At 33.3% G+C, this 288358-nt stretch overlaps 21 protein-coding genes, 1 long non-coding RNA gene and 4 pseudogenes across 31 annotated transcripts in view; 16 read left to right on the forward strand and 10 right to left on the reverse strand.

Annotated features, from left to right (window-relative positions):
- LOC120175896 (CBL-interacting serine/threonine-protein kinase 12-like) overlaps positions 1-586 on the forward strand; it is a 1567-nt gene extending 981 nt beyond the window's left edge. The window contains exon 1 of the mRNA XM_039182443.1: positions 1-586. This exon is cut by the window's left edge and continues 981 nt beyond it. Within this exon, the coding sequence (XP_039038374.1) occupies positions 1-518 (518 nt within the window). The 3' untranslated portion in view covers positions 519-586.
- A 28894-nt stretch (positions 587-29480) lies between these two features.
- Positions 29481-31848, forward strand: LOC120175955 (annotated as a pseudogene).
- Positions 31849-33160: 1312 nt separating this feature from the next.
- On the forward strand, positions 33161-39682 carry LOC120175882 (gluconeogenesis factor-like). Its single transcript, XM_039182431.1, has 13 exons — positions 33161-33329; positions 33427-33543; positions 34201-34333; positions 35765-35861; positions 36106-36149; positions 36644-36800; positions 37022-37090; positions 37833-37916; positions 38066-38167; positions 38468-38515; positions 38586-38711; positions 38888-38980; positions 39408-39682. Exons 1-13 carry the CDS (start codon positions 33161-33163, stop codon positions 39516-39518), a joined length of 1350 nt encoding a protein of 449 aa, XP_039038362.1. The 3' UTR covers positions 39519-39682.
- A 1956-nt stretch (positions 39683-41638) lies between these two features.
- Positions 41639-42481, reverse strand: LOC120175954 (50S ribosomal protein L34, chloroplastic-like). Its single transcript, XM_039182496.1, has 2 exons — positions 42134-42481; positions 41639-42059 (listed from the first exon to the last, which is right to left on the reverse strand). Exons 1-2 carry the CDS (start codon positions 42354-42356, stop codon positions 41806-41808), a joined length of 477 nt encoding a protein of 158 aa, XP_039038427.1. The 5' UTR covers positions 42357-42481; the 3' UTR covers positions 41639-41805.
- A 12657-nt stretch (positions 42482-55138) lies between these two features.
- LOC120175915 (protein CHUP1, chloroplastic-like) lies at positions 55139-58208 on the reverse strand. Its single transcript, XM_039182460.1, has 6 exons — positions 56908-58208; positions 56677-56808; positions 56383-56564; positions 55826-55937; positions 55507-55641; positions 55139-55408 (listed from the first exon to the last, which is right to left on the reverse strand). Exons 1-6 carry the CDS (start codon positions 58084-58086, stop codon positions 55283-55285), a joined length of 1866 nt encoding a protein of 621 aa, XP_039038391.1. The 5' UTR covers positions 58087-58208; the 3' UTR covers positions 55139-55282.
- Positions 58209-65874: 7666 nt separating this feature from the next.
- LOC120175883 lies at positions 65875-75570 on the reverse strand (annotated as a pseudogene).
- A 3659-nt stretch (positions 75571-79229) lies between these two features.
- On the reverse strand, positions 79230-81614 carry LOC120175898 (GDSL esterase/lipase At5g45910-like). The gene is made up of 5 exons (XM_039182446.1): positions 81307-81614; positions 80992-81216; positions 80761-80909; positions 80409-80682; positions 79230-79455 (listed from the first exon to the last, which is right to left on the reverse strand). The coding sequence occupies exons 1-5, from the start codon at positions 81542-81544 to the stop codon at positions 79232-79234; spliced, it is 1110 nt and encodes a 369-aa protein (XP_039038377.1). The 5' UTR covers positions 81545-81614; the 3' UTR covers positions 79230-79231.
- Positions 81615-93942: 12328 nt separating this feature from the next.
- LOC120175892 (GDSL esterase/lipase At5g45920-like) lies at positions 93943-96334 on the reverse strand. The gene is made up of 5 exons (XM_039182439.1): positions 95957-96334; positions 95614-95850; positions 94479-94546; positions 94239-94403; positions 93943-94122 (listed from the first exon to the last, which is right to left on the reverse strand). The coding sequence occupies exons 1-5, from the start codon at positions 96053-96055 to the stop codon at positions 93966-93968; spliced, it is 726 nt and encodes a 241-aa protein (XP_039038370.1). The 5' UTR covers positions 96056-96334; the 3' UTR covers positions 93943-93965.
- A 29214-nt stretch (positions 96335-125548) lies between these two features.
- Positions 125549-126244, forward strand: LOC120175943 (ethylene-responsive transcription factor ERF091-like). The gene has a single exon (XM_039182484.1). The coding sequence runs from the start codon at positions 125549-125551 to the stop codon at positions 126242-126244; it is 696 nt and encodes a 231-aa protein (XP_039038415.1).
- A 730-nt stretch (positions 126245-126974) lies between these two features.
- LOC120175945 (rac-like GTP-binding protein RAC9) lies at positions 126975-128303 on the forward strand. Its single transcript, XM_039182486.1, has 7 exons — positions 126975-127122; positions 127212-127299; positions 127361-127470; positions 127549-127612; positions 127807-127871; positions 127962-128027; positions 128120-128303. The coding sequence occupies exons 1-7, from the start codon at positions 127024-127026 to the stop codon at positions 128216-128218; spliced, it is 591 nt and encodes a 196-aa protein (XP_039038417.1). The 5' UTR covers positions 126975-127023; the 3' UTR covers positions 128219-128303.
- Positions 128304-129476: 1173 nt separating this feature from the next.
- LOC120175944 (ras-related protein RABA1f-like) lies at positions 129477-130471 on the forward strand. The gene is made up of 2 exons (XM_039182485.1): positions 129477-129850; positions 130017-130471. Exons 1-2 carry the CDS (start codon positions 129630-129632, stop codon positions 130447-130449), a joined length of 654 nt encoding a protein of 217 aa, XP_039038416.1. The 5' UTR covers positions 129477-129629; the 3' UTR covers positions 130450-130471.
- A 1245-nt stretch (positions 130472-131716) lies between these two features.
- LOC120175885 lies at positions 131717-132040 on the reverse strand. The gene has a single exon (XM_039182432.1). The coding sequence runs from the start codon at positions 132038-132040 to the stop codon at positions 131717-131719; it is 324 nt and encodes a 107-aa protein (XP_039038363.1).
- A 319-nt stretch (positions 132041-132359) lies between these two features.
- Positions 132360-136526, reverse strand: LOC120175941. Of its 2 annotated transcripts, none has more exons than XM_039182483.1 (8): positions 136087-136526; positions 135799-136002; positions 135150-135641; positions 134873-134983; positions 134118-134306; positions 133168-133395; positions 132760-132880; positions 132360-132666 (listed from the first exon to the last, which is right to left on the reverse strand). In XM_039182483.1, exons 1-8 carry the CDS (start codon positions 136489-136491, stop codon positions 132554-132556), a joined length of 1863 nt encoding a protein of 620 aa, XP_039038414.1. In that variant the 5' UTR covers positions 136492-136526; the 3' UTR covers positions 132360-132553. The 2 variants fall into 2 exon arrangements, with proteins under 2 accessions (XP_039038414.1, XP_039038413.1); XM_039182482.1 differs by having other exon boundaries at positions 132360-132669.
- A 133-nt stretch (positions 136527-136659) lies between these two features.
- LOC120175946 (transcription elongation factor 1 homolog) lies at positions 136660-138020 on the forward strand. Of its 4 annotated transcripts, XM_039182490.1 has the most exons (5): positions 136660-136744; positions 137131-137261; positions 137428-137498; positions 137624-137645; positions 137737-138020. In XM_039182490.1, the coding sequence occupies exons 2-5, from the start codon at positions 137149-137151 to the stop codon at positions 137864-137866; spliced, it is 336 nt and encodes a 111-aa protein (XP_039038421.1). In that variant the 5' UTR covers positions 136660-136744; positions 137131-137148; the 3' UTR covers positions 137867-138020. The 4 variants fall into 4 exon arrangements, with proteins under 4 accessions (XP_039038421.1, XP_039038418.1, XP_039038420.1 ...); XM_039182487.1 differs by lacking the exon at positions 137624-137645; XM_039182489.1 differs by lacking the exon at positions 137624-137645 and having other exon boundaries at positions 136672-136744; positions 137139-137261.
- A 5608-nt stretch (positions 138021-143628) lies between these two features.
- On the reverse strand, positions 143629-145279 carry LOC120175886 (glutamyl-tRNA reductase 1, chloroplastic-like). Its single transcript, XM_039182433.1, has 2 exons — positions 145273-145279; positions 143629-145115 (listed from the first exon to the last, which is right to left on the reverse strand). The coding sequence occupies exons 1-2, from the start codon at positions 145277-145279 to the stop codon at positions 143968-143970; spliced, it is 1155 nt and encodes a 384-aa protein (XP_039038364.1). The 3' UTR covers positions 143629-143967.
- A 4597-nt stretch (positions 145280-149876) lies between these two features.
- Positions 149877-150809, forward strand: LOC120175926 (annotated as a pseudogene).
- Positions 150810-170015: 19206 nt separating this feature from the next.
- LOC120175857 lies at positions 170016-174775 on the forward strand (annotated as a pseudogene).
- A 1908-nt stretch (positions 174776-176683) lies between these two features.
- On the forward strand, positions 176684-182550 carry LOC120175953 (guanylate-binding protein 3-like). The gene is made up of 14 exons (XM_039182495.1): positions 176684-177139; positions 177798-177959; positions 178052-178117; positions 178206-178349; positions 178474-178587; positions 178763-178864; positions 179008-179193; positions 179279-179368; positions 179450-179584; positions 179687-179809; positions 180132-180217; positions 180317-180929; positions 181052-181129; positions 181407-182550. Exons 1-14 carry the CDS (start codon positions 176879-176881, stop codon positions 182457-182459), a joined length of 3213 nt encoding a protein of 1070 aa, XP_039038426.1. The 5' UTR covers positions 176684-176878; the 3' UTR covers positions 182460-182550.
- Positions 182551-185843: 3293 nt separating this feature from the next.
- On the reverse strand, positions 185844-187554 carry LOC120175940 (NAC domain-containing protein 73-like). 4 transcript variants are annotated; one of them, XM_039182481.1, is made up of 4 exons: positions 187416-187554; positions 187064-187290; positions 186794-186983; positions 185844-186676 (listed from the first exon to the last, which is right to left on the reverse strand). In XM_039182481.1, exons 2-4 carry the CDS (start codon positions 187220-187222, stop codon positions 186147-186149), a joined length of 879 nt encoding a protein of 292 aa, XP_039038412.1. In that variant the 5' UTR covers positions 187223-187290; positions 187416-187554; the 3' UTR covers positions 185844-186146. The 4 variants fall into 4 exon arrangements, with proteins under 4 accessions (XP_039038412.1, XP_039038410.1, XP_039038411.1 ...); XM_039182479.1 differs by having other exon boundaries at positions 187064-187317; XM_039182480.1 differs by having other exon boundaries at positions 187064-187287; positions 187412-187554.
- A 9931-nt stretch (positions 187555-197485) lies between these two features.
- On the forward strand, positions 197486-206009 carry LOC120175916 (homeobox-DDT domain protein RLT1-like). 3 transcript variants are annotated; one of them, XM_039182461.1, is made up of 18 exons: positions 197486-197723; positions 197812-198204; positions 198414-198484; positions 198864-199148; positions 199231-199320; positions 199412-199609; positions 199729-199951; positions 200492-200592; positions 200756-200842; positions 200927-201079; positions 201155-201310; positions 201464-201682; positions 201766-202452; positions 202551-203111; positions 203216-203824; positions 203917-204021; positions 204541-204783; positions 205020-206009. In XM_039182461.1, the coding sequence occupies exons 1-18, from the start codon at positions 197582-197584 to the stop codon at positions 205725-205727; spliced, it is 5031 nt and encodes a 1676-aa protein (XP_039038392.1). In that variant the 5' UTR covers positions 197486-197581; the 3' UTR covers positions 205728-206009. The 3 variants fall into 3 exon arrangements, with proteins under 3 accessions (XP_039038392.1, XP_039038394.1, XP_039038393.1); XM_039182463.1 differs by having other exon boundaries at positions 201473-201682; XM_039182462.1 differs by lacking the exon at positions 199231-199320 and having other exon boundaries at positions 197487-197723.
- Positions 197783-226983, forward strand: LOC120175917 (protein DEHYDRATION-INDUCED 19 homolog 4-like). The gene is made up of 8 exons (XM_039182464.1): positions 197783-197807; positions 205226-205230; positions 206843-206946; positions 207061-207200; positions 208257-208334; positions 208431-208723; positions 208878-208994; positions 226945-226983. Exons 3-8 carry the CDS (start codon positions 206862-206864, stop codon positions 226946-226948), a joined length of 717 nt encoding a protein of 238 aa, XP_039038395.1. The 5' UTR covers positions 197783-197807; positions 205226-205230; positions 206843-206861; the 3' UTR covers positions 226949-226983.
- On the forward strand, positions 214460-215964 carry LOC120175918 (auxin-repressed 12.5 kDa protein-like). Its single transcript, XM_039182465.1, has 3 exons — positions 214460-214604; positions 214699-214876; positions 215877-215964. Exons 1-3 carry the CDS (start codon positions 214493-214495, stop codon positions 215914-215916), a joined length of 330 nt encoding a protein of 109 aa, XP_039038396.1. The 5' UTR covers positions 214460-214492; the 3' UTR covers positions 215917-215964.
- Positions 226984-240334: 13351 nt separating the features above from the next.
- On the reverse strand, positions 240335-242205 carry LOC120175899 (cation/calcium exchanger 1-like). The gene is given in 2 exon segments (XM_039182447.1): positions 240335-240916; positions 240919-242205. Coding segments are annotated over 2 exon segments (1764 nt in total). The 5' UTR covers positions 242129-242205; the 3' UTR covers positions 240335-240362.
- A 1364-nt stretch (positions 242206-243569) lies between these two features.
- Positions 243570-250999, forward strand: LOC120175887. Its single transcript, XM_039182435.1, has 6 exons — positions 243570-243587; positions 245382-245396; positions 249727-250043; positions 250567-250635; positions 250787-250893; positions 250981-250999. The coding sequence occupies exons 3-6, from the start codon at positions 249777-249779 to the stop codon at positions 250997-250999; spliced, it is 462 nt and encodes a 153-aa protein (XP_039038366.1). The 5' UTR covers positions 243570-243587; positions 245382-245396; positions 249727-249776.
- Positions 251000-252299: 1300 nt separating this feature from the next.
- On the forward strand, positions 252300-253405 carry LOC120175927. Its single transcript, XR_005521285.1, has 3 exons — positions 252300-252353; positions 252463-252504; positions 253280-253405. It is a non-coding gene; the product is annotated as an uncharacterized LOC120175927 (long non-coding RNA).
- A 12876-nt stretch (positions 253406-266281) lies between these two features.
- Positions 266282-267625, forward strand: LOC120175888 (stemmadenine O-acetyltransferase-like). The gene has a single exon (XM_039182436.1). The coding sequence runs from the start codon at positions 266282-266284 to the stop codon at positions 267623-267625; it is 1344 nt and encodes a 447-aa protein (XP_039038367.1).
- The last annotated feature ends 20733 nt before the right edge of the window (positions 267626-288358 follow it).

Here is a 288358-nt window from a genome sequence, read left to right on the forward strand (position 1 = left end):
TGGGATCATATTCAACGGATCATTCATCAATGTCCGAGTCAGAAACCGAAATGGAAACTCGGATGAGAATCAGTCCATTACCGAGGCCAGCTAGTTTGAATGCATTCGATCTCATTTCATTCTCCCCTGGTTTCAATTTATCTGGGTTGTTCGAGGACGGAGGTGGAGGTTCAAGGGTCGTGTCCGGTGCACCGGTTTCCAAGATTATATCCAAATTGGAAGAGATAGCGAAGGTGGTTTGTTTTACAGTAAGGAAAAAGGATTGTAGATTGAGCTTAGCTGGTTCTCGAGAAGGTGTTAAAGGGCCATTAACGATTGCAGCTGAGATATTCGAGCTAACGCCGTCGTTGGTCGTCGTCGAAATAAAGAAGGAAGGTGGCGACCGAGGCGAGTTCGAGGAGTTTTACAATAGGGAGCTAAAACCCGGGTTAGAGAATTTAATTGCTGAGGCTTCAGTATCAGCTTCCACCGCCGCCGCCGCTAGAGATGATTCACTTTTACCTCCGGATGCGCAATAGAAAGGGTAAGCTTTTCTCTTTCTTTGTATGGGGAAGGATAAATTTGATTACAAATTTGTGTTGATCTTGGCAATTTGATGTGTGGGTTGCTTGTGTATTCCAGCTTTGTTCAGAAATGAATTGATTTAATTATAAATTTGATTTCTTAGTATTTCAAAACTTGTACATTACGCATTTGTTTAGAGCGTCATCTCTGTTTTTGTGTTACACATCTCTTTATATCGAGGGATTGATCGAGAAAAGAAGAGATAATTATCTTTAAAAAATTTATATAATTTAATTATAAATTATGCGTTTAATACTTAAACTATTAATTTTGATATGTATTTTTTACTTAAGATTTTAAGTTTTTCGAAATCATACTTCAAATTTAGTTTTTTTTTTTTTTAGTACCCATTCAAAATTTAACGTTAAGTTTTGAAAAGAAAAATGGAAGTTTAGATACTTAAATGAACCAAAACTGATAGTTTAGATACTAAACACGTGAAGATTTTAATGGTGGGAATACTAAAATGAAATAAAACTAAATATTAAATATAATTTAAAAAAAACAAAAGTTAAGGTATTAAAACTTGTACATTACGTATTTGTTTAGAGCATAGATAAATTCATTTCTTTTTTGTGTGTTAGACATCTCTCTTTATATTGAGGGATCGAACGAGAAAATAAGAGATAATTATCTTTAAAAATTTTAAACTTTACATAATATAAGGATAATTGCGCATTTAATACCTAAACTATCAGTTCGGATTTATATTTTTACTTAAAGTTTCAATTTTCTCAAAACCATAATTAAAATTTAGTTTTTTTATTTTAGTACCCTGGGGGAAATTTAACGTTATGTTTTGAAAAAAAAAAGTTTAGGAACTAAAACGGATCAGAATTGATAGTTTAGATACTAAACGCGTTAAATTTTTTAACGGTTTGATATTAAAATGAAATAAAAACTAAATGTTAGGTATAATTTTGAGAAAAATTAAAAGTTTAGATACTAAAACTTGTACATTACATATTTGTTTAGAGTGTAGATAAATTCATCTCTCTTTTTTTATGTTAGGCATCTCTCTTTATATTGAGGGATCGATTAGAGAATAAGAGATAATTATCTTTAAAAATTTAAACTTTTACATAATTTAAGGGTATATTACGTGTTTAGTACCTAAACCACCAATTCTAGTATGTACTTTTACTTAAAGTTTCAATTTTTTCAAAATCATATTTAAATTTTAGTTTTTGTTTCATTTTAGTAACTCATTCAAAATTTAACGTTAAGTTTTGATTATTATTTTTTGAAAGTCTAGATACTAAAAAGGATCAAAACTAAAAGTTTAGATACTAAACGCGTGAAGTTTTTATCGGTGAGATACTAAAATAAAACAAAAAATAAATGTCAGATATATTTTGAAAATATTAAAAGTTTAGATACTAAAACTTTTACATTACATGTTTTATAGAGCGTAGATAAATTCATCTCTTTTTTGTGTTAGACATCTCTCTTTATATTGAGGGATCGATTGAGAAAATAAGAGATAAATCTTTTAAAAAAAATATTTTGCATAATATAAGGTTAAATTACGCATTTACTACCTAAAATGTTAGTTTCGGTCTATAACTTTACTTAAAGTTTCAATTTTTCAAAATCATACTTATAATTTAGTTTTTGTTTCATTTTTGTACCCCATTCAAAATATAATGTTAAATTTTGAAAAAAAATGAAAGTTTAGGTACTAAAACGGATCAAAACTGATAGTATAGATATTAAACGCATGAAATTTTTTACGGCGGGTACTAAAATGAAATAAAACCTAAACATTAGGTATGATTTTAAAAAAATAAAAAGTTTGGTATTAAAACTTGGACATTGCGTATTTGTTTAGAGCGTAGATAAATTCATCTATTTTTGTGTGTTAGAGATCTTTCTTTATATTGAGGGATCGATTAAGAAAACAAGAGTTAATTATCTCTAAAAATTTTAAACTTTTACGTAATTTAAGGGTAAATTACACGTTTAGTGTATAAACTTCAGTTCTGATCTGCATTTTTACTTATGTCGCAACTGGCCCTTAAGGGGAAAAGCCGATTGGTTACGAAGATGGGAATTTCTTTGAAAATTATTATTTATACAATTTTGAAAATGATATTCGTTTATTGTGACCAATAACATGCACCTCAAGTATTTATGTGAAAGATTAATTATCGACCCCAACAAACTAACATTGCCTCGAATATTAAGAAATCATGATATGGGGTTTTAAAAAGGATGTTGATTTACTTCGGGAATCATCAATAGTCACCCCTTAAGCATAAAACAAATGATACACTATTAATTTCTTGATAAAAGAACATTGCTTAATATTTAAAAAAACGAAATGCAATCAAACAACCATTTATGAACCTAATTATACTAGTGGATTAATTAAGGATTTCCTCTAACTTAAAGTATCAAATTATGTAATTTAAAAAACCTAGAGGACTAAACCTAAAAATGGAGACTCTAATATTTATCCTAATTCATTTTATTCAATTATTGAATTGAATAATGGAAATGGACTGTCGGGCATTTTAATGCGAGAGCCAAATCAAATTATTCCAAAAAATTAAGAGACTAAAGTTAAATTAAGCCTAAAGTGGAGACTCTAATATTAATTCTAATTTATTTTAATCAATTATTGAATCAAATGATCAAAATGAACCATCATACATTTTAATGCGAGAGCCAAATCGAATTATTCCCTAAATTAAGGGACTAAAGTGTGAGAAATCTAAATCTAAGGTTTAAATTCAAAGTCTAAACTAAAGAGAAATAAAACTAAATGATTATCCTTAAAATTTTATTTAATCAAAGAAAATATTAATCTTAAAGAAAAATATATTAAAAACAATTGAAATTATATAAATAATAAAAATAAACAAGTATGCATTTAAACACATAAATAATAAAAAATGTAAAAGCTAACCATAAATTTTAATAATAAAAAATAATTAATAATTTACAGATTACCAAGTTAATTTATTAAACTAAATTAATATGAAGGCTAATATACTTAATTTAATGAATAAATTGAAACCCACATAATAGTTCAGGGACTACATTTTAATATAATAAAACAATTCAGCATGCTGACCAAATCAACGTAAATCGAAATTAAGTATAAAAAATAAAAATTATGATAATGTCTTAAGAGAAAATAACCTCAGTGACCAAAAATGTCTTATAATATACGATTTTAACCAACTTTTTTTGGATTTGCCAAAATGACCAACTAAATCGCAATGCGATCGATAATTCGAAACGCGATCTCCGGTATCGCAAATCAGTTTCCAGATTCGCAACGCGAACTTCGACTATCGTAACACGAACTTCGACTATCGTATTGCGATAGTCCAAGTTCACATTGCGATAGTCGAAGTTCGCGTTGCGATTTTCCAAATTTAGCATCACGAACATTGTACGTCATGAACTTCTTTGTCGATTGAAGATCATATAACTCCGACAAATCCCAAACATCTTTTAATATATTCTTTCTTATCTTAAAACCCTTATTGCTTGTCACTTTGCTTTTTCAAAAATCCATTGTCAATTTTCCTTCCTTGTTGGTCATTTAGAACTCCAAACATCGTCCATCACAATTTCATCATATCACTTAATTATGAAATTACTTCAAATTAAAATGAGTAGCAAATTGATAGAATTTTAAATTATTAAGAATTGATTGAGTTATGATCAAATTGATACAATGTACAAGTTTTAAGAATTAAAATCATTATTATATTATATTGCATCACCAATTTTATTAAATCAACGGTCAAACCTAATATTAGACGATCAAAACAGGAACTAAACGTAGTAATAAATTTTGGAAAAAAAATTAATTTGGCGATCAAAGCAGAAATAGGAGAATAGGTAAGTGACCAGACATATGTAGTTTACCTAAAACACTAATTGCTCATACTAAAAAAAATTGGCGAAACTTAAATTCTCTCTTATGAGTTGCATTCTTAATAAGAAGACAGGTGTCAGACTTAATATTTGTGTTGTATGCATGAACTGCTGCTGAAAAACTAAAAATGCCTTATAATATACGATTTTAACCAATTTTTTTTGGATTTGTCAAAATGACCAACTAAATCGTAATGCGATCGATAATTCGCAACGCGATCTCCGGTATCGCAAATCAGTTTCCAGATTCGTAACGCGAACTTCGACTATCGCATTGCGATTTATATATTCGCATTGCGATAGTTCAAGTTCGCATTGCGATAGTCGAAGTTCGCGTTGCGATTTTCCAAATTCGACTATCGCAACGCGAACTTCGACTATCGCATTGCGATTTACATATTCGCATTGCGATAGTCCAAGTTCGCATTGCATTCCGATTTACATATTCGCATTGCGATAGTCCAAGTTCGCGTTGCGATTTTCCAAATTCGTTGTGATAGTCGAAGTTCGTGTTGCGATTTATTCCAAATTCGTTGCGATAGTCGAAGTTCGCGTTGCGATTTATTCCAAATTCGTTGCGATAGTTCAAAATCGCAACGACTGATGGTATTGCATTTGTTTCTTAAGAATTTTCTCTAAAAATATAGTATTCGCGCGGACGTGTCGAAGACAAGTATTACCACGACCCGACTCGACCCAACCCGAGACGAGACGAAACGGCGGCGGCGCGCGAGAGTCCCCCTTGTTCTCTATCACTCAACAAGGAAGTAGGAAAGTCAAGCCTTAAATACCATTCCCAGTAGTGTTTCCAATACTATATGGGATTGAGCATTACCAACACTTGTTTCCAATACAATGTGATTATTCAGGAAATAATTAACAATCATGCACCTTAAAACAACTGAATCAACAACCAATTGCATTAGTATTATACGATTAAATATGCCATAATTAAAAGTTAATCTACAATCAATCGCGATTATTGCAATTTTAAGCAAAACATTCAAAAATAATATCACTATTTAAGTCTCAATCCCACATAGTATTAGGAACAAGTATTGGTAATGCTCAATCCCACATAGTATTGGAAACACTATTGGGAATGGTATTTAAGGCTTGGCTTTCCCACTTCCTTATTGAGTGATAGAGAACAAAGGGAACTCTCGCGCGCCGCCGCCGCCGCCGTCCCTTCTCGTGGTCGTGGTAATACGTGTATTCGATACGTCCACGCCAATATTATCTTTTTAGAGAAAATTCTTAAGAAACAAATGCAATACCGTCGTTGCGAATTTGGAATAAATCGCAACGAACTTGGACTATCGCAACGAATTTGGAATAAATCGCAACGCGAACTTCGACTATCGCAACGAACTTGGAATAAATCGCAACGCGAACTTCGACTATCGCAATGCGAATATGTAAATCTCAATGCGATACTTGAAGTTCGCGTTGCGAATCTGGAAACTGATTTGCGATACCGGATATCGCGTTGCGAATTATCAATCGCATTACGATTTAGTTGGTCATTTTGACAAATCCAAAAAAAATTGGTTAAAATCATATATTATAAGGCATTTTTTATCACTGAGGTTATTTTATCATGTCTTAAATACAAAAACGCGCTAAAATTGAGAGTACTAAAGAATTATCACCAAACCAGCCCTTGCTCTGGCCACCGAGCCGTGATGGCTCACCACTCCGACTGGCGCTATACGCGACCAGACAAGACCGAACAGACCTCCCAAGGGTCTAAACGACTAAAACTCTCTTTCTCTCCTCTCCCCAACCTTAAAACCGAATCCATCCCACTATAAACCGAAGAGACCTAAAACTTTCCCCCTTTCTTCTCTAAATCAAAGACCTAAAACCGAAAACTAGACAAACACCCTTAAGCCCCTTAAAACCAACTTGTCGTTTCCCAGTCACCATAACTCTGACGACCAACTCGACCCTCCGACGACTTCCAGACCGTGCATGCTCAAACCAAAACCGGTTATGAAACCGACTCCGTTTCTCTTTATTTTGTTTATTTCGAATGGATGTAAAAATGTAGGTAAAAAAATGATTTGAATACCTATTGCATGGTTGTGGTTCTAAAATGGGAAAAGCTCTTTTTTGTATTCTCTTTATTGTGAATCGAATGAGGAAGCTCTATATTGATTCTCTGATTGAAAAATCGAGGAGCCAAGGCCTCCTCTTTACATTGTTGTTTGGGTTTTTATAACCACATTCTATTACACAAAAACCAAATCATCCCATTTCTATTACATAACGGAAGAATCTTTTAACAAAATATTTCATTCTCTGTCTTGCATGGTTGATCTGTTATTGATGATGCTTGGGATGATTTTGGGGCCAACTGGAGAGCTCGGTTGCTTCGGTGGAATGCTCTAGAGAGCTGATGGCCTGCTTACGTGGGGAAGGACCACCTTGGAAGCCTTCGTGGACGGTGAAGGGAGAGGAAGAGGCACAACTAGCATCTGAAAGCTCAACAGCTGACGTGGAAGGTGAAGGGACAACTGTCAACATCTTCACGGTCTAGGTTTGGTGAATAATGAGAAACCCTAAACCATTTGGACTTGTGTACACAGGCTTCATAATTGTACTTGGGCTGGTTGTCGGGAATTGCAGACTTGGGTCTGTTGGATCTTTGTAACATTTAGGCTTTCGTTTGTAAATCTATAAAAGCAAAAAAATTAATTATTAGTAATTGTTTATTGTTTAACATAACCAAAATCAATATAATTAGTAATTAGTATAATTATCATAACCGAATTTACCTAATATAATATCTAAATATGTAACTATATTTACATAATATATTATTAATAATTAATATAGTATAATGCAATTAAAACTTTGACTTGGTTATTTAATATATAATAACATTAATTAAATAAAATTGATTAACAATCAATCAAGATTAAGAAAGTTAGAACTTTGAAATTGAATAACTAAAAGTCGGACGAAAATGACTGTCTACTATTGTGCCACTTTGCCCATTCTAGTGTGTACAATGATAGGGCAAAGACGAAAAGATAACGAGTTTTCATTCAGTTTCATCTTTGTCTTTGAAATTTGATGTTGTCTCATGAGAAACTAAAAAAGATCTTTTTATCTCAAGAGGGATGCAATTTGTTTTAAGAAAAAACAATATCAAGAGAGACAAAATTTGCTTTAAGAAAAACAATTTCGAGTGATATAAAATTCGTTTTAAGAAAAACAATATCAAGTGAGATTATTTCTTGACTGAAATGATTTTGAGTTTCGATGGAAACTATCTCAAGCAAGATGATGTTGATCCAACTCCTTATGTTATGGAATCGAGCGAAATGATGATACTGATCCAATTCCTTATGCGATGGAATCGAGCAAAATTATGATACTGATCCAACTCCCTATGTGAAGGAATCGAGAAAAATGTTGATGTTGATCCAACTCCTTATGTGATGGAATCGAGCGAAAATGATGATGTTGATCCAACTCCTTATGTGATGGAATCGAGCGAAAATGAAATGTTGATACACCTTCTTCAGTTATGGTATCGAATCCACAAAAAGTTATCATATTTCAGTGAATTGTATTTGAAATTCTCGAAGGTAATGACCCAAAGATCTTGGACTCGAAGATATGATCTAATTCTTTATTGAAATATTCTTGTTTATCATGAAATTTTGAATTTAAATCTTTACCAACTTTCTGAAATCTTTTCAGACAATGTCTACTATCTGAAATCTTCTTGGTTTATTAGTTAAAATCTTTTCCCTAACTCGATTGCTCACTTAGAGTTTTTCTTAAGACCATTCTACCAATTGAAGTATGGATGATTTACTGTTCTAAGGTAAGCTCTTCTTTTCTTCATATTTTGCCCCTGTTATTTCAAGTGATGAAACTCATCTTCAATGTCTTCTTGTTCTGATTCTTGTTATCTCAACATGATCGGGTTTTTGGACATGCCCCAATTTGAATATTTCATGGCTCAATCTTACTTTAATGGAAAAAATTCGACTTCAAATGGTATCATCCTCAAGCTATTTATCAACGATCACACGCTATCAACTTGGAAAAACATGTGTTATCAAATGTCTTTCTTCCTTTTTTATGATCTAATATTTTAAGGCCTTCTCTTTATGAGGTCTCAAAACTAGATGGATACTCAAGAAGTGATCAATAATTTTGATAGAGATTCCTTGAATCTTTGCTATGAATTGAGATATTAGAAAAATATCAAAATATATCATGCCCCATCTTATTAAGCAATCGTATGCTTCTTTATCGATTATTGATGTTGATGACGTCATGAAGAAATGTGAGAAATTTATTATTAAGTCTTCTGATCTTTCAGATTTTATCGTTGGATAAACGAAGAATGTCTTCGTTTCTCATGCATCGTTTATTTTTCTTGCCTTAGGTTTTTTTTTTTGTTGTTTCACTTCTTTATTTGAGACAGAATGAGCCTCGTCAATCTTCAAAGACCTCATTCATTCTCGAGAGATTGTCTTGTTTGATTTTTTTTATTTTTTTCTATATTTATAATTCATAAGAATAAAAAATTATATAAAAAATGATGTTTTGTTACTTCAGGCACACAATTGAAGCAAATCATAAAATGTGAGTTCACTAAATATCAAAAGAATCAACTACTCTTTAAATTTTCAAAGTTATAACCATTTGAAAGGTGTTAGGATTGATGGGTTGATTTTAGGTTGGCTTCATATTTTTCTAAGGTTTCATCCATTGATTCCTCATTCTTTTCACTGTCCTTGGGAACATTGTACGTGTCCCTTTTTTCTGGCTTGGAATTTAATCGGATGCAAAAAAAATGTCGCAACTAGAATAATTAATTGCTAAAACTTTTAGAACAATTCTATTTCAGTTCTAAAATCTTCTATCTATTCAAGCTTCGTAGACTCTTTCAGTAGGGTAGTGCAACAATATCGGTCTAAAAATAAAATTTTCGAGTGCTTGTGTGAAGTAGACTATAACAAATGTTTCTCAACTCCCTTAGTCCATCTTTCGCCAAAACACTCCATAAGCCTTAGGGATTACAAACTTTATTGACTACGAACACTCATTTTGTAACATCCGCATTACCGGGGTAGTGACCAAATTGTAAAGTTTCAGAATTTGGTGACTAAAGTAGGATAATTGAATAGTTCAATGACTTCTTGGAAATATGATGAAGGTTATTCAGTAATTATTAAAGGAAATAAAGGGTAAAATGGTCATTTGATCATTTAAGAAAAAAAAGGGAATTATATACACGTGGAGAGGGAGAGAATTCTCCAGAATTCTCTTCTCCTTTCTTCTTCTTCTTCACGTGGAAGCCAAGAGCAAAGGTAAGTTTGATTTAGCTTATGATTTCTTGAAAGTTTTAAGTTGGATTTGAGTTTTTGAGGGTTATATAAGCTTAAGGAAAGCTTATATCAGCTTAAAACACCAAAGAGATAGAATTAGAAAGGAATTTCTATTAAGGGTTTATAAATGAACTTTTGTTATAGAAAGGTTTTTGAAGTTCTAAAGTTGGATTTGACTTGTCATCAGCTTAATTAAGAAGGATTAAGTGTTAGAATTGGATTTAGAACATATAGAAAATTTGGTATGATTCTTGAATCTCATAAAGAAGATAGGATTTTGAGGTTAAAGATGATTTACATGGATATAAGTTGGTTCAAGTTATAGTAGTTGAGTTTAATGTCAAAATAGGGGCTTAAAATAGAAGAATTAAGGGAAGAGTTGATGATTTACGTGCTAAAATGTCAGTTCTGGGCAATGTGCATCGATGCACATTCATTGTGCACCGATGCATCGATGATAAATATCAGAAATTGTTCAAGGTGCATCGATGCACATGCAGTGCATCGATGCATGAATTTAAATAGAAAACATCGAATATGATTTATGCATCGATGCATAAGGAGTGCATCGATGCATCCCCATTAAATACAAACATCGAATAGGATTTATGCATCGATGCATGGTGTAGTGCATCGATGCATACCTTCATTAAAAGATGAAATTGGCTTTTCTTTGAGACTAAGGAGTGATAGTTTCGAATATATCAATCAGTATACTGATAAGTATTAATGTATTATTATGTAGATATAGAATGAAAGCTTGTTCCGGAACAAACTAAGGATTAGGATTGATTCAAACAACGAGGCCCAGGTGAGTGCATATTCAATAGTATATGATGTGCGATGGGAATAAGACTTGCAATGAGTCTATTTCCTGAAGTGTTACACATGAATGCATGATTAAAGGCATGAATTGAATATGCATGTATGTATGCTTGATTATATGGATTGATCTGTTCTTTTATGTGTTAGGTGAGAAAGTATAAGTAATTACATAAGAAAGGTTATGAATTATATGAGATATAAACTATGTGATCATAGTAAAATAATTATTATTATATGATAAGTGAAATAAGCTGGATAATATTGATATATAGGATGAAGTGAGAATAGTACACTAACTAGGAGATTTGAACATAAATGATAAGATGAACATATAAGATAAGCTAGATGGGAAAGATTCATATGTTTAAATAAAACTATAACACATGGGTTGTATGATAGAAATTTATGAAGTTATATGATAAGATTATAGGAGTTATATGAAATTGAATTAAGTAAACAGATTATATATATATATATATATATAAAGAAATAATAGAAGTGAGATGTGTTTATAAGTCTGCCCTAGATGAATATGAATATGAATTATAAGAGTGCTATATGATTTATATTAGGATAAATCTTGAGAATATATATTTATATAGATGGATATGAAATGAAATGAGTTATATGAATACATAATTATGTGATGAAATGGTGGATTACCTGAACATGTGAATATATATATATATATGTCTAAGAGAAGGCATAAGATTAAGATATAAGCAATGTGACTATAAGTATATATGTGTGCTCTAAGTGATATGACTTATAGGTATTTCTATTATAATGTTATATAATATGTTATGTATGTTAAATGAATTATGTGAGGGTATAAGAAATGATATGAAATATATATGTGAAAACAAGTATATGTTATGAGATAAGACCTATGACTATAAGCTACGTGAAAGTGTTCTAGGTGTTTCGATATATTATATGAAGTATATGATCTTATGTGAACAAGATATGATAAGTATGTTTACATGAATAAAGGTGATTGGGTGAGAAATGATAGAAATTATATGAAAACATGACATATGTGACATGTGAATTATATGGAAATGATCTACGTGTAAGTGAACTATGTGACTATGTGATAATATGAAAAGAAGCTACGTGATACGTGATATGTGAAAGTGAATTACAAGTTTATGTGAATATCTGAAATGAAATAAATGATAACGCCCATGTTATGTGTCATGAGAGCTAGGGTATAGTTGGCATGCCAAGAGTCGAGGGTCTACGCGGTCCTTCGGGATATATATATATTCTGTGGAACATGTGTGAAGTCTTGAAAGACAAATACTTGATCCCTAGCATATGTATATGATTCTTAAGGAATTCTATGTGGTCCTTATGGACATCATTATATGGCACTACGGTGCAATTCTACGCGGTCCTTCGGGATATATATATATTCTGTGGAACATGTGTGAAGTCTTGAAAGACACATACTTGATCCCTAGCATATGTATATGATTCTTAAGGAATTCTATGTGGTCCTTATGGACATTATTATATGGCACTACGGTGCAATTCTACACGGTACTTCGGTGTAATTATACGAGCTGTGGTGACAGTATTAGTGCACAACCTCTATAGACTCACATATCGATAGTTCTCACATACGTACATGGGCTAATCCGGAGATATGAACAAATATAAGTTCATGGTATGATAAATGCTATAGAAATGATATGATTTTATACGATATGAAAAATGCATGGAATTGCTATAACATGATAGAACAGAACATGCATGTATCGATATATGTTTTAAAGTGCATTATAAGTTGTTATGTCTCACTAAGTCTTCGACTTAGCGTGTGATTGTTTCACACGTAGGTTTCGAGAAGAGTAAAGAGTGATGCGGAGCAAGACAGGTCAGTTTTCCTTACCAAAAGATCAGATCAGAAATATTTGACAAAGTATGTATTTGGTTATGTATAAAGTGTTGGCATGTAATAAGTCATTAAGTACAAGCAGTCTGATAAAGTCTGTATTTTGTTTTAAATAAAGTTTTAAATTTCCCGGGATTTTTCTTAAGAGTCAAGGTTTGAAAAGTCAATGTGACACTTCGGACTCGTATCCGGGTCGGATACGGGTTGGGGGTGTTACATTTAATGGTATCAGAGCTATGGTTTAGCCGATTCTCGGCATAAACCGAAGTCCAAAGTGTCATAAAAGGTGTACATGCCAACATAGATTGAAAAAAAAAAAATTCTGATCTGATAGTGTAAGGAATATGTTGTCTTGCTAATAGAATAAGAATAATTTAATACAGTAGAAATCTGATCGTGATAATTTCGAAGTAAGTGGAAGGTGATATTCCTGATTGTGATAGCTATTCACCTGCCCTGGCCAGGCAGGATGAAGAGCGGACACCTCAGGAAATGCCTAGTAAGATCAAAAGTTGATTTCAGAAAGCTGAAATCATATCTGAATAATGATAGAAAGTTTTCATCGTTTGGAATCGGAAAAACGATATAGAGTAGTTTTGTTATTATGTGGATAAGATAGAATATGGTGAACAGGTGTCACCATAAGAATGTTAAAAAGATCTAATGACGTGATGAGTACGTATAGAAGAACTCAATGATAAGTGCATCAGTGACAAGCGTATAAGATGTATAAGTCAGAGCTTATGAGTTCGAAATGAAGGGATAACATTGTGTATAAGCCAGAACATTTATATGATAAGGGTTTGCAGTTAAGACGGAAAAGTTAGCGTTGACTAACAAGAATATGCGATGGGAATGTACTGGAATTATAATATTATAAGATATTGTCAGGATATGATAACCAGATCTGCAATGGATCTGGATATAGTTGCATATTTGGATCATAGTAATGTGGTATAGTAAAGGAAAAGGAAGTAAGAATTTGTGTATTTAAGTAAAGCTGAGGATTGATAAGAAGAGTTTGAGAATGTGTATATCGATGATCAGATTATAAGACACATGAAGTCAGAATGTTGAGTTTGAGAAAAAGAAATTTCAGGATGTATGAGAATAGAGGTGAAATTGATAAGTTGAGTAAGCGAATTTTAAGATAATTTCGATTTGAAATGATGTATGTGTTTGGTTGATTAGGGTTTGTACCCTAGATTGAACATATGTTATTGACTAGCTGTCAGAGTAAAGGTGCTAGAGTTATAAGATTACAGGAAAGATAAAGTGGAATTAATTGATTAGGATGTGAATTTGAATATGGTTGTATATTCTGAGCAGATAGCTATGATGTAGAAATAGAGATAAGTATTTACATGGAACCTTCAGGAAGGAAAATACAAGTATAAGAAATGATAAAGAAACGAAAAGGATTGATTTAAAAGATCAGATACGATAAGTATGGAAGTACAGATGACAATTTTGATATAGAAATAAGACAAGTGTGCAAGGTGATGTGAAAAAGATTCTTTAAAGTGTAGGTTGAATCATATTTAAGAAGATCTAAGGTCGTATTCTTGGTTAAATGATGATGGAAAATGAATTTGATTATTATAAAGTATTTAAAGATGAATTTATGATGTTAAGTGATGAAAATTGATGTTACCGTCTATGTGATTAGTGACCTTATATGAAATTTCAGAAATAGTCAATGGAAAATGTATAAAGGAAGGAGAGAGAAACCATAAATGGATTAAAGTTACTAGTTACTGTTTATATGATAAGTGTCAATACATGAATGTATAAAGGAAAAAGGCAACTGAAGAAATAAAGGAATGAGAGATTAAGTGAAAGAGGTAGTATGAGAACATTAGAAGATATGTTCTTATTGATATGTTCAGTGAAAATTCGAGGACGAATTTTTTTAAAAAGGAGGGGAGATTTGTAACATCCGCATTACTGGGGTATTGACCAAATTGTAAAGTTTCAGAATTTGGTGACTAAAGTAGGATAATTGAATAGTTCAATGACTTCTTGGAAATATGATGAAGGTTATTCAGTAATTATTAAAGGAAATAAAGGGTAAAATGGTCATTTGATCATTTAAGAAAAAAAAGGGAATTATATACACGTGGAGAGGGAGAGAATTCTGTCCAGAATTCTCTTCTCCTTTCTTCTTCTTCTTCACGTGGAAGCCAAGAGCAAAGGTAAGTTTGATTTAGCTTATGATTTCTTGAAAGTTTTAAGTTGGATTTGAGTTGTCACCAGCTTAATTAAGAAGGATTAAGTGTTAGAATTGGATTTAGAACATATAGAAAATTTGGTATGATTCTTGAATCTCATAAAGAAGATAGGATTTTGAGGTTAAAGATGATTTACATGGATATAAGTTGGTTCAAGTTATAGTAGTTGAGTTTAATGTCAAAATAGGGCTTAAAATAGAAGAATTAAGGGAAGAGTTGATGATTTACGTGCTAAAATGTCAGTTCTGGGCAATGTGCATCGATGCACATTCATTGTGCACCGATGCATCGATGATAAATATCAGAAATTGTTCAAGGTGCATCGATGCACATGCAGTGCATCGATGCATGAATTTAAATAGAAAACATCGAATATGATTTATGCATCGATGCATAAGGAGTGCATCGATGCATCCCCATTAAATACAAACATCGAATAGGATTTATGCATCGATGCATGGTGTAGTGCATCGATGCATACCTTCATTAAAAGATGAAATTGGCTTTTCTTTGAGACTAAGGAGTGATAGTTTCGAATATATCAATCAGTATACTGATAAGTATTAATGTATTATTATGTAGATATAGAATGAAAGCTTGTTCCGGAACAAACTAAGGATTAGGATTGATTCAAACAACGAGGCCCAGGTGAGTGCATATTCAATAGTATATGATGTGCGATGGGAATAAGACTTGCGATGAGTCTATTTCCTGAAGTGTTACACATGAATGCATGATTAAAGGCATGAATTGAATATGCATGTATGTATGCTTGATTATATGGATTGATCTGTTCTTTTATGTGTTAGGTGAGAAAGTATAAGTAATTACATAAGAAAGGTTATGAATTATATGAGATATAAACTATGTGATCATAGTAAAATATAATTATTATTATATGATAAGTGAAATAAGCTGGATAATATTGATCTATAGGATGAAGTGAGAATAGTACACTAACTAGGAGATTTGAACATAAATGATAAGATGAACATATAAGATAAGCTAGATGGGAAAGATTCATATGTTTAAATAAAACTATAACACATGGGTTGTATGATAGAAATTTATGAAGTTATATGATAAGATTATAGGAGTTATATGAAATTGAATTAAGTAAACAGATTAGATTATATATATATATATAAAGAAATAATAGAAGTGAGATGTGTTTATAAGTCTGCCCTAGATGAATATGAATATGAATTATAAGAGTGCTATATGATTTATATTAGGATAAATCTTGAGAATATATTTATATAGATGGATATGAAATGAAATGAGTTATATGAATACATAATTATGTGATGAAATGGTGGATTACCTGAACATGTGAATATATATATATATGTCTAAGAGAAGGCATAAGATTAAGATATAAGCAATGTGACTATAAGTATATATGTGTGCTCTAAGTGATATGACTTATAGGTATTTCTATTATAATGTTACATAATATGTTATGTATGTTAAATGAATTATGTGAGGGTATAAGAAATGATATGAAATATATATGTGAAAACAAGTATATGTTATGAGATAAGACCTATGACTATAAGCTACGTGAAAGTGTTCTAGGTGTTTCGATATATTATATGAAGTATATGATCTTATGTGAACAAGATATGATAAGTATGTTTACATGAATAAAGGTGATTGGGTGAGAAATGATAGAAATTATATGAAAACATGACATATGTGACATGTGAATTATATGGAAATGATCTACGTGTAAGTGAACTACGTGACTATGTGATAATATGAAAAGAAGCTACGTGATACGTGATATGTGAAAGTGAATTACAAGTTTATGTGAATATCTGAAATGAAATAAATGATAACGCCCATGTTATGTGTCATGAGAGCTAGGGGTATAGTTGGCATGCCAAGAGTCGAGGGTCTACGCGGTCCTTCGGGATATATATATATTCTGTGGAACATGTCTGAAGTCTTGAAAGACACATACTTGATCCCTAGCATATGTATATGATTCTTAAGGAATTCTATGTGGTCCTTATGGACATCATTATATGGCACTACGGTGCAATTCTACGCGGTCCTTAGGGATATATATATATTCTGTGGAACATGTCTGAAGTCTTGAAAGACACATACTTGATCCCTAACATATGTATATGATTCTTAAGGAATTCTATGTGGTCCTTATGGACATTATTATATGGCACTACGGTGCAATTCTACGCGGCACTTCGGTGTAATTATACGAGCTGTGGTGACAGTATTAGTGCACAACCTCTATAGACTCACATATCGATAGTTCTCACATACGTACATGGGCTAATCCGGAGATATGAACAAATATAAGTTCATGGTATGATAAATGCTATAGAAATGATATGATTTTATACGATATGAAAAATGCATGGAATTGCTATAACATGATAGAACAGAACATACATGTATCGATATATGTTTTAAAGTGCATTATAAGTTGTTATGCCTCACTAAGTCTTCGACTTAGCGTGTGATTGTTTCACACGTAGGTTTCGAGAATAGTAAAGAGTGATGCGGAGCAAGACAGGTCAGTTTTCCTTACCAAAAGATCAGATCAGAAATATTTGACAAAGTATGTATTTGGTTATGTATAAAGTGTTGGCATGTAATAAGTCATTAAGTACGAGCACTCTGATAAAGTCTGTATTTTGTTTTAAATAAAGTTTTAAATTTCCCGGGATTTTTCTTAAGAGTCAATGTTTGAAAAGTCAATGTGACACTTCGGACTCGTATCCGGGTCGGATACGGGTTGGGGGTGTTACATTTAATGGTATCAGAGCTATGGTTTAGCCGATTCTCGGCATAAACCGAAGTCCAAAGTGTCATAAAAGGTGTACATGCCAACATAGATTGAAAAAAAAAATTCTGATCTGATAGTGTAAGGAATATGTTGTCTTGCTAATAGAATAAGAATAATTTAATACAGTAGAAATCTGATCGTGATAATTTCGAAGTAAGTGGAAGGTGATATTCCTGATTGTGATAGCTATTCACCTGCCCTGGCCAGGCAGGATGAAGAGCGGACACCTCAGGAAATGCCTAGTAAGATCAAAAGTTGATTTCAGAAAGCTGAAATCATATCTGAATAATGATAGAAAGTTTTCATCGTTTGGAATCAGAAAAACGATATAGAGTAGTTTTGCTATTATGTGGATAAGATAGAATATGGTGAACAGGTGTCACCATAAGAATGTTAAAAAGATCTAATGACGTGATGAGTACGTATAGAAGAACTCAAGGATAAGTGCATCAGTGACAAGCATATAAGATGTATAAGTCAGAGCTTATGAGTTCGAAATGAAGGGATAACATTGTGTATAAGCCAGAGCATTTATATGATAAGGGTTTGCAGTTAAGACGGAAAAGTTAGCGTTGGCTAACAAGAATATGCGATGGGAATGTACTGGAATTATAATATTATAAGATATTGTCAGGATATGATAACCAGATCTGCAATGGATCTGGATATAGTTGCATATTTGGATAATAGTAATGTGGTATAGTAAAGGAAAAGGAAGTAAGAATTTGTGTATTTAAGTAAAGCTGAGGATTGATAAGAAGAGTTTGAGAATGTGTATATCGATGATCAGATTATAAGACACATGAAGTCAGAATGTTGAGTTTGAGAAAAAGAAATTTCAGGATGTATGAGAATAGATGTGAAATTGATAAGTTGAGTAAGCAAATTTTAAGATAATTTCGATTTGAAATGATGTATGTGTTTGGTTGATTAGGGTTTGTACCCTAGATTGAACATATGTTATTGACTAGCTGTCAGAGTAAAGGTGCTAGAGTTATAAGATTAGAGGAAAGATAAAGTGGAATTAATTGATTAGGATGTGAATTTGAATATGGTTGTATATTCTGAGCAGATAGCTATGATGTAGAAATAGAGATAAGTATTTACATGGAACCTTCAGGAAGGAAAATACAAGTATAAGAAATGATAAAGAAATGAAAAGGATTGATTTAAAAGATCAGATACGATAAGTATGGAAGTACAGATGACAATTTTGATATAGAAATAAGACAAGTGTGCAAGGTGATGTGAAAAAGATTCTTTAAAGTGTAGGTTGAATCATATTTAAGAAGATCTAAGGTCGTATTCTTGGTTAAATGATGATGGAAAATGAATTTGATTATTATAAAGTATTTAAAGATGAATTTATGATGTTAAGTGATGAAAATTGATGTTACCGTCTATGTGATTAGTGACCTTATATGAAATTTCAGAAATAGTCAAAGGAAAATGTATAAAGGAAGGAGAGAGAAGCCATAAATGGATTAAAGTTACTAGTTACTGTTTATATGATAAGTGTCAATACATGAATGTATAAAGGAAAAAGGCAACTGAAGAAATAAAGGAATGAGAGATTAAGTGAAAGAGGTAGTATGAGAACATTAGAAGATATGTTCTTATTGATATGTTCAGTGAAAATTCGAGGACGAATTTTTTTAAAAAGGAGGGGAGATTTGTAACATCCGCATTACCGGGGTAGTGACCAAATTGTAAAGTTTCAGAATTTGGTGACTAAAGTAGGATAATTGAATAGTTCAATGACTTCTTGGAAATATGATGAAGGTTATTCAGTAATTATTAAAGGAAATAAAGGGTAAAATGGTCATTTGATCATTTAAGAAAAAAAAGGGAATTATATACACGTGGAGAGGGAGAGAATTCTCCAGAATTCTCTTCTCCTTTCTTCTTCTTCTTCACGTGGAAGCCAAGAGCAAAGGTAAGTTTGATTTCGCTTATGATTTCTTGAAAGTTTTAAGTTGGATTTGAGTTGTCACCAGCTTAATTAAGAAGGATTAAGTGTTAGAATTGGATTTAGAACATATAGAAAATTTGGTATGATTCTTGAATCTCATAAAGAAGATAGGATTTTGAGGTTAAAGATGATTTACATGGATATAAGTTGGTTCAAGTTATAGTAGTTGAGTTTAATGTCAAAATAGGGGCTTAAAATAGAAGAATTAAGGGAAGAGTTGATGATTTACGTGCTAAAATGTCAGTTCTGGGTAATGTGCATCGATGCACATTCATTGTGCACCGATGCATCGATGATAAATATCAGAAATTTTTCAAGGTGCATCGATGCACATGCAGTGCATCGATGCATGAATTTAAATAGAAAACATCGAATATGATTTATGCATCGATGCATAAGGAGTGCATCGATGCATCCCCATTAAATACAAACATCGAATAGGATTTATGCATCGATGCATGGTGTAGTGCATCGATGCATACCTTCATTAAAAGATGAAATTGGCTTTTCTTTGAGACTAAGGAGTGATAGTTTCGAATATATCAATCAGTATACTGATAAGTATTAATGTATTATTATGTAGATATAGAATGAAAGCTTGTTCCGGAACAAACTAAGGATTAGGATTGATTCAAACAACGAGGCCCAGGTGAGTGCATATTCAATAGTATATGATGTGCGATGGGAATAAGACTTGCGATGAGTCTATTTCCTGAAGTGTTACACATGAATGCATGATTAAAGGCATGAATTGAATATGCATGTATGTATGCTTGATTATATGGATTGATCTGTTCTTTTATGTGTTAGGTGAGAAAGTATAAGTAATTACATAAGAAAGGTTATGAATTATATGAGATATAAACTATGTGATCATAGTAAAATATAATTATTATTATATGATAAGTGAAATAAGCTGGATAATATTGATCTATAGGATGAAGTGAGAATAGTACACTAACTAGGAGATTTGAACATAAATGATAAGATGAACATATAAGATAAGCTAGATGGGAAAGATTCATATGTTTAAATAAAACTATAACACATGGGTTGTATGATAGAAATTTATGAAGTTATATGATAAGATTATAGGAGTTATATGAAATTGAATTAAGTAAACAGATTAGATTATATATATATATATATATATATATATATATATATATATATATATATATATATAAGAAATAATAGAAGTGAGATGTGTTTATAAGTCTGCCCTAGATGAATATGAATATGAATTATAAGAGTGCTATATGATTTATATTAGGATAAATCTTGAGAATATATATTTATATAGATGGATATGAAATGAAATGAGTTATATGAATACATAATTATGTGATGAAATGGTGGATTACCTGAACATGTGAATATATATATATATGTCTAAGAGAAGGCATAAGATTAAGATATAAGCAATGTGACTATAAGTATATATGTGTGCTCTAAGTGATATGACTTATAGGTATTTCTATTATAATGTTACATAATATGTTATGTATGTTAAATGAATTATGTGAGGGTATAAGAAATGATATGAAATATATATATGTGAAAACAAGTATATGTTATGAGATAAGACCTATGACTATAAGCTACGTGAAAGTGTTCTAGGTGTTTCGATATATTATATGAAGTATATGATCTTATGTGAACAAGATATGATAAGTATGTTTACATGAATAAAGGTGATTGGGTGAGAAATGATAGAAATTATATGAAAACATGACATATGTGACATGTGAATTATATGGAAATGATCTACGTGTAAGTGAACTACGTGACTATGTGATAATATGAAAAGAAGCTACGTGATACGTGATATGTGAAAGTGAATTACAAGTTTATGTGAATATCTGAAATGAAATAAATGATAACGCCCATGTTATGTGTCATGAGAGCTAGGGGTATAGTTGGCATGCCAAGAGTCGAGGGTCTATGCGGTCCTTCGGGATATATATATATTCTGTGGAACATGTGTGAAGTCTTGAAAGACACATACTTGATCCCTAGCATATGTATATGATTCTTAAGGAATTCTATGTAGTCCTTATGGACATCATTATATGGCACTACGGTGCAATTCTACGCGATCCTTCGGGATATATATATATTCTGTGGAACATGTGTGAAGTCTTGAAAGACACATACTTGATCCCTAGCATATGTATATGATTCTTAAGGAATTCTATGTGGTCCTTATGGACATTATTATATGGCACTACGGTGCAATTCTACGCGGCACTTCGGTGCAATTATACGAGCTGTGGTGACAGCATTAGTGCACAACCTCTATAGACTCACATATCGATAGTTCTCACATACGTACATGGGCTAATCCGGAGATATGAACAAATATAAGTTCGTGGTATGATAAATGCTATAGAAATGATATGATTTTATACGATATGAAAAATGCATGGAATTACTATAACATGATAGAACAGAACATGCATGTATCGATATATGTTTTAAAGTGCATTATAAGTTGTTATGCCTCACTAAGTCTTCGACTTAGCGTGTGATTGTTTCACACGCAGGTTTCGAGAAGAGTAAAGAGTGATGCGGAGCAAGATAGGTCAGTTTTCCTTACCAAAAGATCAGATCAGAAATATTTGACAAAGTATGTATTTGGTTATGCATAAAGTGTTTGCATGTAATAAGTCATTAAGTACGAGCACTCTGATAAAGTTTGTATTTTGTTTTAAATAAAGTTTTAAATTTCCCGGGATTTTTCTTAAGAGTCAAGGTTTGAAAAGTCAATGTGACACTTCGGACTCGTATCCGGGTCAGATACGGGTTGGGGGTGTTACACATTTTACCTTAATCCTGGGCATTATCGCCTTTATTAAATTCATCATCCTCATTTTAGGCATTATCACCTTTATTGAACTCGTCATCCTCACTTTTACCTCATGTCTTTCCCTCCCTTGGGGAATTCATAACATCACAATTAATGTTACGCTTTGAATATAACCACTTCATGAAGCTCAAACTTACCTCAATAGCTATTTAAATTACCTTCAATTTATCAGCTCATTGCTTTCAGCGGAGTGATCTCATTTTATTACATTCACCTATTGACGAATTTCTGAGTATTTAGCTTTAAGATTTCTTAAGCTCATTAAGAATAATTTGTTATAGTGTGGGTGTCGTTAAAGGTAAGAAAATTTCATCTTTAGAGTTCAATTCCCAATAGATTGACCTAAACTAAATTCATCTACTCCACCATTCCATTTGTGAAGATTATGCTCATCATTGATCATCCTCAATAGAAGTGCAACCTGATCAGTCTTGCAATGTCACACATAATAAATGCCCCATTACGTTTTTTTTGTAAACACATACCAATTTTTGTCTTAAAAAACGATTTTCCTTAAAATTGTTTTAAATGACGTTTTTAGGTATTCGACTTACCTAGCCCAAAGGTCGATGGCAACTCCCTTCAATTTAATATAAATTAATTCAAAATCGCCAATTTTTCAAATATAACCATAACTGTTTTTTTTTAAACTTAATAATTGTTTTTAAAAAAATGGTTATGACATAATGTACATAGTGTCCGGCAATGGAATGTAGAAGATTGAAAATAATTGGTGGAAGAGGGATTTTTTTTATTTTTTATTTTTGAAGATGTGGAAGAGGGATCTTCAATTGTTTGGTGGATCATGAGAGATTCTATGTTTTTGTTAAGGTTAAACGATTTAATTAAATCAAATCGTTAAAAATAACCACTAACGATTACAATTACTGTTATAGATTTTGACAAACAATGATTAATCGTTATTATGTTATAAATATATTTTTTAATATAAAATAGAAGTATAATGATTAGTTTTTTTGTTTGTTAAAGATTTATCTTTAAAACTTTAATAATGTATTGGACTATTACTATGTGTTGAACTTTATATTATAATTAATGATGTGCATTTTGTGTTGAACTTTAATCAATGATTAATGAGGTGCTTCTATCACTAACACATTACTAAGTAAAAGTGTTGATTATACCATATGTAGTGACACTCATATAAACCTATAACAGAATAGGATAAAATACTCAAGTAATCCTTCAACTATATATCTTATGTTTAAATCCTTTGACTATAAAAAAATATAAAATGATCACTCAAATAATAATAACAATGTAATCATTTTATTAAAAAAACGTCAAGATGATATAATAATTAATAAAATTAATATAATAACAAATTTAATACCCAATCTTTACATATTATAAATTGAATAACTAAAAAAACCTATAATCAAGAGGGGATGGCGGAAGACCCTATGAAAATAGTTGAAGTCTTAAAGATAGTATAATATCATTCATCGCAAAATGGAGACAAAACTCTTAGGTTTTTTATTAATTTAGGGTAACTCTCCGTTCATAGATAATTCTTAACCATTTGATATTTAATGTTTATATTTTTGATACTCGAATCTGGAACTTCAACGAATAATAATAGTTCTTTTACCAACGAGATCACTTGATTCGTGCAATTAATCTCTTAAGTTTAAAAATGCTGGAAATTTTTAGGTGGTTTAAAATTTAGTTTTCATAGGTAATGTTAGGATCTATTATATTATTTTTGTTTTGAAAATTTTGATATTTTCTCTACCAATTTTATTTGATAATTATAATAAAAATAAAATAAATTTTTAATCTTTTTATGTTTGTAATTTTTTTTTGTTAATTTAACTATAAATTTTTTTTGTTATAAATCTAGGGTGAATACAAGGGTAGTATCTGTTCAAGACTCTCAACCAATTGTCAATAGGTGTGAGCAAAACTCGACTTGACTCGAAAAATTGATTTTTTTAATTTTGAGTTATTTAAGTCTATTTATTCGAGTCAACTTGAATTATCAATTCAGTTTTCGAGTTTGAGTAAAGTTGAAATTTTGAAATTTCAAGTTACTCAAAAATTGACCAAGTATTTTGAAAGTTTCACAATTTAGTCCATGATTTCATTATTCCTTCAATTCCTCCTCCATTTTAAGTCTATTTTTCACCAAATTTGAACCACATGCTCCTTCATTTTTAGAATACATATGTACTTTCCATTCATCTTTTTGATAATTTTTTTCTAATTTTCAATTTAGTCTCTTAATTTTTCATAATTTCTTTTTTTTTTCAATTCATCATTTATTTTAAGTCCATTTTTTTTACCAAATTTGAACCACATACTCATATACCACAAAAGAATACCTATGTAACTTCAATTCTTACTTTTTTTACTAAAAATGTATTCTCTCTTTTTTATTTAGTCCCTTAACTTTGCATTTTACTCAATTTGGTCTTTTGACTACAATTGTTTGCAATTCTTTCTTCTCATCAATTATTTGACTCATTTATACTCTCATCCATATTTTATCCTCAAAATGTTTTCTTTAAAATATAATATTATGAATATATTTTATAATTTTAGATTGTATTTGATATATTAAATAACATTATCATGTGAATATATATATATATATATATAGTTAGAGAAAGTGAAACAATTGGAACAAATTATTGCCATAATACTATAAATAATTATAATAAAATTAGTACATAAACTCGAATAACTCGATTGAAAAATTTTCAAGTTAAATTCGAGTTGTAAAATATGACTCGTCAACTCGAATAACACAAAATATTTTGACTCGACTCGATCGAATTCTCACCCCCTAATTGTCAATGAACACTCATATCCCTATTGGTGCTCGAAGCATAGACTTTTAGAGAGAATAACAAGTCCCTTAATCACCGAAGTCGTTTGGTTTGTGCAACTCTTGGTCTTTAAAATACGAAATTACATCATTAATGAAATAATATAAATTTTCAATTATTCATGTTTACACTTTTTTAAGGGCTGCCTTAAAAATGATACATAAACTTAAAATTAAAAAAATAAAATAAAATTTAAAACACTACAAAAACCTTTAATATATATAAATGAAATTCTCCCCACATAATGAACCAATTGAACCAACATAAACTCTGCCCTAAAATCTCAACACACCATTAGTGTAAGACCTTTCTTCCACTCCTTCGATACGTATAGACAAGGTTGTAATATGTTGGTTCCTCTTCATAGCTTCACGAAAGGGCATCAGCTAATGATTGAACTTCCCCTTTCTGAATTTTATATTATAATCTAGTCCTAATAACTTAGTCAATCCACACTTTTGACTAGTTGTAGTTAACTTTTGTTCCAATAAATGTATAAGTGGTTCATGATCGATTTTAATTGTAAAATGGTGTCCTTCCAAATAGTGTCGTCATTTAGTCACAACCATCAAAATAACGAGATACCTTATCAAATCTCTCCTTCAAGTCTTGCTAAACCAAAGCAGCACTGGATGCGAAAACAATACCAACCGAAAGCTCTTTACTCACCGTATTGAGAATCCAATATAACACAAGAGCATTGCACCTCTCTCATTGTGAATGCAAGAGTTCTTCAAAAAAATTTCCTGACAATCACCAGTCACAAAACCTAACTTGTTCTTCGCAAGCAAAACACTCTTCATAGATCTGCTCCATACACCATAATTCTCGATGCCAAGAAGTTGATGCGAAACGATAAGACACCAAGTGCATCAGAAGCATGCAAAAACAAATGGTGATTGAAATCGAGCAAGGAAGTTTCCATGGCAAAAAGAGGGGGGAAAAGAGGGAAAAACCCAAAATCAATTTTGATCGAGAGAAACGAATTCACGGGAAACAGATCGAATGACTCATGATACCATGTTAAAAGGAAAATTTACAAAAAGGTACTTCATCTATTTCATTCATCTCAATATACCATGTTAAAACGATAAGACACCAAGTGCATGAGAAGCATGCAAAAACAAATGGTGATTGAAATCGAGCAAGGAAGTTTCCATGGCAAAAAGAGGGGGGAAAAGAGGGAAAAACCCAAAATCAATTTTGATCGAGAGAAACGAATTCACGGGAAACAGATAGAATGCCTCATGATACCATGTTAAAAGGAAAATTTACAAAAAAGGTACTTCGTCTATTTCATTCATCTCAATATATAGTTTACAAAGCTAAGGTATTTATAGACAATCACTAGTTGTTACTAATCTAACTAACATATTAACATATTAATAACAACTTAACTAACTAAATAACTGATAGCTAACATTATATTTGTTGAATTATTACAAATGGTCATTAAAATTATAAAACTATTACTTATGATTTTATAACAGTTTAATAAATTTAACAATCATTTTATAATTTTAAAAATTTGATTAAGATAAAATTCATTTAGACATAATTCATCTCCTCACCTCAAGACACCTACATAGCTTTCATTAATGTCCTTGTTGGTCTTCATTGGCCAAGGCAAGGTCCAATTTCTCCTGATTTCACAGTTGCTTCCTAAAGAATATTCAATTGGAGGGCAGAACAAGCAACAGTTGCTATCGACGGATTGGTTCAAGTGGTAAGTAGTTTGATATCATTTTAGTAAGGTCTCAAGTTCGAATCATTGTGTATGCAAAAAATCTCCGTTGAAAGACTTATCTATAAAAACCAAATGTCAATCTGAATTAAAGGTTAAGGGCAACCAAAAAAAAAGCAACAGTTGCTCAAACAAGACTTGAAAACATTTGAAGTCTTTGCCACCTAAAGTCTTGCAAAAAGGGTCTTTACAAGTAGTGGCTTTTGCACTTTTCGTATGCTGGTCCACCACTCAATTCCCTCGGTATTGTGGATGACATAATCATCCAACAATAACATATTTATCCTCTTTGCTAATGTTGCTGCTGTTGAATATATGAAATTTAGTGGATGGGAATAGGGTGCTTAATGCGCATCTCGTGAACCCTTCGAATTCGATTTGATCAATCTCGATTTGATTTTATTCGATTTAAGAACTTAACAAATTGTGTTGAATAAAATCCAACTCGATTTGATAAGTTTACGAGCAACTTGCTAATTTTTGTATATAACTTTTTAGTGGTTTAGTAATTGCAAGAAACAATGAATAAACGAATAGTTATTGTTTTCCTTACTTTTAGGGTTGATTATGTATAGTTGTACTTATTTTTTCAAGAATATTTTTAATAGGTTAGTTGGTTGTATTTGTGAATTGTTATTTTGGTTTTAATATGTTAGTTTAGTGCATTTGTAGTTTGTTACTTTGGAGTTTAGACTATAAAATTGATTCATATACTCTTTTATAAATTTTAGTTAAACTTATTAATTTATGTTTATATTAAGCTCGATATAATATTAGTAGATTTCAACGTATAGTTAAAAAACAAAGTAACTTTTTTTATGAGTTTAACAGACGAGTAGAGCAACAAATTTTTTTTAAAGAATACAAATTGAACAATAAATTTTTTTAACGAGCACGAGTCGAGTATTACCTAACTCACTCGATAAGCACCCTAGATGGGAATATGATGCCCATTAGTATTAGTAGTTGAATTTGCCACGTGGAAATAGACACCTGTGTGATTTGTTCAATCTTGGAGTGATTCTCATTTCCAATATAAAGATTTGCGGATAAAGTGAAGAATGATATTAATTTGGCCATACAGGAGATGGTTGGAAGGCTCCTGTTTGGCATGCGGGAAAATTCCATGTATATGGTTGAACAGATTGGGATAGGGATTTTCTTAGTGGATTCTGACATGGAACTTTGTTGGGAACCCATTAAGCCATTCCACCAATCTTTTTCGTTTTCTTCTTATTTTCCGGTAAAGCTTTGAGAGACCTAAGTAATGGATGGATCACGAAATAGAGAGGTCAAATTTGGAGATTAGCCTAATTAAGTGGTGCACTCAGACACGTTTGTGCTCTACACACTCTTCAACAAATTGTTACGTATTTTGTGCTATTATATTTGCAAAATATAGGATTAGCATGCATGAGCAATTTTTATTATTATTCTAGATAAGTATAAAATAATATTTGTTCAAAAATAATTCTCAACCATTTGATATTGAACGCTCACAACTTTAATATTATTGGTTCTAAAACTCTAAAATTTAAAGAATAACAACAATTTTTTTAACACTAAGATTACTCGATTTGTGCACAATGAACAAATTATTATTATTACAATGTAACATTAACCAAGTGCATTTGAACATTTGTTATATAATTGATTTTGGATGCAATTAAATATAATTGAACATTTATAATATATTTAAATAATTACTATAATTTATGGATCTAATTGAATTAGATTAAAATTTTCAAATTATAGTCTTGACACATAGGAGTTATTATTATTATTATTATTACATGATTATTTAAAATATATTTATAACATTTTTCAATTCTCATAATTTTATTTGTATTGGAATTTTTTTTCAAATATTTATTTAAATATTTAAATTATTTTGTTTGGTTTAAAGTTACTTTTGTTTATAATAATTAATAATACTTAAAATTTAAACTTATATAACTATATATTACAATTTATTTAATAATATATAACATGAGAAATTAAGTTGTAATTTCATTATGTTTTCCAAACAAGTAAGAGTAATTACATTTTTATACACTTACATTATGGTGTTTAAATACACCCTTAACGTTTTGATAAATATGGGGTAAATATAAAGTTATATATATTCAAAGATAACTCTTAGCTAAGGTCGTTTAATCATTAAAGTCATTTGATTCGTAGCAGATACACCCTTAATGTTAACTAAAGTATTTATTTAGTTACTAATCATATTAGTTAAGGCCAATAATTATTATATTCTTAAACATTGTAAGTCATGGGCAAATCACACCTAAATAATTAAATAAACTAAATCCTCACTATAAAAGAGACAAAAATATTCAAAAGGTATATAATTAAGGTTGTCTATTTATCTGTGAGTGCTTCCCAAGGTTAAAGGGACAAAAGTGTTTCCATGGCATGTGATATATGATTCCCATCACAGTTATTATTCTTTTTACAGGGAAGTCTCCTGTCTTGTCTCTTAGTCACCCTCATATATCCTTTTGTCTTTAAGTTTGTCAATGAACCCTTAAAAGCAGTTGATCATTTGTGATTGATTTCTCTCCCACTCAAACTCAAATTATGTCTACTTCTTCTTCATGTTCTAATTGGTTACTTTCTTACAGAAAACTCAAGTTCTTTATTAAAATCCGTAGGTATTTGCAGTCCAAAGCCGCTACAAAGCGATCACGTTCATCGTCATCATCGTCGTCTGAGAATTCAAACAAGTTAAGAACAAAGAACAACAAAGATGAAGCGGAAGATCGTCAGCTAGTTAAGGAGAAAGAAGCCGAGCTCGATGGTTCCGCGGTGTTGCAAAAATCAGTGAAGAGGCTTCACTTTGGGAGCTGGGAAGAGAAAGAGATGGCTGTTATAGTGATCGAGAAACTCGCTAGAGAGGACGATAAGGCAAGGAAGCTGATGGTAGAACTCGGAGTTATAGATATGCTTGTTTCCATGGTGGCTACTGAGGTGGTCAGCCGCCATCGGGCCGCCATCAAGGCGTTGATCGAGCTTGCTAATGGAACTTTTACGTAAGTTTTCCACTACATGCATGTATTCTTTTCCAATTCATGGCATTGATTAAACATGATCATAAATGGCTAAATGTTCATAAGTAGATTCTTCATGTTCTTGAAGATTTATGTTTAATTTTCAATCTAAAAATTGTTGCAATGAAAAAGAAAGTTGTTCATGAGTCACATGTTAATCATAATATTTCATAGGATAAACAATCTATTTGATCACCCATCTATTATTTAGTTTATGTTTTTGTCATCCAACGGTTATTTTTTTTAAATCATACATAACATTATATTTTGATTCTATTTTGCTCACTTGTCGTTAAAAGAATAATGATCAAATGCCTATTTGGTTATCCATATATTATTTAGCTTATGTTTTGGCCACCCAACTATTATTCTTTTAAAATAATACAAAATCTTACATTTTGGTCACACGCGGTTAAAAAATTAAGTGTGATGTTGATGTGATATTTTTTTAATTATTTTTTCAATCATGTCGTGGCTTTACCTTATGATGACATGTTAGTATCACCATAAATATTTTAACAGCGGGTGACTAAAACAAAACCAAAACATAATGTCTGGTATGCTTTTGAAAAAAAATAATAGTTGGATGATTTTGAAAAAAAATAATAGTTGGATGATCCAAACAGAAACTATATTAGGTGATTGATAAAATAAGTAGTTTACCCAAAATATAATGGTGATGCTAACGTGATATTTTTAAATTATTTTCAATGTTGATATGCCATTATCCTATGATGACTCATTAACATTATTGTTAATTTACGTGTAATCAAAACAGAACTAAAACGTAACATTATGTATAATTTTAAAAAATAATAGTTAAGTAACCAAAATAAAAACTACATAATAGGTGGGTGACCATATAGAAAATTATCATATTTCATAACAATATGGTAACATTTTTTTCTCTCTTGGATGAACAAACAAGGCATGATTTTGCAGAATTCTTATCATCATTATCTACTCTATCAAATACCCATGATTCTCTAACCAAGCCCGAGATCCTCCAATTTCTTATCGCCATTCTCGAGTCACCTTCTAGCTTTGAAACCATGGAGCTTTGTCTAGGTGTTATACATAACCTATCTGCAGTTTTACAAAATGCTGGAGTTTTGGTATCTAATGGAGTCGTCAACACGCTCTTGAAGCTGTCTTCATTCAAAGATCTTTCGGAGAAAGCTCTAGCGGCATTAGGTCATTTGGTGGTGACTTTAGTCGGGAAAAAGGCAATGGAAGATAGTTCAATGGTACCGGAGAACTTGATCGAGATCCTAACATGGGAAGATAAACCCAAATGCCAAGAATCATCGGCCTATATTCTGATGATTTTAGCTCACCAGAGCTCGACTCAGAGAGACAAAATGTGGAACGCCGGGATCGTTCCGGTGCTTATTGAAGTGTGCTTAGTGGGGAGCGTTTTAGCTCAGAAGAGAGCAATGAAATTGTTGCAGTGGTTTAAAGACGAAAGGCAAGCGAAAATGGGACCTCATTCTGGACCACAAACAGGGAGGGTGGCAATGGGTTCACCATTGCATCCAGAGGAGGCTTATGAAGGGAAGAAGATGATGAAGAGTTTGGTGAAGCAAAGTCTTTATAAGAATATGGAAATTATTACTCGAAGAGCCGATGGTGGTGGGGGTGTTGATTCTTCTATTCTCAAGTCATTGGTCCTCACCACAAGCTCTAAAAGCTTCACCTTCTAAAATGTTCTTTTTGGTCCTTGTAAAAATACTTTGGTGATCAATTTTGGTGTTTTTAAATTGGGATGCAATTCTTTTGCTAGTGAAATGTAATTATAACAGTTTACTAGTAAATAAATAACCTTTCTACTTGTTGAGCATCTGGGTTTTCTTTAAAATTTTCTGTTTCTGCATGATGGTTATATGTTTTCTGTTTCTCTTTTTAGATTATGAAATTCTTCTTCTTTGGCTCAAGTTTGTTTATTTTTGTGGGGTTAAATTGAGATTGGTACTTAAAACTTTTAGCAAATTCTGTCTTCATAAATTGTATAAAATTTTGATCAGTTGGGTTCTCCGGTCATCTTTAGTTCATCAAATCTTTGAATCAATCCCTCCATATTTGACTGTTGAATAAATCTTTAACTAGATGGTTCTGGTTTTCTGCCTGTTTTTGCTGAAACCATATTCCCTTTCCTGGACTTGAACTATGATCCTGAGCATTGCTGGAAATATGATGTTCCCTTCATCTGTGTCTGGGAAATAAAGTTCATACTAGTCGATGAAATGCGTCTTCTTTGTACTTGGAACTTGGAAGGAGAATTTCCCTAACATAATTCTTAAACCACCGTGTTTCGCAGTTTATGTAACTTCCTGGTGGATGGATTAAACATGGTTTTGTGTCCGAAAAGTGAACACATCCATGTTTGAGCTCAATATGGATGGCAAATCTAAAGGCATAGCTTGGGACATGGACATCCGTATCACAGATGCTTCGTTGAATCTAAAATTACAAGACATGGGGTTTTCTGAATCGGATTGGAAGATTATTAGATAAAATTAAAATGGTTTTGTGAACAGACACAAATACAAGGTTCTCAATTCACGAGACTGGAATTTCCGTGGGTACAATTGTTTGAATAATGTGTGAGGAAAAGAATTTAGTCATGTAAAGTGCAGTAAAAATTATTTTTTCAATTAAGGTATTTGTTACCGTATTTAGTGGAAGTCGTCTAAACTAAACAACAAAATTTGAAAGATGCATAGATCATCCGGCGACTTCTCAAGTTGCTCCTGCTATCGTGTATGTATGAAACTTCAAGAAAACACCCTTTAATCTATGTGATTTTCCAAAATCGATGAGTGGTTCAAACGTCTTTTATAAATATTATAGTAAACATCCTAATTAAAAAATAATTTTACATTATTAAAGCAATTTTGCCATTTCCATGGGTTGGAATTTAACAACTCGATGAATGGTCCACAAAAGCTCAAAGGATTATATAGAAAGAAAACGTTTTTATTTTTTATACACCTTTTTTGTTCACAAAAAAATAGGAAAAAGATTAAATTTTTAAAAAAAAACGTTATTTTGCAGAACACAGAACATGTTGGAAACAGCGGGGAAATGGCGGCCCCCTGTCTTTTGTTGGGACCCTCTTTCTGTAAACCCTCTCTTCCTCTTTTCCTTCCCATCCCAAAAATTCCCCTCCATTTGCCCTATAAAACCATGGCTGCCCACTGCCATTGCTCCTCTAACCCTCGACCTACGCAGCCTTCCTTGCTCGTCTTCTCAGGTACCTTTTCTCCTCGTTTTGGTTAATAAACATTTTTAATTTAATTAAAAGAAGTCATCGATGTGGAGTTTTTTTTTCTTTCATATGGTGGTTCTAGGTGGGACGGCGTTTAATGGCGTTGTGGAAGAGCTTAAGAAGTTAACAGTTCGCGTTGCTCATGTTCTTCCTGTTTCTGATGATGGAGGAAGTACTGCTGAGATTGTTCGAGTTCTCGGTATTTTTTTTACCCATTTCTAACACAACTCTTATAGCGTTAATTTAGAAATTTTCAGCATATAATTCTCAGTTGACACAGGAACCATTAGTTTTTGAAGTAGTATTGACATGAAAGAACTTTGTTTGTACTTGAATTGCTTAATAAGATGACCTCGTTTTTTTATTAGATTGTGTTTGGTTATTGTTGATGGGAACAAATTGGTTTCGTCTACCGTGAGCAGTTCAACCCTTCTGGTTTGGGCTTTGAGTTGCGGCTGTTGGCCGGTGTATGGATAAGGGGGAGAATGGATTATCATGAGGAAGAAGCAGGGTCAGCCCGTTTTTTATGGTTCATCTTCTTTTCCAGTCTTGATTGAGTTTTTTCATAGTGGTCCTTAATGCCTGTGTCAATCGTAGGATCATCATGACTATTCTTAGGCCATTAGGTTAAGTTGATCTAATGTCAAAATTTAGATTTCGTTCTGACTCATCATGTGAGTTTGTCAGAGTTCTTGTCTATGCGTTGCAGTTGGCCAAAAGCATGTGTTTGTAGGATTTAGGTTGTTTGGAAAATTTCTTTGATTTGAGATAAAAGAGTGTTGTTGAATTAATGTTACAGCTAACATATATATAATTTTTATTTGAAGTTCAGTACGTTATTCTTGATATTGAATAGGTGGTCCTGCTGTCGGAGACATTAGGTCAAGATGTTTGAGATTGGCTGATGAAAGCACTTCTGAAGCTCTGGCTGTCCGAAGATTGCTTGGTCATCGTTTGCATATTAATCCACCACAAGCCAAGTCAGAATGGTAGTGTTTCCATCATAATTTGGCTATAGTACTTTCATTTTAAAACTATTGATTAGACATTTATGTTAGGATTGATGAAGCTCAAATTGATCAACCGAATAATTTGCCAAGAGGGGGAAATTGGCTTTTTGAGTTTAGGGAGGAGTATAAAGATGAAACAATTTACACAAGGATTTATAGTGTTCGACTTCTCAACCAAGTCTACATCCACTATCTAAGCTCCTCACTTAGGATTTTCTAACAAATCCACTAATTTGTTCTCTATTTTTCCTGGACAAAGAGATAACTTTACAACTCCCTAGCTTTTCAAAGGCTAAGCTAGAACTAATCCCCTTTACAAAGATTAAAAGAAGTAAACAATAAACCTCACAAAGGAAGGTGTTTACAAAGATTAAGCTCAGAAGAAAAGCAATTAAAAGATTTGCAATGAGCTCAAACACATATGTACAAGAGTAAAGGAAAAATAAAGAGTGAAAGAGTTTTTCTCTTGATCTCTATTTCTTGGATAGGTGTTGTCCAACCTTCTTCAAGTATCCTCAACTTGTTTTTATATGTTGGATTAAGTTTGTGGTCGTTTCTAGCCGTTGATGTTTTAGAGCCTTTGAGATTAATTTTCTGCAAAATAAAACTGCCCAGATCTCATGGTATCGATACCATTGTGTAAAGTAGTATCGGTACCCCTTGAGTATCGATACCTATTTTGCATTCTGGAATTTGAGTAATTTGGAAAACAACTAGTAGTTAGAGAGTATCGATACTTCTCTTACCTTTGGTATCGGTACCACATGAACAGTATCGGTACTGTTCATGTAGTATCGATACTATAAGAACAATATCGGTACTACGTACTCAGAAAAATATTTTGTGCTCAAATTCTAGTTTAATGGATTTTGAATTATTTTTGAAAACTTTGAACAAATTCAATCAAGTCTAAAAGCATTTTACCTTAATTTGTTATATCAAAATATTATAAAACATAGTTCAACAATTTAGATTTCCCCCCTCTTGTGCAACAAGTTTTGATAATTTGATTGCTGCTTTTCTTTTTCGGTTATGCCATTTTCCATATACTCCATTTTATTGATAAATGCACTTACATAAAGTGGCACTTGCAGGCACTGATACTTAAGAGTCGGAAGAAGATTCGGATAGAAATTCTTTGTTAACTATGCCTTTTAAACTTCATTCTAAACCTAAACATGGAAACTTATTACAAATTTGAAAATTCTGTTACTATTTTTTAATCTTATTTGGATTTCTTGTTACTTATCAATATATATTTTATTATGTATTATAATAAATTTGTTGATTATCCACTTTTAACTCCTATTGCTTTGGATGTTTGTATTCTGAAATTTTTTCATTTACTTGCTCGGTGGTAAATATGGTGGTAGTATTGGGTAATAGTGTGCTGACTTGAGAATTTGACAGGTATAAAATATTGGAAGAAGAACATTCTCTATGGGAAGGTGTATCAAAACCATACAGGGAAACAATTCGAGCTTTTCTGGCTTACTTTCAGAACGAGGTTAGGTCTTATATTATTACTGTCTATACCAGATTTCATAGCATTTTATCTATTCTTCTTTTTTCATCAAACAGATGCTTTATTTTGCTGTCTTTGAGACATCTAAAGGACATCATCCGTATCAAATAATACTTAACTGTTAATCACTATTTTTCTTCTGTAATCTGCTGCATATCCAATGTTTCATCACTTGGTTGAAACGATGATTGGAATGGAGATTAATCTATGATATCCTTGAATACAGATTCTGAGAAGGCCTAATGAATCATTCTGTTTCAGTAACGGAAGGTACTTTCTTTTGTTATATTTATACCTTAACAAGGTATCCATTTCAGTTCATAGAAATTCTAATTGCTTCTAGAATTTCCATGCCTAAGTATTCATGCACTGTCAAGCATTTGGTATTATTTGGCCTGATCTTGTAACTTGTAACTGATATAGAAAGTTGTTTCAATGATTCTTGCCATTGGATTCAATTTGATTTACAATGCATTTCAGTACTACTTTTTATTTGGTTTTGTGTTTTCCTTTCGTTCCGGTATAAGCTACTCATTCTTTTTTGCTTTGCTGTTTGTTGTTTCTTCTTGGCATGGTAGTGTATATTCGTCTCAAGAGTACTAATTCTCATGAATATGTAACCAGTATTTTTCTTTGCTGTTTGTTGTTTCTTCTTGCCATGGTAGGGTAGATTCGTCTCTAGAGTATTAGTTCTCATTAATATGTAACTAGTATTTTGCAGAAATTATTACAATCTTAGTGATTTCTTCTTCTATGGATTGCAGCGTTGGGAATTTTTTCTTTGCAGGAGCACGTATATTTTTTCAGTCCTTAGATGCTGCAATTTTTTTGTTTTCACGGGTTTCTGATATTCCAGCAGAAAGTTTCATCCTCCCAGTCATTTCAACCAATGACAGGCTCACTTTAGGATGTGAATTATGGGTACATATCACATTCCTAGCAAATTATTCAATTCAAGTCTCATTGGACACATAGTTGGTAGTTCATTGATCAGATGTGATATTTTCTGATTTATTCTGGTGTTACTGCCCATTTTTGTATGTTATGGGCATGACTGGATGGCATAAGAATTCATCCTTGAAGAATTAAAACCAATACATTTTTACTTAATAATTTTCTTCTTCATAACTTGTCTTATGCAGGATGGGACAATTATACGAGGCCAGAATGAAATTTCCCATCCAACCAATGTCAAAGGACCTGTAGATAAGGTTTGCCAAGTTTAATTCATGATGAAAAGTCTATGATATAGGTGTGGACTAACTGTTGCATTCCAAATTCAACTTTCATGAATAAGATATAATAATAAGAGCGTTGATCACTGAGATGCCTTGATTCTCGCATTCTCTTTGATTTTAAATCTCAAAGATGCAAGAGTTATAGTGGTTGAAAAGTGAAAACCTCTTGACCTAGAGCCAAAACATGTTATCACTGTATTTGCTTTGGACTTTATGTAATGGTGTGGGGAGGGAGGAATATGAGAAATCTGGAGTTTTTAGTGTTGTTCTGCATCTGGCATTTGAAATGAAACCTGAAATGTTGTCTTTTCTGAATTTATAATTACATTGTTCAGGTTTACTCTTTTTTTTTTGTTCTAGTGAATCTAGTCTGATTTTGTACTGGAGTTGCACCCCCTTATTTCCTATCATTTGGTGTTCCTGAAAATATATTAATGTGGAAGTTGAAATCGAGATGTCACACTAAAGAATAGACTTTGATTTTGGAGTTTTAAAATCCAATCCATGTCACCAATATTCCTTGAAATGACCATTAGTTGGTTTCTGAATGTGGAAAGTTTCTACTAATGATGTTCAATTTTTACACTTGTTCATGTTTGAATGCATCACGTTTAAACTGAAACCAATGTTCCATTAATAAAAAGTTAATGCATAAGTTTTCTATTGAGCTTCTGATTAGTTTCAGATTTATCAAGTGCTACATTCTTACATATAGGGAAGATCATCAGTTCCAGCTCTTCCATCACGAATAAAAAGGGTATTCTACATGTCAAGCGAGGGTACGAATTCACTACATGAGGTATGTGATAGATCCTTTAGTTTTTCATTGATGCCTTTCTTATGTCTCTACTATAATTTTTCCTACTTTTAAATTGCATGGATTGTAATATCCACTGTTAATTTTGCAAATTTGTGTTCTTAAAATGACTGCAAATTCTACTTGACCAGGTCTTTCCAACTGTAAACCCAACTGTTCTGGACCAGTTGTCCAATGTGGACTGTATAGTTTATGCTATGGGATCTCTCTTCACTTCCCTTTGCCCATCATTGGTAACACTCTTCAATCTTATAATATCTAACAAAGACATCCACATACCGTTTTAATGTGCATTACACTTTTATATATGGTAAGACATACACATAACCTGTAACTTACATAAGTTCTCGAATGTGCAAACACAAAATATGTGATTCAAAGTTGCCACACGATGGTAGTTCAGCTGCCACTGATACTGGCAAACATTCAGAATTCTTTTATTTCTTGAGAAATTTCTTATCTAGTTCAAGATATTTCCATCTGTTTTTGAACTGTTAATATATCGTTTGTCATTCTGTTTAACTTATCTTTAGGTCTTACTCGGCATTGGGGAGATAATTTCTTCTAGGAGCTGTCCTAAGGTATCAACCTATTGAGCCATCAAATATATTATTTGATATATAAAACTGATTTGGCTCCTTCCACTGTTAGGTACTTCTGTTGAATGGTTCTCATGATAGAGAGACAAGTGGCTTCTCCGCATCTTCTTTTGTTACAGCTATTACAGATGCTCTGAATCGTACATATGGAGGTTCTCATAATTGTTTAAGAAACCTTGTGAGTGAATAAATTTAGTTACAGTTGATAACTATATTGAAAACATTTTCCTTAATTAATGAACGAAGTACAGCATGGAGAAGACTCGAGTACGAGTACTCCCATCAGCCAATAATATAAGGAAAACAGAAAGAAGATATGGTCATTTTATTTACTGCAGTTCATTCTTTGTGCAGCCAAGTCAGTACATCAATACAGTTTTGGTGCCCAAAGATGGTGAAATCCCCATAGACATCCAAAGCTTGTCTTCCCACGGAATCTTTGACGTGGTATGTTTGCCTACAACAATAATCCTATTCTTATCAAACCAATTTCTTACCATTGCTAATGGTAACTGACTCGTATGGTCACTCACCGAGTTCTATTAAGTCAGTTTATTAGAACCAGTCCTAGAACTAGAAAACCCCCTGCTATTTCCTTGCAGGGAATCTCTTTCCTTTCCGATCTCAAGCATGCGATCTTGATAAGTTCTACAGTCCATATACTCGAGTGATTCTTTTTAAAGACGAAAAACTAGTCTACCAATGTGGTGGTCTCATTTCGTATGTATTTATATTCGAAACTTTAGTACGTAATGACTAAGGTCCTCCACAACCTAAACACTTAAACAGTTCTGACTTCTGTCTTGGCATTTATTTTTATTCACTAATTCTGTATGATATGATAACAAGCTGCATGAAATATGGTTCTCTGCAGGTGGTGGTTAACTCCATACATGACCCAAAAGTGGGCACAATTTTTGATCCAAAGTCATTGATAAATGCTCTTGGCAATGTGGTGAGCAGATACATGAGGACAAAAAATTAATTATGGATATGGAAGGAGCATGACGTGTCTATATACACGTGGACACACCACATCAGCCATTAATTTGCTGCACATGGGCGGACCAATTCTTGATGATGCTATAGCAACTTTAAATTGTTGAAAGGGATAGCATGTATGTACATATTTAAACTATTAACAAGGTATCCAGTTTAAGAAGTGAATATTATACACATATATTTATATGCATCAAAATGAATCATTTAAATTGCTGTTTTTTTTTATTATTATTACTTTTTGATGTCTGATAATCACAAGTCTCAATTAAATTTAGAAACGAATCAAGTCAAATCTAATTTCTAGAGTCAAATTCTATCTATAGCTCACATAAGCCGCACAAGGCGAACCAGGCGACATGGGAAGCCATGAAGCGACTCGAGAGTTTAGGGTTTTTGGCTCCTTCGTAGGCTGGGAAGTAGTGACATAGGGAATGTTTATGTGTATCTTGTTTTACACCATTAGAGGTCGTGCTCGTAGGAACTAAGTGTTGCGAAATACGACCGTCGAATAGAGTAAAATCGTAACTAATAATTTGATAAAATAACAAGATCTGTTCTTTGATGCTGGTAATCCTTTTCAGGTTGTGTGCTATTCCGATGCTAACTGGGTAGCATCAGATGAAGATAGCAGGTCAACCACATGTTGCATTTACCTAGGTGGTAATCCCATTGCCTGGAACTCAAAGAAGCAAAGTGTGGCTTCAAGGTCCACCTGTGAAGCTGAATACATGAGTCTAGCAAATGATGTTTCTGAGGATAGAATAATTGTTGAAAAAGATTGGTGTCTTTATTATTGGTAAACCAGTTGTTTGGTGTGACAATATTTCTACGGTTTCTCTAGCAGCAAATCCCACACATCATACTCGTATGAAACATGTGGAGATCATGTATTTTGTTCGCGAATGTGTGCCAACTAAACAACTGGTGGTTAATTTTGTTCCTAGTAGTGAGCATGCAGCTGACATTTTGACTAAACCTGTGCTAAGGGCTTCTTTTCCTCATCTTCGGTTTCAGTTTGGTGTAAAGCCTTATGAAGAAGTTCAAACAAGTTTTAGCAAGGAAAAACCAGGAGAATATTAGAGTATTCTAATAGAAAAACCTAGAGAGTGTTAGATAAGGGGAAGTCTCACGTGCGGCAGCCTAATATACGGTTAAGGAAAAAAGCTAACGAAAATGTTATTATTTTTTAACATTTCCGGTAAAAAAATTACCGGAAACATTATTATTTCTATCGGAAATGTTATTATTGGGCGCTTTACCGGATTTATTAACATATCCGATAAAATGCTACCTAAAACATTATTTTTTCTGCCGGAAATATTGATATTGGACACTTTACCGGAAATGATAAAAAACATTAATATTTTAGGTAAAAAAAATAATGTTTTAGATAATTTTTTACAGAAAATATTAAAATAATAATAACATTTCTAATAACATATTTCCTTAGCCGTATATTAAAGCTTCTGCACAGTAAAACTTACCGTTAAATAATGTACTGTTATAAGTAACCCTTGAGTTAGTTATGAGTTAGTTGGGTTGTTAGACCCTTTGTGGGATATATAAACAAGCCTATTGTACTCGGCTTTCTTAGACTTGTTTTGTATTGTTTCTCAGTATTACTCATTTTCTTTCCATCTCCCTTAAGTGTTCTTATCCATTTACATCAAGCTTCTTTTTCAATCTCTAATGATTACACAGATTACTTCTTACACTCGTCTGACAAGCACACTTATTTTTGGGATACTATTATACTAATATTTGAATGCAGGCAGATGAAACATAGCTTTTTTTTTATCCCACTTTCATTGCATAAGCATAAAGTAAAAGGCACCCCTAGCATTTCAATTACCAACATGATACAAAGAAGACTCGAGCGTCTTCTTCCATTCTTCATTTCGAAAACAAAAACTAAGGCTAGTTCGAATATGGAACTGCCAGATGACTGAAGAATAATGCTTAGCAGTATCATAGCTGACAAACACAAACATGAACCAAGCTATGAACATATATGTAACTAAAACATCCCAAAGCAAAGCACATACATTTTGCAAGTAAAATGTTGGAACAAATCAGATATCCATAAATGCTCGGCAAGTGATCGAATAAGACTAAGAAAATGTGGGTTTCAACCAATGAATATTGCACAAACTGAACCAACAAAACATGCATATTGACTTATGTTCTCGCCTAAAGTATGCTCTGAACATCATGAAAGACATCAAATTCATGGAACAATACTGCCAACCAAAACACAAATGAGAGGAAACTTAGCGTTTCCCACTGTTTGGATTTGATTTGGTGCAAAGAATCTTCCGGCCCTTAGCACGTCTGCGTTTGAGAATAGCTCTCCCGCTGGTGGTTCTCATTCTTCGACGAAATCCATGAGTTCGAGCCAAAGATTTGCGAGACCTGTTCCGTTTGGTTTGACAAAGAGCAGCCTTTCCGGCCCTAACCACCAAGCCTCGTCTTTTCTCATTCTTCACCCCATTGCTTGAACCAAAATCAGTCCCCAAAGATAACCCTACCAACAAAATTCGAAATTAATAACCCATCCAAAGAAATCATTAAAGAAACAGAATGGGAAGTTTGTTTTACCTGAAAAGGAAGAAGGGAAAGAGAGGGATGAGGAGGAAGAAGCGAGAAAGGAGCAGTGAAGAAGGGAAGAGCGAGCTTTGGGGTTGATTGCTGCTGCATTGGGAGAGATGGAGATTGTTCTTCTTGAGCATGTTGAGAGAGATAGAGAAGCCGAGGGGAGTTGAGTTCTTATGGAATTAGTAGTGAGACAGTGAGGCGATGTTATTAGAGACATTGAAGCCATTGTTCTCTCTGGTTTTCAACTTCCTTTTCTAATCCGGATATCGTTTAGAGCTACACTGTCTCTGCTTCAAATGGCTTCGGATAGATATGAAACGTGATGGGTCGGGTAGAGAGATTGAATTCAACTTGTTGCTCAACCCAATCTGAGAATGAACCAAACTTGTTGCTCAGCCCTATACATTGTACTAAGTTTGATACTGCCAGCTGTGGGTGGCTAACAACTTGATCGTTATAGGAATATTCTCCATGTCACTCTCCAGATTTGGGCTTCTTCAGGTAAGGTGTTGACCCATTCTTCGTAGCATATTTTAATCCATATTCTATCTTCATAACGATTTCGTTTACGTTATTCCTTTCAACGTCATCGTTTCTTGTAATAACATCCGTATCCTATTTGACTTGGGCTTCCCATTTCTTCCCAGAATTCCTAATTCTTTCAGCCTCAAATCCCTTACTCCACTTGACGAACCCTAATCATGCACCATTTTCCCCAATTTTCCATCTAGCATCATAACACAAAGTGTTAGAATTTTTTTAGGGAGTAGTTGTATTGTTAATTGGTTATTAGTTTGTTAATCACAATTGAAATAATTTTGAGTATAAGAATCTACTAATATAAGGGGACAATTGATCAAGTACTTTACATTATATTTCAATAGAAATTTCACATTTATTCTCACTTCTTTTATTCATTTAACTAGATCATATATCTAAATAATATCTATTGCTACTACGCAACCACATATTCTCTTTTGTTATTCACATTCAACTTTCGTCCGACAATCGTGTAGTCTTTTTCGATATCATTTACCAACGATCTTAAAGTTATTTTTCTTCTTTTTCATTCTTTATTTAACTAACACTTTTTGTACTCTTTTTCACTCTTATTATAATGATAAAACTCACTCCTATTTATAGATTTTAATGACTATTAGATTGTTGACATATGTCAAACACCTTAACCATTTAACATTACAAATATCTAGATTCTTTTAATAGATAATTTTATATATAATATTAAATATTATAAATATCTAAATTATTTTATAAATATTTTTAAACATTTGTTATTTCTGTTGAAAACATTTTGATATTTCGATATAACAAATTAAGTTAAATGTATTTTAAGATTTTCCAAAAAGATTTTCTATGTATATTCAATATAATTATTCGAATATCAAAATATTACTCAAAATCTTTCAAATGTCATTTTTAATCCTTACTCAAGTGTAAAATTAAGTTTTAATCTTAAAATAATTTCAAAACGATTTCATAAAATATTTCGAACCATTTCAAAGCCAAAAAATCCAGATTGCTCAGAGGGAACCGATTCCCCCCAAGGGGGTACCGATTCCCCCCTGAATGGTTTGGCTCCGAGAATTCCAGTATGCTCGGAGGGAACCGATTCCCCCCAGGGGTACCGATTCCCCCACTGTTCAATGGTCGAAATATTTGAATTTTATACCTAGGGAACCGATTCCCCATTAGGGGTAGCGATTCCCCCCACGCTCCAAGCAGAAACATTAATTGTTTTCACACTTAAACGGCTCTAAAAACTTCATTAATGATCCCCAACGTTCAGAAGTGATTCAAGGTATATTTAAGCAAGCTTAGAAGCCATTGATCAAGAACAAGAAACAACAAGCAACTAGAATCAAGAGAGAATCAAAGAGAAAACATCAAACCTCAAGTTTGAGCATTTCAAGCCTATTTTTCATTCATTATTCATTTTGCTTTCAAGAACACTTATTGTGCTCAATTGTATTCATTCTTGAGTGTTCTTTTCTTTGTTCTAGAATTGTGTAAACAATCTACCTTGTGAGGATTTCCTTGTAAGTTTGCAAATTTGTATTGTTCTCTTTGGGAGAGAGTGTTCTCAAGAATTTGGGGTATAATTCTTGAGGGTTTGTAAGGTTACTCTTTGTCCTCAAAAGAAAGACAAATTAGTGAATTTGTGGAAAATCCTTAGTGTGGATAGCTAAGGTAGTGGACGTAGACTTTGGTTGAGAAAGTCGAACCACTCTAAATCGCTGTGCAATTACTTTTAATTTTCTGCAAAAGCTTCCACCAAATTTTTAATTGCCAATTCAACCCCTCTTGGCCGATTCCGTCAATCGATTAACTCAACAATTGGCATCAGAGCCTAACTCATTTGAAGGTTTAATCGCCTCTTGAGTCGATTCGGGAAGAGTTACATCGATAATCAAAGTCATTAATGGCCTCTGCTTCAAACTTCGACTCCGGTCTCGATTCGATACCCGTCAACAAGCCTCATTTCTTCAATGGGGCTAACTATGCTTATTGGAAAAATAGGATGATGTACTTCCTTCAAGCAAGTGACATGGGAGCATGGAATGTCGTAGTAGAAGGATACATCAAGCCTCTCACTCATCCAAGATTATGGAGTGAAGAAGAGACAAAAATGTTCTAGCTCAACTCCAAAGCTATCCATATCATATTTTGTGCTCTTGGACCAGATGAATACGGAAGAGTTTTATCTTGTAAAACCGCCAAAGAAATATGGGACAAACTTCAAGTCATTCATGAGGGTACCGATGAGGTAAATAAATCTAAAATTAGTATTCTAACGCATAGCTATGAAAATTTCAGGATGAAACTAAATGAAGATATCAAAGCTATGACGGATAGATTCTCAACGATTTTCAATGGTCTCAAATCATATGGAGAGATCATTTCAAATGAAAAGCTTGTGAGGAAGTTAGTCTAGTCCCTCCCAAAATCGTGGCAATTAAAGAAGACGACAATCATCGAGTCTAAGGATCTAACGTCCTTAACTCTTGAAGAGCTAATCGGTTCACTCCTCACTCATGAAATAATGCTTGAAGATAAGATTGAAGAGACACCAAAGGAGAATGAGAAGAAGAAAAACATTGGAGTTGCTCTCAAATCCACAAAAGATGAGAGTAATTCGGATGAAGATGATGATAACGAGGAAATGGCATTGTTTGCCAAACGGTTCAGAAAAATGATGAGACCTTACTGAGGAAGAAAATTCAAACGAAATGAAGGCCTAAAAAATGAACCAAAAGAGAAGGACCCGATCATTTGCTATGAATGCAAAAAGCCAGGGCATGTCAAATATGATTGCCCACAATTGAAGAGAAATGGTCAATCAAAGAATAAGCACAAGGCTCATGTGGCTACATGGAGCGATGAAGAAGGTTCCGATGAAGAGGAACAAGAAGTAGCAAACTTGTGCTTGATGGCATTCGGGGAAGATTCTAAGGTAACCTCTAACTCATCTGATTTTGATGATTTATCCTATGATGAGTTATTAGAGGAATATAATGGGTTGACTTCGGATTATGAGAAATTGTTTTTAAAATATAAAAATGATGTTTCAAAATTGAAAAATGAAAATAAACTCATGTCCAAAACCAACAACGATCTTGAAAGTAAAGTCAAAGATTTATAAATCAAACTAGAAGAGTTTGAAAAGAAAATTTTGGATTTGCAAAATTTACTTTCAAAGGTCAATGATGATCATCAAAAGAAAATTGATGATCTTAAAGCCTCTTTTGATAAAGTTGGAACAAAACGTTTTGAAAAATGGAGAAAATTCAAAATCCAACTTTGTTAGAAAAAGTTTTAAAAACTACAATCATAGAGGTCCCCAAATAACCTCTAATGGAAAAATCGTTAGAAGTATATGGGTTCCTAAAGAGCTCATTACTACTAAAGATAAGGATATCCTACACAAATGGATACCTAAGGGGACTAGGATTTTGGAAACTAATGAATATGGACCCAAAAGAATTTGGGTACCAAAAATTAGAAATTAATCTATGTTTCTAGGAAAATGAGCATTGCTACAAGGCACAGGAAACAAATCCAAATTCATGGTACCTTGATAGTGGATGCTCAAGACACATGACAGGAGACAAAAACCGGTTCATTGAGCTTAACGCCAAAAATGGAGGAGAAGTGACTTTTGGTGATGATTCAAAAGGTCACATTGAAGGTATTGGTACTATTGGTAATACCTCTTCCATACAAATTAAGAATGTTTTATATGTGAAAGGATTAAAGCATAATTTATTGAGTATTAGTCAATTTTATGATAAGGGATTCAATGTCATGTTTGATATTAATGGTTGTAAAGTCATTGACATTGCATCTAATCAGATTATGCTTGTTGGTCATAGAATAGGAAACATATACATGGTGCATTTAGATTCTATTGATATGACTAATTTGTGGTTAGTTGCTAAGGATGAACATGATAGTTGGTTATGGCATAGGAGACTAGGACATGCTAGTATGAGTGTTTTGCAACGGCTAATTCAAGGTGATTTAGTTCGAGGGTTGCCTAAGCTTAAATTTGATAATGATAAAATCTGTGATGCTTGTGCTAAAGGAAAACAAAAGCAAGTTTCTTTTAAATCCATTAATGACGTATCAACTAGTAGAGTATTACAATTGATCCATATAGATCTTTTTGGGCCAACTAGGACTACTAGCTTGGATGGAAAACAATATGCATTTGTCTTGGTAGATGACTATTCTAGATATACTTGGGTTCTATTCTTAAGTACTAAAGATGAAGCATTAGAAAAATTCATCAAGTTTTCAAAAGTAATCCAAAACGATAAAGGTTACTCTATAACTAGTGTTAGGAGTGATCATGGCACTGAATTTAAAAATCTTGGATTTACTGAGTTTTGTAATTCTAATGGTATTAGTCACAATTTTTCAGCACTTAGAACCCCTCAACAAAATGGAGTTGTTGAGAGGAAAAATCGAACTTTAGAAGAAATGGCTAGAACCATGCTTTGTGAAAATAATTTGCCAAAATATTTTTGGACGGAAGCCACAAATACCGCTTGTTATGTTGTAAATCGAGTAATGATTAGGCCTATTTTTAAAGAAAACTCCATATGAAATTTTCAAAAATAAAAAGCCTAACATTAGCTATTTTCATCCTTTTAGATGTAAATGTTTTGTTTTAAACAACGGTAAAGAAAACCTTGGCAAATTTGATGCTAAAAGTGATGAAAGAATTTTTCTGGGTTATTCCTTAAATTCTAAAGCTTATCGAGTATTTAATAAAAGAACTTTAGTTGTAAAAGAGTCTATACATGTTGTTTTCGATGATAATCCCCTTCCGAGGAAGGATTCTTGTGTGAATGATGATGTAGGTGTTATAAATACAAATGACGTTAGAAATGACGTTGGAGAACATCATCAAAGGAAAAAAACGAAAAATGAGGAAACTCATGATCCTCTTGAAAATCCAACCATTGAAGAAAGGGAAGTATCTTATCCAAGAGAGTACAACAATGTCAAGGATGGTGATATTATAGGTGATCCATCCAAAGGGGTAACAACTCGATCTTCTCTTAGAAATATTTGTAATTATGTTGCATTTATTTCATGCATAGAGCCTAAGAATATTAAAGAAGCATTAAATGATGAACATTGGATTATGGCTATGCAAGAAGAATTAAATCAATTTGAGAGAAGTAAAGTATGGACATTAGTTGAAAGGCCTAGTAATAAATCTACTGTAGGTACTAGATGGGTATTTAGGAATAAGCTTGATGAGAGTGATAATATAGTGAGAAACAATGCTAGACTTGTTGCTCAAGGGTATACTCAAGAAGAGGGCATAGACTATGATGAAACATACGCTCCCGTGGCTAGGATGGAAGCAATTAGAATGTTATTAGCATTTGCATGTTTTCATGAATTTAAATTATATCAAATGGATGTTAAAAGTGCATTTTTAAATGGTTTTATAAAGGAAGAAGTGTATGTGGAACAACCTTCAGGTTTTGAAGATTCAAAATTTCTGGATCATGTTCTTAAATTGACAAAAGTGCTTTATGGTTTAAAACAAGCTCCTAGAGTTTGGTATGAAAGATTATCAAACTTTTTAATTGAAAAGGGTTTTTCAAAAGGGAAGGTTGACACTACATTGTTTTTAAAGCATAAAGGTAAAGATTTATTAGTAGTTCAAATTTATATTGATGATATAATAATTTGGTTCTACTAATGATGTTCTTTGCCAAGAATTTTCTAAGCTAATGCAAAGTGAGTTTGAGATGAGCATGATGGGGGAGCTCTCATTTTTCTTGGGACTCCAAATCAAGCAAAGAAAAGATGGCATCTTTATCAATCAAGCTAAGTACGTCAAAGATATGCTCAAGAAGTTTGGACTAGAAAATGGCAAACCTCATGACACTCCAATGAGCTCTTCAACAAAGCTTGACTTATATGAAGGAGGTAAATGTGTAGATGTTAAATTATATAGGTCAATGATTGGCTCTTTGCTTTATCTAACTGCAAGTAGACCAGACATTATGTTTAGTGTTTGCTTATGTGCTAGATTTCAATCATGTCCTAAGGAATCGCATTTACTAGCTGTTAAGAGAATCTTTAGATACCTTAAGGACACTCCTAGTTTAGGACTTTGGTATCCTAGAGACTCTAGCTTTAGCTTGCATGCCTTTTCTGATGCGGATTATGGAGGATGCAAATTAGATAGGAAAAGCACCTCCGGTACTTGCCAATTCCTTAGAAATATGTTGATTTCTTGGTTTTCAAAGAAACAAAATTGTGTTGCATTATCTACCACTGAAGTCGAATACATTTCAGCTGGTAGTTGTTGTGCACAAGTTTTATGGATGAAACAACAACTTTTTGATTATAAAATTGAAGTAGGTACCATTCCTATCAAGTGTGACAATACCAGTGCTATTTGTCTCACTAAAAATCCCATCCAACACTCTAGAACTAAGCACATTGAAATAAGACATCACTTCATTAGAGACCATGTCACTAAGGAAGATGTAGTTCTAGAATTTGTTGATACTTTTCACCAATTAGCGGATATATTTACAAAACCTTAGACAATGAAAGATTTTGGACACTTAGGAGAGAATTAGGTTTGACCAACCTATCTTCACTTAGTGTTTAAAATAATTTTAGCACTTTTAAGACTAAATGAAAAATGCTTAGAATAGTAATTTTTATTGTATTCATTGCTATTAGTTAGGGGGAGTTTATAATTCTTGATGAAAATTAAATTATGTTCAAATATAGTTTAAAGATTAATTTCATTGTTTGAACGTGATTGATTTTCAATATATAAGTTGCCAATACCACTAGAGAAAATTAATTTAGCATTTTGTGTGTTTAAAATCGGATTTTAGCATTTTGGTGCAGAGGGAATCGATACCCCTATGAGGGAACCGATTCCCCCTTTGAAGGGGAACCGATTCCCCCCACAGGGTAATCGATACCCCCTGGGGTTCTGGTTTTATCGGGCAGAACCTCATATTTTGCTCAAACCCTCTTATCTCATTACCACCGTTTCTCCTCTCTACTCTCTCCATATCTCCACTTTGCCTCAAAACAACGTTTTTAATCGGAATTCTCTTCAAACATCATCTTCTAAACCTGCTAGCATCATTAAAAACGTGCAAACAACATCAAAATCCACTCAATCTCATCTTTCAAGGTAAATTTTTCTAAACTCTTTATTTTTCATTGATTTTGAACATATGACTAGTTTTAATTAATTTCTAGATAGAAATAGTGATCGGGCATTGATTGTTTAGTGATTAGAAACTATATATTACAACTAATTTCATCAAAAACACAAGAGTTTTTCCAAAAATTTTGAAATTTTCGAAATAAAAAAATTTGTTTTTTCAAATTATTGTGTTTTAATTGAATTATGTTGTTGTTATGAAAACTATACATATATTGTTTTTCAAAATCTTATTTTTCAATAGTTTTCAAAAACTTCTCCCATTAGGATTGGTTTAGAGAACCTTGAAATATTGAGTACTCAATTGAGTTTTGGGATTGATTGAATTGCATACATTTGTTTTCTAAATTGCAGGTTATCCATTCTATTCCGACTTCCTAAACCATGTCCAATCCTAAACGTGCTAGGTCATCATCTAGTCACTCACACCTTCAACCAAATCCACCTCCAAATCCTCCCCCTATTCCTGAAATTCCAATTCCTAATCCTAATCCTATTGATCCTAATATGACTATCCAAAACTCGTGCTTCAATCATCCTGGCCCTAGAAATCATCATTTTTGGTATTATCATTATTTTGACTCTTACAAAATTAGAGAATAACGTATCCCTTCTCGTCAAGCTATGTTAGATATTGATTTTAGATATCTTCATCTTTTACAAGAGTGGAAATTTGATAAACTTTGTGACCTTGAACCTATAGTTTACCATCAACTTGTTCGCATCTTTTACTCTAATGCCGTTTGTGTCAAAAATCGAGCTCAAACTGAAACCATAGAAGTTCGTTCCTACCTCCTAGGACAATTCTTACATATTGACTCGGCTTACATAGCCAAAGCATTAGGATTAGATAATGATGGTATATCAAATGAAAAATAGGTTTTAGGTTCTCGTTATAAAGGAAGGGATAGTGCGAGTGTCTTAGACCTTCATGATCGTTTTCTTCATCTAATAATTTCTTGGTGGTTTCGACCATCCGGAGGTCGTTACTCTACTCTTCGTGCTTTAGATCTTTGGTGGTTACATTGTTTCCAAAACAGTATTAAAATAAACCTACCTCAGATTATTTTTGCTGAAATCATTGAAACCGTAAATCTTGTTCCTAACTAGAAACTATGTTCATCTCTAGTTTACGGTTGCATTCTGAGTAATCTTTTTTCTAAAGCCGGGCTTAGAGTAGGTCTAGATGTCGTCTTTCCTCTAAAGAAACAAATTAATCTTCTTTCCTTAACGAGAACGGGATGGATAAAGGATAAGGAAACAGGTGAATGGGTTCGATCTTCTGAAAATACTCCGGGAGCTAGTTCTTCACGAGCTCCACCAGAAGCTGACGACGATCCCGAGCTTGAACAATTAATGTGAGACATCGATGAAGCCGAAGATGAGCCTGAGCAGCCCGAGGAGCAAGCACAACAAACGAATCAAATGCCTCCATATTTTCAATCTTTTATGGAGACATTTGATTTCCGATATTCTACCATAGATTCACGCTTTACTTCTATAGAGTCTCATTTATCCACAATGGGAGCTCAACAATTGGAAATTCTCCGGGAGATGCGTGCAAACAATGAAGCAACCAACGATCGTATTAATGAACTCACTCATGAGATGGCCGCTATGCGAGCTCGTTTTTCTCCTCCCGATCCTCCTACGGATGCTTGATTCTTTGTTTTGCTTTAGTACTTTGAACTTAAAGCTTATTGTTTCAACATTTTGAATATTTTGGAATGTTTGATTTTTGTGGATTGTTAAACTTTGGATTTGTTTGGATGTTTGAATATTTGGTTTAGTTAAATTTATTGCATCATTTACATCATTTTAGTAATATGACCAATTTTGCCATGTCACATTGTTTATGAATATTGATTATGAAACTAATGGCTAACGTTTCTCTTGATTGTAATCTTAGCAGCTTAAACTATATATATAATCAATTGGCTAAATGATTTCAAAACCTTGTTTAAAATCTTTTACGGGTCTTTTTGATTTAACAAAAAGGGGGAGAAATGTTATTAAAAGCTTTTTGAAGAGTTTTTGAAGAGGAGAAGTGTTAGAATAAGGGGGAGTAATTCAAAACTTGATTTCAAAATCTTAAAATTACTAAAATGTTTTGTTATATGAAAAAGGGGGAGATTGTTGAAAACATTTTGATATTTCGATATAACAAATTAAGTTAAATGTATTTTAAGATTTTCCAAAAAGATTTTTTAAGTATATTCGATATAATTATTCGAATATCAAAATATTACTCCAAATCTTTCAAATGTCATTTTTAATCCTTACTCAAGTGTAAAATTAAGTTTTAATCTTAAAATAATTTCAAAACGATTTTACAAAATATTTCGAACCATTTCAAAGCCAAAAATTCCAGATTGCTCAGAGGGAACCGATTTCCCCCCAATGGGGTACCGATTCCCCCTGAATGGTTTGGCTCCGAGAATTTCAGTATGCTCGGAGGGAACCGATTACCCCCAGGGGGTACCGATTCCCCCAACTGTTCAACGATCGAAATATTTGAATTTTACACCTAAGGAACTGATTTCCCATTAGGGGTACCGATTCCCCCCACACTCAAAGCAGAAATATTAATTGTTTTCACACTTAAACGGATCCAAAAACTTCATTAATGATCCCCAACGTTCAGAAGTGATTCAAGGTGTATTTAAGCAAGCTTAGAAGCCATTGATCAAGAACAAGTAACAACAAGCAACTAGAATCAATAGAGAATCAAAGAAAAAGCATCAAACCTCAAGTTTGAGCATTTCAAGCCTATTTTTCCATTCATTATTCATTTTTCTTTCAAGAACACTTATTGTGCTTAATTGTATTCATTCTTGAGTGTTCTTTTCTTTGTTCTAGAATTGTGCAAACAATCTACCTTGTGAGGATTTCCTTGTAAGTTTGCAAATTTGTATTGTTCTCTTTGGGAGAGAGTGTTCTCAAGAATTTGGGGTATAATTCTTGAGGGTTTGTAAGGTTACTCTTAGTCCTCAAAAGAAAGACAAATTAGTGAATTTGTGGAAAATCCTTAGTGTGGATAACTAAGGTAGTGGACGTAGACTTTGGTTGAGAAAGTCGAACAACTCTAAATCGATGTGCAATTACTTTCAATTTTCTGCAAAAGCTTCTACCAAATTTTTAATTACCAATTCACCCCCCTCTTGGCCGATTCCGTCAATCGATTAACTCAACAATTTCTATATCATCTAAAATCTTTCCAAGATATGTCTCATAAATGATAATTATATATTTATGTATAAGTTGCATTAAATTTCAACTACTTTGGAAGATCCTAACATGGAGCTTACTAAAGTGACATTAGATTCCTCAAAATATTTTGTTGTCACTTCTTTCACATCAACATTAAAGTTCATTAATTTCACCGTCGTCAATTGTCCTGTCTTATGCCTAAAAGTTACCATTGTTATTAATGAATGGTTTTTTCAATTGACCAATATGATATAACTCTCTTACATGTTTTGCATGTCTCTCAATTTGTTCTCACTCCCTTTGATCAATCTCTTCTAGATTTTTAGTTTCATGCCTTTGTTTCCATGTTGACATTGTTCTAGTCTTCACCTATGTTCCACTAATATGTATATTGGATATGACATGGTTGATTATTATTATTTTCTATTTTGATTGTTGAGTGTTACATTGTTCATATCAACATGTAGTTAATTATTAAATATAGGGTCGGTTTGTTTCACGTAAAACGTTTTTCCGAAAATATTTTCCTCGTTTTCCAGTGTTTGGTTGGAGAAAAACTGATTGGTCAACGTAAAACATTTTCATAGTCAACAGAATTTCCTTTGTGTTTTTTGGAAAATGACTCGTTATGATTTTCCGTAAGTCATTTTCTGAACTTTTTACTTCAAAGAATAAATACTCAAAATAATTTTATTTTATGAATTTAATAATAATAAAATATTTTAATATCATTTCAATCAAAATATTAATTATTAAATTATTTAAAATATATTTATTAATATTTCTAATAATATAATATTATAATAAAATAATCAATTATATTATTATAATAATATAATATATTATATATTTTTTTTAATAATATATAATAAATTATTAATAAAATTTATATTATTTATTAATTTCATAGAAATAATATTATTAAATTATTAATAATGAATAATATTATTTATATATTAAATATTAATATAATAATCTAATAATATTTTAATAAAGATATTTAAAATATACCAATATTAATATTTTTATTAATAAAATTTTGAAAATAATATTTTAATAATAAATAAATTATTTTAATATTTAAAAATAATAAGATTAAGTTTTATGATAAATAATATTATTTATTGTATTTAATATTCGTAATAAATAATTTTTAAAAAATTCATCAACTAGTGGGAAAAGGGTTTAAAAAACATATTTCAAACATCATAAAATGTTTTCCAGAAAATGTTTTTCAAAAAATATAATTCATTTTACGGAAAATATTTTCTAGAAAACGTTTTCAGTGAAACAAACGGAATCCTACTTTGTAGCAGAATTTTATTGCGAAAATGTCTACAATTTGTGTTGGTTGGATTGTCGATTCTTTCATTAGACTACGCGTACGTGTTGACTGCAATGTGTTAATGGGATTATGTATCGAATGTTGAGTTTCGTTAAAGTTTATAGTTTAATAAAAATTGCTTGTAATCCTTAAACAAAACTCTGCAATTATGGATGGATAAGGGGTGATTGGCTGCAGGTGGAACTGCACCTTTTAAAGAAGAAGCATCGTGCATTAATATTATCTACAACTAACTCAAAAAACAATGGCCCCATTAAACATTCACCCCCCAGTAACCAGAAGAATTTTTGTTTAGATTGATTTTTAAGTTTCAATTATAGCTTTAGGATCCCCCACCCACATTATTATAATCTGCTAAGAACACAAAGTTAAAGAATCTGCACCAAATCTTTCTAAGTTTCCTTGAAAAAGCCAAGTTGTTGACAACACTTATCACCAAAGGTCCCCCCCAACCCCTCTGCGTTATCATCGGCAAATAAGTTTTGATCATAAATTCAAATTTCATATTTTGCCTATGTGATATATATGCCCTTGACACTAGGTAATAGGATGACTGATGTCGGTCATAAGGTTGATGACTATTGGTAGATTAGTGAATGAGTAGATTTGATGTCAGATATTAGATTTAACTGATGATGAGATCGACAATAATCATATTAAGAGATTGTAATATGTCAGAGGGCATAAAACTCGTGAAGTTTCGAAAACCTCCTGAATAAATCGAATTTGTTGATAAATGTAGCAGCTGGCATTGTATTCACAAACATGGATGTTATCATTTTTTTTCTCTTTACAACGAAAACTGGGATTGGGGTTTCGGGATTCTGAAGCTGAGACTGCTATCAGAGATCAAATTTTAGCAAGATGTAGAGCTGCAGATATATTTCTGCTGCTGGTTTTGGCATTGAACATGGCACGATCTGGCCGTGTCTCTCAGCTCCTGGAAAGCCTTCATCGTTTCGACATCGAATCCTCCGGCGAACTGCCACAGATAAACGGATTCGTAAGCCAAAAACAAGAAATGAGGAACCCCCTTTTGTTTCAAAGTTGTAGAAATGAATGAGAATTATGATTAACCACCTGATGTACACGGAATGCAAATCTAACACCTTGAACAATCAGCTCCTTTTCCTCGGGTCCACCCTCAACAGCTTCCAGCTCTGCAGACACTCGTCTCATGTACTTCATCGCTAGTTTCACCGACGCTAGCTTGATCTGCAACAATTTGTTGGCATATTAATGAATTCCCAATACTAAGTACACTCGAATTCGAGTAACATAAAGATTAAGAATTCAGTTTTATTCTTTTTCCCATGAATTCCACGTAGAAGAAAACAAGGAAATGTGTTTTGATTCACGTGTAGGCATGCACGCTTCCGTGTTGAACATATTAAATTACCTGACACACAATTCCAGTTTCACGCATCCAATCCATAGGGATATGGAATCCTTTGAATCTGTTTGCAGCGGATTCTCTCACTCGGGAGAGGTTGTAAACCCCATGCTCTAGCCTGCACCCATTAGCAGCCGAATGAGAACAAATTGCTAAAAATTTAAAAGGGTAAAATACATTTCAGGTCACTTGGTAATTTTTAGTTCAGTTATATGAGTCACATTTTTAAGGAGTTACAACTTCGTTACTCATTAAAATATAATTACAAAGTGATCTTTTTGTTGTTAAAATTATAACAAACGTCTAATGTAGCTTAATAAAACAATAGTTTAGTCCCAAAATTTATACATTCTATCACTTTAGTCCTAACTCAATATATTTAATCATTCGTATTAAAAAATCCATAGTTTTAATCTTTTCTTGCGATATTGTCAAACCAAACGAGTGTGTCAAATCAAAGCATTAATTCAATATTTACATTCTACCATAAGACAACAAGTTATTGTTAAACTACTATTATATCAAAAAGTAATAGAAAATACTACACCATTTCTAGTACATACTTTTCGAGTAGAGCCTGCATTTTCTTGAGAGCCGGAGCGCAAGGTTGGCGGGGACTATCACGAAACGATGAGGCCTCGGATTCTAGCTTCTTCAGATCACGATACCCAAACGCAGCCTCCCGCAACGCATCGGCCTTCTGCTCCGGCCAATCAAAATGTTTTAACACCGCCCTTTCATCCACCTAATAATTATTAATTCAAGTGTTTGGTATCCGACAATATTAATAGTAATTTCGATTGATATATAATTTATTAAATAATCGAAAAGGTGTGGATAATGTGGCATAAATGTACCAAGTAGGAGAGCTCATCGTCCAGCCATTGAACAAAAGGAACAACATCCTCGATATCTGTAAATGCAGCATTCTCAACTTCTTTGATCAGAAACCTTATGAATTCTCCTTGTGTTTCCACATCTGACTTTATCTGTTACAACAAAATTGTAATTATTACTAATAAGAAAGTAAGCAGTTAAAAGAACAACACTGTCTGTGGCATTATCGTAGATAGATAGAACTCACTCACCGCCAGCAAGTAAGCAGACCGGTTCTCGATCTCACCGATCATGTCTCTTGAATTGGCGGTTGCCGGTAAAGCCTCCTGCACGCAACAACCACCGCCCTCTTTTTTTGAGTCCCTACGCATAAGCGAGTGATAGAACTCCACAACCTCCGGAACTCTCCTCACTTTTGTCGCTGTTGTTTTCATCCCCTTCGCGGGCGGCGGTGGAGGTGGCGGCGCCATTGCCTTTATAGGCGGAAGCGGCGGGGGAGGAGGTGCAACTTGCTTGACTGCTGCCACCTGTGCCGGATGAGGCGGTGGAGAAGCTTGCTTCTCTGGGGAATCAGAGCTACAGGGTGACATGGATGATGTTGAAGATGACGAAGCCGAAGGTCTTGGAGGTGGTTTTGGAACTCTAGGAACACGAGATCTGATGTTAACACTAGTCGACTCAACGAGTTCGTCCGAGTTACTGGGTCTCTCTGTTTCGAGTTCATTTCTTTTGAACTCCAAGCTCTCAGCTTTCTCATTATTCAAAAGACTAAAAACAATGGAGTTGGCACATTTATTGTGATTACTAGTTCTTTTCAAATTCTTAATCAGATTCGACTTGGCACTAACTTCCACTAACCCTTGAAACTGCTCGCTCTCCGCCGTAATCTCCGCCTTACAATTACGATCAGAGCAAGACGCCACCGTTTTCTTCAACTCCGCTATCTGTTCCTCCATTTCCCTCACTGTCTTCTCCCTCTCCACCCTTTCTTCTTCAACCTCTCCCTTCATCAGCTCCACCTCTGTTTTCAACAACTCATTTCTGTTCCTCAGCCTCTCCACCTCTTCCAAAGCTCGTTCCAGCTCTGCGTTTTTGACGACGATCTCGTTCTCCAGCACGGGAACAATGGCCACCGATTCTTTCAGAAGCTCGTGCTCCAGAAGCTCTGTTTTGAGCCTGGACTCTCGTTCCCTTAACTCTTCGACCAACCGGAGAAGCTCGGTGATATCAGGTGGACGAGGCTGGACTTGGGCTGAGGATCGAGGGAAGTAAACGCCGAAAGAACGTGAGAAACCTGTCTTCTGGCAAGTGTTGGTTTTGTTGTTAGCTGAGCTTGAAGATGACAATGGGGGTTTTGATGGAGTTTCATGCTTTTGTGTTGCAGATGATTTTTGCAAACCCATTGCTAATCTGACCTTACCAGCCACCATTGATGGAGTTTTTCTTGCACTTTCTCTATGATTTTGGGTTGGATAAGAAGAAAGGGAAGGATGCCAGACAAACGTCCTTGTCTGGTTAGCTTTTCAGAAAGTGAAGCGTTAAACTTGGGAATTTGTGAAGTTTTCGAGCAATTGAAAACAGGGGATTAAAAAGAAAAAAGGAACGTTGGGATAATAAGAGGGGAACCAACTCTACATTAAAGGAGAAAGGTACAAATATGGAAGAACGGTCTTCTTTTGCTGGATCTAAAAGGAAAGAAAGTAAATTCATTTTTTAAAATGATTATTCAGACATCATTTTGTAAGAATCTCTTGTACAAGGTACAATTCATTTATTATTTAAAAATCATATATTGTTCATGTCTATATATTTAATACTTACCAATACGATCGTTTAACTTGTTTGTAAACACTTAGTAAACATGATCAAAAATATATTCCTAAAGATATAACTGCATATATTCACAAATAATTAAATATTTATTCTTTAGTAATTAAAACACCGCAAATGGATATAATTATAATTTTAAATAATAAAATATAATTATTCATAAATATAATATTATAAAACGATCAAGTAAATATAAATATTTTTTAAATTTCTTTTATGGATAAATGTCAAATTTAAATAAATAAGCTCGTTCTTGAATATAAATTTGTACATAGTAGGGATGAACATGGGTCGAGTCGGGTTTTCAATCAACATGATCCAGTCCGAAAATATATAAACTCCACCCGAAACTCAACCTTACATGAGTTTTAGGGTGACTTCACCTAACTTGAATCCGATCCGAAATAAATATATTTATAAAAAATTACTCTTTTTATTCAATAAAAATAGGGATCTAATTGAAAAAATATAGAGAGAGAGATGGTTATTATTACAATTATCCCTAAATATATAAGATAAATTTACATTATTTTTTGAATCAGGTTAGGTCTTTTTCAGCCTAAACCTGAACCCAAACCGAACATATTTTCTAAAATATTTTACCCAACCTGACCCAAATCCATTTTTTTAAAACTCGTCTCAATCGGGTCAGGTCAAGTCCCATGCCCATCCCTTTTATTAACGAACAATAAACAAATGATTTACAATCGACAATAATAGATCTAGAAATTCCAAATGGAGGTTCAAAATTTTAATATACTTTTCTAAAAAAAGTTGGGCATGCAAATTTTCTTTATTTTTTTCTCCTCCCCTTAACACATTAAACTATTGTTTTTATAGATTTTCTAAAATAATGGGGATGCACTTGTATCCCTATAAGACTTTGTACTTTTGTCCCTGTTTACGAGTAATTCGTCTAACACTTTATTAATTTTCAATAGTAAAATAACTTTTTTTCTTATTTTATTTTAAAAAGTTTTAAAATATATATAATTTTAATTTTATTTTCTCTAACTTTAAATTTAGTCATACATTTATTCAATCATGCTTGATTTATTTTTTTAAAAATTAAATTAAGATAATAAGATAGGAGTCATCAGCTCAACCAACTAGAATATTAAGGGGATATTTGGTAAACAACTTTATGAAGAGATTTTAACTTATTTCATCATAAATAGATGATTGATAGTCAAACCTTCTATTTTTAGTGTTTGGTAAACACATTTTAGAAAGAGTTAATTGTGCAAAATAAGCTGAAAATGAAAACGCTGGAAAATCCAGCTGTTTGAGAGAGTTAATTGTAAAATAAGATGTTAAATGACATATTTGACCTTATTATTTCCATAATTACATGCAATAAAACCTAATCTAATGAAATAGCCTCCATTATAATCCACTTGATTCTCTCATCAGAGTCTTCTCCATCGTCAAACTACAACATCAAATAACCAAACCATGGAGATTCTTTTGCAATATAATTTCACCCATTAAGGTTTGTTCTTTTTTTCTATGCTTTTAATGAGATTTACTTGTTTTTCTTTTGTAGAATTTCACCTGAAAAAATCAATTTACTGAAGTGATTTACACAAAAAAATCTCTTTGCTGAAAACAAATGTGAATCGTTTCTTTTTCCTTCATTTCTTTATGGGTATTTCATCAAATATTTCCATGTAATTTTAACTTTTGGTCTCTATAAATGTAACTTTGTCTTTGTAGTTCATTTTTTTTCCTCTAGTTAAATAATTTCCCCCCTTTAGTTAACTTTTTTTTGGTTAAATTCAACTTTTGGTTATTTCCTCTATAAATGATCCTATTATTTATGATTATTTGGCATCTATATCTGCCTCCTATCATTAATCAAATTTTTTATTTGGTGATATGATTTTGTATAGGAAGTGAATTGTCTGTCCAGCTCAGTTGGTAGAGCACAAGGCTCTTAACCTTGAGGTCGTGGGATCGATTCTCACGGTGGGCAATTCATAATTGTTGGAGGTCTTCCACGGAAGTTGCTCTCAACCTAGCGTTGGGAGCAGCCTACTACCCTACCTCCCCCTTACCTCATTACATATAGGAATAGGGTCAACTAATTTATTTTGTATAGGAAAATATTTGCATGATAAAATAAGAGAAGCGCTCCTAGTTAAGATTATAGATTAAGATTTGAGGTTAGTTTTCAATCTCTATAGTATTTGTTACCTACTTGTTCAAATGCTTGTTTAGATGCTATTTGTATCAAATCATTGTATTGTCACTTGTCTCTAATATGTACATCAAATTACATCTTCTTGTCTCATGTAGAACTAACGACATTGCATTATGTGTTTTTATATGTATTATTATAAGTAATAATAGATTGGAATGTTATCTGAGCACAATGATTATTGGAATTAAAAGGTATATAAGTAAAATAAGTGAATTTAATTATGTTATATACTACTTAGATGGCACTGAGGAAGAAAAAGAACAATGAAGAAAGTGAACATGGGGAGATAGATGTAAGACGGCTAGTTAGTCGAAAGAAAATGTACACATATTTTGTGATTTGTGTATTCAATATGCTGAAAGAAGTAATGGAAAAAGTGGTTTTACAATCTCACAAAGAGTGCCATGGAAGATGATAGAATTGTAATTAAAAAAAAAAAAAAAGCTTAGCATATGAGAAGACTAAGCTTAAGAACAAGTGAGATTGGATAAAGAATAGATGGAGCCTTGAAAGGAAAGGAAACGGGATTAAGTTGAGATCATGAAAAGGGAACAATAAGCGCTAGTGAGGAGTGGTGGACGAAGAAAATTGAGGTTAGCATATTCATCTACACTTGTTTAAATTCTTATAATTTTATTTTATTTATTTTGCTTTATAGGAAAACACACATTTTAAAGCATTTCAAAATGAAGGGATTAAATCCGAATTGGAACATAAGATGGAATAAATGTTTGGGGTTTCAATTGCACAAGGGATTCTTAAGTTTACTCCTGCCGAGCAAGAAAAGGAAACAATATATGCCCCCTCTCCCCTAAATTATAACATTGGTAGTGTTGTTTCAGATTATGATGATGTACAGAGTGAGAGTAATATAGTAAATCATACTCAAGCTAATATGGAATGATAAGAAACCATGCATGAATTATTTTCAAACAGGAGAAAAATGGATGCAAGAATTATTGAATGGTCATGAAAAGCGATGTTTTAACATGTTTAGAATGACACAATGCACGTTTCGCTAACTATGCATTGATTTAGAATGCAAGTATAGGTTGCTTCTTTCAGATAGAATATCTACTTTGAAGAAAGTGGGTTTATTTGTATTTACTCTAAGTAAAGGAGCCTCGAATCGGGATGTCTAAGAGCGATTTAAACATTATGGTGAAACCGTAAGTAGAAACTTTAAAGAGGTTTTAGATGCCATGGATGGCTTGTCAATGGACATCACAAAATCAAGAGATCCTGAATTCAAGGAAATTCCTTCATAAATTGCTAATAACACTAAATATATGCCACATTTTGAGGTAATTTTTAATGGATGTTATTTCATATATGTTATTCTATAGTAATAATTTACATCTTATCATTATGCATATCATAATAAATTCTTTTATTTTAGGATTACGTTGGAGTAACTAATGGTACTCATATAAATGTTATTCTTCGTGAGGATGATCAATTACGTTATAGAGGAAGGACATGGACACCCACCATTAATGTATCAGCGGCATGCGATTTCGATTTGCTTTTCACATATGTGCTAAACGGTTGGGAAGGATCAACTCATGATTCTCGTATTTTCTTAGATACAATTGGGAACCCAAATCTAAATTTTCAAAAACCTCCTCCAAGTAAATGTCTTCATTTTAGTTAATTGTCGATTATTATTATTTGAGTACATTCATTTTTTTTAAATAAATGTTTTTTAATTTTATGACTTTTTTTTTATCATGTTTAGGAAAATATTACTTGGCAGATTTCCTGAAAGACAAGGTATCACCAATCAGAGTTTTGTGGTGCAAATCCAAGAGGGCCACGAGAAATTTTTAATCGAGCTCATTCTTCCTTATGAAGTTGTATTGAAAGGTCATTTGACATTCTAAAGGCACGTTGGAAGATTTTAGCAAAAATGTCCATATATTCGTCTCGAGATCAAAATAGGATAATTTGTGCTGCATTTGCTTTACATAACTTCATCATATTAAGTAAAGTTCTTGACCTAGCTTTTGGATCATATATTCAAATCCGAATTTTATTCCTCCATAAGCATTTTCGAATATCGAACCCATTCAAGAATTTGAGCGTATGAGTACTAAAGAAATGAAAAAAGTAGGTGATGACATCACTACCGGTTTAATGGCAGCTAGACGATCACACCATGTTTCTTAAATATTCCTATTTGTTTGTATTTGTTTTGATATGTATCTCTTTCTTGAATATTTATGAAATTTAAATTTATTTTCAATGAACTTGTGTAAAATGAATTTTATGTAACGTCTAATGATGAATTAGTGAAAGTTTATTTTATTATTAAAATTTTTAGCTGTAGATTCTCAAATATATTTTAGTTAAGAAAATATAACAAAACATGAAATAAAAAAATGTAGTGTTGATATTTTATACAAGGTTAATAGTATGTATCAATCTCACAAGGTTAATATTTGTAAATATTAAATTTTAAAAATATATTTAAAATTTTCAAAAATTCACTAATTTTCTTAAAGAATTTTTAATTCATTGTCAAAATCATTTTATCCGAATACCCCAATAAAAACTAAAGTATTATAAAATATATGTATTTGACAAATAAATTTATCATACCCTTATTTGTCATTTTATCTATATCAGTTATCACCTAAATTTTACCAAACACTTCTATATAAATAATTAATCAAATCAATTAATCAAATCAATTGGTCAAACCAACTACTGAAATCAACTACCAGCTATCAATTGTTTGTCAAACACCCACTAAATCTAAACATGAAGTAACATCTATTATTTTATCTTGGTATCTACTAGTACTAGATGAGATCACCTAGGTATATCTTAGCTAGCATAGATGCATATATTCACTCCCTCTCCATGCAAGGAATTCTTTTGTAGTCACGCTCTAGGGCTAAAAACACCACGTAAAATGAACAACAATCATAATTACACATTCATGGTTCATTATTCTTGTGAACAGGAGGTGGTGAATGTAAAAAAAAAACAACAACAACAAAAACAAAAACGAAGGAATTCAATTAGTACGTGAGGAGCGATGTACGTATTTAGGAAAGCAACATAGCATGTCGAAATGAATAAGTGTGGTCCATGGAGGGCTTGGTCTTGGTACCCCAAAGCTCTGTGCACATTTCACATGGAGAGGCCAACGAAGCATGAGTTATTGCAGATCCCAGCAATGGCTATGGATCCACCTGTTTTAACATTGACATTTGTACTTTAATAATGGATTAGGGTTTTGGGTCTTTCTTCTCTTTTCTTGTTGTTAGCTAGTAGTGGACCAACTTGTCACATGTTTATGAATCTATGACTGTGACACCCAGTTTTCCCTTGAGAATATATGTCTATATACATTATCAAATTCATTACTAGTTTCCCCTCATCACTTTAACAAGTGTAATTAGTTTTTTCACAAATGCAAAGATTCTTGTTCAGATTATAGTAAATCTGCTTTATTACTCTTTCTTAATACAATTACTGTTCAACTGCTTCTATGATAGAACCCTTAATTATGAGGGGCATTGTCCCTGAAATACATAATAATGGAGTGCAACGAAGACAGTTTTATGAGAAGGAACAGTGCACTCCACATATGAAGACATATGGTACCGGAGATATTACATATATAAGGCTAAGTTACTTTTCATGGGAATCTTAGAAGCTTGTCCCGAGTGTTGGACATATGGTATTTTGCATAGGTCCAAACCATTCGCCTCTTAGCAACCTATAAGATGTGAGATTTGTTGTATTTATCATGGGTGTTCAAAAATATCCGATTCGGTTGATTCTGCTCATTGATCCGTCGACTCGAATCTAAAATAATCGGATATTACTTTGATTGGGACGGATATTTGACCCATGATTTTTTCGGATAATTGGGCCGAGTTTGGACTGAAAATTTTTTATAATCGGATGTATGTGTATGTATATATATATATAACTTTAAATTATATTTTTATTTTAGGTTTTTTAATATTACCTTGAAATTAAATATAAATCCCTAAATTCTTTATAGATTTTTATTTTGTACTTTTAAGTTTTAAATTTTTCAAAAAAGCTTTTATTAATTTCTCAATATAAAATTTGAAGGAAAAATCATGATTGATATTAATATTTTTAATGTTTTATTTTGGAAATAAACTTTAATATATATATATATATATATATATATATATATATATCACTACAACAAAATAGGTTTTTATTGGCTTTTTCAGTCATATAGTGGTGTTTTAAAGTACAGCTAAAAACCTTTATGGCACAAAAATAAACGCCGCAAAAAATACCGCTAAAACAAACGTTGCAAAAGGTAGCGGCGGTTGTCGTTCACAAACGTCGCTAAAGGTTATGTTTTTTAGCGGCATTTTTTACAAAGTGGTATTTTATCTACAAAAATACCGTTAAATGGTCTGATATATAGTGACATTTGTTCCCAAAAACGCCGCTAAATATTGTCATATAGTGACGTTTGAGAATGTAAAACGCCACTATTGACTACGTATATATTGGAGTTTTCTGTATAAACACTGCAAAATAATTTTTTGATTATTGACCTCCTTATTGACTACGTATATAATTTACTTAAAATGGTAATATCGTAGAAATCCTTATTAACCTCCTATTTGCTTATTGAACGCTTAATTGTAGATATAATTGTAGGTAAAATACTCACGATATAAGCCACGTTGTAAGAAAATAGCTTCTAAATAATTTAATTTACAAAATACGAATTCAAATATCTAATTAAATTGTTTATTACCTTTCAAAAAAATAAAAAAATTGTTTACTTTCTAAAGAATAACTTAAAAAGAAAAGGTTATGTCATACAAGAGGAAACTGTGTTTTAACAACTTTTTAACTAACAACAATATTAGACACATTTGGTAATCTGTTACAATCTAAATGAACTAATTCAATTAAATCTCACAAAAATTATAAAAATCAGGAAAACTAATAAAAATGTATATTACCAATGAAGAAGATTAAATGAAACTTTTCTCTTCCGATTATTCCCCACCAAAATCTGATCTACAATATGAATGTGCAATGGTTCTTCGTTCTGCATATCTATCGACAGTGTATTCGATTAGGAAATGTCGATGCTTAAGAACCCAAAGTCATGGAAATTTCTAGCGAGTAATTTAAAAGCTTATGATGCTGACCTAAAATTTTTACTTCATTATGATACAACTTCAATGGCACTACCTAGGGGCCAAGAAGCTTCAACGAAGGAATTAGGGTATTTCATTTTCTTCACCAATGTAATATATTGGTAGGGATCAAGTCCTGTCCAAGAAAAAAAAAAGATAGGATAGGTTAATGAGAATCCTAAGATACCTAAGAAGTACGAAGTTCATAACTTGAATTCGTTGCCAAAATTATAAGCTTACCAAATCCATCAACAAGGTAAGGTGTACTCGTACACCAGATCCATGCATATATATGGCAGGTTATTCTCACCCAAATCTTTATATGTTGTTTTAGCATCTGCATATTTGGTTTGACAAGCACGTTTAGCATCGTCTGCAAATGAATGAGGCTGAACTTTTGCAACAGGATCACTCGCTTTAATAAAACTGGCCTGTATTCATAAACAAATTAGTTAGAATGGCTAATCAGTTTGTTTCAAGCAATACAATTCTCAATCATGCAAATACCTCAGCAGCTCTATCAAAGAAAAATGAAGCAACAAGCAGATTCTTCTGTCCATCTCCACCTCCGCCTTTCCAAATGCCACCAAATGTGCACTTCATATGAGTGCACGAATCATTTACTTTAAGGGCCTTGAGAGTCACCCTCCTGCATTCTTCCATACTTGAACCAGATGACAGTGTCGATGCTTTATATTCTTCTCCTCCATATTGATAAGTACCTTAGAAAGATGAAATGCCCAATATGTTATGTACTGAAATGGAAAATATTATGCCCAAGGAAAGAAGGATGTTATAACTCCTTGGACTATTCCATAATTCAGAGCATTCAAAGTGTTTTGAAATAGAGAGATGAACTACAATTTTGAGTAGAGTTCATTGTCTGGTTAATTGCCGAAGATTACATTTTCACTTATCAAAGCAGTAAGCTTTGTAGAGTTCATTGAATCTGTATAACATGTTCGCCATATGCAGCCCAAATAATTAAAAGAATGCTCTTTGTAGAGTTATAGCTGTGACCAAACAAATTCAAATATACCATCAAAACCCTCCAATACAAGGGTTCCCAGACTCTTCAGATACCTTTAAAATTTCTGCTCGAGCTGCCAATAAGCCATAGTACAAATAGCTGCTCACGAAAAAGCCATAAGTATGCAAGTAAAACATATCTCAATATAAATATGTTCTCATGGCTCATGAGACTACATAATTATATGAATAAATGGAGACACGAATAATAAAATTGATCACTAGAGGAAACACAATCCATTATTTCAAATCACTAATGGAATCCTAATTTGTCAAAATAAGGGCACATGTGAACATAAAGGTGATACTTTGATCCCTTCAGATACATTTCATTTACATAACTGACTTGGCCAGCTGGTAAACTTGGAGTCCTTGAAGCATCATTCTCAGAGATGGCATATGCCATTTGAACAGATCCACTACCAAGATCAACTATGCCAAAAGTGTCCCGATATGTCAATTTATCAGGATGGAGCACAAAAGGAAAATTAGAATGTCCAACTTGTAATATGGAGACATAATCTCATAGGCTTCGACATGGGTGTAAAACATGTTATTTAGCTCATCGATGTTTCTTGCCACTTAATCATTTGTGGAGAAACAATGGTAAATCCTTTGATGGTACAAAAGAAAGACGATGTGCACCTAAACAATTGTCTGGAGATGATGTGATTGAACAACATAAACAGTTCTCATAGGTTAGTCTTTATTTATTTGTTTTCATTCTAATTTATTTTTATTCAAATACAATTATTTTTTATATTTCTAATGCATTACTGGTAATTTTATATGCAAGTGACTTTTGGTAAAAATTAAAAAAAAAGGGGAGAAATTCTACTACTTGGTAACAAGAAGAAAAAAGTATATTTTTTGAATTACCTTACTGGAGAACGCTAAAGTTAAGACACAATTTAGATGTTATGCACATTGAAAAAAATGTTTGTGGCAATTTGCTTGGGACATTGTTAAACATTAAGGGCAAAACAAAAGATAACATCAATGCTCGTTTCGATTTGGAGTGCATGGGTATAAGACCTGAGCTTCATGCTACTACAACCGATGCTGGTAGGTATGTATTTTCTCATGCTACTACAAAAGATGAAAAACGACTTTTTTGTCAATTTTTGAAACATCTTAAAGTTCCAGATGATTATTCTTCTAACATCTCTTTTTGTTTAAATTTAAACGAGTACAAGATTTCAATAATAAAATGTCATGATTGCCATCTATTTTTACATAGATATCTCCCTTTAGCTCTATGTAGCTTATTGTTTAAAGAGGTATTTGAAGTATTGATTGAGTTAAGTGCTTAACTAAGAGAGTTGTGTGATAAGACATTACATGTCGAAGATTTGAAGAGGCTTGAAAAATCAATTCCTTTAACTCTGTGCAAGATAGAGAAGATATTTCCTCCTTCATTTTTTGATATAATGGTACATCTAATAGTTCATTTAGCCACCGAGGCAAAAGTTGCAGGACCAATACAATTTTGATGGATGTATCCTATTGAACGATTCCTACGTAAGTTGAAGTCTTATGTAAGAAACAAGGCTCGTCCAGAAGGTTTACTTGTTAAAGCATACATCATGCAAGAATTCATATATTTTTGTTCTAGGTATTTATGTGAAACAGAAACTAGCTTGAATCGCGTTAGAAGAAATTTTGAAGGAAATAATAGTGATTCACATCAAGGCTACATGTCTTCTCTCAAGTTGGTAGAATATGTATATTAAATATATATATATATATATATATTATTTTTTATTACCTTTGATTTCTTATAAATTTTGAAGCAAGCACAAATAAAAGATCAAGAGGGAAGACACCAGAAATATAGAGAAAAGGCACGTCAAAGAATTTCATCAATGGTTTAAGAAATATGTAATCATTACATAAATTGTCTAATTATTTTTTAATATTTACTTGTTATTATATTTAATAATTATTACTTAAAATAGGTCTATCAATTGCATGATGAAGGAAGTGAATTGGTCAATAATCAACTACTTAATTTAGCTTGTGGACCTGATAAACGAGTTTTTCGATATACAAGACTTACGATTAAAATCACAAAAGTATGGAATTCTTGTCAAATGGGATGAGAATACATTCAACTTAGATTATTTTGATCACAATTAAATATAATTAGTGACGAATTATTTGTGATATAATCTTAAATTGTTATACTTATTACTAAAATAGTGATCAAGCTAAGAATAGTGACAAAATGGATTCGTCACAATTTGAAATAATAACAGTGACTACTTACTGTGTTGTCAGTATTGTATCTTTTTTCCACACAAAACAAATTAGCGCCAATTTGAGCATTTCAATAGTAAAAAATTGATATTAACAACTTATTTTGGTCATAATAAAACATAATTAGTGACGATTTACTTACGATGAACTTTAAAATTATCACAATTAATATCTAAAAAGTGACTAAATAGAAATTAGTCACAATTACTCATTTCACAAGTGTCAAAAGAAATTCGTCACAAATACCATACTTTATGTGACAAAATTCTTTAACGTCACAATTAAATGGTCACTAAAACTCCTATTTCTTGTAGTGGACAATGATGTTATGAGAGAAGCCTTAGTGGGAATACCTGAGTACAATGATAACAACTTTGTGATTTTATTCAAGTATGTTGTAAATTATTTATGTATAATTTTTAGTATTCAAATAAAGGAGCTCTGCTTTTTATAAATTGATATATTTTCAAATGTCGAGTAAATAATTTAAAAAAGTAATGAATTATTTTGATAATTCCTTGCGACGCTCGAATCTTTAAGATTAGAGTACATGCTCGAAGATGTTAAATTCTAGTAGTGATTTGCTCATTCGTATTTGAGAATGCACAATTTTGAAAAATGATTACACTTCTTCGTACCCGAAGATGATATACTCCTTTTCACTCGTGGATGTCAGATTTTGCTAATGATATACTCCTTTGTATGCCAAAATATCAAATTGTAGAAACAATTCCACTCCTTTGTACTCGTGGATGTTGGATAAAGTAAGATGAAGGTAATCGAAAAAATCAAAACACGAAGGTAATCGAATATCTTTAATAATATTTTGAGTTTTTATCTTTTTTTTCAGATTTTTTATTACTTTTTTTTATTTTAGTGTTTTTTTTTATTTTTTATTTTAATTACTTATGAACTTGTAATGTTATTCGCTGATTGTTTAGCAATTTTAAAATATTACCTAGAAGATTATAATAAACATTTAAAAGGTAATCTTTATATCGTCTTTTATTCAATTAAAATTATTCAATATTCTTTGTCTCGATCATAGATGAGTTTGGCTCTATGAAAATGAGAGTTCATCTTAATTGATGAAAATATAATATTTTCGACTATGTATTTTTGAGTTATACTCCTATTAGATTATTCTTTATTATATTTATATTGGCCAGTCAATAATATTTTGTTAGATTCGTCACTGCTTGAACGTGGACATATTATCTTTCCTTTGTGTAGACACTCATTTTTTTAAAAGATAGAACTAGCAAGAGTTTATCTCTTAGGAGGACTCTTCCACCACCATATCTTTTAAAGCAACAACCACACCAATAAACGTGCAATAATCGAGCAAGGAGTCTAGTTGCATTAGGATTATATTGTTAATAGGATTCTAAAAACAGTTAGTTTTTTCACTATAAATACATGTAATCCTCCCCATTTGTAAGACACAATTTACATACAAAATACAGAGGAAAGCACGGAAAATACAAAGGCAAAACTATTGTAAACGATTCGAAAAGGAAATAAAAGGTAACATCTTTTTTACTTTTGATTCGGTTGCTTACATTTACGTTTTAATTATTATTATCTTATTTATTTAACTTTATTTATACACACATTTCCCTTGTTACTCATTTTATTTAATTGTTTTGTTATTTTTCTTTTCTTTTTTTTATGTAATATTTTTTTACATTTTATGCATTTTCTTTTTTACTTTAGTATATATTTTTATTTTTTTAGATTATATATATATATATATATATATTATTATTTTTATTATCAGTTTTATTAATTTATATATATATATATATACTATTTTTTATTTTTTTTATTTTTTTATATATATAATTTTTTACTTTTTTATTATTATTTTATTTATTTGTTTTATTTATATATATTTTTTTATTTTTTTATATTTATTTTACTTACTATTTTATCTTTGCTTTCTTTATCTTATCTTTTATTTAATTTGTTTTTTCTTCATTTTAATTTAATTAATTTATTTATTTCTTACCTTTTTATCTAACATGTTTTTTTGACATTCTTAAGGCCACACCTTTAAAACTATCTAAGGTAAGTAATTGTGATCATATTTTTACCTTTTAATTTTAAATTACAATTTTCTTAATTTAAGACAACCGGTAAATTAATTGGTACCGAAAGGGCGATTCAAGGGTGCTAATCCTTCCTTGACCGTAACCGACTCCTGAACCCGACACATTTCTGGTAAAAATGCAGATCAAGTAAGATGGTGTACGACCCACCTAAATTCGTTTTAAAGTGGTCGGTGGCGACTCCCAACCCAATTATTTCAAGTTGAAGCCCAATTCGGGGCCCAACTGAAAGACGGTTACGACAGCTTGACGACTCCGCTGGAGACAGGTAAGTGAGTCAGGCTAAGGTAATTTCCAGTTGTCTTTTTAACGAAAAGGGTAAGTTTAAATTATAAGGTATCATTTCGATCCTTATTGCTTACTTTTGATTATATTTTCGAGTAAATAGTTGTACTAACCGTTTTCTAATGATTTCAGCCCTTCAAAGCTTGTTTTTCACTTAAGGCTCTAAACCCGAGCTCTGAACCCTGTTTAAATGGGGTTGAAAGTGACGCCTTCGTGTGAATTTATTCACCGTATGGGCCTAGCAAGTAACCTTCGGGATTCATACACCTTATGTCTTCGTGTGAATTTATTCTCTGTATGGGCATAAGGGAATATTTCCTCTCGAGTTTAACTTAGTTCACATAAGCTTGTAATGATCTTAGGACTAAGGGTCTGGTAAGCCCAAGGGGGCACCGACAAGGAGAACTCATGTACCGTTTTTTAGAACCTAAACCGGGAAGCTATGGAGAGTTAGAGCCCACACCAAAACCTCATTCCAAACCCTAGGCCATCTTGAGTTATTTCCTACTTTACTTTTTGTTCCAAGCATGTGAACTAGACAAATATGCGGTTAGGATTTGTGTGGAATTAACATGTGGGATAGAGATCATGTCCGGGTAGGAATTAAAGCATGTGGGGTAAATATCATGGGGGTAGGATTTTTCGTTTTAATTATTGTTTTGATTTACCTCACTAACTCTATTTTACTTTTGTTCTCTTTTATTTTGTTTTCATCATTTGTATCATTTAAAAGAAGTGTTGATCCACCAAAAACGTGTTTGTTAAAACATGAATAATCCGCATTAATGGACAGAGGGGTTGTAATACAAGAGGTGAAAAACGTAGGGGTCTGGCTATGGTAAAAAAACTCATAAAGAAAATGAGGATAATCTGCAAGACAACTATGTGTCACATTCGATCAAGAAAACATGGTGCCCACAATCAAATAGATCAAAAGTCAACTTTTCAAAAATGAGTTACTGACCTCAAGAGTCCCTTCAAAGACAACAAGAACAAGATGACAAAACGATAGCTGAATTGGAAACCATTGTCGATAAATTCAATGAACTTCTGATAATCCCTTTGATGAAGGATTTCAATGACGTTTCCGTTATAAAACAGGTTCAGCAAAGGATGAAAGCCAGAGATGCAGTCGTTCGATACTTCTGGGAACAAGTACAAAAAACAGCTCGTCACTTGCATGATTTAGCCAGAGAAGCCGGGGCTGTTCGACAGGGTACTCGACCGGTGACAGATGAAAGTAGAAGATTAGTCAACTTGTTTCAGGGTCTAGAGGATTTAGTCCGGATGTACCTTTAATATGTTTACTGTCTCTTAAAAGATAAAACAATTTGGTCTCAATAAAGATTATTTATAATAACAGACATGTTTTTGGATCAATGCCTCGAACATTTCATGCATTTTTGCATTTTGCATCTACATTTCATTTTTAAGCATTTTCATAAACATGAAATTTCTTCATGGAGAATTCGATGAAGTGATTGTAACCATATGACACCACATGTAAGCAAGATTTTAACAATTAAAGAAAAAAACTGAAATCACAACGAATGAGCCCGATCAGCTGGTTGTACGACTAAGCCTGCCAGAATGATATGAGAAAAGAGTCCACATATCCTAAGGGCTACGATGTTAAAGCTGTTTGCAGTTGCCACATAGGATGCTCCAAACATTCCTTTGAGAACTATAAGGCGCTGAAGCGCAAGATCTAAAACCTGATGGATTCAGAGGCACGGACAGCCGAAAAAGGGGGCATTGCATATATCATTTGCACTTAGAGGATTGTTTTGTTTGAACACATCTTTGATCTTTCATGTTCGCTTAATCTTTTAAACGATTGAATTTATGCTACTTTCTAAGGTGGAGCAATTGAACAAATTTTAATCTTTAGTTCTTCGAATATTAAATGAATTAAGGATTCTTTTAATTCTTCAAGAATTATGGATTTTTGACATATGGCAAGATTAGACCTTTCTTATCATGTCTTAAACCCCAAAATAAAATACCTTGTTTCTCTACCCAACATAACTCATGGTCATTACCAAAGAGACCAAATTTTGACATTACCTCCATTTGAAATTTTTTTTTAACAATGCCTTTATCTTTTTGATACACCCGTACCTTTCTTTGAGTTAATAAAGTCACACCATTGTCTTTTTAGACTCAAAATTGACATTTTTATACCATTAAAACCCAAGGCATTGAGTTGTTCATTTGAACATGAGTATTCTTCTAAGACACAACTTGGGGCATCTCGCAAGGAGCCTGAACATTGAGACATGTTGGGGGCAAGAAGCAGAAAGAAGAATTCACTCGAAATAATTCTACCATGTATTAATTACACTGTTTTCATGTGAATAAAAATAATCCTGAAAATCTACCCCCTGAGGATACCTCTTCTGTGAGGACTTCCATGTATGAAATGATGAACGGCTTTCTTTCTTCATCCCTTCACAACAAGAGAAAATATATATCCCTTGTGTCCCCTTTTGAGCCTATAGTATTTTTTTCTTCTGATTCAACCCTAACCAAAGATCACCCTCCACACTGGGGGGGGGGGAAGGTGGAGAAAATCTGCTCGCATGAGTGAAGATATTAATTCAGATGAGATACTGAAAAGTGAACCAAATGCCAAGTGCAAAGATTTAATCAAAGAAAAAAGAGAAAAAAGCAAAGAGAACAAAAAAAGAAAAAAAACAAAGGAAAATTGAAGAAAAAAGAAGATAAGATGCATATGCAAAGATTATCTCGATTCAAATGACGCGTCGAGATTCAAACTATGAAATTGAACAAGCACAATCATTTCCGAATCACTGAACCACTTCACTCGAAGATCATAGAGTATCAAATGAGATTGATCAAGCACAATCATTTCTGAATTACTGAATCACTCCACTCAAAGATCATGCACCATCAAGAGAAAGACACATACGAGCAGATTCAAATTGAGCAAAATATGATCGAAGACATCAGAATGAATTGATCCTTGGTTCAATCACCCTTAAACACTTGTTTGGGCCTTTTATCCCTTTCTTTCATAACCATGAACCATGACCTACGTTACATGCCTTAAAAGTCTCTTCTAATCATACATGGATTTCTAAACATAAGAGACTATCTTCAGATTTCATCCCGCCCATCAGGATTAATCTTGATTTGCAAAAAATACTGTAATTAATGTATGATAGAGAAAAATAGCAAAAGGGGGTTCAAGACATAAATTACGAATAACGTCTTGAAACCAAAGGAGGATTCTAGTTGAAAACCTGAAAAGGCGGCTCAAATACAAAAATTAGACAGCTGAGGCGATCGCACGAATTCCTTGATAAGGCATCGCACAATCCGAGCTTGACCATGAAAGCTGGGAATCAGAGAACACTTCCAATATAGGAGCATGCAAGATACCCCATCAAACCTTTGAGCATCAAATAAACAAAAATGCCAAACCTTTGACCAAACACAATAACCTGAGACATTTTTATCCTTTCCTTACTTAACCATTTCCCAAAAATAGATTTGATCTTGGCACGTGTCAAACGACTATAATTTATTGAAGGATTAACAATGTAATTAATTCTTTGATATCCAATGAACTCTAGTTTTATGATTTGTCTCAATTGTAAAACCGTGTAAGGGGCAATATTTTCAAAACTTTTGGTTAAACATTTTTCAAAACTCTTTTTTGATATTTTCAGAACTTTGAAAATAAAAAATAAAGAAAAACATTTTTTTTCAAAATAAGACAATCTCTCTAGAGTGGATCTTGGTAAATGACATGTGGCTCTTAAACACAAAACTCATGCTTAGAATCAATGCTGAAGTAAGAAATCAGGAACAATGAGGGCATCTTTGAAGATTCAACATCAAATGTTGGGGCATTTTTTTAGATTTAACATCAAATGTTGGGGCATTTTTTGAGATTCAACATCGAATATTGGGGCATCTTTGGGAATTAAACATCCTGATGCAAATTATCAGACCTTTTGAAGGCATTTCCTCCATATGCAAGAACAAGCACACAAAGCACGAGACTCCATCCATGGGATAAAACAGAACTAATTCATGTTACATGCATTTTAGACATACTTAAGAGCATCACATTTATCATTTTTTGTATACCTAAGTTTTTGCAACTTTTAGAGTCAAGTTTCAACTTTAAGATGAAGGATGCTCGATTCAAAAGAACATGGTGGTTGCTCTACCTCACAGCGAAGGGGCGACTGTCTGACAACAAAACAACATTCCAGTTTCAGTCAGAGTCAATTTCAACTTCACGGCGAAGGATATTGAACTCAACGACACAATTCGCTCGAGAGTAGATTTCAACTTCACGACGAAAGATATCTAGCTCGAAGCTAAACTTCACAATAAAGGGGTCATCCACGGTTTCGACTTCACGGCGAAGGGAATCATGTCCACCCACAACATACAATACTTGGATTTCAACTTCACAATGAATAATATCCAAGTCAAGGCTCAACTTCACGACGAAAGGGCCACCTGCGATTTCAACTCCACGACAGAGGATATCGTGCCACTCGAGACAACACAAGTTCAACTCCACAACGAAGGGACGGCTGGTTGTCAACAAAAAAATTCCCAATTTCAGAGCCAATTTCAACTTCACAGCGAAGGATATTGGACTCGAGACAACACAAGTTCAACTTCACAACGAAGGGATGGCTGGTTGTCAACAAATAATTTCCTAGTTCCAGAGCCAATTTTAACTTCACGGCGGATGATATTGGACTTGGAACAATACAACTTACTTGGATTTTAACTTCACGACAAAGGATATCTAATTCCAAGGCTCAACTTCACAACGAATGGGTCATCCACAGTTTCAACTTCACGACGAATGGAATCGTGCTCACCATTGTCTCTCTTGAGACAGTTTCCAAGTTTCCCTTGAAACAAAATATTTGAATATGTTTTCATTGAAACTAATTTCGTCTCCCTTGAGACATTTTCTTATGGAACTAAATTTTGTCTCCCTTGAGACAGTTTCTCTTGAAACATAAACATTGAAAACATTTCCCTTGAAATGAATTTTATATCGATCGAGATAGTTTCCCTTGAAACGAAATTTTGTCTCCCTTGAGACAGTTTCTCTTAAACATAAACATTGAAAACATTTCCCTTGAAATAAATTTTATCTCGCTTGGGGTAGTTTCCCTTGAAACAAAATTTTGTCTCCCTTGAGACAGTTTCTCTTGAAACATAAACATTGAAAACATTTTCTTTGAAATGAATTTTGTCTCTCTTGAGATAGTTTCCCTTGAAACAAAATTGTCTCCCTTGAGATAGTTTCTCTTGAAACATAAACCTTGAAAATGTTTCCCTTGAAACACAAAATATTTAAATCAGTTCCCCTTAAAATGAGTTTTGAGACAGTTTCCCTTGAAACAAAATCTTGTCTTTCTTGAGACAGTTTCCCTTGAAACAAATTTTGTCTCTCTTGAGAAAGTTTCCCTTGAAACAAAATCTTTGAATATCTTTTCCTTGAAACAAATTTCATCTCCCTTGAGACAGTTTCTTTTAGAACTAAGTTTTACCTCTCTTGAGACAGTTTCTTTTGAAACAAATTTTGTCCCTCTTGAGATAGTTTCTCTTGAAACGCAAAAAAAACTCGAAATTGTTTCTCTTGAAACACACACACAAAAAACCTTTAAAAATGTTTCTCTTGAAACACCAAACCCTCGAGTTCGATTACACTCAGCTTCGAGGGCACATCATTTACAACATAACTCAAGGCTAGAAGGGTTATCTGTCACCAAAAGACCTTCGAGTTTGACTATGCTCATCTCTAAGGCACATCATTTACAGCATAACTCAAGGCAAGAAGGGCTATCTGTCAATAAAATTGTCAAGTTCGATTTTATTCAGCTCGATGACACCTCAATCACACTATTTTCTGGCTGTAATCGAGGTTTTTCAAGCCGAGAAGAAGGTCTATGTTAGTCGTGCCTTAATAGCAAGAAGCCTTTTTTTTGTCAGCATAGCTTATGTCGAGAAAAGTTATATGTCAGTGAAGACTTTTCAAGTTCGGTTTCATTCAGCTCGAGGGCATATCAACCACATTGTGGAGTCAAGAGATTACTTTCCAATCGAATTTTTAGCCAAGGTATTTAAACCGAGAAGAAGACCAAAGTGGACTACAACGAGAAGCCACATTCTGATTCAAATCATTTCAAGATGGACTCGACTTCGCGACGGAGGAGCCATCCGCAATTCAATTCGACAATGAGTTATTCTTCAACTCCACTGAACGAAAATTTGTGTCTTTTTATCTTTGTCCCATTTTTCGTTCTATGAAAAAGGACAAAGAGGGGCAGCTGTAGACACCCATTTTCTTAAAAGATAGAACTAGCAAGAGTTTCTCTCCTAGGAGAACTCTTCATCCACCATATCTTTTAAAGCAACAACCACACCAACAAACGTGCAACAACCGAGCAAGAAGTCTAGTTGCATTAAAATTTTATTGTTAATAGGATTCTAAAAATAGTTAGTTTTTTTCACAATAAATACATGTAATCATCCCCATTTGTAAGACACGATTTACATACAAAATACAGAGGAAAGCACGGAAAATGCAAAGGCAAAACTATTGTAAACGATTCGAAAAGGAAATAAAAGGTAGCATCTTTTTTACTTTTGATTCGGTCGCTTACATTTACGTTTTAATTATTATTATTTTATTTATTTAACTTTATTTATACGCACAATTCACTTGTTACTCATTTTATTTAATTGTTTTGTTTTTTTTCTTTTCTTTTTTTATGTAATATTTTTTTTACATTTTATGCATTTTCTTTTTTACTTAGTATATATTTTTATTTTTTTTAGATTATATATATATATATATATATATTATTTTATTATCAATTTTATTAATTTATATATATATATATATTTACTATTTTTTATTTTTTATTTATATATATATATATTATTTTTACTTTTTTATTATTATTTTATTTGTTTGTTTTATTTATATATTTTTTTTCTTTTTCTTTATTTCGTTATTTTTTTATATTTATTTTACTTACTATTTTATCTTTGTTTTCTTTATCTTATCTTTTATTTAATTTGTTTTTTCTTCATTTTAATTTTATTTATTTATTTATTTATTTATTTATTTCTTATATTTTTATCTAACATGGTTTTTTGACCTTCTTAAGGTCACACCTTTAAAACTATTTAAGGTAAGTAATTGTGATCGTATTTTTACCTTTTAATTTTAAATTACAATTTTCTTAATTTAAGACAACCCCAAATTAATTTGTACCGAAAGGGCGATTCAAAGGTGCTAATCCTTCCTTGACCGTAACCGACTCCCGAACCCGACACATTTCTGGTAAAAACGCAGATCAAGTAAGATGGTGTCCGACCCACCTAAATTCGTTTTAAAGTGGTCGGTGGCGACTCCCAACCCAATTATTTCAAGTCGAAGCCCAATTCGGGGCCCAACCAAAAGGCGGTTATGACACTTTGCCTCGGAGTTTCACTCATAATATTCCCATTGATTGTCTTGAACAAATTAAATTTCAAATTATAGTGAATCCATCTCAATTAATAGATCAATTCTCATTATTTTCAAAATTATGAGGCAAGACTTATAAAGCAAATCAAATCAGGTACAAATGGTCCTTCCAGTCTAATGAACATCAAAATGAGTCGTGGAAATTGATTTGATTGAACCTCAAAGGGGATGGGAAATGAGGGGTGGTTGAGAAGAGGAGCCGTTGATCAATGCCAAGGCTATATAGCGATAGGCCGCCTCGGTCAGATGAATGCCATCCCAATTTGAATAAATGGAAGGATCTTGACATGTTTTAGATCCGGCGTGACCGCACCTTGCCGAGTTATTGAAATTATATGGACCACCCCCTCCACAGCACGCCGTTAGAGTCCCACCATAGAACCCTGTTCATTTAAATACACCCATCTCAGATCAATACATTTAAATCATCTATCATAATACTATCATTTTAGGTATAGTTTACTTTTTGCATAATTTTAAAATTGCATAATACAAAAAAATAGCTCACAATTTTTATTAATATGATCATTTTGGTCCATATTATTTTTTTTTGGAGTATTTTGGCCCCTAACGTTTCATTTTAGAGCAAAAAAGTCCCTCCATAGATGGAATCTGTTAGTGAACACACAGTTAACGGTCCAAAATAGAATATTTTATCCTAAAATAAAACATTGGGTTGGCTAAAATGCTCTCAAGTCAATATAGTGATCAAAATGACAATTCTAATAAATATTAGGGTTATTTTTAACATTATGCCTATTAAAATTTATCCAGGCAAAAGAAGTATTTTAGTCTAAATTTCTTTAAACATTTTAATCTACCGTTGCATTTTAGGATAAAATAATTTTCAATTAGATGAAATTGTTAATTATTTAAAAGTCAATGTTTGTTACTAATATGATAGTTTTTATATATCTAAAGTATTTATATGGCATTGTCACATGTACATAAGTGATGATGTGATATGTGTAATAACATCACTTTAAATATGTCATGTAATCACTTACATATATGTAGTAATTTCTCGTTAGTATTCTGAATATATAAAATTTATCATGCCATCCTCAACCGTTGATTATTAATCAACTAATAATTTTTCATCAAATTATAGATCATTTTACTTTAAAAAATAAAAAGACTATATATTTAAAAAAATAAAAGTTAAAATAACTATTATATCGGACATTATAAAACTTTTTGACCTTCTACCATTACTTTTTATCAAATTTAAATTAATAAAAAAAAAATCAGATTCGAATCAAAATCCACGTTATTACACAACCTAATCCTTAACGAAGTGATTGAAATGAACGTGAATATATAAGAAGAAACTAACCGTGATGTAGTGGGGCATGAACAAAACGCATGGCAGCACCGTAGTAATCAGCGTACATAATCCTGGCATGTGGATACTTTTGTCTCAACATATCCAGTGCCTGTTTAATCTTAGAATTATGGTACTTTGAGAAAGCATTAAATGCCTTCAGGCAACCGTGGCGGTCATAATCTCCCTTGTTAGGGCTTTCAAACAAGGTCAAGTAAACAGCTGAGCAACCGATCGGAAGATTTCCTGGCACCATCAACTCCACCGCACCTTCCTCTATCAACGCCTGCAAAATCCCCACAAAAACCAAACTTTAATGGCTTAAGCTTCACAATTCATATTTCGGTTAAAACTCTAAACTTACAGCGGTCGCATCAGTAATTGCTCCAACGACCAAAGGGACCATGGATCGAAGCTGTTTAATGCCTCCACCAAGAAAGAAGGCGTAGTTATAATCGTTCCCACCGATCTCTCCGACCATGAAAAGTGATTTCTTGAAGAAATCATCACAAGCTACGCAGGAAAAAAAGGAAAGAAAGTTAGTCTTAGAGAGAAATGCATGCTTTTATACTTGTAAAGATGAACTTATGCTCACACTCTTTATCGGAGCAAAGGTCGGGCTTGAGGTTTCTGAACCAATTAAGCTGAACATTCAAGGAATCATTTGTCCATAAAATCAAGATGTTTCGTTTGAAGAAAAACTCAGCATCAAGTGCAGTAGCTCCGGAGACTGCAAAGTTCACTCCGTGTCGAGGACTTTGGCCTTGGCCTTGCTTTACTGCTAGGTACGGTGGCACATACGGCAAATTAAATGCCTCGGCTGGTTTATAAAAACAAAGAAGAAAACAACACAGTTAGGAGAATGAAACCTTGGTTTTCAAGCTGTTTTTTATAGTATGAAGAGCATCACCGATGAAATCGATTATAAGACGACCATCGGAGCACCGGCCGGTTGCGCGTTGAAAGAAGGTTTCGCCGTAAGGTAGCTGTCCGATGACCGGAAATGCAAGGGCACCGGAGAGAAGGAAATTGCCTGTGTCGCTTAGGGAGTCGCCGAAGTTGAAAATTGACTCGTAATTTTGGGGGATTGATAAAACTAAGCCTGAAGTTTGAAACAAGATTACGAGGATAAAAAATTTGCAGTTCATGGTAAAAGAGTAGACAAAGACCAAGTGGCGACTACCGAATGTCAACTATGATGTACTTCAATTATAATGTAAGAAAAACCATTCGCCATTAATGAGAAAATTTGTTAAAGAAAAAGAACTAAAACGTTTGATTTAAATTACCGAAAACGTCTGCATTATAGTATTACAGTGTTGTGTTATTTTTTAGGTAAACTACATCGTTCATCACCCAATCTTTTCACACCTATTTTGATAATTGAATTTTAAAATTTTTTATTTAATAATTAAACTTTTAAATTATTTATGTTTTGTTGATTTTAACTTATTTTATTAATATTTTGTAATAATATGGTATATTTTATTATTAATTTTCCACATAAGATTAAAATTAAAAACAAAATTAAAATTCCCAAATATACCTCTAGACCCAAAATCCAAATTCTAAATCACAATCCTTAAACGTAGAATCCAAACTCTAAATCCTAAATATCAAATCACAATCCTTAAATTATAACTTCTACTCTAAGTAACATCATAGAAACCTTAAACTATAACCTCTAAACTCCAAACCACAACACCAAAATCCTTGGATCATAACACCAAACCCCCAGATTATAACCCAACCCCCAGATTGTAACCCTTAAATTTAAAATCACATAAATCTTTGAGATTGTTTCGCTTGAAACAAAGTTTCATCTCGCTTGAGACAGTTTCTCTTGAAACATAAACTTTTGAGATTGTTTCTCTCGAAACAAAGTTTCGTCTCGCTTGAGACAGTTTCCATTAAAGCCCAAATTTCGAAGTTGTCTCACTTGAAACAAAACAATCTCAAAGGTTTATGTTTCAAGAGAAACAATACTTAAACCCTAGGTTACATCACTAAAATACTAAATTATAACCCGTCGACAAAATCACAGCACTTAAACTCCAAATCATAATACTTAAACCCTAAATTATGACACACAAATCACAACCCCCACCCACCTACCTTCGGAGCTTCGAGATGAATTAGGAATTTGAAATTATTATACTTTTTTTTTATTTTAAAACACATTTATCATTAAATATTAATAAAATATGTAATATCATAATAAGAATAACACTATAAGAACAACTCATATCATTAAGGAGCGACCAAAATAGAAGTAACTTAAAAGTTTAGTTATTAAATTAAAAAGATTAGATTTTAATGACTAAAATAAGAGCGAAGAAATGGCGAGTGATGAAAGATGTAGTTTACCCTAGTTATTATATTATATTCAGTTTTTTATATATTATATTGTGTGGCGGTTTATGTGGTATTTCTTATGCCTCGGTATCTGGTATAGTCAAATTTGTATTTTTAAAAAATGACAGATATTTTGGGCAGTTGAGGACTTAAATGCCAAAAAATTAAGTTTCATAACCCAATAGCAATAAATTGGTTTGGTAAGAAAACGAACGTAACGCGTGAGTCTATTACTACTAGCCAATGTGGCCCAACGAAATGAATTGTGCACCGCAAAATGCGTTTTTTATTTTGTTTCTTTTAAATGATAAAAGCAAACATTTATCACTCCATAAAAGACAACCTCAAGGCTCCATAAATTCATACATATAGCAACAAGCTCTTTTTTTGGCATTTAATTCAATTAATATCATTCTTAACAACAGTCCTTAAATCATTGAATGTGTGAACTCATTTGGATTGTCATCAGAGACGAAAACAAGATTCTATGTTAGTTGACGAACTTAAACTTTTAAAATTTTAGGAGGAAAAACTTGAATTTCAGAGATGAAAATAAAATTTCAATAGAAAATATATAAAACAATATATAAAATATCTAGTAATTTTAAAACTTCAGGGGGACGATTGCCCCTACCCACCCCACTCGGTCCATCCTTGCTCGTCACCTGAGTAAACAACATTAATTTACTGAACCAACCAAGTGAGTTGATCTAGGTGATAGTTGTATTTTTAAAATTTAAAAGTTTTCATATAACTTTTATTGATAATATATTTTTATTCTCTTAAATATTTTAGTTTTACTCTCTTAAAATATTATAACTTCGCTCCTCTAACATACAAATTTACGTCTGTTTTTATTTCCATGTATCCACAAAAAATGGAGATGTAATTTGTAGGGAGTATTTCATCTATGCTAATGTAAAATTGAGTGAACTTACGCATCTTTATAAACTTTTTATGATTGATGTTTTGACAATTCAATCATTGAATTGTAGTGTCCGTTTGATTTTAAAAAATATAGCTTATTTTCTGTAAGCATCATTTTTTACTTGGGGAAATAAAAATTAGTTTCACACTTCAAGAAATGTTAAAGGAGTCTTTGAAAATATTTATGAAATGTCTCGCCACCAATCAATTTAATATGTGATTGGAACACAAAAAATTGAGTAATTTTAATAAAATATTTTATTTTATCAAAAATACTAAATTTGGGTCTGCGAAATCTAGAAATCTGGTCTGGGGGACATGGTAAAACTCGGAACTTACAACTCTTTAAAATACCTCAAAATTTTATAACGACTAAGAAACTTTAAAAATATTCATCAAAATCCGAAAATTCTTATGATATTGTTTTTATGAAAAAATCAAAGATACGTTCTTTCATTAAATGACTTCGAAATCCTCCGACGTCTAGAAAGATATCGAATGCCCAATTAATTTGAGAACATACCTCGTTTAAAATAATGTGATGAGAGTATACAAAATGTATGACATGTTTCTTTAATATATATGTAACAAAATAACTATGCACAACACACAAATGGTTCTGGTCCTAACATTGAGTGCTAAATTCTTTAACTAAGTGTCTAAACCTTAAATAAATAGGAAGATATGAACTAAAAATAAACTTAAGGTTCTAACTCATTCAACGTCTAGAACAAGAAAAACTCCCTTTTTATATTTAAATTTTGTTTAAGTAAGATACTTATAATAAAACGATTTCTTTTAGTGAGTGTGAAATAAATTCAAAATTTTCGGTTTGTCTAACATCTAAGACAAATCGAACTCTCTTCAAATGCTCTTTTTATAGAAAATAATAATTAGCATTTGATGTGAAACAAAAATGTAGCCGAAAGAACTTGATTTGTCTAACGTTTAAGCCAAAAGAAATTCTCCTCATGTAAAATAAAATAAAATAAATTAAATATTTTTGTTGGAACGGTCCTTAAGTTTTTGGGGCTATTTCTGGGACCGATCCAACTTAATCTTGAAAAATGTTGGGTTTTAAAATATATGCATCAATAAACAAATTTGTAGTTGCCATCGACCTTTGGGTTAGGTTGGTCGAATACCTAAAAATATCATTTAAAATATTTTAAGAAAAATAATTTTAAAAGATAAAAAATAGTCCGCGTTTAACCAGAAATTTGTTTTGTAAAAGGGTTCGGGAGTCAATTACGTGTGGGGAAGAATTAGCACCCCCAACGCCCAAAATCGGTACCTAAGCGATTATACGCCATCTAAATATTAAAATTTTCAAATTTGAATATACATTTAAATTATGATTCTTTTTTAGAAAAAAAAAAATATAAGGGGTATTATTTTGCACGAACAATTCATGGAAACAAACTCCTTGTCAGTTAAGGCGTGTTTCTATAAATTCCTCATGCAAAAGAAAATTTAAAAATATTACAACTAGAAGGAAATTAACAAGTATGTAAATGATGGATCAAAATAATAAATATGGTGACTTTAGGGATTAAACTATAAAACCAACAAGAGATCAAGGCAACCATTGCAAATATTTTACAAACTAGGCATTGCAATCATAAATAAACCAACTTCAATCATTCAGGACCAAAATGGAAATTATTAAAGTAAGGCACTCAAATTAAAATAATCATAAAAATAAGATAACAAGCATAAAGGGACTAAAACATAAACAATCAAACCATCATGTCAAAATTAAAATAAACTAAGGTAAAAGTGACTAAAATGAGCATGTTTAATATTTTGTGCTAAAATTACAAATAATAAAAATATAAATAAAACATGGGGACTAAATAAAATAAACTAAAATTGCATGGCCAAATTAAAATAAATTAAAAGACAGATTTTAGTTCGAAATATAAACATGCAGAAATTACATGAGCTATTTCCTAAATATTCTTTTTTCCTAGCCTAAAATATACATTCGAATAAAAAAGGAAAAATCACTAAATCAGTCCATGAGTATTTAAAAAATTAAACAGTTACTACACATTACCAAAACGCAAAACACGCATACATATAGAGGGACTAAACAACAAACAACCCTAAAATATATAACATGCATAAAAGTGGGTAAATTACAAAAATAATCCTTACATGTGACTAACATGCAAAAACACGCATAACTTAGGGGGACCTAAGTGCAATTTCCTCTAAAGTTTTCTATAAATACAAACTTTTATTTAATTTTCTTCATATTTTTTAGTTTTTAGAGAGAGAATCTCTCACTTCTCTCTAGAAAGTCGGCCCTTCACCGGCCGTTTGGCTGTCGTCGATCGTTGTGTTGTCGGCCACCATCGTCGGTGGTCGTTTACCACCAAATTTTACCTGGAGATCCGCCTCGACCTCCTCGTCTCGGATCTGGGATTGATTTTACGAAAAACAACCCCCAATGGCATGAAATAGAGTCGATACTCTTCGACTTTCCCAGGTTCTGATCGTCGCTGTCCGTCTTTGGATCGGGCTGGTTTTCAAGTATGTTGTTCCCCTCGTCGGTGCACTTTTCCTCATTGTTCGGATTCTTCGATGGTGGCTCCAAACACTGGATAGTCTTTGGCAGAGAGGTAAATTTCATTCCTTATTCTTCTTCTTTTTTTTTAGTTTGTAAGATAAAAAAACAAAATATATGTATAAAATGTTCTTTTTTATTTCCTTTCAAATGGAGGGAGAGTTGTCCCTTTTACATTCTCTATGGGGGTTTTATAACGCGGTTTACATATGTAAAAATAAATGGAAAAAGTTTATTGTTATGGTTGTTGGATGTGCAGAGAGCTGGTGAGTTGGTGGCACAGTGACCGGCGTAGAGCAGGGGAGAGGTTATTAAGAAGTTGTTTGGGATGAGTTGGGATAGGGTGTTGATGGAAGGGCATGGTGTTGACAGCTGTAGTGGGTGGCCAACCGGGGTGAAGAAACCTAACCATGTCTCAGGCTCATCAACAGGCTTCATTCTTGGGCTTCAGGTCAGCTGGTTGTAATCGGGTCTGGGTCTGTTTTAGCCTTGTATAATTGGCCTGCAACAAAAATATAATAATAATAATAATGGTATGGGCAAAAATGGGTGTCGATAGATGCCCTCTTTGCCCATTCTTGTGTTAATAAGGATAGGGAAAAGACGAAGTGATAATGAGTTTTCATTCGACCGAATCTGTGCTTTGAAATCTGATAAAGGATCTGCTCCACTGTTTCTTCAAGGTAAATCAGATCGAGAAACGTTGATTCATTCTACGCTTCTTTTTTAGGGAAAATCAGATATGGGGACGTTGATTCATTCCATTGTTACTCAGGGAATATTGAATCGAAGTAGACTTGTTCCACTGTTACTCAGGGAATATCAAATCTTGAAAGAGAGGGATCTGTTTAGCTTATTCTTGATAGAAAATCAGTGTCGATGATGGCCTGCATTCAAATATAGCTGACTGGCGTGGGGATTTTGGCTCATTGTGCCTCTAGAAAATTTACGTGATGCTGCTCTAGTGGAAGTTCAGGCTCTTACTTTTGGACTTGGTCTTGCTTCGCAACTGCCATGTCGAATAGCGATTGTCGAGAGTGATGCTTCCAATGTCGTTGCTTTCTCCAACCGGCAATCTACCAATTCTTCACTTCCATCTTACTGAAGCTAAGCATCTTTTCAATTCTTATCCCCACATTGTGGCCCGCTCGATTCAGCGCTCCGCTAACAAGGCCTCTCATGAACTTGCGTCTTTTGCTCTCTCTTTCTCCACCTTTATATTTTTAGTCTGATTTCCCTGTTTGTTTAGCAACAATTGTGCCTGATGATGCAACTTATGGCTAATAAAACTTATCTCCTTTCTTTGAATAAAAAAACATTAATACATACTATTTGATGATGATGCAACTATGCTATATCACTTTTCACTAAATATAATGAATTTAAATTACAAGTTTCTAACTCAACAACAACGGCCTATTAACTCAATTGGTTAGAGCGTTGTGCTAATAACACGAAGATTACAGGTTTGAAACTTGTATGTGCCATTTTATCCAAATATTTGCCCAAATGGTATCGTCTACTTTCGTTTTTATATAATTTTGATTTCTATACTATATCGTTTGGTTGTTTTAAGCTCACAAGGCCAGTATGTTATAGTTTCACTGAGATACTCAACAGAGGCAAGAAGGAATAACAAAACAGGAAACAAGATTACTGAATTCACTTCATTATGTGATGTTTCTTCTCAATCACAAAGAGCTATACTTATACAATTGATAGATGTAGTTCTAGAAACTCTAGTGGAAGCTTTAGCAGTCTCAACTGTTAACCAACTGCCTTAACTAATTCTAACAAACTAACAGTGAGATGCCAACTAATCAACCGACTCATTTTAGAACAATGCACACTAACATTTCCCCTGCTGCAATCACCTCTTTGTTTAAGAAAACAACTCCACGAGACCAAGATAATGCACACTAGCATTCCCCCTGCCTCAACCACCTCCTTGTTCAAGAAACCATCTCTACGCGAGACCGAGGTATACACAACATCACACATCATTACTCCCTGTACTGCAGACTCTACTTGTCTACTCTTCAACCCTTGAGACGTGAGACTTCCTTGGAACTTGAGACACAAGCAGTCGCTGTCGATGTTTGAGAAACATAGGAGCAGATAGTGGCTTAGTTAGAATATCAGCTACTTGTTCAAAGGCAAGAACCTCTTGAATAGAGAGTTTTCCAACAGCCACCATCTCTCTAACAAAAAACAGATCAAGCTCAACATGTTTGAATTTGGAATGAAGAATTGGATTCGCACACACTGCAACAGCACTAGAATTATCACACCACAAAACATGTTTACCATGTACAGTCACACGAAGTTCACTCAAGAGAGACTCAAGCCATGCCATCTCAGCAGCAGCACACGCCACACTGCGATACTCAGCTTCTGCAGTGGAGCGAGCTACCACCTGCTGTTTATGAGAGCCCCAGAAGACTAAATTCTCGGCAAAGTAGATGCAGTAACCGGAGGTCGAACGTCTGTCATCTGCATCTGTTCCCCAATTTGCATCTGTAAATCCTGTCAAATACAAGCGAGGTGATGCTGAAAACCGAAGACCAAAGTCGACAGTGGCCTGTAAGTATCTTAGTATGTGCTTTACCGCCTGAAGATGAACATCACGCGGAGATTGCATGAATTGGCATACTCTATTTACTGCAAAAGCAACATCGGGATGAGTGATAACAACGTACTACAGCGCACCGACTATACTCTGATACTATGTAGCATTCTCAATCGGTGACCCGATATCAGCAGTCAATTTGTAACCAGTAGCCATAGGTGTAGGGAGTCCTTTAGCATCTTCGAGGCCACTCTTGCACAGGAGATCACGTATATACTTCTGCTGGCTTAGAACGATTTCACCACCTGTTCGACATACCTCGATTCCCAGAAACAAATTCAAACCCCCCATATCTTTTAAAATAAATTGACCATTAAGTTTATTAATCACATCCTGTACTTCTTGTTCACAACTTCCAGTTATAATAATATCATTGACATATACTAACATATACATAATGTTGCCAGCAGTTTCCCTGACAAAAAACGAGGCATCCGACCTTGACAAGACAAACCTTTGATCCTGCAAATACTGCTTGAGCTTATCGAACCACGCTCAAAGAGACTGGTTCAATCCATAGATGGCTTTGTTGAGTTTACAGACCACGTTACCATCACATTGCTCATAGCCTGGGGGTTACACCATATACACATCCTTAACTAAGTCTCCGTTTAGAAAGGCATTATTGACATCAACTTGCCTTAACGACCACCCTTTTGATAATGCAAGTGACAAAATAACCCGTACAGTTGTTGGTTTAACCACGGGACTGAAAACTTCATAGTAATCAACTCCTGGCTGTTGTAGAAAACCCTTGGCCATAAGTCGAGCTTTGTGCCTTGCTATAAAACCGTCAGCATTCCTCTTGATTTTAAAAATCCATTTACAGCTTACTGGTTTCCTACCACTTGGGAGAGAAACAAGTGTCCAAGTGTTATTTTTTACTAGAGCATCGTATTCGGCTTGAGCTGCAGCTTTCCATTACATACTGTTCATAGCTTCTCGAATCGTCCTTGGCTCTTTATCAGAGCAGGCCACTTGAAAAACTTTAGGTTTCTGAATTCCACTCTTACTTCAGGTTATCATAGGATAAACGTTATATTGCTCTACACCAAACTGTTCTCCATCAGATTGTGACCCTTCACAGAGTCCTAGCTCATTTCCAACAGCATTACTACTTGACGCAGAAAAATTAAGTTGTCCTGGATCAACTTCCTGAGTAGATGTTATTAATACATCACATGTATGTACATTGTCCTCTACAGTAGCAACAGTCGGTGATGATGTAGGATGCTGTTCATAGTCACGAGCTAAATTTGATGTTACGTTGACAGTCTGATCTGAACCTTCAGTTGATTGTATTATAGGTAAAACAGTGACCGAGGGACTCGTGTTACCACGACGTTGAACAACTGACTTTTCTTCAGAATAAGGGAACACTTCTTCATCGAACACAACATGGCGTGACATTAAAATTCTCCCATTCTCATCTAAATATTTGTACCCTTTGTATGACGAGCTATAACCAAGAAATACACATCGTTTTGACCTGAAATCAAGTTTGTGTTGATTAAACGGCCTCAAAAGAGGAAAACAAGCATACCCAAAGACTTTAATCATTGAATAATCAGGAACTTGCTGATAAAGAACCTCAAAGGGTGATTTTCCATTCAATACTTCAGTTGGCAGCCGATTTATCAAGTGTACTGCTGACACAAAAGAATGACTCCAGAACTTCAAAGGTAGTGCTGCCCCAGCTAGCAAAGCTAAACCCATCTCGACAACGTGTCTGTGCTTTCTTTCTGCTTTGCCATTCTGTTCAGAGGTACTCGGACACGAGATCCTCTACTGAACACCATTTGCAAGAAACCAGCTTTTAAGGGCTTGATATTCTCCACCTCCATCAGTCTGTAGGACCTTAATTTTAGAGTCAAATTGAACTTCAATCATCTTGAAAAAACTAAGAAAGCATTGCATAACTTCAAATTTCCTTTTAAGCAGATAAATCCAAGTGTGCCGACTGTAAACATCAATGAAAGAGGCATAGTAAGCAAACTCATCAGCAGAAATAGTTGGAGCTGGACCCCATACATTTGAGACAACCAACTGAAATGGTTTATTATACTCAGTTAAAGACGTACAAAACGGAAGTTTATGAGCTTTGCTTTGTAAGCAAGCTGTACAAACACGAGACAGTTTATTTTCACTAGGGACAATTTTACACGCCTTCATTACAGCTCGAACAATAGCTATCGAGGAGTGACCCAGGCGCTTATGCCACAACTCTAGTGAGTTGGACGCTTTCGAGATGTGGTTCAACTGCCAGCTTTTATCCCTCGTAGTGTGTGGCAGTAGTTGATATAGTCCATCAGGCGTGAACCTCCCTTTCAACAGAACCTCCTGAGTCTTCATGTCCTTCACAAAGCATTCAAACGGGTGAAATTCGATAAAAACCTTATTGTCATGCGTGAACTGTGACACAGACAATAAGTTGTTCTTTATACTCGGCACATGCAGCATATTTTGTAATAGCAAGGGCTTCTAATTGCTTAGTAAACATGATTGTCCTATATGAGATATCTTAACACCCTCTCCATTTCCCATGAGCAATGTATCTTTACCTGTGTAAGTAGTTCCAGAGTTAAACACAGATAGATCATTGGTGACGTGGTGTGTTGCTCTTGTATCCGGATACCAGATCGTGTTAGCCGTGTTGGTGGAAACATTACCAGAGGGTATTGTGGAGACAAAGGTCGTTGGTGAGAAGGACATTGAAGAACTGAAAGGGTTCTTTTCAGTACTGGGGCTAGAGAAAAAATCACCATAAACTGTAATCATAGGAGCCATTGACACCGGATGCGGGACTTGAGAAGAGAACATGTGACCACCTTGATAATAGGGCACTGATCCAAACGGCTGTACACTGGGAAAAACCGAGTTAGCAACAGGATGGTAAAAAACACAGGAGATTGAGGGAACACATGACTCATCGAGTGCCCATATGCGTGAATGCTAGCAGTAGTCTGTTGTTTGTCATCCGAGACACTACGAGACTGTTTCGACCCATTATTAACTGACACAGAGGATTCAGCCACCCCAGTATACTCACGATCAAACATGTGTAGCACTTCTGAACCACATGACCAAATTTTCCACACAGTTGACACTGAAGTCGGTTAGAATTATTAAAACGACCACGGCCTCTACCACGGAAGCTATCACTTTGTTGACTCCTTACTGGATTAGATTGAGACTGGATATTACCAGCCATGAAACTCGATTCTTGAGAGTCCTTATCATCAGAGCGAGTTGCCATATTAACAGATGCACTCTCACATAGAAAAATTTTCTGTCGAGCTTCACAGTCAAGAAGCATTTCGGTTAAAACATCTAACGACAACGAATCACGCGAAGCTATAGCAATGACAGACTCAAATTCCATGGATAATCCAGCTAAGAGAACACTGACGTGTTCTTGTTCAATTACTAAACTCTCTGAAGCATTGAGCATGTCGCAAATGGATTTTACCTTGGCTAGATATTCGCTAACTGTCGAGCCAGCCTTCCTTGGTGAATGAAGACTATGTCGAAGAGCAGTCACCTTCGCACTAGACCTTGCACCAAACAGTCTTGTGATGGCACTCCAAATGGTGAGTGTGGATGTCAAACCAGTGAGATGAGGAAGGATTTCCGTACTTACTGTGGTTAGGAGCCAAGAGGCTAACAATTTATCTTGCTGCCTATAAACCACAAAAGCGGGATTTTCTTCTTCCTATCCTGACTCGTTCACAACAGTCTCACTCGGAGTATAAGCATCATTAGACACATATTTCAACAATCCATATCCATCAATAATCAACATTACTTGATGTTTCCACAAGAGATATGTACTTTCAGACAATTTCACAATATCATGCTTAGGAATATGTTGAACTGTTAAACTAGCCGAAGAGGAGGCCATAGGAAGGTAACTAGCAAGAAATCAACAAGAAGTTGAGTAGAAAACACCTTACCACCTACTCACAATGTTCCAAGAGTTGCAACTACCAAGAAGAACCAAGCTTCCACGCATCACGCAAAGTAAAAGGAAAGAAATACCGAGCAACTGATAGCACAATACTCCAGATCGTGGCGAATGATACCATGTTATAGTTTCACTGAGATACTCAACAGAGGCAAGAACGAATAACAAAATAGGAAACAAGATTACTGAATTCACTTCATTATGTGATGTTTCTTCTCAATCACAAATAGCTATACTTATACAATTGATAGAAGTAGTTCTAGAAACTCTAGTGGAAGCTTTAGCAGTCTCAACTGTTAACCAACTGCCTTAGCTAATTCTAACAAACTAATAGTGAGATGCCAACTAATCAACCGACTCATTCTAGAACAATGCACACTAACACAGTAGGCCGTGTTAACTATTTTTTTGCTTATCTTTTAGGTTTAGGGTTTTGATAAAAAATTTAAAATAATTTTTTGAATTATCTAATCACACCCTAAATAAATATTGGTGATCATTTCTCTAATTATATTTTCTTTTAAAAAACCCTAAATTCTCAAAGCTTTAAAAAGAAAATATTTTAATATTTGTTATCAAGGCTTTAATACTAATTAAAATCATTATGGAATATTGAGATACATTGAAAAATTTCAGTATTGAATAAAAAATAAAAAATAGAGAAAACAATCTAAATTTACAAAAATTCAATAAATTTACGAGATTCAATGAATTATTGTTTATTTCTTAGATAACACCGTAATCACTATCATCAAAATATTACAAACAAATAAAATTCTCAAAATATTACAAACAAATAAAATTCTCAAATGTTACAAACGGAAGAAGAGAAAATCGAATGGGAGAGATGGCTAAGGATGATTTTAAATGAAAAGGTTGGGTTTATTTATTGTTGAGTTCTAGTGACCAACATGTAAAAAGCTAAAAGATTTCAGGATAAAAATGTGATTATCTCATGAGAAATTAATTTTCTCTATTGTAAGTGAACATTTATTTTCAAATTAAAAATTCAAGCCATCTTTAACAAGGTTCTTTCAATAAATAAATAAAAACAATTACATTCAAATGCCTTTATTGATTACAAACCATATCAGAATAAAATTTGATTTATTAAAACTTCTTCTAGTGGAAAGCCTTAAGTGGATCACATTGGTCGATATCATTTATAAGTGGGAGATCAACTGTCAGCTTTCCCAGGCTTATGCCCCCTTCACCCAGCTTCTTCACTACCTCCTCGAACACAACCTTGTTGCCTTCCCGTGTGAGGTGCAAACCATCGCTGCATTTCCACCAACATCATATTCAATATCGTATAAGCTTTAAGTTCGAGCAGTTGTGTCTACGTGGTATATGCGTGTTGTGGGTGATTAAAAAAGCATACTAAAAAAATATTACCTAAGAAAAGCTTTGCGCCAGTCAGGATACTGCTGCATCCTGGTCCAGAGATCGACCACTGGTATCCCATATTCTGCAACAGCTTCCACGCATGCCTTGGCGAAAGCACCGGCGGCTTCGTTGGTCCTCTCGGGCAAACCCGATGGATTCTCGACATAAGGATGTCTGCATCAAGTATAGAAGTATTGAACATATGGTAAGATGTGAAATGCACAGTGGATAGAAAATGTTGAACAATACCTAAGGCGTTCATCTTCATCAATCGGAGGAGGGGTAATCAGTAGAATGAGAGCCTTTGGCCATCGCTTCTGAGAACACAAAAAGTGAGAGGAAATGCTATGAGCAGGAGAAGTTGATGTAAAGAGTAACATAACCTTGTCGTGTCTTCCTCAATTGAAGAAGTTGAACTGCTAAATAATACCAGGAAGACTCCTGCCTACACTAAAATAATCCAAGTACCTTCGGAACTCTACGTCTTAGTCAGTTTTATTTAACCTATCAACCTACAGATAACTCTATCACTCTAAGCCTGGCACCAACACTGATGATCAACATTTAAATAACCATGCGAGACTGATAATCGAACTCTTTTCTTTTCTTTCCTTGATCTCAATCTTTCTATTGTTTATCATTTTTTTCAACTTGCATGCTCCACCTAAATAAAAGAAAGATGAACCTTAAAAAAACAACCTAACTAAAACTTTTTCTCTCAGTAGAAAACAAATTATAATATTGAGCTTTTGATGGCAACGCAATACCAAATAAACTCCGAGATTAGTGTCCCAGCTTTAGTTCTCTAGAGGCACATAAAGATTATAGAAAAATGAGCATAGAAGGGGCTTCCCATCCAACCAAAAGAAAGCAACAAATAGCATGATAGCCTGTGATATGGGGCGCCAACCCAATGTGTAGTTCGGCCTGAAGAAGACTAGTAGGTAGCTAGCTATCATCCTATAGGTAGAAGATTAAAAGAAAGGGATATATTGATATTAGGGTTAGTCAAGTGGGGAACAATAACAGCGACAACTGGGCCTTAGCCACCCAGACTTCATCTCTAGCTAAATACAGGGTTGAATAAATACATAAATAATTCAACTGTGGAATTTTATGTTATATTCATATATATTATACAAGCTAAGTTTTAAATAAAATAAAAATGTCTAACTATCCATTTTATGTAAAAACATTTCAGCTGTGAAGAAAGAAAATATTTTGAATCATTAAATTTTATATGTATAATAAGTATGGTAGTGCTACCAAATTCAACGATTAATATATCCGAATGAAACTGCTGAGATTTTATTGATTTAGTGTTGCCAAATTTGTTGCAAGCATTGTAGACTATAACGCAAAGAGAAAGATTAGGTGAAGGAACCTTGAAAGAGGAGACGATAGAGTGGAGATTCTGCTTGTACTCATCAACCGGCACGTGTTGGAAAGCAGCGTATCCATCGGGAAGGCAAGCATCATTAGCTCCAAAGAACACGGTCACCGCTAGCGGCGGATCTGCACCCTCAGAACCACCGCTTTCCGCCGCAGGAAAAGCCCTATCAAACACCTTAAATGCCCACCTTGTGTTGTACCCACTGTACCCTCTCAGCACCACATCAACCTGCAAATATTAAACCACAAAATCTCTTCAATATCACAGAGGAAGAAAAGAACCAATACATACACCGCCATCAAAACAAAAACCATATATATATATACACATGTACCGTGCGAGAGAAATGATTTGCAAGAGCAGCACCCCAACCGCCATCAACGAAGGAAGCCTCCGTGATGGAGTCTCCAAAAAGATAGATCTTTGGCCTCATGTTTAGAGCAAAAACCAAAGGGCTGAGGACCTTGAACGGGTATATTATTAAATGCTCACCAACTTATTTGCGTATGCAGACAAGAAGTCAAGATTAAAGAAAGGTTTTCGGTTTTGGAAAGGGCAATATTAAAACCGAAAACTAAAGGCGTTGGAACAACTTGTTCTGCAATGACCAAAGCAGCATCTTTAGTTGGAACCGACAACAAGATTCGCCCTGGTTTTGTCTTAAATACTGATCAAGTTTCAAAGCAAGTGTTTTGAGTTGGAATTGACATGAAGAAGTGGCTGTTAGACTCTACATTAAACTCTCTGGGCATTGATCCTTTTACCTTGAAGAGCTTTAATGGCGAATTGGGGCATTCATAATTATGGTGGGCCAATCATGCCTCACCATGGTCATGTAATATCGTGAAGAAATTTCGTCAATGAAGAAAGTTGTGAAAATGACAAGCACTCCAAGTTTGTGTAAGGTTCTTTGGCATGATAATTGTTCTTGTTTTTATATCAGAAATTGACATTGATTATAAAATGTCATTTTAACAATTGATGAATTCACTTTTTGTGTTAATTAAAAGATATAGAGAAGAAAAAAAGCAAGTTTGATCTCTTCAACTAGAATTTTTTAAATAGTAAATTATAAATTTAATTATTAAATTTTTTTAACTATTTTTTTAAATATTAAAGTTTAAATATATTTAATTTAATCACTAAAACTTTGAATTATTAATGTTTTAGTCATTCCGTCGTTAAATAATTAACGACGTTGTAACATGGAAGATAATACAAAAAGGGCATCCTTTAAGATAAATATGAATTACACTAAAAATGTGTCGTTTTGGATCCATGTAAAACCTAATTATTAAATAATCATAGATAAGTGGAAAACTACCAGTCTCATTAACATGTGCATCTGAGTTGTTGAAGATTGAAGAGCAAATGCATTAACAATAAATAGTCCAAAACACAAGTTATATCTAATGTTGAAGCTTCTTCTTCTTCTTCTTCTTTCCTTGGGTACATCATCTAATGTTGAAGATTGAGCATACTATTTTATAGCTTATTTAATTATTTTTTATTGAATATAAAACAGATAGGTGATGTCACCTCGCAAAATCTCCAAATGGACCGTCCTACTTTTACTTTTTAAATTACAAAATGGATTGAATGTGACTGCATGGAAATAGATCCATATACTTTTTGGCATTATAACTTTTACTTTTCTTTATTGAATCATTGAACTCTGCAGTGATAAGAATATGTAGTCTGATACATTTGCATTTAGAAATAAAAATGTTGAGTTTGTGAATTTTTTCAGTTTCAAACTGTAGAGAGAAGAGTGAACGGAATCGGATAATTTATTCCACTTCTTTTGGTGTCGGTTTTGGCTGGAGAAGGGGATCGGAGAAACGATAGCACAGAATCAATAATGACGGCTATGGTTCCTACATAACTATAGTTAAAATATTAAAAACAATACTCAATTGACATAATATCTAATTTTCAAGGTTCAAATTAGAAAATAACCCTTTTTAATATTTATTAACGTTCCATGTCATCAATATAAAATGAGTTAACGTAATAGTGATCAATTTGTGCTTAACCGATAACTCAAGTGATTAAAATAAAACAAGTGAAATTTAAGTGGCCAAACTCAGACGAAAATGAAACAAAAGAGACTAACTCTATCATTTATCCTTACGTTGTCCGATTGTTTGGTGGTCCCTCTTGTCATTGAGGTTGCTTGCAAAATCAAAGCTTAAAGGAGCTAATGTCGTGATTCATAGAGGAGCATAACATATGTTTATTTGCGCACGCCAACAAAGCTACTTTAATGCTCATCACCAACTTTTTTTTATATTAACCGCCAAACCAAATTTGCATAATTTTATATATTTTAAAAAAATGTAATCAATTATTAATTAGTTTTAGGATTCAAAGGTATCGATAGTTAAAGAGAATGTTGTTCTTCCAAAGGGTCCTAGGTTCGTGTAATTATTGTATATTGTCAATGTTCGAAGTTTAAATGTTGATATTGTGAATGAAATAAATTAGATTAGAATATTAAATTTATGATAAATCTTTACAATGTTTGATTTTTATTAGTCCGATCAATAAATCAAATACTAATTAAAATATTAATGTGAGAATTAGCATGATATTGACACTCAATTCTTTAAATTCTCATGATGAATGTTAAGCATGCTTGTTTGCAATCAATGTTCCACTCGAAAGCTCGCTACTTAAAATAGGAAACTCACTTTAGTTATAAAAAGCTTGCTAATTAGGGTATGGAGTCGCAAAATAGTAACTATTTTGGACAAGAAATCATAATTCTCCTCGCTCGTCCCAAAACTGTTGAACATTGAAATGGGCATGTCGAGGTCAATTTTGACATTGCGAGCCTAGTGAGAATTTAGGGATGACAAACGGGCGGGTCGGGTGCGGATACCCCCTCTCCTATCCCCATACCCACCTAATATTTTTAAATCCGCCATCCTCCCACTACCCATGATGGGTAAACTATTTCAAATCCACATCCGCCCACGCGAGTACATTCTTAAATACATCCCCACGCCGACTACCCAACTGAAGACGTACTCGGCTAGACATGTCTGACAACAAACTTAAGTTATACATAAGCAACAAACATAAAATAAACACGTCCATTAAGAAACATAATATTAGTCTCTAAAATTATGCCTAATATTTGGTTAAATTATAAGTTATATCTTATACAATATTAAGATTTATAAATTAGTCTCTAAAATTATACCTAAATTCATAATGGTCCAAAATTTAATGTGTATTTAGTGGGCGGGTGGATGTGGGGCGGGTGGATGTGAGGCGGGCGGATGCGGGGCGGGTAAGGTCTCAAACCCACTACCCGCAACGGGTACCACTTTCTAAATCTACATCTGCCCACTACCCACTAAAGTTATATCCATCCCCACCCCAATTGGAGTGGGTACGGTGTGAAATCCATGAAATTGTACCCGTTTGCCATCTCTAAGTGAGATAATATGTTGTCGTAAATATGGTACTTAGACTTTGTTCTTGAAGGAATCATTAGAGTCTTAGTTCCCGTATCAATTCGACCTAGATGAATTTCGATGATGAAATTCTTTTTAAGGGAGGAGAGTTGTCACACCCTAAATTTTTTTTGGGTTAAATATTAATAATTTTAATTAATGTATTCGGGGGACTAAACTATTACGGTAAGGAAATTTTGAGTTCATTTCGTAAGCTTCGAGCTAATTCAGGGACTTGGATCAGGATTTTTCCATCAATCTATAACTTTGGGGAAAAAATAAATAAAATCTCATGGTTCAAAGGATTTGAACAAGGGCTATCTTGAGTCATCACCTAACCCTTAGTTGTTTAGGCTAGTTCAACGTTGATGATAAGAATAATTAATATTGTATCATAAACCGACTAAAGTTAGATTCAAAATTCCACTATTTTCCTTTTTCACTTAGATCAATCATTTTTTCTGTAAAAATCTAAGTTTCTAGAGGACTCTTTCCAAGTCATCGTCTCACCACCGTTGAACCCCTGCTTCGGCCAGTCGTGGCATGCATTGTCGCCTCCAACAGCTCCATCGGCATCCTGTGATCAAACCCCGACCCTTAAAGCACCCAAATCGACCAATGTTTGTCATGAAATCGTGAGAAAATTTGTTCGAGTTTCTTCCCTGTCAACCGCGACCATCAACCTTTGGTGTTCATCACTGTCTGCACCATTGGAGTCAAATTTAAAATTATTTTTATGTTTTACCTTGCACTTATTGGAACGTTCTGAGCTCTCTAGCTCATTCCCCCAACTTTCTCTTTTCATATATTTTTTGTTAAGCACCCTTGGCTTGATATTTGGATGATCGACACATTCAACATCGTGCTTTGTTGTAATGTTTCTATCTTCCAAATTATCTTATTATGGATAGCATGTGTTTATATATTGAGATACTTATTTTATGACTTATTTTATTTGGTTACCGATATTATATTATTTTGATATTGGGTATTTGGTATTTGGTGTTTTATATGTACACATGATATTTTATGTTTTTAATATTATTTGAACATATCACAATTTTAAATATCAACGAACATTTTGGGAAATTTAATGTAATTCGCTAGATCTAATTGTAATGCTTATGTTGTGTTTAGGTGATTACATTTACTTTGAATTTGAGGAGATTAAAAAGCTTTTCAATGAGTTTAAACCCAAAGAATAAATAGAAGAATAAATAGAATAGGTCGATGTCTTTTCAACTAGAGAAAATCATTAAGAAAAAATAGAAGAAGAAATAGAATAGGTCGGTGTCTTTTCAACTACAGAAAATCATTAAACAATGACAGAAACGATGGTGAAAGGAAATGATGATCTAAAATATCTAAAATCTAAAACTTTTTAACCATAATTATTAACTATCATATCAATTTGAAATTAAACTATGTTAATTTTTTAACCGAATAAAATCTTGTATTGTTAGGATTAACCGACAATCCCTCCATTTATACAAAAATCAACTTTTACAATGACTTTCAGTTTGGAAAATTAGGGTTTGGGGAAAGAAGACTCCATATCAACATAAAGATAGTGACTGTAGTGAAAATAAATTAAATTTTTAATGACTTTAATGTAATTTTTATAAATTCCATGACTAAAATAAAAGTTTCTTAAAATTTTCATAACTTCGAATGTAGTTTACCCAATTTTAATATCTAATGTTAATTCAACCAATGACTCTGGACTTTTGGTATAAATCCATAATTTTTTATCCTTTAAAATATTTTAACTATAAAACAAGGTTTAATACAAAAATAAGTTATCAAATTATGACTAGAAAAATGTTTTAATATTTAAAGATTTTTTCGGTAAAAATAGGTGGTTAATTTTTTCAACGTTATATTTTTCGATGTATGAATGTTTGTGCTGTTAAAAATCATCGTTAAGTGACACATGTCACGTTCTTATAATTTTGATAATTTATTTAAAAAATTTATTAAAAACCCCAAAAACCTAAATAGCACAGCAACACACCCTCTCCCCCTTCCCCCTTTTCATAGTCGTCGACCAGTTAGGCGTGACCGTCATTGCCACCAATGTTGACCCCCGATCAAATCCTCGTTGGCCATCATCATCACCGACAGTGGTTTATAGGCGTCAGAATCGGTCGGAATCAATGAAGAACGACGACGATGGCTTAAAATCCGACAAACCTTTGAACGCTCCTCCAACACCGTAATCTGTCACCGTTTGTCATGGAGGAGCGTTCAAATGTTCGTTGAGTTTTAAGCCACTGTCGTTGTTCTTCGTCAATTTCGACACCCATTAGCCACACCGTCGCCGCCATTCGAACCACCGTGCAATTATGATTAAAACCCAACCGTTCGGGAGGTCCAATTTATATGTGTTAACTTAATTTATATTACTATATTTTATAGATATAGTTGTTTGAATCTAAAACTTTTAGAAAAAAATAATATTTCTTTTAATTTTTGAAGTCGCTTGATGAGGTTGAGGCATGATATTTTTTAAATGCTTAAATTTATATTTTTAAAATAAATAATTGATTGATCATGGCTTGATGTGGTTTAACAACGATATCCTAAAAGAGAAAATAACTTCAGTGACCGAAAATGCCTTATAATATACGATTTTAACCAACTTTTTTGGATTTGCGAAAATGACTAACAAATTCGCAACGCGAACTCCAATTTCGCAACGCAATTTCCAAATTCGCAACACTGAATTTCAAATTCGCAACTCGATTTCTGAATTCGCAACGCGAATTTTGTTTTCGCAACTCGATTTTCGAATTCGGAACATGAATTTTAATTTCGCACCAGGTTTTATTTTCGTAATACAAATGTTTTGGGTATATAACTACGCAGCAGCAGCAACTCATAACCTAAATCCCTAAATCGCAACTCATTCCATCTCCATCTATCACTCTCTCCGACGACATCCGTTCCTATATCCATCGATATCCTTCCTCATCTCTAATTTTTTTTACATAATTTTATTTCTATATAATTTTTCAATGATTTCTCTCCCAAATTATCAACTATCAACTTAATAAATGTATGTTTTTCTCTAAGTTAGTGATATGATATGTAGTTTATAGCTCGTTTGTTTAGTAAATTAATTTACAATTTGTAGAATGAAATCATCTAATATTGATCATGTTTGGATAGATTTTTGTTTTGGAGGGTCATGGTAGAATGTTCATGGTGTTTTACAATATGCCTTTACCCATGAATCATCAACTAAAACTGTCATTAAAAAAGTTAACTTATGAAACTCTAATGTTACGTGTTGCAAAAGAATTGAATTTAGAGCCTCTAAGTGGATTTAGGTTATCTTATCAAAGAAAATATAAAGTTTATTTGTTAACCGACAATGAAAATGTTGAACGATTCATTGCTTACATTAGTGTTTCACAAGAAGATGATGTTACATTGTATGTTGTTGAACCTAGAAGTAGTGAAGTTGGGTCAGTAGCGGGTAGCAATCAACTAAGTTCTTCAACCCCAGTTTATGGTGCTCACAATGTACAACGTTGTTATGAACCTCAAAATTTAATGGTTCCACCACAATTTCATCACCAAGAAAATTTTGTTTCACCACATTTCCAATACCAAACACAATATCAAACACAATCTCAAAACCCACAACCTTTTCCTAATCCAAATCCCAATCAACTTTCAGCACTAAATTCTAGTTTTCGTATTGACCAGTTAGACGATTATGAGCCAACAGAAAAAAATTGTGAGTACTAGTCAGTATTCGAAATTTGATCTTGGTCAATACCCGGACTTTGATCTTGGTCAATACTCGGATTTTGATGATGTTTCAGAAGAAGAAACAGACCCTGCATGTAATGATTTTGATATTGGTCAATACCCGAATTTTGATGATGAAACAGCCGCTGCCGAGGAAGATGTTGATAATAATGAGGAGGAAGTTACGACTGTGAATGAACATGTTGAACATCCATTCTGTAATTCATATAACCCTAAAGAAGAAGAAGAAGAAGAAGAAGTCCCCAAAGAAAAGAAAAAGAAGAAAATGCCACGGGAGTATAACTGGAATATGCTAGAATTACTTCAGATACCGAAAGAAGAGTTGGTAAAGATAGCAGTTGATTGTTACAGAAAAATTATTCGTATCAAGAAAGATGATTATTTTGATACAAAGGAAGACTTGAAGATAGCTTTGTATACGAAATGTGTGGAAGATGACTATCAACTAAAAGTTAACAAATCAAGCAAAGATCGTTTCAAAACAAAGTGTATGATTGATAAAAACTGTACGTGGCGTATGATTGCAAAGAGGATAAAAGATTGCGAAATATTTCAAGTTAGGACTTTTATTGATAAGCATACATGTTCAAGAACCCAAGTTTTTCCTCACCATAGACAGACAAACAAAAAGGTGTTGGGTGGTTTTCTGGCTGAGTTAATGTTTTTGAATGACAGAGTATATCGGGGACATGAAATTATGACTGACATGAATGCTCGGTTCAAGATTAGTATCTCATATTCTCAAGCTTGGAGAGCCAAATGTTATTCCTTGGAATTGTTGAGGGAGTCCCCAGAAGCATCGTTTGCCCAACTGCTGGCTTATTGTCACAATTTAAAGCTGAAAAATCCTGGGTCAGTAACTCATATCAAAACAGATAAAGTTTGACGCTTTGAGTTGTTGTTTATCGCCATTGGTGTTGCGGTTAGTAAATCAATATAATTTTGTTGACTCATTTTTGTTAGTTACATGCATTTCACATCTAAATGATTATATTTCTTATATATATTATTTTATAGATTCGTTCGTTTATTACTTGCATGCGCCCAATTATTATAGTTGACGAAGCACATTTGAAAGGTCTATACCTTGGAGTAAACTTATTAGCAGTAGCCATGGATACTAACAATGAGATACTGCCAATAGCTTACGGGGTTGGCAAATCTGAAACCTCTTATTCATGGACATGGTTTATGGGGCATCTTAAGGATTGCATAGGTCCTATTAGCAATCTGACAATCATATCCGATAGGGCAAACTCAATTGACAACGTTGTTAGAAGGTGTTTCCTAGATGCTCTTCATGAACTTTGTGGTGTTCATTTGTATAGAAATCTAAAATCAAGGTCTGCTGGTATAAAAAATCACAAATGGATATACTGGAAGGCTCTAAAAGCTTATCGGGAAGTGGATTTTAATAAGCATATAAGTTTTTTAAGACGTGTGTTGCCTCAATGTGCTCAAACACTAGAAGATGTCGGGTTTGAAAGATGGTCAAGAGTACATCAACTTGGAGCAAGATATGGTTTCATGACGTCTAATAGTGCAGAATCAATCAACGTTCTAAGTCGTCATTCCCGAAAATTACCCATTACTATGTTAATGGAGTTTTTCGAGCCTCTATTCAACAGTGGTACTACAAGAAAAGAAACCATACAAGTATTATTTATTTAAATTCGTAACTTATCATATTTATATATTTTACTAAGTATTATTTATTTAAATTTACAAGAACATTGGAACGTCGTGTTACACCATGGACTGAAAAAAAGATAACGAAACGTCTTGTGAAGTCAACGTCATGGAGAGTTTAACCATGTTCTAACACTTTGTTTGAAGTATTGGATAATAACTTAAATGGGCTTGTCGATCTAAATGCAAAGACGTGTAGTTGTATAAAATGGCAAACATCTGGTTATCCGTGTGGCCATGTTATAAAAGTTGCTCTTCATATAAACCAAGATGATTCAAGCGCATACGCTATGGATTGCTACACTACAGAAGTATATTGACAGACTTATGCCGAGATTGTCTACCCTATTCCACATCCTTCTGAGTGGGACATACCAGATGACCTACAAATAGTTTTGCCACTAGTCATGGACAGCAGGTTACTTGGCCAACCAAAAAATCATGATCGTATACCATCTAAGGGTAAAAAGAAGAGGATATCGACATGTAGTCGGTGCAAGGAAAGTGGTCATACAAGGTTGACCTGTGGATCAGCAGTGCCATCACAATCATCTTTTCCTCTACCAAAATATGGATCCTCATCAAAATCCAAAGCTCATATGGTGCCAAGCAAAAGGAAATCAAAATCGCAATCAAAAAAATCTCAATCACAACCTGCTTCACTTTTTGGGACTTATTAACTTAGGTGATTTTTAAATACAAACTTTGTATTATGTGTATTTTATGTGTGAATGCATACATTTTCAGTTTGACATGCATTAGTAAATTGAGTTTGAATATTGTTATGATCTGTTCAGTTGTTATCACTTATCAGATTGTTGGTTATTATCTTTTTTAAGGTGGTTTCCTTGAATTCGCAATGCGAAAGTCAAATTCACGTTGCGATTTTTTGTTGCGATTGTTGCGAAAGTCAAATTCGCGTTGCGATTGTTACGAAAGTCAAATTCGAAACGCAAAAGTAAAATTCGCAACGCAAAAATCGCAACGCGAATTTGACTTTCGCGTTGCGAAAGTATACCTTCAACAGGTCTTTTTTTCCTTCAACATAATGCAAATAGAGATGGACTTAAACAACAAATCAAATTTTACAAATCAATTAAACAAGAAAAAAAAATTCTTATTTACACATCTAAAAAAACAAATCAACAGCACATTGATACAATTATCCCCATACAGTACATCCAAATGCTCCTAACAATAAGGAGCTTACATCCAAATACATTCACACAACTCACTTCAGGATTAACCTGCAAAAACCAAACATTTGCTCAAACAACACTTTCTACATATATAAAACCAACAAACATCAAATTATTGAATTTTAGGTACTTAAACCAAACATTTTCAAACCAACAAAGAGTATATATGTTAACAACACTTGCTCAAACTTACCAATAACAAATGGTTGTTTATGCACACTTTCAGCACGCGGATGCAGGTAGGCAACGCCTGTAATATATCGTTCTAGCCATAAAATGACGAAACCATAACCCTACTGCACCTCTATCTCTATCTGTGGGAGGTAGAAACTGTTTACCTCCTGTCTTCAAACGTTCCAAGAACATGCAGACAAGAGGACCACAATCTCATCTGGCTCCAGCCATTTGTTGTGGCGTTGTCTCATCTCTCATCATTGTAACTTTGAACTTTTTTGGCTTATTGTTTCCAGAATTAGTCCAATAATCAATCGCATCCAAGTATTTAGCCAAATGATCGCTCCATCCCTTAAAAATAATATCTATTAAATCAGACAATGGTATGTAATTCAACATGTTGTCATATACTATCGTCTTCAGGGATGGGAGCTGAAGCTCGACGAGAAACCAATGATGACATTCCATAACAGGGATAAACACCTGCAATCATAAATAATAATTCAATTGCGCACATTAAATAAAATTTATGAACACCTTTAAATATGCACATCAAATACTAACCTTATCGACCTCCCACCACGCAGGATAAAAGTGGGCTTTTCCATTACCCAACACATATGAAGAGTCTCTCTGATCCTTCAAGTGAGCTGCGTGAAAAGATGAAGGCATAATAGTTCATCACGTTTTTTTTATTTTCTTCAATTTCCTTATAATCAGAAGACGTGACACTCGTGCATCAATATGTTGTTTTATAAAAAAAATGCATATATTAGTGAATTTACTAAATTTAAAAAAAAATCAAAATCAATATAAGAAGAATATAAGACTTACCCCCCATTCGAAATAGTCATTCTCTTCAACCCCTAATAAAACACCCCACCAAGACCGCTCAAGAAATAAATACCTATCGTCAATTAGCCATATGTCAGCATAGCACCCCTGACTACGCTCATGTAGATAAAAATCAACTGCGGTCTTAGCCCAAAGGGTATTATCCATAATAGTGTTCGGTAGTGTTCTCATCTCCTGCTGAGGAATGGTACTGGCCGGTAACTCATACGAAAGCCAACTCTTATCCATCATGTCGGGCACGTGAGAGGTTTATCAATATGTCGACATAGTATGCCATGTGAATCGGGCTCTTGAACGGTGGGAGGGACCTCTTGAACGATGACATGGGCCTCTTGAACAGTGGGAGGGGCCTCTTGAACGATGAGAGGGGCCTCTTGAACGATAGGAGGGGCCTCTTGAACAATGAAAGTTGAATCGAGCTTCTTCTTACGGAGTCTTGGCACTATTGGGTGAAAGGAGACGTAATAACACATGTACGACGTCTGATGCGTGAACCCCGTCGTACAAGAAAAACCCGATATAAAACATCTACCTTATCAGGCCACTAAAAATAAATTAATACATAAATCAGTAAATAAATAAATAAATAATGCCGAAAAAAGGTTATTTGCATTTTTAGTATAGTATTAAACAAACTTACCTCATTCGTAGAGTATGAACCTCATTCTGCAACCATAAAACAATGTCACGTAGAGTGGCTACCTCATCACGTAAAGTAGATACCTCACCACATAAAGCACCATTGTCATCGCGTAAAACATCTACCTCACCACGTAAAGATCGTACCTCATCACGCCATGCACCATTGTCGTTATGTAAAGTACCGAACTCATCACGCAAAGCACTGACCTCATCACGTAACTCCCCTAACTCATCCCGTAGAGGTGGAGAACATGGAGATTAATGTCGTGGCATCTTTTTCGGTCACCTATCATGAGGTGATGGTGGAGAAGAGGCTCGATGATGTGATGGAATAGGTGATGGCTCTCGTTGTGGAGGTGTATAATCGGCTCGATCAGGTGATGGCTCTGGGTGTCGAGCTATAGAATCGGCTCGATCAGGTGATGGCTCTCGAAGTGAGGGGTGCTCATCATCTGTCCCATCAAAAAAACGCTTACTAGCTTACCACCAATCAATGGCAAGCTCAGCCTCTGTAGGTGTCAGCCTCTGTAATGGATAGTTGGTCTCCTAACAATATAAAAGCTCAAACAAAGTTAAACGTCTACTAGTAATAACTTGTTTATATATGGTAGTATTTGTGTTAACTTACATCATTCATCGTCGTAGATGGTAGTAAATCTTCCCAATCCAACAGCCGGATCCTCCTCTAGGTAATAGCCCTAGGAATATCATTTGAATTTTTCTTGCATATGTCTGCATACTGGGAAAAACCTCAAATATCCAAATCTACAAACAATATAATACACAAACATTAGTAATTGTTAAATAATTAATTATAATTTTGGAAACATTATATAGAAATTCTTACCTTAAAGGCCCAAATAAAGCCTACCAAAGTGTATTTGGAACCATCGCCACGTAAACTACGACGGTCCTCAAAGGCAGAAGACAACTTTTTCCAGGTAGTTTTCCATAGATATGAACCCCACGGAAATACGTTCCATGTATTTAGGTCCTCTACCAATAATATTAGGTCCTCAGAAATAGGTTGTTTGGCCTCTTTGCCTAAAAAACTGGCATTCAAAAGTAATAAAAGGCATACTCGGACAACATCAAGGTCATCCATCCGAGTAAAACCATCTTTAAGAAGTAATCTTTTCAAGTCGTCGACGTGTAAACTGGGCTTCTCCTTTGCCAGCTCAGGAAAAACCCGAGATAACCATGATGGGCGGGCGATATGACTAGTGTACCGACCTACTTCATCGTGTCCGAAACGTAGACCAGTGATTAAGTAAAACTCCTCCCGCCCAAAACAAGTATACGCTGTTGGAAAATGAAACCATATCTCTTCATCACCATGTTGTATCCTATCGGGTAGATCGCTAGTCATGGTCTGAAGAAACAAATGGGTCAACATAGCATCTCCACCTGGATGTTGTACTTTCAGCCATGGCTCGAAGCAAGTATCCTCAAACAATTTTCTTTGTATAGGTGTAAGTGTCGACGCTATTGTAGTGGCTAGGCTTAATTTATTCCTTAGAGTCAATGAAGCTGAAAAAAAATTCTAACAAAAACAATAAACATAACAAGTTAGATATATCAAAAACTACAAATTATACACTATTATTAGACATGATATTAAACAGTGAAAACAAAGCCAAATATGTTTCAAACTAGCACGATATTCACCCAAGTCATTATTCTATCATAGTTTTTTGGTTGAAGTAATGCAAATCATTCAAGTTTCAATTTGCAGAAGAAGAGTATTTTTTGAAACTTAAATTCGTAACGCGAAAATGAAAATTGCGAATTTAAGTTTCAAAAAATATTCTTCTGCAAATTGAAACTTGAATGAATTGCATTACTTCAACCAAAAGACAAAACAAAGACAAATACTAACTTCACAGGGTTAAAGACCAAACAGTTTAGCAGTATTGGCAGCAACCGAATGAATTTACTAAGCAATCTAAGTGAAATGGTTAATCTATATATTGAAATTACCAGTAAATTTATCATCAATTTAAATATGAAAAATCTAATAATAATACAAAAATTTCAAAATAAAAATAATTAAAAAAAACTAACCCTCGGTGGTTGATTTTCCATTTGTGACCGTGAATGGTTGTGAGGGTGGCTCTGAGAGATGGAGATAGAAGGATTTCGTCGGAGATGGGGATGGATTTCGTCGGAGATGGGGACGGATTTCGCCGAAGATGGGGACGGATGTCGCCGTAGAGAGTGAGAGATGGAGATGGGACTGAGTTGTGATTTTGGGTTTTAGGTTATGAGTTGCGATTATACTGTTTACATTTGTGTTGTGAAATTAATATTGTGTTTCAAATTCGAAAATAAAATTCGCGTTGCGAAAATAAACGCGCTTTGCGAATTTGACTTCTGTGTTGCGAATTACAAATTCGATTTGTGATTTACATATTCGCGTTGTGAATTTGGAAACTGTGTTGCGAAATTGGAGTTCGCGTTGTGAATTTGTTGGTCATTTTCGCAAATCCAAAAAAAATTTGGTTAAAATCGTATATTATAAGGTATTTTCGGTCACTGAAGTTATTTTCTCATCCTAAAATTCCATACGTGTAAAATCAATTTTATATGATAGGAATAACAACACATAACGTCCAAGAATCGATTTGTTATAAAAACGATAATGTAACTAATTGTTTCGTTAATTTTAAAATTTCAATATTATAAGAAAAACTTATTCATGCTTCAATGACATTTATACAATTTACCATACCTAAATTATCTATAAGAGTATAACACTCAAATCTTAAATTAAATAAATCAAAGAGAAACACACAGAATGGGTAACCTTTAATTATTCATTATTTTCTTCATTTTAAAAATGTTGAAGCTTGAGGCCTTATAATATATATGTATATTGCAATAAGTTTAATATTATTCTTTAATCAAGATGATATGTCAATGCTTGGATACCAAGAAATTTGGATTTTTGTATAGGCATCCACTCAATACAGATTGATTAATTTGAAACATCGGTACACTAAAGAAATAGCTAACATATATCGATATATGTATATGTATAGGAATCAATGTAAGATTTTATTTTAAGTTGTACATTTTTAAGAAATTATATTAATATTTTAAGTGCGTAGAAATTGAATAATTAGATCATCATTATAAAATATAAAAAGAATAAATTATATGAAAATTTAAATTTTTTTTAAAGAAGAGGCTACCCTCTTCAGCAGCTTTCCATCCATCCTTATATATGCTTAAATTAAGGCTTCAAATTATTAGAGCAGCCACATAAGTCAACATTAAAGCCTTTAAAATACACAAATCCACTTCATTCTTTATTGTTTGGATTCCAATCCCTGTCCATGAATTTAGCAGGTCGGTTGATTCAACGACAAGTTTCTAGCTGGAACTTGACATAGATGATGGGATTGGGATAAAGATCCAAACCACGCGTATTCAAAGTGTAAACATCAATTTTTTCATTTTAAATTTAAATTTATTATAATTATTATTATTATTATTATTATTATTATTATTATTTATTATATATTATTTATTAAATATTACAAAGCCCAATTACAAGAACTCAGGCCTAGTTTGCAAGCCTAAACAATGTGGCCCAGATACAGAAGCCCAACATAAACCCTAAAACCCAACTAGGGTTTCTCATCTCATGCCCCAGCCGCCTCAGCTTGCTACCGTTGGATCTGGCAAGATCCAACGGTCCAGAGATACCCAACAAGGAAACCCTAGGGTATCATAACCCTAGGGACACGTCCCAGCTGCCAGTGCCACACCACGACGCCGCCGCCTCGCTGAAGAATCCAGAAGCTTTGCTGTTTCAACACCCGCCGCCCACGTCGCAAGCTCTAGGGGTGAGTCACCACATAGCTCGGTGACTCACAGAACTCCACCCTTAGGACCGGTCCGAGACAAGCGCCGGTGATGGCTATAAAGCCATCACCCAACCTGCAAAGAAGGGGAAGGACAACCAGCAAAAACAGAGAAGAAAAAAAAGAAGAAAGGAAGAGCGGAGAACAAAAACCCCACAACACAGCAAGGAAAGGAAGGAGAGAGACTTACCGTGGAAGCCACCGCCTTGATCGGAGTCACCACCAACCTCTAGACGTCACCAAAAACCTTCGAAAACCGAAGGTATATTCTTAGATTTGCTCCGATCGGGAGCTATTTAAAAGAAAAGACCATCGAAACCGTCATTAGGACGGTCCGATCTACGTTTTAGTGTAAAAAAAAATTATTCCGGCCACCAAAGGTAGTGGCCGGCAGCGGGGTCAACGCCGGTGAACGGCTGCCGGCCGGAGAGCTTCTCTCTGTTTTAGAGAGAAGCGAGAGAATTTGCATTCTCTCAGAGAAGAGAGAGAGAAGAAAAAAAGAATAAATGAGAGTTGGCCCTTCGGGCCAGCCGGTTTCGGGCTTAAATAGCCCTTCCCGAACGACGTCGTTTCGGGGAGGGCTATTTGTGTAATTTTTAATTATTAAATCCCGTCCGCAACCATCCTAACTTGTAATCTTTACATTTTAGTCACTAAATCAATTTATAATCCTTTTAATTCGGTTCTTTAATTTTAATTTTATTTATTTTAGTCCTTTCTATTAAATAATATATTTAGGATAAATACGTATTTAGTCCTTTAGTTTTAATAAATAATGTTTTAATCCCGAGTATATATTTTTAATTTATTTTTATCTGATATTCAAATTTTTTATAATTTTATTTTAGTCACCAAATTAATAAATAAGGAAAATAGCATGTTTAATCCCTATAATTTTAAATAATTAATTATGAATTAGGTATTTAATTTTATTAGATTATAATTTAGTCCCTAAGTTTAATATTTTCATTTACAAGATTTATTTTTTTTATTTTTTCATACCATGTTTTAATTGTATTTTAAACATTATTACTTTTATATATTTATGTTCATATATATTTAATTATCATTACTATTACTATTATTCTTTATTAATTATGTCAATATATATAGTCTTATAAATATATATAATATTCATTTATTTATTCTATTTTCCTATTTATAAATTTAATTTTATAAATTACTTTTAAGAAAAATAATCATATTTTGATATTTATTTATTTTTAATATAAAAGAAAAGAGATGTCTTAAGGTACCTAGAAGCTCTTTTCTGATATTTTTGAATAAATAAATATCTTACTATATTAAAATAAAATGTTTTTGATATTTATTTTTAAATATCAAAGAAAAGAGTTGTCTTAAAGCACCTAGAAGCCCTTTTCTAATATTTCTAAATAAGTAAATATCTTATTTATGTATATTAATATATTTTCTTAAAATTATTTGAAATAGTAGAATTATGAATTAAATATATCTTTGAATTTTTAAATTTCCAATAATAGAGACAACTTATAATTAAAAAGTACCAATTTTGGGCGTTGTAGGGGTGCTAATCATTCCCTAAACGTAACCGACCACGAATCCTTTTTTATTATTAAAAAGAACGAATTTTTGGTTATAAACGCATATCAGTTCATCTTTTAACTGATGTTTTCTTAAAACTCTTTTAAAAGATAATTTTTAGGTATTCGACTTACCTAACCCAAAAGGCCGATGGCGACTCCCAAATTATTTTAAAAACCACTTATTCACATCACTTTTCCCGCCAAGTTAAAAATTTCGTGCCCGGACAAAAACCGGTTACGACAGCTTGACGACTCCGCTGGGGACCGTTAAACTTTAAAATTAATTATAAATTGTCTCTATTAATTAAAAATTAAAAATTCATTTATTTAATTTTTAATTCTTTTCTTTTAAATTTTTATTACTTATGATTTTCATTATATTTTTTATATTTTTTATTTTTACTTTATTTTCAGATATTAAATTTTTCATTTAATTATTTGTCAATGGTTTGAATATTTCTCCTCACACACAACACTTGCATTGCATAACATAAGCTTTCTAATCAAGCTTGTCCCTTTTTAGTGGGAGTGAAAGCGACGTCTTCGTGAGAATTTATTCTCCGTGTCAGACCTAGCAAGTAGCTTTCGGGGTTCATATGCTCTATGTCTTCGTGAGAATTTATTCTCCGTGTCAGGCATAAAGAAATGTGTCCCCTCGAATTGAACTCGATCCGCTTAAGTCTGTGATTGACTAGGATTGAGGGTTTGACAGCCCAAGGGGGCATCAACAAGGACAATTCGAGTACCTTTACTCCTAGAACTAAAACCCTGTATATAATAAACCTTAGAACTTTTCCTGATCTAAGAGAGTACTGAACCTCTGTCCTTAGGTGTACACAAAGGAGAAATAAGCTTTAGCTTTTAATTTTTTAAATTTACTTTTTCCTGAATAAATGCATGCGAACTAGTAATCATGCGATTAGGTTAATTTTTCCAAACAAAGCATGGAACTAGAAAGCATGAGGTTAGGATTTATACCTTGATAGATAGATTTTTTTCATTAGTTGGTACTAACTATTCTATTTTTTTTCTTATTTTTTCATGCATGTTACATTGCTCTAATTTGTTTATATTGATTTCTTTTGTTTGCATTGCATGATCATGGCATAACCAAAAGGTGTTGACTTGAAAGACTGTTCATCATATTGGAAAGAAATCGTAAATGGACAAAAAGTTTTATGATCAAACAAAATATGACGCGGCCAAAGAAAGACATCCCGAGGGAACTCCAAGGATAGAAATGAGCAATGCACGCAGAGATCCTGTTATATTAATACCAAAAGTACTCCACAAAGATTCTGCTAGATTGATACCAAAAGCAGTCTATGGTAAGAGTATCAGTCAGGGCATTCAGAGTAGTGGAGGATTTTATGAAGCTCAAGCATGTTATTTGAAGGACTTGAACGACCAAAATAAGAAATTGAGCACAGAAATGAAAACCATGCATGAAGATTTTCAGAAGATCAGTCAAACCTTTCAAAATGCTGGCCTAGGAAGTACCCCAGAAGAGTGGATAACAGGGGTCACCAAGCTGAAAAAGAGCTGCAACATATATGAGGATCTTGTTCAAGAACTTCTTGGACAGAAAGTTTCTCTTACAAGGGAAAATGAGCAACTCCGAGAAATGACACAGAGGATGAAAGAGAATGTCATGGAAGAAGTTGCAGTCCAGACAAGCAATATGGTTCTTAAATGATAGATTTAGCTGACTTCACAAGGAGATGAAGCAGACTGAAGATTCAACTTTTGAGCATGAATGGAAACTAACTGGACTTTGGAGAAGTTAGAAGTGAAAGATATCCCTATATGTAAAGTTTTGTTTGATAAACCGAAACTTTTGTGTTCAATGAAATTTGTTCTAAGATGATCACTATTGAGTAACACCTTTTCATACATACATTTGCATTTTGTATCCTTGCATTTTTTTCATTTTTCATTTATACTTTTATGTTTGCTTTTGTATTGCACAATTTACATTTTTATGGTTACATTCACATTTTTTTTTTTTGCATTTTTTCATATTTGCATTTTTTACGTTCGTATTCATATTTTCATTTTTTTTGCATTTGCATCTTTATATAATTGCATTTTGTTTCAAGTTATTTTACATGCATTTAATCATGAAAACCTGGGAATAATTCATGGAGGATTCCATGACAGAACTTTTGAAATCAAAGTGGATCTAACTTGGTCTTCCTAAAGAGAGAAAGAACCATGAATGAGATTTTAGCAAGGGTTGGTAGAATTGAGAAACTGCAAGAGCAACTTATCAATACTCAACAAGAGATGACTAATCATGCAAAAAAGTTTCAGAATGATTCAAAGGGACAACTGACCAAATTGATGGACCTGATGAATATTGTAATCCATGGAGAGAAACCCTTAGAGGATCCTGTTGTGAAAGATTTGAATGGGATTATGAATGATGTAATGGAAACAAATGACCAAGACTTTGTCAGGGAATGTGGAAATTCGATAAATCTCCAAAAATCGGGTATGACCCCAGATAATGCGACAAAGATCAAGTTGAAGAGAAGCATGGAAGAAATTTCAGTACCATTAAAGAAAGCTAAACCAAGCAAACAGTCACAAGGTCTTCAAGAAAGCAGAGTAAACAATTGTAATTTGACAGTGATGCCAGGGGAAATTCTACCCAAGTTTCCTTCAGTTTCATGCAACAAGTTATATCTTGAGTTATTCAAAGCCCAGATTATTACTCTATGTCGAGCTAAGCCTTTGTTGCTTCCATACCCGAGTTGGTATAATGAGAAACTCTCTTGTGATTATCATGTTGGAGCCCGAGGACACTCCATTGAGAATTGTGGTCGCTTCAAACGACGAGTTCAAGACCTTTTGGTTCGGGGAATCATAGAAGTGGATGATCAGTCTGTTCTGATCAAACAATTGGGAATCAAGCCCCAAAATGGAGTTTGTAGTATCAAAACCAGTGAAGTACATGCTGCAGGGGAAGAAGAAAACGAAGTATTTGTGCCAAAGATGAAACGTTCAATTTTCAATACCTCTCTGATTATAAATGATAAAGAAGTAAAAGGAGAGGTAATTCGAGACTGGCCCATAGGTTTAAGAATGAATGAGAAAGATGCAACTCTGAAGAAACCTCAAACACGTGTATCAGATTTTCTGAAGATAAGTGAGGCAGTATGCAATACAAAGAATCTGATGAATACAACTCCAATTACAGCCGCAATATGTATTCAGAATCAGGACAAAGCTGTCATCCTTAATAAAAGTTGTTCTGGATCCAAAAATAAGCTCAATTACCAGCCAGAGAGAAAAAAAATGATGATGGAAACTACTCAGAATAAAGTAAAGAGTTATGTATCTGAAGGCTTACCTAAAGAAGTTGACACAAAAGATAATCAAGAAATGGGGAGCAAATGAGGAAAATCTTAGGCCAATTACACACCCAACATTATTGGAATGATGGGGTAGGCTAAATAAACAAGTGGAAGTTGTTATCTACCACTATAGTACTTTTCTATTTTCAGCATCCTGTTTAAACTTGTTTTTTTGTTCCCTTTCTCCGCCTTTTGTGCAATAAATAAATTTGTGTTGCTTATTAAGGCTATGAGCATTCAGTCAATTTTGCAATCTTGCGGTTCTTTGAATATCAACTGGATTAAAAGCTCTTCATGATTAGAGTTATAATCTTTGACAGAATATCAGGATTGAAAACCAGAAAAACAAGGACCATTGACCTTACCTCAGAAGAAATACACCCAAACACTATCCTATTACAAATATGAGATAGCCTACTCCTATTAAAAGGAATTACAAAAAGGCTTGGTATTTATATATAGGAGCGTACAACATGGGGCATCATTGGTATATTATATTACAAAACTTACTAGAGTATTTTTCTATTAATGACATTCGATGATGAACATAACTTTTACAAATAGGTAAATCTAGTTTAAGTCAGTTGCTTGAGAATTGAACTCTAACAAAGAGATTTTCTGAATTCCACCAAAACACTTAGACTATAACAGGTTCTTCTTAACAAGCTTAAGAAATTGGATTTAGATACGCTTGTGATACAATAAAGCTTGAGTTATCCCCCTAAAGCAATTGGTTAATAGCCCTAGCTTTATGGATAATATTCAATTAGTCTGTTATGCTTGAGTTATCCCCCTAAAGCAATTGGTTAATAGCCCCAGCTTTATGGATAATATTCAGCTAACCTATTTTATTATTATATGCAATAAAGTTGTCCCTCTAGAGCAATTGGTTGATAGCCCTGGCTTTATGGATAAGTTTCAATTAACCTGATAAAGGTGATTATATTATTATATACAATAAAGCTGAATTCAGTGAGCCAAAGTGGCAAATGTGTTAACAAATGGACTAAGGGAGTTACGAAACACCTGTTATAGTCGACTTCACACAAGCACTCAGAAATTTCATTTTTAGACCGATATTTTTGCACTATTTTGATTAGATGAGTCTAAATGAAAGATTCCAGAGAATTGAAATGGAAGGATTCTAGAAGGTCTAGTGATTGATAATCCTAGTTGCGTCATTTTGTACGCATCCGGTTAAAATACCAAGTCCTCAAAGTGAGACATTTGACAAAGTTCACAAAGAGCGAGAGATGAGTGACATCTTAAATAGATGTAACCATAGAAAATAGGAAGGCCATCCTGAAACCAAATCAAATCTTGATACTTGTCAAAAAATTATAATTCTCAAACATTACAGAGTTGTTGATTCTTTTGATATTCTTTGAATTCATGCTTATGATTTGATTTTATTGTGAACCTGAGAAAGACATTACTTTTCAAAATTCTTTCATTCTTCAATAAAGAAAGGAGAAAAAACATTTTTAAACAGGACAGTCTCAAATGAGGAAGGTCCTTGAAACAACTGTTGCTTATTCTACCTCTGTTGTAGAAAAAGAATGAATGAGGCCAGAATAATGAAGCACTTCACATTTTTAAAGGCAAGTGTTCCAAGAAGCCAGAAAGTCTGGAGAATTGAACTTGTGACACTCTCCTATGACATTATTAGTAGTTCATCAAGAAAGATTATCGTTTATCCCATGCTGAGGACGATAAGCATCACCAGACAAATTATTTTCCCCAGCCATCAATTCATGTTCTCTAGAAGATTACATCATAGAACCATGAACAAGTCACTACCTGCACTCTGGTTATACCGTGATGTTGGCTCAAGTCTTGATACATCATTGCTACTTCTTCTATGATGATCACTTTCTTTGTCAAGATGATATCATTATGTCCTTCAGAAGATTATTGAATTTGAATTTGAGGACTTATGGCACAGAATAAGACATTGGAACAGAATCTACCCTTATAGGCCTTTTATATAGGGTAACATTGGTTACAGGATTCCAAAAGTTGAAGATGACCAGTTTTACTGTCATTAAACCTTTCCATGATTCGAAAAGAGTGGGATATATTCGAGCAGCAGAAGAGACAGTTGTCGTAGCAATCATTACAAGAAAATGCACCAACAAAAATCTTCAAGCCCATCACAATGATGTTTATTTCTTCCAGTAAGGTTATTACACTGGATGCTATCGGCAACAAGGTCGAATTCGACAAATCTACTCATCAATTGCTCTAACCGATCATCATTCAGTTCTTGCTCATCTGTTTTCAAAAGTAAGTCAAGACAGTAGAAGGCGAACTTCTGCATCATTGATCCCAGAGAAAAAAGACAGGACATTGATGCCACCATGGAACATGTCTCTATACAGATCCTCGTGTATGGTTTTTAGGGAAACCTAGAAGCATTTCCACCTCATCAGGTTCAAGTGGAGTAACTTTATTCCTTCCAACCCATACCAGATTCCATTTTCAACACTCATCAAGAACATACTTCTGGACAATCGAATGTGGCTCATTGTCATAAGCTTCAAGAGCCTTACAGGTCCTTTCTGTCAATTTGGCACTTCCTGTACATGTTTATAAACAGTTCAACTTTGTTCTTGGATCCCAGGAAGGCCATCATTTCTTTGTCAATGGAAAAACATCAGCACATGGAGGAAGCATAATAAGAGAAAATATGTTCTCAATTGGCAGAATTAAGAATATAGCCCTTTTCAGTGTAGCAGCATGAAAATACTTCGAATTTACAAATTCTGGCTCTCCATCGAATAAGTACTGTGATATTTCAGTCCAAACATTAACTGGAGCAAGTGCCACGTTCTCGTAGTAGAAATAAGGAGGCCCAATAGCATCTTCTGGAAGTGTTCTTTGAGTTATCTGATCTGGTTCGGTAGGAACCACAGAACCAATCATTGGAATTAAAAGATGAACTGCATGATTGTCTTCATTAAGAAGCTTCTTTTCAAGCTTCTTCTGCTTATTCCCTTCCAAAAAAATCATAGCTCGAGTTTTACCTTTTCTTGTAATTGGGATCATTGCATAATGGCTTCCTATCTTCTACCATAAGAAGTGCGTCAGCAGCCTTAGCCATTTGATCAGCACATATAAAATCTGTCAATTCTGCAATTGATGAAGCTGGAACACATCTCTTTATGGCTATTGAAGTTTCAACCTATGAATATCCTGTTTTTGTCAAGTATAATAGTTTATTCTCCTCATCAGAATCAGAATTCAGGATTTCCTCGGTATCAGAAAGAACTATCAATATCTGTGAAATCATCCTGAAAGATCGCTTTATAATCAGATGAGTTGTTATCAGAATCAACATGTTGCATGGGTGTGGATTTTTGATGAGCCTGTACCACTGTATATGTAGTCTTGCTATTGCATCAGATTACTGTTCGTATAAATTGGTTTCTCTCCCACAGAAAAGTATATTTCAGAGATGGCCTTCACTGAAAGATGATAAGCCACTGTGTTGGCCTGGAATGGATTACCAAGCTATTTTTACTGCTTTGTCTGACTAAATCCCTCCAAATACAGAAAATGGTCACCTCATTCAGAAGACACATATCTCAGACGTTTTTGTCAGAATGATTGAGTACTTCTTAACAACATGAAGAGATTTCCTCCAGTTACTTGACAATACTACTGTTTAGTGACACCAGAATGAGAGTATTCAAGATAAACAGATTTGGGCACGAATAAAGCCACAAGTACCTACAATAGTTCATTGTCAAGATTGGACCTCGTGGGGATCATGACATTTCAGTCAAACAGACATTGAGAGTGAATCAGAAGCAGAATATTGAGGCATCTTGAAAGCCCATTTCAAACAGAAAAAGAATATTGGGGCATTTTGAAGGCTCACGTCAGTATGAATATTTGGGCATTTTTGAAAGCTCATCTCAACAAGAAGTAATGTTGAGCACACTTTTAACATCTGTATCAGCAATTGTTGGGGCATCTCGAAAGCTCACTTCAGACAGATCCATGTGGGGCATTTTGAAGGCTCAGATTAATAAGAAGCAAATGCTGGGGTATGCTAAAAGCCCATTTCAATCAGAATCAGAATTGTTAATGCACCTTGAACACTTGTATTAGCCAATGTTGGGGCATGTTGAAGGCCCACAATATCCTGTGTAAAGATCATTGCTTTGAGCAAAAATTCCAATGAGATAAAAAGATATAAAGAATGAAAATGGTGAAACAGTAACAGTCGAGCTGATTATACATAATTGTTTCGTTCATCAGGCAGTTACATTATGATCATGTTGTTGAACAAATATCTACTCAGCAAGTATGGTTTCAAGTACCCAATCTTCTTAACCATGTATCACATGATAGCATGTTTTTTGTTAAGCTACATCATGGTTGCATGAATAAAGATGGTCCCCAAGCAGACCATTCGATCTAGGATTCAGTTCCTCAAGATCTCAGCTTTGAATTTTGCATTATCTGTGTTGGTGATAATTAAAAATATTTCTTTGAGATTCCTATCAGTTAGATTCAACCATACTGTTGAGGTTACGAAGCTGTTTTTCACATCAGTTTTGTTTACTTGATGACATTGGAAAGCGAGACTCGACTCACTTACATTACTGTTATTCCCGTTGTTATTGGGATCATCATTGCTAGCCAAGATGAATTGAGTTTTCATCTATTTTGGTTTTATCATGTGCGTTTCATCCCCAGCAGCAAGAATTCCATGGATATCTTTATGTACATGGATCCTATAGCTGAAGTGTTTCTACTTTCTTTAATGCTCATTACAGAAGAAAACGTGATCAATATTACATTTGCCTTTTCCAGATATGATATCAAGATTTGTTGGTATCTCCTATCCAATTCGACACCAACACATTTTGTGAATTTGACCAACTTTTTGGTCATACCAACATCTCACTTGTATCCCCACTGAGTTTTGTTCTCAAGTGATCTTGTGATATCATACAAAAACTTTGAACACTAGGCAAAGAGCTTCAATAATTGAGAAATCTGAACAGAAGCCACAGAAAAGGATGAATGTGTTGTCAAATGCTTTATGAACATCTGAGCAGAAGCTACAGAAAAGGATGAATGTGTTGTCAAGTGTTTTACATCTCGACAGAAACCACAGGAAAAAATGAATGCACTGTCAAATGTTTTACAAACCTACTATTCTAATACTGAACCAATGTTGTGATCATATGGTTTCCAGTTATTAATCCAAGATGAAGTCTGTCTTCTTTAACCCCCAAGATTAGAAGTGAGATATGATGAAAATTTCTTTCTACAGAATGATAGCTGAAATTTTAATAACAAGAAACTAGTGGTACCAACTAATGTTGAACTACAGATTGTTGTTAAGCATCTCGACATGATATGGTCCAAGTTGCCTTATTCGAGATCTGATTTAAATATGGGGACATGAAAGGAATTGAGATAAATTATCCTTATGATGTGTTTCAAGAGTCAAATCAGAACAGACTCTACTCCCTTAATTAATCCCCGCTGAGTCACATATTTATATCTACACTCTTCAAAGATGATAGATTATCTTTTTAAAGATGATAGATTTTCTTTTCAAAGATGAAAGCTTTATGGGATTTCTACACAAGTCCAAGCAAATGAAGTTGGTTTTATCCAAGACAAAATAAGGCATCAGGGTCATAATTGTAACTACGACAAGAGTTCCACAAGTGAAACATTTCCTCTGAAACTTAAATGAAGCAAAGAAGGCACAAAGATACAAGTTGATCAGATGATTCTACAGAAATGCAAGCTTGAGAGCATAAGTTTCTACACTGATATCCAGAGGTGACCCTGGAAGTAAATGATGAATTGAAGTAAGACCTAGTTCACCACTTTGAAGTCAAATGAAGATTGCATCAACATTCATGCATTCATAAGAATATCATTTACACAATAGACAATGCATTACATTGATACATCTGAGTGCATTCAAACATGAAGTTTTACAGATCTTCGGAATAACAAGAAGATTCATGGTAAGAAATACCTTACAAGAAGAAGGTATTCAAAACCGCAAATAGAGGAATCATGCAAACATCTGAAGAAGTGATGGATGCAATACACAAGAATGAAAATTATCTTGAGATTGGGGCATGTTACCCAATCAACATGTTATTTCAAAAAAATAATGAGAAAACGATTTCCATAGTTTCTCATTTTATCTTTTCTAAAATGAAATTGTTGAAAAGTAAGAAAACGATTTCCTTAGTTTTTTACTTAGTAAACTATTTCCAACAGTATTATCTTGAGATTGGGGCATGTTACCCAATCAACATGTTATTTTGAAAAATAATGAGAAAACGATTTCCATAGTTTCTCATTTTATCTTTTCTAAAATGAAATTGTTGAAAAGTAAGAAAACGATTTCCTTAGTTTTTTTTACTTAGTAAACTTTTTCCCACATCTGTAAGTCCTTCAGTGCATGATGTTTTCAAAAAGCCTTTGGGAGCTTTTTGATGTTTTCAAAACCTTCGGGTCATCTGTAAGCCCTTCAGTGCATGATGTTTTTCAAAAAAGCCTTTGGGAGCTTTTCGATGTTTTCAAAACCTTCGGGTCATCTGTAAGCCCTTCAGTGCATGATGTTTTTCAAAAAGCCTTCGGGAGCTTTTTGATGTTTTCAAAGCCTTCGGGTCATCTGTAAGCCCTTCAGTGCATGATGTTTTTCAAAAAGCCTTCGGGAGCTTTTTGATGTTTTCAAAGCCTTTGGGTCATCTGTAAGCCCTTCAGTGCATGATGTTTTCAAAAAAGCCTTCGGGAGCTTTTTGATGTTTTCAAAGCCTTCGGGTCATCTGTAAGCCTTTCAGTACAGGATGTTTCCAAAAAGCCTTCGGGAGCTTTTTGATGTTTTCAAAGCCTTCGGGTCGTCTGTAAGTCCTGCAGTGCATGATGTTTTCAAACATTTTCATCCTACTCAATTGAAGCCAAATGAAAAAAAATTATTGTCTTTTTCGTCTTTGCTCTATTCTTGTTAACACAAGGATGAGCAAAGAGGGGCAGCTGTAAACATCAATTTTTTCATTTTAAATTTAAATTTATTATAATTATTATTATTATTATTATTATTATTATTATTATTATTATTATTATTATTTATATATTATTTATTAAATATTACAAAGCCCAAGTACAAGAACTCAGGCCCAGTTTGCAAGCCTAAACAATGTGGCCCAGATACAGAAGCCCAACATAAACCCTAAAACCCAACTAGGGTTTCTCATCTCATGCCCCAGCCGCCTCAGCTTGCTACCGTTGGATCTGGCAAGATCCAACGGTCCAGAGATACCCAATAAGGAAACCCTAGGGTATCATAACCCTAGGGACACGTCCCAGCTGCCAGTGCCACGCCACGACACCGCCACCTCGCTGAAGAATCCAGAAGCTTTGTTGCTTCAACACCTGCCGCCCACGTCGCAAGCTCTAGGGGTGAGTCACCACATAGCTCGGTGACTCACCGAACTCCACCCTTAGGATCGGTCCGAGACAAGCGTCGGTGATGGCTATAAAGCCATCACCCAACCTGCAAAGAAGGGGAAGGACAACCAGCAAAAACAGAGAAGAAAAAAAAGAAGAAAGGAAGAACGGATAACAAAAACCCCACAACACAGCAAGGAAAGGAAGGAGGGAGACTTACCGTGGAAGCCACCGCCTTGATCGGAGTCACCACCAACCTCTAGACGTCACCAAAAACCTTCGAAAACCGAAGGTATATTCTTAGATTTGCTCCGATCGGGAGCTATTTAAAAGAAAAGACCACCGGAACCGTCATTAGGACGGTCCGATCTACGTTTTAGTGTAAAAAAAAATTATTCCGGCCACCGAAGGCGGTGGCCGGCGGCGGGGTCAACGCCGGTGAACGGCTGCCGGCTGGAGAGCTTCTCTCTGTTTTAGAGAGAAGCGAGAGAATTTGCATTCTCTCAGAGAAGAGAGAGAGAGGAAAAAAAGAAGAAATGAGAGCTGGCCCTTCGGGCCAGCCGGTTTCGGGCTTAAATAGCCCTTCCCGAACGACGTCGTTTCGGGGAGGGCTATTTGTGTAATTTTTAATTGTTAAATCCCGTCCGCAACCATCCTAACTTGTAATCTTTACATTTTAGTCACTAAATCAATTTATAATCCTTTTAATTCGGTTCTTTAATTTTAATTTTATTTATTTTAGTCCTTTCTATTAAATAATATATTTAGGATAAATACGTATTTAGTCCTTTAGTTTTAATAAATAATATTTTAATCCCGAGTATATATTTTTAATTTATTTTAATCTGATATTCGAATTTTTTATAATTTTATTTTAGTCACCAAATTAATAAATAAGGAAAATAGCATGTTTAATCCCTATAATTTTAAATAATTAATTATGAATTAGGTATTTAATTTTATTAGATTATAATTTAGTCCCTAAGTTTAATATTTTCATTTACAAGATTTATTTTTTTTTATTTTTCATACCATGTTTTAATTGTATTTTAAACATTATTACTTTTATATATTTATGTTCATATATATTTAATTATCATTACTATTACTATTATTCTTTATTAATTATGTCAATATATATAGTCTTATAAATATATATAATATTCATTTATTTATTCTATTTTCCTATTTATAAATTTAATTTTATAAATTACTTTTAAGAAAAATAATCATATTTTGATATTTATTTATTTTTAATATAAAAGAAAAGAGATGTCTTAAGGTACCTAGAAGCTCTTTTCTGATATTTTTGAATAAATAAATATCTTACTATATTAAAATAAAATGTTTTTGATATTTATTTTTAAATATCAAAGAAAAGAGCTGTCTTAAAGCACCTAGAAGCCCTTTTCTGATGTTTCTAAATAAGTAAATATCTTATTTATGTATATTAATATATTTTCTTAAAATTATTTGAAATAGTAGAATTATGAATTAAATATATCTTTGAATTTTTAAATTTCCAATAATAGAGACAACTTATAATTAAAAAGTACCAATTTTGGGCGTTGTAGGGGTGCTAATCATTCCCTAAACGTAACCGACCACGAATCCCTTTTTATTATTAAAAAGAACGAATTTTTGGTTATAAACGCATATCAGTTCATCTTTTAACTGATGTTTTCTTAAAACTCTTTTAAAATATAATTTTTAGGTATTCGACTTACCTAACCCAAAAGGCCGATGGCGACTCCCAAATTATTTTAAAACCCACTTATTCACATCACTTTTTCCCGCCAAGTTAAAAATTTCGTGTCCGGACGAAAACCGGTTACGACACAAAGCTTTATATTTCTAAATCATCAGACACTCGAAGATCAAATTGATACTGAGATGGCTATGGAAAGCAGTCTCCATGCAACATGTAATCAGTTGATATTAGAGAACGTATGGGAAAACTTCATCGGTGGAGAAGAAGCAACAACAAAATCAACGTCTAAATCCTGGGAAGAACTTCCATGCCTTGATAGAATAGAGGGTTCTTCGATGGGAGCCGATGCCTGGGAGGGTCTTCTCGATGGGATAATTCCTTCAGGTCAATTCTGTAACGATGGAAAGAGCAAAGATATAAGCACCCGAGGTGTTAAAGAGAAGGCGGCGACGAGATACTACCGGGGAGTGAGACGACGGCCGTGGGGAAAGTACGCGGCGGAGATAAGGGATTCGTCGAAGAAAGGAGCCCGGGTGTGGCTCGGAACATTTGAAACAGCCGAGGAAGCCGTCATGGCGTACGACAAAGCTGCTTTGAGGATTCGAGGCCCCAAAGCATACCTTAACTTCCCACTAGAGATGGTTCGTGGAGCTATGGGGATTGACAACACAAAAAGCACTGATCAATTGCACCATCGTTCGTCGAGTGCTGCTTATGAAGGTCTAGGAAAAAATCCGAAAAGGGAGTGTAGAGGCTGGGAGGAAAACGGTGAGATCGAAGAGCCTAAACGAAAGAGACTGGCGACTGGTGAAGAGGATGTATTTGAGTTTCAGGATTTCGGGAGTGATTATTTGGAGAGTTTGCTGTCTTCTTTTTAACACTAGTAGAATTGCATGCATAAAGTAACTCGAATCAAACGCTATCCGAATCAAAATCAATCTGAATTTAATTTGCTCAAATTTAATTTGAACAAACTTTAACACAATTTTAATATGATAATTGAGTTGAAGTGAACAAATAATTTATTTAGATTATTATCTATTTTTTAGAAATGTGATAAATAATGAAATTATATATGTTTTATTTTCTTTTTAGATTATACAAGTGGTTAACCACCTCCTTTGGTAATAGTTTAATGATTTTATGTTATCTTTCCCCTTTTAAAAGACCATATTTATATATGTTTGATATATTATATTTCTTTTAGAAAAATATATTAATTAATTATATTTAAAAAATTCATATATTCATGTTTATTTTTAGCATTACTCCATCTTCTTCTTTTTTTTCTTTTTTTTGATAATTCTGATTTTATTATCCAATGCAAAGTTAAAATACAACCAATCAACCAATCAACAACAAAATGAAAACAACTTGTATTACAGGTCCACTAAACAAACCCTAGAGCAACTTGTATTTTTATAAAATTATAATCATCATTAGTCCCAATGATCTCTTCCTTGCCCAACACTTAAACCAACAAACGCCGGCACCAAACCTACTTTACTCACCTATTTTTGTATCCTTGCACTCAAGACAAGATAACCCCCCACCCTTCAATCATTCCACTTTGAAGTTGGACGATCGGTCGGATTGCACCGCCTTGTTAAAACCCCCCTCCCCTCTCCTTCCATCCCATTGAAAGCAGCACAAAAAAATGAGCACAGCAAGGTTCATCAAGTGTGTCACCGTTGGCGACGGAGCAGTGGGAAAGACTTGCATGCTCATTTCCTATACCAGTAACACTTTTCCCACGGTAAATAACGACGGTAGATCGTTTAATATTTTCATGCATGTGATGGAGCGATAACTGATAAGCAAAGCAATGTTTTTTTTTGGGGTTAGGATTATGTTCCGACAGTTTTTGACAACTTTAGTGCCAATGTGGTGGTCGACGGCAGCACGGTGAACCTCGGGTTGTGGGACACTGCCGGTGAGTTGATGAATTCGCAGCGTTATGATGAATGGTGTGGACTGAGTTTTCTGAATTGCAGGGCAGGAAGATTACAACAGGCTAAGACCTTTGAGTTACAGGGGAGCCGATGTGTTTCTGCTGGCGTTTTCCCTGATTAGCAAGGCCAGTTATGAAAATATCCACAAGAAGGTAAATTTGCTGCCTGTGTTCTTACGCTTCTCTTAATGTTCCATTTGACACGACGACCACTGGATTCTTGGTTAACAGTGGATTCCCGAGCTAAGACATTATGCTCCTCATGTCCCAATTGTGCTTGTCGGAACCAAACTAGGTAAGATTATCTAATCAACACATTCTGTTTTTTCAAGCAAAAATTATTATCGTTGTATCCCCTCTTCATAGAATCATCGTATGCGATTCGTCCGAACTAGAATGAGTGAACTGTCAAACACCGTTACTTACAACTCCATTTCTCCCATCGACAAATATAAACCATGTTCTACAATTGATCCTACCCAAATGCAGATTTGCGAGATGAAAAGCAGCTCTTGAGTGATCATCCAGGAGCAACAGCAATAACAACATCTCAAGTATGCTTTCGAAAATCAAACATATAGAGTCGTGTCGGACACATAATCATATCTGAAACTCTAATACATGTTGGAAACTTTGGTGAGCAGGGTGAGGAACTAAAGAAAATGATAGGAGCAGTTACCTACATTGAATGCAGCTCCAAAACCCAGCAGGTACCCTATTTCCCAAAAATCCAAAACCATCTCAATATTAATTTGCTGATATCTGCAAATCTTTAAAAGGCTCAACTTTCCCATCCGTTCAGAATGTGAAGGCTGTGTTCGATACGGCAATAAAGGTAGCTTTGAGGCCACCAAAACCAAAGAAAAAGTCTCACAAGAGAAGATCATGCCTTGTCCTTTGAATTTCAATCAGCATTACACTCCAATACTCGATCGAAAACTGTCTGCAGAAACAAGTATCATCTGCTATATCATTTTACCATTGATTCTTTTTACATAATTCCATATGAATTTATATACACGAAGGACATATATATCGATTAAAAGTTTGTGATCATCTTTTTCAAGTGAACTTTAATGTTATTTGGTCTTGTTTACCTTTATAGCATCCGAATATCGCAAAACACTACAACATCTTATAAAATTTACCTATGCAATAAGTAAAATTCAACTTAATTTCCATACAGAATTTAAGTCAATATCTAATATATTTTGTTCACACAAATTTCATTAAAAGTGAATAATGCGAGATCGATATAGAAATAATACACAAATAGAGACGAAATTTACGTGATTCAGTATTATCTATTTTTACATATGAGAAAAATAATAATTCACTATATATGATATCTCATGTATCCTAAAACGTGATATATATACTAAAACCCGGTGCATATCACTCTAAAATAATTCTATCTCATAGTTTAAAGGCTAGAACATACTTATTAACTAAATAAATTTAAGGGTAAACTACGCATTTAGTACCTAAATTATTAGTTTTGATCATTTTAATATCTGAACTTTTAACTTTTTTTCAAAAACACACCTAAAATTTAATTTTTGTTTTATTTTAGTACTTCGTCGTTAAAAATTTTAGTTTTTATTTCATTTTAATACCATATTCAAAATTTAACACTAAGTTTTAAAAAAAATTAAAAGTTTGGGTATTAAAACGGATCAAAATTAATAGTTTAGGTATTAAATATGTTAAGTTTTTAACGACCGTATACTAAAAAACTGATAATTTAAGTCCTAAATGTATATTTTACCGTATGTTTAATTATTAAGTAATATTCAAACAGTAAAACTATAATAGAATTTAATTTGATTTTTAATTAGAATTTGAGTTAATATATGATAATTAATCTAATTTATTGAATAAAGCTAATCGGCTAAAAGAAAATGAAATTTTAACAACACGAATAGGTTATGGGATTAATTGTTACCAAACAAAACAAACCTTTTGGGCTCCGGAATCACGGGAAAAGTGGTAACTCACCCCAGCTGTTCTAATATTAGCCATTGCCCTCGAGCGTTTAGCTGTCTCTCTTGTTCTTCAGGGTTTCCCAAAACCCAGAATCTTCCACCCCCCCCCCCCCAAAATGCCAACTTTTACAAGTAATTTACCCTAATAACAAGCAAAAACATCCACAACAAAACAAAAGGCGTTTCTTCTTCCTTTTCTTGTTTTGTTTTGTTCTCGTGTTTCTTTTTAAATATACTTTTGTTTGTCAATTGAAGACAACATCGGAGAACACAAAAACAGGGAACAAGAACAAGAGGAGAGAGAGGCAAAAAAAGAGAGAAGACAAAATGGGACATTACAGAGCTGATGAGGAATATGATTACTTGTTTAAACTGGTGTTGATAGGGGATTCTGGTGTTGGGAAATCCAACCTTTTGACTAGATTTACAAAAAACGAGTTCACCCTTGACTCTAAGCCTACAATTGGAGTAGAGTTTGCAACTCGCAATATTCATGTCGATAATAAGGTTGTTAAAGCTCAGATTTGGGACACTGCTGGCCAAGAAAGGTATCTTTTTTTTGTTTTCAATTCATTTTTAGTGCAGATTTTAATCTGGGTTTCTTTTGTTTTTTCTTAATTTAAATATTCGGGTCATTTTCTTTGGTGTTGTATCCCTGCAAAATAGGGTTTTAATGGTGTTTTATTCTGATCTATCTTCTTCCTTTCGGTATAGATATCGTGCAATAACCAGTGCATATTACCGTGGTGCTCTTGGTGCTTTACTAGTCTACGATGTTACCCGTAATTTTACATATGAAAGCATAGAAAGGTGGCTGAAGGAACTCAGAGAACACACCGATGACAACATCGTGATTATGTTGGTCGGAAACAAGTCGGACTTGCGCCATTTGCGAGCTGTTCGGACAGAGGACGGCAAGGCTTTTGCTGAGAATGAGAACATTTATTTCATGGAAACATCTGCACTCGAGTCTCACAATGTTGAGAATGCGTTCGCCGAAGTGCTGACCCATATGTATCATCTTGCAAAGAGGAAGGCTCTTGAAGTTGGAGATAACTCGGAAGCTTTGCCGAAAGGCCAAACGATCAATGTTAGATTGAATGACGATGTGTCGGCCATGAAAAAAGCAGGATGTTGCTCGTCTTAACCGCAGGCTTTGAAAATTTTATACCTGTTGTTCATCATGTCTGTGTTTTCATTTGTCATTTTCTCACAATGTTAAGTGATAAACCCATCATAACTATTGCTTTTGATGATATGCCAAAATGAAAGATATGCTTTGAGCTTGTGAACCATCCTCTTTCTCTTTAAATACTTGTTTGATACTCATTGCATATATTCGGGTATAAAAACAAGATATAACCCTCCAAAGATTGGACATATTTCCAACGCTCGCATCCGAGCTCAAAATCCAAATAGATAGCAAACTTTGGAGGATATCAATGAAAAAATGACCTAAAAAAGAAAACAACACAAAGTCTTAAGACTCCATTTTTCATCAATATCCAGTCACACTTGTAGCTCAAAAGTACACAATCTCTGTAGCTTTTCTTCCTGAACAAAATGGCCTCCCCAGCAGAAGTTCATTCTGGATTATCACTGGTAAAACCAAAGATGTCCAGTGTTTATAAAGAAACGAGTAGACAAATTTCAGAAGAAAAAACAATTAAAGTTAGGGCCAGACAGCAGTAAAAATGATTTCCTTTTGAGCAAAACTAGCATGTTTTGCTGCACCACTCATGATTCTGCTCTTGACCAATTGTTCTACCACCCAATTTTAGGTGGTACCATGAATTATGAAATAAAGCAAAGAGGGAAAACATGAAGTGGAAGAATTAAAGCATATAGTACTAACAGAGACTGGAAACAACTTTTTCGATAGCTTAGTCATACTTGGTCAGCCGAAAGCATTGCCTGATCAAGTATGGTGAGGTGGATTTCTAGAATCTGCCGTGTTTATGCTGTGCTGTAATATGGCTGTAGCAGAAAGCATTGCCAGACTGATTATTTGTCTTTAGGGCTTTTGGTGTTTCTTTCAAGCATTATGTCGAACACTTTCCGGGCATTATAGTTCTTCTTCTTTTTTATAAAATATAGTTCTTCTTAACATTTCTTCTTTGTTATCTACTGTATTTCCAATAACCATGAATTGCAAATATGAGAATAATTGAAATAAAAATAAACTTTGTAACCAGGTTTTAACTTTTAATTCCAATTCAAATAATATATTACAAAACCCAGCATCCAACATACAAAATCACATTCAAAGCTCAAACAAACTTGAAGTAGAATCAAGACTACGAAAGGAAACCTAATTCAAGCGCTGCAGTTATCCACTCAAATACACAAAATAAACCCACATAATAAAAAAAAACAACCAAGAACTTGCCAGAAGACTGATGAAGGTCGGAAGATCACTTTGGGTGTTCATTTTTGTTAGAGTCGGAGTTGAAAGAGGGAAGGGGATTAGAACCTTTGATGACCCAACCGAGGGCAAAAAACGAAAACCCAGCAAGAATTGCAGTGCCCCAGGCGTGGGAGTACCATCTACTGTACTGCCTGATGGCATACCTCCATTGATCTCTGAGTGTTGAAGGGTCCGGGTTTGATAGGTCGGGTGGGTTCGGGTAACGGAGCTTTTGATGGCCCGAGAAATCGGAGGCCCTGTTGTTTCCGATTTCTGGGATCGATTTAGGCGGTGGGTTCCGATTGGATTCGGGTTTCGGATTTTCCGACATGATCACTACTTTAGGAAACCAAATATTTCTTTGAAACAAGAAGGGGAATCCGAAGATTGAAGACTCGCGTGAACTCAACTCAATAACCAAGATTTATATAGCACGTCCACGTTTTAAACTAACCTGTAAGTTGAACACACGTGGCAGATAAAATGCAATGATCTGTTTTTATAAGTAAAGCTTTGATCTTTGGGTATAAATTTGATACAAGTATTTTCATTTTTTTATCTTTAATTTTTAAAAAGAAAATATTTTTCTTACGTAAAAATTAATTTTTTTAACACTATAAATAATTACCACAGTTTCCATTTGTAACCAGTTAACTACCACAAGTTTTGACTCGTATTTTCTACATAATTTCTGCTCATTATATGCTTATAAGGAGAAATACCTCTCAAGTGTTCTCAAACTTCAAACCAAAACTGTTAATAACAAAAGAAAAGCACCTGGATTATTGATGCCGTCAACTTTATTACAATGAGCTATCATCTTACAAACCAAACCAAGCAATGATCACTGGATTGGCCTAGCCAATGCAAAGCAGGTATCCGGGTTAACCGACATCAACAACTCGATTATAAAAATCTCATTTGGAAGTTGGATATTAAGATGAGGTTCGATTAAACCTGCTTGACACATACAAAATATGAAAATATTAGCCCAAGCCAACTAGCAACAGGTTACATTAGGAGTAATACATGAGAAATGTAAGTCCTCACCAGGGGAAAGTTTCTTCCCACCATATAGCTCTTTTGTTAAGGGGTTAACAGCCCAATGATTGACACCTACACGACTTGTCGGTTGAAACCCAACAATTTTCCCATCTGTTGATAAAACCACCTAGATGCCAACCAAAGGGACACAAACAAGCATATTAGAATACAGGATGTCATGCCATGGCAAGCTCGATCAGTTTTAATTGAGATCCGAAACCTGGATTGCAACCATTTTTCAGTTATAGTTGCCAGCAAAGGCAGTTTTTTCCATACAAGATAAAGTGTCGGTGACTAATACCGACTTAAGCTTGATCGCACTTTCTCATTTCTCCCTCTTTTTTTCCTGATACCTAGTATATAGCTAGAAAGAAGACGGAAAATAAAAGGAAAATTTTAAACCAAGGAGTTCACCTGATAGCTAGCAATATCCTGGACTGATGATTTTATATCATCATCCATTTTCTCCACATCAGCAGAATTAGTTGAAGCTTCACTATTAGAATTTACTTGATGAGGTGCTTTCAAGTAGTTTGGAATTTCACCTATCCAGGCACCAAGGTTGGTTTCTGTTGCTATGTCATCAGGCCAGCCAAAAGCATCCTTGATCTTTTGGATTACCAATATACAGAATGTCCCCGACTATCCATATGAAGTCAATATATCAGTTTTTACATCGAATGCAACTTATGTTAATAATAATAATAATAATAGAATATAACAGAAAAGATCAAAGAGAACTGAATTTAACATTTTAGAGAGTCAGAAATAGGATTGAAGTACATGTCCTTCCTCAAAGAGCAAGGTAGATCATGGATGGGATGTGTTTTAAATCTTGGGAAACTGAAAATTTTGGAAAATAAGACATGCTTCTTGCCAAATGAGCTTGGTTAGGCATTGCTTTAAGAAAATTGCAAATTAATCAGCAAGCAAAACTAGAAACAAGATGAGCCCTGATGACTGTCTTGAAACTCTATCCTTTTTGGTAGTTACTTTTCTAGGCATAGACATAATTCATGGCCTTCCTCAGAGTTTCTCTTCTCCGATGACTTGGTTGTTTAGCTATTAATAGTGTTCCCTCTTGTTGCTAATCTTGCTTCAATAAGATTCCTCTTCAGTCAAAAAATAAAAAAGGGGCCCTAAAAATTTCATTCCTAAATCACATGAATCTTTTGTCAGTGAAGAAAACCTGTATAAGGTCACAAAGACTCTAATAACATAGCCAATTTATAGGGCAGCTTGTTTGCCTATTCTAATCTTAGTATTAAGTTGCCGAGCATGGATACAATAACAATTACATTTACATATACAACTGGCAATGAATTATTAGGATGCTACACACATAGTAACCAGTGTATTCGCACCTTTTCTGTGTCTATAGATTGAATTGTTGTATGCTCGGTAATTGATGACGATGGGGACCTAGATCCTCCAGGGTACTTACGTCCTTTTCCTAGCTGAGGAAAACTATATTGACTGAGAGTACTGATGGTAATGAGAAAAATTCCACTTGCAACGGTGGCAGCTACTCCTTTCAAGAAAGATGAGCTCCTCTGTAAGAAATAGATATAATAAGACAAGGCCAAAAAACTCATGAAGAAAAATCCCACAAAATAAGTGAAGGAACTCAAAATTTTCACAAAAGTAAAATATAGAGTATAGTTCATGAAATACTAACAAAGTAACAATTAATATTGAATATTTCCCAAGAGAATGTTTCAAACGTCCTTGATAAGTCTGGCCAGTACCGGGTTTATTAACACTTCTCCAAGCATTACCAATAATTTTACACATACTTCCACAATAAAAAGCTGTGAAACTTGTTTAATATTGAATATTTTCAAGAGATTGTTTCAAACGTCCTTGATAAGTCTGGCCAGTACTGGGTTTATTAACACTTCTCCAAGCATTACCAATAATTTTACACATACTTCCACAATAAAAAGCTTTGAAACTTGTTTAATATTTACTTAGCTGATTTATTAAATTGTAAATGATTTCCAATCATCTCCCATCTCAAAATTTCTAAACACCAAATACTGGGAGCTCTGCCTATGGGAAAACTTAAGCTTAATAAAACCAAACAACAATAAGGCTTCAGGCTTTAGCATTTCAATACCTTTGCTTTGGACAAGCTGTTGTAATTGGCAATCATACCAGATCGGAGTTGTTTCATGGGCAGCGTATAGACATCTTCATAGTACATATCTAATATATCAGCCAGTCCAACCTAAAAACATTTGTAAGCTACCATCAAAAGGATAAGGTGAATATGCCATGAAATAACGCATGCTATAAAACTAAATAAAACATTAAAGCTACACCTTAATTATAAAAAAGCACTATAGATGACATGCAAATCAAAAGAAAGAACACCAAAGGAAGGAATAAAGTACCATTTGGGAGTGTGTCAAAAGAACTTGCCACTTATTCTCGTCAGATTCTCTCCATCCTTCAAATTTTACACCCTTAAGTGCACTTGCATCTATTTCAAGCCGATATGCAGGTATAAACTCACTTGTCCAAGCACTAAACTCAGGACCACCAATCTTTTCCAACTTAGACTGCAAAGGTTGAGACCACCAATAGTTTTTCCGCCTCAAATCCATACCTTTGAAACTCTCTTTACTCGAATTAAAACTGTCAAGAAGACTCTTTGCATTTTGAACTATCTCATCTTCAAACACTTTATATATAACAACCGAGGAATCTTTTGATACGACCCTTTTCAACTTCCGAAACCAGCCAAAGAAGTTAGAGGGAGTTTTTCCCAATAAATGTTCCAGGAACTGTTTTTCAGTGCTCTGTAAAGCCAAGATGCAAACAACTTCACCAAGCACAGAGATAACCCTTTCTTCTGAAAACCGGAGAGTGAACGATGTCGAAACCTGCTAATAGTAAATGCATAACAAGAGAACTGAACCTATCAGTATCAAGTGGAACCTGCAGAAAAGACATTAATTATGGGATTACGTGAAAAAATCCGACATACAGATAACCCAAATAACACAATCCACAAATAAGAAATACTGAAGCGTATCTAACCTCTCTTGGATTCTCAAGGTCTTCCATATCTCTTTCAGTTCCAGGTGGAAGAAAGACAAATTCGAAACTAAAAAGCTTTTGCATAACTACTTGCTTAAAAGTCATTGCCAGTATGTTTTCCGATGATGTCCCAGCTAAAATATCTTCAGAGAATGATTTTTTCAGCTTTTGAGCCTTCTCTTTAACTTTCCTAGCCGGTAAAAACTGTTCTCAAAGAAAAAACATAAATAAAGATACATATTTAATAATTACTTTCTTAGTTTTCATAAACGACGGGAATGAACTTACCAATCGCGTTGAAACAGTGGCGCTTTTAGAGGTGGGACCTGCGTAAACAGTTTCAATAACCATAGCAGGGACACCGGACTCGACGTGCTCGGTAGCGGCTCGGCCTCCATCGGCGGCTGCAGCCGTCAAAGCCTGGTCGAAGCTGACGGCTCCGACAAGAGTGAGGCGAGCGAGGTCGTTTTCGTAGGTTCGAACACAAGGAAGCGTGGTTCCATTGGATTCAGCTATGAATTTTAGGGCTTCCTGTTCGGTGGACAGAGGCGGCCTCGGAGAAGAACGGGAGAGAATAAGGAAGGGAATCTTGGGGTCACGAAAGGGCAGTTTGGGTAACAAAGTGAACTTTGTAAGGGAACGATTAGGGAATTGGATGGAAAATGGAGGGGACAGTGAGTGAGTGAACGCCATTAATGGGAGCAGAGGGCTTTAGGGATTTTAGTAGGGTTTTCTTATTTATTTTTGAACGTTGAAGGGAAGGCGCATGTTAGCAATATGGACACGTGGCCTCCACAAAACGATGCCGTTCCTACAGCCTTGCGTCTTCTCTATAAATTGAAAAGAATAACCTAAGAATGGCTCGTCCTCTTTCTCTTACCTCTACTTCGTAAAAGCATCGGAAATTAGGGTTTCCGATCCTCACAATTATCGGGATAGCCGTCTGGTAAGTTTCGATTATTCTATTGTTTTCCTTTTCGATGAACTTCTATTTTTATTCGTTAATTTTTTTTTTGATTACATAAATCTGGTTGATATGTTCGTCGGTCGGGATTTGTTAGCTTAGCCTTTGAAATTTTCTTAATTTTTATGTTGTTTGTCCTCAAGAAGAAAGGAAAATCGAAGACATAATTAAATTATTTGTGAGAAATTTGAGAATGAAAAATGATTTATGTTTTACCGCTTAATCTAGTATTTATCCTGAAAAGAAAAGAAGACATTCCTGAAGTAATTAATTAGGGTTTAAAGTGAAGAATCTGATTTTGGTGAGAAATTATTTTTTTGCTGTTGTAATTTCAGAACTTTTTGGCTCATTTTATTTGTAAATTGAAGTGCTGAAGGAATTGAAGCATGGGAAAGAGGAAATCAAGAGCGAAGCCTGCGCCTAAGAAGCGAATGGATAAGCTTGACACCGTTTTCAGCTGCCCCTTTTGTAACCATGGAACAAGTGTTGAGTGCCGCATGTGAGTATAAGCTTCTTTTATTTGTTTTATGAGAAAATTCATCCTTATTTTGATCTAATTTTCAGACAGTGCGAAGTATTATGTGAAAAATGGCCTTGTTGTATCATAAGAATTTGTATAGGGTTTGTGATCTTCGGTACTAAGTATCGGTGTTTATCTGTTCCAGTGACATGAAGAACTTGATTGGTGAAGCCTCTTGCAGGATATGCCAGGAAAGTTTCAGCACTGTTATAACAGGTACTTGCGGTGCTGTTAATTTTGTGCTGGTAAAAAAAACTTAAACTTTTTGTAGTTGTGATGGGAACCAAGTTGGGAGCCTTTTGTTAACACATCCATGTTTCCTTTTGTTTCTGTATTTGCAGCTTTGACTGAACCGATAGACATGTAAGTGCCTATCAATGCGGTGTTTACTGTTTTACTCATTATATCATTGCGTGATGTCTCTTGTATGTTTATTCTTCTTTGGACTTTTCAGATACAGTGAATGGATCGATGAATGTGAGCGGGTTAACAACCTTGAAGAAGAAGAAGAAGAAGAGGATGTGGATCAGGATGAAGGTTATGTGCCCAGAAAACGGGTTTCAACAGCTGAATGGGATGATTAGTGGTAGTCATGAACCCTATAGAACTTTCTAAGTCTGTAAATTATGTTAGTTTGCTGTGGGGAATAGTTGGTGTGCATGTATGCATATCTAACATCATCTTATGAATTATGACATGAATTGCCTAAGTGATCTATTGCACGCCATGCATATCTAATTTGTGTTGTACAATCCATTGATAATGACTGAAGAAATTTATTTGCATTGCAAGCCCTATTATAAGTTAGATGAGCTCCAGGATTGTCTAAAATGGAAAGTAATGGTCGTCCCTATGAAGCTGCTTGCTTTGAAGTGCAAATGAGTTGTAAAAACCAAAAATAAGAGCTTGAGTTGGTTTTCTGATACTGATGAACTGCAAATGGAGGATGAGTCTTAAATATGGTTATTATAAGATAAAAAAGGATAAAAATTTATTGTAATTGGAAATTTTATTAATAGCCGTTTTGAATAAATTGAGAAATGTTTTTGAATAATGTTTTAGAGTGAAACTGAAAATATTTATAACAATTCAAGTAAGTTGTGTAATTATTCTACTTAGAATATAAAAATTATCATTAAGATATTCTCGGTTATAATTGAAATTTTTACCAATTCTATAATTTTTTAGAATATGTCGCAACCGTCTTTAGGTTGGACCCCGGAATTGGGTTTCGACTTAAAAATGTGGATTGGAGTCGCTACCGATCATTTATTTAAGAATAAATAGGTTGATCGGATACCTTATTTCTTACCTGATCTGCGTCTTTCCAAAGATGTGTCGGGTTCGGGACTCTGTTACAGTCAAGGAAAGATTAGCACCCTTGAACTGCCCTTTCGGTACTACGTAATTTCCAGTTGTCTTTGATTAAGAAAATTATAAGTTTAAATTAAAAGATAAAATAATGATCCAAAATTACTTACCTTTGACGGATTTACAAATATACCCTTTAAAAGTTAAAATATGGGTTAGAAGAGATGAATAAATGATAAATAAAGTAAAACAAATAAAATAAGGAGATTAAGAAAGAAATAAAGTAAATATAAAATGAATAGAATATATAAAATAAAAAAATATAATAACACTAATATATACATAGTAAACAACTAAATAAAAATAAAATGATAATACAAATATATAAATAAAATAAATAAAAGAATATAAAACATAAAATATAGGATAAAGATAAAAAGAAAATAGATAAATAAATGAGTAAAATATATAAAAAAGTAAAAACATATATATATATAAGTAAAATAATAATAATAAAAAAATCAAAAGTAATATACGTATTTATACATGTAAAATAGGAAATATATAAATATATATATATATAATAACACTAAAAAAACATATATATATATATATATATATATATAATAAAATTAATAGAAAGTAACATGCATATATAATAAGAATAATAAAGTAGGAAAAAAAATAATTTAGGGGTGAATTAAATATTTAAAAAAAATGAACACGCCTCGGGGGTATATCTAAGTTCGAAACTTCGAAACCCCACCCATTTTTGGCTATATGCGCAACCCACGTTTTGGGTTATTCGAACCAAATCTCAAGAAAAATAACGTGCACATGCGAGAAATGAACGAACCAATGTAAAAAAGATGCTACATTTTATTTCCTTTTCGAATCGTTTACAATAGCTTTGCCTTTGCATTTTCCGTGCTTTCCTCTGTGTTTTGTGTGTAAATCGTGTGTTACAATAGTGAGTTACAATGACTATTTATAGTGCTTGTGGATCCTATCTTTAAGAGTTTAAATCATAGTAGAACTCTATCCTATTTTAGGAGTTTGAATCCAAACAAAATTATATCCTATTTTTAGGAGTTTGAATCCTAGTATGACGAAAAGGTGTGTTGACAGAATAGACATGTAACATTGAGGTTAACATTAGGGGTCATTGAATTATTACCAATTGTATAATTTTTTAAGTTAACATTGGGGGTTGAAACTCGACTCGAAAAATCAATTTTTTTTCAATTTCAAGTTATTCAAGTCAACTCGAATTATAAATTCAATTTTTGAATTCGAGTTGAAATTTGGAAATTTTGAGTTACTTGAAAATTTGAAAAATTGACTGTATTTTGATAGTTTTACAATTTAGTCTCTAATTTCATTATTCATTCAATTCTTCCCTCATTTTAAGTCTATTTATAACCAAATTTGAATCGCATGCTCCTAAACCATAGCAGAATATATATGTATTTTCAATTCCTCTTTTCGACAACAAGTTTTTTATTTTTCAATTTAGTCCCTCAATTTTCATAATTTTCTTATTTCTTCAATTTATCCTTTATTTTAAGTCTACTTTTTACCAAATTTGAATCATATGTTCATATACCATCATAGAATACTTATGTAACTTCAATTCCTTTTTAGTAAAAATGTACTCTCTTTTTTAATTAAACCATTAACATTGTATTTCTATCAATTTGGTCTTTTGACTGCAATTGTTTGCAAATTCTTTTCTTCCTATCAATTCATTAACTCTTTTATATTTCCATCAATATTTTAACTTAAAATAAAGATAGTATAATATTGTGAATATATTTTATAATTTTAGATTGTATTTGATATATCAAATAATGTTATAATGTGAAAATAATATAAAATATATATCTTATATGGTTAGAGAAAGTCAAAAAATTGGAAACAAACCTTAATACTATAATAAGAATAATAAAATTAACATAGAAACTCAAATAAATCAAGTCAAATAACTCGAATCAAATTTCTTAAACTCAACTCGACTAAAAAAATTAAAGTTAAGTTCGAGTCGTAAAATATGACTCGTCAACTCGAATAACTTGAAATTTTTTAACTCGGATCAACTCAACTCGATCGAATGCTCACCCCTAGTTATTATAATACTATCTAAAGTTAAAATCTACCTTAAATAAATTACATCTTCTGGAAAATGTTTTATGGTGTTTGGAAGATGTTATGTAAACCATTTTTCACTAGTTGATAAATTTTTTAGAAATTATTTATTGCAAATATAAAATATAATAAATAATATTATTTATTATAAAAACTTAATATTATTATTTTAAAAATATTAAAATAATTTATTTAATACTATTTATGCCAATATTATTATTAAAATATTATTTCTATAATTTTATAAATAAAAATATTAACTCTAGTATATTCTATTAAAATAAAAATATGATAAATTATATTGAATATCTATAAAAACAAAAATATTATATTGTATTTTAAAATTATTAATAAATATATTTTAAGGAATTTATATAATATTATTAGACTATTATATTAATATTAAATACATAAATAAAAGTATTCATTATTAATAATTCAATAATATTATTTTTAAGAAATTAAAAAATACTATAACTTTTATTAATAATTTATTATATATTATTAAAATAATAATATAATAGTATCATAAATTATATAATATAATTGAGTATATTATTGTAATAATATTATTATTATATTATATTATTAAAAATAATAAATATATTTTAAATATGCTAATAATTAATATTTTTTATTAAAATGATACTAAAATAGCATATTAATATTAAATTTATAAAATAATATTATTTTGAGTATTTATGATTCTGGTCGCAGAGGATCCGAGGTAAAGGAAAAAGGCAATCAGACACAGATAGTAGTTACGAGAGCTGGTAGATCAACTCAATCGCAGCGACAATTCCCATTATGTCAGCAATGTGAAAAATATCATTATGGCATATGTAAAGCAGGATTAGGAGCTTGTTTCTGCTGTGGAGACACCGATCATTTTGTGAGAGACTGTCTGATGGAAAGAGAAAGATTTGTTCAGACAGAGAGATCAGTGATAGTGTCCTAGAGAGGTGGTCAAGGTAGAGGGAGGGGATATTCATAGATAGCTTCTCAGTCCGATGTATGTGCTCCAACCAGAATCTACAAGACCAATGAGGATCGTGATGACCCAGAGATCATAGCATTACTTTCTATCTTTATGATGAGCCTGTATTTATTTTGGTTGATTCAGGTTCTACGCATTCCTATGTTAGTTCGAGATTAGTCAAAGATAAAAAAATTATGTTAGAACCCTTTGATAACGATACGATAGCTATAAATTTGTTGGGTCATAGTGCCAAAGTTACATGGATTAGTAAAAATTACCCGGTAAAGATTTAAGTGGTCGTATATTGTTGCATGAAGCGATTATTTATGAAAGATGCAGAGGGCTCTAAAATAATAGTAATTAAAGAAAAAAACAAAGTCCTTGCGTAATGTGATATCCACAATGACAGCAACGAAGTTGATGGGAAAATGATGCACAACTTTTCTAGCAAATGTGGTGGATACTCGGACATCTGAAGTTCAATTGGAAGATATTCCGACGGTTCAAGAATTTTCAGATATTTTTCCTAATGAATTACCCGAATTACCTCCTGATCGAGTGGTAAAGTTTAATATTGATATTTTCCTAGGTACAGCGCTTATTTCGATGGCTCTTTATCGAATGGCTCCAACGAAACTTAGAGAGCTTAATGCTCAGTTATAGGAGTTACTTGATCAAGGTTTTATTAAACCAAGTGTGTCTCCGTGGGATGCATTAGTATTATTTGTTAAAAAGAATGATGGATCGATGTGGTTATGTATAAACTATCGGTAGTTGAATAAAGTGACGATAAAGAACAAGTACCCTCTTCCGAGGATTGATGACGTGTTCGATCAGATCGATGGTGCTTCAAGTTGATGTGACATCTATGACTCACTAAGTTTTATCTCACCTTAGCTTATTGTTGCCTCACTAAGTTTTTCTTAGCGTGATGTTTTTCATACGTAGGTTTTTGTATAGATAAGGACATGCAGTGAGGAGCCTCCCATACATCGTTTTGGAAGTCATATATATCATCAGTATCATTAAGACATCTAGGATGTTACTTTTGAATTTTAGTGGCATGTATAATTATGTCAGTAGCTTTATTTATCGGATTTATTTTTAAATGGTTTGTAATAGTAAACTAGGACCAATTTATTTTGTCTAGATTAGTTTAATCAGTATTTATGCATGAGTAGAATATATATATATATATATATGTTTTAAAAACGAAACAAAATTTTAAGCATTTTGCTAAGTGAATGTTTGTCGAGCTGATGTGACATCTATAACTCGTAATTTAGACATATACGGGTTATGGGTATTACATCTCAACAATGTTAGTATCATTGTGTTTAATTCTTGTCTAGTGAGAGAAGTTTGAGAAAGCTCCAAGTGCAAGGGAAAGGAGAAGCTCACCCTTGGTTGAGCTTAGTGTTTTCTAGTAGCTTAGGAAACTCAGGTAACTCACTTCTAACTCAACTCTACCACATTCTAGATCACTAGGTGAGTTTGTTAGCTTGCATGAGTTAGGAAGCAATTTCATGGTAGATTCAACATTTGGGTGTTTTTCAGTATGTTATGGCCTTATTATGACCCTTATTATCAGACATAACACTCTAATAAAATTTGAGAACCTTAGTAGTAGGGGTGTGCATTATCGCATATCGGATATTATCCGATCTGAATTTTGGATATCCAAAAATTTCGGATACCTAAAATAATGATTCGTATCCGAACCAAAAAAATCAGATATCCAAATATCTGGATCTGAATCCGATTTTTTTTTTTTTTTTTTTGCAAAAATTTTAAAAAATTAACAGAAATTAAAATATTCATATTTACTTGTACCTACCATTTGCATTTCCCTTTTTTGGGTCATATCAACAGTGAAGTTCACTTAAGAAAAATCTGAATAAATACATTTGAAGAAAATTCCAGCTCTATATTAAAATAAGTAGTGATTAGTTACAATGCTTGATATTGTTCAAATAGATATCATACATTCTAAAGATGAATGTGACGGATCAAGCTCATTTCACACGGTGCACACCACAAAGCCAAAAGACCACCAACAAGCACGTTGTCTGAGTGTGAAGATCAAATGAGATTCAAACACAAAAGAGTCTAAATTATACAAATTAACGAATTGAAATATACCCCATAAGAACTTCGAATCGACAACTACAACAGATGAAAACTCATAACACCCTGTGGAAGTAACCCTCTTATTTGACCATTAGGAAGTTGGATATTCTACATCGACACTTACTTTTGGTTTTGTTCCACCTTGGCTTGAATTTTATGTTCTAGAAGAGATATATCTGTCTCGAGGCCGAACATTCTGTTAAGTGCATGCATGTTCTCAAGGGTCTCACTTAGAGTTCGACTGTCACTGCCATCACATCTCAGGTGCTGCAATGGACCATGGAGAAGTTTGTTCACAATTCCACGGCTGAGATCATCCACTACCTTCATTGACTTCTTTGGGATATTTTCCCCCATCTTTGATAAGCATTTCTCTAACTCTGCAGCTCGAATTCTCTCTGCATAGGCTCTCAACTTCTTGATGGTCGGAACGGTTTCAAGTGAATCCCTCCACGCATCAAACTGTTTTGATTCCTCAGCAATAATAGTCTGAGCTTTCATTGCTTTTCGTAGTCGGTCCTCTTTATTAACAGTTACAACCTCCTTCAGGTCATCGACATTGTACAGTCGTGTGCTTTTAACATCTGAGACACATGATCCCACATTTTGTGGAACGGAGATGTCATCGAAGAGCCTTGAACCACCAACTTTAGAGCTGACAGGGGGGAAGTCCTTGACATTTTCTTTCAAAAACAATGGAGTTTCTGATGCAGTACTAGTAAAGATCACATCAACTTCAGCTGAATAAGCGAGCATGTCTGTAAGGGGTCTGTAAATAATCTCAACACCTTTCATCTCCTCACGGATTGTTGCGACTTTCTCCTCACTTCTATTAACAACCATCTTGGTGCAACCTTTTGCCACCAAGTGCTTGATCATAAGCTTTCCCATCTTTCCTGCTCCAATAACTAACATTCGAGCAGCAGCATGTGAAGACTCAGGCAGCTTCATCAAAGCCAATTCAACAGCAGCAGAGCTAACAGAAACAGACCCAACAACAATGTTAGTCTCTGTTCTAACCCTTTTCCCAACAGTAATTGCATGTTTGAACAGCCCACTAACATTCCTTTCGAAGCCAACAACACCTTGCCCAACTTTGACAACTTGTTTAACTTGTGCAAGAATTTGACCTTCTCCAAGGACAAGATAATCAAGACCAGCAGATACTTCAAAGATGTGTTTTGTAGCATCCTTGTTGTACAACAAAAATTGGTGTTCACAAATCTCTGAAACTGGGATACCACTAGTCTGCAACCAAATTGCAGTTTCTTAAACTGCTACTAAATTTAAAAGTTTCCATAGAGGTAAATATCACAAATCATCGAATCCATATAATATTATATATTTTCATCAAAAAAATATTGTACCTTTAACTTCATCCAAAACACTGAACCATACTATGCATCCTAGTTCTCAAGCACATACTCATCATTTTCCCTCGGAAAACGTAGCAAAGTTCAAGAATAAAATAAGTTACCTTTGAAATCAGGAGAGAGGGATGAATAGTAGAGGACAAAAGGAAACCAATGAGATCGATTAATGCTCTGGGTCGGCGTGGAGTTCAGAAATGAGCTAAGGTGAGGGGTTGGAATTGGGAAATAAAAGGGTTGAAATTGGGAAATAAAGGGGTGAGTCTCCGATCTTCGTATATAGCCCAGTTTTTTAATAGGTTTTTGGATAATTTGAAAACGAATTTTTATTGATTTGTATTTGATTTGATAATCCGAAAAAAAATTGGATACCCGATCCGAATTATCTGAAAATTGAAAAATGGATCGAATATCTAAAATTTTAGATCGGATCGGATCAGTCACTAGCTGGGCACAGATGCCCTAATACTCGATGGAGTAAGTTGGTCGGATGTATGTTTCTGATGTAATTTTGGATCTCACCCCAGATGTAATACCCTAAATATCGGGTCAGTGACTATATTGAAATAATTTAAAATTTTTTGGAATTTAAATGAATAAAATAGTAAAGTATAAGAAAATATTTAGAAATTATGTTTAAGACCAATTAGTAAGAATAGAAGAATGAAATGGCATTTTGGTCCTTTAGAGGGAAATAGATTTAAGAGTTATTTTAATTAGAGTATTTAAGAAGAGAAAAAAAAAAGGGAAAGTTGAAAAACAATCTAAGTCATCTTCTCTTCTCCTTCTTCCAGTGTTCCCGTGCTCTCCTCCATAGCCAAAGGTGAGGCTTCATTTAGCTAGTTTTTCATTTTGTTTTTGGTTTGTTCTTGAAACCTTAAGTGATGTGAAGCTTAAAAAAGGTTTAAAAATGATTAAAACTAATATATGGACGATTTATTTGAGATTGAAGAAACTGGATTTTTTAGTGATATGTTGAAATATGAGTTTTTATTGAGGTTTACAAGTGTATTTGACTTGTCAAAGAAGTAAATAAGAGATTAGAAGCCTTAAAAGTGATTAAAAACATGTATGAAAAAGTAGTGTGATTCTTAGTTTGGGATGTTCGTTGGAGATTTTAGATGTTATAAGAAGCTAAATGAAAGAAAGTTGGTTGGGTTAAGTAATGTTAAGTTTAAGGGTATTCTTGGAGGTAAAAGTAAGAGAATTTAGCGAAATTTGGGAGAAAATGAGCTAAAAATTTGAAAATTTGGGTAAGTGTATCGATACTAGAAGAACAGTATCGATACTATAGGTTTAACTTTGAAGAATTACGATGAACGGTATCGATACTATAGGTTTAAATTTGAAGAATTATGATGAACAGTATTGATATTGATGCAATTAGTATGATACTGATGTGGGTATCGATACCATGGATTCCAGAATGCAGAAATTGTATCGATATTGAAGGGAGTATCGGTACCATAGTATAGAAGTATCGATACCATGGTAGGGGTACCGATACTATTGAGTCTGAAAAATTTAAAATAGGATAATTTTTTATAGAAATTGAATATAATAATACTTGTGAGTATTATTAAAAGTATAAATGTTAGAGAGTATACTAACGTTTGTATGGTGTGTGTACTTAATGGATGCTTGTATAGATCATAACTAAGCTCCCGAGTCAAGAAAGTAAAAGGGCAAGAATAAAGTTGCCGAGTAGTTAGACATCATTACAGTATACTAGTGAGGCATATCAGGTGAGTGCATTTATTGTACTTATATGAAAGGAGAAAAACTTGCGATGAATCAACCTTGAATTTTTTGTTAAATGTATGTTTTATAATTTTTTGGTATATTTTCATAACGTGTATGGGAATGATATTATGAATAAGTTTTAGAGTATGAACTGCTCTAAAATGAATGGATGAATATTGTTGTTGTGCAATGGTTATCGATGTTAGTAAAATAAAGGTCTAAATCTATGAATTTGACTTAAAAGCCCATTGTATGTGCATTGAGAGTCATAGGTGCATTTCGGCATAAAATGTGCACTAATGAAAGTTATCGATCGATTTTGTTAAATGCATAATTGTGCATTATCGGCATAAAAGGTGCCACCCATGATATTCATAAAAGGTGAATTACTATTTTGACATACTTTGTGTATGAAAGATTATCGATCGATTTTGTTAAATGCATAACGGTTCATTATGGCATAAAAGGTGCCACTCATGGTATTCATAAAAGGTGAATGACCATTTCGACACTTTGGTGCAATGCATGTACCTTACATTCTCATTTAACATACATTGGAAAAATAAAAGATAATTGGGAAAAATATACAAAAAAATAGGTATGATGGGCATACTATGAATAGTTTCGATGACTATCTGAAAGAAACATGATTTAACTGAGATGGTTTTAACTAATTCTTATGAAGTATACAATTTAGTTTGTATTTCAATAGCCATGATATACTTATGTATGAATTGCAGTTCCTTTACATTATTATGCCTCACTAAGTAAATACTTAGCGTGTGTTGATTTCACGCGTATGTAAGACAAAGACTAGCCGAGTAAGGAGTGCAACAGAGATCATCAATCCAATGTTGACTCATCAGTAACTATAGGACAATTATTTCTATTTTTGAAACTTAGATGGCATGTATTCGAACTTATGAAAATGCTCTGGAATGTATTAAAGTTATAATTTTTGTAATATGTTACAAAGAATGTTTTATTATTATATTAAAATGTTTTGTTTTATTTTTAAACAAAATTTTATGGGTTTTACAAATAAGAAAATGTTTTTAAAAGTCATGTGATATATGTGACTTGTGTGCGAAACCTTATACAAGAAATGGGTGTTACACCAGATACATGTTGGTATTTAGGAAGGTTGTAGGGGTGTGTGAGCTAGGAGATGCAGAACGCTCAGCCACACCATAGTGCCTACTTTAGTATGTTAAATCAATATTTTCCTGTCTTTATACATATGCCACTAACATGTGCATCTAGTGAATTTATCTAGTATAGTACAGTTATTAGTGAGACACTGAGCTCGTAAGCTCGGCGTTCGGAATGTGTTTCTGTGTGCAAGTTTTCTAAGAGGCAATCTGAAGATCGTTATCGTCACCAGATATTCCAGCACAGTCGGGGCACCATAATACGTCTTAATTTATTTTAGAGGACATATACTATTGTAGATCCTTTTGTATTCAAATGTAACTCTATTCTTATTTTAAACTCGATGTATTTATTCTGGATGATTTGGGAGCCCCACATATTTTGTAAATTTTGAATCATTATGTTTTTATTTTATTTTACTTGGGATGGATTTTACCTCATGTTTTACAATCATTTTTGGAATAAAATTTTTGGATTAGTCACTTCGGTGGTCTCGTGTGACGTCGTAATCCATTGATCTTCAGATCAAACTGGATTAGGGTGTTACCCAACTATATAAAAGGGTTATGGTCCCCAAGAAATAGATATCTCATATTTTCGCTTATCTCCGTCAGAGAGTTTATACTCAAGATAACTTTATCTTCTTGGAAGATCACAACCAAAGAAATATTCAAAGATTTCAACCTATTAATTAATTCATATATGCTTTCGTAAATCTAGTGTTTTATTCTTGATGATTTGACATGATTATATCCTAATTATTTTTCATATTTATTATGGTTTGATTCTAACGTGTTTATCTGCAAATTTTAAAGCATAAACGAATCCATGTATATCAAACCTTTCAACCCTCTACACATGCATGCATGTATTTGCTCAGATGAGAAAGAGTTATATGTGAGAAACCCCCCAACAAAATTACAGGGTTATTATAAAATAAATGTAGTATTATTTATTTGAATTTATTTAAAAATAAAATGACTCTTTAAATCCATAAAGTATTAGGATTAATATTGAAATTATTGAAGAGAATAAATTTATCTCATGGATCATTAGCGATTCATTCCTTTTGATTTAAACGTAGAATCATAGTTAATGAGAGAATGACCATTGACTAATGTTTCTTTATGAAGAAGAAAAAAGAAACAAGAAAAAAACATGAGAAAGAAGATTATTTTAGATCAAAAACGGAAAAGATATAGAGAACCCCTCATCGATTTTCAGCCAATTTGATCTAACTTAAAAATATATATTCTCCACCTGAGATCTGATTCTATTCGAGTTTAGGGATGATCTCATTCGATCTGAATTGAACCTTATCTTTTGAGATAAATCTCAAACCCTAATTGATCTAATTCGAAATAAATATATTTATAAAAAAATATTATTTTTATTTAATAAAAATAAAGATATAATTAAAGATAATAATATATAGGGTTATTATTGTAATTATATATATATAATATTTAGATTATTTTCAGGTCAAGTAATATTAAATATTTTTTCACTAAATTTGAATTCGATCCAACATGAACATATTTTTTTTAAAATATGATCTGACCTAACCTAAACTTAATTTTAAAAATATCTACCCAATCAAATCGGGTTGGATCGAGCCTCATCGAGTTGGGTCTAGTACCCATCCTGAGAAGTTAATGAAAGCATACTACTGCCCAACAAGCTGCCAAACCGCTTAATCATCTTTGCCCCTTTGCAACTTTTATGTAAATCTTATCGCCTGCAAATTTTCTCTCGACAATTTTCTGATACTAAAAAAACTAGATCCCTTTGAGAAGCAAACGGATTCAGTGGCTTATGGATCGAGAAGTAGTTGAATCCTTTGAAGCTCAAGCTCATTTATATAAACACATATTCAACTACATAAGTTCAATGTCTCTCAAGTGTGCTGTTCAGCTTGGAATCCCTGATGCAATCCACAACCATGGCCAACCCATCACTCTATCCGAACTCCTCTCGGCTCTTTGTATCCATCAAGCCAAATCTAGCTTCACTTATCGGCTGATGCTGCTGCTGATGCACTAGGGATTCTTCGCTACGACAACCAAAGTCTATAAAGATGAAAAACATGAAGCATATGTCCGCACACGGTTTTCCAATATACTCGTCAAATAAAAGATCAATTGTTTATCACCCTTTGTTGTGTCAATGCTCAGTCCTGCTATTATGATGCCATGGCAGTTCTTGGGGGATTGGACACAAGGAACGAAAGAGAGACCATTCGAGGCTGCAAATGGGAAAACGTTTTGGGAGTACATGGACCATGATCCGGAGTTCAAAACCCTTTTCCATGGTGCCATGGAAAGTGATTCTCGAATGATGAATCTGGTTGTTCAAGACTGCAAGCCAGGATCAAATCAGAAGCTTATCCCCAACTGAACTGCACCGTGTTTGACCTCCCTCACGTTGTGGCTAACACGCCGGCCGCCGCTACTGGGAACTTGAATTTTGTTGCAGGCGATCTGTTTCAGTATATCCTTTCTGCAGTGTCATTCTAATGAAGGTCAGTTAACTGAAGCCAAGCTGTTCTTCGACATGTTGATGATGGTTGCCGTTAACGGCAGAGAAAGAACTGAACAAGACTGGCAAAATCTGTTCATGGCTGCCGCTTTCACTCACTACAAAATATATCCCTTGTTTGGTATGAGGCCTCTCAATCTCATTGAGGTTTATCCTTAGGTTTTTTTTAATGTAATTCTGCATTAATTAATAAAGTATCTGTTTAAAGCTTTCATAAACTTTGATCTTAATACGTTTGTTTCTTTTTCCCAATAAATATACATCAGGTCTTTGTATTTTGATTAAATAATTGTTTTTGGTCATTTAAATCTTTCAATCGGATTGTTACAAAATAATTATAAATTATTAAAAGTTTCTCATTAAAATTTTATCAGTTATATTTTTTAATGATTTTCTAAATTTAAATATCATTTTATAATTTTCAAAAAATTAATAATTAAAGGATGAAGTATAAAAGTATCCCAACTATAAGATATGGCATTATTAAATCCTTCGACTATTAAAAGTATAAAATGGTGCTTCGACCATAGAGTGTTGTTTTGTTGAGTCGTTCACTTAATAAAAGTTATAAAATGATCATCATACTATTCATTATGTTCTAAACTCGTCCTTTTTAGATAAAAAATTGATGGTATCTTGAGCTGAATATTGACCTACTGACTATGATATGATAGAATTTGATCCCAAAATCTTAAATGACTATCATATCTCAGTCATCATGTTAACGTCCAGTTTAGACCACCGTCATTTTTTTAACGATAAATGATGAGTTTGGAATATAATGAATAGTTTGGTGACTATTTTGTAATTTTTAATAGTCGATGGATTTAGAACAGCATTATATAGTCAAAAAGATTTTTAGACTTTTAATAGTCAAGGAACCTAATAAAAGTAATATCCTATAGTTGGGGATCATTTGTGTATTTTACCTATTATTGAAATATTATTTTCTAACCGTTTTAAATCTGATGAAACAGACAGAGCTTTGGGCCTAAATTGTAAGAATGATGGTTCCCAAATGGCCTGTTTTGGATGAATCTAAACAATTGGCTGAAACTTGGAATTCTTAAAAAATAACAACAAAGTTAGTTGAAATTTAAAAGGGATGGACCGAAGGTGGCGAGTGGGAGTAATCATTCGTCTAAAATTTTAAATTAATATATATTTTAGATATCTTTAGAATTTCATATGTCAAGTAGACAATTAATTATGTTATATATATATATGCACTGCTGATATGTCCTTCGATATGGTCACAACTCAGCAGAAGTTTTCTTATACTAGAACGTTAAAACTAGCAGTGTACTTGGATTTTACAGATTTCATGCGAACGGCACCGTTTTGCGGTATTTATTGGATGAAAATTTGAATCGAATCAATATTTATAAATTCACTCTGAGAACTCAACTGGTACGAACCGGTCCTAATAACCCGAAGCTTGAATTCAAGTGCAGTTTTGGGTGCTTCCTAGCCGTACGATCAAATTGATGTAAAGAGAGTTCACAGTACAGTAGGGCTAAATGAGTTAACCTGAAGCGGGTTAACCGACAACTTCTGATCCGACAAAGACCGGTCTAGTTCCTTTTGGCAAGTCTCATGTGGGTCCTGTTACACCACTTATGTTACGCCACGTGTGCCACAACGTCTTTGGATGGGAGTCAGTTTAGTGAAAATCTAAAATCTAACCAACAGAACCAAACCGTGAAAGAGAAAGTTACTTAGAGACCACAACTTGAAATGCCGACACTACCCCCCATCGGACGACGAGAGTCGAGGGTCCAGACACGTGTACGGTAGGAAAGAGGCAGAGCGTGGGAACAGAAACGAGCTTGAAGGCGCGTGCGGGGATGATTGACAAGACTTAAAGTACGATGAAAGGCTGAGACGAAGGGCAGAGAAAAAGAAAAGCAGCTGCAGCAGCCACCGGCGTAAAAGTCGAGGGTCTGTGTGGGTGTCCTGCAGACTTTACTTAAGTCATGTGCGCCCCACCTTTGTTACTCCCATTTCTCTGCCGCACACGCCTGTGTCACTCTACCCCCACGCGCTCCCTTTCACTGTCTGTCCTCGCATCTTTGTCTTTTGCAATTTGTTTTTTTTTTTTTTTTTGGTTTAACGACAAAAGTAGGAGTATCTTTGTCTTTTGAAATAAAAACTTCAACGAATATATTTTCCTCCCAATAAATCCATAAATTTTGAAGGCCTTTTTCTTCCCAAGAAGCAATGGTTGCCAGCCTGTGGTAAGGCACACTGAAACGAATCGAAAGGGAAACAAAAAAGCTAAACACAATGTTGAAAGGGAACAGACCTGTATTGAGTGTATTTATGTTCACAAACAATTTTATTTATTAATTTGTTTATAAATTTATTTATTAACTAATTTATAAGTTTGTTTACCTTATTATCCTTTTATTTCTTTATATTTTAAATATTGGTGAAAATATAAACTAAAATGAATACATGGTAAACTTATGGTTTAAATTGGTGAAACCTAAAATGCTTAAGGACTAGTATTATAATTTCACCATTTTTTACTTACAAATGAAAATATAAAAGTCTTAATACCAAAATAAGTGCCCAAACTATACCAGAAATCTCGAATAGGTGCATAAACTATTTTTTGACTTATCCAGATGTCTAATGTTACAAACGTTACCATTTTAGGAGTCTAATATTACAAACGTTATCACTTTAGGTGTCTCATATTACAAATGTTATCACTTTAGGTGTCTTTGTCATAGCGGCCGTTATAAAACCTATTAAGTGAGACATGTCACAATATTAGAATTTTGAAAATTTTTATTTTTCTTAACATTATGCGCCTGAATAGGTCAAAAAATAATTTATACACTTATTCAAGATTTTTGGTATAGTTTGGACACTTATTTTGATATTAAGCCAAAATAAAAATATTATTAGAAAAAATAGCCAAACCCCCGCGAGCCCCCTCTCCCTCCCCACTCCCATCCCCTTGCTCCCTCCTTCCATGGCCAAACGTCCGAGCAAATGGTTGACTGCCACGGTTAGTGAAATGATTGATTATCACGATTTAATTTGAAGGATTGAGTATTTAAGATTTTACGGATTAGAAATTTAAATTTAGGGATTTGAGACTTTTGAGTTTTAGGATGATAGTAAGAGTTGTGATCGGTCATTGGGTGGTCAATGACGTATAGGTGGCCGGTCGTTGGCGAATGGGTGGCAGAGATGATCGAAGGTTGGAGATATTGGGATTAGAATAAAAGATTTTAAGAGTTTGAGGTTTTTTATATTTTCATAAAAAATGAGACTTTTTTCAAAAAAAAAAATTTAAAGTTTTTTAAATAAAATTCTAAAATTATCGGATATTGACACGATTTTTTAATAGTCGTTACAATCGAGACAGTTAAAGGGATAATATTTATAACGTTAGGCACCTAAAGTGATAACATTTGTAGCGTTAGACATCGAGGTGAGTCAAAAAATAGTTTAGACACATATTCGAGATTTTTGATCTAGTTTGGGAACTTATTGTGATATTAAGCCAAGATAAAAAATATAATTAGATGTCTAGGAGACTCATATGATATAAAAACCTGATTCATTTACACCCCCCATATTTAAATAATAACTGTGAAATTTATTTGATCAAATTCAATTATTAATCCTTGTATTATGTCTTGATTATGGATTTAGTATCTATTTTAAAATTTTACTATTAAATAGGTCTCTATAATTTAATCATGTTGTTCATGTATTATTTGAATCATGATTGAAATCTTAAATTTTAAAAATATGAGATTAAAATAGACTAAATTAAAGTGTGTGTGTGTGTATATTTGTCAAATTCATAAAATATGCATATTACAGAGACTAACCAAGGAATTTGACCAAGACCGAACCTCAAACTTAATTAAACGTTACAGGGACTAATGGAGGAATTTGACCAAGATAATCATGAAGCTTGAGGTGCCCATTTACCGGAACTAGAGTGAGCGCCCAAATGAACACCGCTCTAATAATGAACCAATCTTAGCGCGGTTGGTGAGGGGCTGACGCAAAACATTAAAGTCACCAAAACATCACCTTTTTTTATTAAAATATAAATATTTTTAATAACAAAATTTATATTTTATATATTATATGTGTTTAAACATTTTTTTCATGTAGAACTAAGTTCTTTGATCAAATAAAACATTATCAACAACGTCTTGTCATATGCATACATGAAAAATACATTCAGAATCATCGTAAATAAAATAAAACAGTGATCGACCAGTGACAGTTTGACGAGTTAGAGCGTGAACAATTGTGGCTACAACATACAGAGATGAATCACTCCGACATCACAAAGCATTAGATATAGAGGAGAAAAATTTGAAGAATGTCCAAAGTGAACAAATGAAAAACGAATTTTCCTTTAACCACACTCTTGTCTGTCATGTATATCCAAGAACCAACAGAATGTAAAATGCAAACAAACAAAGGAATAAGGAACAAGCAACCATGAAATCCCGAAGAACCACATTCCAAGAAGAAGACCAATGGAAGAAACTCGCACTGAGAATCTAAAAATACAGATAGTTATGATATCCTTTAAGAAACGGATCACACCAACGTCACGTGCAGTGAAAAACCTATAATAAGACCAATAAAGGAAACATACACCCGAAGTTTAAAAGCACTAGTAGCCATGAAATCATTTATCAGATAATATCCAAAAGAAAATATTATTATAAACATGTTAAAATGTAATTGAAAACTAATAAAATTTGATAATAATTAACTAGAAAAATATTTTTATTCTAAATTATTATAGATGAAAAAATTATGGTTATATTGGTTTCAAACATTTCATTTTTCTAATTTAGATAAAAAAAATCATATAAGATGATATTGTAGATGTAAAAGAAAAGAAAAACATATTGAAGAAGATGATAAACAATAATTCTAGACTTTGAGAGAGAAAGAAAGGAAGTCCTTTTCTAGCTTTGCATTATAATTTATGTAATTTCTCTTGCTATTTGTGTTTTATTTTTCGATAAAATAAATAAATTTGACCATCATCATGTAATAAACCTTATCGATGATGAGATTAAGAAAAAAAGTGTACTATTCTGGACCTGAGGACTTAAGATTTGAAGATTTTCTTGAACCTATGAAAGCCTTAATAGATATAGATTTATTAATACGTGATTTGTAAAAGAAATTCAGAAGAAATATTATATGTTATATTAAATGAGTTAAATTTTTTAAGAGTTTAACGTGATTATAAAGTAATTGTAACACCCCAATTTTCACTTGTTTTTAATTTGAAATTATTTAATTATTTTTGGGGGCCAACTTGTAAGATTTTGGATACGTTAAGGCAATTTTTGAGATTTCTAAAAGTCCAGGGACCTATAATCGAATTCACCCATCCCCATCAGCTGAAAAAAATGGTGAAAATTTGAATACTATAGTTGATGAGGTTTGAACCCACGTCTTAAAGTATGCCTGCCCATGCCTTAGCAATCACACTGGGCTACTATTTAGGATATAAATATTTTTTAAAGCTTTTGATATCAGATATTAAAATTTTAGATCCCTAATACACTTTGGATGGAGCCAAAGCCTTAAGGGTGTGTTTGGTTGGGGAAATGTGAGATTCTCATGGGAATGGAATTCACATTCCACTGTTTAGTTGACTCGGAATGTTATTCCCGGTAATCTTATATTACTAATAGTGAATTTTTTGGGTATATTATCGATAATGTCATTATCTCCATTTCCTTAGGTATTGTTAGATTACCGTCGTTTTGGACTAAAATGCCCTTAAATTTTTTTCTATAAAAAATATCCTTATTCTGTCATTGAATAATAAAAATTCAACGAAGGTTGAATTACAAATTTATACTTAAACTATTTTAGATTTACAAAAAAAAATCTATAATCAAAATTTTATATGAAGTTCGGAGGTTAAAATAAAATTTTACCCTTTTATTAAACCTTTTTATATTTTCAATTTTGTAAAAAATTATATAAATTTTATGAATTTAAATTTTTTAAAGAAAATATATAAATATTTTCCAACTTGTTAACAAACCAAATATATAATAAGAACAATTTGGTTAAATATACATTCCAATAATCTTTTATTCCTTTAACCAAACACGGCAATCTTACATTCCTGCTAAACCAACCAAACACAAAATACAACATTCCTAGTAATCCTATTCCCTGGTAATCTTTTATTCCCGCTGGTAATCTTACATTCCGTGAACCAAACGCACCCTAAGGGGTGTTTGGATCAATGAATGTGGGATTCCCAAGAGAATCGAATCCACATTCTCATGTTTGGTTGGCCAGGAATCTCATTCCTGGTAATATTTTATTACCAATAGTAGTTTTTTTAGGTATATTACCGAGAATGTCATTACCTCCCTTTCCTTATGTATTGTTGGATTACTGGTGTTTTGGACTAAAATGCCCTTAATTTTTTTTCTTCAAAAATATCATATTTCTGTCATTAAATAATAAAAATTCTACGAAGGTTAAATTACAAATTTATCCTTAAACTATTTTAGATTTACAAAAAAATTAAAATTAAAATTTTATATGAATTTCAGAGGTTAAAATAAAATTTTACCCTTTCATTAAATCTTTTTATATTTTCAATTTTGTAAAAAATATATATATATATAAATTTTATGAATTTAAATTTTTTAAAGAAAATATATAAATATTTTCCAACTTGTTAAAAAACAAATATATAATAAGGACAATTTGGTCAAATATACATTCCAATAATCTTTTATTCCTTTAACCAAACACGATAATCTTACATTCCTGCTAAACCAACCAAACACAAAATACAACATTCCCAGTAATCCTATTCACTGGTAATCTTACATTCCCCCTGGTAATCTTACATTCTCACTGGTAATCTTACATTCCCCCTAAAAGTTTAAGGTTTCCTCGTTGCTTCCACGAGAGAAGCATCATCGTTCGAATGTCGTGCTCGACATCATCACCCCCAATCGCTTCAACGACTTCTTGTGACCTTAATCTCACCGCCATTTACCTAAAACGATTGATGGTTGTCATAAATTGGTGAAAGACCGTTCAAAAAATAAGGGCATTCGAGCTCCTCAACTTCGATCTTAGGTACCGTCTGTCGGTGTGCGTCACCATCACCACCTTTGAAAATCCCTCCCTCATCCGACCGAACCCAAGCTAACCCCGCTTCGTAAAATGCCACTGTAACACCCCTAACCCGTATCTAACCTGAATACGAGTATAAGGTGTCATATTGACTTTTTAAAACTTATCTTTTATAAAAAAAATCATGAAAATCTAAAATTTCATTAAATAAAAATCGTTATTTTACATAAATTAAATTGTTTAGTTTTACAAAACCTATCAGAGCATGTTCAATTCAATCACTTAGTGTATGCCAACTATATTTAATATAACCAAATACATCTAAAACGTCTCTTTTCTGATCTAAAACTTTGTAAGGGAGATATTGATCTGTCTTGCTCCTTTTAGCTTCTCTTCCTGCTTTACGAAACCTACGTATGAAACATTCACACGCTAAGTCGATGACTTAGTGAGGCATAAAACATATAATAGAACTCTCACTCGTAATCATGCATGAACAACTTCTACTAACATATTATATACAAGCATAACACACATATTTATATCCATATTATTTCTATACTAATTCCTAATATGCACATTTCATATAATTATTCTAAATTGTCTAACACGTTATTCATCAGTACATAAATACATGTATATGTTACTTCATACCAACTCATATATTCTTTTATGTAACATTTACCTATATACACATATCATCGTTTACGTATTTATCATACTCTTATATTATTATCCTTTATATCTCTTATCTCTTTATTCCTCTGGTCTCTTACATTCATATTATATATCTCATAACAGATTCTTATATCATCATATAAGTCATTTATATTCATTCACATATACATCAACATATATTCATGTATATCATATAACATATGCAATAACCCATAACTTATATATCTATCATATCATACAATTCATATTACACATCATAGATATACATATTACATACATTGTATTCAGAGTTATCTCTTTATTAGCCCATGTACATATGTGAGAACTATAGATATATGAGTCTATTGAGGTTGTGCACTATGTTGTCACCACAACTCGTATGGGGTCTCACTAGGGGCATGTGAAATTTGTCCCGAAGGACCTCTATATGTCCCGAAGGACCACTATCCATATGTTCCAAGGAACATAGGTAACACTGTATATATATCCCGAAGGACATAGGTAATCATGTCCATATGTCCTGAAGGACATAGGTAAACTATCCATATGTCTCGAAAGACATATGTAACCCTCGACTCTTGGCATTCCAATTATACATCTAGCTCTCATTTCGCATAACATGGGCATTCTCTTTCATATCCTTTCCCATATTCATATAGACATATGATTCACTTTCACGTATCACATATACTTTCTCTTTCGTATATCTCATGTCTTGTGATCATATAAACATATTACTTATTTTCATATGATATCACATTCATATGTCACATATCACATATACTTATACTCATAGGGTTCAATATCAATGAATTTAGTTCACTTTTCCATATTATTGCATATATATAAATCTTTCTTATATCTCTTATCTTAAAGTTTGACATCATCATTGATACTCAAGTCTCTTTACTAATACATTGTTCTCATATTATTATATAATATAATCTTATTTAACTCATATCACTTCTCAGTTAGTCATATAATTCTATTATAATGATTCTTATAATTGATCACATATAGTATGTAACATGTATGGTCACCTATCATATGTTCATACAACTCCTTGTGTCCCTATCATATAACTTATTTCATGATCTTATATAATAATATAGATCATTTGTACTATTCCACATGACTTATCGCACTAACATATATTTGTACATAAATCATACAACATACACAATAACCTGTCACCACATATACCCATGTACACATAGGAACCATAACGAATACATATTTCTATCTATGAATTCATGCATTTTACTATCGAAAATAGACATGTATCAAGTCTTTTTTTCCATTAAACATTATATATTACAGTAATATGCACTCACCTGGCCTCACTAGTCATTACCGATCTCTTATCTTTCCCTCCATCGACCTTACTAGCCAAATGTTCTGGAACTTGTTTAGCCTATGTATCTACAAAAATATAATTTCCAAAACGATTATCAGAAGTCTAACCTTATAATTCGATGCTAATAACTTAAACCAATTTATTGAACTATAATTCACTTTTTCCTTTAGGGAGTATCGATACCCTTATTAGGGTATTGTAACCCTTATTAGGGTATCGGTACCCTCATTGCATTCTGTGATTTTTCGTTTGAGAAGGTATCGATACCAGTTGAATGGACACCGATACCCCTAGCCCAGAATCACATTTTAAGCACGAAAATTCACTCAATTTCTCATAAATACCTCGTGTTTCAACCCTTTACATATTCATAATTCATATACACATGCTTAAACCCATTTCTACTCATTAATCATATCTTAAACCTTAAAATTCTATCCACCACATAGAATTCAAGGATTAAACTAAATTTTCAACATGTTTTAAATCCAATTCTATCACTCAAATCTCTTAATTCAACTATTGACAAGTCAAATTTAACTTCAAATTCTACTTATCAACTCTTTTCCAAAAAATTCATTCAAAAACTCCAAATCTTTAATCTCCCATAACTCTTTCATTCTTTGTTTAAAACCTAACTTAAGCTTTCCTTAAGCTTTTCTATCATCTAATGATCATAACCCAACCTTGAATTCATCAAGGAATTAAATAACCATGAACTCATCTTTGCTCTTGGCTTTCACGTGAAGAAGAAGAAAGGAGAAGAAGAGAACTATGAAGAAATATCCTCTTTTTCCACGTAGTTCCTTTATCTTATAAAGGAAAAAATAAAAATCTTACTTGTCAAATTACCATTTTACCCTTTAATTCACTCAATAATTACTAGTCATCTTTCATCATATATTTCCAATAAGTCATTAAACTATTCAATTATCCTACTTAAATCACCAATTTATGAAGTTTTTCAATACAATCACTAACCCGGTATTGAGGATGTTACAGCCACCATTTGTCGTGGATCAACGTTCAAAACTCCATCAGAAAATAAAGAATATCGCCGCAGTTTCGGTGATTTTTTGTCGATCCTATCATCGTTTTACCTCACAGTCGCATCTCCTGAGCCCCACCCTCAATTCTGAAAAAAAAAACCGACCAATGTTGCTCATTATCGTCGTTGTTTTTCTAGTGGACGTTTGGTAAGCTTTTGGTTATGTTATTTTACATTTTTCATCAATATTTTGGCTTGATATTGGATGATTTTTAGTTTATTTTGGTGTTTGGTGCTTTTCCAGTTAATCATTCGTCGTTCACATCCCCGACACCTGTCACACGCCCCGCCCCGCACCTCCACCACGCGTGGGGCTTATCATTCAGTCGAATTTTCCAAAACTGAGTCAACTCAGACCGAGTTGATCGAGTCAGCCGAATCAACTCATGATTTAACCCACCGAGTTTACTCAAATCAATCAAACATGTCGACCCGTTAACCTGATCATTGATCGTTGACTTTAACCTTGACTGTTGACCCGTTAACCGTTGACTGTGACCAAAAAGTTAAAAATTTTGAAAACTCATATTTTATGTTTATCGACGCCCTGAGTCCAAATCCGAAGTCTGTTTCACCAAATTCAAACCCAGTAAGCTAATTTTTTGACATTTTATCTCCCGATTTGATACGAAGTTTCACGTTTAAGTTATGCTTCTGACGTAATCTATTTTTCTATGTATTCGAGACTTTTTGGGATGTCGAATTTAATTTCAAGGGAGACCAATGGAGTTTAATTAGTCGATTAGTGTGATTAAAAAATCGAGGTAATATTTTACTACATTTTGAATGATTTATCGTACTAGTTGATAATTGATAATTCCATGAATGAAAATGATCAATGGTTAATTGGTAATTCAAGTAACCTAAGATTCTGTAAACTCTGGTTTCTTTTGTAAAATGGTTAAATGTTGAAAATACTTGGAAAAAAAATATGAAAATACTCATATTAGGTAAAATTATGAAAATACTCATATTAGGTAAAATTATGAAAATACCCTTATGATGTAAAAAGACGAGAATTATACCCAAAGTAGAAAACAACCCTGGAAAGCATACTTAGAGTTATGTTCCTAAGCAAACACATTAAAACTAAACCAACCAAGGTATCAATTATGTCTGAATGGTTCGACATGGTTTAATTATATGATAAGAATGAATAGAAAGAGAATGACTAAAATAACCCCGAGTGTTGAAATGACCCAAATACCCTAATGATGTGGTTTAAGAAAATGTTTGTAGACAAGTTTTAAAAGTATCAGTGAAGCATTAAATATTTTAATGACCCCTAAAGGTTATGGAGATGACCCAAGTATGTTGATAATCTTAGAGACTGTTGCAATACATAAATAAAACAAATATCATCAAAATACATACAGTTCCTCAAGATTCGTTCAATGATGTTAATGAAGATGATCAGTTCGACTAGTGCTGTCAGTATTAATTTGTAAATATTCTTGAAGTGTATCGATTCGAGTGATTGACAAGTATCGTAGTGTTGGGATTTATTCAGTTCGAGTTGATCAGATATATTGATATACATGAATCTTGAATACCGTAAATCATTATTTCACCCTTATTAGATTAAATTGCTAAGAATCCACTAGAAATCAAAGTGTTCGAAATTCCTATGATGTCCTAAATAATGGAATCGCTCTTGTTATATCTAAAATCTTAATTTATTTTGATGTCAAGATTCATAAATACCTTTCTGATGCACCTGAAATCCTAAATGGTCCTGAAGTATGGATTCCTGAATGTCTGCTTATATTTGTTAGTAATCGAACCCTTTTTAATATGGACCTCGATCTTAAAATCCAATCAATTTTGCGTAAGTTCATATTTTATATTACTTATAATTTTCAAGCGCCTTTGAAAAATATATGGATCCTCTAGTATTTTCCCTATTGACAAAAATGTTTTCTCTGATTTATATAAAGTAAAATTTCTGATACATGGTTTTTGATTTTTGATACAAGGTACAATTAGTTCATGATTTTTTATATTACTGTCTGCTATCTGATCTATTTTATTAGGGTACTATCAGTGTAGGTGTCTGGAGACTCTGAGGTTCAATTAGCTGGTAAATCATTTCTATTTTGATCATTCATATTGGACTCTTAGATCGTAAGGGTTTAGGGTAAGTCCTTATGGATGTATGTACTAGGGTAGAGCATTTGGTGTACGGTTTGAGGGAAACTCTGTACTTTAAATAAAAACCCAACTTATGATTTTTGTTTTCTAATATTATTGGTTTTATTTGAAATTGTTTTATTGGGGTATTGATTGGGTTGGATTTTGGAGTCTCTAAGGTTCAACTAGTTGATAAATCCTTTATGATCTGATCATTCATATTGGATTCTTAGATCCTAGAGGTTTAGGGTAAGTCCTTATGGATGATGTCCTGAGAAATTTCACATAGATTTTTCGGATGGAGGGTACTATAGTGATTTTAAAAGCTTGTTTTATTGAGATAGATTACTATTGTTTATAAACTATGATTTCATTTTATATTGGTTTTGAGGGAACACAATAGATATATGTTTCAATCTCTGAACATGGTGTTCTGAATGTTTCCATTGAGCTATAAGCTACTTGTATATTACCTAAAGAAATATCAGTGAAACCTCAACTCCTGACGAAAACTTGTAGATGCATGAACAGATAAAAGAAATTTTATGTTTTTCATTTATCTGCATGTCATTCATTATCGTTTGGTTGTTTTATATTACTGGTTTCCCAAAGCTAACTCTTTTACTCACAATTTCAGGTGAAAATATCGATCCAGTGCAAGTATCGACTTTACAGAGTACGGTACAAGTGTAATTAGGGGGCATGTAGGTCATATTTGATTTTTATACTGAGTCTGGAACTTGTATGATTTTAATTATGTTTGTAATATATAAATGGTTTTCTGAACTTGTATTTTACTTATAATTTGTTTTATGACTTTACATGTTTTAACAAAAATTTAATTTCTCCTGGATTTTTATTGTGGGTCGCTCCGGTGGCCCTAATGTGACTCCTTGGATCGGATCGGGTCATCTGTATCGATTTAAGGGTGTTACAGTAATATATATTTTTAATATTTTTAATTATTAGTAATGTATATACTTTATAAATACAATTGCTCGAACTCAAGATATATAGGAAAAATAATATTTCTTTGGTAAAAAGGCATTAAAGGTCCTTATATTTTTTAAAAAATCAATACGACCATCATATTATTTTTTCTTTTAATGTGATCCTCAAACTCAAAAAATAAGTTTAATGTAGCCCTTTGATAAATTTTTTTCATGATTAACTGTTACGGTGCTGACGTGGCGATCTATAGTGTTTACGTGACATTCTACGAAGATTGATAACGAGACGGATAACATGGCAGATTGGCTAAATTAGTAACTTAAACATGACTGATAAAATGTCATATCAGTACTGTGGGCAGTCACGTCAACACCGTAATGATCAAACGATGAAAAACGTTGGTCAAATGACCAACTAGGTTGTTTTGTAAGTTGGAGGGCCACATTGAGAGAGAAAAATAATATAATGGCTAAATTTCTTTATTTTTTCTTCAAAAGTACAATGACCTCTGATATTTTTTGTTTATTTTCTTGGGTAAATTAAACCGATCATCACTGAATTTTACTCTCTCCTATTTCACTCACTGTACTTTAAATCCGTTCAATTTAGCATTTTTGGTCACTCAACCGTTAAATATTACTGGCGTTAAAACAATGCCGTTTTAGAAAAAGAAATTTTTCACCAGAACGACGCCATTTTACATATAATAACTCATTTATAATGTCGTTTAGTGAGAAAACGACTTAGTGACCAAAAATGTTAATTATGTTAAATTCAATGAGAAAATTAAATTGATTTAAAGTATATTGAATGAAAGAAGAGAGAAAAATACATTTCAATTATGATCAGTGTAATTCACCACTAAAATCATTTGATAAGTTCATAAAATAATTGATCAAAATTAAATAAATAAAAATGACTTTAGTTGGATAATTATAAAATTTTAAAATTTTCCTGATTATGTGGGTAAGCCTAGGGCCTAGAGGTCTGAGCTATAGGGATGGGTTTGGTTAGGGTTCCTCATTGCAATTGATGACCCTGATAAAGACCTGCTCACCTTCGTTACTGTGACACATTCTCCCAAATTTACTTAGATTTTTAACAAGTCCCTTTGCTTTCTAATTAATGCTCCTAAAGCCTCATTAGGACAATAAAAAGGAAAACATGTGGTTCAAATATATTAAACTATAGAATATCAAAATAACTACTGCTTTCCTTTATCAGTGTGGTGGTGTGGAGCATTCAAGTGAGGTTGTTGACCAACATTTTCTTAAAATAACCATTTTTATTCTAATTATCTCCCTCTTCCTTAAATCAAAAATAAATTTACTGCATGGTCTGCATTTATGGACTGGACTGACTTTCACTACTCTCAATTATATTCGTATGTTTATCTTTAATAATTCCCAAACCTTTTTTCTATTATGGGTAAACTACAGTTTGGTATATAAACTATTATTTTTATTCTATTTTGGTGTTCATACTTTTGTTTCTAAAATCGTACTTAATATGTTTTATTTAGAATTTTGATTTGGTATTTGTCATTGAAAAACTAATAAAATGACTGACATGACATTTTTATTTTATATTTAATGATGATATGATATTATCTTATGGTGACATATTGATATCATTATTTACTTTTTAATGACGGTTATCAAAATAAAATCTTCAACTAAATGTAGGTATGATTTAGAAAGAAAAAAATATTTGAGTATCAAAACAAAATAAAAATGATATAGTTTATGTAGTTTACCCTTTTATTGTTTGTTTTAGTATCAATTTAAACAATACGTGTAAATATTAGATCTGTTCATAAATCATAAGGTGATCTAACTTAATATTATCATTAGTATAATAATTTTAAGTTGCAATTTTCAAGATTTTTAAAGGGTAAATTACAAATTTCACAACTAAATTTTACTCTCTCGCTCGTTGTACTTTAAATTTTTTTATTTTTCTCGTTAAACTTAAAACATTAAGTTTTTTAGTCATTTCGTCGTTTATTCGCTAACATCGTTATAAATGGGATTTCATATAGACTAAAAATTTTGTATTTTTAAAATGGCATCATTTTAACGTCGTTAAATATTTAACGACAGAGTGACCAAAAACCACAATGTATTAAGTTCAGTGAGGAAATTAAAAACTTTTAAAGTTCAATGAGAAATATTAAAATTTAGTTATGAATTTTGTAATTTGTCCTTTTTAAAGTAGTTTGTGGTGATTACAAATAGTGACGATAATTTAACCCGAATCTGATGGTTCCGACTCGATCTAACATAATAGGGTCGGATTTTTTTTAAAAAAATTGGGTCGGGTCAAATATTTTAAGGGAAGAAGTCAAGTCGGGTCGGGTTCGTTTGGAGGGTGAAAAAGGTCCGACCTGACCCGATCCGAGGATAATAATATATTCTCTTTAAAAAAAATACTAAACTCTTATTTTATATTAGGTCGGATCGTAATTATACTTTAAAAAATTGGATCAGATCAGAATTGAGTGAAAGATTTATATTTGTTACATAGGATCTGATTCGGATGGAGGATACATCTGTTCGAGTTAGGTCGAGTTGACCAAAATCCGACCTTGACCCAACTCATGGTCATCCCTAATTATAAAATTGAATTTAATGTTCACTATTCTTTTGAGTTAAATTTAATATTCAATATTTATTATCTAGTTAAATTATCTATTTAATAGAAATGATTATTAGATTGCTAAGTTATATTTAGGAAAGTTGAAAAGGGTGATAGGTCTCCTAAAAATTTAAATTTTTATATAATTTGAATATTTTTTTATTAATAATATATGTTTATAGATTTATTGATAATTTATTTTTTTATAAATTTATCATTTTAAAATTTTATAAATTCATCTCTTTATCATCAAGTCGTGTATATATTCTTAAATGTAAGTGTAATTTTATATTTCTTAATAGAACACTATTTTCTACTAATAAGATGGAAGAATTACAAGATAATATACATTTTTAATAGTTTATTTTACACTATTTTTAATAATCTAGATTGATTAAAGTTTATTTGTTGGTTTTGTGCTCAGGTGTTTACCTACAGACTCAACTGTTCGAACTTAAATCTCGAAAAAAATAACATTTCATTTTATCACTAAAATCACTTGACATATTATCTTTTACATGACATCTTGTAAAGAATAAACATTCTTGATTATGTAAGTGACATCGTCTTCTCAATTAAAAAATTACATGAGATATTACCTTTAAAAATAAGAATAGAAATTTGTACTAATTTAGATCATTAAAATTAGACATTATTGTGTTTACAGACTACAATTAATTACTTGGTTGAAAATAACTTACATATGTGAAATAATATGAGAAATGTGAAGTAATAAATAGAATATTGATCCTTTGGGGGAAATGTATCGGTACTTCTATTAGGGTGTGTTTGGTTGAGGGAATGTGAGATTCCCCCGTTTGGTTGGCCGTGAATGTCATTTCCGGTAATCTTACATTACCAATAGTAGATTTTTGGGGGTATATTACCGGGAATGTCATTAACTCCATTTCCTTAGGTATTATTGGATTACCAGCATTTAGGACTAAAATGCCCTTACTTTTTTTTTTCTTTCAAAAATATCATTATTCTGTCATTAAATAATAAAAATTTTACGAATGTTAAATTACAAATTTATCCTTAAACTATTTTAGATTTACAAAAAAAAAATTATATAATTAAAATTTTATATGAAGTTAGGGGTTAAAATAAAATTTTACCCTTTCATTAAACCTTTTTATAATTTTAATTTTGTAAAAAAAATTATATAAATTTTATGAATTTAAATTTTTTAAAGAAAATATATAAATATTTTCCAACTTGTTAAAAAAACAAATATATAATAAGAACAATTTGGTCAAATATACATTACAATAATCTTTTAGTCCTTTAACCAAACACGATAATCTAACATTCCTGCTAAACCAACCAAATCTAAAATACAACATTCCCAGTAATCCTATTCCCTGGTAATCTTTTATTCCCACTGATAATCTTACATTCCGTGAACCAAACGCACCCTTAGAGTAACCATAACACTTAAATAGTACCCATATCATAAATCATTTTGATGTTTGAAAATTATTTAGAAAAAAATTATGTATATAAATTTCGGGTTCGAATACTAACGACCGTATGATATTTAAGTGTTCATTTTTAAATGATTGAGTCTTTAGAACAAAACTATCACTTGTAATCACCCAGATTAATAAAAACAAGCTGTGATACTTTACTCGATATTACTGTGCGTTCCATCTAATGATATTTTTGTTACCCTCGAAATAAACTTATGTGCATGAATGGATAAACCAAAATTAATACTTTATTTTTAAGATTATATTAAATGAATACATCATATTAAACCCAAGTTTATAAAATTAAGATTTTTGTATGATAAGAAAAGAGAATATAGTGGTCGATCTTCATTGGATCTGCTGAGCCTGTGGAAATATATATTTTATCTGTTGCTGCAATTTGAATTCAAGTTTAGAGATAGGGTTTAGGGTTTTTATTGATAAAGTTAAAGTGTTAAAGTTCCAAGTTAATGCTTGCCAACTTAGTATTGTGTTTTAAGTTTACACATAGATTAGCTTTTTGTCGCATTAACAACACGGATTTAAAGCGGCAATTCCTTCCATGGTTAAGATTTAAAACACGCAATCCCTGATTGGTCAGCCATAACGACCTTCATTTCTCGTTGCTTTTTACCCAAGAAAACGACCCACCATAATGGCCTACATGACAAGAATCAAAGTCAAAACTCTTGCCCAAGCAAGAACCATGGAAGGGATACATCAAAACTGTAATCTTTTTAGTATATATATTGTTTCTTTAATAACTGTTATTATTCATCTTTCAAATTTTCTTCCAAAGTTAGGTCTCTTTGTTGAGCTCTTTATATATGGCTGTCCCTTTTTTCCCATATATGTAGGGTAAGGGGAGGTAAGATAATAGGCTGTCCCCAACACCAGGTTGAGAGCAGCTTTAGTAGGAGACCTCCGAATTATAAAATGCCCTCCGTGAAACTTGATCCCACGACCTCAATGTTAAGAACATTGTGCTCTACCAACTGAACTAGATTTTTTAAAACTTTTAAAGTTTCATATATCTCCGCTTGCATCCTTTGAAGTTTTATATACTACACATAATGACCAATTCTTTAGTAGGACCTTTAATACTTTGCATGATTTACCAAGATTAAATTTATCATTTGATAATTATATCTATGTTATTAGATCACTTATGAATAATCATCATGAATTAAATATGATACTAATATTAAATGTCACTATAAAATCTGAGAGAATGATCCAAAATCATTATCTTCACTATTCCCTCCTTCATGGGAACAAAAGATCCAATCGATATTCATCTAATGACCGATTATGATTTTTAATCTAAATTTGAAAGTCGTCGTGTTGATTTTATTCCCATCAATAATCATTCGTTAACCAGATTTCTTACTATCCAATTGTATGATTATGATCTCAAAACATTAGAATGTAAAAGTACCAAGAAACGGTGGTTAACTATGTTTAATTGAATGCAAAAGGAGGACTGAAAAAAGAGAGGTTTAACGAGGATGGCATGACTGAGATTTGGGTAAGTAGAAGGTGACAGAATGGACATCCGCCCGGAAATACAGGGAGCCGTACAGGAACACCCTCAGCTTTCATTCACTTTTTTATTAAAAAAACTATACATAGTTAGTGGTACTATTTATATATATGTTAGAGATAGAGAGGGGTTAAACCAAACTAAAACTAAATTAAAACCCCACTTAATGAAAGCTCTTTCTTTCAACCTTACTGCCACACATCACTCTCATCAGTGGCAGCAGCATTGTAGCAGCGGGCAGTAGTTGCAGGCTTGCAGCACTGCCACTGTTCACCTTGCAGTTAAGAACACCCCACCAAATATATATGTATATAAAGACACCTTTTTTCCCGTAATATATACTACTTATTTATTTATAAAGTTTTTTTTTTAATTGTGGGGTTTTTCAATTAATTCAAGGTCTAATAAAAGCTTGATTTGATACCTTGGACAAAAAAGACCAACACCCATCGCCCCTCTCTTTAATAAAAATTGTGTTTTTTGAGGTCTCTACTTAATTTCCTTTTTTTTCTCCCTTCACTTTTGCAATGCCAACAAGCCATTGCTTTCTAAGCTCTAAAAATGCAGTCATGAAATACCCTCTTCCTGTTCATATCTCACTACTTTACTTTTCCAGAAAAACCATTTCTTTCTAAGCTTTTTTTTTGGAATATCCAATGGGGGGTTTAATCGATCTGAACACTAAGGAAGACGATGAAACGCCGTCGTCCGGTTCTTTATCTTCTTCTTCAGCCTCCGGATTAAGTTCTCCTGGTTCTGCGTCTGGTTCGGGTTCTTCGGTTTGTTTAGAGCTTTGGCATGCGTGTGCTGGTCCACTTATATCTCTGCCGAAGAGAGGAAATGTAGTGGTGTACTTCCCTCAGGGACACTTGGAACAAGTTTCCGATTTTCCCGGTGTTGTTGCAGCTTATGATCTCCCTCCCCACGTGTTTTGTCGGGTTGTAGATGTCAAGCTGCATGTAAGCTACCAAACTCTCACTCCATCTTGTGTTTCTCTAATCAGATTTCTGGTTTTGGAAAATTCTTATTTTTTTATTTTTTTGGGTTTATATCTGTGAGAAATACTTTAAAGGGGAGACCTTTGAAGTATGGATTTTTATTTTGAGAAAATGAATTGTGGTTTTATGGGTTTAGCTCATGAATTTCTTCCCTGGGTTGGATTAGTTTTTCCAGAGAATTGACCTTGTGAAGTTGGTTTTATCTTAGGAAATTGTGAGTTTCAAGTAGTTGAATTTCACCCTGTTTTCCTCTGTATTTGTTTGAGGCAAAGGACATTGATCTGTGTTTTTTTTCTTAAAATGTGAATTTGCTGTGAAATGCTTGTTTTTGTTTGCAGGCTGAGGGTGCCACAGATGAGGTTTACGCCCAAGTTTCACTGGTTCCTGAAGCTGAGGTGGGTTTTATTCTAGTTTCTTGTTTTGCTTTGTTAACTATTACTTACAATTATAGTGTGACTAGAAAACTTTAATGTGTTTGATCCATAGGACAATGACATCATTCTGAACAAGAAATATAATCCAACGATGAATTGAATTCTGTTCCTAAATTTGGTGTCATTTTGTTGGTTAATGTTGTTTCTTCTCGTTTCATTTTCATCTCGAGTCTAAGTTCGGGTAAATTATGCCATTTGTAGCAATTTGAGCAGAAATTTATAGAACGGAAGACACAGGCAGATGGTGAAGAGGAGGATACCGAAGCCAATATCAAGTCAACCACGCCCCACATGTTCTGCAAGACACTTACTGCTTCGGATACCAGCACGCATGGAGGCTTTTCTGTTCCTCGTCGAGCTGCCGAGGACTGCTTCCCTCCCTTGGTAATTTTCTTGCTCTTTTCTCCTTATTTCATTTTAAACTTCTCATTGTTTATTTCTAGGTATTTGTTTTATAACTATTAGTTATGTTTTCCTAAAGCAATCTTTGGTGTAGCTTTTTGAGTTTCCCTAGATTGGTATTGTAGGATTATAATCAGCAAAGGCCATCACAAGAGCTTGTTGCGAAAGACCTGCATGGTTCGGAATGGAGATTTCGACACATCTATAGGGGTATGCACTAGTTATCAGATGCATTTTATTGTTAAGTTATTCTAGTTATGGATATGTGGATCAGCCTTGATTAGCTTTTCATTTCTCTATTTATCGCTAAAGATAGTTTCGGTTTGAGTAGGGCAACCAAGGAGGCATCTACTCACTTCAGGATGGAGTGCTTTTGTGAATAAGAAGAAGCTCGTCTCTGGAGATGCGGTGCTTTTTCTGAGGTTCGAAATCCCCCCTTGTGTGAAGTTTTAGTTAATAATCCAATAGGAAATCTTATTTAGTGTTCATAACAGGGGCGAAGATGGAGAACTCCGGCTGGGAATTCGAAGAGCTGCTCAAATTAAAAATTGCTCTTCTTTCCCATCTTTGTGTTGCCAGCTGTTGAACCGCAGCGCTTTTACCGACGTGGTCCATGCTATATCTATAAAAAGTGTTTTCAGCATTTACTATAATCCAAGGTATACGGCTGTGCATTTTAATATTATAAAGGCTATATTAGTTTTTAGCTCTATTTTTGCAGCTATGCATGCTTTGATATTCACAAAGAAACTCGGTTCTAACTTTGAAGTGGTTTGTTGCACTCGCATTTTTCAGTTGTTTTTTTGAATATTGTGTTCACTTAAAAGTCTGAAAGACACCGTACCTTATTCAGACATCATTTTGAGATGTTGAAATAATGCATGTCTAAGAAATTTGAAGAAGTTATCTTTAGACATTAGTGTCGTATATGCAGACTGATGTTATTTTTGGAAAATCTTCTTGTATGCTATAATTTGTATATCCTAATTTCTCTAGATCCTTCTCTATGGCTACTTTCTTGATGAGATCTTAAAACTATTTATTTTGGTTGGTGTAGTAGGGCGAGTTCATCAGATTTTGTAATACCCATGCATACATTTTTTGAAGAGTCTTGATCATTCCCTCTCTATTGGAATGAGGTTCAAAATGCGATTTGAAGGTGAAGATGCAGAAAGAAGGTATGACCTTATAGAACCTGCAACTCTTCAGTTAAACTACTTGATCTTTAGACTAAAGCGGGGAGGAAAGATCTACTCTACCATGCATTATGGAGGCCTTAAGTTTATTTTATGTTTTCCTGCAGACACTTGGGAGTCGTAACTAGAATTAGTGATATGGATCCTGTTCGATGGCCTGGTTCAAAATGGAGATGTATGCTGGTATGGCTGAATTTATATATACATGTGTGTATGCATGATAAAATGTTTGTCTTTAAGTTATAAACGTATAGTACTGTCATAATAATGTTCCTGTCAAGGCCTGACATTAAGGTTATCAATAGCAAAAAGGGGTATCTGTTAACCTTTCACAATAGCAATTACAGTTTATAATTCTCATAGCATTTTTATCCTTTTTCATCCAAGTTAAGCTGATATATCTCAAAGGATATGGTTCCCGTGCTAATAATTGGTTTTATGAAATAATTCTCTGACTTGTGACTGCTTGCTTATTATTCGAAGTAGCCAGTTAGTGTACCTTACTGAGCAGTCAGCATACTATGCTCCCTAGACTAGGCCTCGACCTGTATGAACATGGCAAAAAAATGGCCTTGTTTGGTGCTGCTTACTGTTTTAATTGGGTATTGCTGATGACTCTTACTCAGACACCAGATATTTAGGTTAAGCATATTTCTACTAAAATGAAATATAATATTGAATTTCGTCAATTCGTGGAGCTTTTGGATGCTTTGGTTTTGCTGATTAGTTAGTTGTCTCTGCTAGAAATGACTCGAAAAACGCCCCATGATAATTTTATCAAAAGTTGCTAGAGTTAATCCAATAGTTCTTTATAGCTCTCTTTTTGCAGGTAAGGTGGGATGATATCGATGCCAACAAGCATAGCAGGGTGTCTCCCTGGGAAATTGAGCCATCTGGTTCATTTTCTAGTTCTGATGGCTTGCTCAATCCCGGTTCAAAAAGGAACCGAGTAGGAAAATCTGAATTTATGGTTCCTGGTAGGTGTTTATGCAGGACTTATTCTCTTTCCTGTATCACACGACAGTGTTTGACATAGTCCTTCATTCTTTTAACAGATGGAATTGGAGTATCCAACTTCAAGGAGTCTTTCCGGTCCCAGAAGGTCTTGCAAGTTCAAGAAAATTCTGGTTTTAACACTCTTGATGATGTTTCTGATACTCGGAATATGCATCGGTCTGAAACAAGGCGTTGCATTCCTGGTTCTATTGATTCTAGTTTTGCTGCAGTAGGAAATGTTGGTGGCGACCCACTGGTGAGTCCTGATATTTCCTTTAAAAATGTAGGCTTTGGGGAATCTTTCCGATTCCATAAGGTCTTGCAAGGTCAAGAAATTTTCGCAACTCCTCGATATCAGAAAGGTTCAGCTGCAGATGAGACTCCAGAAAATGGCAGTCTTGGTCACCCTGACGCTGGCCAGTTGTTGGGAACTAAAAGTGGATTGTCTTCCACGATTCAGGTGTATAATCCTCATAGTCGTATATGGCAGTATGTGCCATCTGCGCAAGTGTCCTTACCGTCTTCAGTGTTAATGTCCCAACAAACAAGAAAGCTATTTCCATCAACTGGTGAACATGATTCCCGTGAGAGGGATCTCGGAAGCTTGGATCGATTCGGTCATGCAATTGATTCTGTTCAGTTCAGTGATACTCTACGTCTAGCAGGTCAACCAGAATTTACGACAAGTCAAGAATTAGATTCCTCCTGTAAAAGTAGCTGCAGACTTTTTGGTTTCTCCTTGACCGAGGGAAGACGTGATGCTAACAAGGAAGAAAACACGGTGCAAGCAACTCTATCAGTGGCTCCCGGTGTTTTTGTACCTCGTGTTGGAGAACAGTTTCACCCGAATTCTCCATCAATGACGAACACAGTCGGAAGCAATTGTACCAAAGCAAGCAACCTCTATGCTGTCAGAGATATGGTCTTTGATGTTGCATTGTAATGTAGCCAGGGAAGTGCTGGTCTGGAGTTCCATCTACAGGGTCTCTAAAGATCGATGAATACGATACAACGGTGCAATCGGAAAGCTGTAACTTTACTAGGACTGCTTATTATGGGGGAGAAAGGATTAAAACTTAAGGATGATTATTCAGCTGGTGGACGGTGGAGATTAAACACTGAAGTTTTAATTTTCTATTAACAATAAAATATTGTTGTTTCGGAGCATTTTGTGTCAAAACCTTGAAGTATTCGGTTCTGGAGTGTTGATCTAAAAATGTTAATCCAGTTTCACACAACTCGGAGAGTAGTTGGCTTGAAAAAATGTTGCATTTTCTGTGGTATGATATATAACTCGAAGGACATCCTGCTGGGGGTGTGATTATTGCTATTAAAAAAGAATGCATTTTGAGTTTCAACTTGTTCAAGTTAATCTGATGTATCATGTTTACTGAAGAAGATGATGCAGAAGCTAGCAGCTGGTGTTGAGCAAAGAAGATGCATGTGTTTGCTCTGAAGTCGCATGTGTATTCTTTATCCACACGTCCGATATATTATTCGAACCGGATATAAATTTTTAGTCGACTCGTCCACACGCCAAGTAGCAAGCTTATTACACAGAACGCCGAATAGCCACCTTCGATAATGCCTCCTCCACACACCAAGGACCAGGCCAAAACCAACACTTTCCATCCATTACCAACTTTCTAAGAGACATTACACTTCTATGAAACCTCACATTATCATCCCCAAATTTATCCAAAATCCATCTACTTCCGCTCGCACAACGTCATACTCGTCCCAACGCCCAGGCGAGGCACTATTGGCCGACGCGAAAACCACGACCACTCATTTTCATATTTCCAAGCTTACTTAGCCATCAACGTGTTCACCCAGAATACACAATCTCATTTGCTAACCAGCCGCACCACAGTTCAGACATTAGTGTCTTTCTCTCCCTTAGTACCACACTTGAAACGTTTATTGTCGATATTATTGCATCAACGTAATAGACAATTATGCCTGTATCATTAAAAATTATGTTAACATAATAACAATCAATATTAGTCAAAGGATTAAATCCATCCAATTCTTAAATTTGAGGATTAAATTAATTTCATTAGTATCGAAGTCATAAGGTAAGAATAAACTATTGTATAAAAATAAGGCTTAAACTAGATTAAGTCCTTAAATTTTTTTAAGTTCCTAAACTATTTTTAAGCCAAAATAAGGATTTAACTATTATATGTAATCATTTTTAAGTACCTAAATTATTTTTTTGACTAAAATAAGTCCCTAAACTATGATTCTTTTTTGCTTAAAACCCTTAAACTATTTTTTAATCAAAATAAATACCTAATTTTTTGTGACGTGTCGATATTTTGTTGATCGAAAAATAATTTTTTAACTAAAAGATAATAGAACTTATAAAAATTAAATATAATAATTTAAAGATTTAATTTGACAAAAAATAATTTAATATGAATAATTTAAATACCGAAGCTAAAAATAAAAGAAAAAGGAAAAATCCGTAAAGCAATTTTATTAGCACGTAGACATTTAGGGGTTGTTTGAATGGGGAATGTGAGATTTCCATGGGAATTGAATCTATATTCCCCCGTTTGGTTAGCTCGGGAATCTCATTCTCGGTAATGTAAGATTATCAATAGTGGATTTTTTAGGGTATATTACCGGGAATGTCATTACCTCCCTTTCCTTAGGTATTGTTGGATTACCGGCATTTTGGACTAAAATGCCCTTAAATTTTCCAACTTGTTAAAAAAATAAATATATAATAAGAACAATTTGGTCAAATATACATTCCAATAATCTTTTATTCCTTTAACCAAACACGATAATCTCACATTCCTGCTAAACCAACCAAATCCAAAATACAACATTCCCACTAATCCTATTCCCTGGTAATCTTTTATTCCCACTGATAATCTTACATTCCGTGAACCAAACACACCGTTAGAGTATTAGAGATTAAGTTATGAGAAAAGACTAATACACCCATACACTACATTTATATTAACAAAAGAAACCGCGTACATCAGCGTAAATTAACGCTTTTCTCACCGCCTATATATATAAATATAAGAACAAAGGCCCAGATGCCAGATACGTTCCCTTTCGCTTTTTCCCTCCCCAAATTTTGAATCTTTCTGTGGAGTCGAAAACCCAACAGAACATTGCAAAAACAGTCTCCCAAAGAAAAGGAAAAAAAAAAGAATCTAAAACTAAAATCAAAGAAAAGAAAAAGCGAAAAGGGAAAAGGGAAATTAGAGAGAAAATTAAGTGAACCACGGACGATCTGAGGAAAAGATGATGAAATTTTTTGGTAAAGGAAAAGACTCCGCCGTTGATGTGTCGCCGCCGTCGTTTGGTCATTCGGCGTCTGCATCGGCGTCAGGGCCTCCGGTTACCGGTCCCGCAAGGCCTGTACGGTTATTATACTGCGACGAGAAAGGGAGGTTTAGGATGGATCCGGAAGCGGTCGCTGCTTTGCAGCTTGTTAAGGAACCAATTGGAGTCGTTTCGGTTTGTGGCCGGGCTCGTCAAGGCAAGAGCTTCATTTTGAATCAGGTATTTTTTTCCTGTTTTACGTGATTTGAAAATAGATTAGAGGAAATTTATGTTCTTTAGGTGTTTCCATAGGCGAAATAAACGTATTCTGTGGTTTGTGATTTTAAGAGTAGAAATGTTACAAATTTAGGGTTTGAAGGGGACCAAGCGTATAATGTAGAACATTTTGGTATAATTTTGCTGTTTGTAGAAACCTTCATTGATTATATTCATAATGGGAAACTATCAACATCAAATTTAAGTTTCCAACAGTGCATTTGAGATTAGATAAATAAACCTAACAAGGTTGAGTACTAATGTATGCTTGCTAGAAACAACTTAGGTAGAGGCAATTATCTATAAACGAGAATGAGTAAAGAGAAACTCTTGTAAGTGTCTAATGCGAACATATTCTATCCATGAACGGGAGTTTCATGCGAATGTTATTATAAAACTTATTTGAATGAAACAAGTCTGACCAGCTCTATATCCTTTTCGAGAGACCGTGATTTAAAATGTGTTATCTTGTATCCTTTTATTCTTAATTTTGTAAAACATTGGTTGCCGAGTTATGGTTGGTATCACCATTAAATGTTATCTGCCTATAAATATTTTCCCCAATTGATGCTTGTTTGATATATTTTTTTATCAGCATTTAATTTCATTTTTTGTGCTATAGCTTCTTGGAAGGAGTAGTGGATTTCAAGTGGCACCAACTCATCGTCCGTGTACAAAAGGCCTTTGGTTGTGGAGTGCACCCTTGAAGAGAACTGCTCTTGATGGAACCAAGTACAACCTTTTGCTATTAGATTCTGAAGGAATAGATGCCTATGATCAAACGGTTTGTTTTCTCTTATTTTGTTGTTGGAATGGATTGGTTATTGAGATAGATTGGTTCTTTTGATTTGTGCTCTTATCTTGCAAACTTGGCAGGGTACGTACAGCACTCAAATATTTTCATTAGCAGTCCTTTTATCTAGCATGTTCATTTACAACCAGGTTGGGCTTTTTCTTTTTGTTTGGCTTGTTAATAAGGTTATTATTTACTATATTCCCCAAGTTTTGACAGTCTACTTCTGATATTTAGATGGGAGGTATAGATGAAGCTGCATTGGATCGTCTCTCTCTTGTCACTCAAATGACGAAACATATACGAGTCAAAGCTGGAGGAAGAACAACCTCAGCTTCTGAACTTGCACAGTTCTCTCCAATCTTTGTTTGGCTTCTGAGGGTAATATTTGATTACAAACAAACACATACAATCTTTCTTATTGATTTTCATGTGTTTAGTTCTTTCTTATGATTGTAAAACATGTTTTGTTCAAGTTCTCTTTTGTAAGATATTAATCTTGCAGGATTTTTATCTGGATTTGACGGAAGATAATAGGAAAATAACTCCCCGTGACTACCTAGAGCTTGCTTTACGATCAGTTCAAGGTAGCGGGAAAGACATAGCTTCCAAGAATGAGGTAAGTCTTAACATGGATTTTAATTTAGGAAACAAAAGAAATCAATATTAGTTCTTTAGAGGCTTGATGAAAACTGAAAACAAAGTGTTTTAATGAGTAATATGCAAATTTTGTTGCATGGCTAAGCATGCAAATCATTTAATAGACACTGATTATGTATGTTTAACTGTTGAAGATCCGAGACTCTATTCGAGCTTTATTTCCCGACAGAGAATGCTTTACTCTTGTGAGGCCTTTGAGCAATGAAAATGATCTGCAAAGGCTTGATCAAATTTCGGTTAGTGTCTAACTGTTTCCATATATGATATTCCCCCTCTGATTTTCAGTCACCCTTTTTGCTTCCTCTCTCTCCTACTCCTGATTTTCTTTTTCATTTAACATGTATAATTTGTTTGCTAAGACCTTAGCTTTTATATGTAGCTTGAGAAATTGAGGCCTGAATTTCGAGCTGGGCTTGATGCATTTACAAAATTTGTTTTTGAGAGAACAAGGCCGAAGCAGGTTGGGGGTACCGTAATGACAGGGCCTGTTCTTATTGGTATTACACAATCATATCTGGATGCTTTGAATAATGGTGCAGTGCCTACAATATCTTCCTCATGGCAGGTTAGTTATTGTTATCCGGAAATGTTATGGCCTATGGGATAAGTCATTCAGTGGAATCAAAGAGTGTTAATAGTGTTATTTTCAGAGTGTTGAAGAAACTGAGTGTCGGAGGGCATATGATTCTGCTGCTGAGATTTATATGTCAAGTTTTGTCCATACAAAGCCACCCGAGGAAGTAAGTGATATGTTTTTATGATAATTGTTGTGTGGCTATTTTGATATATATTTTTTACAATTCAAATCCTGATGATCCTAGGTGGCATTGAGGGAGGCTCATGAAGAAGCTATGCAAAGGGCAATGGCCGAGTACAATGCTAGTGCAGTAGGTGTTGGTGCAACGAGAAAGAAATATGAGGAGCTTCTTCAGAAATTCTTCAGAAAGGCATTTGAGGTATGCAGTAACTTGCAGGCTACATATGTAGGTTAAGTCTATTTTTCTATGCTATCAAAATGCATGGTTTGCTTTGAATTATGGGATTGGTCATTTATGCAGGACTATAAAAGGAATGCGTTTATGGAAGCAGATTTGCGATGTTCAAATGCCATAGAAAGCATGGGAAAGAGGATGAGAGCAGCATGTCATGCATCTGATGCAAGTATTGATAATGTTGTGAAGGTAAGTGGTCATTATCTACTTGTCCTTATTCTTCATGCAAAGGACTGCAACCTCGTTGTGCTACTTTGTTTCTTCTCATTAACTACTATTGAGATGATATTCCAGATTTAAATTTTACATTGCTAATATTGTAAGGATGAAAGCTAGTTAATCAGCCAATTTAGGTATAGCTATCTGCTTGTGGCTTTCCTTTTCAGTTACTATTTGTTACCTTCGTCTTGATCCTACAGAAAGTTGGTTATATGTTATCTATGATAGTATGTGGGATTGTTATTTACCGAAGGATACAATTCACTGGGTTTGATTAGAATGTTATTTGCAGGTTCTTGATGCTCTTCTATCCGAGTATGAAGCATCATGTCATGGCCCTGGAAAATGGCAGAAACTGACTGTATTTTTACAGCATAGGTTTGTACCAATATTTTTATTTATTTTCATTAAGATGGTTGTATCAAGTATTCCGGGGCTTAAGTCCCTATTAATTTTAACTCTTATCTTTTTAAACAGTTTGGAGGGGCCAGTGCTGGATTTAACCAAGAGGCTTATAGATCAGATCGGATCAGAGAAGAGTTCCCTTACATTGAAATGCCGTTCAATTGAGGATAAGATGAAGTTACTCAGCAAGCAACTGGAGGATAGTGAGAAATACAAATCTGAATATCTGAAGCGATATGATGATGCTATCAATGACAAAAACAAACTTGCTGATGAATATGCTAGCCGTATGAATAATTTGCAAGGTGATAACAGTTCACTGAAAGAGAGATGTTCCAGTTTAACAAAAGCACTAGATTATGCCAAGCAAGAAACATTAGACTGGAGAAGAAAACATGATCAGGTCTTATCAAAGCAGAAGGCCAAAGAAGATCAGGCCACCTCAGAAATTGAAGTGCTCAAGTCCCGGAGCACTGCTGCTGAAGCTAGGCTGGCTGCTTCCAAGGAGCAAGCTGAATCTGCACAAGAGGAGGCAGAAGAGTGGAAAAGGAAGTATGACTTTGCTGTTAGAGAGGCCAAAGCTGCTCTGGAGAAGGCAGCAATTGTGCAAGAGCGGTCAAGCAAGGAAACTCAACTTAGGGAAGATGCTTTGAGAGAAGAGTTTTCACATATATTGGCTAATAAGGTAGTGATCACTTTCTCTCCTCACATTCATATGCAGATACTTTTTCACTTAATTGTGTTTTTGCAACTGTAATATGCAGTAAAAAATTGTAATTTGTTTATATGTTGATGAATATGTTGCAGGAAGAGGAAATAAAGGAAAAATCGGCAAGGATTGAACATGCTGAGCAATGCTTGACAACTCTAAAGTTGGAGTTGAAGGTTAGCTTCTTATATATGTGCATATATGATTGTGCATTTTTATCTATGTATTCTATATGCAATGCATTGGAATATGATTTTACTTATTGAATTGTTAACTATGATTTACCACGATCGTTCTATAAGCCACTGCATTTTAACAACAGATTTAGTAGGCATACAATTTTCACTTTCTACTTTTATCTTTTGAGTTCTGTTGCTCGTGACCTTTGTTTCACATTGGTTAAGTGTATTCTCAAAGGTCACAATGTTTAACAATGGGAAATGCTCTGTACAGGCTGCTGAGGCAAAGATTAAGAGTTATGATGTAGAAGTATCGTCTCTAAAGGTTGAAATCAGGGGGCTAATTGATAAGGTAGAAAATGCTAATACCAAGGCCCAGTCATTTGAGAGAGAAGCAAAGATTTTGGAACAGGAGAAGATCCATTTGGAGCAGAAGTATTCTTCTGAGTTCAGGAGATTTGCAGAAGTAGAAGAAAGGTGTAGAGCAGCTGAGAAAGAAGCGAAGAAAGCAACAGAATTGGCTGATAGGGCACGGGAAGAAGCAGTAGCTGCCCAAATGGAGAGAAGCGAGATACAAAAGTTGGCAATGAAAAGATTGGCTCAGATTGAAAGGGCCGAGAGGCAAATAGAGAATTTGGAGAGACAGAAAACAAACTTGGAGGATGAACTGCATAGAATAAGTTTGTCGGAGATGGATGCAGTGTCAAAAGTCGGATTATTAGAAGCTAGAGTCGAAGAGAGGGAGAAAGAGATCGAGTCATTATTAAGAGCAAACAATGATCAGAGGACTAGTACAGTTAAAGTCCTTCAAGATCTTTTGGACTCTGAACGAGCAGCACATGCAGATGCAAATGAAAGGGCCGAAGCCCTCTCTCTTCAGCTGCAAGCTGCACAATCGAAACTTGATTCACTCCAGCAGGAGTTGACTTCCGTCCGGCTTAATGAAACGGCATTGGGTGGTAAGCTCAAATCCGCTTCCCATGGAAAGAGATCGAGGGCAGATGATGTGGAAATGGGCGTGGGATCCGTTCAAGATACAGAAATGAGTGACAGAATTTTTAGAGCAAATAAGAAGTCCAGGAGCACAACTAACCCCCACTTGTATTCGCAATCAGGCGAAGGCGGGTCAGTATTCAAAGGCGGCGATGACAGTCAGAATCGGCAAAACAGTCAAGAAGATTATACAAAGTTCACCGTGCAGAAACTTAAACAGGAACTCACCAAACTAAACTTTGGCGCGGAGTTGCTTGCGCTGCGGAATCCGAACAAGAAAGAAATCCTTGCACTATATGAGAAATGTGTCCTGCAGAAATCAGAACAGTTGTAAGAGGGTAATGCATGTGTTCTACATTTAGTCAATAATTTAGTGTGGTAGTTTCTTTTGTTTAATATTGATTTTAAATTAACAGCAAGGATAAGGTCTTTTCTTTGGAATGTGTAGGTATGTTAATGTTATGTAACTTGAGTATAAAAACCTAATCCCCCAGTGTTTTCCTCCTCCGTCGGCACTTGACTCTTGCTCCACTAACCAACCATAAATTACACTATTTGTCGAATATAGTTTGATGACATCCCAGCTGCTTGTAATCAACTCATATCATTTTAATTTAGCCAAATTGTTGGCTATTAAATCAAGACTCTTAGAAATTTAAAGAATTAATTCTACTTTTATCCAACAACTTAGGCACGGCAACAATTAATGGATAACTTTGTAGAGACTAAAGGCAGTCCAAGATATTTAATAGGTCGAGATAGCCTACTTTAAATCCAATATTTAAAAAGTCAATTTTGAAAATACCCCACAGTAAAATATCCCAATTTTGATAGAGAAAATAAGTCAAATCATTGCAGTATGCACTAGATCCCCTTACCTAATGCCTTGACCACCTTTGAATTAACACATCAATCCTCTCCATTAAGGAAAACTGAAAACTTTGGAGTGCTTATTTATTCAAACTTCAATCCAATGTATCATCTTCACTGGAAATCCCATTGATAGCAGAACACTAAGGAGAAAAGGCCAGCTAACTGTATCAGAGGCTTTTTTGCAGGGTCTACTTTAAGTGTGCATCATGGAGACATCTTCCTCCTGGAATACCCTCAAACTAGTTCATGAGCCAGTAAGAAGCAATCAATGATATTCCTGGCTAAGATATATTATATCTAGCAGAAATTAAGTTTTCCAACAATAATTTCCTTGCACGCTTATAAACTCTAGAGCAATCAAATATACAAAGTAATATTTGTTCAAAAAATTTCTTAGTTTATTAACAAGATATACATATTTTATCGACGAAATTGCTCGAATTCAAATCCTTCATAGAGAATGAAATACCCAAGGTTTTGTTTTTGTTTCATTTTAATATCTGCCGTTAAAAACTTAAAGACATTCTCGTCGGCCGCCGCGTATACAATCGTCGCATTTGTTGGCCGATGAAGCCCGGACTTTCTAATCCTCATCTTTTCGATCCACTGAATACAATTCCGACCTCCGTTTCACCGGGAAACGTCTCAATCTCCCTAAGTGGATCTTCGATTACTTCATCTTCTGATCTCCATGGTCCAATATTCGATGGGCTTGAAACTACACTATGTTGGCAGACTAGTCATTCTCTCGTGGTTCACCGTTTGGATTTGTTGTCTTTCCATCGGGGCTATGTCATGTCACCCCGTCCGTTAAGTTTCTAACGTTGGGATACTAAAATGAAACAAAAACTAAACATTAGATATAATTTAAAAAACTAAAGTTTAGATACTAAAAATGTACTAAAACTGATAGTTTATATATTAAACTCGTAATTTACCCAAAAATCTCAGGTCTACGATCGATCAAGTAGCCTTGAAAAAGCCGGCTGAGAAACCGTCATCTCCATGGACTTTATCACGCCCCTAGGAGAACATAACATAGCTTGACTTCCTTTTTAGACTCTTCTAACCAAATCATCCTGAGGCATATCAATCCATCATGTAATTCAATTTGAAGAATTTCCTAAATGAAATCAGTAGACCAACCAATGACATTAAAATCAGGTTAACCAAGAAAGTCTTCGTGAACCACTTCATCAACAACATCGTCAAAAGAATTCAGCTGCTGTTAAAAGTTCTAATTTTATCACTTGAATTGAGATTTTAACTGAAATTTTTTCCAATTGAGTTGGCGTCGGATTAACTTAACCTCCAATTCAATCAAGTGCTCAGTATTAGTAAAATACTCATTAAAATTATGACAAGAACATAGGTTCGAATATCAATGACTATTCTATTAAATTCCTAAAAAGAAACAAAAGCCCAAAATTTCCAAGACACTTCCTCCTTAAAAAATCAAAAATTGATGTATTGGAAAGGGATCATTACTTAGGAAAATGGTTTCCCTAGCCGACTACTTTTATTTTGTTGTTTGGTTCTTCTTTTGTTTTTGACTTATGACCAGAGTTTTCAACACCCTTCCTTTGGCAACAAGTTTGCCCAATATTATAACTGTTGAATGTTCGTTCCATTAATAGCTTCTACTAATTTTCCATGCTCCTATCATCTTAGACTACTTAAAATATATGTATGTTGAGGTATGCAATTCCCTTGGTCGTTATGCTAGTTTTTTTATAACTTTATAATCAGGGATGGATCGAGAGACACGAGTGGAGTCAGTTTCCTCCTAAAATTTTAAAATCACTATACATTTTAATTTTTTCTATATATATTTTTTATTAAAAATTTGTTTCGCCTCCTGAAATTTTTAAGTTCAAATTCGCTCCTTCAAATTTTAAAAGTTCAAGTTTACTCCGTAACATAAAATTAAATAAATTATTTAATTTGAATATTAGTAGGATACTTACTCTTTGAATATGTCAACTTTAAAAGGTGTTTGTTACCTTTTTAATTTTAAATATTAAAGATAATTATATATTTTTGTATATTTCAAATTAAAATAATATCTATTTAAGTTTGAATAGTAAAATAATTTTTTTATCATTTGAATATTTCAAATTAAAAGATATTGTTATATGTTTAATGTTGATTATTAAAAATATTTAGTTTGATTAAATCTCTCTTGAAAATGTTTGATTTTTCATATCCCATAACTCAGTTTTTTAAGAACTTCTCTTATCTTGAAAAATTTATATCTTCTTTAGTTTTTTCGATGATAGTTGAAGGCAATGATCGTTCTTGATTTGTGCAGATGTGTTAATGTAGATGATCATTAGTTATTGTATCATGGGAGACAGATGACCAATGAACTCGAGCACCAAATGAGTGGCTGAAAAATCTGTCTTAAGATAACTGTGTAGCGATAGGCCTCAACTGATTCCGATCGATAGATCAAAATAAAATGAGTATTTTTTCCATTCATTCTATTTTATCTTCTAAGAAGTTTAACTTTTTTTTGTTTATTTTCTCAATATTGATTTTGACTCAAATTATTAATTCGGATAACATTTTCAAGATAAGAGTAAATTCGTTCGTTCTGTTTATCACTTTGTATTTTTGATATTATATGATGATATTTATTCATTATTATTTTTTTATATCATTCTCGGATTAATGTGAGCATTTTTTCAAACAAATATTTCACAAATTTATTCTTAAAGACTCGGGAATTCTTTCGTAAAGAAAAACCTAATTATGATCACAAATTTGATTGCTATTCATAAATGAGAAAACAAAATGCATCTATACCTATTAGCAGAAAGAGCCATATATCTTTGCACAATCCTTCAATAAATGTCATCAGTGGCTCATCAAACCTTATAATAAATGCCTAGAATGAATATAATATATGATTGTGGTAAATAAAACACAGTTCTGCGAAATGGCTAGTGTAATATACATCTCTATAGGGCAGCTGCTCCCTTGTCTCAAGACCATGCATGAAGACGATATACATTCACCTGAGTTATTCTTTCTTCCACTATTTCAATTCCTCAGAAAAATCATAATCCGATAATTAATTTCGATTATTACAGAACAACAGCACCAACCATGTCATTGTCTAAAAAAAAAATTCTGTTCAGAGTGATCATCTCCCTTTCCCTTTGCTTGTACCAGAGGCTACCCCAAAAAACGAAGACCCGTTACCTTGAACGACAAAATTAGGGATCATCTGAGGTGGGTTTTCCCTATAATGATGACTTCCATGATCAAATGAAACGAAAGGTTGATTGTAATACTCAACGTTAGGACTTTGAATGTTTGTTCTATTACCACTTGGACTGCATTGTCTAGGCTGAGTTTGGTAAAATACTTTAGAAACCACCAACTCGCCATCTTTCTCCTCTTCCTTGTTCCCAAGGTGATATTGATGCATCACCCAGTTTGTCTTCTCCGGCTTCCTTTGCCGACCGTAGTTGGCGTAGAGTACTAGAATCTTTTTGAACCCTTTCACTGTCCCACCGACCAAAACTGGTCTGGTTTTGCCCGTCTTATGCCACCTCGTTTCGCTTCCGTATTCGTCGTCGCTGTGTACTTTTCTTCTCTTCCTGGTCCCTGTTGTGTACGCCTTGGATGGTCGATGAAAAAAGTGTCGAATTTGGCCATCTTTGCTTACACCTGCACCATTGCAATGTTAACGGATAGGAAACACGTATCATGTTCAGAAACGGTCACAAAATTTTGTATTAGAATGCAAACCCAAAAATTTCGAGGGTCCGAAATTACAAATCTTACCTGGAAGCCTCTCTGGGTGCGTATAACAAATCCCATTTTCTCCTTCAAGCGTTGGAATAAACTCATCGATCAATGGATGAAGCTTGCGCTTGTCCAATATAACCTTTGCTCCTAAATGCTGTAGAATTTCCTGATCCGTGGGATCAAATTTCACTCCTGTCGGTAAACCGGGCAAGTCATGAATCCCCGCCTGAAATCACATAAAACTAGATAAAACATCAATTCACAAAAGGGCTTTACTTGTAGAGTAAGTTATGGTTATGTATGAACCTGATCATGGTAGGGCATGTTATGGCCACATGAAGGGCATGTAATGGTTGGTGTTTCATTACTTTTGGAGACCGAAACGACTGCTTCTGAGGCGGCGGTGGCGGCTGAAGTGACAATCTCTAGAGCCCTATCATCAACAGTATTATTGCACCACGTCATCTCTCTTGTTCTTATGATTTTATTCCCGTTACAAACCCGAGCTTCGCTTCTTGTTTCTTCCTCCACTTCTCCGAACACGTAAAACACAAAAAATTCTAACAAGATTGAGACATAAAACAAAAGAGAACAAAGACAAAAACAAAACAAAACAAACAAAGCTTGTCTCTTGTAGAACACGTTTACAGTTACCCACTTTTCTTTCTTTCTTGATGTTTGGCAATGGAATTTAATTCTTCCAAGCTGTTTATTTCTCCTTTTTCTAAGAAAAAGAAAACAAAACAAAAAGTTTTGCTTATGATTATATATAGTTGCTGCTGTGTGCTTAGATGCGGCTGTTAACACACAGAGAGAAGGTTTTGAAAGGAAGAGTTTAAAAGGGAGAAGAAGCTTTGGATTTATTTAATTTCAGTAGTTATTTTTTCGGATACAAAACATTAATAAATAATAAATTTTGGATAATTGTTGCTTGGACGTCAAGTTGGGTTATGTTAACCTACGTGCGCTTTTATGATATAATACATGCAGATGCAGTCGTTTGACCAAACGTTGCCGCTTTACCACCCTATGTGTACTAACCCCGTAAATTGGGCTGGACTTTACCGCCCAATACCTAATCCGACTATGGAATCTGATATTTAGTGATTTTTATTTGATATAAACTTACTTGAATTTTGGGTAAAAATTTATTTTGATTTAATAAAAACAAAAATATTTTTTAATTTGATAAAATAAAATATAATTAAGAAATATAAAAAATATCATAATAATATCTTTAAATATACATATATATTATTATTATGAGTCAGATTAGAGATTTTACTTTTAAACTTGATTTTGAGTCGATATAATTATTCGTAAAATTTGCTATGATTAAACTTAAAATAAAATATTATTTGAATTTAAAGTTTTAATTTGAATTTTCATTTAAATTTAAGTTATTTTTTGGAAGATTTACGATCAAATTTAAGGATTAATTAATAAAATATATTTTTATAAAATTTAAATATAATCTTAATCTTATTTAGAGAGAGGAGAAGGAAGTTGAGTATTCTCAGCGAGTCTAGAACTCGTAACCTAATGAAATACGAAGGAACAAAGATAAACATATTGGTCAACCAACCAAATGTGCTTATTCTAATTAATAAATTATATAAATTTTAAAGATTAAATCTATTATTATATAATTAATTAAAATTTTAATAAACAAATATAACAATAAATCAAATAGTTAAAAATATACATAATAAAATAAAAACCAATGAGGTTGAGTGGAGAGAAGGCAAATAAGTATCTTAAAATTGAATAAGTATTAATATTATTTATGTACATTTTAGTATAAAAATATATAAGAAAAATTAATATATTATTATTTAGAACAATTTTTTTTTATATTTTAAGTATATTTGAGTACACATCATCTTGATATTTCGTTTGTGAAATTTAGAATTTAAAAATGAATGGAATAATTTCACCCAACCATTTTTGTCTTTGATATGAACTCATTTCTTCGAGGTAGAATTGTAATGTTAAGAAAGGAATCACCAACTTTGATTGTTTTATAGTTTTAATATTAGTTTCGGGTTTATGTTCTAAATAATTTTAACTATTTGACAATGAACGTTTAATCATTTTTGTTGTAGTCGTTGATATTCGAACTCGATACCTTTAGAAATAATAATCATTCTTTAACAATTGAGGTGATTACAAAATAGTTTAGGTGTGTATTCTATATTCATTTATTTTTTTCAAGTAATTTATTTTTTTCATTTATGATTTCAACAGCTCCTCTATTTGAGATCATATAGGCATCATACAAGGAACATGTTACAAATCTATCCAAACATATTGAACAAAATATAGATACGAACATATCTGACTAAATTGATAAACGAACCACAAAAAGAGATCAATTTATTAGAAGACCACCGACAATCACAAATTTGAATCGAGTATCGTGAAAAAATTATCTTTGAACGTAGATCACGTATCTAAATTCAATATGAAAGTCCAAAGCATGGAAGATCAACAAAATAACATAAACATCATCTTGATGAGTTGATGCGACATCAAATCGAACCTAAAAATTAAACGAAGGATGACTAAATAACCGATAGAGAAGATCGAAAACGTGTCAAAAAATAAAAATGAGTACTATAAAAATAGAGGAAAGTATGTAATAAAGACATAGAAAAAACGTGAAATGAAAAATATTAGAAATTAAAAAAAAACTAATAAAAATAAAAATAAGAAAATGTATGAAAAATAAGGAATATCGACAAGGACGAGTCTACAGCGCACGTCGCACACCATAACATACCATTAACACGACGCACCGAAACGTACCATTACTAAATTGTCATTATTAAATAAATATTAAAAGGATATATGTTTAGTACATATTTTTTTTTTCAAAACCATTAATGATAATGTGATGAGACATGATATGTCAATTTTTTTTTAATTTCATATCATTTTTCTATTTCTCTGTAATTATTTTTAAATTAATTTTATTTAACCAATTAAATGATGACACATGTCACTAATTACGATGATAAAAAATATAATAAAAAATATCTTGCTCTTAGGATGAAATGCAAGACAGTTAACCATTGAATTAAGCTAGTCATTTATATTAATTTTATCATATTTTGCATTTAACTTATATAATAATATCACCACAAAATTAATATTTTCTTATGATTATAAAATTCAAATATATGACACTTTAAATTAATGATAAAAAATTTAGTCATTCAATTATAATGCGAATTTATTTTTATTATATCAAACTTAATACTTATTTGTATCATTATTAAATTAAAAATAATTTTTACTTTATTTGGAAATAAAAAAGTAAATAATTACTTTTATGTATTTATAAAATTTATATTAAATTATTCTAAAAAGTTTATTTATAATATTATGAAAATATTTATTTATATTTTAAAATCATATTATTTATTTATTTGAAATAATATTATTTTTAAATTATCTATTTAATTTTAAATAATATTGTACATAACTAAAGTAATAATTGGATAGTAAACGCATAATTTACTCTAAATTTAAATTATTTTAAATTAAATAGATCATTTAAAAATAATATTATTTCAAATAAATAATTAATTAAATTTTAAAACATAAATAAATATTTTTATAATATTATAAATGTACCTTATTTATAATTATTTCATATATATTTTTTATAAAATATATGAATTATTTAATTATTTTTTTTAATTTTTATATAAAGTGAAAAGTTAAATTTTTATTTAATAATGATATATGTATTAAGTTCAGTATAATAAGAAAAATTCACACTATAGTTGAGTGACTGATCTTTCGGTGATTAATTTAAAGTTCCCCAAATTTGAATCTTATAATCATAAAAAAATATTTAATTTTGTGGTGATATTGTTATATAAATTAAATTCAAAATGTGGTAAAATTTATCTAAATGACTAGTTTAGCTCAATGTTTGAGTGCTTTGTTTCTCATATAAAATACTTAAGATCAATTCATACCAAAAGCAAGAATAACTGCAATCTTTTTGTCTCATATGTGGGTGACACATGTCATCATCTAATTGGTTGATTAAAATTAATTAAAAATATTGACAAATAAAAAAAATGTGATGTGATAATTAAAAAATAAAAAAATTGACATGTCATGCCATGTAAGAATTATCGTCAATGATTTAAAAAAATAAAGTTTAAATACTAAAATTAAACAAAAATGATAATTTAGGTACAAAATTATAATTTATCCTTTTTAACATTTACTTAATAATGACAATTTAACTAATTATACGTTTCGGTATGTTACTTTAGTGGTATGTTGCGATATGCGACGCACGTCGTAGAATTTTTCATATCGACACTCAACGATCGATATTAAAATTAAGAGGATTATATTTTTATTTATTATATTTAAAATTTTTATAAAAATATAAAAAATAAACATTATTGTTTTTTTTTAAAAGAAACATGTTTTTTCTTTTTTGAATAAAGGATGAGGGCAAGGCCATTACATTAACATTTCAAACGAAGATACGGGAAAACGTAGATGGATTAAAAAAAACCACTTCAATTACATGTATTATTTTTTTGGTAAAGTATGTCATTGAATTTTTCTGAAGTTTTCATTTAGGTCTCTCAACTTTTAAAATTTGTAATACAATCCCCCAACATTTAGTATGTTTGCAATATGGTCCCCGACGTTACACTGCCGTTAGAAGATGCTGACGTGGCAGTGAGATCACCGTTTACAGCTATGAAAATTAGGGTAAATTATATAAATGGTCATTGAACTTTTCAGACGTTTGCATTTAGGTCCCCCAACTTTTAAAACTTGAAAACAGTCATCAATTTCATTCTAAATCCCAAATTCTAAAATAATTCAATTACATTCTAAACCCCAAATCCAAAATAATCAAAATAATATTGAGTTAACCAAGATTTCATGTTAACCAAGATTTTTTATTGAGTTGTATTAAGTGAAAATTGATTGTTACTGTTAGATTGAGTTCATGTGCAATTGAATGGTGGGGTATGCATGTGCAAATGATGCATGCACTATGTTATTTGTTCAACTCCACTTAAGACCGCAAGATCCATAGTGAATTTGTTTTCTAATTTGAGATGTCGGAATATATGGCAGGCAAAGAAATGAAGTTAGAGTGGGGGCTGCTTCACTGTATCAGATTTCCGATTTTGTGCTGATTTTAAGGTGTGAGCTGATGTTCTACTTTTGACTTGATTGTGATGTAGTAACATGCAGGATGTCGAAATAATCTACGAATGTATCATAGAACTTAGTTGGAACCGATTGAAGTGTGTTTTGGAACACATCCAGTATGACCTTGCTATGTTTGTATCATTACTTCATTATAGAAATGATGCTACCAAGATGACTAGTTGAACCATTACAGTAACATGCATAACTCAAAGCAAAGAAGCAATTTCCCTATTCCAGAGTTTTTTCTTTTTTCAATATAAAAGGTAATAGAGGTCGCGTATTTACTGCTGCAGTAAATTGGTAAAATTTCATGCATCATTTACACATGCATACCCCACATTCAATTGCTCATGAACTCAATCGAACAGTAACAATCGATTTTCATTGAATACAACTCAATCAAAACATAAAAAAAAAAATCAATTTTTTTATACAAATCTTGGTTAACATGAAATCTTGGTTAACTCGATATTATTTTGAAGTATTTTAGAATTTGGGGTTTAGAATGTAATTGAATTATTTTGGAATTTGGGGTTTAGAATGAAATTGAGGATTGTTTTCAAGTTTTAAAAGTTGGGGGACCTAAATGCAAGCGCCTGAAAAGTTCAGTGACCATTTATATAATTTACCCTAATTTTCATAGCTGCAAACGGTGATCTCACTGCCACGTTAGCATCTTCTAACGGCAGTGTAACGCTGGGGACCATATTACAAACGGACTAAATGTTGTGAGACTTTTTTAAAAGTTTTAAAAGTTTAGGAATCTAAATGAAAGACTATAAAAGTTCAGTGGTCATTACTATACTTTACCCTATTCTTTTAGTGAAGGGGATAAGGTTTCCGAACAATGAATCCTGCATCGTTGATCAAAGCTGATCTGGTGGGCAGCTTTCGACCAAACGGGTGAGAGGGGACTTGAGCGCACGGAATCACCACAATCTTTAACGTAACAGAAAGACATATAACAGCCGACATGACATTTTAAAGGGAATCTTAAGTCACGTTGGAGAGCTTCTCTCAGAAGCCACGCAGCAACAACTACATGAAATAGTTACGAAGTTATATAGTGATACACCCTTAATATATAATTAAAATGAGATATTATCATTTTTATTATTTTTTAAATAATAAAATTAGTAAAAAATTATTATTTATATTTAAAATATCAATGATTTTAATACTTTTGATAAAGTGTCCAATAATAACAGAATCAATAATGTTTTACCAGTTTTATTAATTAAACCGGTAAAACGCCCAATAATAACAAAATCGATAGAAATAATAATATTTTCAATAAATTTTTACTAATTTTATTATTTAAATAATAACAAAACCAACCCATAATCATTTCCTAAAATATCTTCTCCATTAATCTTTCAAGTCTCTTTTTTTTTTTTTTTGGGAATATTTTGCAATTAGATTTGGTCAAACTCTGTTTTCGTTTCCCATATCAAAACACATTGTAAATTTTGGGACGCTCGATGAAATAGACAAACTATCTATAATATGATTTAGATCAGATTGATTTTGGATATTATAAAGTAAAAATATTAATATTTTAATATAAGTTTATTAATTTTATTTTATTTTTTTATTCTGATTTTAATTTTCAATACTTATTATAAAATAATACAATGCATATAATAAAAAGTTTTCTATATTTTGTTTTTTATGGTTTTTGTTAATTTTACCGAATAATTCATGAAACATGAATAAAATATATATTAAATTATTTATGTATAAATTTTATTAAAATAAAATAAAATATATATTAATTTTTTTATGGTCGTTGTACAATTCATGAATGCAACATGAATAAAATAAAAAAATGAAACAAATTAATACATATTTATATCGATATAAATGAATAAAATAAAAAAAAGTGTAGCATTAACACATACTTACACTGGTGTAAGTATATACATCTCTCAATCTCTTGGTATTTAACAATAAACATATAATTATATCGGTGTAAGCATGTTTCTGTATTTTCAAAGAAATAAAAAATATATATTAAATTATTTATGTATAAATTTTATTAAAAAATATATAAACCAGAAATAATAGAGAAATATATTTTCTATGAACTCTCATGTAAATATTTTAACTCTAATATTGAGAACTTAACTTGTTAAAAAATATGTATATATCTCAAGGACAATTTAATAAAACATATATTTTTCTTATCATTTATTCCGTCAACTAAACATTGTAATCTTACATTCCTGACAAACAAATCGAACAAGATAATACAACATTCCCAGCAATGTGTTACGTAACGTACCATTTCGATAATCTCATTCTCGACGGTAATCTTACATTCCGTGAACCAAACGAATCCCAAGAATAACCCCAACAAGCCTATAGCTGCACAACGTCTGATGGTATACATTTGTTTCAATTATTTGTTTTACTAAATCAGATGGGTTTTGTTTTATCGTCTATCAATCTTTATTCACAAACCAAAGTCTCATCAGATCTAATAGCCATGCTTGAACTTAGTTAGGCATCATATTCTTGAGTTCTATTTTAACACCAACATGAGATGAACACAAATTCTCTAAATTTCGTCTGGATGTTCGTAATCGCTACAATGGACGAATAACCACATGAGATGAACACAATTCTCCAAATTTCGTACACCTGAAAGATAAAGTGGACTCTCGTAATAGCTTTCAAACTATTATCTGATCATGTGTTATTGTTTCAATAATTATGTGATTATTCTAATTTACCAATTTATTACGGTATAAAAAGGAGAAGCTAACAAAAAGCACGAACCAAGTGGATTTCATGGTAAGAGAACTGTTGTTATTCATCGAGGATCCGGGTTCGAACACTATGAATATCGAAAGATTAAAAATTATCTTTAAACAAATATCACGTTGTATTTAACTATTTATCTCATATTAATAAAAAAACCCCTCAGATTTTGCGATCTAATAACTACACCTTCTCCCTATGCTTGCTTCACTTCTATTCTGAATCATGGATTTTATAAATTTAAAAGTTAATCAAAATAATTATTTGATCTTAATAACTTTTGGTGTACTTTATCTTAAAAAACATGCTTTCTGAATCTATTAAAATATCGTAAGGATCAAACATTAAAATTAGAAGGAAAAAATAGAAAAAAAAAACCAATAAAAATGATTTATTTAACATATTTACAAATAACAAAGTAGAAATGGTGATTTTTATTTGGTTTGCATAACAATATGTGCATTCTATATTGCCAAAGATGAAATTGAATGTCATTTAACCTACTTTCAATCATGAAATGCAATTGATTTTTTATTCCGACTTAGAAATGCTTCTATAAGCCGTCCTTCACTGCAGTTGGGGGTGCCGGTGCCGACGCCGACGATTCTTCCGGTGATGCTGCCGGTCCTGATGCCGTCGATGAAGCAAAAAGGTTCTCAATACCGCTGTATACAGTGACACATCAGAAATCATCACACATAAGTTACATACAAACCAAGTAAACAACGAAAAACCTTATATATAATTATTAGAATTAAAAAAAAAACTGTTGGTTTTCATGTTTTTTCTCTCACCCGATCTTGTTTTTGGCCCAGTCAGTCCATGATGGTGATTTCTCATGATTTTCATTCGCCGGAGCTGGTCCGGGAGCATCTTTAACATCTGTTGTCGGTGCAGACGGAATTTCAGCGTCACCGACGACGGAATGGACTGAAAGAATCATGATCATTGAAATCAAAACAATGGCCAAAACAATCTTCACCATTTTTTTATCGATTTCTTTGTAAAAAAGGAAAGAGAAAGTAATGTTTTTTTTGTGAATATTGATTTATTAAGTGAATGTGATCGATGATCTGAGATTGAAATTATGAACGATTTATAGCATTTTGAAGGAGATGTATGCGGCGAGTCCATGGGCAAGTGACAATGCTTTTCCTATATTTATTAAGTGAATATAGATTTATATTTTTTTTATATCTTTTTTAATGTCAAAAAAAAAATTAAAACTCTTAGTTTTAATGTTACACTAACTATTGGATTAAATTTTAGAAAATAAATATTTAAAATTTAAAATTTACTATGAATCGACAAAAGAATGCTAAAAGACAACTATTATTATATTTAAAATTTTCAACAAACAATACTATGGATCATAAATTTCTGAGCGTTGGATGTAAAATTCATATACAAGCACAAACTAAGTGGCTTCCACGGTAAAGAAATTGTTGTTATTTTTTTAGGATTCGGGTTCAAGCGCTATAGAAGTTAGGGGTGTGAACGTTCAACGTCGAAAGATTAATAATTATCTTTAAACATATACTGCCTTATACTTACTCTAGATTAATCAAAGAAAAAAAATTCAAATACGTTTATGTAACTTTTATTATGTTTTGATATCCGTGATTTATATATATATATATATATATATATATATATATATATATTGGTGTAACACTGATATCATATTTATTAATCGATTAATCCAGATCGGATATTGTAGAGGTAATACCGACTCTTCCAACCTACTCTTGCATTGCCAAAGTTTATCAAATCCTACACAACCACATAAAATGATGTTATTGGATTAAACAAAGGGACTTCACACTGAAGAATCAATGGATATAATAAAGGAAATGTGTTATTCGCACTATTTGTAGTTGATATTAATGATGCCGGCGACTGGGTTGGCTATAGTAGCGAAGGCTTCCCGGGAAATATCAATGGTTGAAGGGCATCCCCGACAGTGATCAACGATCTTGTCGTTTCCTCTTAAGGACATTTTAGTCACTTAAAGCATATTAGACATTTTAGTCACTTAAAGCATATTAGACATTTTAGTCTTCAAGGCATTTCTATTATCTTCCACATGCAGGATTCTCATAACTCATTAATAGGACCTAAGGATCCCTTACACATCTCATCATTAATTTTATTCATTAAGGTTATAAGGGTATTTTTGTATTTTTTACTTACAAGAACATTTTGATAATTTACTAAATCATTTTACGGTGGTTCAAATATGTTAGTTTTTTTTTTTTGCATGGCTAGTTTTAAGATTTTGTTTTGATTAATTTGGATCGAACCGTGTCGTACACTTGTTTTTGGTGGGTGAGTCTCCCAGCAGTAATTTTCTGTATACACAAAGACTCGAAACTGAAGCCTTGCTTAAGCGGAATCAAGCTGCTTACTACTTTAACCAACTCATATTAGATTACCAATTGTCATCATAATTCATAATTTATCACATCAATATCATAAATTATCACATTAATATCCTAATAGTTAAAATTAATTTTTATTAATAAAAAAATTATTTAGTTTATCAATTTAAAGTTTACATTAAATACCATATAAGTTTAAAAACCACATTTTTTTTTCTTAAAGACTTAAGGATCATATATAACATTAAAGCAATGATTAATTAGTAATTGACACAAGTCTTTGTTCCTAATTTCCTATTTTATTTTTGTCGATTTTTGGTTTAATATTTTGATTGTTTCTTTTAATTCGATATCAATCCTCGTCCTTCATCTTAATTCACTTTCACGATGTCTCGTGTTTTTTAGGGCGAAGGAAAGCGAAAGTCTTTTCTGTAACCCTAATTCCTCTTCTTGGATTCTGGGAATTGGAACTCTTTCAATGGAGCCTGGTTCAGAAGGAGAAACTAATCCACGGAAAGTTTCAAATAAAAACGCTAACAGTTCCAATGAAGGTTACGTTAAGCCTAAACGACAGATGAAGACTCCGTTTCAACTCCAAACTCTCGAGGATGCCTATGCTAGTATGTTTCTTCATCTCTCTTTTCCACTTGTTGGTTTTTCTTCTCACTTTCAATGGTTATTGTTTATTATTATTTTTAAATATTGTAGTGGAGACATACCCGTCGGAAGCGACGCGAGGAGAATTATCAGAAAAACTAGGATTAACGGACCGGCAGTTACAGACGTGGTTTTGTCATCGGAGATTGAAAGAAAAGAAAGAAACTCCTTCCAAGAATCATCAAAAAGGCACCACGCTGCCTCCGGATTCTCCTATTGATGATTTCCGGGTTGGGCCAGATTCAGAAGAGGGGTCCGAGTCTGGCTCAGATTCTGGATCCAGTCCGTGTACGGACTTCAGGAAGTTAGGGGGAAGTTCTTCTCGGGGCATGATGGAACTCGGAGCAATTGCTTGCGTGGAGGCACAGTTGGGGCAACCATTGAGAGATGATGGGCCTATGCTGGGAATGGAGTTTGATACTTTACCTCCCGATGCATTTGAAGGTAAAAGTAATTTCTCTTATTTTAAAAGTAAGATGCCTGTGTATGTTTAATAGAATTTATATTTTTTGCGGAATGTAGACTATATTTGTGCTGCATTTTCATGGATTGATATATTGGACATGTTGTTTACTGTAATTTATAACTTTATACAGTCGGCCTTGTAGATTGTAATGCATGTATTTCTTTCTTTCTTTATTTGTTTTGACTAGCTATTCCGGAGCTGCATAAGAGGTCTGGACAACCTTATGAGAACAAAATATATGACCTCCACACAAGTAAAGTTGGTTTCTTGAACTCACATTTACATTTAACTGTCATTGTATCTAGAAATTAGAATGCTTTGTGTGGTTGTTATGGTGATTTGTGATTGATAGTTCACTTAGGACTAGCTGTCTCAGATTTCTTTAGGGTTTTTGATAGAAATTCTTATTGGGGTTTTATTATTCTCTATGTCCCTTTAAATATGGAACAGTTTAGGATGCGTAAATGGATATGCTGCTGGGATTACAATCTTTGGTATATATATGGATATATATTGATCCAGAAGTTTTATGTTTTTAAATATTTTAAATGCTTATTTGTTGTACTTTGATGGGAAGGAAAAGTTAACATGGTTTATATGGGTTGACTTATTAAAATCATATAAACTGTAATCCCAGGCTGCTGTGAGTGCTATTCATGAGTATCAGTTTCTTCCAGATCATTCAAGTCTTAGATCTGATGCATGCGGACAAGTTACTCATTCTCATTTTTATGAATCACCAGTCAATGGTACAAGAGCTGGAGCTACATTATTTGTGCACGGGGAGGAACCGTTGTCCAGGGTTCATGGAATCCAAGGTCAAGGATCTCAAGCTCCTCTGTTACCTCAACGACACAATACGGGAACTATTTCTTTATCTTCTAAAGTGTCTGATGATCCACGAAACAATAGGAAACGCAAGGTGCCTATCTTGTTAGCATATGTATAATTTATTTCTATATCCTTCCATGAATGCTAATTGTATATAACCTTTCTTCTTGTAGAGTGATGAAAATAGAATTGCTAGGGAAGTTGAAGCACAAGATGACGGCATATGTAAAGACGTTGAGAAACTAGATAATAAAAGGATAAAGGTTTTATGATTATTATTTTTATTGACCATGAATTTGGCTTCATAGGGGACTCCTCTTTATTGTCTCATATTATGAAAATTGTTTTTATCAGATTGAAGAAAGAATGAGAAAAGAAGTTGAAAGGCATGAGCGTGAAAGAAGGAAGGAAGAAGAGAGGTTGACGCGTGAGAAGCAGCGTGAAGAAGAGAGATTGCAGCGTGAGAAGCAGAGGGAAGAAGAGAGATTGCAGCGCGAGAAGCAGCGGGAAGAAGAAAGAAGACAAAAGATTTTGCAGAAAGAATATGTTAGAGTAAGTTTGAGAACACATTAATCTGAGTTTTTGTGGATAATGTTGTGGCCTTAATCATAAATGAAGAGAACTCTCTCTTTTTTCTAGTCATTGGTTTTAGTTTGGGGTTTTCCGTATAGGCTGAGAAAAAGAGACAAAAGGAAGAGCTTCAAAGAGAGAAAGAGGAGGAGAGACGTCGGGTTGCCAGGGAAAAAGCAACTACACGAAAAATTGCAAAAGAGTCAATGGGTCTTCTCAAAGATGAACAGCTAGAACTCATGGAGTTTGCTGCTGCTAGCAAAGGAATATCATCAATCATTCATCTTGATCACAATAATTTGAAAAATCTTGAGTCATTTAGAGGTAAATATCAGCTGAAATTTGTATTTATTGCCTTAATTTAACTTTTACTTGATTGGTGCGCCTTTTGAATGAGAAGAAAAAGCTAAAATTCTGTCACAATTTTTGCCTTTTTGAAATAATTGGCTCTAACTGAAATGGATTCCCTCATATTGAGTATTTTAATTAGTTGCTTCGCAGTTTAAAAAGTATATTTGTCAGATACTCTTGATCTTTTCCCCCTTCAAAAACAAACATGACAATCAAATATTGGATGCCACTAACGTGATAAATGCTATCCATTAGATTGGTTAGGAAAAAAATTTTATTCTCTTTATTTGGTTTATAAGAATTAATTATTGGTTAGGAGGATATGATAATGCACTAATCGGTATATCTTTCACTTGGATCTGTAGTAAGATTGTTTTATGTTTCTCCAACTGTTTCTGATTCTTTTTCAAGAACTATTTGATTTTTACATTGTTTTGGGTCATATTCTTTTGCAATCTAGTTTGTTTCTTTAGTGCCTTCATGTTGATAGTGACACCAATATTTCTGTTTTAGATTCTTTAAGCCTGTTTCCCCCCAAGTCCGTGCAACTGAAAAGACCATTTGCAATTCATCCGTGGATTGATTCAGAGGAGAATGTTGGGAATCTTCTCATGGTAAGACATACTTATCAGTTTTCATCTGCTTTAAGTTACAACCCTAATGTTCTTTCTTATGCACTTCATATTTTGCAGTTTGTTTCATAAATGGTTTAAGGTATAATTATACATATTCTAAGTTTGAAAGGTACTACTTCTGTGCTATGGTTTCTGTTATCAGGCATGGAGATTTTTTATTACCTTTGCTGATGTTCTTAGACTATGGCCATTTACCCTTGATGAGTTTGTGCAAGCATTTCATGACTATGTAAGTTTCAAATGCAATATTTTGATCTCTAGGTTTTTTTTTATTTCGCTCACTATTTTGATATTCTTACCATTTTGATATCAGGAGTCAAGATTGTTGGGTGAGATTCATGTTGCTCTTCTGAAATCAATAATAAAAGATATTGAGGATGTTGCAAGAATAATTGTGACTGGATTAGGGATGAATCAGTACAGTTCTTCCCATCTTGAAGGTGGACACCCTCAGATTGTTGAAGGGGTAAGTGGTGTTAAAGATTTGTCATGGTGTTTAGTTTTATTGTTGCTGAGCCATTTCACATTTGGAATATGCTAGGCATATTCCTGGGGTTTTGACATCCGCAGTTGGCAGCATCACTTGAACCCAGTGACATGGCCTGAAATTTTCCGGCAATTAGCAATATCTGCAGGCTTTGGACCACAGTTGAAGAAACGAAGTGCTACATGGACATACACGGGTGATAATCATCAGGTTTAATAATCTCTTTCTACTATAACATATTCAGCATGCATGTTTGCGTGTATGTGTGTATTTTATTTATGTGCTTGTATGCTTGTATATATGTGTATAAAAACTTTACACATATGGATATTGGCTTATTGTCCGAGTTTATTATTGCATCAGGACCTGGAGAGCAAAGGTTGTGAAGATGTAGTTTCTACTCTACGCAATGGTGCAGCAGCTGAGAATGCTTTTGCATTGATGCGAAAAAAAGGTCTGTTACTTCCAAGAAAATCAAGACATCGTTTGACACCTGGAACTGTCAAATTTGCAGCTTTTCATGTTCTTTCACTTGAGGGAAGCAAAGGATTAACAGTTTTTGAACTTGCAGATAAGATTCAGGTGAGTTTGGATTGTGTTCCTTAAGGTGTCAAATTGGGTTTTATGATTTACACGCTTGTTCCTAATTACATGTTTTCTACAAGAAATCTGGACTTCGGGACCTGACAACTAGCAAAAGACCTGAAGCTTGTATTTCGGTTGCTTTGACGAGGGATGCAAAGCTTTTTGAAAGAACAGCGCCTTCAACTTATTGTCTAAGACCTGCATATAGGAAAGATCCTACTGATGCCGAGGCCATATTTGCAGCTGCAAGGAAGAAAATTCAACAATTTTATAGTGCGCTTTTAGGTGGAGAAGATGCTGATGAAGTTGAAAAAGAGGAGGTTGAAAGAGATGAAGACTCTGAAGGTGATGTTGATGAGGATCCTGAAGTTGATATTGCTACTACCTCAAATGCTAACAAAGATGCTGACTATCATAAGGATGAAGTAAACATTTGTTCAGGAAGTGAAAAAGTCCATACTTCATTAGATGGTGCAGTAAATGTTCCCGGTAAATTTGATAAGGATCTTCTATCTTTCCCTTCAAATAGCATGAAGGATGCCAATGGTACCAGTAATACTGCATATTGTGTTATTGGTGAGGAGAATGGAAAAGGCGATCCCGATCAACAGAATATTGAAATTGATGAAAGCAAGTTTGGTGAGTCATGGATTCAAGGTCTTTCAGAAGGTGAATATTCTCATCTTAGTGTTGAGGAGCGCCTTAATGCCCTTGTTGCTTTAATTGGTATTGCAAATGAAGGGAACTCTATCCGCACTGCCCTTGAGGTAGATCTTTAACTACAGTTTAATCTGATTGTGATGTTGCTTTGATCGTAGAGGCACTTGCCATTTTCCTTGCTCTAAATTTGATTTATTAATTACAGGATCGTTTGGAAGCAGTGAATGCTCTTAAAAAGCAAATGTGGTCTGAGGCTCAGCTAGATAGAAGCCTTGTGAAGGAAGAAACCATTACTAAAGTGGATTTTTCATCTGTGATAGGAATGAAGGCCGAAGCTCATTTGCCTAATTATCTTATGGAGGGCAGTCAAAGACAATTTCCTCCTGCTGATAATAAACATGATGAGTTATCTCCAAGCAATCCAGAAGACCAAAAGCCCTTGCTATGTTCTCAAAATTTTCTGAATGGCCTCAATAGGTATCCTGCGGAAAGGACTTTGGTACTTCAAGAGGCTTCAATGGGCACAGATGGCTTTTCTGCTCAGCAGCACGGTTATGCTTTGAAAAGATCACGCTCACAGTTTAAATCATACATTTCCCACAGAGCAGAAGAGATTTATGCATACAGGTCTTTGCCTCTTGGCTTAGATCGTAGATGTAATAGATACTGGCAGTTTGTTGCTTCTGCATCTAAAAATGATCCTTGTGCTGGCCGGATATTTGTTGAATTACATGGGGGAGTTTGGAGGGTGATTGATTCTGAAGAGGTATGCTTTAAATACATAGAAAGGGAACTGTTTTTATATATATTGGTATGAATTATTAGTACGAGTCAAACAATTTCTTATGTATCCAATCAATTTCTCTGTAGGCCTTTGATGCTCTCTTGTCAACTTTGGATGCACGAGGAATCAGAGAATCCCAGTTAAAGATTATGTTGCAAAAAATTGAAACTTCCTTCAAAGAAAATGTTTGCAGGAACTTACGGTGTGTAGCAGCTATTAACCGAAGTGGAAACTCCACTGAGAATGAGGCTTCTGAAATAGATTACAGTCCTGACTTTCCTGCCAGTTTTGACAATGCTAGTGATGCTATCTGTGGGTTGAACTCTGATGCGTCAGAGGCATTATCTTCTTTCAAAGTTCAGCTTGGAACAAACGAAAATGAGATGAAGTCAGCCTTGAATAGATACCAGGATTTCCAGAGGTGGATGTGGAAAGAATGTTTTAATTGCTCAACTTTGTGTGCCATGAAATATGGGAAGAAAAGAAGTGTGCAGCTGTTTGTTGTTTGTGATGTCCCAGAGGAGATGCACTGTTTTCACTGTCACCAGACTTTTGGCTCCATTATCAAGAGTTCTAATTTCCCGGAACGTAAGTGCAATGAAACCAAGAAGTTAGGCAACGAGTATACTTGTACTCTTGATTCCTCTATTCCCTCTGGAATTAGCTTGCTCAAGTCCTTGTGTGCTATAGTTGAGGTGAGCTAGCAACATCCCAATGATGACTTCTCTATATAAATTTGAGGTTTTGGTCTTATCATGTCATTTTGTTTCAAAACTTCTCTTGGCAGGTATCTGTTCCGCCAGAAGCCCTTGAATCAATTTGGACTGAAGGCCATCGAAAGATTTGGGGCATGAAACTGAATGCTTCTTCTTCTGTGGATGAAATCCTGAAGGTAATCATCATTTTTATTAGGGATATGTGCCCAAATTAGTATATGATGTTTGCACTAATTTTCATTTGAAGATTTAACCTATTATTTTGAACACTTCGGGACCTTTAGTTTATTAGATTTGTCTATCAAAGGAAATTTGGCATAGATGTTATTGGTTGTTGTTAATGGGACTAATGACTTGCTAGTTTCACTAGACAAATCCAAGAAGTTAATATTCCATATAGATCTAGGAATATAGTATATCTCAAATGAAAATTTGTGCAAATACAGAACCCTAACTCGAGCATTTAGCCTAGTTTGTAACATTTACCTAACCAATTTGTCACATTCTTTGCTCATGTTTCTCATTTTATGCGTTTTTATTTTGCTGATGTTCTCTTCTAAAAGAAGCTATAGCCTTTTCGTATGTGCCTAATACTATGAGAGCTTAGTTATTAACCACTGATGTTGCCCCCTATTAAATGATTAAATATATAGTTCTTATATTGGTCTCACACAAATGTCATATTGGTGTTGCAGATATTGACTCACCTTGAGAATGCCATAAAGCAAGATCATTTATCACCTTTCTTTGAGACAACAAGGGAATTATTGGGTTCTAATCTTGAGTCAGAGAGTGATTTTACCGATTCTATCCTCCCATGGATACCCCAAACTACTGCAGCTGTAGCTTTAAGGCTTCTGGCGCTTGATGCATCCATCATGTATATAAAGCAGGAGAAAGTTGAACCAACTGAGAACAAGGAAGCTAGAACATATATAGTGAGTTAATGCCTTTTATTCCCCTCCTTAGCAAGTGGGTATAATTTTGATATTTTCTATTAGTAGACTGGATAAACATTTAAATGTTGGTATTTCCAGATGTTGGCATTCTGTGAATTTGCCTAGAATCTCAGTAGCCACCTATTTTTCTCCAGTCGTTTACCATGTGTTTGCAATTTATTTGACTGTCATTTAATTTTTGAAATGTAAGCTAACTAATTTTGTCAAATATGTAGAAGCTTCCTTCAAGAACCTCTCTTTTCATCAAGAACAAAGGGCCTGTATCGAAAGAACTGGACCAAGATGAGCCTATGAGAGAAGAAAACTTTGCTGACCTGAGTAACAGTAAGCGCAACAAATATAAGCGGGGAAGAGGGGGTCGTGGACAAGGATCTGGTAAAAAGTCGAAGAGGAGAGCCTCTAATTCCAAACATCTTACTAGCAAGCAAAGTACTAGAGAAAAGAATACTTTGAATCCCCACCTGAAACAACACGACCAAAGACTTGGTAAGAATTCTGTAAATCGTTGCCGAACAGTTGGAAAGAGAACAGAAAGGAGAGCTTCTGGTAATACAATGGTGGCTTCTACGAGTGGTGTGATTAAACCTAAGGCCAGTAATGTATCTGTTGCAAGAGACTTGGATGAAGATTGGAGAGCTGAAAGATTCAAAATGATGCAAGTGGTAAATCCTCCTGATAGTAACAGCATGGAAGAGGAGTCGGATGATAATGCCCAAGGTGATGGCTATGAGCAAGGAAACTGTGAGCAGGATCTTAATGGTGCTTGTAACGACTGGAATGGAGGATCAATGGAAGCTTCTGATGAAGATGACGATGCATATGAAGATGATAATGGCATTAAACTGCAAGAAGACAGAGAAGATTTAGATGGAGATTTGGAGATCAGTGATGCATCGGATGAAGTAGCGGATGATGATGGCTAGGAGTTCACAACTCTGGAAGGGAGTGATTAGTATGTTACGTTGGAGTTGCATCAAGGTTTTCATTTGAAGTTGCAGCTTCAAAGGTTGGCAGCTCGGCCACTTCCTTTACGGCCGTGATGGCCGAGTAGAAGCAGACTTCGAATGCAATCGATGCAAAAGGATTGGCACAGCTTCAGGGGATGATCATTGAGAAATCCCATTGAGGTACCCTTTCCTTTTCATATGCATTTTTCCTTCTTTCTTGAGAATGGAAAGTTTATTTCAACCCATTCAAATCTTATCATGTAATTTCATTATTGGATATATTTAAAATAATAAATATTAGGTTGTTTTGAAAATTTATAATTACCTTTTTAGACATTGGATTTTTTATTTGAAAATTATGGTCTAGAGGTTAAACGGTTATAAATTACAGATATATGCATAATTAATCTTGTTGAGTTTGGCATTTAGAATGTAATTGATATAGCCTTTATCACTTCCAAGAGGTTTCATTTTCATATCACTCGTAGTGTATAAACTCACATATTATATTTATCATTGTAGAGTAACTTGCAACAAAGAGGATATTCAACTGATGAAAAAAAAGGATATGTTAAATTGACACTAACTATTTTGTCCTTTCACCTCTGTCGATGTCAATTTTATCAATTTACATAAATGTAAAAATATTTAAAAATTATTTTAGAATTTACTAATACAATCATTACAAATTCTCTAAAAATTAAAATGTTTTTTTAACAAATCTTGCACGATATAAGATTGATCAAAATTTTTGTGGTTATTATTTATTAGATTTAACAATTCAAAAAGATTTAATATTTTCTAATATTTTATAGATAATAACTTTAAACATATATCTAAGTTGAAAGTTATTACAACACCACACAAAACACCTAAAATATAGTGAAAATATTTAAGCATAAAACCAAGCGTCATCAATTATCAACAAAACAATCCCTCTCTCTCTCTCTCTCTCTCTCTCCTGGAAAGCTCGTTGAGATCAACGAAGCCAAAGGTATCTCAAGTTAAAGTCAAAGAAAACTCGGAAACATATATATTCAAGAGGAAAAGGAAAAAAAATCCAAACTTCAACAGATTCTTTGTCTTAAGAATCCAAGCTTTGGTCTTTCAATGGATTCCGATTTCTGGACATATCGTCTTGCAGCTGCTAAACGCCAATACAATTTGCAGCAGCAAAATCAAAGCTCTCCTTTGGGTTCGTTTTTAATATTTCATTTTTCAATCTTTGATTTGGGTTCTTTTTGTTTTCCTTTTTTTATCTCATTTTTTTATGATGTTGTTGTTTCTGTTTTATAAACGATGAACAAAGATCGTTTGAACATCGCTGACTTCGAGGTTGAGAACGAGGTACGACCAGATTTCACATGTCCCTACTGTTACGAAGATTTCGATATCGTGTCTTTGTGCTCGCATCTCGAAGATGAGCATCCTTGCGAATCAAAAGTTGCGGTAAGCAAATTTCAATATATCTGAGCAAGCTTCATTGTCCCCCCCCCCCCCTTGAATATGATTAAAAAGTGACGATTAGACCACCATTTATCTAGTTTTCTTGGGTTAAATTGTGGGGGAAAGGTGCCTGAATTGAAGGATGGTTGAGATTGAGAGCAGGGATGGACCTAGGGATGTTGGTGAGTGCGGTCGTCATCCAAAATTTCAAATTCTCATATAATTTAAGTTTTATTTTTGGGTATTTTTTATTGATAATCTAAGTGAGGGAACCGGGAATGTACAAGGTTATAGTTTCGGTGACTGACGATGGTATCGTTGATTATTAACAACTAGATCGAAGCGATGTCAATCGGTCGAGATCCTTTCTTTATGAAACAAAACCTTAGGATGTGTTCATATTTACCCAGCTTTTTTATGGGGCGGGGAAGAAACAAAACTGAAACACTCAATTTAGGTGGTATGTTAATATGGCATCTGCCTTTGCAGATAGAATTTGAGGCTTTTGGTAAAAAAATTTGGTCATTTAGACTGCGGAAACTTATGTTGGAACATTTAACTGTGACCGGATATGGAGGATTGAGCGGGATGGGCTGTTTTATGTTCATGCTCTTCTTGAATGCTACATTGAACAGATAAACTTTGAAAGTGGACATCAATGGAGACGAAAATAAGCTTGACGGGTAGAGAATGTTATGCTTTCGAACGAGCATTTAGTATATGCTATTGGCAGTGGTGGAGGATTGGATGGCTAATGATTTCCTAGGTACAAAAGAATAAATAGCTAGCCTTGACCTTATATTTCAGCTCAGATGATCGGAGATTTTCCTTACTTTTCCTATAAATCCCACCTACTCTCAATCTCTAGTGGAGACCGGTTACAAGTCACAACCTTGGAAAGACTTTTAACGACTAGCATCTCATGCAAGTCTCATAACAGAGCTTTAGTAAATCTTGTTTGTAGTTCTTATTGTTTACTCGGGGTTCACGGTGGAAAAAAAGTTCCGATGACATTTTTATTATGAAAAGTCTTATACTGCATTAACCTTTCTGTTGCAGATTTGTCCAGTTTGTTCCAAGAAAGTATCAAGAGACATGCTAAGTCATATCATGCTGCAACACGGACATTTATTCAAGATATCCTTGATAATCGAACTTTGTACAGTTTCTTAGATTATGTATTTACTCAGAGAAGTTGAATTGTTAGGACGGTTTCCCTTAACAAAAGATCACTTGCAGAGACGTCGCAAGTTACGTAGAGTTGCGATTCCCAACAGCCAGGCACTGTCTCTCTTGGGTCGGGATCTCCGTGAAGCTCATTTGCAAGTACTTCTAGGGGGCAGTGGGGGCAGTGCATATAGGTCAAGCAGTACTAACTTGTCGAACACAGCTAATGATTCGCTCCTTTCTTCACTCATTTTGAACTTCCCTGCATCTGAAGCCGAAGAGCTTACTAAATCGGTTGTAAATAGCACCGAAGACATTGCTGCCAAAAATTTCACACCGACTCATATGTGGAAATCGAGGTAAGTAGAACATATTCAATAATGTTAGGTCTGATCATTGTTTAGAGAGACTGCAATGCGGTTCAAATGAAGAACCTCATCATGTATCAATCATATACAGAAACCTTCCAATATAATTCTAAACTGGCATCTCGTATCTATTTATGTCATGGAGTTTTGACCCCTCTTTGAGCAACGAGGAACGCGAAAAAAGGATTCGGCGGGCCAGGGGGAGAGCCGGTTTCGTCCAGGATCTCGTGTTGTCAACTCTTGTGAGTGAGGAACAAAACCACTCTTGTGGGTGGGATGCTAATGACGGATGCCTGTGTGTAGTCCGATTGTTGAAGCAATATGTGGTTGCTTCGTGATAGGACCCCAAACCCTTTTTTTTAACAAGAACTGTATTATATTCTGCAAGTAACAGTGATCTTTGTAGTTTATGGATTTCTTTTAACTTCAATGTAATGGGATGCTCTTCTTGAATTGAAATAAAGCAAAAGGAAATCTCCTGCACTTCTCTCCATAATATAGTTTTTTTATTTCTTATTTCTGGTACCATAAATTATGTTAAAACGTTACAATTGCTTGAATAATGGAGTTAAAAAATTGCTTATTTAAGGTTTAGTAAATTATTTTTTGAACTATGATCTTTGCTACAATACTTGATAGCAATCATCAAGATTATATGACTACTTTTAGGTAGAAACTGTTGGTTCTAACACTTCCTTCAATTATTGTGAGATTTATTTCAAATTATTTTTAGGATAGTTGGATTAAGAAAAATTAAAAGTTCATATTAATTCTTTATTTTTTCCTAGTGAATATCTTCGAAAGAGCCGCTGGAAAAATATGACCGTTGGACCCAAAGTATCGAAACTTTAATGAAAGTTTCGAAACTCTTGAGATAGTTTCGAAACTATTGGAAAGTATCGAGACTTTTCAAGAAACTGTCTTGGAAAGTTCCGAAACTTCTAGTCAAAATACTCATTTTAAGGTTTTGATTGGACTTTGAATTATTTTGATGAAGACTTTGAATAAATTCAATTTAGTCCAAAAATATTTTGCCCTTATTTGTTATATTAACATTGATTAGACTTTGAATTATTTTTATGAAAATTTTAAATAAATTCAATTTAGTCCAAAAACATTTTGTCATTATTTGTTATATCAAAATATTAGTCTACACATGCGTTCTACTTCTCTTAAGGTTTCCACATGGCTCTAGTGGAGTGGGCTTACTAAATTATCTATATGAAGTTCAGTTCTAAAAAGCTTCCCAAATTGTCCTTACAACCTGCTAAGGTTAATAAAGACTTTGATTTTGGCCCACTACAGATTTTACAAATCGAATTCAGTTTAGGGATCACATCACTAAATATATGTCATAGAACTAATATCCGATCAGACACTTAGAATGCTTTCTAGAGGTACTTTGCCAAACCTACACGATGAAGAACTAAGTTCATTTGTGGTGTGGCGTTTTCCCCTACTTAAGTGAAACAGGACGAAACTCGGATTTAGAGCTATGATATGCAACAATTCTAAATATATTCAATCAAGTGAAAACATAAACTAGTGAAAACATAAACTAGAAAGAAAATATTTTTCAATTTTTTTAAAAGAACATAATGAATTGTAAATTAAATAAATTTGAACTCAAAATTTTCAAATTTCAAATATAGGGTAATCAACTCGTAGCTTGACTCTTTATTTATTTTAGAAAATGAAATATCCCAAGTAGAGTCGCGAAGCTGTCGCAACCAGTCCTTCAGGGAAAAAGCTGACTAGTTACAACGATGTGTTTTTTAAAAGATTTTTATGAAATGTTGGGTGTCGTCACCAATCATTTTTAAGGTGCGATTGGAAAACCTAAAGTCTGGTAGTTTTAATAAAACATTTTATTTGATAAAAAAACCAAATTTTAGTATGCGAAAACAAAAATCGGGTTTGAGAGTCGGTGATGCGTAGGGAATGATTAGCACCTCCACAGTACTCAGAAATTGGTACATAGTCGATTACCCTATATTTGAAAATTGAAAATTTTGAATTCGATATTTTATTTAATTTAAAAATCATTATGGATGCCAAGCTTGGAAAATGATGTTGGCATCTAACTTTGCTTTCAAAAGAAAATCATTTTCAACTTTGAATTTTGAAATCAATTTCCTATATTTGAAATTCATGGTCTCAAATTCCAAATACAATTCATCATATGTATCTTGTAACTCATCAAAAGAATATGAATCGAATTCGTTAGAGTTAGAAGATACCTTGGGCTCTTCAAGAGTCATTAAGCACACCGCCTTTGTTTGTTCTTCTTTCTTGTTTCCATGAATTTCTTCGAGCTTATTCCAAATCTCATTGACATTTGAAGAAGAAGAAACTTCTTCATAAACATTGAGACCAAATACACAAAATAACATGTGCATGACCTTATCATTTTGTTGAGTTTTCTTCCGTTCTTGGGTACTTCACTCATTCACCTTCTTTTTTGGAGAAGAGTAGTCGTTCTCAATCATCTCTCATGCATCAAGATCATTGGATTGGATGAATACCTTCATTAATTTCTTCCAATGATGATAGTTAGCTCCAGTGAAGTATAGAGGCTTGTCGATCAGTTGGGAGTTTTCCATGTGGAACGAGCCGGAGGTGGAAGTCATCTTATCGGTTGTATCGAAAATGGATAGAGCTTCCTCAAGGATTATCTCAAGGTTTTTAGAACTTCTAATGAGTCAAGCTCTGATACTAATTGTTAGGATTGATGAAGCTCACATGAACAACCGAATATTTTGCCAAGAGGGGGAAATTGACTTTTTGAGTTTAAGAAGTAAGGAGTATAAAGATGAAACAATTTGCACAAGGATTTATAGTGGTTCAACTTCTCAACCAAGTCTACATCCATTACATAAGCTCCTCACTTAATATTTTCTAACAAATTCACTAATTTGTTCTTTCTTTTTCCAAGACAAAGAGATAATCTTTATAACTCCCTAGCTTTTCAAAGGATAAGCTAGAACCAATATTTTTTTACAAAGGTTGAAAGATTTAAACAAGAAAACCTCTTAAAGGAAGATGTTTACAAAAATTAAGCTCACAAGAAAATAATAGAAAGATTTACAAAGAGTGGAAGAGTTTTTCTTTTGATCTCTATTGCTTGGATAGGTGTTGTCCAACCTTCTTCAAGTGTATAACTTGTTTTTATATGTTGAAATGAGTTTGTGGTCGTTTTTAGTAGTTGGAGATGTTTTGGAGCCGTTGGGGATTAATTTTCCACAAAAGAAAACTGTTCAAAATAGGGAGTATCGATACTCCTTTCATGAGTATCGGTACTACCTTTATAATATTTAAATAAATTAGCCGTTGAAGACCGTTGGGTTTGACCAATATCTATATTATGCTTCATGGTATCGATATCACTGTGTAAAGTTTAATCGGTACCCCTTAAGTATCGATACCTATTTTGCATTCTGAAATTTGAGCAATTTGGAAAACAACTGGTAGTATCGATGCTACCTAGAGAGTATCGATACTTCTCTTACGTTTGATATCGATAACACATGAACAATATTGATATCGATACTGTAAGAACAGTATCGGTACTACGTACCTAGAAAAACTGTTTTGTGCTCAAATTCTAGTTTAATGGACTTTGAATTATTTTTGAAAACTTTGAACAAATTCAATCAAGTCCAAAAACATTTTGTCTTAATTTGTTATATCAAAATATTATAAAACATGGTTCAACATAATATTTTCACCTCATAAAATTATAAAATAATTAATATACTAAATATTAAAAATATAAAATAATTTTAACTACATAAATTTATCAATATTTTACTAAATTAAACTCATTGTATATTATTATTATTATTATTAAGTTTATAATTTTGAGTAAAGCACGAAGAATAAGAATTGAGAAAGATCTACATGAAAAAAATTATTATTTCAAGGGTATTTATGTCCAAAGTGGTGAGAATTGTTCATTACCTAAGAATTTGGAGGTAATGACATTCCCACCATTTTAACCCAAAAGTGTTACTATTGGTAATAAGTTATTATTTGGTAATGATCTTTTACTTGAACCAAACATGAGAACACATGTGACTATAGCTAATGATCTTTCCCACCATTTTACCCTATCCTTGGTTTTGTCCATGCTTAGTAATGATCTTTCTCGCGAACCTAACGCCTCTCAAGATTTTGTTAAAAACCCTTCCATTTTTTTTAATGGAAGTATTAATATTTAGGTAAAATGGTAACATTTGTCCTTGTAGTAGACTCAATTTATCACTTTCGCTCTTATGTTATTTTTGCATCAATTTAGCCTTCAAAGTTGGTCAATTGCATCATTCTATATACCATACTCTTAACTTAAAACCCTAAATTATGAAACATAAACCCTATATCATAACCCTATTACCTATAAACTATAAACCTTGAACCTTAAACACTAACTTAGGGTTTATAAATTTGAGTTTTAAGTTAGGGAAAAGGTATAAAATGATGTCATTAAAAGAATTTGAGGGCTAAATTGATACGAAAATACAATAGGGGTGAAAATAATAAAATATGTCTACTGTAGGAGCAAAGGTGACCCTTAGTCCTAATATTTATCATACATACTACAAACATCGAAAGTGATCTAATAAATAATGTTAAAATGTCAACCTTAATCAACTAAGTTGCCATAAAACTTGAATTCCAATAATAAAATGGGGAAATTAACGGCAACCCCTCATTCAAAGGCTATAAGATCCACGTGTCATCTTATAAACACATGATTACCATTTTGTGGACCCGGATGAAGAATAGGACAAACAATTGTATCTAAACGTCACACATGTGACTCAAACCTTTGATATTATTTTGAGGGCCCCTTTCGTTTCTCACCATCATCCATCAATTTGGAGATGTTCACTCTTCATTCTTCTATTGCCAATATATATTATTTTAAACATAAATTCCTAAAAAAAATTGAAGTTTCAAAATATAATTACACAAAAATATGTATATTTAATCAAACACAAATATTAACGTTCAAGATTATAATGACTCTACACTCAGAAAAAAAATCCTGACTCAATCTTGTTAACATAACTAAAGTCTCATCGAACTCAAAAACTATATTCTAAATTTTAATATAATATAATATAATATTTAAAATTTTCATACTATATAATATTCATTTTTTTAACCCAATTAATTATATATTAAATTTGGAAAAAAATAAATACTAAATCAATGAGAAAACCACGTAATTAAACAAAATTACATATAATTATAAGATGTACGCCTAAAAATTAAGTGCAAACTTGGTATTTGGTCGTCTGATTATTTTTTTTAAAATCACCGCTAACATTATGGTTTAATTTTATTTTAGTCTCATACTATTAAAAGATTAATAGAATTACTGACGTGACATTTTTATTATTTTTTCAATGATGACGTATCATTATTATATGGCAACACGTGAGCATCATTATTTTAATTTTTTAATGATGTGTGATAAAAATGAATCTAATACGTAATATTAGTGATGATTTTGTTTAAAAAATAGTTGGGTGATCAAAATAAAATCAAAGTGATAGTTGCATGAATAATACATAGTTTACCCTGAAAGTAATGATTTTTGTCCAAATGTTAAAAGATTGGAGGCAGCAAAAATCAGTTGCATGGTACTAGGAATAGGAAAGAAAATTTTCAGGTAAATCTTCCTCTTTATAAAGGACAAAATAAAGCCACCCAAAAGCACCATAAACATCATATATCATTCAAGGAGAAACAAAAATGGTACTGCTAGAGAAGCTGTGGGATGACGTAGTAGCCGGCCCTCAACCGGAGCGTGGGCTTGGCCGGCTTAGGAAGATCACCACCACCACTCAGCCCTCGTCGACCAAAGGTTAAAACGAAAACCCTAAACAACTTTGCTTTTGATCATTTGGTGATTTTTTTTTAAGTTGTCACTCTTGGAATTATGAATGATTTTTCATCAGACGAAGCTTCTTCTGTGGCGATGCCGACGACACCGACGACGCCGACGACGCCGGTGTCGGCGCGTAGGGAGAACGTGTGGAGGAGCGTGTTCAACCCAGGTAGCAACCTTGCTACCAAAGGTATCGGTGCTGAAGTATTCGACAAGCCTCAACCCAATTCTCCGACTGTTTATGACTGGTCTGTACAGATTCTTTTTTCTTTTTCTCCGGCCATTTGCCCATTTGCGTGCATGGATAACTGAGTATGATCAAGGCTTTGCTTTAATTTTTTTTAGTTAAACTAAGTATTTAGTCATCTATCTATTTATGTGATTCTGTTTCGGTCATTCAATTATTTTTTTAAATTATATTTAACATTACATTTTGATTACTTATCATTAAAAAATAAACATAACTGTTGACATGATAATTTTTTATTTTACCAAATAATGATAATGTGATATTATTTTATGGTAAAAGACAAATATTATCGTTTAATTTTTAATGGTAAGTGATCAAAACAAAATCAAAACCAAAATATAATATCATATATGAATTTAAAAAAATAATTGAGTGATCAAAATAAAACTACGAGAATATACGAGCGACTAAATACATAATTTACCCTTTTTTTTGTTCTATGGTGGTTGAGAAAATGAAATAAAAATTAATCATGCGAAGTGATGTATGATAACGAGTTCTCTCTCTCTCTCTTCTTTATAAAAAGACATCAATGATTCTTGTATTTTTGAAAGAAAAAAACCTTCAAACTCAAAAAAATAAATTTAATGTAATTTTTTGATCTTTTGTTGTTTAATTGTCATGGTGTTGACCTAGTAATCCACAGTATTGATAGCGGTTCACGATACTGATATGATAATTAATATGTTACGTTTAAGTTATAAATTTAACTCATTTATCATGTTATCTGTCACATTATCAACCATTGTAGACTGTCACGTTAATATTATGTACATTCACATTAGCACAATAATAGTCGACGATAAAAAACGTTGATCAAAGATCACATTAAATTTATTTTTTGATTTAAAATATCACGTTGAAAGAAAAAAAATACGAAATTTACAGTAATTTTTTTTAAATATAGACTTTAGATTCTTGTCTCTTTTTTTTTCCCTCTCTTACTTAACTAGTAAGATGAAAGTTTGATTTTTGATGGGATCCTTTGTGATGGACAGGTTTTACAGTGGGGAGACCCGGAGCAAGCACCACCGCTGAAGGTGGCGGGAGAACCTCTAGAAGAAGGTTGCTTTCCTCTTAACCAAATTTAGTAGTAAGATCCCGGCCGTGAACGGCGGCTGTTATATTAAATAAATGAATAAACGGAAGGGGTATTGTAATTTGTTTTAAATTTAATGGAATTAAGTAATTTTTATTTTGTCATTAAGGATTTAATTATTGAGTTTTCATTTTTCAAATGTCAGAAAATATCATAGCTGACTAGTAGTAATTTCCAAATGGAAACTGGTGAGTGGTAGGTCCTTTTCTTTCAATTTTTTTTATCTTTTAAAAAATTAAACAAATCATACCTAATGTTAGTACACATTTAGTACATAAACTATAAGTTTTGATCTGTTTTAGTATCTAAATTTTTAATTTTTTTAAAAATTATACCTAACATTTAGTTTTTATTTCAATTTAGTACCCACCATTATAAACTTTACACATTTAGTACCGAAACTATTAATTTTGACCCGTTTTAGTACCTAAACTTTCAAATTTTCTTCAAAATTTTACGTTAAGGTTTTAATGGGTATTAAAATGAAACAAAAACTAAAATTTAAGTATAGTTTTTAAAAATTAAAAGTTTAAATACTAAAACAGACTAAAATTAATAATTTAGATATTAAATACGTAATTTACCCTTAAAAACATGTCCGTAAGTTTAAGTGTCTCTATTAAATTAAATCAATTTCGTGCACGTGAGAGAAGGTTGACGTCTCTCCTGTTTCTAATGGTGTGGATTTCAAAGAGTTTTCAACAACGCTACGATCTTTATAAAATTATTGATTAAAATAAAACATACCAAAAATAAAAGTGATCTCCAATATAATTTATCCTAAATAAATTTTAAGATTAAAATTTTTGTCCTCTTTTCAATGTAATTTCGAATACCTTTCAGTTAGATTTTATTTTGCATAGTACTCAGCGTACATATAAAATAAAATTGGGTAAACTATGTATTTAATTATTTATCTACTTTCGTGGTTCTGTTTTAGTCATTTAATTATTTTTTAAATTATTTTTAATATTACGTTTTGGTTTCATTTCGGTTCATCGTTATTAGAAAATAAATAGAACTTCTGACATCTCAATTTTTTTAACTTTTTCCATGATGATATGAGATTACCTTACGACGACACACCAACATCACTATTAATTTTAACTACGATGACCAAAATGGAACGTCTAGTATAACTAAAAAAAACACAAAAGACAGGTGCGGCTGACTAAATACATAGTTTATCCAATAAACTTTTATTTCCTTTTTCTTCTTCTTAATTTCCCTAATTAAGCCGAAAATCCTATATGAAATTTCATCATACATATAAAATAAAATACACAAATGTTATTTAACAGGAAAATATATATTTTTATTAAATATTATTAAAATTTACAATTTTTTTATTTAAAAAAACTACGCACTTCATATACAATTTTCTTTTTTTCTCACAATTTTACTTAAATTTTATAAGCTTCGTTAAATTATTTACATTTTTTAAAAACTACATAATTTATTTTAATGAATGGGAAAATTGAGGTGACTTTTGGGCCATAAATTCAAGCATCCCAGTTGAGCAAGTTAAATGACCTAGGCTTGGCATTTCCATTCAGCACCAATATTAGAATGCAAGAAGGAAGAAAAATCAAGGTAAAAGCATGTCGGATATTAAAATAGCAAATCAATTCAATAATTGCAACCCTTTTTATACATATCTGCTTCCAAAAATGCCTACTAATATATTGCTCCTATATGTATGTCCATACTTGCATATGTGAAACCATCTTGTTTTCTACTCCAACAAAGCTGGCACTAAACTTGACATTCTGCATCTGTATTCTCCTACTTCTCCTGATATGCAAGAATCTGACAAAGTAACACAGATCAAATGTGTAAAATTCTGTAACCGATTGTCGTAACCGGTTTTCGTCCGGGCACGAAATATTAATTTATGGTGGGGAAATTAATGTTAATAAATAATTTTGAAAATAATTTGTGAGTCGCCATCGACCTTTTGGATCAGGTAGGTCGAATACCTAAAAATGTTCTTTTAAAATAGTTTTTAAGAAAATCATATTTAAAAGATGAACTGATCTGCGTTTTATAACCAAAAATTTGTTCTTTTTAATAATAAAAAGGGGTTCGTGGTCGGTTACGTTTAGGGAAGGATTAGCACCCCTACAACGCCCAAAATTGGTACTTTTTAATTATAAATTGTCTCTATTATTAAAATTTAAAAAAATCAAAAATATATTTAATTTATTATTCTATTATTTCAAAATTATAAAAAAAATATTTATTTATTTAAAAATATCAGAAAAGAACTTCTAGGTGCCTTAAGACAGCTCTTTTCTTTGATATTGATAAATATTAATTTAAATAATATTGTTTAATTTTAAAACATCAGAATAGGACATCCAGTTGTATTAAGACTGTCCTTTTCTTCGATATATATAAAAAATATTAAAATAATTTATTAAAAAAATATGATTTATTATTCATTATATATATTTATGACTATATAATAATAGTAAAATTATTTAAATATATAAACAATTAAAACAATAAAAATACAATTAGAACAATATATTTAAAAGTGGTAAAATAAATGAAAATATTTAAAATTAGTGACTAAATTATAGTAAAAATTAAAATTAAAAAAAACCTAATTCATAATTAATCAAAATTATAGGGTTTAAACATGTTATTTTCGTATTTTATTAATTTAGTGACTAATTTAAAACTATATAAAATTCGAATATCATATTAAAATAAATTAAAAATATACTCGGGATTAAATATTATTTATCAAAATTAAAGGACTAAATATGAAATTTATCTTAAATATATTATTAATACGGTTAATGGCTAAAATATAAATAAATAAAATGTAGAGACCAATTTAAAAGAATCAAAAATTTGATTCAGTGACTAAAAGATAAAGATTACAAACTAAAGGGATGACGGAAGAGGTTAATCTTTTTATTAATTACGGACAGATCCCTCCCCAAAACGGCGTCGTTTGGGGAGGGCTATTTAAGCCCATTCATAGCTGGCCCGAAGGGCCAGCATCTCATTTCTTTCTTCTTCTTCTTCTCTCAAAAACGAGAGAAGAAGCTTTCTCTCTTCCTTTTCTCTGGCTTCCCTCATCGGAGGGAAGCTGGTTATCAGTCGGCCACCGTGGGCCACCGTCAAAACCACCGCCGGCCACCATATCCGGTGGCCGGAAATTATAAATCCCACCCTAAATTAAAGCCTGGTTTTTCCTAAAGCTAGATCCGTAGGTTTTTTAGCCTAAAATACTACTGAAATGCGTAGATCTAAAGTTTATACCTTCGACCTTTGACTTTCCGATGGCTCCAAAAGGCTCTGATGATCAACGGTTCCCTCGGTAAGTTTCTTTTCTTCCTTTTTCCTTTTGTTTTTGCTCTGTTGTGATGGACTGGGATCGTTGGTAGCTGTTTTTTTTTTGTTTCTGTGTCTCGTTCTGTCTCTCCTTTTGTCTTGCAGGTGGGTGGTGGCTTTTATAGCCACCACCGGTGCGGTCATCGGACCGGTCCGAAGAGAGGCTTTGGTGAGTCACCGGACTACCAGTGGTGACTCACCCCGTAGCCTTGGCGTGGACGGCCGTCGTTGATCTTCTGGAGCCTTCATTCGGAACGTGGCAGCGGCGGAGGCGTCGGCAGTGGACCATTGGACCACTTGGCAGTGAGGCGGCGGCTGGGATCTGGAAGCATCAGAGGCGGCTGGCGTGTGGCTAGGGTTTAGAAACCCTAGCTGAAACCTTTTAGGGTTTCTGGTTGGCTGGACCGGTTCTAGTTGGCTTGTAACTGGGCCGGTCCAGTTGTAATTATTTATTAAATAATAATAATATATAATAATATATAATATTAATAATAATAATAAATACTAATAATAATAATAATAATAATAATAATAATAATAATGCTAATAATAATAATAATACTAATAATAATAATATTAATAATAATAATATTAATAATGATAATAATAATATTAATAATAATAATAATAAAATGGATAAAAAAATAGTATCTTCAGCTGCCCCTCTTTGCTCTTTCTTGTGTTAACAAGAATAGGGCAAAGATGAAAAGATAATAAAATTTTTTATCCATTTGACTTTACTTTGATTATAATGGAGATATTGAGTAAATTCTTCTCTCTCTCCAAATAAGTTCTTCTTATTATGAACTCTCTGCTGGGGATGATGATGACCTCCTTTCTGTGATAGAGTCATTCAAAAGGTTGAATAAACTCTTGATGAGTTCTTCTCATTATGAACTTTCTCTTCTTTCTTCAGATGATATCAAACAAAGGTTGAACAAGCTCTTCTCATTATGAACTTTTTCTTCCTTCTTCAGATGAGTTCTTCTCATTCATGAACTTTCTTTGGCCATGTTGATCCATCAAATGATGAATTTAAACAAAAAGTTGAACAAGTTCTTCTCATTATGAACTTCTTCTTCCTTCTTCAGATGAGTTCTTCTCATTATGAACTTTCTCTGGAAAAGATGATCCACCAAATGATGGATTCAGGCAAAAGGTTGAACAAGTTCTTCTCATTATGAACTTCTTCTTCCTTCTTCAGATGAGTTTCTTCTCATTATGAACTTTCTCTGGAAAGATGATCCACCAAATGATGGATTCAGGCAAAAGGTTGAACAAGTTCTTCTCATTATGAACTTCTTCTTCCTTCTTCAGATGAGTTCTTCTCATTATGAACTTTCTCTGGAAATGTTGATCCATCAAGTGATGAATTCAAGCAAAAGGTTGAACAAGTTCTTCTCATTATGAACTTCTTCTTCCTTCTTCAGATGAGTTCTTCTCATTATGAACTTTCTCTGGAAATGTTGATCCATCAAGTGATGAATTCAAGCAAAAGGTTGAACAAGTTCTTCTCATTATGAACTTCTTCTTCCTTCTTCAGATGAGTTCTTCTCATTATGAACTTTCTCTGGTAATGATGATCCATCAAATGATGAATTTGAATCTTTGCTAAAATCTTTGAAATTCCTGTTAAAAATTCAACAAGAATAAAATGAATGAAAATGCACCTATTTTTGTAAACACCTAAAATATGATGCATGAATGTTAAGTTATTTGATTTCAGATTGGTGAACTGAATATTTCTTCAGTTATAGAAACCCAATAAATCTTTCTTCTTCAAATTAGAGAATCTATCCTCTTTGACAAATGTAGAGGTAGATATAATGTCACAAAAATTTCTTGAGAATAAAACTCAATTGTGTAGGCTCTTGAAAAGCTTGCATTCAAGCAACATGTTGATTATGATAACAGCTCATCTGATTATGAAATGGCTTTTCAAGATGATTTCACAGATATCGATAATTCTTCTAATACCAAAAAATCTTGACTTCTGATTCTGATGAGGAGAATAAACTGTTATACTTGACAAAATGGGATTCTCAAAGGCTGAAGCTTCAATAGCCATGTAGAAATATGGTCCAAACTCATCAATTGTAAAATTGATAAATTTTATTTGTGCTGCTCAAATGACTAAGGCTGCTGATGCACTTCTTCGGATCAAATAACTCAAAGAACACTTCCAGAAGATGCTATGTTCTGTCCCATCAGATCAGATAACTCAAAGAACACTTCCAGAAGATGCTATGTTCTGTCCAACCAGATCAGATAACTCAAAGAACACTTCCAGAAGATGCTATGTTCTGTCCAATCAGATCAGATAACTCAAAGAACACTTCCAGAAGATGCTATGTTCTGTTCAACCAGATCAGATAACTCAAAGAACACTTCCAGAAGATGCTATGTTCTGTCCAATCAGATCAGATAACTCAAAGAACACTTCCAGAAGATGCTATGTTCTGTCCAATCAGATCAGATAACTCAAAGAACACTTCCAGAAGATGCTATGTTCTGTTCAACCAGATCAGATAACTCAAAGAACACTTCCAGAAGATGCTATGTTCTGTCCAATCAGATCAGATAACTCAAAGAACACTTCCAGAAGATGCTATGTTATGATCAACCAGATCAGATAACTCAAAGAACACTTCTAGAAGATGCTATGTTATGATCAACCAGATCAGATAACTCAAAGAACACTTCCAGAAGATGCTATGTTCTGTTCAACCAGATCAGATAACTCAAAGAACACTTCCAGAAGATGCTATGTTATGATCAACCAGATCAGATAACTCAAAGAACACTTCCAGAAGATGCTATGTTCTGTCCAATCAGATCAGATAACTCAAAGAACACTTCCAGAAGATGCTATGTTATGATCAACCAGATCAGATAACTCAAAGAACACTTCCAGAAGATGCTATGTTCTGTCCAATCAGATCAGATAACTCAAAGAACACTTCCAGAAGATGCTATGTTATGATCAACCAGATCAGATAACTCAAAGAACACTTCCAGAAGATGCTATGTTCTGTCCAATCAGATCAGATAACTCAAAGAACACTTCCAGAAGATGCTATGTTCTGTCCAATCAGATCAGATAACTCAAACAACACTTCCAGAAGATGCTATTGAGCACATATAAAAGGTTGAATTGTTTATAAACATGTTCAGGAAGTGCCGAATTGACAGAAAGGGTCTGTAAGGCTTCTGAAGCCTATGACAATGAGCCACCTTCGAGTGTCCAAAAGTATGTTCTTGATGAGTACTGAAAATGGAATCTAGTATAGGTTGGAAGGAGTAAAGTTACTCCACTTGAACCTGATGAGGTGGAAATGCTTCTAGGTTTCCTTAAAAACCATATACAAGGATCTGTATAGAAACATGTTTCCCATTGATATCAATGTCTTGTTTCTTTTTGTTGGAATCAATGCTTCAAAGGTTGACTTTTATTGTCTTAGTATATTTTTTCAAACAGATGTGCAAGAACTGAATGGTGATCGGTTGGAACAATTGATGAGTAGATTTGGCGGATTCGACCTTGTTGTCGGTATCACCACTTGTAACAATCTTGATGTTCATGACTTTAAGCTAGTGATGATTTGCCTATTTTGTATTCCATGTATTTAAAAGTATTAACATAAAGTGATATTCAGAAATCTTTAATTTATTTCAAAATTATGTTAATTCAATAGAAAAGAATAAATTGAATTTCCAAAAATAAATTAAATCTCAATAAATTGAACTTGAAATAGATAAAATTGTATTCAAAGTTCTGGCAAACATAATAATGATAAAAATTCAAATGTCTCAACAAATTATGAGCATAAGTATTTCTAAATTAATCAAGTTGACACAACTTAGAGTAATGATGTAAGCCTTTGTCTGGAAGATCTCAATCGTTGTCAAATGCTTGTAGATGTGAATCTTCTTCCAAACCATCAAAATCTTAAGAGAGTTCAATTGCCAGATGCCTAATATCAATCTGCATTTAAGCCGCCTTTTCAGGTTTTCAACTCAAATCCTTCCTTTGGTTACAAGATGCCCTTTGCGGGTTTCACCTTGACCCCTTTTTTTCTTTTCTTCTTCTTTTTTTTTTTTTTTTTCAAGCATAATATTTCTTGACAGAATCCGAGTTTTGGATTTTTCAGAATTTTTCCATCCATTTCTGCCAAGATCAACGCTCCTCCGGAAAAGGCCTTTTTCACAACGTATGGTCCTTCCCAATTAGGCATCCATTTCCCACGGAAATCTTTATGTATAGGCAAGATCTTTTTTAGTACTAGATCACCCTCTTGGAATTCTCGGATGTACTTTTTTGTCATGAGACTTCATCATCCGTTTCTGATACATCTGTCCATGGCAAATAGCTTTCAATCTTTTCTCCTCAACAAGGTTCAATTGGTCAACTCTAGCTTGGATCCATTCAGATTCATCCAATTTTGTTTCTCTCAATATTCGAAGTGATGGAATCTCAACTTCAATTGGTAAGACTGCTTCCATTCCGTAGACTAGAGAAAACGGTGTTGCCCCAGTAGATGTTCGAACAGTAGTTCGGTATGCGTATAGAGCGAAAGGTAACTTCTCATGCCAATCTTTGTAAGTTTCGGTAGTCTTCGTAATGATTCTCTTGATGTTCTTATTTGCTGCTTCAACTGCCCCATTCATCTTTGGACGATATGCCACTGAATTTGCATGTTTGATTTTAAACTGTGCACAAAGTTCGGTCATCATTTTGTTGTTCAGGTTCAGAGCATTGTCTGTAATAATCCTTTCTGGTAGACCATACCGGCAAACTATCTCTTTCTTTATGAACTTGCAGACTGTGGATCTCTTAATATTGGTATATGAAGCAGCTTCAACCCATTTAGTAAAATAATCAATTGCCACAAGGATGAAGCAATGTCCATTCGATGCTTTTGGTGTGATTGCCCCAATGACATCTATTCCCCACATAGAAAATGGCCAGGGTGCTGTCATTACATGTAAAGGAGATGGGGGTACATGAATCTTGTCTGCATATATCTGGCATTTATGACATTTCCTTGCATAATCAATGCAATCTGTGTACATGGTAGCCCAATAGTATCCATATCTCATTATTTTCTGGCCATAGAAAGACCATTTGCATGTGTTCCACATATTCCACTGTGTACTTCTTCAATGACATTTCGAGCTTCACTGGTATTTAAACATCTCAATAGCATTTGATCACTGCTTCTTCTATACATAATCTCGCCATCAAGAAAATATCCAGCAGCCATTCTTCTCAAGGTTCTTTTATCAATTTCTGATGCATTTGGTGGATAACTTTGATTTTTGATATATTGCAGGATATCATGATACCATGGTTTACCATCTACCTCTTCTTCCACACTATAACAATGTGCAGGAATTTCATATACTTGCATTTTGATTGGCATCATATCAACTTTCTTATTTGCCTGAAACATAGCAGCTAATGTAGCCAAAGCATCTGCCATTTGATTTTCTTCTCGAGGGAGATAATTGAAGGTAACTCTCTCAAATTCTTTCACTAATTCGAGTGTAAAATTTCGGTATTCCAATAATTTGGGATCTTTGTTTCCCATTCTCCTCGCAATTGATACACCACCAAAGATGAATCTCCATATATCTTGAGAAATTTGATTTTTCTTTCTATAGCTGCTTTTAACCCCATGACACAAGCTTCATATTCCGCCATATTATTGGTACAAAAGAACTCCAGTCTGCTTGTAAAGGGATAATAAACATTTTCTGGAGAAATCAACACTGCCCCGATTCATCGTCCCAAAGCATTAGATGCTCCATCAAAATAAAGCTTCCAAGTTACAAATTCATCATTTATTCTGACTTCTTCATTCATGGATATGCACAACAAATCTTCATCGGGAAAATTGAAGTTCAAAGGCTGATAATCATTTGATACACGACTGGCGAGAAAATCAGCTATGACACTTCCTTTTATCGCTTTTTGGTTGACATAGATAATATCAAACTCAGATAATAACATCTGCCATCTAGCCATTCTGCCTGTCAAAGCTGGTGATTCCATTAAGAATTTCAAAGGATCAAGTTTTGATATCAACCAAGTAGTATGGTATAACATATATTGTCTGAGTCTTCGAGTAGTCCACACCAAAGCACAACATAATTTTTGTATTGGTGGATATCGAACTTCACAATCGGTAAATTTCTTGCTCAGATAATAAATAGCTTTTTCTTTCCTTCCTGATTCATCATGCTGTCCTAGTACACATCCCATCGAATTTTCGAAGACCGTCAAATAGAGAATTAATGGTCTATCAGGCATTGGTGATACTAAAATTGGGGCATTGGATAAATATTTCTTAATAATATCCAAAGTTTCCTGACATTCTTCATTCCAGACTTCAGGATTGTTCTTTCGAAGTAATTTGAACACTGGATCACATTTGTCAGTCAATTGAGAAATGAACCGAGATATATAATTTAATCTCCCCAAAAAGCCTCGAACTTCTTTTTTGTGTTGGGTGGTGGAAGATCTTGAATTGCTTTTACTTTATCTGGATCAATCTCGATTCCTTTTTGCTGACTACAAATCCCAAAAGCTTCCCGGAAGTTACCCCAAAAGTGCATTTTGCGGGGTTGAGCTTTAATTGATATTTCCTCAATCTCTGGAAAAGCTTCCTCAGATTTTGAATATGTTCTTCTTCCGTTCTGGATTTGGCAATCATGTCATCTACATATACTTCAATCTCTTTGTGCATCATGTCATGAAACAAAGTTACCATAGCTCTTTGATATGTTGCCCCTGCATTTTTCAATCCAAATGGCATCACTTTATAACAGAATGTGCCCCACATGGTTATAAATGTTGTTTTTCCATGTCTTCAGGATTCATTTTTATCTGATTATATCCTGAAAAACCATCCATAAATGAAAACCATGCGTGTCCTGCAGTATTGTCCACCAATGTATCTATGTGGGGTAATGGAAAACTATCTTTTGGACTAGCTTTGTTGAGATCTCTGTAATCCACACACATTCGAACCTTCCCATTCTTCTTTGGTACGGGAACAATGTTGGCTACCCATTCTGGGTATTTAGATGCTTGTAGGAAACCTGCATTGATTTGTTTCATCACTTCTTCTTTGATTTGCAACAACATTTCTGGCCTCATTCTTCTAAGCTTTTGTTGGACTGGTTATATTCTGGATTGATTGGAAGCTTGTGTATCACTATATCTGTGCTCAACCAGGCATATCTTGATAAGACCATGCAAGATATCTTTGAACTCTTGAAGGAGATTTATCAATTCTTGTTTTATCTGGACTGTCAGAGTGGTACCAATTTTCACCTCTTTTCTGTCTTCATCTGTTCCCAAATTCACAGTCTCAACCTCTTCTTTGTGTGGTAGAATTTGTTTGTCTTCTCTTTCTACCAATCTTAATAGTTCAGTAGGAATATCACATTCCAGTTCATCTTCACAACCATTGATTTCTTCCAGACATATAGGCTGCTCTAAATTTATCACTGGATTAAATTTAGGAATACACATGCTATTAACACTGTGACACCTGCAAATTTAAATCGGAATATTTCCGAAAGAATATAGTAAATTTATGAAATGTAAAAATGTAATAAAATGTAAAGAATGATTGCCATCTGAAAATTTTAAAGAAAATTTCTTATATTTAACATAATTTCTTTTACAAGATAACAGAAAGTTTTCATATTTTTGAGCTAAACATAAAGATTAGTTCTGAATATTACTCTGCATTAATATTAAAAACTATAGGAAGATCTTCAGTGGTCCAATTGGTGAGTGTTTCTCCAGGAAGGCATGGTCGAATCATATCCAAGTACTTGCCAGTCTTGTTGTTATTCGAGATCATGTTGATAAATAATCCATTCATAGCTTCTTCAACTATGTCTTGGTCTTTCATCAACTTTTCTTCTTTAAAGGCTTCAACAAGTTGCTGTTCCACATTAATTGTTCCCCCTGATCTGAATGTTGTCCTCAACTGTGGGAAAGACATGTGTTTCCAAAGGATTTCTCCTCCTTTCAATTTTGCCTTTCTGTCTTCACATCTTCTTTTCATCTCTTTGTTCCTTTGCTGAAAATTTGGCTTAAATCCCAGCCCAAAACGGTCTTTTTTCATCTTTATACTGATAGGAACTGAAATCCCTTGAAGATTCTTTCCTAGACCTCTCCCAGCTTTAGCTCCGATGCCTAAAGTTTGTTGTACCGTCATCTTGGTGCAATCAGACAATCTGGGATATGGAATTTTCCTTCCTTCTGCAACAAAGGTTGTATTTACAAATTCAAGAGCTCGAAAAGAGCATTCAAGAGCCTCATCATTGGTGTCGATATATGGAACATCGCTTGTTACAGACGCAATGATTTCTTCTTCAGCACTGACGCATATGAGTTGTCCATCAACAACAAATTTCAATTTCTGATGTAATGAAGAAGGAACGGCTCCTGCTGAATGAATCCATGGCCTCCCTAATAGACAATTATATGTGGGGTGGATGTCCATCACCACAAAGTCAATATTGTACACGACTGGGCCAATTAACAAAGGTATTTCCATTTCCCAAGCACTTCTTTTTGGGTACCATCAAAGGCTCGTACCACATTCTGATAACTCTTCATGTGTGATTGATCCAGAGGCATTCTTTGAAGTGTAACTAGAGGCATCAAATTGAGGGCAGACCCATTGTCAATCAATACTCCTGGCAACACATGACCATGACAATGTGTCGTGATGTTTAAAGCTTTTACTGACCCCATTCCGCCTTCTGGTATTTCATCATCTGTGAAGGTTATGTAATTATCGGCGGCTATATGTCCCACAATTCTGTCAAGTTTATTGAGGGATATATCTTCGGGGATAAATGTCTGATTGAGGATTTTCATCAAAGCATTCCTATGCGCTTCTGAATTCATCAAAAGATCAAGAATAGAAATTCTCGCCTGTTGTTTGTGTAGTTGTTCAACCACACTATACTCACTATGTTTCAAGAACTTCAAAAATTCTTGAGCTTGCTTTTCTGTCACAGGCTCATTGAATGCCGGAAGGAATTCATCTTCAAATACCTTCTGAGGTATTGCCACAGCTTTTCCTTTTGCTTTCACTTGTTCTGAAGCATTGGATGTTTCGGGAGAGTAACATCTCCCACTTCTTGTAAAGAAACCGACCTCGCTCACTGCTTCAGATGTCGATGTTGTACTCAAACTCTGTTTTTTCTCTTCTGTTTTTTCTAGAGAAACAGATCCTCTTACCATTGAAACATTGGTAGTATAATTCCAAGGTACCCTGCGGGTATCTTTGTATGGAAATGGTAGAGGAGTGGTGATAACTACTTTTGGCTTTATTGGTGCCGGAATCACCGTGGATGATTTCACATTAATGATCACAGGATCATTTATTCTTTGATTTGGTTTAGAATCCTCTGATGAGCAAACATCATTTTTTTTTCCCGGGTTCTTCTTCAAAGAATTCTATTTCTCTATTGTTCATCAATTTTTGCACCAAGTTTCTAAACTCAGGACATAGTTGAATTTTATGCCCTTTTTCCTGATGATATTCACAATAATTCTTGCCTTCATTCTGCTTTGGCATGAATTGTTGTGGAATTATACCGGCTAAAGAAAGTTGTTGGAATATCCAAACGAACGGAGATTTAATTTCAGAAATGTCAGTCTTTGCTTTCTTTCTGTTCTCTTCCTGAATTGCATTCACGTTTTTATCTCCATGATTTGGCAATGGATGACTTGATGCGGATGGTGTATTGAATTCCAACTTCCCAGTGTTGATCAAATTTTGAACCACCCTTTTGAAAGCTAGACAGTTTTCAATAGAATGTCCTGTAATTCCTTCATGGTAAATACAGTGTGCCTTTGTATCATACCAAGGAGGGAATGGTGGTTGCATGGGAACCAAAGGATAGGGCCTTATAACATCTGCTTTTAACAGCGAATCATAGATCTCTGCATATGGTACTGGTAAAGGTGTAAAAGACAACCTTTCATTTTCTTTTCGAGATCCTCTGGACTCTGCTCGATTAGTGTTTATTTCCTCTTTCTTAACCCTTGGCTGGGTTATTGTAACACTTTTCGATGAATCTTTGCTGTAAGAATTGGCATTGTTGACCTCATTCTCCTTTTTCCGGTATGTAGGTCTTTTGGAACTAGATCCATCATTCGATTCAATCTTGCCACTTTTCAAGACATTTTCAATTAATTCTCCAGAAATGACCAAATCTGCAAATTTCTGGTTGCATTCCCCATTAGATGGTTTAAATAAGGAGCCTTCAATGTATGGACAAACATCACTGTGGCCTCTTTTTCTGACAAAGGTGGTTGAACTTGGGCCGCAGTGTCACGCCATCTCTGGGCATACTGTCTGAATGTTTCATTATTCTTTTTCTCCAAATTCTGTAGAGTCCATCTATCAGGGACCATGTCTGTCACATGGCGGTACTGCTCTAAAAATGCTTTAGCCAAATCTTTCCAGGATCTAATGTTGGCTTTGGTCAATTGAGTATACCATTTTAAAGCCGGTCCTGTCAAGCTATCCTGGAAGCAGTGAATTAACAATTTCTCGTCTTTCACATATCCTGCCATTCTTCGACAAAACATAGTAATGTGGGATGAAGGGCATGTAGTACCGTTATATTTATCAAATTCGGGAGCTTTGAACTTGATAGGGAGGATTAAGTCTGGAACCAAACTCAGTTCACTAGCATCAAATCCATAGAATGATTCAGTTATTTCCACGGATTTCATTCGCTCTTCTAAACTCTTGATCTGTCTGGTCAGTTCTTCATTTACTTTTTGTTTCTCATTCAGCTCATTTAAATCTGGGATCAAATGCTCAGTATTAAGATCCCCTACTTTCACATCTGATATAAGCGGATTTTTGCTTGAAGATGCAGGATCCACTTGTTGATCTTCATGTGATTTGACTTCTTGTAATGCAGATGTACGAGCATTGATTTGTATAGGGGTAGTACCAGAGTGATAAATTGATTCTGGTGGAAAACCTAGAGGATACATAGGATCTTGATCAAAAGATACAGGATTTTCTTGCATTTTTCCACTGGTAGCCTGCCTTTTAAACATGTCCTCTATCTTCTTCATCATACTGTCTTGTGAATTTGCAATGCTGGCTTCAATTTTTTCCAACTTCATTCTCATTTCTTCTTGTTCTTTATGATGCTGTTCCTCAATACGCTGTATTTTATCCTCCATAATTCTCTTAATGGCTTGTCTAGTACCGTAGTGATGTAGTATTTCTCTTTTGGCCAGAGTAACTGCGATTGAAAAATCTTTTAATATTATTTTTCAAATTTTAATTAATGAATTTTAACTTAATAAATAAAATATTCATAGCGAAAATTATGAAATGAATGATGAATGTATGCAAAATGCATGTATGTAAAAACATTGATCCCAAAAAGTTAACTGTCATAGAACAACTTTCATCGGCATACAAAAGTTTCTTTATAATAGTTCAGAACTACAAATAAGGCATAGCTTTCCTATTAAGCTCTATAATTTCTTTCATTAACCATGACACTTCTTTCCACACTTAGAAACTGGATCAACTTGATGCTCAATTATTTCGGCTTCAACAGCTAGTTCCCCAACATATCTGGCAACCTCGCTCATTTGTACCATGGCCTCGAACACCATATTGCTTCTTTCTTCACTTCTTTCGACATAGAACTCAGTTGACTTTTGCCATTGTTCAGTTGTTCCTTCAAGAGTTTGCTCTAACTCAGTGATTCTGACTTGACAATTGTGCAGAATTTTTTCAAGATCTCTAATGCGTCTTCGCAGTGAAGCATTTTCCTCATTACTTTCTTTGAGATCATTAGGTCCTAGACGAACCTTTTCTTGAAACAATGATTCTTCCAGTTGCAAAATGTAAGCATTAAACTCTGAGTTTTGTTTCTAGACTGATCCAAATCCTCTTCAAGTTTTGTTCGTGCTTCTTGCGTTCTTTGATTAAGTTCTGGATTGAACATCTTTGTTTCTGCATCTTTGCATCCAATTGCTAGCCACCTCCTGCTCTACCTCAAGTCTGGTGTTGAAATTTTTCTTTCAGCTCCCATTTTTCTTTTTCAACATTGGATTCTTCCATCTTTTGGCCTCTGACTTCAAGTTCAGCAATCAACTGGTTCATTTTAGATTCAAATCCCTTGAACATGATATTTTTCTCGCCTTCAAATTTAACAAAGATGTCATTCTTCATCTCTTCTAAATCTTTGGCTCGATCTCTTTCTCTTTGCATTTCATTCATGATCTCGCGGTGTTCAGCCTTGTGTTTTATAATTCGCTCTCTCCTGTCAACCTCGAAATCTTCCATTTTTTGCTTTCCTTTTTCCAGGCTTTTGAGTAGACGGCTATTCTTTCCTTTCAGATCTTCAACTCGTCTTTTCTCGATATTCAAATCTCTGGTCATCTGTACCGTCGATTGGCTGGGTCCTGATGCTTTTCGGGATTTATACAACTCCTGGTAATCTGTCTGTAAGGCTCTGTACTCATCCTCACCTTTTTCTTTATCTTTTCTCAACATTGCACATTGTGACGAATGAAAGTCAATGTCAACCCCCAACATAGCTTTATCTTGTCTCATTTGCTCTAATTCTTTCGACCAGCCATCTCTTTCTGCTTCAAACTCAGCTCTCAGGATTTCAATCTCTGATGGAACCACCTTGATGCGATCATCCATAGAAATATCCTCATTTTGATCTGGTAGAGGAATGTTTTCATTTTTTCTGACAAATCTCCATTCTTCATAATCAGGAGTTAGCATTTCTTTTGCTGCTTTAGCTCGGATACAAAAAGTTGTTTTCCAAGCTGTAACGGCTTCCATGATGTTTCTTTTATAATTTTTGCTGTGGAATGCAAACTCAGATGACTGTAGTCCAGCAGTGACAGGTATAAATTGACGACCTTCATATTGTCTTATAACCAGAAGTGGAGCATATCCAATTCCTCCCCATAATCCGAGCAGCATTATCCAGTTGTAATCACCACACCTGTAAAGGAATTCCCTTTGGATTTGCCACGGGGCGCGCCAAACAATGTCATTGCTTTGCAGATTTCGAAAGGCATTAATCCACATATCTTTCTTAATTTCTTTCGGCCATTCCTGCTCCAGAAATTCTTTTAATGGAGAGTAATCCGTATTGAAGCGTCGGTATGAAACCTTTTCTGTCTTCCAGAAATGACTACGGATCCACACATATAACAACTGAGTACACCCTGAGAGTCGTCCACCTCCTAACTTTCTGCAAGCATTTAACGATCTGAAGGTCTCGGCTAGGATGGCAGAAACAGGATTAATCTTCTTTGGTAATTGTTCAAACAAGTCTACCACTGCAGCTTCAACATATCCCAATACTTTTGGGAAGATGACCATACCATATATACCCAGAGCAAATAGATCGAATCGTACTTTAGCGTCTGGATGACTCTGAATAAGCTCCCTGATATTGGTCCAAGCATGCCTTCGCTTTGCCTTTTTGTTTTGTACGGGCCGCTACCCATTCTTCTCGTACCCCGGCAATCTTTGCTAATTTAACTCGGAAGGGTTGGGTTTTAATTGACTTTGAATAGATTCGATTCTCCAAAGCCCCTTCGATATGTAACAAAGTTGTGTATTCTTCAATAGTAGGGACCAAGTCCTCCTTATTGAAAGTGAAGCAATTGTACCCTGGATTCCAGAATTGAACTAGGGCTCGGAGTAATTCATCATCAACTTCTACATATAGCAGATATGGGATATCTCCGTAAGTATGATAAAACTGCAATTTTTTGTTTGAATCCCAACTTTCCCAAATGCTTCGCAAATCTTGCATATCATTTCTTTTTAATGAAACTGGAGCATAACTGGCCAAGTCAGATACATAATCATCCTGCAGACTATCTCCTTCTTGTCTTTGAAAATCTTCAGCCCACTGTCTTACTTCTGAGTTTAGAATTACTTGACTTGAACCCTTTTTATCCATGGATGAAGGTTTTCCAATGAGACTATTAACACAAGGATCAATGTCTTTTATCCTGTATGATACTATGCAAACAGAAAAATAAAGAACACAAAAAAGAAAATAAATTAGTTTACATAAAAATTCAATAATAACATTTATTTAATTTAAACATGCTTTTCTAAATTTAAATAATTTAAATAAACATGTAATTTAATAAATAGATTAACAGGAAAGACAGAATTCATTTCTCCTGTGTGTACACCTATTTTGGACAAAATTTCGGCATGACTTCGGATTGGAAGAGTTTCTAAGGTTTTTTTTTATATGCAGGGTTTCAGATCTAGGAGTAAAGGTACCCGAATTGTCTTTGTTAGTGCCCCCTTGGGTTGCTAACCCTCAATCCTAGTCCATTACAGACTAAATTGGATCGAGTTCAATTCGAGGGGATACATTTCTCTATGCCTGACACGGAGAATAAATTCTCACGAAGACATAGAGCATATGAACCCCGAAAGTTACTTGCTAGGTCTAACACGGAGAATAAATTCTCACGAAGACGTCGCTTTCACTTCCACTTAAAAGGGACAACTCAATTATAGAGCTTTATGTAATGCAATGCAAGTGTTGTGTGTGAGGAGAAATGTTCAGACCTTTGACATAAAAATAAATACTGAAATAAAATACTTGCAATAAAACATATAAATATTAAATAATAAATTAATAAAAAATTTGAAAAGAAAGAATTAAAAATTAAATATATGAATTTTTAATTTTTAATTAATAGAGACAAATTATAATCGATTTTCAAAAGTTTGACCAAGGTCCCCAGCAGAGTCGCCAGGCTGTCGTAACCGGTTTTCGTCCGGGCACGAAATATTAATTTATGGTGGGGAAATTAATGTTAATAAATACTTTTGAAAATAATTTGTGAGTCGCCATCGACCTTTTGGATCAGGTAGGTCGAATACCTAAAAATTTTCTTTTAAAATAGTTTTTAAGAAAACCATATTTAAAAGATGAATTGATCTGCGTTTTATAACCAAAAATTTGTTCTTTTTAATAATAAAAAGGGGTTCGTGGTCGGTTACGTTTAGGGAAGGATTAGCACCCCTACAACGCCCAAAATTGGTACTTTTTAATTATAAATTGTCTCTATTATTATTAAAATTTAAAAAAAATCAAAAATATATTTAATTTATTATTCTATTATTTCAAAATTATAAAAAAAATATTTATTTATTTAAAAATATCAGAAAAGAACTTCTAGGTGCCTTAAGACAGCTCTTTTCTTTGATATTGATAAATATTAATTTAAATAATATTGTTTAATTTTAAAACATCAGAATAGGACATCCAGTTGTATTAAGACTGTCCTTTTCTTCGATATATATAAAAATATTAAATAATTTATTAAAAAAAATATGATTTATTATTCATTATATATATTTATGACTATATATAATAGTAAAATTATTTAAATATATAAACAATTAAAACAATAAAAATAAATTAGAACAATATATTTAAAAGTGGTAAAATAAATGAAAATATTTAAAATTAGTGACTAAATTATAGTAAAAATTAAAAAAAAAAAACCTAATTCATAATTAATCAAAATTATAGGGTTTAAACATGTTATTTTCGTATTTTATTAATTTAGTGACTAATTTAAAACTATATAAATTCGAATATCATATTAAATAAATTAAAAATATATACTCGGGATTAAAATATTATTTATCAAAATTAAAGGACTAAATATGAAATTTATCTTAAATATATTATTAATACGGTTAATGGCTAAAATATAAATAAATAAAATGTAGAGACCAAATTAAAAGAATCAAAAATTTGATTCAGTGACTAAAAGATAAAGATTACAAACTAAAGGGATGACGGAAGAGGTTAATCTTTTTATTAATTACGGACAGATCCCTCCCCAAAACGGCGTCGTTTGGGGAGGGCTATTTAAACCCATTCATAGCTGGCCCGAAGGGCCAGCATCTCATTTCTTTCTTCTTCTTCTTCTCTCAAAAACGAGAGAAGAAGCTTTCTCTCTTCCTTCTCTCTGGCTTCCCTCATCGGAGGGAAGCTGGTTATCAGTCGGCCACCGTGGGCCACCGTCAAAACCACCGCCGGCCACCATATCCGGTGGCCGGAAATTATAAATCCCACCCTAAATTAAAGCCTGGTTTTTCCTAAAGCTAGATCCGTAGGTTTTTTAGCCTAAAATACTACTGAAATGCGTAGATCTAAAGTTTATACCTTCGACCTTTGACTTTCCGATGGCTCCAAAAAGGCTCTGATGATCAACGGTTCCCTCGGTAAGTTTCTTTTCTTCCTTTTTCCTTTTGTTTTTGCTCTGTTGTGATGGACTGGGATCGTTGGTAGCTGTTGTTTTCTCTGTTTTTTTTCCGGTTCTATTTCTTTCTTCCTTTTTTTTTTTTTGTTTCTGTGTCTCGTTCTGTCTCTCTTTTTGTCTTGCAGGTGGGTGGTGGCTTTTATAGCCACCACCGGTGCGGTCATCGGACCGGTCCGAAGAGAGGGCTTTGGTGAGTCACCGGACTACCAGTGGTGACTCACCCCGTAGCCTTGGCGTGGACGGTCGTCGTTGATCTTCTGGAGCCTTCATTCGGAACGTGGCAGCGGCGGAGGCGTCGGCAGTGGACCATTGGACCACTTGGCAGTGAGGCGGCGGCTGGGATCTGGAAGCATCAGAGGCGGCTGGCGTGTGGCTAGGGTTTAGAAACCCTAGCTGAAACCTTTTAGGGTTTCTGGTTGGCTGGACCGGTTCTAGTTGGCTTGTAACTGGGCCGGTCCAGTTGTAATATATAATAATAATATAATAATAATAATAATAATATATAATAATATAATAATAATAATAATAATAATAATAATAATAATAAAAATAATAAATAATATATAATAATAATAATTATAAAATAATATATAATAATAATAATAATAAAATTAATAATAATAATAATAAAATGGATAAAAAAAATAGTATCTTCACTCCTCACCAAGGATTTTCCAACAAATTCACTAATTTGTTATTTCTTTTGAGGATAAAGAGTAACCTTACAATCTCCCTAGTTTTTCCGGGCTAAACTAGAACCTTTCCTTAGCTTTTACAAGGGATAAGCTAGAACCTTTCCCCTTTACAAAAGGATAAAAGAAGTAAACAAATAAACCTCTCAAAGGTAGGTGTTTACAAGAATTTAGCTCACAAGAACAATATTTACAAGAGATAATGAAAATAAGAATGAAAAACTTCTTCTCTTATGATTGATTGCTTGGATAGTTGTTCTCTTGCTTCTTCAAGTGTCCTTAGCTTGTATTTATAGCTTGGAATGTGTTTGATGTTGTATATATCCGTTGGGGATGTTTTGGAGTCGTTTGGGGATTATTTTTCTACTCAAAAGGTTGCCCATAACATGATGCATCGATGCATGATCAAGGTGCATCGATACCCCTTCATTAAATTCAAATAAACTAGCCGTTACTAGCCGTTGCAGCCTTGATGCATGGATGCATCGCATGATGCATCGATGCATGGCAAGGATGCATCGATGCATAGCAAGATGCATCGATGCACTAATTGCATTAGATGTTTGGATGTATGGATGCATTGCATGATGCATCGATGCATTAGTGCAGATGCATGGATGCATTGCAGGGATGCATGGATGCACTGCAGGGATGCATGGATGCACTTTGACACCCTTTAGCATTTTTGTTCAAATCCGAATTTAATGGACTTTGAATTATTTTTGAAACCTTTTGAAAACTTTGAATAAATTCAATTCAAATCCAAAAACATTTTGCAAATTCAATTCAAGTCCAAAAACATTTTGCCTTAAATTGTTATATCAAAACATAGTTCAACACAAAGAGATAACCTTACAACTCCCTCAAGAATATACCCCAATTCTTGAGAACACTCTTTTCTCAAAGAGAAGATTACAAATTTGTAAACTTACAAGAAAAACCTCACAAGGAAAATATGTTTGCACAATTCTAGAACAAAGAAAGAACACTCAAGAATAAATACAATTGAGCACAATAAGTGTTCTTGAAAGAAAAAATGAATATTGAATGAAAAATAGGCTTGAAATGCTCAAACTTGAGGTTTGATGCTTTCTCTTTGATTCTCTCTTGATTCTAGTTGCTTGATGTTTCTTATTATTGATCAATGGCTTCTAAGCTTGCTTAAATACACCTTGAATCACTTCTGAACGTTGGGGATCATTAATGAAGTTATTTGAGTCGTTTAAGTGTGAAAACAATTAATACAACAACTTGGAGCGTGGGGGGAATCGGTTCCCTAAGTGTAAAATTCAAATATTTCGACTGTTGAACAATGGGGGGAATCGATACCCCTGGGGGGAATCGGTTCCCTCCGAGCATACTGGAATTTATCGGAGCCAAACCATTCAGGGGGAATCGGTACCCCCTTGGGGAGGAATCGGTTCCCTCTGGACAAACTGTAATTTTTGGCTTTGAAACGGTTCAAAATACTTTGTAAAATTGTTTTGAAATTATTTTAATATTAAAACTTAATTTTACACTTTAGTAAGGATTTAAAATAAACTTTGAAATACTTTGAGTAATATTTTGATATTGGATTAATATATCGAATATGCTTAGAAAAAAATATTTTTCAAAATTAAAATTCTTTTAATTTAATTTGTTATATCGAAACATTAAAATGTTTTCAACAATATGGGTTGTTGATAATGCGGTTTGTTTCTGTGTTGCTTTTGGGTTCCTGTTTTCGGCCGACTGTTGATGGTTGTCTTTTTTTCCCCCGTCACCGTGGTTCTGTTTGGTATTTATAGGCCTTCATCGGCTGTTGGTCTGTTCCGAAATACGGGACTCTCGTGGCCGTTGAGGCCGGAAACCCCGGGATGGGTCAGTCTCGGGGATCTCGACTGGCCGTTGACACTGTTGACTGTTGGTTCCCTGACTTTGCGGCGTGATAAGGGTTGAATGAAACCCTAGTCTTTTGCAACCTTGACCGTTGATCTCCATCTTGATCCAACGACTATGAACTGTGCGGCGTTGGACTTAGACAAAACCCTATCTTGCAATTGGGTTGGTTCAAGCCCAGTGTTTGGACCGGACTTGGACTGTTATTAGACCCTTAAAAAAGAAAAGAAAGAAAAAAACATAACAAGAAATTAATAAATAGAAAATAAATAAATAAAAATAATATAAATTATATAATATATATATTTCAAAAATATTTTGTTTAAACTATATATTATATTTTTAAAAAAGTTTTTAAAACTATATATTATATAGTTTTCGAAAAATGTTTTAAAAATATTATATAAGTTTTCAAAAATGTTTTTAAAACTATATATTATATAATTTTTCAAAAATATTTTTAAACTATATTATTATAATTTTTCAAAAATGTTTTAAAAAAACTATATACTATAAGTTTTCAAAATGTTTTAAAAAATATAAATAAATGTTTTCAAAACTATATATATATCTTTTAAACTACTTTCAAAAACTATAATATATAATTTTTCGAAAATCGTTTTCTAAAAATTATATTTTGTCAAAAACATTTTCACAAACTATATACAATATATATATATATAACAAAATAACTCTAGACGAAAATGAGTGTCTACAATACGAAATGAATCAAAAGATATATTTAATTTTCAAAATTGAAATTTAAAAGCTCCGTCCTTTATTACAATGACGAAACTAGATTCTAGTTTAAGGGGCAAAGTATCAATAATAATAAAAGAGTGGGAAGGGCAATGTCAAAATAAATCAAAACCCTATCTATTAATAAAAAATAATAAAAGAGTGGGATGGGCAATATCTATTAACTTTATAGATATTTATCTTTATACATTTTTAGTAATAAAAAAAATAAGAGAGCATTGGCTCCATGAAACTACACATAGTTTGTCCCTATCTATTAATAATGTCATTACTTTAGTGATCCACGTTAATAGAATATTCGATAATTAACATTGTTAACTATGCAATAATTTTATCACGTTTCTAAAGTTCATGAAAAATATTGATTTAAAAAGATTTAAAAATGAATTTAATTGAAAAAAATTAAAAAAATATATTATTATTATTATTTAATTTAGAGGTAATTTGTGTTTTAAGCAAAAGAAAAACATAGACGCTATTAGGACCATTGGGACGGACAAAACCTCAAATGCCTACTTCACATAATATCTTAATTTATATGATATTTTGTATAATTGATTATAATCATTTCATTTTAATGGTTAATTAATTTATTTAAAATTAGATAACTCATATATCATTATAAAATATCATATATAAAATTAAGTTATATGAATAGTGTTTTTAGTATTTTTAATTTTTTAATAATTTAATTTTTATTTTAGTATTTTTATATTTAATTTTTTAAATGTTTTATATTTTAAAAGTAAATTTTAAAATATTTTTCTTTTTTTTAAAAAATCAAATATATTTTGAGCTTAAACAATAATAATTTAGCCCTCGAACTGGATAAAAAAACCAATTTAGCCCATCTTTTATGTCATCAGTTACCGTAGACCACCATGTCAATACTGTTACCGTCACATCAATATCGTAACGATTAACAATAAAAATCGTTGGTGATCATATTGGATTCGTGAGTTTGAAGACCACATTGATTACAAAAATAATCTGAGGACCACATTTGTTTTTTGAAGGAAAAAAAATTAAGGGCTTCACGTACCATTAAGCGATAAATTTCAATTCAATTTTCTAAAGCATGGTGAGGAGTATTTTCTAATGTTACTATAAAAAGGATAATTTGATCAAATCTCCACCAAATTTTCCATCAGATTAATAGCAACATGTGGATCAAATCAATCACATGGGATAGTAGTTGCCCTCTTGCTTTCAAACTAAACAAGAAAGAAGGAAAAGAGAGTACCTCATTCATATAAACCCAGCTTTGCTTAATGTGTGTATATATATATATATATATACTAGTTCACTGCATGCTATATGTATATATATCTATCAGAAATTACAATGAAGAAGGTCACCATTTTAGGGCATGAAGTGAAAGGCCCTCATGAAGTTTGAGTATACCAAGAGCTCTGGCTAGTCTGAGGGAGAGAAAGCAAAAGTAGATGGCTAAGAGCCCACCTCCAAGGAACTTATCCAATCTCATATTTTTCCTTGGCAAAATGACCAGTGCCCAAAGCAAGCCTGCCATTAGAAACCCCAGTGTCTCATAAAGGGTAGGGTCTCTTGGGATTTCAAATGAAGCAGGGTATACTGACCACGATGACCAAACAAATGATACCCCCAAACCCACCAGTGTGTTAAACATGGGCCCAGCATAGCACCCTGAGATGGCAGTTTGAACCCCATCTGCCCCACCATTCAGTGCCATTGCTGAATTGGATATCAAGTCCCCAAGTGAGTTGCCCCATGCAAGGACAGTGAGTCCCAGAACTGAAGGACTTATCCCCAAGATATTCCCAAAAGAAACCAATAAAGATACCAGTTCCTCAGCTGTAAAATATGTCCAGGACACACTCATAAGGAATCCTCCAATGAGCCAGGGTAATTGACACCTCTTTGGTGGCTAGATTTCTTGGTGGTCACAAATGCTAGGTTCCCTAACACCAATCCAACCAACCCTGCAACCATATAGGTCACCAAACTGGTGTTGGAACCCATGGCTTTTTCCCTTTGAGAGTTGCAGAGTTCAGCCAACATTAGGGGTGCTAATGTCATTGAAATGACTGCATACGGCTTGGACCATCTATCCTCATTGATCACTGGAATGGTCAATCTCCTTGGCAAGTACAAAGGTAACTCCAAAAGATACAGAAACTTACCAACGTAGTAAAAGCTCGGTGATTCGAAGTCGAAAATCTTTGGGGTTTCCTCTTGATTTCCATTAGTTTCTTTATCCACAAGCAAAGATTTTCCATCACTTGCATAACCTAGCAATGGTATCCCAACATCTCCTATGTTATCAGTGGAGACTGGTATGGACTCCATGTTACTTTCATTGCTTTTGTAGAAGAAATGTGATGCAGAAACAGCAAAAACATACAGGAAGTAGATGGAAACAAAGGAAATAGCTCCCCCCAAAGTGATTTCACCTACAAAAAAGATAAACATGAGGGAAGAAAGTGCTAAAAGGAAGAAGATGATGTCTCTAATGAAGCTCGGTTTGTCGACTGGAATCCGATGACTGCTGATAATTATACTAATAACCCCGACGACAGGACTAGACACAAAGAAGGCACCACCCAACACACTATTGAGACCAACACCTCCATTTCCGGACCCTGTGAAAGAAACAATACTGGCAAAAACATCGGAAGCGCCATTTCCGAGTGAAAGGAGGGTGACTCCGGCAATGGCAGGGGAAAGCCTCAGTATTTTAGACAAGGTCTCTAAGGAAGTGCAGAAGTAATTTGCTGCAGTATCACCCAATAGATAGAACAAAACTAGCAGCCATGTTAAGAGCACAAGATGGCCAAGGATTGGAAATCCTCCACAAGTGCAATAAAAGATCTGGAGATAGTTTATGTACCCTTTAGGCCTGCACCCGATTTCGGACTTCACATACAAGCACCTTAGCCTATAATCAGTGAAGTCATGGAGACTGGCGCAGCTATCATTGTTACTCCCATGGGGGGTCAAAGGGTGGTTATTAATGATGGGAATTTGCCCATTATTGGATTGGCCAAGAAAATCATAACTTATAATAAAGAAGAGGAGGAAAACAAAGGATATGTTAAGGAAAAGAGGGAGCTTCTTAGGCAGAAACAATGAAGTTGCCATTAACAGTTTGATAACACGAGAAACTTTGCAGAAATGATTTTTAAGGGTGTAGATACTGAGAAGTGATTCAAATGATGGATTCTCTTTCAAGCTTTGTTATACGGAGAGGGAGGTATAATTTCCCATGAAGCAAATATCAAGAAAATAACAGTAAACAATGAGCACAAATGTTTCATTTCTCCACAAATAGTGTTTAACAATCTGTATTTTAGCTTGGGGTTTTACATGTGCTTTTAACGCGTCCAAGTTTACACCATTAAAGTAATGTTTGGAAGATGAGAAAGTGGGAGAAAATGTCTATTTTTTCCTCTGTTTGTTGTTTCAGTTCCCTCGAGAGAATATGTGAATTTCAATGGATTTCTGTGTGTTTGCTTTAACACTGTGGAAGGGGGCAAACCTTTGCTTGTTTATTGATTACAAAGTTATAGGCATTTTATGGCTTGTACCTCTAATATGTACTAAGGCAAGGAAATTTCGCAATGCAAAAGCTTTTGATGCAATTCTTTCGGTCCCGTTGCCCTATTAACATTCGTCTGTGCAATTGTTGATCAATAACTGATATAATTAAATGGAATTTGAGTTCTTGATATCGCTTAAGCAAGTCTCGAGTTTGAGTCTTTGTATCTACAGAAAATATTCGTTAGGAGTCTCATCCACCAAAATTAAATGTGCGATACAAGTCAATTTGGATTAATCGGTGCAAAACCTTGGAAATCGGGAGAGAAAAAAAACAACTGATAATCAAATGGAATTCTATTAGAGCATGTCTCCTAATGGCATGTAGTAGATTAATGAATTTTGTTGGTATAAAGAGTTAGGTATCCGTATGCATCTCTTTAACAAGCTTTTGTTTTGCATCGCTATCCTCTAACTTGCCCTTCAAACTTTCATTATTTTTTTTCATATTTTAGTTTTGCATTAAAATAGAATATGCGACTCTCGATTGTTGGAATAGATAATAACCGTAGATGGTGATCGGAGGGTTTCTCGGGTGATTTTAGTTTGGGTTTGTTGTGTCTTAGATTGTACGTACATTTACTCTCTGTTATATGATTATTTATAATACTTGGATAGATGTCAATAGAGAGTTATCGTAGTATTAGTGTTAATAGGATGTTTTAGGAAATGATGATATAGACTTAAATAGTCATCAAATAAGGACACATATGTTAACATGTGGTCGTCATATACATCGGAATTGTAAATGAGATACACGTGTTGGCTGGTTAAGATTCGTTGGGCACAATTTGCATATCTAAAAACTTTGCATTGGGTCGCGGATCGATGAAGTTTGATAGTTTGGATAGGTAACAGTGACCTATTTTATTGAAATTCACGTATCTTTTGCTAAAATAAGGGGGAAATGGTATTTTAAATACTATTTTTATATGAATCATGAATATTATTTATTTATATGTTTAATAATAAAAAAATAAATAAATATGAAAATTCAAATAAAGTTGAGTGGTAGTTTACTAATCAAACCTAGTTATATGAAGCAAGTAAAGGGGCCTAAAATTGGGGTAAACCTTGTTGAGCCATAATATAGCCCACGGACTACTGTAGAGCTGACTCGCCATTATAAGCCCAGCAGTAATGTTTATCCTCTAGAAGGTTGTTGTCGTACGATGTCGGGTTTTTCTTATTAATCTGGAGTGAATATAAAGTAGTATTTGTTTAAAGACTCTCAATTATTTGATATTAAATATTTATACATTTCTGCATACGTAATGCTTGAATTCAGAACATCAAAAAATGACAACAATCCTTTAACTATTAAGATCGCTTGGTTCGTGATAATATCTATTCTTTTGTGTATATAACCAAAAATAAAGTTGTACGGAAAAAGTTATTTTGTAATTGAATTTCAATATAATTGAATAAAATTATATAATAATGATGTGTTTAAATAATTATAATAATCGTTAAATTTAATCTAGACGGAGTCATCCAATTAAATATTCTAATAATTGAATTTATATGACTATATAATTATAATTTATAATAACAAATATAAAATAAAAATTTAAAATACAATTATACTCCATTGAATAAATATATTTAAAAAAATAATTTTTTTATAATTACACAAAAATCTAATAAAAAAATACTCTGGAAAAGCAGTCCACCTGAAGTTGCAGCGTGTATTAATCTTGGAATGCGCCAACTTTTAAAAGAGGTGAAATTTTAGTTTTAATTCCTTATGTTTTACCTTATGTTTGATTTGGTCCATCCAATTGTCAAAGTCTGGTCTATTTGCTGATAAAAATGGAAAAATTACAAAATTATGTTGGATCAAGTTGAGTTTACATCCATATCTCAGGGTGGGTTCGGAACAAGTGCATATCAATTTTCCTCAAATATGGGCGGATTCTAATATGATAATCGAACTTTTAATTTTATCAATCAAATCACTTAAATTTACATGATGGATAATTTGATTTATTTATAAAAGCATAAGTTAGGTTTATAAAAATATTTATACACAACCGGATATCCAAGTTTTATAGCATAAAAATAATAATTAAAATAATAACAGAGTTACGTACTAAAATACATATAATGATCCTATAGATACATATGCCCTCTAAAATAACTGAAACGATACTCTGAATTGGAGATGCTAAAATCCCTTCAATTATAGTGCTCCTCAACAAGGTTTCTAATCTATTAACCTATAAACGAAAACATCTGAACATTAAACTTTACAAATTCAATATAATACTTATACTCTATTATACTTCATATAATTCATAAATGTAAACAAGTAAATTAGTATATGTATAGAGGAATGAATCTAAACATATGAAATTATTACAAGAAGTAGCATGCTTTCCATTGCTCATTTATAAACTAAATGATAGAAATCTCATTTATAATCTAGTTCTAGTCTCTAAGGCTTATTTTCATATACATGTCCCTATAAATAAATTATCTAATTTCACTTAGCATCAAATCACATGGTGTCACGTAGTAATTAGATAAATAACGATAATGGTACCTAGTGTCATCAAGCAATCATGTATTGTTCCACTAAATAGAAACATAAGATATGAATGCTCGGTGTCACTTAACAATCACAATTGTCTGGCACATCTACTACCATATGTGGTCATATACATACATAGGTACATAGGCCACACACATCAATCCAGGGATAGACACAAGATCTTATGCTAGGGGGTGAACTTCTAAAATTTTAGGAGGGGTGAACTTCTAAAATTCTAAAGGGTAAAAACATATTATTAACTTGAAAACAAAAAAAAAAAATTAAAATATATAATAATTTGATATTTTCAGGGGAGAGAATACCTCACTCGCCCCTTTTGTTCCATTCCTGCATCAACCAATGCCCTCTACATAATCATGTCATTTTTTAAATCAACAAGGAACTATGTTTATTTCCTTTTGTCAAATTCTATGCAATTGTCAAAGTCTGCTTTGTATATCTCTATTTTCCCAATAAAAATAGAAAAATAGAAAAATTATGTCAGATCGAGTTGTGTTTATATCTCATATCTTCGGGTGGGCACGAAACATGTGCAATAACAATTTTTCTCAAAGGTAGTTAAATTCAAATGAAATTTACTATATTTTATATTAGAGTCAAGGTAGTAAAAAAATCTATCTTTTCGTATCCCATCCTATTACCATCTTTATCTATATGTCATGATAAACACTAAAACCCTTCTCTCTCCAAATTTTGTTAGTACACATGCAAATAATATTTAGAGTAAATTATATTTGTGATCACTTAATTATAAGTAGATTCTAGTATGATAATATATCTTTTAATTTTGTCAATCAACTTAACTATTGTAACACCTTAAACTTATCTCGTTAATAAGAGTAGGCCTAAGATGCCATATTGGACCACTAAAGTGACCGACCAAAATTTAGAAACCTTTTAAATTCACATGATGGATAATTCCATTCACTTATAAAAGCATAAGTAAGGTTTACAAAAATATTTATGCACAATTGAAGCTTCAAGTTTAATATTATAAAAAAATAATTGAAATAATAACAGAGTTACAAATAATCTGACATCTCAAACCTGATCATCATCAGATGGGTCTGAGATGTCAGATTGGGTTGTCAAAGCAACCACCGAACTTAAAAACTTTTTTCCATTTTAAAACACAATATGATTTATCAAAATATGATATTCATAACATATATAAAATATTTATACAAATTGAAGTTTCGTGATACTTTAGTTTAAACCAAAAGAATACAAATCTCAAAGTTTACAAACCAAATACTTGATTAAGACTCCTATGAATACACGTGTCCACCAAAAGTAACAATACTATAGTATGGAGGAATATGTTGGAAATTCTAATACGATGGTACTCCTCAAGCATCCAAACTTTGAGCTTTACAAAGCTCGCAAGTATATCGTTAATCTAACGTACATTATGAATCTTATAAACAAAAGTATGCTAGCATAATAAACAATGAATAATGATTATATATTCACTAATCCATAATTAAGGGCCTAACCTTGAATATATTTTAGTCTCTAGACTCAACAACGTGCAAGCCATGCCTTAATCACATGTGCATACACAATTGTAGCATAATATTCACTAGTTATCACTGATCTACACCTTAAGATCATCATATAGAATTTAATATCTAACTTTAGGATTTGCATCTACAATATTAATCATCTCTATGGTCTAATGGTTTCACCTAGCCTCAGGCACCATGCAATTATACATCAAGTCATACACATGATCACAATTTTAGCACTCGATATCATAATAACATCTCAGGCACTTAACATGAATGAAGAAACCTAATATCACGTATACCTCAATTTGCAACTCCGATAGACAGTAAAATGAGCATGTATGCATACCATTTGAGACTCATCTTATAAGTTATTTGAGTATTGGATATCTGAGTACATAGTGGAAGCATGATAATTGTGGAAGTAATTCTGGATAAGACCAAAAAGGGAGAAAACATTCTTGATTGAAAATATTTGTACTATGAGCCCCAATGAGAACCATATTCCTATAAAAAAAAGTTTAAGTGAGCTTAAGAGAACTCTATAACCATGAATTGAAACTGAATAAATTTCGAGGACGAAATTTTTCTAAGGATGAAAGAGTTATCACACCCTAAATGGGGGGGGGGGTTTAGAAGTTTGAGAATCGATATGCATCTATTGAAATGGAAATCAAATTACAATGGGTCAAAATAGAAGAAAATTATGTGTTAAGGGGCTTAATTGAAATATTCTAGGAGTTTAAGGACTTATTTGTAAATGAATATTAGTAATTGATGGATAAATTAGATAATGGTGTAGTTAAGGGATCCTATTGAAATGGAATTGAAAGTGTTGGTAACCAAATTGAATAGATTTAAAATTATGAAACCAATTCGATAGGAATGTTGACTAAACTAAATATGGGGTAAAGCTTAGGTCAATTTCATGAACCCTAGAAAGTCCAGGGTCACGCCTAGTAATTTATCTAAATTAATTTGTATAAATGCAAATTAATATACCATAAAACTGAAATATCTGCCATTCTATGGAATATATGTGTCGTCCTTGTCGATTTTCTTTGGAATCCTCACTGGAGGTGATTCTTGGCCATTGTGCATCGTCGTTCGATGTTCTATGATCATCGTGTTTTAGGTTTCAAAGGACTCATCTCAAATCTGCCTTTGGTTTCACGAAAGAATGCTCATTGCTTGTTGAATCAGACGAAATCTATGACTTCATCATGTCTTCGTCGTAAAAAGCTCTAATAATAGCCTCATTCTCTCCCTTTCTCTTCTGGTTCTTCTTTTTCCTTCTTCTCTTTCTTAATCATTTTATTTTCGGCGTTGACATGTTAATTGTGCATCAATAAGAGCTGTTGTTACGCTATTGTCTCTGTTGCTGTCGTCTCTATAACCAAACCCTAGACAATGTTGAAGCTGGAGAGAAACCCTGGAAGGTTGGGCCAACCAACTAGCCCAATTGTCCAGGCCTGCATCCAGCCCAACTCTAAGCGATATTAAGTTGCGTCAATTCTAGAAAGCACAAAACTCTCATGCCTAACCCATCTAAAGTCGAATCGAACCGGTGACCAAATTGAATTGTAAACCAAATGATTGACCTACCCGACTCGAATTGACCATTGACTAACCAAACCGGTTTAACCGCTGAGTCGACCCGATTCAACCCATGATTGACCTGACCCAGTATCGTAGATTGTTGAACACCGCCATTAACCATTGACCGCCACCGTTAACCATTGACTTTGTAGCATTGATTTTCGACCTGGAGTTCTTGGAAAAGGAAAGCTTGATGCAACATGCTCGGAGGCTCCAAGCAGAGGCAGTACATGCTATGGTCACAAACATTTGCATGGTATGAGGCCTAACAAAGGAGAGTGGAACACAACATAGTTTGGCTGCCACCTCCTTTGGGATGGTGCAAATTGAACAGCGATGGAGTACGACAGACATAATCTGGCCTAGCTATTTGTGGAGGAGTGGGTCGGATGCAAATGCAGACTGGATTATGGGTCTTACAAAAGCAATTGGTGTTTGTGCTGTGATAGATGCAGAACTGTGGGGAGTTTTAGAAGGAATGACGATGACATGGAACCGAGGGATACGAGATATCATCGTTGAAACAGATAACAAAGATATACTTTCAATGATGAGCCAAGGGTTTGCTATGGAGGTGCTATCGTCGATGGTTCCATATATTGTGAAACTCTTGAAGAGAGAGTGGCGAGTAACGTTGTGCTACGCGTCCAGAGTGGGGAATAAGGTTGCGGATGAATTAGCTAAATTAGCATGGGATCTTCCGTTTGACCTCCATCTGTTCCGCCAACCTCCAAGTGCAGTAGAGCAGCTGCTGGGAAAAGATAAGCTGGGGCTACAGACGCAATTATAGTTCTGTAGATTAGAATTGTTAGTTTCTGTTCTTTTCTTTCCAGTCATAATAATAATAATAAATAAATGAATGAATTTTCAAGTTTAGAAAAATATTCATATAAAATTAAAACAAAATTACCACCCAGTTTGTATAAATAGTCTTTTTGCACCTTATTTTTTTAGAGTATTTTATCCTCTAACTTTTTAATTTTTTGTCAAAATATACATTGTTAGATGAAAATTATTAGTTGACTAACGATTAACCCATGTTATTAATGTGATATTTTTACATGTGTCTAATTATTGACATTACACATGCCACATCATCACTTTTGGTGAGTGTCACACGTCGTATCATCAATTAAATACATGAAAATATTACGTCAACAACATGTGTTTACTTTTAATAATTTATCGATTTTCATCTAACATGATCTATTTTAATAAAAAATTAAAACATTAAAAAATAAAGTACTTCTAAAAAGAATAAAGAAAGAGATAAAAGGACTATTTATACAAACGTTGACAGTAAATTTTGTCTTTATGATTAAAACAACAAAAAGCCCATAATAGAGAATAGGCCCATCAAAATAAATATCCATTACGAATATCCCTTCCATTCTCATGTAAGCGCGCCTTGTGAACGGATAAACTCTGCTGGCTCCTTTCATTCTCTCTCTCTCTCTCTATATATCTCAAAGCTCTGAAACAAAAATGGAAATGCTGGCAAGCTCTAGTGGCAAACGAAGCACGGCGTGCAATGCTCAACCATCGCATTTCACTTTCTCTCGCCGTTGCAAATTCCTTTCGTCTCCAAATCGACCTCGCTTTCTTAGTCCTCAAAAATCGTCTACGTCTTCTTCTCTCTCGCTGCTATTATCGAGAAATGGCATCGGGTGTAACAGCTTTTCCATTAAAGCTTCGTCCGAGCTGGAGGTTTCTGACTCTGTTACTGGTGCTGTGCTGTTGCTGGTGGTTCAGTTTACTGCAACCTGTTTCTGTCAAAATTCTGTTTGGAAATAGAGAGGTAAGCTTAGAGAAATTGTTATTTTACTTTTATTATGAAATTTTAGTCGTGGATGGAGTACAAAGTAAAAGCAACTGGTAGAAACTAGAGTATTTTACAACTTAAATTTAGAATCCTGAAGTTCGTTATCTAAATATTTCAGCTATTCAAAAAATTACGTTGCTTGCTTTGGTTGAATGTAGTCTTTTTACCATTAGCTTGCCCAAAAAAAAGTAAAATCTTAGCAAATTCAAAATAAGGTGTTATTACTCGAACTTCATACTGAAAATTTTTTAGGAAATGAGTTTATGACATCTCTCTCCTATTGCAATAGTTGGGAAAATACATAGGCAGTTTTCTTAGAAATGGTGGCCTTAAATTTTTAGCATTTCTTTTCTTGCTAAGATTTTGCACTTTGGGTTAGTTAAAATGCTAGTTTTATTTTGGCGTTGTTTCTTCTTGGGTTTCATAGTGATAATCAGGTGAATACTGAACCCAGTCTGATGCTAACAAATTAGATAAGTGATTTTGTTGCATGTTGCAGATTCTTATTGAGACAGGTCATATAGGGAGGCAAGCTAGTGGCTCTGTGATGGCAACTGATGGAGAAACAGTAAGTGCTGATTACCTTGTATACATGTGTAATGTGTTCCTATGAAAACGTATTCAAATTCATTGCATTAAGATTTTTTTTTTTGTATCTATTTTTCACATGTTAAACGAAATAGTGGAGGCTTATTATTATTATTATTATTTTTTTGTAGATTGTATACACATCTGTTTGTTTGTCAGATGTTCCAAGCGAGCCTTCTGATTTTTTTCCTCTTAGTGTTACTTATCAAGAACGTTTTTCGGCAGTAGGTCGGACTAGGTGTGTCTTTTTCTATCATTTATTCGTTATTTTAATTAGTTGAAATGAACGTATGTATCATGCTTAATTTTTTTGTTGTTGCTTCAGGGGTGGTTTCTTTAAATGAGAAGGGAAGACAAAGGATAATGAGGTACTGGTCACTGTCCAACCATGTAAAATTTTTAGACCCAGTTGACATATGAAGAATTTTTGGAACTATGGTCGCTAACTTACTATTTTGCTTGGAAGTGGTTGCTCCATCCATTCTATCATTTAATCACTTTATCATTGTAAACTGTCCAAACTAAGACGCCCTTGTTCAAAAAGATAGTATATTTAATGCTTCAGTTTCCCTTATTACTGTCATGGTTACTGTTAAAAGGTAAGACACCCCACTGCACAAACTATTGCTTTGATCACCATTATTGTCACTTTCCTCTTCCAGATAAGAAGTTTCATAAACAGGTCTATTTCTATAGTATGCCTCTTTAAAGGGAAAGTGGAGTCCGCCCTTTATTTTAATTTTTTTCTTTCCAGTCACTCGTAGCTTTTCTGTTTTATCAATTTTCTTTCTATCTTTATGCTATGATAAAGATATCTTAGAACTACGTATAGGAGATATGAACAATAGATCTCTAGCATTACGGTAGGTTAGGGAACTAGTTTTTCCTCTTGGTTTAACACTGAGATTGATTGTATCGCAGACAAAACTTGGCAAAGGTAAAAAATTATTATGTTAGGTTAGGAACTAATTTTCGCTCTTGATTTTGTATTCTTAGGACCATACTTGTGACATTTCAGTAGAAATCACTGCTGCTACTATTCAGTGTAGGAAGCAAGTTTAATGTTCTGTTCTCTGTACCTTAAGTGTAACATTTCTTTTTTGCACTTGTTGGATGTTAATGGATATTTGGGAACTCTTTGAGTCTCTGTTATCTTTTTAAGCAGGAATTGTGAGATCAAATCAATAGTTCTATATGGAGTTTTTGTTGAGATAGCTCCAGGGCGAGAGGTACATATTTTTATCCAGAAAATTGCACATTTTTTTGTATAAAAGTTTGATTATTTTTTCAGTCACCTTATTTCCAAGTTTAAGGAATATGGAATTTGTTTTACATAGGAAGTTTTCTCCTTTGCTTTAACTCACATTTCCACTTGTTTTTAAGTGAGGTTCTTACAAAGAGCGTGACTACTCTTATCAAAGTTATTGATATGTATAAAACATACATATATACGCATTATTATTGGTGGTGCCTTTCGTAGTTTTGTGTATGACTTTGAATTGAATCAATTGAGTAAAGTATCGGACCAAGAGCCTATGGTGCTTGAAATACTATCAAATTTATAAAAGGAATATGTAAGTTTTTCAATGACGAGAACGAGGAGATTCAAATATATATATATATATATAAATTCTGCTTTCTCAAGGACTTTGCCGCATTAGTGAGCTGACTTCAGACTGGTTGGCCAAGGCAGAAGATGTAAGCATAGTTTTTCCCTTTTTTTTTATTTCTTTTATCCTCAACTTGCAGATGCATTATCATTATAAGCTACTGAAATTATTATTGATTGTAACTTTTTCCATCATAGGCTGTTAAAGTTGGCGATCGTGTTGATGTTAAACTTATCGAGGTAAGCAACTTGTTTTTGTCTTGTTAATTCAACCATAAAACTTAAATATGGCGAATGATATTCACTTAAAATTGATTTATCCATGCATTTTTCTGCCCTGCTATATTCACTTTGTATCATGCAAGGACATTGCTAATTGTTAGGTGGTGATATCTCATTTCTATTAAGTGTCAGGTCTCCTTTGTTTTTGTTTAAAGTAAGGCCCCTCACCTGTCACCAATTGGTTTTAGGTTCGATGCTTAATACGGTATCAAAACCCAAGTTTTGTTATGTTGTTCTTCCAACCTAACCCCATGTGAGGTTAACCCTTGCTGAGGTTGTCTGCGTAGGCCGTATGAGCTAGATGTGTAGGCTCCGGTAAGCGACATGCGAGGAGCGTTAAGTGGTGTTATCCCATGTTTCTAAAGATTAAGTTTCTTGTGGTTATCCCATGTTTCTTCTTTTTTTTTTTTTATTATTATCAAAAACTTTATGTTCTATACATTTGATATGGACTTCCTACATAATAACTCGATGACTTGACTGGATGTTTTACTATTATTTTGTGACATGTTCATGCAATACTCAACCATTCTATGGGCTCGAACTATAGATCCCAGTACTGTGTATTTCAAATATTTAATCTATGAGATGGTAAAAGTGGTTTCCAAATTTTTATCCTTTCTGTTGGTCTTGTAAATCCATCAAAGTGCTAAATTGTTACTGTTCTTAGTCTTTCTTCTGAACATTTTTCCTTGATAGAATCTTTCTCCATTAACTGTGTCATCTAATGCAGGTTAATGATAAGGGAAAACTACGCCTCAGCCGACGTGCACTTCTTCCCGTTCCTGAAACAAGTCCAGAAGATCCCAGTTCAAAGCAGCTTACCGGCAACAAAGCTGAAGTTGTTGTTGCTGATTCTGGTAAATCAGAGAAGATTGAAGAGGCCAAGGTTAAAAGTAGTGGTAACAAACTGTCCAAAAGTGATTCTGAGGAGACCTCTCCACTTGCAAGAAAAAAGGCTTTCAAGAGAGTAAAGAAGAGTGGCGGTAAAGCTGTGACCGGTGTCTCCGGAAAAGATGGAGAATAGTCAATTATGGAATGGAAGTGTTATGGTTCTGCTGACAAGAATTTCCATCTCCGATCAACGTTGTGCCAGAGGTGACAAAATAGCTTCCTTACATACAAGAATCAGAGGCAGTGCCTGTGGAAAGCAGTCGATTTTAATTAGGGGAAATAAATTGTTAGAAATGAACTTTTTGTTCATCCTAAAATCTAGTGTTTTAATTTACTTAGGATTAGGTTTTATGTTTTCAACCTAAATTCTAGAGTTTCAATCGGTAGAAAGGAATCGTTGTTGTTTCTGGAGGTTATGGGTTCGAGCACGACGGTTGCAAGAGTGATTAAATGTTTATTGTCAAATGGGTGAGAGTATTTATAACATATATTAATTTGTAATCACCTTAGCTTAATAATAAAAAAATTTACTTACGATTAGGTTTTATTTGTTCATCCTAAATTCTAGTGTTGTAATTTACTTAGTATTAGGTTTTATCTATTCAGCCTAAATTTTGTGTTCTAATTTACTTAGTATTAGGTTTTATCTATTCAGCCTAAATTTTGTGTTCTAATTTACTTAGGATTAGATTTTATCCTTTTAAAAGATAAGATTAATTATTTTAGGAGATAAAGATTAAGAATATTATATTTAGTTAAAATTTACTTTTGTAATTTGGGAATGTTTCTAGTAGGCTTGTAAACAAATCGAACATTTCACGAACTGTTCAACGAGAAGTTCGTTTATGTTGGTTAATTTTTTAAACAAACAAACATGAATAAGATTTAATGTTCGTTTAGTTAAATGAACAAATATGAACAAAGGGCTCGTTTGTTTATTTACGTTCTTGAACGCTCGATAATCTGTTCGTTTATGTTCATTCATATATGTTTGTTTATGTTCGTTTATGTTCGTTCGTTTATTTTCATCCCAATCTCCAAACTCGTTTAAAATATGAAGACATAATAATTTTAATCTTAAACCCATTAACATTTTAAAACTTGATAAATTTTAAACTCAAATAAAAATACCCAAATTAATTAAGGAATGTAAACCCTAAAATTGTTTAGAAAGAAAATAACTTTTCTCAAATACAAAACCAATTAATTTTATGTTCGTTTTCGCTCGTTCGTTTGTTTTTCGTTTACGTTCTTTATTTGTGTTCGTTTATTATTTTATCAAATGAACATGAACAAATACGAACAAGAAATTTCGTTCGTTTGTTTAGCTAAAGTTAAACGAATAAACTTATAGGCTTAGCTTCTAGCATTGGAAAAGTGATTTTCCAATCGATAAACAATGTTAATCACTCAAAAATTGATTTAAAATCATGGTTGGAAAAGTAATTTTTAACCTAACCTCATTAGCTCAAATTTCTAGCTTGTGAAAAATCATTTTTGGGTGAAATTATATTTTTATCCTCAAATATTATATTTTCAGTTTACAACATAATATCTAAAATGAACATTATATCTTTTTAAAGGCTTAATAGAAAAAAATACATAAATTATACCTTTTTTCTATTTAGGTGTAAATTTTTTCCGGTCAATCCAAATGTCTAAGTTACAAACGTTATCATTCTAAGTGTCTTGATCGTAACCGCTGTTAAAAATTTTGTTAAGTGACGTGTCACATTTATTTTTTTGAAATTTTTATTTTTTAAAAAAACTTTGAAATTAATAAAAATAAAATTTCTTCCATAATCTTTTTTTGTCAACCCAAAACCACTAAATCCTTAACCCTTAAATAAATGAATGAGATCCTAAATTTCTAACCCTAAATTTAGTGGGTAGAGAGGAGAAATTTGTCCTAGGGAAGGTGAGAGGGACGTCCAGGGGACTGGGAGGGAAGAGGGGATTTTTAATATTTTATTTCTTAAATAAAAATTCAAAAAATATAAACATGACATGTGTTATTTAACAGATTTTTAACGACTTTTATGGTCGGGGCACTTAAAATGATAACGTTTGTAAATTTAGGTACTAGGATTAACCGAAAAATAGTTTAGACACCTAAATGAGAAAAACGATATAGTTTGAGTACTGTTTTTTATATTAAGGAAACATATGTTGCCCAAGTGGGATATTGTTGGATTAAAATCCATAATTATGGGCACATATTTTTCATATATATTGTTATCATAAAATATGACATAAATTAAGTGACCAATTATGTTGTAAAGTCATAAGGTATTAGACGTTTCATAGAAATAAAAGTGTAAATACTATTAAAGTTGTATTTATAATTTGATGATGGGCAAAGTTATAAATACAGACAATAACTAATTCTTAACACAACTATATAAAGGGTTATGGTCCCCAAGAAATAGATCATCTCGCATTACTCTTATCCCTGTCAAAGAGTTTTTACTTAAGAGAATTCTATCTTATTGAAAGATTCAAGAATTTCAACCTATAGATTACTTTAGGTACGCTTCCACAAATCTAGTTTATTTTATTCTTGATGGTTTGACATGATTAGATCCTAGATAGTTTTCATATTTATTATGGTTTGGTTCTAACATAAATTCATGTACGAGATTAATAAGAGATTTTATAAATATTACAAATTTTCAATATTTTTATTGAGTATTTGTAATATAATTTAATATAGGATGATGAATTCTTTATCATTAATTTTCTTTAAACTCTTTGTGAGGGAAATCTTCACACTCCGGTTTGCCTATTCATTATGATTAGTAGGCCTGGTTAGAGTTTGCCCAGTCAATTGCGATTATAAGGGTTTGTAGGACAACTATCCATCTATATTCACCATCTCCATCATCATCAAATCACTCACCATAACCATAGCCATCATTCACGCCAACTCCATACATACCAGGAGAATTTCAATATGATTTTTTATATCTTTATTTATCTTTTATTCATCTTTTATACATTTTTGTTAACTATTATTCAACATCCTTCTAATATTCATCATCTTGTTTAATTTCTAGTAATTGCATTCAAGATCCCTAAATTGAAGTCAAAACCTCTTCTCACGCCAATATCTTTATTTGATTAAATCTAGAACCCTAAGCTTGATTCTTTGAATTCGAGCAACAATCATTACTCCACTGTCATCCCCTATCAATCATTGTATATTCATTTGTAAAACACTTGTGAGCTTAATCATTGTATATTTATTATGGTTTAGTTCTAATAGAAATTCCTATACGAGATTAATACGAGATTTTATAAATATTACAAATTTTCAATATTTTGAATATAATATAATTTAATGTAGGATGATGCATTCTTTATCATTAATTTATTTCAAGTTCTTTGTGAAGGAGATATTCACACTCTGATTTGCCTATTCATTGTGATTAGAAGGGCTGGTTAGAGTCGAATATCGAGTTTGCCTAGTCAATTGCAATTAAGAGGGTTCATTGTACAACTATCCATCTATCTTCACCATCCCCATCATCATCATCATCATCAAATCACTCACCATAACCATAGCCATCATTCACGCCAACTTCATACATACCAGGAGAATTTCAATATGATTTCTTTATATCTTTTATTCATCTTTTATACATATTTGTTAACTATTATTTGTCATCCTTCTAATATTCATCATCTTGTTTGATTTCTAGTAATTGCATTTAAGAACCCTAAATTAACATCAAAACCTCTTCTCACGCCAATCTCTTTCATTGATTGAATCTAGAACCCTAAGCTTGATTCTTCGAATTCGAGCAACGTTCATTACTCCGTTGTCATCCCTAACAATCGTTGTATATTCATTTGTAAAACACTTGTGAGCTTAATTGTTAATATTGTTCAACTGTTATTTAAGTGAGAACTTATTTGTGCGAACATAATTTATCTTGTGAGGTATTTCTTTTGTTTGCTAAGTTTGTATTTAATATTTTAGAGAGTATGTACTCGAGATGTTAGGTACAAACCTTACGATATTTTTAATGTTATATCTTGTCCTTAAAGGTAGAAAAATCTAGTGGATTTGAGAAATCCTTAGTGTGAATGCTAAGGTAGTGGATGCAAACTTGGTTTAGAAGTCGAATCACTCTAAATTATTGTGTAATTTTTTTATATTTTAAATTCTTCCACACAATTTGATGGATTCCAAACTAGCATTCCTCAGAAGACGAGGTTGTACCTTTGATTTGTTTCGATCTAGGAAAGCAACAAGGATCCTGCACAAACAAGAAGCTTAAAATAGAATGATTAAATGGAAGTAATGGAATGGATAGATAGTATGGCAGCAATATATATATATATATATATATATATATATATATATATATATATATATAATGGTGATAGTTTTAATGGGAATGATGAAGTGTGGTAATGGAATAGAATGAATGTGATGGAAATGGATATGAAAGATAGTATGTTAAGAAGACTCAAAGAAGAACCAATGTTAAAGAACAAAGACCCAGACTTTATATTGCTTCTTTAAGGGGTGGTAATAAGCATTTTGACCCGCTATCTATAATGAGATAGGAACCAGAAGTATCAAGGTGAGATAGATGGGGTTGACGCCACAAGCATAAGCTTGATAAGTCGATAAAGTTCAATTAAGAACTAAAGAGATAAACTCTCACAAATTTTCATTTAAACAAAGTCTGTCTTACAAATGAAATATGAAACCTAGTTATAGGGTTTGAGGGAATGTGGCCGAATGGTACAATGTATTTTAGCCAGCCCTTTCCCTTTTCAAATGACATAATATAATGCATAACAAACAGGAATTAATGGGGTTTTGGTTCAGCTGAACAACAGGAACAAGTTTCATGGTTGAATTGCATTTGTATTCTCTCAATTTGATGCCAAGTGGATTCTCACGCATGAAACAAGGTTTGCTGGTTATATGGAGCTTCTTGGACGTGCATGGAGCTTCTTGGACGTGAATGGGTCTTCTCCAAGCTCCTTGAGTGGATTTCTTGTTAGCAATCAAATTATTAACTGGTCTGGTGCTCTCCTTGGTGTTCCACTAGCTGCCAGATTCCTGATGAGCTGTTTGGTGAGCTGTTGTGTCTCCCAATTGCTCCAACAAGCTGTTTTGTCTTCAAAAAAATGTTCCACTTAGTTATATTATCTTCCAAATGCCCCACCAACGTATTTGATGCTCTATTGTACCTACAAGTGCCAGGAAACAAGGTAAATTAAAGAAAAAGATGCTGATTTTAATATGCAAATATCGTATTTTTTTCCAGCCTGCACTGTCTTCTGTAATCTGGTCATATCTTAAGTTCCAAATATAATTTTGACTTGATTCAAAGTGAGTTGGAAAGCTAAGACACAGATGATTAAATGTTAAGAAGACTTAATCATACAAATATGCTTGGAACATGTTCAAAATTGGCGATCATTATGAATGATGTGCACTGTCCAATGGACTGCCTAGAATGTAACTAGATAAAGTATGAAAACAAATAATTTAAATATGAAATGAGCTATGATAATTTATGAATGCATGTTTCCCACCTATTTTATTAATGCAAATGAGTTGACTATGTATGCATATGCATTGAATGAGTTATATAAAGATGTGAATTAATAAGTCATGCATGAAGCAATTAAGGGTTAAATAAATGAACTAGTTACTTTAAATGCAATGCATGATTAAATGAACAACACATTTATTAAATGCAATGAATGTCATGCAACTAATAAAAATCATGCAAATTCAAGCAATGAATGATAACATATGATAAACATATCCTAAGAGGTAAATACAAACATATGCTAAAATATAGTGTATAAATGAGTAAATAAATAATAAAATAAGGTAAGACTCCCTTGGAATCAATAAGGTAGAACATCCATGATGTGATCACATGTTGAAGGAGTTTGATCCTTGGCATGATCACATCATCCCCCCTTCTTTAGAGCGATTTGTCCTCAAATCGAAGGATTTTGTCATTGATTGTTCCATTGAATCATGAAAATTCACAATTTTATGCTCTTGAAGGGTCACGCCCGTTAAGCTCTAATGAGTCACATCCCTTGGCTCTTTCCCTTGACAAATTGTGTCCTTTGAATCGTTTTGTAATTCAAAGACAAATTCTGCAAGTTCAAGGTTAGAATATTGTCCTTGATCTTTTGTTTCGTCCATAGGCATTCTCGAATGTCCTTGCCATCACAAATTGTTAAGACAATACCATAGACATGAATCGAATTGCTGTAAAATAAATTAAAATAATTAAATAAAAAACTATTGACAAAATGAATGAAAATATCAAACCACGATGGATGTTTAATGGGAGTTGGTTGCTTAATGATGGAGAACTCCATTGGTAGTTGAATTCCCTTCAATATGTGCAAGGTATTTGGAATGTTAATGGCTACAACTTTGGTACTTCAAGTGACATTTCCTTTGAAATATCAAGAGACAGGTTTTGTAGATCAACAAAAGTCACGCCTATTGGCTCTTCAAAAGTCACATCTTTTGGTTTTCGCAAATCCATGATTTTTGAATCTTCTTGAAAAGATATGTCTCTTGAATTATCCTGCAAAACAAAAGAGAGACTAGGAGAAGAAGTAAGGTTAGATAAAAATTGTTCTCCACTCTCATGTTTTCCTCCAAATTCATTCTTTTCAATTCTCTTATTTTCAATTCCAACGATTTCTGCATCCACTCTCTTTTCATCATTTTCAACTCCAACATTTTGTTCAACTTCAAAATGCTTTTGTACATTTGAATTTTCCTCCAAACATTCTTCAATGGTTTTCTTCATCGCTTTCATTTTGTCCCACTCCTCTATTCGTGACTTAAGAGTAAGTTGGCATTCATTGACTTGACTTAGAAGCATAAGCGCCGATATGATTTTTTTTCCTTGATGTTGGAAAAAGTACTTGTTGGAAAATCCATCATGGGTAGCCTTCTTGTCAAACTGCCAAGGACATCCTAATATAATGTGGCTTGCACTCATGGGTACCACATCACAAAGAACTTCATCATTGTATCTTCCAATCGAAAGAGGAACAACAACTTGTTTGGTTACCTTGGCTTCTCCCACTTCATTGAGCCACTGTAATTTGTAAGGATGAGGATGTTTGAAAGTCTTTAGGCCCAACTTCTCCACCATGTAAGTGCTTGCAACGTTTGTACAACTTCCTCCATCAATGATCACTACACAAAATTTATCTCCCACATGGCATTTTGTATGGAAGATATTTTCTCTCTGTTCATCTTCTTGACTTTGAAGGTTCAAAGTCCTTTTGACTACAAATATGTTGGATGGAAGAGACATGTTAGTAAAATAAGAAAAAGAAATTTGTAAAGGACCTTACCAAATATTCCTCTCACAAAGCCTCACGAGTTCACTCCAAGGAAACTTGAATGTCACTCAATCTTCTCGTGTTTGCACTCTAGGAATTTTAAGGCTTTTACTTGTCCTCTTCTGATCTCACACACTCAATTAGCCTTTTTCCACTCATTTATCTCTTGTAAAGTTCTTAAAAGAACTAACTCGAGACCTTTCAAGTGCTATGGACGTCGGCTAAAAACTTTCGTTAGTGTAGAGAAAAAAATAAAAATAAAAAGGTTTATAAAGAAGGGTTCACTTACTATGCAAAGATACTCACCACCTTCCTAGAAGAAATAATCAAAGGTCTTGAAAAATTCTTTAGGATGTTGTTTGTTACCTTTGGCAAAGAAGTACTTTTGCTTGGAATCCCTTGTTGATGCCGGGATTAACTTGTCGATATTTTTTACTTCTCTTTTATTTTCATTTTTTAATGATAGAATATTGCTTTTGCTTGTTCTTGTTGCAATCCACCTTAGCTTTGATACCATATGATGGAGTCCAACCTAGCATTCCTCGAAAGACGAGGTTGTACCTTTGATTTGTTTCGGTCTAGGAAAGCAACAAGGATCCTGTACAAACAAGAAGCTTAAAATAGAATGATTAAATGGAAGTAATGGAATGGATAGATAGTATGTCAGCGGAATATATATATATATATATATATATATATATATATATATATATATATATAATGGTGATAGTTTTAATGGGAATGATGAAGTGTGGTAATGGAATAGAATGAATGTGATGGAAATGGATATGAAAGATAGTATGTTAAGAAGACTCTAAGAAGAACCAATGTTAAAGAACAAAGACCCAGACTTTATATTGCTTCTTTAAGGGGTGATAATAAGCACTTTGACCCGCTATCTATAACGAGATAGGAACCAGAAGTATCAAGGTGAGATAGATGGGGTTAATGCCACAAGCATAAGCTTGATAAGTCGATAAAGTTCAATTAAGAACTAAAGAGATAAATTCTCACAATTTTTCATTTAAACAAAGTCTGTCTTACAAAAGAAATATGAAACCTATTTATAGGGTTTGAGGGAATGTGGCCGAATGGGACAATTTATTTTAGCCAGCCCTTTCCCTTTTCAAATGACATAATATAATGCATAACAAACAGGAATTAATGGGGTTTTGGTTCAGCTGAACAACAGGAACAATTTTCATGGTTGAATTGCATTTGTATTCTCTCAATTTGATGCCAAGTGGATTCTCACGCATGAAACAAGGTTTGCTGGTTATATGGAGCTTCTTGGACGTGCATGGGTCTTCTCCAAGCTGCTTGAGTGGATTTCTTGTTAGCAATCAAGTTATTAACTGGTCTGGTGCTCTCCTTGGTGTTCCACTAGCTGCCAGATTGCTGATGAGCTGTTGTGTCTCCCAATTGCTCCAACAAGCTGTTTTGTCTTCAAAAAAATGTTCCACTTAGTTATATTATCTTCCAAATGCCCCACCAACGTATGTGATGCTCTATTGTACCTAAAAGTGCCAGGAAACAAGGTAAATTAAAGAAAAAGATGCTGATTTTAATATGCAAATTTCGTATTTATTTCCAGCCTGCACTGTCTTCTGTAATCTGGTCATATCTTAAGTTCCAAATATCGGATTGACTTGATTCAAAGTTCGTTGGAAAGCTAAGACACAGATGATTAAATGCTAAGAAGACTTCATCACCCAAATATGCTTGAAACGTGTTCAAAATCGGTGATCATTATGGATGACATGCACTGTCCAGTGGACTGCCTGGAATGTAACTAAATAAAGTATGAAAACAAATAATTTAAATATGAATTGAGCTATGATAATTTATGAATGCATGTTTCCCACCTATTTTATTAATGCAAATGAGCTGACTATGTATGCATATGCATTGAATGAGTTATATAAAGATGTGAATTAATAAGTCAGGCATGAAGCAATTAAGGGTTAAATAAATGAACTAGTTACTTTAAATGCAATGCATGATTAAATGAACAACACACTTATTAAATGCAATGAATGTCATGCAACTAATAAAGCACATGCGAATTCATGCAATGAATGATAACATATGATAAACATATCCTAAGAGGTAAATACAAACATATGATAAAATATAGTGCATAAATGAGTAAATAAATAATAAAATAAGGTAAGACTCCCTTGGAATCAATAAGGTAGAACATCCATGATGTGATCACATGTTGAAGGAGTTTGATCCTTGGCATGATCGTATCACAATTTTTAAAGATCAATTTACCTCATCTTATAACATTTCAGTTGATCAAAAAGTTAATAATTGATATCAAAACATGTATCTATCAATAGTTTAACAACCTTGATAAGGTCCTAGGAGAGCTCTGTCGATTTCTACATCAACCTTAAAGATGGTTGCAACTTTTGGTTCTTACTAAATTGAATATTCACGATCGATTAACAAGCCAACTTATTTCAGTGAAGCAAATTATGCCTATTGGAAGAAATATGTGAAGCTCTTTTTTCAAGTTAATGATCTAGGAGCTTAGAACACTATCATAAAGGGTTTCCTACAACAAAAATGATGGATGATTGGAGTGAATATGAGAATAAGTTCCAATTCAATGCAAATGCCTTGCACATTCTATTTTGTGCACTAGGCCCAGATGAATATGGAAGAATATCATCTTGTTTTAATGTCAAAGAGATTTGGACAAGTTCCAAGTAATTTATGAAGAAACCGATGAAGTGAAAGAACCAAAAATTAATCTTCTAAATCATAGTATAATAATTTCAAGAAGAAATTGGATGAAGATGTCAAGACCATGACGAAAAGATTCTTTATAATTGTCAACAATCTTAAAGGATTTACAGAAATCATCCTTAATGAAAAGCTTGTAAGGATTATGATTTATTATCTTCAAAATTCTTGGAAATCAAAGAAGACTACAATCATCGAAGAAAGTAACTTAAAGAATCTCATTCTTGATGAGTTTATTTGTTCCTTGCTCACTCATGTGATGATTGTGAAATAGGAGGGACAAGAAAAGGAGAAGAAAGAAGATAAAAAGTAAATTGGTGTTATTTTAAGCTCATCTACACAAAAGGAAAGTAACTCAAGTGAAGAGGGGGAAAAAGATGAAGAGGTGGTGAAGTTTGCTAGAAGATTCAAAAGATTCATGAAGTCCAAGGAAGTGAAAAAAATACATGAATCAAATAAAGGAAAATGATCCCCTTATATGTTATGAATGCCAAAAATTAGGACATGACAAATATGATTGCCCTCGATTAAAGAAGAAGAGATTTAACAAACATAGGAGAAAGGTCATGTTCAATATTCAAGTTTGAAATATTATCAATTGATTATTTGAATTTTTTTTTGAACAATTTTTACTTAGGAAGACAAAGATTTTTTCTCCTAACGCGTATTGAACTCACAACCTAGGGGATAAAAGATGCCAATTAAAAACTTTTAACCAAATGCTCTAGATGTTGTTTACAATTATTTGAATTATTAAAAGTTATAAAATAATTTTTAACATTTTAAAAAGTTGATGTGATAATTAATAAAATAAATATAATAATAAATTTAGTTTTCTTCATTCATACATTGTTTTAATTTATCTTAATTCTAAAAAAATTAACAACATTTAAATTTTGTATTAGTTCAATCCCTTGGCCAACCCTTTTTATCATTGTTTCCTTCATCATTCTCATCTTAAATTAAAATAATATGTAAACATTTAAAACTAAATTTGTTACTATGTTATTGTATTAATTATTATAATAATTTTTTGAATTAAAAGATAACTTTTAATGATTATCTTATGATTTTTTAATTTAAATAATCAATTTATAACATTTTGTGCTCATATGATTTAACTAACTTATCATATAATAAGGTGACAATATGAATAGTCCGTTTATCTTAAATAAAACACTGATGTTAGGAGCTAAAAATGTCAAAGATCTACTAATAAAATAGAAAAAATTGAACAACATTAACACGTTTAATGTTTTTAAAATCAATCGTTTTTGTCTATTTAATATTAAATAAATATTGTTCGTGCGAGCAAGTTACTTTTATAAATCATTATTAAGATAGATTAAATCATAAATGAAAAGATTTAATAAATATATTGTTCGTGCGAGCAAGTTACTTTTATAAATCATTATTAAGATAGATTAAATCATAAATGAAAAGCTTTAATAAATATATAAATATAACTCATAAGGAATAAAGTTAGAAATTTATTTTAGGTGTTATATTTAGAAATTCTATAAAGAATTTTTTTCAATAGATAAAAATTAACAATGAATATCAATTTATATTTAAGAGTATCAATATATTTTTTGGTTGCCTTCTCAGTTCCAAGGCTTCGACTTTTACTAATTTAGACCGACCAACATCGCACACCTAACTTTGGTGAATGAGTCTCCTAGCCATGCACAAGGACTCGAACTCGAGACTTTGTTTAAACGATATTAAATTGCTTACCACTTGAACCAATCGCTATTAGTGAGTGTTAATATTCTTCTAAAAATATGTTAATTTAATTTTTTTTAAATTTTATATTAAATTTATAAATAATTTTTTTTCAATAAGTTTTGTGTTTTCATATGACATCACTCATTGTAAGCTAGCCCTGCCACTGCCATCAGGTGACCTTAATGGTTAAATGAAATATTGTTCTCCTTTGAACTCATGAATTCTAAACATATATTATTTTATAATCACATCAGATTATTTAAAATAAAGAAAAAAATAAAAATAAGCTATCAAATTTTTAGTTATGTTTTCAACTTATGATGCAAGTGGGAGTTGTTTTATTAATAAGTCTCTAGGAGTAGCTTACTTGGCTTCCTCATCCATATAAGGTTGTAAGAAAAATGATTTTCCCATATAAGACATCCACCATATTATTTCTTGAACTACGGCTTTTTATTGGTCTGAAGACGCCGTGCACTGTTAGGGTTTTCTCCATTTGTCTGAAGACGCTATGTAGTCGTGGGGTCTTCTTTATTTGCCTGAAGACGTCATGCAGTCATGGAGTCTTCATTATTTGCCTGAAGACGCCATGCAGTCATGGAGTCTTCATATTTGACTTGAAGACGCGTGAAACACCTAATGTCTTTGAGTTGGTACTGAACAATTTTGTATTTGAGTTGATACTGAACAACACCCTAGAAAAATAATCCCCAAGTTTGATTATATTGGAAATGGTTTTTCATATATCATTTACTCAGCTATTTTCCCTAGTTTACTTGAGAGGATAATTTTTATTTTTAGATACGAATCTGACAAAAAAGACAGATTCCTGTTCTGCCAAGTTTTCTTAGACGGGGCAAGACTAGCACGAACTAATTTTTTAAAATAGAAAAAGTAGTATAAAATCCATTGAACCTGAACTTTAATAGAACACAAGAAAGCCAGTTTTGCATCACACGTTTAAGCTTTCACTTTATACTGTTTCATTTCAATTGTTGCAGAAATGGAAGTTCATATTACTTCAAACCAGATGGTTAAGCCCTCCTCTTCAAAACTTCATCTCTTTAAACCCTTCAAGATTTCCCTTTTAGATCAACTCACTCCCGGAATGTACACTCCGGTACTCCTCTTTTATGCTAAACCTAGTGATTCCAATATCCACAGTTCCCAATTCGCAGACCAACTAAAACAATCGCTCTCGAAAGCTTTGACTCAGTTTTACCCTGCTGCTGGTCGGGTGAAGAACAACCTTTTTATTACTAATTTCGACGAGGGAGTTCCTTATGTTGAAACCAAGGTGAAAGGTCGACTATCTGATTTCATTGAGCCAACTCAGAAACTAGAGGCAATGAACCGATTGCTTCCTTGTCGACCCTTTTGCTATATTCAAGACTCAACAACAGCACCCCAATTGGCTGTTCAAGTCAACATCTTCCATTGCGGTGGGATTGCAATAGGTTTGTGTGTTTTCCACAAGATCTTCGATGGAGCAACCCTGTCTGCTTTCCTTAACAGTTGGGCAGCTTTCAGTCGTGGCTCGAATGGCGAAATACCAAATCCTGGACTGTTAGGGTCATCGTCACGGCTTTTCCCTCCGATTGAGTCGATGCCGGAAAATGCCGACTGGCATAGCATGTTCTTCAATTACGACAGGCGTATGATGTCAAGGACTTACGTGTTTGATGCCAATGCGATTTCGACTCTTAAGTTGAAAGTGAAAAGCAAAAGCTTGGAGCATCCTTCCCGAGCATTAGCTCTCACTGCATTCATATGGAAACATGTCATCCAGGCATCTCGATCAGCTTCAGGAACTCTAAAGCCAGCTATTTTATGCCAACCCGTTAACCTTCGACCGAGATTGAAGCCCATCTTACCGAGTTATTCAATTGGGAACCTGTTTTTGACGACATATAGCATGTACAACCCAGTTGGAAAAGATATAGACTTATCTGAGTTGGGTTATCTATTGAGACAAGCAACAAAAAGTGCCCCTAATGATCCCCAGATTGTTCTGCAAGGCTTTAAAACGATGACAGAGCAACTCGACCATCTTGTAGAAATGGTGTCAAAAGGGAATGCAGATTTATTTGTTTTAAGCAGCTTGATCAATACTTTGGATGCAAATGAAGATTTTGGGTGGGGAAAGGGGACGCTGCTTGGCATTCCAGGGATTGATAGCCATAATCGAGAGTTATGCAACAGTTTCTTTATTAAAAACGCTAGGCAGCACAACGCCATTGAAGTATGGGTTACTGTACCCGAGAAAGAGATAGATTTTCTTGAACGGGATCCAGAGTTCCTCGCATTTGCTTCTCCAAATTCTTACTTTGATAGAAGTAAGATCTAAACACAAACAAAGAAACAAAAAGTTGATTCCCAAACTTAATATATTTTGAAATCTGCTCCTTATTTATTTGTTTGTTTTTTTATTCAAATAAACGATGTGTTTGTTTTGGTATACGAATAAAAATTAATATGTTTGATTCAAATTACAAAATAGAACTATTTGTATTTTCTACAAAAGATATATGCCATCAAACTACTTCGACCTATCATTGTTATTAATTTTTTTTAGTTTAAGATAAGTATAAGGTAGTATATGTTCAAAAAATATGCTCAATCATTAATTAATTATGGTACTCGAATTTGGTACCTCAATGAACAACAACAATTCATTTATCACCGAGGTCTCTTGATTCGTACATTATTATTATTATTCTTAAACCTTTGTTTATCTCTTAAAGTATATTATCTCGAGTTGTTCTTTAAATTTTTTAAAGAAAATTTATCTGTAAACCTTTAAAAATATTAGGCCAATAAAGACGTGTTACATGATAATATTGACATGTTGATCTTAATAAAAATGGTAAATGACAGTTAATTTTTTAAAATTTTGGTTTTTTAATATATTAATTTCATTTAATGAGAATATGATGTGTCATCCCGTATCAGAAGGAAAATAAGAACTAATCAAAGAATTGAACCTTAAACATTAAGTAGAATAATCCAACACCTAGCCATCAGCAAAACCTTGAATTATTATACTATGAAAAAAATATTCAAGTTAAACTAAGACAGAAATTAAGTATATTTAATATATTTTTAAATTCTGTTTTATATTTTATTTAATTTAGTCCCTAAAATAAAATTGTTTAATTTAGGTATAAATTTAATTCTATTTTTCTAAAATTTTCACCTGATTTTCTTAAGGTTAATTTCATAAATATATTGATAATTCCATATTTGCATCAATAAAACTAAAAATCATTCTAGCTCGCAAATATAGCATTAATAAAACTTTTGACTCATTTGCATTATAAAACTTGTTAATTAACCAAAGCAAACAGTTCTAAAGACTTAATTGAACAACTCAAATATTTAGCAAATCAATCCAAATAGAAAAATTATAGGTATCAAAATGCAACTGAGCACATAATCATATTGTAAATATATTTTAAGGTAAACTGAAAATAATTTCGACATGGATTGCACTAATTAGAAACTTAAGGGACTAATATATAATTTGAAAATAATTTTAGTATAAAAAATTAAAGCTAGGATTATTACCATATTTATGAAATTAACCTAAAAATAATCATGTGTACAAAATTTGATAAAAAAATTAAATTTAGACCTCAATTAAAAAATCTTATTTTAGAAACTAAACTAAAACAAATATCGGGTGATGTCACTTTATGGCATTCCCTCGACTATGGAAGAGACTAATGCTACACCTTTGGAGTTAAGCGTCATACTCAATGGAAAAAAGTAAGGAGTCAATTTCAGTCATCTGTTTTCACTCATCTGACGATCTTAAATTTGTGTAAAACTGAAGTGTTTACATTGTGTAAGTGAATCCGAACCTATATATATAAATTATTAAATTTAATTATCTAAAGAAACATATATATTACTTTAGAATTTAGATACCACTTAAATATCATTTATTAGAAGAAATTAACATCCATTTTTTGTATTATCCTTAAATGAATGAAATTTTATACTATTTTTTTTCATGTTTGATTGTTCATCTTCTTTAACATGTTCATCTTACTCAAGTCATCAAGTATTCAACTTTTAATTTTATTTCAGTTGAAGGTAATTCTTTTAAAATTATTTTTATTTCAATTTATATTTATGATTTTATTAGAAATCTATATTTATAATGTGGGTCTATGAATTTTCATCTCTAAAAATAAAAATCTAGACACAATTTTAGTTATCGATATATTTTATTTCTTTATTTTTTATGTGAACAAATGAATTTTAAGAAGTTATAATTTTTTATTAATAAGATACTTTAATGTATAATTCATATTGAAAAATATATTAAAATATATTAATTAATAAATACAGATTTTATAAAATGGCTCCCTCAACATATAATATTGAGTTTCGCCACTAACATTTTGTTATTAACTTATAGTGATTACTGCAGACACTCATTGGTCAAATTACTATTATTACTTATTATTATTATTATCTATTTATTACATTAGAATTATCTTTTTTATGTTATTACTATTATTTATTATTATTATCTATTTATTTTACATTAGAATTATCTTTATATATTATTATTATTACTCTTATTAGTATTTATTATTATATATTATTTGTATATATTATATATTATTTTATATACTCTCTTCGTCCCACTAAATATGTCTCCTGAATTTTAAAATTATTTCATTCATAATTTTCTATTAGAAAAGTCAACAAACAACGACACTTTTATTTTCTTTTTACCCTTGTATCTCCCACTCTTTATGCCTATCAAAATAAGTCTATCAATCACTTTTTAGGGATAATTTTGTCATTTCTTTTGATAAAATATATCTCCTAAAACTATATTCATAGTCAATACGAGACACAAATTATATGAGATAAAAGGAGTGTTATTTAGTATTATTTCTTCTTCTTATTATTATTAGTGTTATTATTATTATTATTTTAATATGGGTATTAACGTGTTTTATTTATGTTGGTACAAATTACAAGTTAACCTAATTACAAAATGACCCAAGCATCACAACTAGCCAACCTAAGAACAAGAGAGCCAAAGGCCCAATATATTACTAAAACTAGAGAAACCTTATATACAAAGATCCTCCAGCTGTCGCCAGTCATGAAATCCAACCAACGGGCATTGCAACTCACACACTGACAAGAAGCATTCTGTAACCCCCCAGATCGATGCGGGTAGCCCGATCCGATCCGGGAAGTCACATTAGGGCCACCGGAGTGACCCACTGTAAAAATAGCGGAAAATTAAAAACTTTTTATCAGAACATGTAAACTTATAAAATCAGTTTTCACTATTTAAAAATAAAACAGATTTCCAAACTCGTATATAAATCAAAATACAATTACATGCCCCCTAATCACATGTACCATACTCTGCAACAACACCGGACGAACTCCCTTACTGAAGTCAATAGATGCACTGGTACAATTCTTTTAACCTGAAAAGATGAGTGATAGAGTGAGCTTTGGAAAGCTCAGTGATACAGAACTGCCAGATGATGCTGATGAACATGCATATACAGATAAATATATATTTCCTTATTGTTTCCGAACATTTATAGATTTTTATGCTGAGCAGAGATCCTACTGATATTTCAGGTGGTAACGGACATGAGCGTTCAGTTCAGAAATATTTTGGATGATTGAGTTCAGGAGATCAGAATAGGTTTCTAGTGTGTTCCCAAAAACCATGTAACTTTTCAGATCTTTTAAAACATATATATATATATACCCCCATCCGTTCACATCATAAATGTGTAGGTTCCCCAGAACCATACACCCAACCGCACATGCCATTTAGACCCTGAGCACAAAGCAGAGGAGTCTGCAGATAATCTTCCTCCAACAATAAACCCCCCCAGATAAAACATGTCTCCGTCAGTAAACGAAGATATCATAAATCAAAACAGAATTCAGATCATATCAGAACAGAATCCATATCAGAAATCATAACAGAATTCAGGTATGTATCAGAACAAATTCAAGTCAGAAATCAGATAAATATTTATATGATTAGGGAAACACCAGAGTTTACAGATATTTCAAAGGTATTGGATAATCTTAACAGGTAGAGAAACATGAATATTCAGTATACCGATAGGATATCGGAATTTAGAATCACTATTGGAAGAGTTCATTAACTGACAGAATCATCAGTTATTCAGAATGTGAATTATCAGGATATTATCTTATTCGGACAGTTTTCAGAAGCGTACGTAATCAGAAGGTATTCAGATCCTTTACATCCATATCAATTGATCGGATAATCGAACAACTTGAGAACGAAGATTCAGAACCTTAACAATCTATGTCGACTTGTCAATTCATTTACTTCCAGGGTATTTACTCTTTAATACCACAAATTCTGTCCGTAGACCATTTTCGGAATTATCGTTGAAAATCTTCCAATGTCTTTATTTCATTTCCACGCTTCCACAATACATGAAATGCTGACGTACTTGATTAATTTGTTCATAACCCATTGTAATTGTACACTACATAAACTCATCAGAGTTTCCAGACTTATCCAAATCACTTATTAAATCCTCAGTCATTAAGGTTACGTAGTTCATTTAGCAGTCATGTTCATTCTAGTTACTTCAGGATTTTCCAGAGTAATTCAAACGTTCCTGAATTTCAGATACATGTTGTACTTCCATTCCATCCAATTTGGTCTTCGTGGTTGATTTGTCGAACAAACATCCAATTCTTAGTACTGAATACGATCTAGAGCTGAGCTGAGCTGAATACTTCCAAAATTTATCATCGAGCCAAACTTGAGAAGACGAACACATGTTCCAGTAATATCTATGCCATTCAGGTATTGGCATAGCTTTAGGGTTGATCTATTCACTTAAATTGTTTTCCATTACCTTTAAAGGTAGTCCAATACTTATGCTTACTTGGATTCCTTAATTAATCCAAGACATTTACTTAATTTAGGCCATAAGGGTATTTGGTAATTTTGATGTTCAATTTTATTCCATTCATTTTAGAGCTCGAGGATATTCAATCATTCCTGAGCTTGGTGATATTCTTGAGTCATTTACATTACAGGTTATTTGGTCATTTATAGATCTAAGGTATTTCAATATTTTCCTTCCATCCGGTCTTATTATTTAATTCAATCTTATCATTTACCTTATCCTTCGAACAATTCTGACAGCAGAATACCCCTGATAAATTATTCTTCAAGTATTTACTCATTATTCAGATATTTCGAGTCAAGTGTCTTCTTAGATTTTACAAACGGAATATCATGAATTTTCTGTACAAAGACAGGATCTTAACAATTAAATTCTTACTTAATCGAGTTAAGTACAAATCCTCAAAGTACTTTCTCATTCAAGGTCAATTCAGACTATTTTATCTCTCAAGGGCATTTTCGTAATTTCTTAACCAGATAATTCGATATTGGCTCTTAACGAAAAATTTATAATTTAAAGATCCTATGGTTAATTGCTTTCTCCAACATTCTCTAATCTTGTAAATTCCTTAACAGACTTCTAGCATCTGCTCAACTCCTCTTGGGTTAAAAAAACCCGGTTATCCAAAATATCCAAGTAAAACTAACATTTCTTATGCACCTCAATATTTTTTTTCAGATCAATATGTCTGTTAAAACCTCTTATCCAACTTCCTATTCCAATCTTGTCTTTTTTAACACAAGGGTATTTTGTAATTTTACCTACCGGAGTATTCTCATAATTTCTCATCCAAATACCTTTGATGAAATAAATTATAAGTTACAGATCCAGGTTGATTTCTTATCACTAAGCACATAACTTGTAATTTAATTCTAACAATCCCTTAATTTATTATAAAAGTCATCTGAACCATAATCAATTACTGAACCATAATCAATTACTGAACCTTTTTACCATATTCAGATCGAGTGTATAACTTCATTAATTGCACATATGAGACCAAACATTTACATTCATGCATTTACCAATACCAACATGTTCTATAAAGCATAAAAGGTAGTAAAGTATTACCTCGATTTTCGTGTAATACTGATCGACCATAAATTCCATTCGAATGCCTTTGATCTCAATTCAACTTCCAATAATTCCTCAGATACATATCAACATAAATTATATCAAAACGAGCTTAATTACGATAAACGGATGACCAAACATTTACATTCATGCATTTACCAATACCAACATGTTCTATAAAGCATAAAGAGGTAGTAAAGTATTACCTCGATTTTCGTGTAATACTGATCGACCATAAAAATTCCATTCGAATGCCTTTGATCTTCAATTCAACTTCCAATAATTCCTCAGATACATATCAACATAAATTATATCAAAAACGGAGCTTAATTACGATAAACGGATCGAATCGGGTGATAAATCAGTGAAAGACTGCTTACCGGGTTCGAATTTGGCGAAACGGACTTCGGATTCAGATTTAGGACGTCGAAAGCATAAAATATGACTTTTCGGAAATTTGAAATTTTCGGTCAAAATCAAAGTCAACGGGTTTGACCGGCAATTTAGAGGCCTTCGGGTTTGAATTTTGAAAAACGGACAGCGGAATCGGATTTGGAACGTCGAAAAATGTCAGGATAAGTATACTCGGTCGAAGTCAAAGGTCGTTTAATGACCGATCAAAGCCGGTCAAAGTTTTGGTCAACAGTGGTCAATGGTCAACGGGTCAACAGGTTGGGTAAACGGGTCGGGTCGGGTCAACGGGTCGGGTCAACGGGTCGGGTCGGGTTGTGACCAATCAAACCGGTCAAAACAGTTCCAAAACCGGTCAAACCGATCACTTTTCCCTTCCCCACGCGCAGTGGCGGCGCGTGAACAGTGATAAATTCCTGGAAAAATTTTTAAAAATTATTTTAAGCGATTTCGAGATACTTACAAAGCTCGGTTCACAATTTTGAACGGCGGAGAGCTCAATTTCAACAAATCGGAAACTTTGACCGCTTCACCTCCTCACGCGCCGCCGTCAACGGAGACCAAGGATGACACCGACAAACTCGGAACGATGCAACGAACACGATGGTGCGGGAGGTGTCGTAAACGGATGACCCGATCGTCGTGAATCGATGAAAAACCAACAAAAACCGAGTTATTACCGACGATACTTCCGACTGAAATTAACGACGAACGGCGATGATTCACGACGAAAGGTTTGAGGGGTTTTGTTCCTTGGTTGACAACGAACACGATGGTGGTTTCGGCTCGTCGATCGGAGGTCGGACGGCGAGTAGATCGGAGATCGAAGGAGGGTTGAAGGGAAGGAAAAACTGGGAATTTTCTGCTGAATGATACGGGAAATGGGGGTTTATATTATCTCTAAAAGAAAAATGGGTAAACCAAGAGTTTAGCCACTAAACTTCATTCACTTCTTAAAACGATCTGCCAAATTTGAAATCTTACAATTAAATCCATTATTTCTTTCAAAATATCAATTAAATCCACCACTTTATAATTTTTTAAATTTAGCCCCTAAATTGGGGTGTTACACATTCAACGCGCGACAACATTCGAGATTTCTCCACCACGCGCTGGGCGATCGGCCCCCTGATTTTGTTCGAAGCAATTTTGGCAAGAAAATATAGAAAGATTAAAATCAAATATGAGATTAAATGTAAAAGAGATTTTTGAAACCCCTTGATTCTTATTGTAAAAAAGGAAGCTTCTCTTTGTATAAAGTAGAATGAGAGAGAGAGATGGGGAGACACTCAACACCAATGGATATTCAAAACAATAATTTTAATAAAAATCAAACCCCCATCGATGGCGTTTGGACCCTCTTTTGATGAATCTGAACAGTGAGAAGGACAAACGGATAGCTGCAAACAACATAATAAAACATAGACACGATCCAATTATGGAGGACGATAGATAAGAGTGAGAAAAGTCGAACAATTTTCGATCTTTTCACGGCAATCAGAACGTCTTCTGGAGAAATGAACCCCAGATCTGATCCCCAGGATCGATACAATCAACCCTAAGTAATTTGGCTTTTTCACGATTTCCGACCTTTCCACGGCCGATCAGTGGCAGTGACTGGCAATTTTCTATTTCATTTGTAGAGAGAAGCTCTCTAGAAGAAGAAGGAAACAACAAAAAAGACTAAAAAATGGTTATTTATTCCCTCCCAAAACATCATTTTGGGAGGGTTATTATACCCAAAATGTATCGTACAAACTCTCTAACCTGCATTTTTTTTTAAAATTGGATAAACTCTTTCTGTAGTCCCCTTCTTTGACGTGTCATTCAATTTAGTTAATTTCTTTGCAATTAGATCTTAATATTGATGCTTATTTTAATTTTTATCAATTAATCCCTGCTTATTTTATTATGACTTGCATGTTACATTTATTTAATTTAACTCCCTTTTCGTATATATTAAATTTAGTTTTATTTCACCTCTAATATTTGTATTATTAGATTAGTCTGTCATTCTATTTTAGCATTACTCTGTTTATTTTTGTTATTTACTATTATGTTTACTCTTTTAATTTTTTATGATTTAGAGGAGAGGTATAAGTGAATTTTATTTCTAAGGGACCATTAATTAAATTAATGTTCGAACCTATACTTTTCTTTTCCAAGAAAACAACATAACTCACTAGATATCGAAAAAGTGTTGTGGGAGTGCTAATCCTTTCCCACACATAACCGAATTCTGGATCCGATTTCTCTAGTAAGTAGACTAACTCTATTATTTTCATTTTAAAACTAACAATGTTTTTTTTTGTGTTCCATGTAGTCAATACGGGTTGGTCATTACAAAGTTTTTGTTGTAAAATGTTTGGGGTTAATATTTTGTTTTTGAATTAACATTGAATATAGATAGGGTTCACTTTGAAATTAAAATTAAAACAAGTCATTTTTATGTACCATTTTTTAGGATAAATTGTTGAACGTTAAAGGAAATGTCTTATAGCTATGATTAATGGGTCTTTCGGGACCCTAGCATGTAATACTTTAAGCTTGAATGGGTTTACAGTGTTACATTTTATGGTATCAAAGTGTTATATTGAGTCGGTCCTAGGAAAAGTGTTGATGGTATGTGTGAGAATACATGGATACAAGCCCTTAGAGTTGGGCGTACTCTTTTATGTTGGGATTATGATGGTATTATCCTTCATTCTTATTATTGTGGAGATAATGAGATAGCTAGCGATTCCAATAGGAGTCAAGCGTCCCTTAATAATGACTCAGAAGATAAGTTTGTCCTGGATTTTGGGGAAGCGAGACTTGAGGGAGACATCGTGGTAGCTGAAACTACATACTTCCGAAACTTAAATGCAGCCATACAAAGAATTATGAGAATTATGTAGCCTACACCTGTTGCTCCCTTCCTCCGGTCCCAATACCTGAAACGCTAGTAGAGTGTCTCAGGAGGTACAAAACTGTGGAATTTCATGGGTATAGTGAGAATGACCCCATAGCAGCAGATCAATGGTTACAAGAAACTCAACAAACTCTGAGACAATTACATTTGACTCTAGAAGGCAACTTAGAGTGTGCAACATCCCTTCTCAAGAGAGATGCATTGATTGGTGGGAGATAGTCGAGATGACTCTACAACCGGAACAATTGACATAAGAAATTTTCCTGAAAGAATTCCATTAGAAATATATTGGGGAAGCTCACATGGATGATCTACAACTCCAATTCTCATAATTGGTTCAGGGTAATAGGTTTGTCTTCTCTATGAAAGAGGCTTCCTCCGACAAAGTCGGTACGCTCCATAATTGTATCCACATAATCTTTGAGGTGTTGAAGATTTTTGGAGGGGCTTCATCTGATATACATACCCAATTAGGGACAGATCATGTAACACCCCTAACCCATACCCGAACCGGATACGAATATGAGATGTCACATTGACTTTTCAAAACATTGATTCATAACACATAAGGAAACATTTAACTTTTATTCCTATTAACAAGGTGAAACCCTTTAAAGTAAAGTATTTAATAACCCTTATTCATACTTAAATAAAATTCTTTAATAATTTACATAAATACAAAAGTATGAGTTTACAAAAATAGATCAGAGCATTTTAAATTAAAAGTATAGTACATGCCAACAGTTTACAAAATTATAAAAAACCTACATTCAATTTGTCTTGATCTGATCTTCAAGGGAGTATGTTATCCTCAACAAACGTCACTCTTCTGATTTCTTCAAACCTACACGTGAGGAAATCACACGCTAAGTCGACGACTTAGTGAGGCTTTTATGAGCAACTAAAGTTATATAATCAAAATCTTTATTTATTTCATAGAAACATTTCATAAAGAAATCAAATGGTTTTTCCATAACAAGAATGTATAATGTTATACATTATTCGTTTTATATACATTATTTTCAACAACCAACGTATACTACTTGGAACTCTAGGTATTTGAGTACATTAAGGTTGTGCACTAATGCTGTCACCACAACTCGCATAATTTGCACCGAAGTACCACATAATTATCTCGAATGACCAAATATTTTGTCCCGAAGGACCACATAGGTTTGTCCCAAAGGACCACATAATTTTGTCTCGAATGACCATATAGAACCCTCGACTCTTGGCATGCCAACTATACCTCTAATCCTCATACATATTCCTTGGGGTTTTAACCACATAATTATTTGTCATTCATTATTCGAAGTATATCTTATTTACATAGGCACTTTCACATCGAGTATTTTCGTATACATATGTCACATTTCCATAATCATATACACATAGACATCAATCATAGCTTAAATAATATAAATTGAATAAAACATTATAAAGATATAACATAAAAGAAATTGAAAGGTTTTAGATCGAAAACACTGTGGTTGGCTTATCGCAAGCCTTCCTCAATTCTAATACAAAACCAAGAAGTTACACTCACCTTTGCATCACTGAAATCCTAAACGAAGTGCTTAACACTTTTGATCAAAACTTATAACGTCGATTTGACTGGAATTTGATTTTGTTCAACGTCTACACAAAACAATCGAAAGTAAATATCGGAATTCGAATTGCTTATATCCAATCATAACAACTTAAACTGAAAGAAACATTTAATTTATCATTTCATGCTTAATAGTATCGGTACTCCCCTACAGACCGATACTTCCCTTCTATGGTATCGATACCTTCCTTCAGCACCAATACCATTTCGACATACTGGAATTCAACTTGAAAATGGTATCGATACCTTACTCCTGGTATCGATACTCCCTTTTCAGTATTGGTACTTTCTTCAATCACTACCGATACTAATCCTCGAAATTCAGTTGGTTTAGCCTTGAAGTATCAGTTCTGTTCTTCCAGTATTGATACCCTTGCCCAGAATTTACCATTTTCATTTCAAAATTTAACCAAAAACTTAACTAATCTCCTACTTTTACCTCATTCTTTACATTTAAACTCAACTTCATTCATCCAAACCAATTTGTCTTCATTTACTACTCTTAAACATACAAAATATCACTAAAACTCTTACATCTCAAAATCATACCATGATTTCAAACAAGTTCTTAATCATTTTAATACTCCTAACTTTTTAGTTAGATCATTGACAAGTCAAATATATCAATAAAACTCCAAAAACTACACCATATCAACAATTCATTTTAAAACCCATTTTACAAATTCATTTCTAATTCACTCCTCTTGTTGTTTTAATCCCTTACAAGCTTTCCTTAAGCTTATACAACACTCAAGCTTTCAACACCAACCCAAAAATTGAAGCAACCAACAAATTTCAGAAACTTACCTTTGAAATGGCTTCCACAAGAAAGAAGAAAGAAGATAACTTAAGTTTCCAGACTTATCCCTTCACTTCTACATGTTTATAACCCATAAAGGTAAGATAAAATCCTTTTTATGAAAAGACAATAATGCCCTTCCAAAATTTCAAATTTGATATCTACTCCTACACAAAATTTCCACAATAAATCTTGAACTTTTCAAACTATTCTAATTAAAACCACTAAGTTTGAAATTCTTATTTTGGTCACTGACCCGATGATTGGGGTGTTACAAATCTCTCCCTTAAGAAAATTCATCCTCGAATTTTCATTGCACAAAAATGTGGGGGTATTGCTTCCTCATATCTTCTTCACGTTCCCAAGTAGCTTCTTCTACTTTATGACTTCTCTAGAGAACTTTAACTAGTGGAATCGTCTTGTTCCTTAACTGTTTGATTTCATACGCTAGAATTTGTACCGGTTCTTCCTCATAGGTCAATTCAGGTTGAACTTCTATCTCTTCCGAAGTTGTAATGTGTGCAGGATTTGATCGATATCACCGAAGAATAGACACATTAAAGACATTGTGGATCTTTTCCGTCTCTGGTGGCAACACTAACTGATATGCCACTGGTCCAACTCTTTTCAGAACTTCATAGGGTCCAATAAACCTAGGACTGAGTTTTCCTTTACGCCCAAAGCGAAGTACTTTCTTTCAAGGTGATACTTTTAGGAACACTTTGTCACCTACCTGAAATTCATTTTTTTCCTCTTCAAATCAACATATGACTTTTGTCTCTCTGATGCCACTTTAAGGTTTTGTTGGATCACCTGAACCTTTTCTTCATCTTCTTTAATCAACTCTGGGCCATGAACTTCCTGATCTTTTAATTCATACCAATTAAGTGGCATTCGATTCTTCCTTCATACAATGCTTAAACGGTACCATTTTAATCCTTGATTGGTAACTGTTATTATATGCAAATTCTGCATGCGGCAAATACTTTTCCACGATCCAAAAAATCAACCAGCACATTCTCAACATATCTTCCAGAATTTGAATTGTTCGCTCTGATTGGCAATCAGTTTGAGGATGAAAAACAATGATAAAATTCAATCGAGTACCCAAAGCTCCTTGCAAAGACTTCCAAAATCTCAAAGTAAATCTGGGATCTCTATAAAAAACTATCGAAATTGGAACACCATGTAGTCGAACTATCTCCTTGATATATAATTCAACATGCTTTTCCATTGAGTAATCCGCTCGCACAGGAATGAAATACGCATTCTTTGTGAGGCGATCCACAATTAACCAAATTGAATCACTTTTATTTGGTGATAAGGTCAATCCTGTTATGAAATCCATCGTTACTCTTTCCTATTTCCACTGAGGAATTGAGATCGGTTTCAATAATCCCGAAGGCACTTGATGTTCAGGTCTTACATATTGACAATTAAGACACTTTGATACAAACTCCGTAATGTCTCTTTTCATGCTGGGCTACCAAAAATGTCCTTTCAAATCTTGATACATCTTGTTTCCTCCTGGGTGCAAAGTTAAGGGACTACAATGTACTTCATCCAATATTTCTCTTTTCAACCCATCAACATTAGGAACACAAACTCGATTTTTGAAGTATAAACACCCATTCGACTTTACATCAAAATCCTTGAGTTCACCATTTTCTAATTGTTCAAACCAGGCTAAACATTTTTCATCATTCTTTTGCAGTAATCTTCATAATGGTACATTTAGTCATTGAGTAACTAAATAATCTATAATTTACATCGTAGTCATAATTAGTAGTCCTAAATCTATCTTTTTTGCCTCAAATTAAGTTCCTTTTACGTCAACAAATACTTCAAACTTTTGTGATCGGTGAAAATGTAACACCGTTCACCATATAAATAATGTTGCCAAATTTTCAATGCAAAAACCACCGCTGCTAATTCAAGGTAATGCGTCAGATAGTTCTTCTCATGAGGCCTAAGTTGTCGTGAAGCATAAGCGACTACCTTTCCATCTTGCATTAATACACATCCCAAATCATTATGGGAAGTGTCGCTAAAAATTGTAAAATCCTTATTTGATTCTGGTTGCACTAACACCAGAGCTTCTGTCAAAACTTTCTTCAATGCTTCAAAAGACACATCTTTTCTTAACAATTTGGTTAAAGGCAGAGATATCATTGAAAAGTTCTTAACAAACCTTCGATAATAACCTGCGAGACCCAAGAAACTCCAAACTTCTGACATACTCTTCGAAATTTCCCACTCTAGCACAGCTTTAACTTTTTGAGGATCTACCTAAATTCCCTCTGTAGAAGCCACATGTCCAAGGAATGTCACTTCATTTATCCAAAACTCACACTTAGAAAACTTTGCATAAAGCTTATTATCTTGCAATGTTTGAAGAATCACACGAAGATTGGCATCATGTTCCTCCATTGACTTTGAATAAACTAAAATGTCATCAATGAAAACGACCACGAACTAATCAAGATATAGTTGGAAAACTCTGTTCATAAGGTCCATAAACGCTGCAAGTGTGTTAGTTAACCCAAATGGCATTACTACAAATTTGTAATGACCATACCAAGTCCTAAACGTCGTTTTTGGAACATCTTTTTCATGAATCTTTAATTGATGATACCTTGAGCGTAAATTGATTTTTGAAAACACTGCAACTCCCTTGAGTTGATCAAATAAATCATCGATCCTTGGAAGATGATACTTGTTCTTTATGGTCACCTGATTGAGTAGTCGATAATCAATACAAAGGCGCATCGAACTGTTCTTCTTCTTTACAAACAATACTGGAGCACCCCAAGGTAACACACTGGGTTTGATAAATCCTGTATCTAAAAGCTCCTGTAATTGAATCTTTAACTCTTTCAGCTTATTTGGGGCCTTCCTATAAGGATCCATTGAAATCGGTGTTGATCCTAACATTACTTCAATATGAAATTCAACCGTCCTATTTGGAGGTAAACCAGGTAATTCTTCTGGAAATACTTCTGGAAATTCTCTTACTGTCAGAATATCTTCAAACTTTCCTTCTTTCACTCTAGTATTGATCACATTGGTGATATAAGCTTGACATCCTTGTAGCATTAACTTCTGAGCCAACATCATTGATATCACATTATTTAAGGGATTGATTCTCTCGCTGACCACACTAACTTCCAATCCATCAATACTTTTCAACATAACTCACTTAAGTCGACAATCCATAGTGGATGATAATGATAGAGCTAATCCATACCTAGGATAACCTTGAACTCGTCAAAAGGTAATTCCATTATATTAGCAGGGAATTCAATTCCCCGAATCCATATAGGACACCCTCGATAGATTTGTCTCACTCGAGCACTATGTCCTAATAGATTAGTCACGATTACCTCACTATGAATAGGTTCTAATGGAATTCTCAGGTCTTTCACCAGTTTACTACTAACATAAGAATAATTCGATCCCGGATCATTCAGAACTAAAACAGATTTACCAGCTATCTGAAAAGTACCTGCAATAATTTCAGGATCATCACAATCTTCACTGGTCTTTAGATTGTACACTCGAGCGGTGGAGCGCGCTTCAGGTTGAATGGTCAACTCAGACTAAGTCATTCCTCTACCTTGACCTCTACCTCTCATAGGTGTAGCAGTAGATCTTTCTGTTTGATTAGGCTCTCCAATCATCAATGGTCAGTCTCGAATAAAATGTCATGCCTCTCCGCAGTTAAAACAAGCTATAGAAACTCTTCTACACACGCCACTATGAGATTTTTCACAGTGCTGACATTGATTTGGCTTATCCACTCTTGACTCCACTGAGTGAGTTTGTCTGGCTCTTTTAGGATTTGATCATCTACTTGAAGATGCCGCAGATTCTGATCTAGTCTGAGGTTAAAAACTTGAACCTCAACTTTTCTTGGATTGCGAGACACTAGACGAGTCACCAGCTCTCTTATTCCATTGCGTCTTTTGCTCCACAAACCTCTTATTTTGAGCTCACTCCAAGGCTTTGGCTCTATTCACTACCTCTTAGAATGAAGAGAGGTTGAGTTCCAACAACAACTCTTTCAATCAAGGACGTAAACCTTCCACAAACCAATCGTAGGAGTCTTTTTCTGTAGGGACCAACTCCGCTGCAAATCTACTCAGTTTGTTGAATTCACACTCGAACTCATATACAGTGTGATTCCCTTGCTTTAAGCTCATGAATTCTTGCTTTATCTGACGAATAAACTAATCCCCGATGTACTTGTTCTTAAACTCTTATAAGAAGAACAACCATGTCACCTGGTCCCTTGCAGCCCTCATCGTCACATTAGACCATCAAATTCTGGCTTGATCACGCAGTAAAACTACACCATCCAATTTCTCCATTTCAAAACAATGGATATTCTCTAGCATTATCTTAAGGTCATTGAGCCACATATCGGCAGAAACTGGATCTTCCTCAGCTTCTCCTTTAAATTCAGGTACTCATAGGCTTCTAAGCTCCTTAGCCACATTCATCTTAGGAGCTGAGGGAGCCAACGATTGGAAATGCATCAGAATCGCATCTAACGTCCGAAAGAAGGTCCCCTGATCTTGCACGGGCAATCTTTGATGTACCTGTTCCTCACCCTGCCTATTCTTCACCCTGCCTGCTCGGGGCACGTGAGTTGCTACTTCATTCATTCCTATCTCCCGCTTCACTTCGGGAGCCCTCAAAATCTGACATCTAATAAGATCAATTCAATATTATATTAGTAAGGATAACATTTTAGTCACCTTATCAGATCAGAAAGACTTAACTAAAAGTTGGCATGTACGCTTTTTAAAACAAAAACGACTTTATTTTGAACTTAAAACCAATTAAACTATAACTCTGATACCATTAAATGTAACACCCTAACCCGTACCCGACCCAAATACGAATCCGAGGTGTCACGTTGACTTTTAAAACATTGATTCATAACACATAAGGAAACATTTAATTTTTATTCATATTAACAAGGTGAAACTCTTTAATGTAAAGTATTTAATAACCCTTATTCATACTTAAATAAATGTCTTTAATAATTTACATAAATACAAAAGTATGAGTTTACAAAAATAGATCAGAGCACTTCAAATTAAACGTATAATACATGCCAACAGTTTATAAAATTACAGAAACCTACGTTCAATTTGTCTTGATCTGATCTTCAAGGGAGTATACTATCCTCGACAAGTGTCACTCTTCTGATTTCTTCAAACCTATTCGTGAGGAAATCACACTCTAAGTCGATAACTTAGTGAGGCAATTACGAACAACTAAAGTTATATAATCAAAAATCTTTATTTATTTCATAGAAACATTTCATAAGGAATTCAAATGATTTTTTCATAAAAAGAACGTTTATTGTTATACATTATTTGTTTATAGACTATGTTTTCAATGCCCAACATATACTACTGAGAACTCTAAGTATTTGAGTACATTAAGGTTGTGCACCAATGCTGTCACCATAACAAGCATAATTTGCACCGAAGTGCCACATAATTGTCTCTAAGGACCACATATTTTATCTCGAATGACCACATAGGTTTGTCCTGAAGGACCACATAATTTTATCCCGAAGGACTATATAGAACCTTCGACTCTTGGCATGCCAACTATACCTTTAATCCTCATACATATACCTTGGGCTTTTAACCACATAATTATTTGTCATTCATTATTCGAAGTATATCTTATTCACATAGGCACTTTCACATTGAGTATTTTCCTATACACATGTCACATTTCCATAATCATATACACATAATCATCAATCATAACTTAAATAATAGAAATTGAATAAAACATTATAAAGATATAACATAAAAGAAGTTGAAAGGTTTTCGATCGAAAACATTAAGGTTGGCTTATCGCAAGCCTTCCTCAATTCTAATACAAAACCAAGAAGTTGCACTCACCTTTGCCTCACTAAAGTCCTAAACAAATTTCTTAACACTTTTGATCGAAACTTATAACGTCGATTTGACCGGAAGTTGATTTTTTCAACGTCTACACAAAACAATTGAAAGTAAATATCAGAATTCGAATCGCTTATATCAAATTATAACAACTTAAACGGAAAGAAACACTTAATTTATCATTTCATGTTCAATAGTATCGGTACTCCCACTACAGTACCTATACTTCCCTTTTATTGTATCGATACCCCCTTCGGTATTGATACTATTTCGACATACTGGAATTCAACTTGAAAATGGTATCGATACCTTACTCCTGGTATCGATACTCCCCTTTCAGTATCGGTACCTCCTTCAATTAGTACTGATACTAATCCTTTAAATTCAGTTGGTTTAGCATTGAAGTATCAGTACTGTTTTTCCAGTACCGATACCTTTGCCTAGAATTTACCATTTCCATTTTGAATTTTAACCAAAAACTTAACTAATCTCCTACTTTTACCTCATTCTTTACCTTTAAACTCAACTTCATTCATCCAAACCAATTTGTCTTCATTTACTACTCTTAAACATACAAAATCTCACTAAAACTCTTATATCTCAAAATCATACCATGATTTCAAACAAGTTCTTAATCATTTCTAATTCTCTTAACTCTTTAGTTAGATCATTGACAAGTCAAATATATCAATTAAACTCCAAAAACTACACCATATCAACAATTCATTTTAAAACCCATTTTACAAATCCATTCCTCTTGTTATTTTAATCCCTTACAAGCTTTCCTTAAGCTTATAAAACACTCAAGCTTTCAACACTAACCCAAAATTGAAGAAACCAACAAATTTCAGAAACTTACCTTTGAAATAGCTTCCACGAGCAAGAAGAAAGAAGATAACTTAAGTTTCCATACTTATCCCTTCACTTCCACGTGTTTATAACCATAAAGGTAATATAAAATCCTTTTTGTGAAAAGACCAGAATGCCCTTCCAAAATTCCAAATTTGATATCTACTCCTAAATAAAATTTCCATAATAAATCATTAAATGTTTCAAACTATTCTAATTTAACCACTAAGTTTTAAATTCTTATTATTTGGTCACTGACTCGATGATTGGGGTGTTACAGATCCTCCAAGAATATTTTCAGAGCTGACTAGGAAAGTAAAGGTTGTAGAAAGGGTGTTGAATATAAAGAAAATATCGATGGAAAAATCCAGTCCAAGAAGTAAGAGGATTTCGAACCTATCAGAATCTCATGGTCATCCTCTAAGATGACTAAGATTCTCATGGAATTAAGCAACTCAACTCCAGTTTCTTCTTGTAAGTCTGGGTAGAAATCTGTATCCAGACAAAGGAGAAGACCCATCGACATTACCTCCCTAGCTAGTTTGTGAGGGTCAATTAGAGTATCATCCATACCTGAATGTGAAATATGTATAAGAAGACATTCTAAATAGTGTTGGTGTAAGGATCAGGGGTGTTTCGAGTGAGGGTCTCTTAAGCATTTCATTAGGGACCATCCTAGGCTTGGGAAAACCACTCTGGTGGGTTCAGGCAGATCAACAAATTCTGTCCCTTAAGCATTTCATTAGTGTTACTTTTTGATGATCCAAGGGATGTAACACCCACGAAACGATGCGGGTGACCTGATCTGATCCAAGGTGTCACATTAGGGACACAAGCGTGACTGACCGTAAAAATCCCAGAAAAATTAAAATTTCTGTTAAAACACTTAAAATCATAAAAAATTTATAAATAAAAAGTAAAATTTTCCAATATTTAGAAATAAAACAGATTTCAGACTCGTATATCAAACAAAATACAACCTACATGCCCCCTAATCATATGCACCGTACTCTGCAAGCAGCACTGGTGGAACTTCTTTACTGATGTCGACAAGTGCACCGGTTTAATTCTTTTAACCTGAAATGGGAGTAAAAGAGTGAGCTTTGGGAAGCTCAGTAATACAAAACTACCAAATGATGCTGAATGACATGCAGATAAATGGAAAGCTATAAAATTTCCTTATCGATCTAGGTGTCTACAGGTTTTCGGCATGAGCTGGGATTCCACTGGTAGTTCATTGAGTAAAAGACATGAAGATCTTAGTTCATAGGAAACATTCAGAGAACTATGTTTCCAAGAGATTGGAATAGGATGTCAAGTGTGTTCCAACCAAAACTATTGAAAAGATATAGATCTTTTTAAAACAGTAACTGTTTAAAACATGTTTTCAAAACCATAGTGGAACCCTCCAACCGAACACCGTTATGCAGTTCCCCAGAACTACATCCATAAGGGCTTATCCTAAGCACACAACAAAGGGAGCCACCCTAAGGGAATACCTTGGGGCTTGAGAGCCTACACAAGAAAGTTACTCGGGACCACGGGGCCTACCTAAGAAATATCTCGGGGCCACAGGGCCTACCCAAGAAAGATATCAGGGCCTCGGAGCCTACCCAAGGGTCGCCTTAGGTCTGTAAGGATTTAACCGCTTAATCAGAGCTGAACCTCTACTCTCCAGCCTACCCAAAGAAAATGTTTCAATAAAATATTTCTCATAATGAACAATAATTTCCATAATCCTTATTCAGTAAAATTATACTTTCTAGTGAAAACAAATATTCCAATATCATGTATCATTCAATCATAATCCATAGCCCATCAACCAATAAATAAAAAATTTTCAGTGAAACATATTTCAAATTAGATAAAACAGTCGGGTAGCACATAGAGAACACACTAGAGGATCCAAGTATTTTTCAGAGGCACTTGGTAGTTGTGAGGAAGGGAAAACATGAAACTTATGTAATTTGATCGGGTTCCAGGATCAAGGTCCTATAAAAAGGGATCGATTACTAATAGATCTATTAGACATTTAAAATAGATATTTTAGGACCCTTTATGGTCCAGGTGCATTAGGAAGGTGTTCAAGAACCTTTAATCAGAATAATTCCATATTTAGATTTACTGAGAGTGATTTCATTACTCAAAAAATCAGGGATATTCAAGATTATGTATTGAATTATCAGATTTTGAGTCCAATTGAACCAACGATCCCAACACTGCAATACTTGTCAATCTTGCGGACTATGGTACTTCATTATTATTCACTTCTTATTACTGACTGCACCAGTTTATCTTATCAATATCAGAATCATCCTTGATTAGTTCTTGAGGAGACGAATATGTATTCCAATGGTATTTATTTATTTTATGTATTGCAACGATATCAATAATGTCGACGTGCTTGATCTGAAGTTTAAAACCCTTGAGGGTGGAACAACATATAAGTTCATCAGTGTTTCCAGACTTGTCGGAGTCATTCACTTAATTATAGGTCTTTAAAGGTACTTAGGTAAATTAGTAGTTAAGTTTATCCCAATCACT

Source organism: Hibiscus syriacus, unplaced genomic scaffold (assembly GCF_006381635.1).
Source record: "Hibiscus syriacus cultivar Baekdansim isolate YM2019G1 unplaced genomic scaffold, ASM638163v2 tig00112217_pilon, whole genome shotgun sequence".
NCBI lineage: Eukaryota > Viridiplantae > Streptophyta > Magnoliopsida > Malvales > Malvaceae > Hibiscus > Hibiscus syriacus.

What these genes read in the sequence shown, in the direction of transcription:
- LOC120175882 (XM_039182431.1), top strand. Translation starts at nt 33,161, where the DNA reads ATGGCGGCCCCCTGTCTTTTGTTGGGACCCTCTTTCTGTAAACCCTCT. An exon ending in TCAAAGGACCTGTAGATAAG is followed by an intron (nt 37,091 to 37,832) that starts GTTTGCCAAGTT and finishes TCTTACATATAG; the next exon opens with GGAAGATCATCAGTTCCAGC. An exon ending in GTACGAATTCACTACATGAG is followed by an intron (nt 37,917 to 38,065) that starts GTATGTGATAGA and finishes CTACTTGACCAG; the next exon opens with GTCTTTCCAACTGTAAACCC.
- LOC120175954 (XM_039182496.1), bottom strand. Translation starts at nt 42,356, where the DNA reads ATGGCTTCAATGTCTCTAATAACATCGCCTCACTGTCTCACTACTAAT. An exon ending in TTTCCCTTCTTCCTTTTCAG is followed by an intron (nt 42,060 to 42,133) that starts GTAAAACAAACT and finishes TTTTGTTGGTAG; the next exon opens with GGTTATCTTTGGGGACTGAT.
- LOC120175915 (XM_039182460.1), bottom strand. Translation starts at nt 58,086, where the DNA reads ATGGTGGCTGGTAAGGTCAGATTAGCAATGGGTTTGCAAAAATCATCT. An exon ending in ATGCAGGCTCTACTCGAAAA is followed by an intron (nt 55,938 to 56,382) that starts GTATGTACTAGA and finishes TAATGGGTGCAG; the next exon opens with GCTAGAGCATGGGGTTTACA. An exon ending in TTGCATTCCGTGTACATCAG is followed by an intron (nt 55,409 to 55,506) that starts GTGGTTAATCAT and finishes TATCTGTGGCAG; the next exon opens with TTCGCCGGAGGATTCGATGT.
- LOC120175898 (XM_039182446.1), bottom strand. Translation starts at nt 81,544, where the DNA reads ATGAACTGCAAATTTTTTATCCTCGTAATCTTGTTTCAAACTTCAGGC. An exon ending in CCTTTGCTCCGATAAAGAGT is followed by an intron (nt 80,910 to 80,991) that starts GTGAGCATAAGT and finishes TTTCCTGCGTAG; the next exon opens with CTTGTGATGATTTCTTCAAG. An exon ending in TCATGCCCCACTACATCACG is followed by an intron (nt 79,456 to 80,408) that starts GTTAGTTTCTTC and finishes TTAAATGAACAG; the next exon opens with GGTTCTATGGTGGGACTCTA.
- LOC120175892 (XM_039182439.1), bottom strand. Translation starts at nt 96,055, where the DNA reads ATGAGGCCAAAGATCTATCTTTTTGGAGACTCCATCACGGAGGCTTCC. An exon ending in GATGAAGATGAACGCCTTAG is followed by an intron (nt 94,404 to 94,478) that starts GTATTGTTCAAC and finishes TACTTGATGCAG; the next exon opens with ACATCCTTATGTCGAGAATC. An exon ending in TGGCGCAAAGCTTTTCTTAG is followed by an intron (nt 94,123 to 94,238) that starts GTAATATTTTTT and finishes GTGGAAATGCAG; the next exon opens with CGATGGTTTGCACCTCACAC.
- LOC120175943 (XM_039182484.1), top strand. Translation starts at nt 125,549, where the DNA reads ATGGCTATGGAAAGCAGTCTCCATGCAACATGTAATCAGTTGATATTA.
- LOC120175945 (XM_039182486.1), top strand. Translation starts at nt 127,024, where the DNA reads ATGAGCACAGCAAGGTTCATCAAGTGTGTCACCGTTGGCGACGGAGCA. An exon ending in CGGGTTGTGGGACACTGCCG is followed by an intron (nt 127,300 to 127,360) that starts GTGAGTTGATGA and finishes TCTGAATTGCAG; the next exon opens with GGCAGGAAGATTACAACAGG. An exon ending in GCAGCTCCAAAACCCAGCAG is followed by an intron (nt 128,028 to 128,119) that starts GTACCCTATTTC and finishes CCATCCGTTCAG; the next exon opens with AATGTGAAGGCTGTGTTCGA.
- LOC120175944 (XM_039182485.1), top strand. Translation starts at nt 129,630, where the DNA reads ATGGGACATTACAGAGCTGATGAGGAATATGATTACTTGTTTAAACTG. An exon ending in GACACTGCTGGCCAAGAAAG is followed by an intron (nt 129,851 to 130,016) that starts GTATCTTTTTTT and finishes CTTTCGGTATAG; the next exon opens with ATATCGTGCAATAACCAGTG.
- LOC120175885 (XM_039182432.1), bottom strand. Translation starts at nt 132,040, where the DNA reads ATGTCGGAAAATCCGAAACCCGAATCCAATCGGAACCCACCGCCTAAA.
- LOC120175941 (XM_039182482.1), bottom strand. Translation starts at nt 136,491, where the DNA reads ATGGCGTTCACTCACTCACTGTCCCCTCCATTTTCCATCCAATTCCCT. An exon ending in TTTTGACACACTCCCAAATG is followed by an intron (nt 134,984 to 135,149) that starts GTACTTTATTCC and finishes AAATGTTTTTAG; the next exon opens with GTTGGACTGGCTGATATATT. An exon ending in AATCTATAGACACAGAAAAG is followed by an intron (nt 133,396 to 134,117) that starts GTGCGAATACAC and finishes TCATATGGATAG; the next exon opens with TCGGGGACATTCTGTATATT.
- LOC120175946 (XM_039182487.1), top strand. Translation starts at nt 137,149, where the DNA reads ATGGGAAAGAGGAAATCAAGAGCGAAGCCTGCGCCTAAGAAGCGAATG. An exon ending in ACAAGTGTTGAGTGCCGCAT is followed by an intron (nt 137,262 to 137,427) that starts GTGAGTATAAGC and finishes TATCTGTTCCAG; the next exon opens with TGACATGAAGAACTTGATTG. An exon ending in TTTCAGCACTGTTATAACAG is followed by an intron (nt 137,499 to 137,736) that starts GTACTTGCGGTG and finishes TGGACTTTTCAG; the next exon opens with ATACAGTGAATGGATCGATG.
- LOC120175953 (XM_039182495.1), top strand. Translation starts at nt 176,879, where the DNA reads ATGATGAAATTTTTTGGTAAAGGAAAAGACTCCGCCGTTGATGTGTCG. An exon ending in TCTTTGTTTGGCTTCTGAGG is followed by an intron (nt 178,350 to 178,473) that starts GTAATATTTGAT and finishes TTAATCTTGCAG; the next exon opens with GATTTTTATCTGGATTTGAC. An exon ending in ACTGTATTTTTACAGCATAG is followed by an intron (nt 180,218 to 180,316) that starts GTTTGTACCAAT and finishes CTTTTTAAACAG; the next exon opens with TTTGGAGGGGCCAGTGCTGG.
- LOC120175940 (XM_039182481.1), bottom strand. Translation starts at nt 187,222, where the DNA reads ATGACGTGGTGCAATAATACTGTTGATGATAGGGCTCTAGAGATTGTC. An exon ending in ACATGCCCTACCATGATCAG is followed by an intron (nt 186,984 to 187,063) that starts GTTCATACATAA and finishes ATGTGATTTCAG; the next exon opens with GCGGGGATTCATGACTTGCC. An exon ending in GCACCCAGAGAGGCTTCCAG is followed by an intron (nt 186,677 to 186,793) that starts GTAAGATTTGTA and finishes GCAATGGTGCAG; the next exon opens with GTGTAAGCAAAGATGGCCAA.
- LOC120175916 (XM_039182461.1), top strand. Translation starts at nt 197,582, where the DNA reads ATGGAGCCTGGTTCAGAAGGAGAAACTAATCCACGGAAAGTTTCAAAT. An exon ending in ATGTTGGGAATCTTCTCATG is followed by an intron (nt 200,593 to 200,755) that starts GTAAGACATACT and finishes TTCTGTTATCAG; the next exon opens with GCATGGAGATTTTTTATTAC. An exon ending in AACTTGCAGATAAGATTCAG is followed by an intron (nt 201,683 to 201,765) that starts GTGAGTTTGGAT and finishes GTTTTCTACAAG; the next exon opens with AAATCTGGACTTCGGGACCT.
- LOC120175917 (XM_039182464.1), top strand. Translation starts at nt 206,862, where the DNA reads ATGGATTCCGATTTCTGGACATATCGTCTTGCAGCTGCTAAACGCCAA. An exon ending in AAATCAAAGCTCTCCTTTGG is followed by an intron (nt 206,947 to 207,060) that starts GTTCGTTTTTAA and finishes CGATGAACAAAG; the next exon opens with ATCGTTTGAACATCGCTGAC. An exon ending in ACTCATATGTGGAAATCGAG is followed by an intron (nt 208,724 to 208,877) that starts GTAAGTAGAACA and finishes TATGTCATGGAG; the next exon opens with TTTTGACCCCTCTTTGAGCA.
- LOC120175918 (XM_039182465.1), top strand. Translation starts at nt 214,493, where the DNA reads ATGGTACTGCTAGAGAAGCTGTGGGATGACGTAGTAGCCGGCCCTCAA. An exon ending in TCAGCCCTCGTCGACCAAAG is followed by an intron (nt 214,605 to 214,698) that starts GTTAAAACGAAA and finishes ATTTTTCATCAG; the next exon opens with ACGAAGCTTCTTCTGTGGCG. An exon ending in TCTCCGACTGTTTATGACTG is followed by an intron (nt 214,877 to 215,876) that starts GTCTGTACAGAT and finishes TGTGATGGACAG; the next exon opens with GTTTTACAGTGGGGAGACCC.
- LOC120175887 (XM_039182435.1), top strand. Translation starts at nt 249,777, where the DNA reads ATGCTCAACCATCGCATTTCACTTTCTCTCGCCGTTGCAAATTCCTTT. An exon ending in TTCTGTTTGGAAATAGAGAG is followed by an intron (nt 250,044 to 250,566) that starts GTAAGCTTAGAG and finishes TGCATGTTGCAG; the next exon opens with ATTCTTATTGAGACAGGTCA. An exon ending in TGGCAACTGATGGAGAAACA is followed by an intron (nt 250,636 to 250,786) that starts GTAAGTGCTGAT and finishes ATTTTTTTGTAG; the next exon opens with ATTGTATACACATCTGTTTG.
- LOC120175888 (XM_039182436.1), top strand. Translation starts at nt 266,282, where the DNA reads ATGGAAGTTCATATTACTTCAAACCAGATGGTTAAGCCCTCCTCTTCA.